Source organism: Kogia breviceps, chromosome 5 (assembly GCF_026419965.1).
Source record: "Kogia breviceps isolate mKogBre1 chromosome 5, mKogBre1 haplotype 1, whole genome shotgun sequence".
Classification (NCBI taxonomy): Eukaryota; Metazoa; Chordata; class Mammalia; order Artiodactyla; family Physeteridae; genus Kogia; species Kogia breviceps.
The window spans coordinates 97,924,577-98,212,934 of NC_081314.1; the positions used below are offsets into that span (position 1 = coordinate 97,924,577).

Here is a 288,358-nt window from a genome sequence, read left to right on the forward strand (position 1 = left end):
AAAGGAGGCGGGAAAAGGCTTAGGGAGGTAGGCTTCAAGGTCTCTGGCCTTGGAGTATATTTAAACCTGTATCTTCTGATTATTTAATTTTTTTCCCTCCAACATAGCACAGTGGGTCACAGTTGCAATAGACTAAGAAACAAAGGAAGCAAGTAACTAACCTGATTGAATTGGAAGACTTGATGTCACCCCAAACTTCACTCCATCAATCTTAGCTATACTGGGTCACCTAAGTCCAAATTGCTGTAAACTGCAGTAGACAAGGACAAGGTAAGATGAACACACATACATCCAATATCTCCTATACAGCAGGTGCTGTAGTCCTTTCGCCTATGTCAAACCTTGACATTACCATCGAGCCTGCTGATGGTGGCACAGACCTGACTTTAAGCTAGAATGAGGACAGTTCTGTACGTGTGGAGATCATTTCCAAGAGTAACTACAAACAGGTAGGGCAGCATTTGCCCAAGAGCTAATATATATTGGACCAGATACCACCAGCAAGTCAGCAGTTCTCAGAGACTTTGTTTTCCCAATGTGGGAAAAGATGCTGCTCATTGTTTTCAAATTTAAAAAACATATCTATTTCTTTGCTTACCGCCTCCATCTTTGTAACCTACACTTTGTTGAACTGGGCTTCCCTGCCCTGCAGAAATCTCCAATTTGCACTCAATAGTCCACAAGGAGTCATTTTCTTTTTAACATGTGTATTTTATTCTTTAAAGGACAACAGGCTCCAAAGTAATTGGTATTCCTGCTATTTTACAAAGGAGGCAACTGAGGCTCAGGGGTTTGGTGTGCTCCAGGCCTTATTGCTAATAAGTTACAGATCCACATTCATTTAGGAGTCCATTCAAGGTCTGCTTGTTTTTAAAGACGACAATTTTTCCATTAATCCAAAAAGCACATCTGTCCCGCAAGAATGCCCTGTGCCATTTGGGGAACACAAAAAGCAAAGTAACCATCTCTCCCTTCACACCATCGCCACCATAACTTCATCTAGGATGTGGTGGATAGTCAGGTCTGCTGGATCTGTGAAGGATTTGGTGAGGGTATATGTATATGTAGGTCTGTTTAATAACGCCCTCCCAATTATTTGTTATTTATATCGTCCTATCCATATTTTCCTCTCCTTACATTGAACCTTCCTGCTGAGCAGTTTTATGTCTTCAGAACTTGTGCCTGAAATGTGAAAACACAAGGAAAAGGTTAATGAAAGCAGTGAGAAAACTTTTCGGATATCTTTCAGGATGTTGCCTGTGATCTTTTAGATTCATATTCCGATTTACTGCCTGGATACCTGAGTGCTTGCTGATCAGTGTGATCGTCCAAATGATCAATGACATGAATTACTGAAAACCTAATTAGGCCTTTTGAGCTAAGAATATTTTTTAAGAGACTCTGACATTTGGTGAGAAATGTGGTGTCAGCGGAATATCTAGCCTGAATATAATTTCTAATTTGGGGAAAAGTATTGACATGTAATTATGTGAGCATACAGAGAGAGCAATTATATGAACCTGTCTTGAGTGCTGAACTTTGGAACAATGAAAAGGGACAAATGTGGGCCAGAGACAGACAGAACACATAATGTGCCCAGTCTGCCCAGAAACTTGTACACACGCTTAAAATTTATACACTTAAGATATCTAAATAGCTACCTGGCATTACTACAAATAATTCTTATGTGTTGATGCTAAAGAGTATTTAATACCATACAGAGGGATTCGAGGTCCTGGAGGAGGGGTGAATATTGGTCCCAGAAAGGTCAGAGAAGAGGGAAGCATTTCAGAAGCACAAAAATCTAATCATTGGGGTTTTTTTTTTTGTTATTTTTTTTGCGGTACGTGGGCCTCTCACTGTTGTGGCTTCTCCCGTCGTGGAGCACAGGCTCCGGACGCGCAGGCTCAGCGGCCATGGCTCACGGGTCCAGCCGCTCCGCGGTATGTGGGATGCTCCTGGACCGGAGGATGCACGAACCCGTGTCCCCTGCATCGGCAGGTGGACTCTCAACCACTGCGCCACCAGGGAAGCCCCATCATTGGGGTTTTAATAAAATGTCTCTGATTTTTTGAGGAAGGAATCTTCTTGATATTATCCTGACCTAATAAGCCGTCCAGGAACTCAGAGTTGCCTCTGAAGAGGTGTACCAGTTCATTACTGTCACATAACAACAATCTCAAAGCTCAGTGGCTTAAAACAACCCTCATTTATTACTGTAACGCTTGTGTCTGTGGATCACAGCTGATGTGGGCTGTGCTCAGGTGATCTTGGTTGGGCCTGCTCATGTGACTGTGGGCTGGGTAGGAGTTCTGCCCTGGCCTGGGCTTGTCTGAGGCACCTTACCTGGTGCAGATCTGCTCCATGGGTCCTCAACCTCCTCCTGGCATTAACAGGCTTGCCTTGGCTCATCCTTCTCATAGTGATGACAAGAGGGCAAGAAGAAACATGGTAGGCCACTTGAGATCTAGACTCAGAGCTAGAAAATGGTCACTGGTCACTTCTATACAATCTTATGGGCCAAAGCAAACCATAGGGGCTGAGTCTAGTGTCAAGGGGTGGGAAAATATGCTCTGACCCTTTTCTGGGAAGAGCTACAAAGTCACATGCAAAGGGTATGAAGACAGGTAAGGGTAAATAAACAGGATAACTAATGCAACAGATGGACCATAAAAGAAACAGAAACAGGATGCTTTTTGCAAAAGCATTTAATTTTAGGAAACGTCTTCTGAAACATACAAAGAGGGGAATGGAAGGAAAGGACTTATCCTATCGTATAGCTGTAGTTGCTTCTTCTAAGAAGAAAATATGAGCCAGGGACAAGATCAAAGGCTGTACAAACTGTTGTGATATCCTTCATCACTCAAAGTCATCTTTTAGCAAAAGATCAAGTTAACTGCAATTATAAATACAAGTGCTTTAAATCTGGAAACTCGAGCTGATTTGGAAAACCAAATCATAACTGAACAGCTCTCTGTGCTCATCCAAATTTCCAAATGTCTGCTGTTCTGTTCTGCTCTTCCATTTCTAAATTGGAATATAAATTATTTTGGTAAAGCCCATTTGACTTTGCTCCCAACCACATGGTTTCCCCATTGGATCAAATGTCTGGAAAAATCATTTTAAAGAAGAAATTGAGAGGTTGATTTCCACCCCAGCATATACACATACATATCCTACTTCCACTAGTAAGTGGGGAATAATGGATCTGAGCCAACCAGAACTGTCTACTGCCAGTTTCTCTTTGGTGCAATATAAGAGTCATAGGGCAACAGGGGATCAATGTAAATTTCACTTCACTGATGTTGCAGAAACACCATAAAAACTACAGCATTACTATTTTTAAATCTGTACAACCCTTTGAATTGAACACTAATTCCATATATTGCTATTGTCATCAGGACAACAAAAAATATAGTGAGTCCTGTGGTGATAACTATAAAGTATGTATTTGATATTTTAATGACTTTATTTTATTACATTCAAGAAAAATTAAAGAATGAAAGAGTAATCACTACACGCAATTTTTAAATTGCATTTCTCTGAAAACAGATTATCTGTTAGGAATATGGAGGAAGGTCTATTTGTTGTTTTTGTGGTGTTGCCAGTGTGACAAAAACCCATCATCTTTCAAATAGCTTAATATGCAACTATTATATATAAAGAACAAAGCTCTCTAAATTAAGAAAAGTCACAGACGATTAATCCTGTAAATGAACCTGCAAATGTTTGAAAAAATCATCTTTCCTTTTGGAATCAGACTCAACAACAGGTAATGTCTATTTGTCTGTCAATGCAAATACTATCTTAAAGCTTTTGGTGGCCATCCTAATCAAGAGAAGAAAAAGGAACTTAGTTGTTACTGCCAACAATGTAGAAGCCCAGAATTTCTGGGTAAATTGGGTTTTTAGTAACAGTTTAGCATGTAAGGAATGACTCTGATGCTTAAACATAAAACTTTTCTTAATAGAACCATTTCATTTCCTTAATAAGCCATCCCAGGGAGAGTCCCATGAATCAATTTTCAAGCAGTAACTGTATCTCATTTCACTAATAACATGGTTTTTTCACCGATGAGAATTCAAAGAATTATTCAGGGTTGCCCAAATTTCAACTATTATTTCTGTGGAAGTGAACATCTCGGTATGTGAATCGAGCCATCAATTTAAACTTCTGATTGAAGCTCAATTTATGCTGGCCTAGCTGGGAAAACATAATCAGAAAGAAAATATGTATAGAAAAAGTTGAGATGACATTTTGATTATTTATCTCACAAATAGTCCAAATTGAGCTGCTGCCAGCTTCTGAAGGCATGTTTTGTCAAATGCTATACCTTCTGGAGACCGTAGCCTGTGCTCTCTGATAATACACGTTTTCTTAAACAATATAATAATTTATGTTGAGCCTCTAGATGTTGAAGACCTCATTTATTTCTTGGTAGTATAGAGTTTATGCAATTAGGTTTACTCATACAAATTTCACTGCAACTATTGAGTCTAACATGTGCTATTACACCTTTTGTTACAATTATGAATGCCTCCCATCAAAGTACCATGAATATTTTTACCCCGTAGCTGCTTCCTATTTGACAAATATTTTGTAGTTCTTCAAACAATTCCTTTTCTGATAAGTAAATCCTATATCCTCCCTTACAGGATTATGGGTTAAATTAGCCCATAATGTGTGTGTGTGTGTGTGTGCGTGTGTGTGTGCGCACGTATATGTATGCATGCGCGCATGTAAACACCTATAAACGTAATTGAATATCTTTGAATTCACTCAGCTCCTTGGCCATCACAAGCTAAAATCTTTTCCTGAGCTAGCTAATAAAAAGAAAGACAGATAACTTGAGAATGCCATCTGCCTTTGCAGTCTTATGCTTGTGTGTTCATTTTCCAATGAATATTTGTGCACTTGAGGAGCATTTATAAGAAAAAATGAGAGAAGGACATTTGCGGAAGAAAAAGAAATTGGATTGGAACAGGTAAAGAGGGGGAAAAAATGAACTCCAGTATTCTGACTTCATGTTTCTAGTGTTTTTAAAATACTTTTTATTCAGAAGCTTAGATAAGAAATATACATTCTACGTTTAACTGAAGTAATTTTTATTGTTAAAGTATGATACTTGTAAAGCCAAATCTACTGCATTTTTAAAAATAGTACAGTTAGTTCCATTTAATTCCTTAGACATGTAATAAAAAACTAACATTTATATAATAATTTATTGTTTTCAAAGCAGTTTTCACATATTTCTTATCATATTACTCTGAATATGAATGGCATTAGTTACTAGGGGGAATAAGTAGGTTATTCAATGCAAATCTATCTTTTGGCACTCTCCGCAAGCATAGATTAGATTATATTCAATACAACAAGGATGATAAACAATGTAGTGAATAGAACTTAGACTTGGTCATCTTGAGCACGGGTCCTAGGTCAGCCACTCCTGCTGTCTGTGATTGTAGACAAACTTATTTACATTGTCTTCATGTGTAAGATAGGGACAGCACCTCCTGTAGCAGAATGGTGGGTGGATTCAAATGAAGCAGTGTAAATAAAACACCAATATAGTCCAGGTCTCATAATAGGTAACTAGTATCTGAGAGCAGTATGTGTGTTTAATTAAAATGTAATGTGGTGTATATATATATATGTATATATATATATATATATATATATATATATATATATATATAGTGTGTGTGTGTGTGAGATTTATATATATATATATATATATGTATACATGTGGGGGCGGTATTTAAGTGTGATGTGATTGATATATATATGTCACATCACATTTTAAAATACAGAAGTGTTTTAAATACACACATATAATCATATATATAATATCTAATACTCCAAATACAGTTAAAATATTATATTTGCCTATTAAGTGATTTGAATATCTTGGAATAATCCTTTATAGGTGGTATAACCAGTTCATGTATCAATTAATGTTTTTCAATTTTACATATTCTAAAAAGGAAGATTTCTTTATTAAAGAAGTGTGGGAACTATAGTAGACTGGGGTGATGGCCTTTAGCATCAGATTGGTTTGATACCTGACTTATCTTCTTAGAAGCTAAGCATACTTGGGAGTTATGGAATCTCTCTAAACCTTAATTTTCTGCTGTGAAATGGGGGATATTTAATACTATTTATAACCGTTCGGGATTTAAAAAGATAACGTATAGATGGCCCAAGCACACAGTATGAGCTCAATAAATATTAATTACTTTCTTTGACGCACATAGCTGGCTTTACCTTACTTGGAGGGGGAAGCATTTCTAGGTTCATGCCTAGGTAATTCCAGATGGTACGCTGAACAGGCAAGGGTCCTCTTAAGTCAGTTCCCAGGACAGCCACGTGGGAGGCCCACAATAAGTGTGACTCTATGGCTGAAAAGGGAGATACGCGCATTATAGAAATCACCCCTTGTGAAATCGGGGACTAGCTGAAGTGGCTTACCTGACATCATAGGAGGGCATGGACAATTTTATTTTGCTGAATTACTTCTCCAGGGAGATGGGGAGTCACAATGAGTTTTCCACTCTTTAATAAAGACAACTGCTTTCTATGCATGAACATCCTAGTTTAGACAAGAGGCAGACAGCTGTGAGAGACATGTGAAGACATTTCAGTTTTATTATCTTTTAGGCATAGACGGGTATGTTAATCCATTTCCACATACAAGTCCTGTAATCACAGATAGGGAGTGAACCTTGAACTGGCAAAACTTGTCTCCTGTTGCCAAAGAGTTAAGTTTGGAAAGCCGAAACCTCAAAGGCTGAGGATTGTGTATTATCTTCCTTCCCAGCCTTGCTGTGCTTATGGCTGCTGTTGCACACATAAGCTTTCCCTTTTATCCAGGCATTGATTCACTAGTAACAATGTTGTCCCTTTTTTCCCCAGGCAAACTTTCTGCTTTCAGTCCATAGCTCAGAGTTTCCCATGTTCTCCTCTCTAGGTTCTGACAGCTGTTTTTGGACTTAGTTAACCATAGAAGCCAAGAAATAATTGCAGTAAAAACCTCTCTTTCTATTATCGCATTGCTTCTTTATGCAAATGTCTCTTAGGAATTAAACTTTGAACCTTTGATCTCTCACACCAAAAGATAAAAAGAAAAAATATTTATATGGAAATAAGTTCATTTTAGTGTTCATGGTTTATTGTGGAAAGCAGGTGTTTAAAAATTTTAGAATTTTTTTAACAAAATTCTAAAGATAAAAGAAAAAATATCACAGTATTTACAGAGATAACAGAATGGCATAGCCATGCAAAACAAATAACTTTGGTTTTTCCCCTTTCACTTTGGTTTAAATATTGACCAAGATTCAATTTTTTCCTGCCAAATAAAACTTCAGTAAATCAAAGTTTAGAGGCAAAATAACATATTTTCTTTTTTCCCATAATATTTTATACAGCATCGAGTCTAATAGGATATTTTATGTATTTAATTCTTACCAATACACTATAGGAAGCTTTTATTAAACTGAGTCACTATTGCTCAGACAGCAAACGGTTTACAAATGTACAACAACGTGTGTTTCTAAATAATGCAGAAGTGGCAAAGTATTTATTCCTAATCTTCATCTGACTTTAATCTTCAATTTATTTTTCATTGCCTTCCTAATTTTTTATTCCATCAGTCTAAAAAACACACCAGTTTTCCTTTCCTCCCAAAGAACACGGTTCTATACCTGGAAATCTGATGTTCATTTTTCTTCAATAAAGTTATGAAAATCCATGACAAAAATGGCCATGCTGTGTTCTCCCAGAAACCAGGCTTCTGCTTGAAAGAGCAAAGTTTAAAAGTCTAGTCCCAAGTAGCTATTGGCCCATATCCAGCCTACTTCAAAAAGTTTCCATTTACACTACCACCCTATAAATTTCCTCCAGCATAAAACATGTTTATAAAGTTACAAATTTGAATGTAACTAAAGGTATATAGACATTTTATTATTACACTTTTTGATGTACTGCTTGATAAATTATGTACCAGTTAAAAACACTAAATGATCTCAAGGTGCATTCAATATCTGTAGCATAGTTAACAAAAACACACGAAAAAAATATATATTCTATATTCTGTGGAAAATAACACAGCTTTGATAATGATCACTGTTAAAAATCTCCAATTCTGACTGATATCTTTTTTTTTAAAGGAAATAGGTATAATTTTAAGGCAGTGGATAACCCAAAGGAATTAACTCCAATTTTCAATTACAATGATTTACATAGTGACCTATGAAAATGGGAATGTTATCCATGATTTTTCCAAACTGTCTCTCATTCATTGATTTGTTTTCTTATTTTGACAGAAAATAATTTACTAGCAGGTGTCTCTAAAGGTAAATGCTACCCAAATTCTATGTGATGTTTTTTTCAGAATAGGCAAAATTGTCAGTTTGGGAGAACCATTATTATGTGTGTGTCCATACGTGCGTGTGATTTCCTTGAGAGTCAGCTGGTGGCACGTACACAGAAGTAGTTCATCTGGTGCTTATCAACCTCACTCTCCGCCTCCTCCTCCCTAGTGATAAAAATCAGTTTTTGATTAGGGCAATGTGTGTCCCCAATCTTCACAAGCTGCCACCTTTGGGATTTAGGTGCTTGTGAGAAAGTCTGGGGGCATTACTGATAGCAATCAGAATCAGAAATGTACCTGCTCAGATTATCCATATAAACAATTGAAATAAAAGCATCACATTATACATCAGATTAACAGCAACTCCCAGAACAAAGCTTACAGTGTATAAAAATAGCTACGTAAAAAATTTACATAAAAGGCAAACCAAAAAGGAATTCTCAGTGCAGACATTTACAGAAAAGAAAATCAAACCAACACAACATATGACCTATTATCATGGCTGCCAAAACTTGTTGTTATTGTTTGTAACTTCATTTCATTGTTTTATTTGAGATAATTCTCTAAAATCCTGTGACAGCTTGGTAGAATGAACTGCTTAACACTTGAACCATGAATTGCCGTCAATGTCTCTGTATATGTCTTAAATACAATCCACGTTCATGCTTCAATTGGTCTATATAGTTTCCTTTTCTCTGAAATGATGAAAAAAAACACAATTCAGATAAGTTACCATAGCAATCACTTTTCACAATCAACATATGCTTTGTACTGAAAGTAATACTTCATAAGAGCTTTTTATAAAGCTCCACTGTCCCTGAACCTAACTGTAATCCCAGGTATTGCTGCAGCTCTTCAACTAATAATCTTTTTGAATTGTTGAAAGTATTTTTGTGAAAATTGCTTAATTCTTATGAAAATTATAAGGTTTTTCAGGAAAATATTTCATGGTGTTTCTCTTCAGGTTAACAAACTCACTTATCCCTTCAAATCACACTCCATTTTGTGGGCTTCGTCCTCAAGCTCAATTTTCCTTTGAGAATTTACTCTATCTGATTTTGAAGAAAAAAGAAGGTAAACTCTACATTTACAGAGGATTGAGGAACGAATCCTAGAGAAGCAGAAATAAGGATCAGGTGGGAATGCTGCGTACTTGGTCTCCAGTGGAAGGCAGGATAAGGGAAGGAATTCAGATCTTACTCCTTTCACCCAATCATTTTGAGATTCTGGTTTCCAGATTATAAAAATGTCTTATTTCAATCATTCTTATTTTTCTTTCCTGTGTGCATTCTTCTAATTGCAATTCTTTCCCTTGCTCCTTATCTCCTCTATGGGATTAATTTAGGTGACCCACTCAAATCATGACTTGCGGTTTTATTTATAATGAACCAAAGTTTTACTATGGCTGTTGGGGATTTTTATACATTTGAGTAAACTATAGTAACACTATTCTCAAGGACACAAAAAATAATTTGTCCAAATGGCTTCTCTGTTTGACTGGCTCAAGAGAACATAAATAAAAATAAAAAGTTCAAATTGAAAGTGGCAATACCATGGAAACATACCTCTTTTGGAGATTATCTTAAAAATCACACTCATATAGCCATTATATATTGATGTATGCAATATATATGCATGTATATATATTATATTGATATATATGTAATACACACATATATATGCACATATAGATACATACACATATATAATATATACACTATTTGGAAAAGTGTGTGCATGTACACACACTAATTTGTTAATCTTTTCATTAGAATGATTTGAGAGATGGCTGTATAGATATGCTGACACTTTTAAGTATATTAAATCCTTGGATTAAAATTGTTATATTTTAAAATTATTCTCATAATTGCTTTTTAAAATAAAGTATGAGAATTGCTTCTCATCTAATCAAAATATCAATTTATAAAATTAAGATTTTTGCACTCAGCAAAATTTTTGGCATTAGAATAAAAAATGCTCATTGAATGTTAAAATCTCAAAATTGATTTCAATTATTCTGAGGATAATGATTTTTATTCAGAGGATGGGGAGTCCGTTGAGATTCCATACTTCTGAGAATACCTTTCTGAGTAACCAAAGTTTCCTTTTGAAAAACTCTCTTCCTGTTTGAAAGCTGTAATTATAAGGCATCTTAATGTCAAGGCTTTCCCTTTCATCTCTAGGACGTTTCATACTTTCCTGGGAATTATTTCTATAAACCTCAAACAGCCTACCCACCTGGACAACAAGTGGAACAGTTTCTCTCTTAGGCTTCTGTTTTGTGATTGTTTTCTTCTAACTTTTTGTTTTCTTCCAGATTACCAAGATCCTTGTTTACATGTTTTGATGCAGTCCTATGAGAGAATTAAACATTATCACATTGACACACATATTTAACCTTTCTTATTTTTAATTTTAGGGTTCACATTAATGTATCTTTGAAAAGCAAATGTTATACATCTAATACAGGTAAGCCTCTAGGACAAACAATTCCACATCTGTGAGACTTGATGGGTAACAGAACACATTCCACTGAAATTACCTTGGTTGTAGGGTTGCATTAAATATATGCTAAGAGAAAAAGAAGTCAGTTATTTTGAACACAGACTATACATACTTAGTTGCATCATGTTTTTGGCTGGGTTGATTTTCTTTCAACTTTCTGGGAAGTAATTATTATCATTTGATAGTTAAAATTTTCATGCTGGGCAAATAGATCCTGCAAAAATTTTCTGAAGAAGTTTCATTAGGGGCTTTCAGTTTCTGCATTCCCTATTATGCATCCATGTTGAACTGATGTCCTGTATCTTAGCAGAAGCTAAGGCAGCTCTAATGTGGTGGTTCTCAAATTGTGGCCCCAGACCAGCAATATCAGCATCCCCTGGGAACGTGACAGAAGTGAAAATTCTGAGGCCCCACCATAGAAGCATGTAAAAGAAACTCTGGGGATGGGGCCTGCAATCTATGATAAAGACCTGCTAGTGGTCCTGCTGCATGTAAAGTTTGAGAACCACTGCCCTAGTGGCTTTCAGGGTTACACACGACTACTAGATTCTCTCTTTTAAGAGCTGAAATCAGGTTTTCTTAAATACACAGCTAAATTCCTTGGTTTTATGATGACTTGAGAGAAATCATAACCATATTTCCAAGAGTGTACTATTTCCTTCCCTCCTTCCTCCCTCCTTCCCCTCTCTCTTCCTTCCTTCCATTCCTCCTTTATTCCCTAACTCTCTCCTTGTTATAAGCACATCAGGGGAATCACAGTGATATGGTACTTCAAATTATTATTGCTATATAATTCCTAGTAATACTTCTACTTTTATATAAAAATTATATAGTACCAGACATGTCTCTTGGTTAAGGAAGCTATGGCAGAAAACTCCACTTTTCCCTAAAAGTATTTCTATGCTTTAAATAGAACTCCTTAACTCATTTGCTAAGAATCACAACTTAATAGTGTGATAGTGTTAACAGTGTCATAGTGTTAATAGTGTGTAACTGTGTATGATTTATGTCCAAGTGAGATGGAGACATATGGCTCATTCATACCGAGACATTCATTATATTTAGCCTAAATCTAATTTAATTTGTGATTTTAAAATTCTTAATTTAGCTTAAACTACAGCCTTCTAAATTGATTCATAAGCAGGCGAACAACCTCAAACCTTGCCAACATGATTGAGTCCTATAATATGTGACAGTATATTTATATATATATGAATTTACATGTATAAAATAAAGGTATATATGCCATCTACATTATATATATCACATTATACACATATATATATGTATATATACCACAGATCATTTGAGGTCTAGTCTCTTGCTAATAACTTACTTAACCAGTAACGAATAAAATCTTAGTAACCTCAATAATATCCATACAAGATAATGTACCTATCATAAGAGTACAGTTCAATGAATTTTCAAAACTGGGTACATGAATGTAACTGGTACCTAGTTCAAGAAACAAAATAGTTGCAGATGAAGAAATTCCCCATTTTACTCCCTTCCAGTCACTTCTATTTCCCCAAAGGTTACTACAATCCGATATCTCACAGAATGGTTTTACTTGGTTTTATAATTTGTTATAAATGGAATCACGCCACATGGATTCATTTCTGTCTGCCTTTTATTTAAACTCAACTTTATGTTTGTGACATTCATATATAATGTTGCATGTAGTTGTAGGTTGTTTATTTTCATTGCTGTATAGCTTGTTATTGGGTTTATTTATCTATTTTACTGGTGATGGACATTCTTGCTCTTTATTCTTTCTGGGATTTCACTCATACATAAATTAGATCTTTTGTGTGTGTCCCACATGTCTCTCATGCTCTTGTGTGTCTTATCTATTCTTTTTCCTCTCTGTGCTTCAACTTGGATGTTTTCTATTGATCTGTATTCCAGTTTACTTCTCTTGTGTTCTGCTGTGGCCAGTCTGCTTTTAAATTTATCCACCAAAGACCTATTATTTTTTAAGATTTTTTTTAAAAGGTCAAGTCTTTTATTTATATATTTATTTATGGCTGCGTTGGGTCTTTGTTGCTGTGCGTGGGCTCTCTCTAGCTGTGGCGAGCAGGGGCCACTCTTCACTGCAGTGCATGGGCTCTAGGCGTGTGGGCCCCAGCAGCTGTGGCAAGTGGGGGCTCACCAGTTGTGGCTCGTGGGCTATAGAATGCAGGCTCAGCAGCTGCGGTACGTGGGCCCAGTTGCTCCATGGCACGTGGGATCCTCCCAGACCAGGGCTCAAACCTGGCTCCCCTGCATTGTCAGGCAGATTCCTAACCACTGTGCCACCAGGCAAGTCCACAAAGACCTTTTTTTTTTTTTTTTTGGTGGTACGCGGGCCTCTCACTGTTGTGGCCTCTCCCATTGTGGAGCACAGGCTCCGGACGCGCAGGCTCAGCGGCCACGGCTCACAGGCCCAGCCGCTCCGCGGCATGTGGGATCTTCCCGGACCGGGGCACGAACCCGTGTCCCCTGCATCGGCAAGCGGATTCTCAACCACTGCGCCACCAGGGAAGCCCAAGACCTTTTTTTTTTTTTTTTTTTTTTTTTTCTGCGGTATGCGGGCCTCTCACTGTTGTGGCCTCTCCCGCTGCGGAGCACAGGCCCCAGACACGCAGGCCCAGCGGCCATGGCTCACAGGCTCAGCCGCTCCGCGGCACGTGGGATCCTCCCGGACCAGGGCACGAACCCGTGTCCCCCGCATCGGCAGGCGGACTCTCAACCACTGCGCCACCAGGGAAGCCCAAGACCTATTTTTAATATTATCTTTTTCAGGTCTAAAATGTCAATTTGATTTTTAAATATTTTAAAGTACATTTCTATTTCCTATTCCATTCATCTCCTTTGGCCATCTTTTCTTCCCCTTTCAATATCTTATTTATAGTTATTTTAATATCCTTGCCTGTTAACCACAACACCCAAATAATGCATAGATCTGCTTGTCTATTTTTCCTCTTGATTATTGATTATATTTTCTTGACTCTTTGCATATCTAGTCCTTTCTTTTTGCATGGCACCCTATATAAAATAACAGAAAAGACTACATATGATGTTATTTTCCATCACATTAGGTCCCCCCTTTACTGCAGATAGGTGAGCAGATAGGGTCTGAAGTTCAGTTGCAGTTTTAGTAAGACTCAGTCTACATCTGGTTTGTCCCTACTCCTAAGTCATGGCCCTCTCAAGTTTCTGATTGAGACTCTGGCATGTTTTGCTTTCTTCAGACCTTAAACACAGAGAGATCCAGGTCTTCCCTTAAGTGAGTCTCTATCCAGATCTCCAGACATCTGTCCAATGACACTTCAAATGTGGCCAATCTCTTTAGTCTCCTTGAGTTGAGCGTAAGCTCCTTGATAATAAGGACCATGTTTTATTATATCTTACTGTCTGAATATGGTAGGCATCCAAAAGATATTTCTTTTCCTGCATGGAACTAACTGACTTTATTATAGTTTATATCTATTCCATTTTACTGTTCCTTATGATATTAGTGTTCAGCAACATGAAGTCAACACAGACCCAGCTGCTTTTTTACAGATAGGTAAAATAGAGAAAATACTACATTGAAATGACAGAACTTGAGTGATGTCTTACTTCAATGTTTTCAAGTAAAACTGCACAAAATTATATGCATAAATATGTACCTTGATTATTCTAATAGCACCCTGCTATATATTCTAATATATACTATAACTATAATTTCTATAAATCAGTAAGATATTGTGGCAATCAAGGAAAACTACATGACTCTCAAAACCTTTTTCTTTTATTCTCCTTGCCTCCTCTCACCTCCCTGACTTTTCCTTCATTCCTTTTCTCTCTACTTTTCACTCCCTCACTTTCTCTTTTATTCTTTCAAACTCACTTCATTAAATACTATTCTTTCCTCCAAAGTAAAAATTCCAACTTGCAGGGAGCCAGTAGAGAGAGTGACAGATAAGAGTCAATCTTGTATAAGCATAAAAATAAAATAAAATAAAATAAAGTAAATAAATTTAGCAATGTAATAAATCAATTTTGCAATTGTGGTTTCTTTCAACCTACTTTGACCAGTATGGGAAGAAGGAATTTATAATAAGTTTGAGGACATAATATTTTCATAACTTAAAAATGAAGCATGGACCAGTCCCTCCCATCAGGAAACTTGCACAAGCCTCATAGATAGCCTCATACACCAGAGGGCAGACAGCAGAAGTGAGAACTACAATCCTGCAACCTGTGGAACAAAAACAACATTCACAGAAAGATAGACAAGATGAAAAGGCAGAGGGCTATGTACCAGACAAAGGAACAAGATAAAATCCCAGAAAGCAACTAAATGAAGTGGAGATAGGCAACCTTCCAGAAAAAGAATTCAGAATAATGATAGTGAAGATGATCCAGGACCTTGGAAAAAGAATGCAGGCAAAGATCAAAAAGATGCAAGAAATGCTTAATAAAGACCTAGAAGAATGAAAGAACAAACACAGATGAACAATACAATAACCAAAATGAAAATGACACTAGAAGGAATCAATAGCAGAATAACTGAAGCAGAAGAACAGATAAGTCACCTGGAAAACAGAATGGTGGAATTCACTGCTGTGGAACAGAATAAAGAAAACAGAATGAAAAGAAATAAAGACAGCCTAAGAGACCTCTAACACAACATTAAATGCAACAACATTCGCATTATAGGGGTCCCAGAAGGAGAAGAGAGAAAGGACCAGAGAAAATATTTGAAGAGATTATAGTCGAAAACTTACGTAACATGGGAAAGGAAATAGCCACCCAAGTCCAGGAAGCGCAGAGAGTCCCATACAGGATAAACCCAAGGAGAAACACGCCAAGACACACAGTAATCAAATTGGCAAAAATTAAAGACAAAGAAAAATTATTGAAAGCAGCAAGGGAAAAATGACAAATAATATACAAGGGAACTCCCATAAGGTTAACAGTTGATTTCTCAGAAGAAACTCTACAAGACAGAAGGGAGTGGCATGATATACTTAAAGTGATGAAAGGGAAGAACCAACAACTAAGATTACTCTACCCTACAAGGATCTCATTCAGATTCGATGGAGAAATCAAAAGCTTTACAGACAAGCAAAAGCTAAGAGAATTTAGTACCACCAAAACACCTCTACAACAAATGCTAAAGGAACCTCTCTAAGTGGGAAACACAAGAGAAGAAAAGGACCTACAAAAACAAACCCAAAACAATTAAGAAAATGGTTACAGGAACATACATATTGATAACTACCTTAAACGTGAATGGATTAAATGCTACCACCAAAAGACACAGGCTTGCTGCATGGATACAAAAACAAGACCCATATATATGCTGTCTACAAGAGACCCACTTCAGACCTAGGGACACATACAGACTGAAAGGGAGGGGATGGAAAAAGATATTCCATGCAAGTGGAAATCAAAAGAAAGCTGGAGTAGCAATACTCATATCAGATAAAATAGACTTTAAAATAAAGAATGTTACAAGAGACAAGGAAGGACACTACATAATCATCAAGGGATCCATCCAAGAACAAGATAAAACAATTATAAATATATATACACCCAACATAGGAGCACCTCAATACATAAGGCAGCTTCTAACAGCTATAAAAGAGGAAATTGACAGTAACACAGTAATACTGGGGAACTTTAATACCTCACTTACACCAATGGACAGATCATCCAAAATGAAAATAAATTAGGAAACAAACGGTTTAAATGACACAATAGACCAGATAGATTTAATTGATATTTATAGGACATTCCATCCAAAAACAGCAGATTACACTTCCACCTCAAGTGCACACAGAACATTCTCCAGGATAGATCACATCTTGGGTCACAAATCAAGCCTCAGTAAATTTAAGAAAACTGAAATCATATCAAGCATCTTTTCTGACCACAACACTATGAGATTAGAAATGAATTACAGGGAAAAAAACCATAAAAAACCACAAACACATGGAGGCTAAACAATATGTTACTAAATAACAAAGAGATCACTGAAGAAATCAAAGAGGAAATAAAAAAATACTAGAGACAAATGACAATGAAAACACAATGATCCAAAACCTATGGGATGCAGCAAAAGCAGTTCTAAGAGGGAAGTTTATAGCTATACAAGCATACCTCAAGAAACAAGAAAAATCTCAAATAAAATATCTAATTTTACACATAAAGGAACTTGAGAAAGAAGAACAAACAAAACCCAAAGTTAGCAGAAGGAAAGAAATCATAAAGATCAGAGCAGAAATAAATGAAATAGAAACAAAGAAAACAATAGCAAAGATCAATAAAACTAAAAGCTGGTTCTTTGAGAAGATAAATAAAAGTGATTAATCATTAGCCAGACACATCAAGAAAAAGAGGGAGAGGAGTCAAATCAATAAAATTAGAAATGAAAAAGTAGAAGTTACAACAGACACCACAGAAATACAAAGCATCCTAAGAGACTACTACAAGCAACTCTATGCCAATAAAATGGACAACCTGGAAGAAATGGACAAATTCTTAGAAAGGTGTAACCTTCCAAGACTGAACCAGGAAGAAATAGAAAATATGAACAGACCAATCAGAAGTAACGAAATTGACACTGTGATTAAAAATCTTCCAACAAACAGAAGTCCAGGACCAGATGGCTTCACAGGTGAATTCTATCAAACATTTAGAGAAGAGCTAACAGCCATTGTTCTCAAAGTCTTCCAAAAAATTGCAGAGGAAGGAACACTCCCAAACCCATTCTATGAGGCCACCATTACCCTGATAACAAAACCAGACAAAGGTACTACAAAAAAAGAAAATTACAGACCAATATCACTGATATATATAGGTGGAAAAATTCTCAACAAAATACTAGCAAACAGAATCCAACAATACATTGAAAGGATCATACAGCAGGACCGAGTGGGACTTATCCCAGGGATGCAAGGATTCTTCAATATACGCAAATCAATCAATGTGATACACCATATTCACAAATTGAAGAATAAAAACCATATGATCACCTCAATAGATGCAGGAAAAGCTTTTGAACAAAATTCAACATCCATTTATGATAAAAACTCTCCAAAAAGTGGCCACAGAGGGAACCTACCTCAACATAATAAAGGTCCTGTACGACAAACCCACAGCAAACATCATTCTCAATGGTGAAAAACTGAAAGCATTTCCTCTAAGATCAGGAACAAGACAAGGATGTCCACTCTCACCACTATTATTATTATTATTATTATTATTTTTGCGTTACATGGGCCTCTCACTGTTGTGGCCTCTCCAATTGCGGAGCACAGGCTCTGGACGTGAAGGCTCAGTGGCCATGGCTCACGGGCCTAGCCACTCCGCAGTATGTGGGATCTACCCAGACTGGGGCACAAACCTGTGTCCCTGGCATTGGCAGGCAGACTGTCAACCACTGCGCCACCAGGGAAGCCCTCACCACTATTATTCAACATAGTTTTGGAAGTCCTAGCCATGGCAATCAGAGAAGAAAAAGAAATAAAATGAACAGAAATTGGAAAAGAAGTAAAACTGTCACTGTTTGCAGATGACATGATACTATACACAGAGAATCCTAAAGATGCCACCAGAAAATTACTAGTGCTAATCAATGAATTTGGTAAAGTAGCAGGATACAAAGTTAATGCACAGAAATCTCTTGCATTCCTATACACTAATGATGAAAAATCTGAAAGACAAATTAAGGAAACACTCCCATTTCCCATTGCAACAAGAAGAATAAAATATCTAGGAATAAACCTACCTAGGGAGACAAAGACCTGTATGCAGAAAACTATAAGACACTGATGAAAGAAATTAAAGATGATACCAACAATGGAGAGATATACCATGTTCTTGGATTGGAAGAATCAATATTGTGAAAATGACTATAGTACCCAAAGCAATCTACACGTTCAATGCAATCACTATCAAATTACCACTGGCATTTTTTACGGAACGAGAACAAATAATCTTAAAATTTGTATGGAGACAAAAAAGACCCCGAATAGCCAAAGCAGTCTTGAGGGAAAAAAAGGGAGCTGGAGGAATCAGACTCCCTGACTTCAGACTATGCTACAAAGCTACAGTTATCACGACAATATGGTAGTGGCACAAAAACAGAAACATAGATCAATGGAACAAGATAGAAAGCCCAGAGATAAACCCATGCACCTATGGTCAACTAATCTATGACAAAGGAGGCAAGGATATACAATGGAGAAAAGACAGTCTCTTCAATAACTGGTGCTGGGAAAACTGGACAGCCACATGTAATGGAATGAAATTAGAACACTCCCTAACACCCTACACAAAAAGAAACTCAGAATGGATTAGAAACATAAATGTAAGACTGGACACTATAAAACTCTTAGAGGAAAACATAGGAAGAACACTCTTTGACATAAATCATGGCAAGATCTTTTTTGATCCACCTCCTAATGTAATGGTAATAAAAACAAAAATAAACAAATCGACCTAATTAATCTTCAAAGCTTTTGCACAGCAAAGGAAACCATAAACAAGATGAAAAGACAACCCTCAGAATGGGAGAAAATATTTGCAAATGAATCATCGAACAAAGGATTAATCTCCAAAATATATAAATAGCTCATGCAGCTCAATATTAAAAAAACAAACAACCCAATCCAGAAATGGGCAGAAGACCTAAATAGGTATTTCTCCAAAGAAGACATACAGATGGCCAAGAAGCACATGAAAAGCTGCTCAACATCACTATTAGAGAATTGCAAATCAAAAGTACAATGAGGTATCACCTCACACCAGTTAGAATGAGAATCATCAGAAAATCTACAAACAACAAATGCTGAAGAGGGTGTGGAGAAAAGGGAACACTCTTGCACTGTTGGTGGGAATGTAAATTGATACAGCCACTATGGAGAACAGTATGGAGGTTCCTTAAAAAACTAGTAATAGAACTACCATATGACCCAGCAATCCCACTACTGGGCATATACCCAGAGAAAACCATAGTTCAAAAAGACACATGCACCCCAATGTTCATTGCAGCACTATTTACAATAGCCAGGACATGGAAGCAACCTAAATGCCCATCTACAGTCGAATGGATAAAGAAAATGTGGTACATATATATAATGGAATATTACTCTGCCATAAAAAGGAATGAAATTGGATCATTTGTTGAGACGTGGATGGATCCAGAGACTCTCATACAGAGTGAAGTAAGTCAGAAAGAGAAAAACAAATATCGTATATTAATGCATATATGTGGAACCTAGAAAAATGGTACAGATGAACCGGTGTGCAGGGCAGAAATTGAGATACAGATGTAGAGAACAAACCTATGGACACCAAGTGGGGAAAGTGGCGTAGGGGTGGAGTTGGGGGCATCATGAATTGGGTGATTGGGATTGACATGTATACACTGATGTGTATAAAATTGATGACTAATAAGAACCTGCTGTATAAAAATAAATAAAATAAAATTCAAAAATAATAAATAAATAAAATAAAGCATGGACTATAAGAAGCTCTTGTAATAGTAATGATTAAAAAAACAACCCACTTGTATTTTGTCAATCCTTATATTTATAACATTATAAACTCTCAGGAAAATACAGAATAAGCTATATGGCTGTACTTAAGAGTAACAAAAAGAATTTAGAAACTGAAGGAAAGTTGACCCCTATACTGGGTGAGCTCTACTTTTGCATAAGTTTTCCTCTGAGAGCATCTCCCATTTGCAGAGGCATAGGCTAACTAGAACTAAACCTTGAAATCAAGGGTAATAAAATCTCAAAACAGGAGAGAGCCAAAGAGTTGTCAGGAGCCCAGATTTGTGTGTAAACTACACAATGATCTCTAAACTGCACATGTGGAAGAAATTTCATGTAGCCCAGAAGAAAGCAACACCTGAAAAGCTTAAAAACCTGACATAGATTTTAGCTGTTACCCACACAGAGGAGATAGAGTTTGTAGTTGAACATCACCAAGCCAGGAGTTATTGGCAATCATGTCAATCTTTCTACTGAAATCTCAGAAAAACTTAGTAAAGACTATGTGTCAAGATTCAGCATTCACCCTAAGACAGATGTGAAATATAAAATGTAAAAGTAACCGTGACATGATCAAGGAAATCAGCCAGTAATCTAATTCTCTGCCAGGAAAAACAATCCATATCCTTTAGCTTATACAGTAAAACCTAGGATCTCTACAAAATATCACCAAACAAAGAGTAGTTATGAATAAGAAGTTACCACACATAAAAATGAAGAGTAAAATAATGTAACACAAAGTCCAGAGAATGTCCTTGGATAATAGAGAGTTTGGAAATAACAGTTAAGAACTTTAAATCAGTATTATATAACATGTTCAATGACTTAAAGAAAAGTATGGTAACGATGAGAGAACAGATAGAAATCTCAGTACTGAAAATGTAACTGAAAGTAATTCTACAACTTAAAACTACAATATTGGAAATTAACAATTCATTAAATTATCTTATCACCAGATTGGAGGTGCAGAATAAAGCCTCAGTGAACATAAGGACAAAACACATAAATTATATATTCTAAAAAATTGAGAGAAAAATAATAGAAATAAAAGAAGCAGATCCTCAGTGACCTGTGGGACAATAGTGAGCAATCTAACAAATGTGTAATTGGAGTCCCAGTAGGAGAAGCAGAAGAGAATTGGGGCATAAAATATATTTGAAGAAACAATGAAAAATATTCCTAGGTTTGTTGATGTCCATTAACTTGCATCCAAAATGGTCAGCAGCTCCCAAGGAGGAATGATAAAAAGAAAAACACATCTAATTACCTCATACTCAACGTAATCAAAAGCAAATATAAATACAATGATTTGAAAGTAGCCATAGAAAATTTGTTCAGGGGAACAATGACATGAAAAGCAGCTGATGTCTCATCAAGAAAACAATGCATAACAAAGTTAATTCAACATCTTTAAAATGCTGGAAAAAATCTCTCAAACTAGAATTTTATATCTAGTAAAAAAAAATATATATATATATATATTTGTTTGTTTGTTTGTTTGTTTGTTTTTTGCGGTATGCGGGCCTCTCACTGTTGTGGCCTCTCCCATTGCGGAGCACAGGCTCTGGACGCGCAGGCTCAGCAGCCATGGCTCACGGGTCCAGCCGCTCTGCGGCATGTGGGATCCTCCCGGACCAGGGCACGAACCCGCGTCCCCTGCATCGGCAGGCGTACTCTCAACCACTGCACCACCAGAGAAGCCCTAAAAATATATTTTAATCAAAAGCAAAATAAAGACATGTTAAATTGAATAAAAGAAAACTGGGAAAAATTTTAACTAGCAGACTTGTGCTAAAAGAAGTATTAAAGAAAGTTCTCTGGTTGAAGGAGAATGACACTAGATGGAAACTCAGATATATAAGAAAGAATGAATATACATTGTATACGTGCTAAAATATAAAATACTATTAAAATTTTTTTACAAAGACAACTGACTATTTAATGCTATATATATATAGCATTATATATAAGACCTTTGAAAAATTGTATTTTCATTTAACCTCTTCCATTTTTTTTTGCTCTTGTTGTCATATCCAATACAACTGCATATATTATAAACCTCACACTACAATTATATGGAGGAGGATAAATGAAGTTATAATGATTTGGGGTTTTAGATTATTACATGAGTTGACTGTTATAAACTGAGTTCTTATTGAAATTCCTAGAGCAACCACAATAAAAGAATACAAAGACATATAGTTAAAAGGCCAGTAGAAAAATTAAAATGTAATACTAAAACTTATTGGAGTGTCTCAAAAGAAGGCAGGAAAAGAGAAACAGAGGACAACTAGAAAACAAATAGGGAGCTGGTGGCTTTAAATGTAAATATATCAATAATTAAGTAAAATGTGACTTGGCTAAATCCTCCAATTATAAAGTAAAAATTGTAAGACTATAATAAACAATCAAGACTCAACTACATGCTCTATACAAGGGGTTAAGATTTTTCCTGAAAGGTCCAGATAGTAAATATCTTAGTCTTGCAGGCCACATGGATTTGTTTCAACTCTTTTTGCTTTGCAGCATAAAACAACACAGGTAACATGTAAAGAAATGGGCATGGCTGTGCTGCCATAAAACTTTATTTACAAAATTAAGCAGCAGCCTGGGAGTCATAGTTTTATTAGTCTCTCTGTTCATGAGATGCACTTTAAATATAAAGAGATAACTGAAAATAAAAGGATAGAAAAAGATACACATGTACACCGTAAGCATATGAAAACAGTATGGCTATATTAATATCTGGCAATATAAAATTCAACACAAGGAATATTACAACCATAATGAGAGACATTTAATAATTATAACAGGTTCAATACATAAACAGGTCACAACAATTGTTAGTGTATGTTCCTAATGAAAGCCTAAAGCAAAAAGTGACAGAAGTAAAGGGAGAAATAGCCAGATATACAATCTTAGAGAATTTAACAGATCTCAGTAGCTGATAGGGTAAATGGACTAAAATTCAGTCAGCATGCTCATAATGAAGTAACTAGTACAAGTGTATGCTTGTAACCTTCTTATCAATGCATTATATGTGAAGTGATTTCATATAATTTGAAAAAAATCTATAAGAATAAGAGGATTTAAACAAACTATTATCTACTTTAACATAATATACTATAGAACACTCTACCCATCAGCCACCATATAAGTTTTTTCAAGTGTTGAGTAGCATCCACCTGGAAATACTGCATGCCTGCATGCTAGGCCAAAAAAAAAAAAAAAATCTCAATGCATTCAAAAGACTAAAAGCATACAGACTAGGCTGTCTGAACAAAATGGAACTAGATGAGAAATGTTTGGAAGTTAATAGAGTTCTAGTTACATGGCTCCAAAGTAGAAACCACAAGAGGAATATAAAAATAATTTGAACTGAATAAATATGAAAATACAACATACTGAAATTTGTGGAATGAAGCTAACCCATTGTTGAGAGGGAGATTAAAAGTTTAAAAGCTTAAGTTATAAAAGAAGAAATGCTAACATCAGTGATCTAAATTTTTAATTTACTTCATGAAATTAGAGAAAGAAGAGCAAGTCAAGCTCTAACTAGAAGAAAGAAAATTGTAATGAGAAGAGCAAAAAATAATTTAAATTGAAAATAAGCAATAGAAACAAAAACAAAGTAAAAAGTTAGTTATTTGAAATCATCAAGAAAATTGAAAGCTCCCTAAAAAGACTGAACACGATGTATGAGAAAGGAACAAAACATAAATTAAGAAAATTACAGAACAATATTCCTCATGAATGTAGACAAAAAAATCCTTGATGAAACATTGGCAAATAGTATCCATCAATATATTTATAAATTATGATACATCATAATAGAGTGGGATTTTTTCCAGGAATGCAAGATTGGCTTAACATTCAATCATCGATCAATGTAACTTACCATTGTATCAGAATAAAAAATATGAGAAAATATGATTACTTTTAGAAATAATGTAGATATAGATAGAATATAATATAGATGTAGATATAGAAATGGCATTTGAGAAAATTCATCAATGATTTGTGATAGAAACTCTTAGTAATCTAAGAATATTAAAAAATTTCTTCAACCTGTTAAAGCACATTGTGTAGGAAGGAATTTGGCCTTGCCCAAAGAGAGGTCTGGCCTTCATGCTCAGTTCCTGGGAGGTAATCTCTAAATAGTTAGAATTTTCTGAGTGATAGGAGTGGCTTTCTTATTTGTGGTGGGCTTCTTGGATCACACCTGACCGTTTATGCTGAGGAGATGTCTCAGGGCAGGGCCATCAACACCCAATCATCTTGGGGTGGAGACTGGCCACACCTGAAAGAACATTCATACAGTTTAGGGTGGGGGCTTTGGGCCATTTGATATCAGCCTGACATCTGGGGAAGGGAGAGGCTGGAGATTGAGTTCAACCACATGGATAACTAATCCATCAATCATGCCCATGTAATGAAGTCTCAACAAAAACTGTGGATACCAAAGTTCAGGTGAGCTTCTCAGATCAGCAGTACTCCATGCTTTTGCCACTCATTGAGGCCAGTAGAGTAACAGGTCCCTGAGGACAAAGGAAACTTCACATTTAGAATCCTCCCAGACTCTGCCCTGCACTTCTCTTCTCTGAGCCAATTTTAATGTATCCTTTACTTGTAATGAATATAACCATGAGTTCTGTGAGTATTCTAGCAAATTATCAAACCTGAGGGTTTTTGCAAAACCCTCTGGTTTTGCAAAACCGCAAACTTGAGTTGATAGCAGAAATGAGGGTAGTCTTATGTGAACTCTTCTCTCTAACTATGTATTTGGACCCTAACTCCTTGCAGCTGGAGTCAGAAGTCTTGGACAGACATGGCAGTCTGGAGGACACTACCCTTAACTAACTCTGAGTAGGCAAATATGAAAAAGGTACAGCTAATATCATACATAATGGCAAATATTGAACAATTCAATCTCTAAGATTAAGAACATGTAAAGATGTCTGCTCTCCACATTTCTATTCAACATTGTATTGAAAGTCTCTATGAGGGCAAAAAAATAAATAAATAAAAAGCATATGAAATGGAAGCAAAGAAGTAACATTATTTCTATTTGCAGATAAAATGATTGTTTACATAGAAATCTTAAGGAATTCACAGAACAACTAACAGAACAAGTGAATTTAGGAAGATGGTTGTATGCATTTCAACAGCAAAAATTAATTATATTTCTATATACTAATATAAAAATGGAAAATAAAACTCACAGAATAATTCCATTTATAGTAGCTGCAAAGTACATAAAACATAAGAATGAACTTTATAAGACATATCAAATGTCTACATTAAAATTTATAAAATATTGTTAAGAAAAAATGGAAAATATTTAAGTAAATGGAGATATATAGGATGGTCATGGTTTGGAAGTTTTTAAGATGTTAAATATACCCAAACTTATCTAGAAATTCAAAGCAACCATAGTCCCACAAAGCTTTAAAAATTGTGGGGGTAGAAAGTAACAAGTTGCTCAAGTTTATATGGAAACACAAAGATATAAAATTACTAACACAAGCAGAACATCACAGTTGAAGGACTATTATGATGATGAGGAGGAAGATGAGGATGACAAATGTGCCAAGGTAAGTCTTTTTAACCAATGGTGCTAGAATGACTTGATATGTATATGCCATTTATATATATATAGCATAAAACCAGCAAATAAACTAACTTTATTTTGCACCACACACAAAATAGCAGATATATACTCAAATGTAAAACTATAAAATTTCTAGAAAGTATCTTTGCCACTTTGGAATAAGCAAAGATTTTGTAGAGTGGACATGAAAAGCAGTAAATATAATAGGAAAAATTGGTAAGTTGTTATTCATCAAAATTAAAAACTTCTGCTCATCAAAAGACTGCATTAAGAAAAGAAATAATCAAACCACAGACTTCGACAACATATTTACAATATATAACAAAGGTTTTTGATATAGAATATGTAAAGAACCCTTACAGAGCAATTACATAAGACAAATAACAATAAAATCATAGGCAAAAGATTTGAATAGTTGCTGTACAAAAGAAGCTAACCAGTAAGTACATGGAGCTTAAAATCATTAGGTCTCAGGGAAATGCAAGTTAAAACCAAAATTAGATATCATTTCACAACTCCTAGAATAGCTAAAATTAAACAGAACAACACCACCAAATTTATGCAAAGAACTGAAACTTTGTATATTGCTGGTGGGGCTGCAAATAAGACAACTACTTTGAGAAAGCTGTTTGGCAATTTCTCATGAACAAGTATCTACCCTACAACCTAGCAGTTCCATTTCTAGGTATTTGCCCAAGAGAATGAAAACATATGCCCATGAAAAATGCTTGAATAGAAAGTTGGTTTTAGCCATATTATTCATGACAGCCCATATTGGCTGGAAACTATCCAAGTGTCCATAGATAAGAGAATGGATTAAAATAACGTGATATATTCTAACAACGGACCACTACTCAGCAATTCTAAACAATTAAATCATTAATACATGTATTGATATCTCAGAAACACTGTGTTAAAGGAAAGAAGCCAGATATGAGTACATTCTGTATAGTTCCACTTATATGAGTTTCCAGATTAAGAAAACGTAATCTCTGGTGATAACAATCAGCACAGTGGTTGCTTAAGGGAAAAAGGATGGCAGGACTGGACAGGAAGGAATTCCAAGGGAACTTTCTGAGGTGATGGGATTCTCTATATCATGATTGGAGTAATGCTTACAAAGGTGTATAAATTTATCAAAACAGATTTAATTGCATATTTAATGTAAGCGAGTTTTACTTTAATATAAAAACATTATACAGCGAAAAGCTAAAGCATGATCCTTATGGCCAGGGGTTGAAAGAACCAGGCAAAAAATACAATGAGAATCTGGATACCTTTTCCATTTCCAGTACTATTTACTTTCTAGGTGGATTTAGTATTTGTCTAGGGATGAAAAGTAGTTTATGTGATTTTACCAAATTCTATCAAAAAAAGAAGGAGTTATTCAGAGGAAGGGAGTGACTAGAATTCCCTCGAAGGAAGTTGTGGTATTCAGGGCAAATCATAATATCTTTCATGGGCTTCCCTGGTGGCGCAGTGGTTGAGAATCCACCTGCCGATGCAGGGGACACGGGTTCGTGCCCCGGTCCGGGAAGATCCCACATGCCGTGGAGCGGCTGGGCCCGTGAGCCATGGCCGCTGAGCCTGCGCGTCCAGAGCCTGTGCTCCGCAAAGGGAGAGGCCACAGCAGTGAGAGGCCCGCGTACCGCAAAAAAAAAAAAAAACATAATATCTTTCAGCATATCTGTCAGGTAAAATCAGGCTAAGAATCACTGCTTTCAGTTTGGCATTAAAAAAAGGGTTTGTTAAGAGCAACATGAAACATATTTGTAGAATAAGAGCTGAGTAACTTCAAACTGATATTTTTCTTATTTTAAAGTTACAAAACAAAAGTAAAAACTATCTGCCTTCTTTTCTTAATCTCACTCTCCAAAATCATAACTGCTAACACTCTTATAATGCCTTAATGTGCCAGGCACTGTTCTAAGTGCTGCATAGGTATTAAATTATTTTAGCCTTAGGATATCTCTGTTTTACATTGAGACTAATAAACTTGCTGTGGTCATAGAGCTAGCAAGTAGCAAAACCAGGATTCAAGCTCCTGCAGTCTGGCTTCCCAGCCTTGTGCCAAGTTATACAAATAAGCTAAGTGTTAACCACTGTGAAAGTACTAAATAGAAATAAAAATAGTGTTGCTGCTGGGGGAAGGGGTATTCACTGAGTCTATGTATATAAGATTTACTTGGAATTTTTAATGAATTTCTCCATATTTGTTACTGAGAGTCCACTCTCTCTTGCAGGGAAAAGCCTCTAAAAATTATTCTGATTACTTTTGGGCTCAGTTTTGAGATTGATGTGGTAAAAATAATATAATTTTATGGAAGAGTCCTTTTTAATTTGGGGAAATTTCAGAGATTTGAAAGCAGGTTAGATTTCCATCTACTACTGGAAGAGAACAACAATTTATTTAAACCATTCCCTTTAGCAATATTTTTAGTCAACATTTTTTTTTTTCAGTCAACTGATTTGAGGGATGAGGTTAAGGCATTTATAAAGAATGAGCACTTGGGTTAAAATAAAAATTGTTACAGTTGTCTTAAATGTTCTCAGTCAGTTTTTTTATAACTTTAAAATGAGATAAAATTTAAATAATAGAATCACAATAAATTAATATTGGAAGACTCTCTAATTAGTGAGGCAGAGAGAAGACTCTTGACCTTGGGGTCAGTGAGTCTGGGTTCTCATTCTCATGTGTCAAGTCTTAGCTGCAAGTCCCTGGACAAGTCCCTCCTCTTAAGATGCTTGCTCTTCTGTAAATAGGGGACAATAGGATCTACTCACAGGGCTGGCGTGAGGATAAATGTATAGTGTATGTGAAAGCCCCCAGCAGGTGACAGGGACTCACAAAACTGATGGTGAGTAATGGATAGCTGCCCAGGCCACATAGCTACTGAGTGGCCAAAGGGAGTTTAGTCCTTGCTCTCAACTCCCCTTCTGTGTTATTTCTGTAAGTGCAGGGCTATTAAGGTTCAAGTTGCTTTTAAATAACTTTTTAGAAGATTCTTAAACTTTTTTGTGAGATTTTGCCCAGTACCATAAACTTGTTTTTCGATCTCCTTGAAAGGAAGTAGGGAACTAATCTAGTGGTATCTTCTAAGTGTGCCTTTATTTTAATGCTTCAGAGTTGCTAAGGGACTGTATGGAGGTGTTACTAATGCTACAGTAGAAATCATATTGCAATATATAAATGTATCAAATCAACATGTGGTACACCTTAGATTTATACATTGTTATACGTCAATTATATCTCAACTAACAAATAGGTTAGAGGGTGATGAAGGAGATAGGAAAATTGAAGGAGGATAGGAGTTGCAGACATAACCAGTACATCACAATCTTGGAACGTGGTGTCATTTGAAAAGATACATAAAGTGTTATAACAGAAATGTATATTTGGAAAATAAAAACAATACCCATGTAAAGTAATTCACACATGAAAGAGTTCATAAGACTTTAGGTTTCCCAAGTGTAGGCATATGTATAACAAATTTGAAAACTCAGAGGCAACATGAGGAATTATTATCACTTCCTCGTTTAGAGGGGCATTTTCTTTGATTTCTAATTTATAGCATGCCTGGGACACAGCACAGAAGGGCACCAGGACTATGGGTATTTAAGACTGGGACTCTGGTGGTGTGGAATTGCCACTTTCAGCAAACTGCCATTGATACCTGTGCAGGTAATTAGGGTCATAACCATGAGAATAGTTATTTTTCTTTCTTCCCTGATCAAAGCTCTCAGCAAAGTAAGTTTCCTCTTGGGCCAAGCTTAATAAAGAGCTAGAGGAGGAGAGGAGGGCTCTAACCACTGCATCTTAGAAAGACAGTTGTCAGCAATTTCTGGGTTTGAAGAAGGAAACAAAGAAGAATAAATAGTTGGACTTATTACAAGTTTCAATTTGACATCCTTAGCATTTCTAAGATTCTCCAAAGAAACTCTCCATTAAAATAGATTTCCTAATGTCCTCAGTGAAAAACAGAAAATGGCTTTCACTTGGGCAATAGTAAATATGGGAACCACCATTATGTAAAATATCAGTAGATCAAAATAAATGTAACAGTACTGAATATGCATGAAAGCAGGATGCCACTGGCATGTATTCAGCATCATCGTTCAAAGTGTTTCCTTTAGGTGGGTAATGTGCTAACACAGCCTGGGAAGAGGCAGATGCTTGAGGAACAGGATTTCCCTTCACCTTTGAAACAATAATTAAACCAAACACATGAAATTAAAAAAAAATAAAGTGAAATGCATACACACAGACAGCTAGAAGAGATAAAAATTGAAAACATTATGTTTTGATGCTATCTCTTTCCTCTGGAAATGTTTCAGTTCACATGTAGTAGGAGAGGGCAGGGCCATGAATGGTTCTGCCCTTTGAGTGGCCAATGACCTTGTGATTGACTAAAGTGGGACTCCAGCATTTCCACATTATCTTATTTCCCCTCTAGTCTCCCCTGTTATTTATGCTTTGATAGAATAATGGGGCATTTTCTTTTCTTCCTTCTTTTGGCTGCCTGCCAGGCTATGGGTAGGGAAGGAAAAAGAAACGAAAACTTGGATTAGCTTGACATCTAATACAAGGTGAGAGGCCACATCAGCCCTGCACTTGAGAGCACACCCTTCCACCCTTAGCACTATATTAAATGCCAGCAGGCAATCAAAGTCAGAGATGAAGTTTTAATTCCAAAGAAGTCCTGGTGAGGCAGCAACATATATTTTAAAGTTTATATGGGATATGGAATAAGATATTGCATGTGTTATCTTAGGCAGATTACACTCACTGAGCCCTAGATACTATGAAATATGGTTACCTTATTAAATTTACCTCATTAAAATTTGAGGATTTGAGTAAAAGTACAAAAAGAGAAGAAGATGCTTACATAGTAATAAATGAGGAAAGTCACTCAAAATGTGCTATAAATGGTCCTTCAGCAGGGAGTCTGAAAAAGTTCCCTCATGGGAACATATATTTGATTTTAGACAGAGTATTGGTTGGAAATAGAATTCAGTTAAAATGAACTTTCTTGCAAGATCCTGTTCCATATATTAAGAGATACTAATAAGAAGGGTTTTAGAAGTCCTTAATTTAACAGTATTTCTTGAAGTTTGGGGGTTATAGGCAGTCTTCTTTAGTCTTTTGCCAATTTAGGACTGTCTTTTTTTCCCCTAAGACAGTAGTAGAATAGTAAAGCATTATAAAAGGCAAAATTGACAAAGGATATTTGTGATTTTTAGACTTCCATATTGCCTACATATTGTACAAAAACTTCATGAAAATAGTCACGAGTTCCACAGTTGCAAAAGATAAATCTCTTGGTAAACTTCCAGTATTCACACAATGTGTATTTTGAGATTACAAATGTCTGGTTAATGCTTACTTCCAGTTTACTGATAAGAAATATGGTGGTCAAGGGTCTCTTAAATGCAACCAAGCTGGAAATTATGGTTTTAATACAGTTCTGAATAAGTTTGTGGCTACATCATGCTACCTTACATTTTCCCTTTATCGTTGACTCTTTTAATTTTTCATTAGTTCTTGTAATATAAGATATGCAGGAGAGAATTTCAAACTCAAATAGTAACATTCAACTTCCTGCAGATAGAAAAACAATGTTCAGAGAACAGGATGGAGAGAAAGGGAGTAAATAATTTAAAAAGTCATTGAATTATCTCTAGGTCTTTAATGTTTCCTATCTGTTAAACAACTAGATACGAACTGGGTTTAGTCAATTAATACCTTTTGCCTGGAACTGTCAGTTAATACCCTACATACACAGGAAATGATTCGAGTCATCCATTCTCACTATCAAAATATCTCAAATTAAAAAAAAAAATTCCAGTGAGAAGTTATATGAATCAAAACAGCAGAGGAATCATGAGCCCTTATTCTGCAATGAATATACCATATCATAGTGTCAAGCACAACTGCTAAGCATATCCTTTCCATATTTAAAATATAAAAATATGTATCTCATATTAATGGAATGGGGAGTGCATGTTATTTGAGTAGCCACTAGGTATGTTAACAAATGTATTCTTAAATTCTACTTGGGCATAAAAGATTGTTTCCCTCTTTTCTCTCTCCACTGACTTTTTAAATTGTCAGTGCCAAGAACTAACATAATTGTGGCTCTAAGTTGTTTGCAATAATGGGTGACTCACTAAGATTGTTGATGGTATTATTTTGCAGGATGGTAAACACAAGGGTATATTTCTTTAGGTATCTGCGGAAAAAGTATGGACCATATCTTTATTAAAAATCTCTCACATCCACGTAAAATGGTGATGAATTAAGCTAAGACAGAAATGAATCTCTCATATTGATTTGTAAAGGTGAAGTTATCTAGAAGAAAAAAAAGAGAGTATAGTAGACCCAAAAATAGACTTAGCAATTCTTAACCTGAAAGCTCTTATTATGAATCTGCACTTACTCTGGACACAGGTGTTAACAATAACTCATATAGCAAAAATGCTTGCTTATCTCAGAGGGCAGTAGAAAGAATAACTAGTTAGGAATGTGAAGCACTTAGCAAATCTTAAAAGTTCTGCAAATTCTTAAGAAAAACACTTTGATGCTTGGGGTAAGAACTGCAATTTATTATTTTGATTACCAATAATACTGACACTAGAAAAGTTGGTGCACTTTTCAATTAAATAACAGTTATTTAGACAAATGTTCATGTCAGATGGTAAAATAAGCACTTAATTTAATGAAGTACTTTAAAGGAAATGCATGAAGTCTTAACCCTTAACCTAAAGACACTATGAAGCTAAATGTCCAGCATTTTTTTACCCATGATTTTAATTTTGGGTTACCGTGTGGTAATTACAAATGACATAACTAAAAAAACAAAAAACCACACACACACACACAATTTTTTTCTATTCATAGAAGGACAAACAGGGTATGATGAGACATTGGCAATCAGAATAGGATGATCAAGGACGCTGGGGGAGCTCCAAGAATTTAACATTCATTTGAACATAATGTAGAGGACTGCTGTTTATTTTTCAGCTCAATTCCAGGATACAGAGATATTTTATTTTCATTCTTTTAAGAAATAAAATTACTTTGGAGTGCATCAGAAACCCGAGATAAATAAAACCAAAATACCCTAGAGGCCAAGCTGTTAGATTTGTGAGCACCTCACTGTGGATTATAAAGGTAGGATAAGATTTTGATAGTCAGTAAACACACACACAGAAGGAGAACTTCTATAAGATAGATACCACCTCTGGGCAACTGTTTGCACTTCCTTTCTTTTACATAGTACAGGCAATCTTCTACATTTTCCATGGAAATCATGGGCACAAAGCAACATGAAGTGTTTGTAGGTAAAATTTTCACTGAGAAAAAATCCCCATTTGTTATCAAGTGATAGTGCAGACTGTTCAAGATTGAGGACTGAAGTGCCAAGATTAGAACTGACTGTGCCCTAGTGTGAGTAGACATGTATATCAACTACAACACACAACAGCAATGTGTTTCTGCCTTATGTTACTGAAAAAGAGAAAAAGTAAGGCATAACGAGAGAAAATAAGAACTAGTAACTAAGCACAAAGATTCTAAAACATCACTGCCTTAAATCAAATATAATTCTGTCCCTTACAACTGTGTAATCTCAAGCAAGTCATTTAACCATTCTTTGCCTTAGTTTTTTCCAATGTAAAATATGTATAATAAGAGTACCTACTTCAGAGATGGATTGTGAGAATGAAATAGAACTCAGTACATGCTCACATTATGTGACATTAAAAATTCTGAGCCACTGCCTCCCTTTGATGGCAGCTCCATTCAAATATTACTTCACTGACATTTGTATCTTTACAGGGTGAGATCATGGACCTGATTGAGTCTGTTTTTTCTTTTGATTTTCTTTTAAGTTAACTTACCTGAGTTGTTGAAAGGGGTTATATCAAGACATAAAGAAAATATAAAATAAAGTCTAAAGTTGCCACTAGCTATACGTATCCCCTTGCAAAATTCAATTTCCTCATTTATTAGATACAGGAGTTTGAAACCCATGTTTGAAACCAGGGGTATACCACATAATCACCAATGGAACTTTTAAAAAATACAATGCTAGAATTGCATCTCTGACCCGCTGCATCTGAACCTAGGGTCAGAGCTGGGGCAATGAGGAGTACTAGGCATGTGTGTATGTTAAGAATCTTCATTGGTCAACTGGATTTTCATTATAAACCACTGTTAGATGATTTGTGAGGTTGATACCATATGTATTATTTCATGACTCTAATAATTTGTAAACATCATCTAAATCTTTTTTTTTTTTTTTTTGCGGTATGCGGGCCTCTCACCGCCGCGGCCTCTCCCGTTGCGGAGCACATGCTCCGGACGCGCAGGCCCAGCGGCCACGGCTCACGGGCCCAGCCGCTCCGCGGCACGCGGGATCCTCCCGGACCAGGGCACGACCCCGCGTCCCCTGCATCGGCAGGCGGACTCTCAACCACTGCGCCACCAGGGAAGCCCATCTAAATCATTTTTAAAGTAATCTTGGTACTTTGTCTAATCATTGTTTTAAAACTCAAGACAACATAATGATGACATTTTCCCTGAATTAGATTCTTCTATGGAACAAAGTGACCTAACTAGAATAGAGAAGTAGTGACAAGATGGCTCTACCTCACCAACACTTGCACTGCTGGCCAGACCTGTCACTACAAAGACAGCCGGCTGTCCCTGCAGGATGTACTAACCGCTTTTACTTAATCTCCAGCAACCTCAGCCAAACTGTTTAGAATGGCTGACTTTTAGGCACTACGTGCCTTTTAAAAATCTACCTAAGCATTGAAAAAACATCAAATAATTGAATTCAGACTACTGACTGAGAAAAATAAGGGGACACAGGTGAAATCACTCCAAGCCATGTCCCCAGTCTTGGTACTATAGTCACAGTGAAATGAAGACAAAACATGATCAGCCTGATTTGGGGGATATGTCTTTCCTATTATAGAAATTACATGCCCGGCTGAAATGAGCATAATGAACACACTGTATTTTCTCCCAGTGAAAGTCAATGAACAATGAAGATCTTTTTTCTACAACTTACTTTGATTTCTTCATGTACAGCCAATAGACGACACCAGCAACTAGGGCAGCGAGGAGGAGACCAACAACGATTCCCACAATTAGTTTTGCCTGGTCATTCACCTTTTCTTTGTTTTCATCTACAACAAAAAAGAAAAGCCCATGCAATTACAGACAGTGCCAAGCATTTGTGAAAATAAGTCAATCTATTTATAATTTCTTATTAAAAATGACTGAGGCTCACTACTAAGAGTAACATGCAAACTTGTACTTTTAAAGGATTAAAATTTTAGCATTCTTACTCTCTTGTCTCATTTGCTATTTTAATTCAAGTCAAAACTGTGACAGCTAAGAAAATTACTTATACAATGACACTTCATAAATCTTGAGCGGACAGTCAAGGAAGAAGAGTCGGCAGCATAGTACCTACCACTTATCTCGTCTGCCTCATCGTGTTCTGGAATACTTACTGAAATGAAAAATGTTAATATGAAATTAAAAACAAAATTTGTTGATATATGAAAGTCACCTTTACCATTATAGTATGATGTAAAAATACTCAAAGATAAAATATCTATTCTACAGCTAAGGGTAGAAAAAAATTTACATTTAATAGAGTGTGAACTTCCCTACAAAGAAATTCATCTTGTTTTAAAGAAAGGAGAGTAGTTAAAACTGCAAAGGTATTAATCTACCATAGATAACTTCACAACTGACAAGCTATAGTATTGATTTGACATCCATATTAATTTCCCCACTATCTACCACCTTTTAATAGGACTTCTTTTTTAAGAGAAACAAGTTGCAGTGTATGAAACCTTCAATGTAGTGTTTCTCAACGTTTTTCCAATTTTCTGGCCTCAATGGAGGAGAATTCATTTTCATCCTTTAGCGTCATGAATTTGCCACTAGAGACATTCTCAAAGTGGTAGGGGTGGAGGTTAAAACTGGGGACGTCTCAGAGGTGACGGGGCAATATATGTGGTGCTTGTAAAAGCCCTCCAAATGACTCTGATAGTGCCGTGCTCCTGGCCCATGTTAAGGATTGTCACTGTGGTGGATTATCATCTAATATTAGACTAAATAAATATTCTTCTATGCACATGGGCTTCCATCAGAACTTCCAGTGATGTGTGTTAAAATGCAGATTCCTAGACCCCTCCTCATACATACTATATTGGAATTTCTCAAGGTGCTCACTGAATTTGAAAATGACGGTATTAGATGTTGATCAAACCACTGCAAGGTCTAGAAAACCACTATTCGATGGGTTAGAATAAAAAGAGAGACTTGTGTTCAGGAAGAAAGGATAAGTTCTCTTTTTAGGTAGGACAAGTCAATACTCACTGAATTGAATTCAGAGAAGTCAGTGCTCCTATTTTAGAGTTAAGTTCATTTGGTTCTTTTCTCCTGTCAATCCAAAAGGCTTTTAAATTCCAGTCATATTCTGTTAAGGACCATTATCTTTAGATAATTATTTTCTCCTAGCTCCAGCTAATTCCTAGCCAGTATATCTCTATCCTGCTGATGTCACATACAGGATTCCAACTGACTGAAGAATGAAGGTTTGGAGGGTCAGTTAGCATCTTGTCCAGAACTGAGCCTCATTCTAAGCCAGCCCTGATTTAAGAACTGACATGGCAAAAAAAAAAGAATTACAGAATTGAAGATGAGAGATCATTTCAAATTAAGTAAAGAAGCTGCTACTGGTATGTTTCCATTACATTGATTTCAGCATTGACAGATTTTTTTCACTTTCTCTGAGATAATCTCATTTGTTTGATTTTGTAACCTATGATTCAAATATGATATTCAAAAGCATCAATTTTTGAAACTAGATTTCCGGCATTCTGATATCAGTTTTACTACCAACTTGCTGAATGACTTTAAGCATGTGGCATCCCTGTGCAAAATAAGAATAGGATACATACTACAAAGAATTGAAATGCAAAATAATAGATAAAGGGGAATTAAAAATTTACCAAAATTAAAATTGTTACAGAAATGTTTTCAGATAATCTTTGAATTATCTGTACTCTGAACACAAAACATGGATTAAGTAAGAGCAACTTAGTCTTTATCCTCTGTTGATCCTGGAAATATTCCTGTACAAGATAAAGTCTCTGACCCATAAAACATGAAATGATTTAACTGTCAAGACAAGGATTGTATAAGAATGGACACCAGGAAAAAAAAAAGAAGAACCTTATGATGATGATACCAAATGCAAAATAAATAAATAAAACTTACCATAATGCAGCACAGGAAGATGGAATTGAAGATTTTAAACTAATGAAGAATAACTTCAAATTTTCTTACATTTTTAATGCCAGAAATGAAATACTCACTAGCAGAGACATTCAAGGAGTTTACTGTTCTCTCCAGCTGGTTTTCTGCTGTGCAAGTTAATGTAACATTCTCTTCAGGGGAAATGATAATTTTACTATAATACCTGCCATTGATATAAGGAGATTCCTCTGTCTGGAAAAAGTAAAGGAAAATGGATTTAGAAATGAAAATGAATTTAAAACATGGGAAAGAGTAATATTGAATGAAATGGGATAGGTGTGGTGTTCTGTCGTGTTATCTGGCGTTCAAGGGTACATGTAAGGTCATAGATGAGACCAGTTCAGGTTTATAACCACAGCATGGAGGACAAAGAGTAGCAAATCCATACCTGGATTTCTGTTTATGCTTCTATTATTAATTCTAATAATTAAATCAATTAAACTCTTCTTTTTCAATAGATGCTCAGGTTAGTCAATATTTTGACATGATAGTACCTGTCTCAAAATAATTAGTTAGAGATTAACTCATCACCAATTTTCTCCTAATAAACATGAATTTAATTCTATTTGTAACCTATGTCATTGTTCTTCACTACAGGGGTGAATCCCTTTATCTTAAGCCATGATATCTAAGTGCATATGTATGTATGATTTTCTCATGGGAAAAAAAAAAGACTATTTTTCCCTCAATTTTCTTGAGTTAAATACAGAGGATAGGTTACTTTTTTCAGTGACTGGTAAGTTCATTCGCTTTTTGTGAGGTATTAATGAGGATCATCACTGCCATTTAATTCCTTCAAACATAAGAGAAAATTCACTTTAATCTCTTTCCCAGGACATGACTCCTAAGTCCAACTTCACTAAAGCAAGCATGTACTTGTATTCTTTTCTGAGACATATTATACACACCACATCCTGTATTGTTCTCTATGTGCTTTCTCCGCAACTACATCTTAAAGGCCTTGAGGACAGGAGAGAGCCTCATGATTAGACACATCTTGGAGCCCCTGGGGTAGGGGTGGGGCACAAGTAACAGTAGTTGTAAAATAATAGATTCACCATGTGACTGAGGAGGGAACAAATAAAAAATTATGGATGGATCAGCACAAACCTAGGACAAGAAAAATAATGTATCACCTAGTGGCCCAGAATCAGTCCTTCTCCTTGACAATGAAGAATGGCATTATTATTTTATCCTCATAGTAAGTTCACCTGCTTTTTCTCCACTTCCCACTAGTATTTTTTTTTTTTTTTTTTTTTTTGCGGTACGCGGGCTTCTCACTGTTGTGGTCTCTCCTGTTGCGGAGCACAGGCTCCGGACACGCAGGCTCAGTGGCCATGGCTCACGGGCCCAGCCGCTCCGCGGCATGTGGGATCTTCCCAGACCGGGGCACGAACCCGTGTCCCCTGCATCGGCAGGCGGACTCTCAACCACTGCGCCACCAGGGAAACCCCCCACTAGTATTTTTCACATAACTTTCTCACTGAGTCTTTGTTTTTATTATGTTTCTTTGTTTTTATTATGTTTATCTCTACAATACATTTACTTATTTCTAGGATGGCCTTTTAAATCGTTGTATCTTTTTATTCATCAAATATTCACCAGATGCTTATTTTTCTATTTTCTTTGTTTGCATTACCCAGTACCAAAAGTTATTTTTGTTGTAATTATGACTAAATTGAACTAGAGAGCAAAAAGAATAGAGGAGAAACAGTCATTTTTTATGCCAAAAAATAGATGTCTACATTGTCAGCAATTCAGGTCTTTTTTCTGAAATCAAGAGCCTTTTTGTCCTCCTCAGGCATGTTCTCTTGCTTGTGTGCCCGCATCACAGTTAACCAAATCAGGAGGCATTTGCTTGTGTCCACTCCTTTGGGGACCTTCCATACTTGAGTTATGCAAATTTATATCCATCACCCATAGGTGAAAGAGCCAAAATTCACCTTGCTCTGCAAAACTACATTGCATAAGCTGGACCAGCAGCCCAACTTCCCTAGGCAGAGAAAGAATGGACATTTTAACTTTATATTGAAACTCTGGTTTATGCACGCCTTCTCAGATTTCAACTGGGTCTGAAGCTGGGAAGAAGGCAGTACAGAAGATTCAAACAATCAAAATGGCACATCTGGGTATTCCTAAAGAGTCTTTAGGTGGCTGCACTGAGAAGACGGACACGAAGACAGTCTTAGAGAAAATGGAATTAACAAGTATGTCAGTAACTCAAGCTGACTGGCAACTTAATGGAATCATAGCTCTGAACTGTTAGTGACAGACCATATTCTCATCTTTGTGTGTGTGTGTGTGTGTGTGTGTGTGTGTGTGTGTGTGTGTGTGTGTCAAAGAAAATTAATGGTAGTGTTCATAAGTTCTTAGCCCTTTACTACTACAAACTAAAATGGTGTGACAAAGGTACAAATATTACTGTTTATTTTATGAATACTTTATGAATATTTTTGTTCAGCAGGAACCAACCTAGACACTATATATTTAGCTAGCCTTACTCTGGACCTGGCACACACAAATCAGACCATATGTTCACAGTATACTATGTTCTTCACCACAACCCAGGGCCCAGTTTCAAGAAGAAATAACCCTTAATGTGCATACGTAAGCAAAGTATAAGTGAGGCCACTTATACTCAGATGTGGAAGTTCATGATGCAGGAAAGCATATACCTTAGTGCTTTAATCACCCAAGTTTCAGGAATTAATGATCATGGAACAACACTTAATTTATTTCCTTTTAAAAACAGATATTGACCACAACAAAATGATTCTTCCATTCTCCATGGCCCTATGATTTTAAAATTCTCTTTGAGTGATGGTCTTCCTTTGAGAAAATTAAGAAGTTAGCAAAAGCTTCTTCTGAAAACATACTGCAAATTTCATGTTGATAACAAGCTAGCCTACAGTTTAGGTACCTAAATAAAACCCCACATTGGACCAAGTTCAGCACAGAACAAGAAGACAAATACTTGCTTGGTTTATGACGCTTCCGCTGCCAGTAATTGTCCACTGTATAGCTGGCTTTGGAAAACCTTCCACATGGCAGATTATTGTTTTAGACAGTCCACTGGGATCAGTTTTCTTTGTCATTTTGATTTGAGGTTTTCCTAAAATGTCATTACACTTAAAATAAGATGTTGAACTGAGATCATAAAAGAAAGAGATATTAAATTCTCAAAGAAAAATTTAAATTGGTGCTCACGTATTTTATTACCTTCTACAATCAGAGTCAATGACTCTCTTTTCTTTAGTCCTTCGACCTCTTGCAGAGCAGTCTCACAAACATAGTTTCCAGCATCTTGATAATGGAGACTAGAAAATGATGGGCTAGATCGAAGCCTGATGTTATCCTGATTAAATAAAAAGTTAGTTATGTCACATGGCACAGTTATAACTCTCCATGTATTTATTACATAATAATGAAGCCCCAAATTATACTTCTGGGTCTAATGAAAATGAAAGCTTCTTTTTTTAACTTCAAATTCTTTCAAAAATAGATTTCCTTTTTCCTCTGTACTTTTAGAGTTAGACATATCAGAGTTTTACTTCAGACTCTTCCAGTTACTGAATTTATAATTTGGAACAAGTTCATAAACTTCTGAGACTTGGTTTCCTTATTTGTAAAATGGGGTAGTAATCTTACCATATTGAATTGTTATGAGGACTTAATTATATGCATAATATAATGTGTTTACATTAAGGAGAATTCTCAGTTGATAGTAGCTACTCCTTATAGTAAATGTAGATGAATTTGAATTGACAGATATTGGAGACTTGTGCTACATAATCAATGATGGATACAAATACCTGAAAGTCATTTTATAGGAGACACTTTTCAAGACAGGGGATCCATTACACAGCCATGGCAATTATGACAAAAATGATTTTTAAAGAAACTTTTAATAACAGATTACTATCCTAATTCCTATGAACAAAGGAAATGCAACATTTAATTTTGAAAATCATTTTACATATAGAAAATAATGCTATTTACCAGAAATTGAAATGCTCCTAAGAAGACAACTAAACACAATCTTAAGATTATGTGGTATTTGTTCACTACGAATTTTTTTCCATTTCCATCAACTAACCAATGGCCAGGCAATATTGATCAGCACTACTGACATGAGGTATTTAATCAACAGCAGTGACTGCAGCTGATGTGGAAACTGGTTTAGCCAAGTTTCTCCAGTCCTATAGTAAAACAAACTGTGAGTGTTCATATGCCTAGAACTTGTCTAGCCCTTTGACCATTAACTACTACAAATACTTCATGTTAAATATTCATTTTAACTATCTGAGTAAATAAGAAGTTGTGATGAGGTTGTGTTTAAAAGAAAGTGAAATAAGAAACTGAGCTTTAAGAGTAAGATAACAAGTAACAGAGGATCTGGCATGAAAAGAGTTATGAAAGCAATAGAAAATAATTAACATTTTCATCAAGAAACTCTAGCAATAAATTTCCCACAATTTTTTTACAAAGATAATTCTTGCCAACCCCTATTTTAAGTGGTTTGTATGTGTTTTGTCAACACATCACTGGTTAAGTGCTCCTGTTGTATGCAATGTTCTAGTAATAAATGGACTGTGTGTTCAGATACATTAGCCAAGGATTCCAGTGGAGGCAACATAGTTACAACCTTGCCCTTTGGTGATAACCTTGTCTCAAATCACCAATTACCAATTCTACTTTCTCACTGTAAAAAGATAATAGCAATGTTTGGGTCCCTAGGTAATGGCCTACATTTCAGACAATTACAAGAATATAAGTACTCAGGAAATACAGACAAAGCTCCTAGTATGTTCCAGGTGCTCTACTATGGCCCAGGGGTGAAAAGAGATCTCTGCCTTCAAGGAGCTACTAATTCATGGAACCCACATTCAGACACTTAAGGTCAGTTTCAGCAGAAAGGCAGAAGGTTATGTGACTAGAGTGCAATATTTATGCTGGGTAAGGCCTGAGCTCAAGTCTCCACTCTGTCACCTGTGGCTCTCTGATTTCTCCTGCCTCAACTTCTTTTGAATAATGTGGGGAAATAACCATTTTCCTACATATTTCACATGGTTGTTGTAAACACACTGTTTATAATGTTGTGGATTAAAACACATTGAAAGTTGTTAATCCCTAAAGGATATAACTGTATATGTGTTTGTATCCATGTGCATGTATGTGTATAATTACTCAGTAGATATACATAATTAAATTAATGCCCCCAACTAAGTTTCAGAGCATCAATTGTATATGCCATAGTGATGCTGAGTACCTCTAAAAGTTTATTGTGGTATGATTTGTATTATATAGAGAGAAACAGAGTATGAGTGTGGGTGTTTAAACATATTGTAAAAATATATAAGAGAAGCCTAAAAAGGAATCAGTTCAAACAGTGGAATATTACCAAGGAATATTACTTACTTTCATCCATACCACAGTTGCGTTCCTACTAGCAGATATTGTGCATGACACAGGCAGAGAATCGCCAATCTGCTTGGTCACTTCCCCACTTGGGTTTAAGGACAAATCCAAATCTGTGAAGCAGAAAATATGCTTGAAGTGCAACTCCAGAAAGTAAGATAGTCAAAATATTTTTTGAGAAGGAAATAGATGAAAGAAAAAAAATCCTTCTAACTGCACTTGAAATTCAGAAGTGATTTATGTGACTGAAATAACTGAACTGTAGCATAATCAGTCTAGCTTTTCAAGCCAGCTTTGAGATCAGTTTGGACAAGTGAATGATCAATCTAATTGATTATGCATTTATTTGCAGTTAACATGATTGATATTTTGACTGCATGTAAGTGTTCACCTGGGGTCTATCACCTTAAGAAAAAAATTCTTAAATCACTTCCAGAAGAAAATAAAGAAAGATGATGACTAGGTAAATATTATAAAAAGAGTTGATAAGGCACACCATGGGAAAATCAAGTATATTTAGACAGCAGGTGATAAACTAAAAAACCATTAGGTGTCTACGTGTTTCTTCAGAGAGAATTGACTATAATGGTTAGATATTTTTCAAAAATGCTATCCCGTTTCTCATGCAGTTGAAATTTTAAATAAGATTTATTATTAGGTACACTGTCAGCAGATACCATTTTTTAAAAACAGAGTATAAATACGTCTAAGGAAGTAAAATCTTTCAGATGGAAAGTAATTTCTATAAAAATCTTACTGTCATAGTATGATCTGTATGAGGAAAATCCAGTTCAATAGAACATTTATTGTACAACTACTATGTTCCAAGCACTGACAGGAGATACTGAGATGAATAATGAGCTTACAATTTACAATTTGAGGTAGAGGTAATATGCACTCAACTATGTGATGACACTACATGGCAGCATGAAATCAGCACCTAGTGGCAAACGTGCGATAGATTAGGAGCTCAAGAAATATTTGCTGAAAAACTAGAGTAAGGGTTACAGACAGAGGTACATGCGAAGACTTATGGGAGTGTGGAGAACAGAACCAACTTGGCTTTCAAAGCAGTAATAAAGGCTTTTCATGGAGGCAGTATCTGTTTGTGGCCCCTGATGGTTGAGAAGGGCTTTGTTAAGCGGAGATGTTGGGAAAACTTCTGCCGCATAAGCAAAGGCAAAGAGGTGAGAGAGCTTGGCAGATTTCACAGTGGTGAGTAAACTGGTATGAATGGTTCTAACACATAGAAGGTAAACCTATACAAGTAATTAAGGTCCGACTAAGGACTGTACTTGCCATACTAAGAGTTGGGACTTTATCCTATGGCAGTGGAATTTGCTATTGCATCCTGTGTTTCTCCTTGGTTTTACATGTTATAATTGTAATTTATTGACTGTTTACAGCATTGTTTTTAATACTTGTTTCGCCTGCTAGGCTGTAAGCATCTTTGGGATAGGGACCATGACTTGAGTTGTCGCTGTGTATCCACAGTGTCTGCCACATTGTAGGCCCTCAAAAACTATTGTTGAATGAATGAAGGGAAGAAGCATGTTTCTCATTAATATTAAAATAGGTCGGGCTTCCCTGGTGGCGCAGTGGTTGAGAGTCCGCCTGCCGATGCAGGGGACATGGCTTCGTGCCCTGGTCCAGGAAGATCCCACATGCCGCGGAGCGGCTGGGCCCGTGAGCCATGGCCGCTGAGCCTGTGTGTCCAGAGCCTGTGCTCCGCAACGGGAGAGGCCACAACAGTGAGAGGCCCGCATACCACAAAAAAAAAAAAAAAAAGGCATTATCACATAGAAAAGTGGAGTTTCCTCAGAATATTTGGTTGAATTATATTTAGATGAAAATTCAATTCAGGGCAAGTTAAAGCTTTTCTTAGCTGGACAGTTAACTTGCCAGTGAGAAGATAAAAGAAGTGATTTTTAAAGGATGATGATGGACTTTGAAAGCTTGGATGAAGAATCTATATGTGCGTGAATTGGCAAAGGACTAGTAGATGCTTCATTAGCAACTACAGATCTGTGGCTAAAAGCCTGATGAGAGGTCTGTTCTGCTACTATGTGCAAGTACTGGTTGGTGCTTCTCTATCTACTCCCTTTAGTCATCTATGGGAAGGAAACAAATCTTTTTTGAAAGCAAACAATTTAGAATAAATGGGCAAAAATAAGATTTTTATGTTTTCATTTCATGTAATTTAGAGTAAAATCTTGATTTACTTGCAATGCTATTTTAGCTTTTTCTTTTTAACAGATTTTATTGGAGTATAATTGCTTTACAATGGTGTGTTAGTTTCTGCTGTACAACAAAGTGAATCAGCTATACATATACACATATCCCCATATCCCCTCCTCCTTGTGCCTCCCTCCCATCCTCCCTATCCCACCCCTCTAGGTCATAGCAAAGCACCGAGCTGATCTCCCTGTGCTATGCTGCTGCTTCCCACTACCTATTTTACATTTGGTAGTGTATATATGTTTATGCTACTCTCACTTTGCCCCAGCTTGGCATGTCCTACACACCCCCCATTCCTTGTCCTCAAGTCCATTTTCTATGTCTACATCTTTATTCCTGCCCTGCCACTAGGTTCATCAGTACCATTATTTTTTTTAGCTTCCATATATATATATATATATATATATATATATATATATATATATGTGTGTGTGTGTTAACATATGGTATTTTAGCTTTTCAGAGCAACACAGGCCTTAAAGACCAGTGTTAAAGCCTATCTTCCAAAACCAAAATGTATTTAAATCCAATTAAATGCACTGAAATTCAATTAAACTGTTACATGCTTTTGTTTAATTTCTTTCTTTCTTTCTTTTTTTTTTTTCGGTACGCGGGGCTCTCACTGCTGTGGCCTCTCCCGTTGTGGAGCACAGGCTCTGGACACGCAGGCTCAGCGGCCATGGCTCACGGGCCCAGCTGCTCCGCGGCACGTGGGACCTTCCCGGACCGGGGCACGAACCCGCGTCCCCTGCATCGGCAGGCGGACTCTCGACCACTGAACCACCAGGGAAGCCCTGTTTAATTTCTTTTTAATCTCAGCTGATCATTGAGGTATTATGTAGCTGCAGCACAGCCTTTTGCCTAAACCTTCTGCCATCTATCCTTCTCTGCCTGATATACAGGTGATATAAATGAGAGTTCTCTTTCTTTAGCATCCTGAGTAGCTAGCATCTCTTAAACATAAGCAGATTGTACCATCACTAAGCACTGGAGATTATTGGTTATTGGCCCAAAAGATTTCATGAACAATGATATCAGAAAGTTATTCCACAGGCAATTTTATCTGCTGGTTATATTCCCTCACTTCACTTCTTTTCCCCTATGGAACAAACTTGATAAATGTCCTCAGAGAAAAAGTAGTCCAGTTGTTATCCTGAGAGGTCAATGCTTTCTCTCTAACTAGCCCCTGATGGCAGACACACTCAGATATGTTCAACATGAAAATGGAGCAAACAGAGAAGTAGCTTAGCTGTGAATATTTCTTAACAGTCCACTGTAACCACAGGGCTCCCCAGGGTGTGCTTCCAACATCAGACACTCAAAAGCAACCATCTGGTTACTCTATTCCCCGATGTACCTCCTTCAAACTTCTAGCTCCTATCTTACGTGTTTTCCAAGCGTTATGGGTAGAGTAATAGATTTAGAACCATTTCCGCAGAAAAGTTTCTAATATCTCTTTCAATTTTGAAACAAAGAAACACCCATATTCCATGGGATTTTAGTGGATCATGTCTAGAGAAACCTTACTGTAATGGATCATGTCTAGAGGTGCTGTTGGGTGCAAAGGACTTAGAAAATTTGGCTTATATTTCCAAGCAAGACTGACATTTGCCCAAAGCACTCTGTGTATTCTAGTGTCACCAGGGAACAGTTCAAATTAGCTTCCCGTTTCTACAATGCATAGGGTACATCAATAATAGAGACTGTCAGGAATTACAAAATGAAGAACTCAAGTGAAGTGTCTGTTTTCTATGTATATTTATTTTTTTCTATCTACTGCAGTAAATATAACTTTTGGAGTATCTGGAGTATAAAAGTGGGCTGACTTACTTCACTCTGTATGACAGACTCTAGGTCCATTCACCTCACTACAAATAACTCAATTTCGGTTTTTTTTATGGCTGAGTAATATTCCATTGTATATGTGTGCCACATCTTCTTTATCCATTCATCTGATGATGGACACTGAAGTAAGTCAGAAAGAGAAAGACAAATACTGTATGCTAACACATATATATGGAATCTAAGAAAAAAAATGTCATGAAGAACCTAGGGGTAAGACAGGAATAAAGACACAGACCTACTAGAGAAGGGACTTGAGGATATGGGGAGGGGGAAGGGTAAGCTGGGGCAAAGTGAGAGAGTGGCATGGACATATATACACTACCAAATGTAAAATAGATAGCTAGTGGGAAGCAGCCGCATAGCACAGAGAGGTCAGCTCAGCGCTTTGTGACCACCTAGAGGGGTGGGATAGGGAGGGTGGGAGGGAGGGAGATGCAAGAGGGAAGAGATATGGGAACATATGTATATGTATAACTGATTCACTCTGTTATAAAGCAGAAACTAACACACGATTGTAAAGCAATTATACTCCAATAAAGATGTTAAAAAAAAAAGTGGGTTAAAAGTTCTGGGTGATTTCGAAGTGGTTCTGTTTCTAGAAAATTTCTGTTGCTTGGGCTTGGGTGTTAAGAGTACACTGTAATTTAAAAAAGATACTTAATCTACACTTTTCTCGGCCAAATGCAAACCTTGTAAACTTCGAGAATATCCAAATATTTTCTTAAGATATAAAATAATTTATTTAAGATGCATGTGAATATTTTATTAATACCACAAACTGAAGACATTTAGAAAGAAGATGGAGGTTTATCACTGCCAAAAGTTGCAATTATTAGATCCATTCAAGATTTCAATATTGTAGGGCAAATCTGGACCAACGTTGGGTACACTGATGCTCTTTAGTAAGTCTATTGAAACCACATTATTTAAGAAAAATATACCTGCAATTTATTTGAAGAGATAGCAAAGTTAGACTATGAGAGGCCTTTAAAGTGTAGCTGGTAATGAAGAATAAGGTGACTTACAGTGAACTGTGATGGCTGTTGAAGCAATCATGCTTTTTTTGTCTATCAGGGAGCATTTATAGTCTCCTGTTGCATTGCGCCTCACATCTGCCAATGTATAAGTATTTGAACTTCGTATTCCTTCGGGCTGTCCCTTTTGATAGAGGCAAAATGTCAGATGATTACACTTGGTAGCTACAATAAGAACAGTTATATTTCTTGATTAAAATGACATTTTCTCAGATAAGAATAAAAGGGGAATGTATTGCTTCAATTGGACAAATGAGAGTAGAGTTTGTATTATCTGAATCCTGGAAAAATAATTGGTAATTTGGTTCTAAGGAAATTGAGAAGCTAATTTACATTGTATTGATGACATCTACTTTATTGACAGCATGGCTTGTGTTTGTTAAGGCAGATTTTAAAAAATGTCTAATATTTTATTTTTACATTTATCCCTTGCTTAACCTGACAAAAAGATTTGAGGCAGCTTAAAAGAAAACATAACATATAATCCAAATTAGGGAGGGAGGGAGGAAGGAAGAAGGGGAGGGAGGAAGAAAGAAAGAGGGGGGGGAAGAAATTTTAAAAAGAGAAAAGAAAAAGTAAAGAATTAATAACTAAGAATTAGGGCTTCCCTGGTGGCGCAGTGGTTGAGAATCCGCCTGCGGATGCAGTGGACACAGGTTCGTGCCCCGGTCCGGGAAGATCCCACATGCCGTGGAGCAGCTGGGCCTGTGAGCCATGGCTGCTGAGCCTGCGCGTCCGGAGGCTGCGCTCCGCAACGGGAGAGGCCACAACAGTGAGAGGCCCGCATACCACCAAAAAAATAAATAAATAAAATAAAATAAAAAAATAACTAAGAATTTTAAAATATATAGATGAATTAGGAGTATATAGTAACAAAAAAGATAATTGTTGTTAAAACTAAGACACAAATTTGGCTCTGTCATCCCTGAAAATCAAGGTAGAAACATAATTAGTTTCAAATTTTCATTTGTGTTTTAGACAAAACAATATGTCAGCTTATTAAGGTAAACAGAATTTTCTGTCAATATTTAAGTAGAAAGGAAATCACTTATACTTGTCTTCTGAGTAATACAGTGGATGATACTCTTAAACATTACTGAACAACGCAGTGGGTGATATTTGTGAGCAGATGCCTGCAGTAAATGCAGTACAGAGTTGTATATGGCTTCTCCCAGTGGAAGGTTATGTCAAATGCAAACCTGGGAAGGCTGTGGGAGAGCAAGCAAGTGTCCTCAGACAGAGCTCTCTCCTAGTCTGGCTCCACAGCATCTAGAATACATCCAAATTATCCTCTAGACGTCATTTCTGTCAGCTGTGATACTGATAAAAGTTGAGAAAATGGCTGTTTAAGACCACATACAATGGTAAGATACAGCCCATTGCTTTATTCTATCAAGCTAAATATAATGTGCAACAGAAGTGTCCCTATATCAGAAATTCAGGGACATGTTTAGGAATGCACTGTGTATAGATTTAGAATCCACATCAGACCATTTGCTGTCATCATTCTTCATTTTATATTTGTTTGCTTCTGAAGAGCAGATTCTTATAGTTTATTTGGATAATGAGACCTTGAGTTTCTACCATTATGGTTTCCTATGATCAGATTTTTTCCTCTCTGTCCCTGATTTCCCTTAACACTGAATTAAAAAAAGGCAAGAGCCCTGGCAGATGCCAAAAAAACTTTTAAAGGACATTCCACAGGTGTCCCTTGACTCCAAGAATAACATCCTTTCCTCACTTACGCTGCCCAAGAATATACAATTCTTAATGTCAGCCAGCTGCCAAACAACAGGACAGAATGATAGTGGTCTTGCTCAAGTAATAATTCTGAAGCACTTACTGGTAAGTAAAACAGAAACTCCTCAGGAGGAGGGTTACCATTTCCCAAGCATTTAAGAGTGATGTTGTCCCCTTCTTTGATGGAATTTTTTGATGGAAGCACTTGTAGTGTCACCTGCTCTGTAGGATCTGCAAGAGTCACAGACACAAGTTAACCATTTCATCAAGTACCAAATTACTCAGTACATACAATGAAAATGACTAAATTATACACAATCTTCTCAAGAAGCTAGTAATGGTAATTGCTAAAATGTATCTTTTCATAGAAGGATTGAAGTTAATAGCTACTTGCTGTAACAAGTACTAATCTTGGTTAGAGCAAACTACAAAGAGACCCTGTTACATAAAAATCAATTTCTTCTTAGCAAAATGTCTTTACCTGAGGTAGGAATGACCATAATTATTTTATGTGTAAAAGACCAGTAGGAACAATCTCACTGTATAATCTCATTATAAGGACATATAACTATATTACATGTATCTTACAGTTTGGAAAGACTGGAGCAGCTAGCAAAGGAGCTAAAACTATTAGCCCCTCCCCCACTCTTATTACACAATAATACCTTATATTAAATAAAAAGGAACATGAGCCAAACAATACCAGCAAGATTTATGGCATGCCGGAGAGTAGATCTTCTTTCAAAAAGATAAATCCATGTACTGGGGAGACCCTTAACACAATCAACAGAACTGTGAATGTACTGCAATTTTTTTCTGTTCATTGGAGCCAAGATGCAACTTTCATTCCATTTTGGTCATTTTTATGGTGAATATAGGGCTAAAGCGTATTCTTTAGTTGAGGCTACTGCTGAACAGTAGAATGCTAAAGAAATTAAAAGCTGAATACACAGTGGACCATATCCAGCTAACAGGAAAGAAAAGGAGGTGGTGTTGGCAGTTATAAATGACCCACTTTCTAATGTATTCACTTGTTATGTAGCTGATGATACAATGAACAATGAATTTTGAAATCATATAATGCAAAGGTTTATTTTAGAGAACCTCTTCCACAAGGCTTAATAACTACTGAGGCATGTTTCTATATTTCCAAACCAGCAACAGTAAAAATTATCTATGAAGACTTATTTTGCTATTAGCTAATAAAGTGAGACGAATAAGTGGTAGATTTTGAGGCTCTTTTCTATCTCTTGCAGTCATTTACTTACCTTTCTACGATTAAAGTGCAGGAAAAACAACCTAGAAGGATTGTTATAGATTGCTTTGAGTTTTTCCCATGCTTGGGCATCTCTGAATATTTGCCCAGAATGCTCTGAGGCTAAACAAAGATTGGTTTAATATAGTTGTTCATTTTTCTGAATTTGCCTGAGGTAGTTCCTTGACCAGCAGTTCTCAGTTAAGTCAGAAAGTAAATAAAGTTTGTCCTCCACTGGCCTTCCATTTCTAGGCCTCCCTCACTCATTTGCATGGCCCTTCTCTGCCTAGCTTGGTCTGTAGCACATCACTGCAGCACATCTCTGACCAAAGCTGATGCCAGAACAGCTAGGAATCATAATCGGTCTGACTTCATGCTTTATTTTAAAACCACCCTTCTCTGTGTCCCCTTTTCAATAGGCTCTGCTCTGTACTAGAGAGTTGAACAACTACACTGAGATCAGAGGGCTAACGTAACACATTTGAGTTTTGACAGTAGCCTTCTGGTTGCCCACTAATGTGCGTCCAACAAAATTAATGATCTTTTGCTCTCCCTTTGACTTTCAGTTTGACTCTATTAGTAAGTCATCAGTCTGCCAGTTATTCTGGCTTTCTCCTTTGCCCTCTCTTATCCACTCAATCACCCAGTCTTAATGATTAATCCTATTTTGCATCTGATTCTCCCCTTCTATTCCCACCAACACTTCTCTAGCACAGGATCTAATTAATCTACACCTGAAACATTGCCTTCAAACTTCATTTGGTCCTTCACCGTGAGCCTTTCTCTTTTCTACATCTTTATATATATATATTTTTTTCTCTAAATAAGTTTTTGAAGTAGTGCTTTGAATATTACAATGATATTTAAAATTCTTCACGCATTCCCAATATGTAAAAATTGAAATAAAAATTTCTTAACCTGGCATCCACAATTGCCTTGAACTTAGTTCAGGTAAGACTCTTATATCTCACTACTCCATAAATACCCCTACGTAATAATCAAAAGAGTCTACTCAATTTTTCTTTCTCCCTTCTCTCCATTTATCCTCTATCCACTCATTTATTCACTCATTTGGCTAATATTTGTTTTGTGCAGGCACTAAGTGCAAGAGTTACGAAGTCAAAAACAGCAATTCCCTGCCCTCAATGAACTTTCAGTTTATTTATGATGACATCAAACTTATCAACTAAGACTGTAACAGCACAAAAACTGCCTAAGATGCATAAGCATAGTCATCACTGGTAGCTTACAGATCTGCCAGACTGGGAAGCTTCCTGTAGGAATTGACCCTGGAGCTGGGTTTTGAAGAATAAGGAGGTGTTTGCTGGATAATAAAGGTAAGATAGTGACAGCATATGGATAGGAATGTACATAGTATTCTACAGGAGGAATCTGGAAAATAGAACAGACTACAGAAAGTAGTTAAATGATGAATGTTGAGACAGGTCAGGACCATGGCTATAGGGGACTCAAGGCATTTTGAAATTGGGAGTTTAAAGATTAACCTGAGAGATCTGGGGAGTCGCTGAAGAGCTTTAATCACAGTAGTGACATGTTCACATTTGTGTTTTAGAAATATATTTCTGGCAGCAGCTTGCAGGGCAGTTTGGCGTGAACAGACAGGAATACTATTTTGGAAGTTGTTACAAAAAATACCAGCAATGAGGAATGGTGGCATAATCTTAGGCAGTGTCAGAAGGCAGAAACAAACACATACAAAGATGAAAGAGCTAGATTCTATAAAACTTCTGACTGGATTCTATAAAAATTACTGACTGGATAGGGTAAAGGAGTGGACCAGCGCGTCTTTCTCAGGCTTCCCCAAGATTAATTGATCAAATTTCTTTTTCTTGAATGTACTCTTCTGTACTTTCCACTTAGCTCCTCCTTCTCTTCTCTAAAGTCATCCTAGAGCAGTGGCTCTCCAGCTGTGGTCCTCAGAGGATTAGCATTAGCATCACCAAGGAACTTGTTAGAAATGCAAAGTATTGGGCCTTTCCCCACAACTACTCAATGAGAAGCTATAGAGCCAGGTCCTGTAACTTGTTTACTAACAAGTCCTCCAGGTGATTCTGCTGCATACCCTCAAGTTTGAGAATCACTGTCCTTTGGGCACCTGAGCTTTCAGGACTGTCCACTAAGTCCCTGTGGCACTTACCACTTGCAAGTTTGCATTGACAATTTCCTTCTGATGTACATGTCTTACTTACCTATTGGAATAGTAAACCCCTTGAATGTCAGGACTATATATTAAACACTTCCAGGTCTTTGCCATGAAGCCCAGCACTGCATACATTGTGCCTTCTCAAAAGCTGTGCCCAATGCTCCCCACACAGCCAGCCACAGTAAAATCATTTCCTTCTTCCTCATCCAAGGACTTTTCTGCCCATCTATCTGCCCATGCCTGACACTCACATACATTTCTGTTTTTTCTTAAGCCAATTTCCCAATCCTTTTCACTCATCTTGATGTTCTTTCCTATCTTGTACTCCTGTACTTACACCAAGATAGTTTATTTCCAACTGAATATCTTTGAACAGACAGAGTTCTGCTTCCACATACAGAAATAATAGTTTGATTTCAGATAAGCTGTACATGATGAAATCCTCTCAATCCTTGCTTTTAAATCAAGTTGAAATTTATTTACAAAGTTTAAGGCAAAACAGCCCATTATGGTTAGGGCATGTGGAACTTCAGTTCTGTTCTTCTATAAGGTTCTGCACTTCATGGAGCCAAAATAATATGCTTATGAAGTAATAATGATTATATAGTAATAATGATGATAGTACTTAATAACAAGCATTTAATGTGCTATATATTGTGCTACTTTAGATTTTTGATTTTACTTAATCTCCATAATAACACCATGAGTTAAGTATTACATTAATATTTTTCCTATTTCAAAATAGGAAAACTGAGACCTAGAGTAGTTAAGCTTCTTTTCTAGAAATTCAAAATAACAGCACTGGGACTGTGTTGCCAGAATCTTTGCTCTTAATCATATTATCTTGGCTCCTGTCTTACAGGCAAGAGCACAGCTTTGGAGAAAAGGATTCTAATCCACTTGCCATAGCTAAGTTAGGGCAAGTCTCTAGGTCTCACTTTACTGCTAGCTAAAATAATGGACTTAGATCAGATAATCAAGAAAGTTCCTTTGTAGGCTAATATTCAAATCTATTAAGTTAACCAAAACATGTTGGAATTCAAAATCCTATTTAAGGGGCTTCCCTGATGGCGCAGTGGTTGAGAGCCCGCCTGCCGATGCAGGGGACATGGGTTCGTGCCCCGGTCCGGGAAGATCCCACATGCCGCACAGCGGCTGGGCCCGTAAGCCATGGCCGCTGAGCCTGGGCGTCTGGAGCCTGTGCTCCGCAACGGGAGGGGCCACAGCTGTGAGAGGCCCACGTACTGCAAAAACAAAAATTTAAAAAAAAAAAAAAAAAATCCTATTTAACTTTTATGCAATTGATCTCATTATTAAAATAAATTTCTTTATTAAAATGGAAATTCCATATCTAGAAAACCAATCAGTCATAAGCTTCTATTCACCTGTCATTCATTCAGAAAACCATCAGATGGCATTCTGAACTCCTACAAAATCCAAGGCTGTGCGTCAGGGCTGAGGACTACCAGAAGAAATCAGACTAAGTTATAGATCTTGTGTTTAAGATCTTGTGTCTAGAGGAATACAGAAGAGATGATTATAAATAACAAAGTTGAGAGTGAAAGATATCAGAGATGGGTAAGCATTTATTCTATAGGTCTTGCAAAGAGGAAGAGATTATTTGGGTACCATAGAACGGGGATGGTTTGGAAGTAGATTCCAAATAGCTTTTGGATTGGGACTTAAAATAGCATTGGAATATTTTTTCTAATACATAAAAATAGCATAATTTTATATTGAGTTACTTACAGTAAATATCAAAGACTGCTTGTTCAGAGTAAACTGTTTTCTGGCCAGATGGTCCATAATATGTCACAGAGCAGGTGAATGGCATTTGAATGTCAGCCTTGGTTGTCTTGTACTCCAGGGATGAAGTCATGATATAGAGCTGAGTCACTGGGTCCATTTGCTTTTTAAAAATTATGACCACCGCTGAAGAAAATAAAGAACACTAATGGTAGGATCTTTCATCGGAAAATCACAGTCCTTAATTAACTGTCACAGCAACTTTGAGAAGTGGTTTTGTCCTTCTTACTGTATTTAAGAGGAGGGAAAATTGACATGTAGTGAGGTAGATGTCTTTTCAAAAACATGAATCAGAGACATGGACAGAAATAGAATCCTGGAATTCTATCTCCCACTCACTTTAATTAACTTTTAGAACATGCCATATAGAGAAATAATTTTCTCTGCTCTTGATTCTTCTGCACAAGGTCTAAAATGATGTTTTAAAAATCCTTTCTGATTTAATGGATACTTAAAGTAACAAAGTATAGAGTCATAGATCAAAAGAGGGCAATGCATTTAGACTCAGGATAGTCTAAGGAATGCTTAGACAAGAGAAAGGCAAAACATGTCATCTGAATTTATTGCCCACTTCTTACCCACCTCCTTCAAGGGGTTGCAGAACTTTTCCATTCCGGTACCATGTGATGTTGCCATCCGGATAACTGTCTTTTGAAATGCACTCACCCAACTGCAAAATAAAGAGCAAATATTACAACCTTGGTTCCATCAGTGGTTGTCCATTTGAAAGCCCCAGACTCCTCAAGGGATGCAGAGTTACTCCAACAATTTCCTGACCCATTCATTTTCCAAGCCCTGACTAAGGACTGAATGAATGCACTCTTGTATAAAAACAATGTTTGGTGCTTAAAATTATGGTCTTGCCCATTTAAAAATGTGCAATAGATGCTGCCACCATTAATAAAATCACATTCATTTAAAAGCATTACCCAATTCATTTTGACAGTATTCAGTTTTAACATTAACTAAATAACATAACTATATTAACATTGGCTATTACCATGGTTCATAGATCTGTGTATTCAAGAATCATTAATGGTGTTAAAATGAGGCTGCCTCTACAGCTTCATGCTACGTTTATTTCAGATGACATTAGTTACCACGATCTATAATCCCCACCACTTTACTTCACATGTGTTCTTAATATTTAGTGTTGTATTATGCAGTCAAATTCAATCTGATTCAAAGAATTCTGAACTTGCTTTTTCCCCCAGCCAAAGAAAATTTGGCTATTTTAGTTAGTGAAAATGAGATTATGAATCAAGTCATGTGCTCATATATGGAACTCCAGTTTTGTCCCTCCTTCAATACAGACTTCCTTCAAACCTCTGCTACTGTGACTGTTTAAATCTGATCTTATCCCTTAACTTCAACTATTCAACAGTTTAATTTGTCAATAAGATAGAGACCAAACACTATACATGACAGAAGGCTTGTCATAATCCAGCTTATCTTTAACTCTCGAGATTTATCTCTTATTGCACTCTCTTGCCCACTGGCTGAGCACCCAAAATTCCAGCAACGCAAATAATGTGTTTCCCAAACATGCCATTTTCTTTAACGTGGTATTATTTCATATTGTTGGAAAGCCCTTTTTACCTTTGGTCTGGAGAAAATCTACTCATGTGTCATTACTTCATTAAACACCCATTTCGTTCAAACAAGAAAGACTTATGCCTTTTTTACTCTCATCTCCCTCTCCTCCCTTCTGAAATGACCACGCCTTCCTCTGTGTCTCCTCTCTACCTTGTGCAGACTTTCTGACTGGCACTTGGAACACTGTCAGCTGTCAGCTCCACTGAGCAAAGTCTATCTTATTTGTCCTGGCATCTGAGGCCAGGAGAAGGCATTCAACACTAGGATAAGGAAAGGCAATTAATCAAAAACAAGTTCTTACCTTTTTAAGCTGCTCTGTTTCAAGAAATGGGGCTTTGCTTACAATTTCGGGTTTAGATGGTTGCTCTAAAGTTAAGTAGAGAAAGATTTTAAGTGCATGTGGGAGAAGAAAATGAACATTTGTGGTTCGGTTTATAGAAAAATAATTCATTTACAGTAGAAAAATAAGCAACAAAATAAAAATAGATTTCCCATATAATCTATAATTAAGAAATCTGGTTAGTTTACCCCTTCCAAATATTTGCTTTATTAGATTAAATATTATTTTAAGTGCTTATTATTCCTGTGAATAAAATATTGGTAATGTTTTCTGGATGCTTTATAAACAGTGAGTACGGTTTAGATTGTAAACAGAGGTTAATATACTAAAGAGGATATGTTATCTGCAGTTGGTTACCATGTGCACTTTCTACTTAATAATTTCCATCTCCTTAGATGAAAACCTGAGTCCACATGAATCTGAATCACAGGGGTGCTTATTTAAAATGCAGATTTCTGAGCTCTACCTGGCCAACTAAATCAGCATTATCTGGGGAAAATCCTATAAACCTACTTTCTAAACAAGTTCCATTGGGGATTCTTGGGCACACTGGAGTTTAAGAATCACTGCTCTAAAATCATGGGAAATGCAAAGTGGCTAAGGGATGTAGAAGCCCAAGTTTCCTGTATATCTCACACCTTATCTTTTAAATGAAGTTATATTATGAAACTATAAATGTGAGAAAATCTTTCAAATTTGGAACCTGAGATAATGGACAGAAGCATTTTAAACTTACAGAAGTTCTGTAAGCATAAATTCTAATAGAGGCTTCAGGAAAAACTGATTACAAATTGCAGCAATAGAACTATTCTATTTTCAAATAAATAGACAAAAACAACCAGCTATTCTCTCTTCAATAGTCTTATTGTCTACCATCTCTATACTTTTAATTTTGATTACCAAACTAAACTGCTTTTGTATAATTATTACTCAATTTGGAATTCAGTTATCAGACATGTTACCTACCCAGACCATTATAGAAAACAAGGATGAAGACAAAAAGTCTTTGGAACAGCAAGATGGGTATCACCAAGATTGTATGCAAAAATAATGTAAAATATAAAATATATATAAAAAAAATAATGTAAGCTTCTTCAGGTTAATATTCTGAGTTAATTTTCCCTTTGCAATTGTTTTATATTAGAAATTAGAGTAATTAATAATAATAGTGAATCTGCCTATCTGTTGAGCCTACACTTTAATTATAAGAGTCCTATTTACTATTAATTCTAGAAGTATAATTCTCTTGATACAATTTTCTGAAGAGTGATTATCTATATTCTAAATGCACAAATTGGAAAGAAAATATAAGAAAGATTAAAAAAAGGAAAAAAGAAACATAGAAAAATAGAAAAGCATAACAGACAATTATATTTACACAAACAAGAAGTGACACCTGACTACCTGATTGTTAGGAATGTGACCAAAATATTAAAAACTGACAAAATATAAAATACTGATCCAGCAATTTCACTCCTGGCATATATTCAAAGAAAAGAATAACTCTAATTCATAAAGATTCATGTACCTCTATGTTTTTAGCAGCATTATTTACAATACACAAGATACGGAAGAAACCTAAGTGTCCATCACACATAAAGAAGATGTTTATGCGTGTGTAGACACACACACACACACACCCCTAATGGAATACTAGTCAGCCATATAAAAGACTGAAATTTTGCCATTTGCAACAACATGAATGGACCTGGAGGGTATTTATGCTCAGTGAAATAAGTCTGACAGAAAAAGACAAATACTGTATGTTATCACTAATATGTGGAATATAAAAAATAAAACAAATGAATGAATATAACAAAACAGAAACACATTCACTGATATATAGAACAAACTAGTGGTTACCAGTGGGGAAAGGAAAAGGGGTAGGGACAAGATATGTGCAGGGGGTTAAGAGGTAAAAATCACCATGTATAAAATTAATAAGTAACAGGTATATATTGTGAAGCACAGGGAAATATAGCCATTATTTTGTAATAACTTTAAATGGAGTATAATATATAAAAATATTGAATCACTATGTTGTACACCTGAAACTAATATAATATTGTAAATCAAGTATACTTCAATTAAAAATTTTTTTTTCAATTAGAAAAAATAAATTATAAAAATCAAAACAACATAAATAGCAATTCCTGGGAAACATGCGGTAGGGGATTAAAGTCTTCTCCAATACACATCAGTAAGTCTTGGTTTTACCATTATTTTAATGTAACATCATTAATGTTCATAATTACAACTCTGAGTTATTGATAAAACCTTAAATTATGTTCCGAATTCAATGTTTTATGGCAAATGTCTAATACCTTTGAGAGAGGGCTGCATCCAAAATATTTAAACAGAACAAAAATCTTGGAGCTTGAGTAAGTGTAAGTTCTCTGGGAACTAAAATCAGTTATTCAGGGACACCTCTCTGAAAGCTCAAGAGAGGTAATATATTAAATTAATTTTTGTGGTTGATCAAGTGTCAAGATTAACAAGAAAAAAAGAGCAAATAGTTTTTTGTTTCCTCAGTACTATCTATGCCTGGAATATAGATAGAGATTTGAAAAATCCTCCAAAAAATTAGGCTCTTAATAGAAAACGAGGATGGGCAGTTTCATTAAGTTGTCCTAATTTCTAGTTCACCAAAATCAGATACCAATTCAGTTGGAACATACTTCCTCTAAAGTCAAATATATTCCTCTACTTTGACTTATAAACCCCGTATAACCATAAATACTGATGTGTTACAATTGTTGGTCTTTTCCACATGGCCATGTGTGCTTTGTTTCCATAAACATTTTCTAAAATTTATTCTTATTTCAATAAAATAAAACTGCAGCAAACCCAGGAAAACCTGATGAAAGTATGCTTAAAATTTAGTCCTCTTTGTACTGTTACTCACTTTTCCATTTAGAGGAGAGAGTCACTTTCTCTATTGAGAAAGTAATGGTAATACCTATTGCATTTCTCTGAGTTATTTTCTCAAACTTTTGTTTCAAACCCTCTATATTAAATACATATTTTATATGTAACTTTCTCTTATATTAGCTTGTAACAATCGATGAGTATGTTAGAAGACCATAAAAGAGGATGTGTACTATTTTAGCAAAATTGCATATTGATTCCAAAGTGTTTTAAAAAAACTTTATGTGAATTTTGTCTCAATATGATTCAAGGATTCATAACTAAGTATAGAATTGAAAGGAAAAGTCATACCACAAATTTATTTGCATTAGTAAAATAATTTTGTCAAGAGTTTCACAGCCAGGTGAGGATGGAGTGATGAATGCAAAACTGCTCTATATCACCCAAATGCATTAGTGTTATTCTCAAAAACCTCACACAGAGGATGCCTCAATTTGATATGGGAGAAGAGCAAGAAAAGGCAGGTGCACTGGTTACATTGAGTCAAGGGTGCTTCTCTCAGTACTTTGTCAGCAATCAACTCTTGATGTACTTTAAATAAATCACTGTGAGCATGAAATCATAGTTTATTTTCCTTATGCGATGGGAAAAGGTATTTTTTATATTTAAAGAATCAAAATGAAATATACAGTGTAGATCTCATTTGTTAAAAAGGTATTTTCTGCCTCCTACATTCTGAAAAAATAAAAATGACCTGCAGTTGAAAGTTGAATAACTTTCACAGGGAGGGTGGGAGGAGAGATGCTCCGTTTTGATAAAACATTGATAACAGTGTCCCAGTGAAAGCTCAAATAACACTGTGATGTCAACCATCACTAGAAGAGCTGGTTGGTCCAGGCGGAAGTCACGGGAACAGTCTTCCTTTTAATACCACACCCACCAGTGCAGAAGATTAGGCTGGATGGTGGTTTTCAAATGCTTTTTAGTACTCAAGCCCTTCTCCTTTTTTTCCCCCGAACAAAATATCATGAAAAAACTTTGAAATATTGAGTGGGCGAATTATAGCTAATCAAGTAGAAGCAGCTCATCACCCTCCTCAGCCCTATTCATTAGCACGTCAAGAGGATACTAGGAACAGAGTGGGAAAACCACCGCCTAATCCAAAGTACTCATTTACTGATGAGGAGGGAATCGAAGCCCCTGCCCTGACTGGTGAAGTCACTTGCCCATGGTCAGAAATTAGCAGCAGATCTAACAAAGCCAGATCTCCTGATGACCAGTTCAGTGATTTTTCCATTATACCACTGACAGCCATTTGGCTCTCTGGGCAAGCATTCAACTTCTAAGATCTACTCTTGCTAAGGGATGGTTTTATTAACTTCAAATGTGCATTAAATGCAAACAGTTTGATTTTGATGCCATTCAACTACTAACCAACCAACCAAAAATGCCTCATTAGTGGTGACAAAGCATGGGACTTACTTGGATCTGGTCTGTTTTATGGGCATGATTTCTTGCATCTGAGATATAGCTTAAAACTGAATAAACAAACCTACACAGAAGTAATAAAGTCATCAGTCATGGCCTCTAGTTTGAATAAAAACAGTTTGTGCTCATTAGGAGGATACTGCAGCAAACTGATCTGGGATTAGCCCACGTTAACCACACTCATTCTGTGGTCCACGGTGCATGTTGCTAGGTGACTCAACAGAAGGAAACAGAGGACTGATTGATGAGCCTAGTAACTCTTAAGTGACTGCAATATATACATGTATAGAATGAAAGCCTCCATGTCACAGCTGCTGTTTGCTTCACAAATAATGATCCAAAGTAAATTCATTATTTTTTAAAAAGCAAAGCCCTTATATGCTCTTGCAAACTCTTTCTTTATCATGAGCTGTGCTGTTTATTTAATTGGACTTGGAAGGTCCCACAGTTTCTAGTATAAAACCCCATTTTCAAAAGTGTGTAACTTGTCTATTTAAATTCTTTCTGGCCCAGAGCCTGGAATGCAAATTCTGTTTCTGAGAATCACTTTGTTTTCAACAACATTCAAAAGAGAAGGGGGTAGGGGGAGCTGATGGTATGCAGGGTGTGAGTTTGTTTTTATAACCATAGAAATCCTCTGTATTCCAAAACCGCTTACAAATTTTATCAAATTAGGCCAAATGAACTTTTTTGGCATTAAAAAAATTATATTCTGAAAATTGTCACAAATGTTTCTTTGAAATAGAACAACCTGAATTTTCTCAACTTTCTTATAGACTGTCTTGATATTTGGTAATTTTAATATAACAACAAAGAAACATGACAATGACAAATCAATACACATAACTTTAGAATGCTGTGACAATCTCTGTACCTACTGCAGTACATTCTTGTGTACTTATATTTACGATGTCATGGCCTAATTAAAAGATCTTGGTTGCTCTCTTTAGACAAAGTGTTTTTAGCAGCACACCATCCATCTTCCTAATAACACCAAAGTGAAATAAAAGACAAAAAAGAAAAATACATAGGACTTTGGCAAATACAGGATGGAGATTATCGGGGTGTTAATGGAAGGGGGCATAACTGGGAAACGCTTGGTACTTGGTTTGATCCATAAAATGATTGAGTTGAGTGGATGGTTTCTGGAAAGTACCTTCTAAGCTGAAAGGTAATAAACTGAAACGTGTACTATGCTATTACAAGGTTCTTCAGGAGAACAAAGGTCTCCTTGATAGTATAAGCACTCTTTGAATCCTTGTCATGAGTCCATAGGAGCACTGAAGTCCATATAAATGCTTAAGGGACAGTCCTACTTAGTTGTATAGGCTATTACAAGAGAAACAGGAAAAATCCACTGTTAATTGCTGTAGTAGCAAGGCCCTCTGGGTTTCTTTCTTCCCTGTTTATTTTAATAATTTCTAGGTGCTGTCAAGTTATCAGAAAGCAGAGGAAAAAACTGAAAAGTGAGAACTTTTTCCCTAATTAAAAAAGACTGGCATTCTGAAACTTTCGAAACCTATTTTTCTCCCTGTAATTTCTAAGATATTAGGATGTAATGAAAGTGGGATATTTTATTAGAATATTAAAAGATAAAAAGTTTTAATTAGAACTTCTCAAGTCATTAATTTGCATACCTATTTGTACACACACATTAACTATATATTATCATGAGGCAAAGTAACGTCCAGTAATTATTCCAAGTTTCTTCTACAACCTTTTCTTGTTCCAACCCTCCTCTACTCTTTCCCCTTGGTGGATTCCATGTACACATTTAGAGTGTGGTGAACTTCTTTATTTTAGGGCAATTTTCTAAACCACTTGAACAGTCTCAAGAAGTAAATCAACAAGCATTAAGCATTAAAGGTCAAAATGTGTGTGTGTACACACACACACACACACACACACACACACGTATATACATATATAGAAAACTTAGGTCTCTTGTTTGTATTTTATTGTTGTTACATATCAAATGGCAACTTCTATATGGTTTAGCCTAATGCATATATATGTAAGCATGATATGCATGAATATGTGCATGTATTATATATCTATGTATCAATATATATCACAGAACATTTATTTGTACGTCAGTGAAAGTAAAGGATCACATGCCAGTTTTCATTTAGCAGTACTTCATATCACGGGAAATTTTACCCAACAAAACAACAGAATATTCTTTTAGTTCCTCACTGTAAAGCTCCTATTTGCATTTCAGGTTTTTTGTTTTCCTCACTGACAGCATGCATGAGGAGAATGAAGATCTCTAGAAGTCCTCTTACATAGATGCTTACTGTGGAGACACTACAGAGAGTTCAGTCTCCTTTCTAAAGAACATTTTCTATACCAGCCATCACTCCCACTTAGCAGTTACACTGCAGACTACTTACTGAACACCTTGACGACTGTAGGTGCCTCAAACACATTGTCCTCAGTCACAAGCATGCACACAAATCTCTTTTCATCACTGATCTTTGCATTACTGATAGAGAGAGTGTAGTTTTCTGAGAGGTTCAGTCTGTCTTTGTATTCTGGTACATCGTCGTACTGCACACTTTTCTTTGTAGAGGACCTGAAGGCAATAAATACTGGGGAACCATCAGGCTTTTCCTAAAAATTGAAATAACAATACATTTTTAAAAAACAGGCATATTTAGATGTGTCAGGATTACAGCCAGAACAACAAAATTTTCTTGGCCGTATCATTCCACCAAAATTTGTAGTTTGGTCCAAGAAGAATAATTTTAGATAAGTGCCTCATATAAATCTTTGGTTATAGAAAATTACTCTTCATAAGAAGAGAAGCTGTAAGTTCTTTTACAGGTATCAATTTAAATATACAAAAATGAAAGGACAGAGCTTTAGGAATCCAAGCTTTTCTTGCATCTGGAGGACAGAATTATTAACTGTTTTGAAAATGACAAGGGTTGGCCTTATGTCTAATGTAAAAGAAAAAAATATAGATGAAAACAAATGTATAAGTATTATGTTACAAAAGGATTTTCAGCTAACTATCAGAGCAAGCATACACTTGAGCTGCAAACACTCATTTAGAAATCCTGGGCAATTATATTTAGCATGTTCATTACTTTAACCCACATACTTTATGTGTCCACACTTTTCAGTTTCAGTCAGAACTGACACAGCTGAATTTTACACATAACATAGCTTAATGAGTCTTCATAGAGGAACAGTATTTGCCCTTGTGAAATGATCATGTCCATTAAACAACAGAATTAGATTAATCACTAAAACCCATAGTTTTGCTATCTGAATCTTAAAACTTAGCTCAAAGGGCTTTCATATAAAATCTGGCATATACAGTTATGCCAAGAGCACTGAGACATAATTCATTTCTTCCTCTGCTCCCACAAACATTCTCTTACCTACTAACAATAATCTAAAATAAGGGCCAATCCCTCTTCTACTTACCTCACAAGGCCTTTGAGAAAATAAAATATGATAAAACATTCTAAAATGCATGACAAATTTCAAGGTGCTATAAGGAGTAACATTTTTTAAATTATTAATATTTACTAATGTTATGGACTAAATTTATATGCCTAAGCCCTAGCCCCCAGTGTGGGATTAGTGGAGGTGGGCCCCTGAGAGGTGTTGAAGTTTAGATAAGGTCATGGGGATGGTATCCTCATGATGGGATTAGTGCCCTTAAAGAAGAGGAAGAAACGTGAGAGCTCTCTCTCTCAATGAGAACACAAAGAAGAGGTTTTGTGAGCACATAGCAAGTGGCAGCTGTCAGCAAATCAGGAAGAGGGCCCTCCACAAGAGGTGAACTGGCTGGCAACTTGATTTTGAACTGCCCAGCCTCCAGAACTGTGAGAAATAAATGACTGTTGTTTAAACTATCCAGTCTGTGGTATTTTGTTATAACAGCCCAAGCTGACTAAGACAATTACTAAGCTAATCTTGGAGTCCAAAAGGTTTAGCTGGTTGAATATCTGAATACATCAGTAATATTCTCCTTAAATATTTTAATTTTGCCACAGGTTTACAATGCAAATCCTTGTACTAAATCATTCCTTCATTTAGAAAAATATGTTAGACGAGTTAGACCAGTATCTTAAATTTCCATAATATATTTGTTCACTTATACAAGAAATAATAGTTATTAAATTTCAAGCACTTAACTGTATGCCAGTGTACTTTCTTTGGGTTTTCCATGCATTAAGGCATTTAATATTCATAACAACCCTGTAAATTACACATAATATTGGCTTCATTTTTAGACAATGGAGACAGAGATTGGTTAAATAACTGGTCCATTGCCCCAGCCAGTGTATCTCAGCAGGGCCAAGACTGGAGCTCCACAGCCTGGCTCCATTATAACCACACTATATCATCCTTGACAGCCATTAGATGCCTCTTCTGTACCAGGCACAGAGCCAGATGCTGGTGAAGAGGTGGTGGGAGTGAGGTAGGGCGGGGTGCACAGGGATCTCCATTCACAAGGAGATTACCATGCAGTAAGAGAGAAACTAATCCATCTTTCCTCTGTGTTTGCTCCCTTTCACTCTTTCCAAATCTGCTCTTTGTCTTTCAGGTTACATTAAAGTAGAGGTTGTACAGTATGTCTGCAAATCAGTACTGCTTTTAGAGCGTATGGTACTTCAACTGATGTATCTCATCAGTTTATTGCTGAAGGTTTTTGTTTCATTAACAATTTGAAAATTGCCATTATTATTTGTTTTCACTGCCATTGTGCCAGTTCCATTTAAGTGAAAATTATTTCCTGGGCATCAGAAATGTCTATAATCACAGAAGTTTTCACCACTGTATTCCATTTATTTTAGCATTAAGTTTGACTCAATGGTGAATGAGGTGGTAGTCTCCCAGACCCTTGGAATTTTAGGGGTGCTAATAGACTTTGTCCTCATAGGCCTTAACTTCATATTTCCATTTTTATAGGGAGCCAGAAATAGTTAAAAATTACCCAGTGTGAGCTGGATAACAGGAGGAGGGATCAGGGAAGTGCTATGCTGCCTCACCTCCTTCTTTTGCCTTCACCTGCCCTTCACACAGTGTGTTTAGAGCTTAGTAGCCCCACACTCATAACAGCTTACACTCTTCATGCAATTACCATGTGCCAAGTACTAGGTAAGTATTCTGATATGAGTTCCTTCATGTAACCTTCACAACACTATAAGGAAGATTATTATTATCTCATTTTTTTTTCTATGAGAAAATGGGGATTAATTCACTCATCCAGAATCCCATAGCCAATACATGGTAGAACATGTCAGGCTGACTTCAGAATCGTATTTTAAAAGATTGTGTTATACTATCCCTGCGGTGCAACTTACATACATTTCTATTCTGCAGAACATTTGTTCTGCAGATATTTCCTCTCAGATACCTGAGAGGAAAAGTTGTGTGGTTCAATAAACTTAAGAAATGAATGAACTCAGACAATTCATCATGTATCTTAATATAGGAAAGGCTCTGAGAAGTACTGCAGGAAAAAACTTTTCAAAAATTATTGGACCATCACAAGAATTAAAGTAATATAGAAGTGTGATTGGATTTGAAGTAATTCATAAGTGTAAGATGCTTTCAGGAATACACCAACCAATTAATTCTGCTTTTTTACATGTGTAAGAATAATACATAATAAAAATCTATGCCCAAAGTCAAAAAAAATTATTGGACCATCAAATCCTTTTCCTATTCAAATACCTTTTAAGATTTCATGGACCTAGGGAAAATTTTCCAGTTGTGTTCAATGAAACATATGTCCTCTTTTTAAGCTTGCAAACCATTGTGAGTCTCATGTAATCTAGCACTGGGAAATTGTGCCACACAGACACCTTTTGTTGGTCTTGGTAATGAAATTGAGATATTTTATCAAAGTTACCTAGCCTTTCCACATCACCTACCAGGATATCTACCCTTCATTTCCAGACCCATCGGTACCTTGATACCTGAGAAAATATGATTTTGCTACCTGCAAAAAATGAGTAAAATCAGCAATGTTAAATTTTAAAAGGACCTACCACCATCGCCTGAGTTCTAAGACCAAGTACCAGTAACAGGCTTCTAATACTGATGACTAATTTTCAGTGAATATTTGAATGCTCTGGCTTCTGGTGCATCTTGCCTTTTCAGTAACCACACCAAACAAAACATGAGTGTGTAGAGAAAGGCTTCCATCTTCCACTAAGCTCTGTCCTATACTCCACTGATTTTACCCTGGAACTCTGCCTTTTCTTCTGCCTCAAATACTTCAGGGTGAATCTTTCAGACTAATTTGAGCTAAGAATTACCTGTTTATTGGCTTTATTTTAAAATAGCATTTGTTATGTAAGACTTAGGGATTATTCTTTTGACATATTCGACACATTAATTTCACCTTCTTACATTTATACCCACAGTTGAATATTGCCATTACATTAATTTGAAATTCACATCTACTCACAGAATGAATTTTCTTTCAAAAACTAGAGGCAATTAGCCAAGTCCAAGGTAGGTCACACTTACATATTTCCATTTGCCAAACATGAGATTCTGAGGTACACTGAGTCGGCAAGGCATGACAATGGTATCTCCATATGCTGAGTTTACAGTATACCATCCAAGACCTTTAGAAAAAAAGGAACACAAGAGAGAGAAGAGTTTAAATGCTTTCTTGAAATAAAGTAAATAACTTCAGTTCAAGATGCATGTCTTAATGAAGGTTATGTATTATAATTTTATCTTAAATGACATACAACAAAGTATGTAGTTAGAACATATTTCCTATAAATATCAACAGCTCTTATTTACCTACTAAGCCTTCAAGTGTCACATAATTCAAATCTATAAACCTCTCAGTTTTAGTGAGGAATAGATAAGTAGTATATACCAAAGGAACAATGTGTAATCTGAGGGTTTATTTTCACCTTCACTGTATTTCATAAGAAAAAACTTCACTATATTTCATAGAAGTGTGGGACTATACAAAGAAATTAACATGCTTAAGATTCTCAAAACTAGCTTTCAATATGTTTGTGTTTTTCATTTGAAAATACTGTTAAGCTTAAATTTGGAAAATTTTTAAAACTATTAAAAACTAAGAACTAATACATATAAGACCACAACAGAATCTTAAATATAAGTGGCAAAATGAGCATGAAAATGGCCTGCTTTACAGTAGTAATGGTTAAAATACTAGTTTTCATTTTAATTATACATAAAATATTAACAGGAAAAGAATTTGTAAGGAATTCCCTGGTATTCCAGTGGTTAGGACTCCACGCTTTCACTACTGAAGGCACGGGTTCAATCCCTGGTTGGGGAACTAAGAACCTACAAACTTCACGGCAGCCAAAAAAAAAAGTATTTGTAGTATGAAATTTCTTCATGAAGTGATTACACTGCTTTTTGAGTAGACAATCTAACTTATGCAATAGTTTGCTACTAAGGTACAGAAAACTTCCTGGTCTTATTTAATTATTTATTGAAAAGAATGTGATGATCAATAATTAAATTATCAACAATACCCACATTTTTGCATACGTATGTAACATACTATTCAAATCTGTATATATTTATGAAGTTTAAAGAAACATAGGCATTTAACTTGGCAATTGTACAGTACTTAGGAAATATATCAGATCTTTTTACCTTATTTTGTTTACAACTATCTTTAAAGTTAGATACACTTACAATTAAATATCTATTAAGATATGTCATAATTGGATACAGAGTGTGAAAGGGCTAACTTTATTTTAAACTGAAAAGAAAAAGAAATGATATTTTGTCCACCAGGTGGTGCTAAAGTGCAAATCTAAGGCAAGTTACAACACATGAATAAGACCATCTTATGCCTTTCTGAAGAAACAAGACAGGGTAGATACTATCTTTCTCTGTTACCCATCAATCACAACATATAAAAATTTCGTATAGGGCTAAAAATCATTAACCTTAATAAAGAAAGAAAAGTTAATAAAATTCCTATTTTAACATTCTGTCAATTGAGGAACCTACTTTCCTGTAAAGCAATTTTGCTCCAGTGAACAAAAGCATTACAAAGAACACAAATTTCATGTAAACATACTGCACAACTACTTTCCAGCATTTTTAACATTGTTAAAATAAAGAATACAAAGTATAAGCCATGAGAATGTGTTTTTAACTTGCTATTAGAGACAAAATTTTACTAAAATTTTTATTACATTCTGTTTTATAATGAAAAATTACCAGGTGGGAGGGAGGGAGACACAAGAGGGAAGAGATATGGGCATATGTGTATATGTATAAATGATTCACTTTGTTATAAAGCAGAAACTAACACACCATCGTAATGTAATTATACTCCAATAAAGATGTTAAAAAAATTACAATTTTCCATCAATAATTTTTAATTGTTTAGTGTCCACCATACTTTAAATTCCTTTTTACTATAAAGCATTGAAGAGCATAAGACTATAAGGTCTCTTCAGCCTTGTTAAAATGAAAATTGTGAGGATTTAGATATGTGGTGGCAGACAGGCAAAGTGATGACAGTTAAGAAATTGCTTTATTTCACAATATAGTACTTGTTTTCTACAATACTTTGGATATTAAGTATGGAACTTGTATCATGTATTTTAGGATCTGTTCATGCAGGATTGCCAAACCATGGAAACCATTTTGTGATTTAATATTTTGTTTTTTTTCATCAATATATAGCAAGACACTTGAATATATAATGACTCTAAGATAATGTGAATCTCTTCTTAAATTATGGCAAGACATGCACCTCTAATTATCTCCTATAATTATAAAAACACACCTTCTTTTGACAACTGACAGTGCTCCCATGGTTGGTCAAGGAGTGAAAACAGTTTACACAGCTTAGGTACCAATAAGGTGAATCCTTTGCTAGGTACAGGGAAATAAAAAATTCCTTTTCCAAAAAATTTAATGCTTTGCTCTTTCTTACACACCATTTTTCTTTCCTCTTCTCTACAGAATTTTAATATACACCAAACTGTATAATTGATTTAAAAATTTTATAATTTTTATAATTGATTTTAAAGCTGTATGAATTTCAAGTACATAATGTATTAGCATGATGAAAGCACAATCACAGCAGGAAGAGGATCATAATAGTGTTAATTTCTGCTTTATAACAAAGTGAATCAGTTATACATATACATATGTTCCCATATCTCTTCCCTCTTGCGTCTCCCTCCCTCCCACCCTTCCTATCCTACTCATCTAGGTGGTCACAAAGCACCGAGCTGATCTCCCTGTGCTATGCGGCTGCTTCCCACTAGCTATCTATTTTATGTTTGGTAGTGTATATACATCCATGCCACTCTCTCACTTCGTCACAGCTTACCCTTCCCCCTCCCCAAATCCTCAAGTCCATGCTCTAGTAGGTCTGTGGCTTTATTCCCGTCTTACCCCTAGGTTCTTCATGACATTTTTTTTCCTTAGATTCCATATATATGTATTAGCATATGGTATTTGTTTTTCTCTTACTTCACTCTGTATGACAGACTCTAGGTCCATCCACCTCACTACAAATAACTCAATTTCATTTCTTTTTATGGCTGAGGAATATTCCATTGTATATATGTGCCACATCTTCTTTATCCATTCATCTGTTGATGGACACTTAGGTTGCTTCCATGTCCTGGCTATCGTAAATAGAGCTGCAATGAACATTTTGGTACATGACTCTTTGAATTATGGTTTTCTCAGGGTATATCCCCAGTAGTGGGATTGCTGGGTCGTATGGTAGTTCTATTTTTAGTTTTTTAAGGAACCTCCATACTGTTCTCCATAGTGGCTGTATCAATTTACATTTCCAACAACAGTGCAAGAGGGTTCCCTTTTCTCCACACCCTCTCTGGCATTTATTGTTTGTAGATTTTTTGATGATGACCAATCTGACTGGTGTGAGGTGATATCTCATTGTAGTTTTGATTTGCATTTCTCTAATGATTAATGATGTTGAGCATTCTTTCATGTGTTTGTTGGCAATCTGTATATCTTCTTTGGAGAAATGTCTATTTAGGTCTTCTTCCCATTTTTGGATTGGGTTGTTTGTTTTTTTAATATTGAACTGCTTGTAAATTTTGGAGATTAATCCTTTGACAGTTGCTTCATTTACAAATATTTTCTCCCATTCTGAGGGTTGTCTTTTGGTCTTGTTTATGGATTCCTTTGCTGTGCAAAAGCTTTTAAGTTTCATTAGATCCCATTTGTTTATTTTTGTTTTTATTTCCATTTCTCTAGGAGGTGGGTTAAAAAGAATCTTGCTGTGATTTATGTCATAGAGTGTTCTGCCTATGTTTCCTCTAAGAATTTTATATTGTCTGGCCTTACATTTAGGTCTTTAATCCATTTTGAGTTTATTTTTGTGTATGGTGTTAGGAAGTGTTCTAATTTCATACTTTTAAATGCAGCTGTCCAGTTTTCCCAACACCACGTATTGAAGTGGCTGTCTTTTCTCCACTGTATATCGTTGCCTCCTTTATCAAAGATAAGGTGACCATATGCATGTGGGCTTATCTCTGGGATTTCAATCCTGTTCCATTGATCTATATTTCTGTTTTTGTGCCAGTAACATACTGTCTTGATTACTGTAGCTTTGTAGTATAGTCTGAAGTCTGGGAGCCTGATTCCTCCAGCTCCGTTTTTCTTTCTCAAGATTGCTTTGGCTATTCGGGGTCTTTTGTGTTTCCATACAAATTGTGAAATTTTTTGTTCTAATTCTGTGAAAAATGCTGGTGGTAGTTTGATAGGGATTGCATTGAATCTGTAGATTGCTTTGGGTAGTAGAGTCATTTTCACAATGTTGATTCTTCCAATTCAAGAATATGATATATCTCTCCATGTATTTGTATCATCTTTAATTTCTTTCATCAGTGTCTTATAATTTTCTGCATACAGGTCTTTTGTCTCCTTAGGTAGGTTTATTCCTAGATATTTTATTCTTTTTGTTGCAATGATAAATGGGAGTGTTTTCTTAATTTCACTTTCAGATTTTTCATCATTAGTGTATAGGAATGCAAGAGATTTCTGTGCATTAATTTTGTATACTGCTACTTTACCAGATTCATTGACTAGCTCTAGTAGTTTTCTGGTAGCATCTTTAGGATTCTCTATGTATAGTATCATGTCATCTGCAAACAGTGACAGCTTTACTTCTTCTTTTCTGATTTGGATTCCTTTTATTTCTTTTTCTTCTCTGATTGCTGTGGCTAAAACTTCCAGAACTATGTTGAATTACAGTGGTGAGAGTTGGCAACCCTGTCTTGTTCCTATCTTAGGGGAAATGGTTTCAGTTTTTCACCATTTAGGATAATGTTGGCTGTGGGTATGTCATATATGGCCTTTATTATGTGGTGGTAAGTTCCCTCTATGCCCACTTTCTGGATGGTTTTTATCATAAATGGGTGTTAAATTTTGTCAAAAGCTTTGTTGGCATCGATTGAGATGATCATATGGTATTTCTCCTTCAATTTGTTAATATGTTGTATCCCACTGATTGACTTGCATATACTGAAGAATCCTTGCATTCCTGGAATAAACCCCACTTGATCATGGTGTATGATCTTTTTAATGTTCTGTTGGATTCTGTCTGCTAGTATTTTGTTGAGGATTTAACATCTATGTTCATCAGTGATATTGGCCTGTAGTTTTCTTTCTTTGTGACATCTTTGTCTGGTTTTGGTTTCATGGTGATGGTGGCCTCATAGAATGAGTTTGGGAGTGTTCCTCCCTCTGCTATCTTTTGGAAGAGTTTGAGAAGGATAGGTGTTAGCTCTTCTCTAAATGTTTGATAGAATTCGCCTGTGAAGCCATCTGGTCCTGGGCTTTTGTTTGTTGGAAGATTTTTAATCACAGTTTCAATTTCATTACTTGTGATTGGTCTGTTCATATTTTCTATTTCTTCCTGGTTCAATCTCAGAAGGCTGTGCATTTCTAAAAATTTAGGACCATATATTTTTAATCACTGTATCCCAGGAACAATGTCTGGCATTTACTGGGCATCTAATAAGATGATTTTTCATTTGAATCTTGTGCCATCCTTTCCATTTTGGTTATCAAATTAACATATTTAAAAACCAGGGAGGAGTTGACAACACTGGAACTTTGAGAATTCTTTTTCCTACCAAATACTGCAAAGGCTGTCATACACTGTCTTCGATTTGTAAGGAACATGGATTTGGGATTGGATGGCCCTCTCTTACTTGAAGAGAAACAGACACAAAGCCAACTTTCTTACGAGTTTATGGATTAAACTACAGGAGAGGACATGTTTCCCTTCCCTTTCAAGAGAAATTAAGGATTGTTTGTGCTATGTGATCTGCAAATGACAGTTTTTCCTTACTTGTGATGACCGCAAAGCAAAGAGTTGTTTTTAAAAGTATTTGCAAATTCATGGATTGAGTCTTGTAGTGACAGCTCGATATCCAAAATTAGCCAGGACAGAACTCTTCAGAGCACAGCAAATGTAAGGGAAATAAGAGATCTGACAAGAAAGAGGGCAGTAGGTAAAAGGGCAAAAGTTCCAGATAGAAGCCCTGGTCCACAGACTGAGGGCAGAATGCATGATAATCATTTGCATTATCACTTGTGGCATTAGGAGCCACAGTCATGATGATTTTAGAAATAATTTTCAAGTTTGTTATAATCATCAACTTTCCTCTTCGGGTAAGAGTATAAGGGCTCCAGTTTCATCTGAGAGAAAGACTAAGGCTTACGCATGTGGGAGGGCTAATATCTCTAACCCCCTAGGGATAAAGTAGCTACAAAGACTACTGTGATTTGGTGATGAATTAGCATACTGATTTCTAGAGACGTCTCAATCTTTGAGATGAAGTGCCAGGGAGACCCAAAGCACCTGTCAACACAAATAATTCTGTTTACACTTTTCATAGAAGCAAGAGACTTTTATCTTTGAATTTCCAAGTCTGAATTAAATTTAGCCTACTAGAATTGCCCTACAATTCTCTCCCTGTACTATCAGTTGGTTAAATTATTCATGGTTTTGTAGCATAGAGATTATTGGATATAATTGCAAATATAGAATGCCTATGATGTCCTTCCTCAAAGAGGCAAAATATAAAATATAGAAGGAAATGTGTGTATGCACAAAGGTGTGAATTTCTGTGCTATATGTGTTATGTCTATGTGTGTATCGTATGTCATAAGATAATTTAACCTGGGCTAAATCACCTTTTGTATTAAACGTGTTTTAAAATTTTAACATAGTGTTATGAATTATTATTATCACTGTTGCTATTGAAATGTCCTGACATAAAGTAAAACATAAATACGTTTGGTAGTGTATATATGTCAATGCTACTCTCTCACTTTGTCCCAGCTTCCCCTTCCCCGTCCACTGTAATATAGATAGCTAGTGGGAAGCAGCCGCATAGCACAGAGATATCAGCTCGGTGCTTTGTGACCACCTAGAGGGGTGGGATAGGGAGGGTGGGAGGGAGATGCAAGAGGGAGGGGACATGGGGATATATGTATACATATACCTGATTTACTTCGTTACACAGCAGAAACAAACTCAACATTGTAAAGCAACTATACTCCAATAAAGATGTTTTAAAAAAATACGTGCTATATTTGAGAAGAAGTGTGTAAAAATTTAATGATTCTTATGAAGAGTTATTAGCTAAAGATAAAGAACAATAGAACCTAGAAAGCCTACATAGGAGAATTCAGTGGGAATAAAATGAGATAAGCACAGCATAAGAAAAATCTCTTGACCAAATAATTCTCACATGTAGAATTCTCAGGCAAGTGATCATAAAGTACAAGATAATTATAGTTATGCATTTTATATAGCAATAATTCAAAGAGGCACTGAAACAGACTGGCAACCTTTTGAAGTTAGGTGAACACTTTATATTTCTAATTAAAATAATAAAACTGTAATAATTTTGGCAATATTGATGAGAATTTCTTTTTCTGTATAAAGTAATTCTTAAGGACTATCAAGGTCAGAGTAATCATTCACTTTGCATTGCTGACAACTAGACATCTGAGTTGAGGTCACTTAAACATCAGAATCTACTACCATGTTTCAAGCAGAAGTACAGTAAATAATATAGGGCCAGAATTCATCAGAGTCTATTTTACATGCTGTAATTTAGTGTGGTTAATTATTTTTTATCGCACTCATACTTTAAAAGCATCATCATCCTTAAAAGCTTTTTTTTTAGCTCTGTATCCTTGTTAGGTGCCATAGAAGGGTTAATCACATTATAATTGGCTCAGAGCTTACAACATAAAAACTAAATTCCAGTTCTACAGAAATTTTGGATATATTTGTGCAAATGAATTGTTGGGGAGGAAGTGGGTAAAAATGAGAGTTATCCTTAGAAATTACGTTCATATTTATTTGACTGATTTTGACAGATAAACATGCTAGTGTCCCTATTTGCTTTATTAATGATTAAGATATGTACAACTCTAATTAAAACATGTAAAACATGTAGTGTTTCTCAGTCCCATTACTATTGACATTTTCGGCTGAATAAATCTTGATTGTGGGGTGCTGTCCTATGTACATTTAGCAATATCCTTGTCTCTGCCCATTGGATGTCAGTAGCACCTTCTTCTCATTATGACAACAAGAAAATCCTCAGACATGACAAATGTCCCCTGGGAGACAAAATTGCCCCCTGAAATCCGATCTAGTTGAGAACTACTGATTTAGACCTTCACTCATTTAATAAAACTGTGGTTTCCAATAAAGGGATCATTGTTGTAAAATAGAATCTTAGTGTAGGACTAAATAATCACTGAATATGAATGAAGGGATGGAGGAAGCAATGGCACACAGTAACATTGTTTATTATCAAATTTGTTTTCCTCACAGAAACATATTATAATAGGAGGATTGATTTCTAACTTTGAAATATTGGGATCCAATCCAATCCAAGAAATTACAAAAAATATATTGTTTTAGCAAATCTACTTCATGTACTATAGCCAAGCACAAATTATATCTACTATATATGCTTTCTAAAGTGTACATATCATATATATTTTATTTGATATGATAAAATATCATAGTTCTACTGATAGAGAATAAAGCTGATGCCTTTAAAGAGTCTTCCAAACCTGATTTTATGATTCATTGACACAAAGTTATCTTATTTCATAATTCCTCCCATAAATTTATTATATGAAACAAATTTAAAATTTTTGTCAAGGTCGTGTAATATATAACAAGTAAGATTTGTTTGTGTGTGTGTGTGTGTGTGTGTGTGTGTGTGGTACAAGGGCCTATAATTCCCAAGTAACTGGGACTGCATGGCAGGTGGGAGGAGACATCTGAGGGAATCAAATGTCATTTTGAGAAATACAGAAAACAGTTATTCTATCCCCTTTTTCATTTTCAATTTCTCTTTATAAACTTGGGTACTTGGGGGTCAAGTTGGGTTTTTGCTGAATCAGAGGTAGGAATACATTTGTTCAAACTTTACTTTCTACCTTGCCTTTCACAAGTGTCATATATTATAATGTAGGTATAATTGTGTAATGCCTACATATAAGAAAAAGAGTAATTCTTCTTTCTCTCATCAGTTCCAACAATTTTATAAACGCATTATATTATACCTTTTAGATAAATGTTATTCCACTGTAGAATAACATTTCGATGGAAAAAGACATCTTACCAAATTATTATTGCTAGTACTCAGGAATATGTTTTAATATATGTGTTCTTTAGATCACCTCCAAGTTTGGCATGTTACTTGGAAGTGCTCAAAATATTTATCTTTTTAGTGATGTATACGTCAATGTAATATTATGCCATATAAGGGAGATCTATAAAAACAATACAATTTAAAAAATACAGTACCAGTATTTGCTGTGCTGAAAATTACCTTCTCAATTTACCACATGCTGCATTATACTCTAATCATAGAATGATCTATGAGGCTGGATAAGTTACAATTCTTCTCAATTAGTTTAGGCTTTACCCCATCTCTGCTTCATTTTTTATCATTGTTCCTTGGGACCATCTGCTCTGGCTGAATTCCTACATATCCTTCAAGGCCTATCTCAAAAATCATCTATTTATACATTCAAACATGCATCGTGTATTTACTGAACACCTATTATAGGCAGAGTGCTAGATGTTCTTTGTGGGGGAAATATATAAATAAGATACTGAGGCCTACTCCTGAAGGAACATGATGGAATTTGTATGAGCTGCTTCTTAGGTAGAGAAAGTGGTATGGCAAAGCAGAGAAGGGAGTCGCAGCAAAAAGCTTGAGGGTACTGGTTTAGGATTCTTGGAGGAAATTTCATCTCATCTGAACACTGAATTTCTATAAATGGGAAGATGAGAACTACTTCACCAGTCTGTCATAGCCAGGGACCAACCAGGCAGAGGCACTGAGCGATACTTGGTTTTCTCTCTTACACGGCAAACTCCCCCCCCCCCTTTTTTTTAACATCTTTATTGGAATATAATTGCTTTACAATGGTGTGTTAGTTTCTGCTTTATAACAAAGTGAATTAGCTATACATATACACATATCCCCTTATCTCCTCCCTCTTGCGTCTCCCTCCCAACCCTCCCTATCCCACCCCTCCAGGTGGTCACCAAGCACTGAGCTGATCTCCCTGTGCTATGCGGCTGCTTCCCACTAGCTACCTATTTTACATTTGGTAATGTCTATTTGGTATATGTCTATGCCACTCTCTCACTTCGTCCCAGCTTCCCCTTCCCCTTCCCCGTGTCAAGTCCATTCTCTATGTCTGTGTCTTTATTCCTGTCCTGCCCCTAGGTTCTTTAGAACCATTTTTTTTTTCTTTAGATTCCACATATATCTGTTAGCATATGGTATTTGTTTTCCTCTTTCTGACTTACTTCACTCTGTATGACAGACTCTAGGTCCATCCACTTCACTACAAATAACTCAATTTCGTTTCTTTTTTATGGCCAAGAAATATTCCATTGTATATATGTGCCACATCTTCTTTATCCATTCATCTGTCAATGGACACTTAGGTTGCATATCCGGGCTATTGTAAATAGAGCTGCAATGAACACTGTGGTACATGACTCTTTTTGACTTATGGTTTTCTCAGGGTATATGCCCAGTAGTGGGATTGCTGGGTCGTATGGTAGTTCTATTTTTAGTTTTTTAAGGAACCTCCATACTGTTCTCCATAGTGGCTGTATCAATTTACATTCCCAACAACAGTGCAAGAGTGTTCCTTTTTCTCCACACCCTCTCCAGGATTTATTGTTTGTAGATTTTTTGATGATGGCCGTTCTGACTGGTGTGAGGTGATACCTCATTGTGGTTTTGATTTGCATTTCTCTAATGATTAATGATGTTGAGCATTCTTTCATGTGTTTGTTGGCAATCTGTATATCTTCTTTGGAGAAATGCCTATTTAGGTCTTCTGCCCATTTTTGGATTGGGTGGTTTGTTTGTTTGTTTGTTTGTTTTTGTGCTAGGCGGGCCTCTCACTGTTGTGGCCTCTCCCGTTGTGGAACACAGGCTCCGGACGCACAGGGTCAGCGGCCATGGCTCACGGGCCCAGCTACTCCGCGGCATGTGGGATCTTCCTGGACCAGGGCACGAACCCGTGTCCTCTGCATCAGCAGGCGGATTCTCAACCACTGCGCCACCAGGGAAGCCCTGTTTTTGTATATTGAGCTGCATGAGCTGCTTGTAAACTTTGGGAGATTAATCCTTTGTCCGTTGCTTCATTTGCAACTATATTCTCCCATTCAGAGGGTTGTCTTTTCATCTTGTTTATGGTTTCCTTTGCTGTGCAAAAGCTTTTAAGTTTCATTAGATCCCATTTGTTTATTTTTGTTTTTATTTCCATTTCTCTAGGAGGTGGGTCAAAAAAGATCTTGCTGTGATTTATGTCATAGAGTGTTCTGCTTATGTATTCCTCTAAGAGTTTGATAGTGTCTGGCTTTCCATTTAGTTCTTTAATCCATTTTGAGTTTATTTTTGTGTATGGTGTTACGGAGTGTTCTAATTTCATTCTTTTACATGTAGCTGTCCAGTTTTCCCACTTATTGAAGAGGCTGTGTTTTTTCCATTGTATATTCTTGCCTCGTTTATCAAAAATAAGGTTACCATATGTGTGTGGGTTTATCTCTGGGCTTTCTATCCTGTTCCATTGATCTATATTTCTGTTTTTGTGCCAGTACCATACTGTCTTGATTACTGTAGCTTTGTAGTATAGTCTGAAGTCCGGGAGCCTGATTCCTCCAGCTCTGTTTTTCTTTCTCAAGATTGCTGTGGCTATTTGGGGTCTTTTGTGTTTCCAAACAAACTGTGAATTTTTTTGTTCTAGTTCTGTGAAAAATGCCATTGGTAGTTTTCCATTTTTTATTATAGTAATTTCGACAGATTAGATCTTTGATCTTCATAAAGAACATGTCCTAAGACTGGCAGTTTTTCCAAATTCATAAATGCAGATAAAATTTTCCTAATAAAATGCAATAAAGTGTAACACCTTTTTACTTTTTCTTTACTTTCATCATCAACACTAGCATTGGATTCCATTTGGGGTCACTTTTAAATTATAAGCAAAAACTTTATTTAGAGATGATTTAAAAGTAACAGAAATGATTTAATTTGTGGACCCTTATTTTTATTTTTTGAGAAATACCTTGTGAATTTTAAATCAGCAAATGTACAGATTTTACTGTGCTTGTTAGAATTTCTTAACTTAGGATACATGAATGGACATTAGGGCATCTATGAACCCTCTAAATTATTTTTAAAACTCCCATACTGTGGTGTACTGAAACATCTGTTTTTAAAGAAAGAGAATTCAAAGCTTTCATCAGGTTGTCAAAGGTAACCTTGAATTAAAACATAAAATGCTTAAGTTTCATTCTAAATTGAAGAGAAGTTGTGGAAGTACAATTTGATGGTATCTATCAAATTTTAAAATGCTAATACCCTTTGATCCAGTAATTCTACCACTGAGACTCTACCCTACAATAAGTTGCTGCACAAGCGCAGGACTGTATATAAAGATAACAGCATTATTATGAATACTAAAAAACTGGAGGAACCTAAATGTTCATTAGTACAAAAATATAAACTAGAGTGTGTATCCACACGATGCTCTACACAAAACCACTGAAAAGAAATGAGAGCCAAATACATTGTTACCTTTTTTCTATATATATTTCAGCATTTATAATTTTTTATCATTCATTCATTGGCTACTGATGGCCCACTTTGTGCCAAGTGCTGTTCTAGGGTGGGCTATCCAAATTGATAAAAGGAAAAAACCTTGCTCTCATGTAGCTTAAATTCTAGACATTTATATTTATTCATGTATTTTAAAGTTTAATTTCTTTCCAAAAATAGGAAATGCATTTAACATTCCAGAAAACTATATACTATTCTTTGAAATTCTAGAGAATCCAGGATGGTGGGGATGGGGGCCACTGTAGTGATTAAAAATCAATACATTAACATTGTTCCCTGCCAAAAAGCTATTTTTGCTTTAAAAATATTTTTAATGGAATAAAACATAAATGCAAAATAGTGCACTGATCTAGATTTACATTTGAAATGTCACTAAAAGCATCAGGATTTAGGGTTTCTTTGGCAACTCTCCTCACATTCTTTGTTCTGAGGATGAGACTGGGATTTCCAAAAATTTGTCCCACAGGGAAGCTCTGTGTCACCAAGTCCTCATTCCTCAGTGATGAGTTTTTGACTGGGTTATGGGGTCTCTGTCAACAAACCAAGACACTGGTCCCTTCTTAGGGATAAACTCAAATAAAAACACTTCATGCTCTGTGTGTGTGGGTGGCAGGGGGTGGGGAAGGGAGGCTACACTGAACCAGAAATTTCAAATTTGTATATGAAAAGAACAATATTCTACATTTTATTTTAGAATAGATTTTCATAGTGAAGGAGACTAAACAAGAGAATGTGTAAACATATTTTCCTTTATATTCTACAGTTTACTCATTATAAAAATTAAAAACATTTATGTATTAATAATTTATGTAAGTTGAAGTGCATAAAGTTGACTATTTTCTACTATCATGCTTCTCTCCTAATTATCTAGCATTTGATGTGTAGGACCTTAACTATACTTACACCCCTACCCCCCTGGGCAGAAACCGTTCCGAGCAAACAACAAAGGCCTGGAAAACAGGACATGTCTGAGACATGCCCTAACCGCGAGCAAACAAGTATGGCGGGGGATAAGAATGATTAAGCCAAAGAGTTTAAAGGTCGCCCCAGCCAACCATAACTCATGTGACTCAACCCCCCACCACAAAAACACGAAAATGTAAAGTAGGCATCCGACAGCTAACCAATCAAGGAACTAGAGCCAAGACCCCACTCCGGTAAATGTAAAGTAGGCATCCGACAGCCAACCAATCAAGGAACTAGAGCCAAGACCCCACTCCGGTAAATGTAAAGTAGGCATCCGACAGCCAACCAATCAAGGAACTAGAGCCAAGTCCCCACTCCGGTCCGGAACAAACAAACCAATGAGAAAAAAACCCTTGATATATCCACACTTTGCATAATGAAAAATGAAAGCTATAAAATGTATGTGATTCCGCTTGGGGGGGTTTCCTCTTCGGCCTCCTGCGTGAGGACCAAGGAACCCCGGTGCACCGGCTCCTAATAAACCTCTTGCGTGTTGCAGCGACTCTCGACTCTTGGCGGTTCTTGGGCGAGCTGGGATCCCTCGGAGACCGTTCAGGTCTAACAGATGCAGTGTCTTTAAGGAGAGTCCACTCAGACAATTGAAAATGGAAATGAAATGAATCAGTAAAATATTATTTTCCTTTTGTTTCTCTCCCTCAATTCAATTTCTTGATTAGTTTTTGCATTGTCTCTATCCAGATCCTGAGGAACCTGGATCATTTGGAACCAGCTTAACCAAAGAGGTAGGTAGAAGAAACCCATATTTGAATACTCCCCCAGGTTAAAATAATGCAAACGAAAGATGAATATGCTACAGGTTTAATTAAGAGTATCAGTTCTATTTGAATGGTGAAAAATTACATTTCCTCTGCATTTTGCCACAGAAGTTGTACTGAAATTGTGAATAAGATTTAATTATTTTAGCAAAGACAATAGCTGTATTGTATTCATGAAAACACTATAAACAGGAAAGCAGGCACAATGCTTCACAAATGACTTTTAACTGCATCATCTGAAGTAATGGAAACTTTTTGGAATTTAGCTAGAGCCTGTCTTCAGAAAGAGTTCATAGTTATTGTGACATTATTAAATTTGTTTTTTGCAAATAATTTAATGCCATGACAACGAAAAGACCTCTTGATTTGGGATAAGCAAAGCTGTCCTTGAAAACACTCCCCAACCCCCAAACAACAAATTCCTGATAGCTTTGATATTCCTCAAAATGCTTTAGAAAAAATATATCACAAAGATTTTTAGCCAATAAGATCATCATTGTTTTCACAGAGAGCTTCTGTTAATAACAGCTTGTGCTAATTGTATTGCTTTAGCATTTAAAGTAATCAGCAGCATTAGAGAATTTTATCTCACAATTGAGGTAGTGAATTACCAGGGATAGCAAATAAATTGTCAGCGTTCCTCAATGAGCAGAATAGTAAACTCTTGCTTCTGAATTGGTTGAGTGATCTTGTCCAGTATGCCTGCTTCTGTAATATTCCCCATTAAGTATTTAACTAGGTACCAAAAAATGTTTACATGGGTTGAAATAGCTTTTTGCTCTTTTCTTCACATGAATCCCAATTAGCATTGCCTATGTCTCCTGAGGATATAGATTTGTACAATAAAACATAGTAAGTAATAAAGGTTAAAAAGCTATTTAGTAGGTTTTCCCACATATTTGGTGCAGATTGCTGGCTGATTTCCAAGACTTAGATTTGTGAAATTCCAGGCTTTTAATTGACAACTCCCCACAGGGATTGTAATATAAGTTAAGGTCATAGGAAGAAAATGATGGCTTTTTATGGCATTTTCCCTTTTTCAAGGACTAAACTCAGCTTACTATGAAATCTAATTTTCTAGTTCTGAGGGGGAAGGAGAAATAGAAACATTTGTCCAATATAATTTTTGAAAGAGATTAAGAACAGAGGAAAGATAAAATTTTCTTTAAAAAATTTAAAAGTAAAACAAATAGTTGCATAACAGGAAACAGAATAACCTCTTATATGAAAATGAAATAATCTTCCAGCCTTAAGAGATTTTGTGTTGCCTCAAGGACCAGGTAAGCATAGAAACCGGTACCCACTGTAGCTTGTCCACAGTGGGAACCCAATGGTGTTTCTCTGAAATGCATAAACTTAGACAACACTGTCATCTATTAATATTAACTTTTCATATATGCCACTTTCCCTGGCAGTCATTATTTTTAATTGATGAGTGGGAGGAAAAGTGGGAAGGAGAACAAGATATTTCAGGAAGAAAATGAGTAGGAATAAGAAATATAGGAAGCTGTATTGAAAGGTAGTTTTATCATGTCTAAGGATGTCAGAATGGAGGAATGCTTTTAAAGATCTTTTAAAATCTGGACCTGAATATGCCTCTAGCTTTGAAACTCTCCCTTACTCCCAAAGATTTTAACTTGCTGAACACTTTGTCTTACAGCCCCAGAGGTCCATCGTAACTTTAAAATGTGCCATATATTTGCTCTGATTTAGGAAATGGTTTAATAATCTGCAGAATTTCTGGAAGGCTAGCCATCATGGACAAAGTGGCCAAAAATAAAAACCAAAAAGCAACAACAACAAAAAAACCATCGGGAGAACAAGTTCTTACAGCAGGAAAATGGCTCTTCTGCATTCAGTTGGTTTTCTGTGCTTGTTAAGGTTTGCATCATATCTCACCTGCCTGTTTAACATCTTCATATTCTTATATAAGCATCAACTAAATAAATGCTTTCTCTTTATTATTCAAGCGAAAAAATGTTTGTGAAGCGTGATGGACATTAAAATGTACCTCACAGACCCCCGAGATGCTGGGAATAACTTACCAAGGACCCCAACTGCTGCACTCTAATCCATCACCAAGTTTGTTTTGAGGCCACACTTTCCAGGAGTTGTTCCCAGCTCAGGACTGAGCACATCAGGGATACTAAAGCAGACAAGGTTCTTCCCTAAGGGCTGGCTATGGCTCAAGGACTCCCTGCCAAACCTTCTTTAGGCTGCAGGACAGTCTAGGATGTGTCCATCCAACCTTCCATCCCTTTCTCTTTTCCTTTGACCAGTTTTTTGGGGGGCCTGCACCATGCAATATGCAGGATCTTAGTTCCTCGACCAGGGATCGAACCTGCGCCCCCTGCAGTGGAAGAGCAGAGTCTTAAACATTGGACCGCCAGGGAAGTCCCTCTTTTCCTTTGAAAAGATTTATAATGCCATCTGACATTTCTTCCAGCCCACTAGCTCCTCCCTCATTGTTTTCTCACATTGATGTTTCCCCTAATACAATCCTGGCATGTTAATCCATTCTGATATAATATCTGCTTCTCAGAAGATCCTAACACATGATTGAAATTAGAATATAACTATATTGACCCTCCAGCATCAGTAAACTATTGGATTCCAGAAAATTCAGATCACAATAGAGATGTAGTGAAAAAAAGAAAAACCCTACAGCTTGATTTAGTAAAGGGTTAGCCAAGTTAAAAGTAAAAAGTACACTAGAACAATAACAGTAATAATAATGGACATTTTATGGTGCTTGTAGTTTGCAATACTCTTTAATGTACATTGTACATTTTTGCACTTGAGTCTCACAAAAGCCCTGTATGATGAGCAAATAAATGTGTGCGGTGAACAGATATTATGATGCTTCCTTTGACTGATAGGACACTGTTCGCCCTGCAAAGCCAAGAGACTAAACTAACATCACCAAGCCAGTACGTAGTGGAGCCAGAGCTCAAAATTAATTCTCAACTCAAGTCCAATACTCATCAAAATGATGACATGTTCTTATTTCATTTTAAATTGTGGTTAAGTTAGGAATATTGTTTGAAAAGTATTAAAATGTTTTCCATATTTAGTATTAAATAAAATTTCCATATTTAACATTAAAAACCCTATAGATCAGAAGGACTAGAAAGAAAATAAACTATTAAGCTTGATCACCTCTTTCTCAATGGCATGTAATGTAGCAACTGAGCATTTATTGCCAGGAAATATACAAAGTCCTGTCCATGATAGCTCATCTGATTCTCAAAACACAGTAGAAAACTGCAAATAGCTAAGGAGGTAGGTATATTTCAGATAAGGAATCAGAGGTATAATAAGGCTCTTTAATATAGACAAGGCACATAATTGACAGGCAGAGTAACAATTTATACATTTCAAACACCCAGCACTGTAGAGATAATAGAGTAGACTACCAAGAAAAATTTATTGGATGATAAAATGAAGGTTAGGATTCAAATCAAGTCCTTCTAACTTCAAAACCTATACCTTTCCTCTCCATAAAAAGTACTTTACACAATTACAATTTTTAAGTGAGTTGAAAATGTAAGTTTGCCAAAAAACCTGAACATGAATGTTTATAGTAGCTTTATTCATAATTGTCAAAATTTGGAAGCAACCAAGATGTCCTTCAGTATGTGAATGGATAAACCAACTGTGGTACAGCCACACAATGGAATATTCAGCAATAACAAGAAATGAGCTATCAAGCCATGAAAAGATAAAGGAAACTTATTAAATGCACATTGCTAAGTGAAAGAAGCCAATCTGATTAATATTCTGTATCAATCTGTATGACTCCAACTATAGGATATTATAGAAAAGGCAAAACTCTGGAGACAGTCAAAAGAGGGTTTGTCAGGGGTTTGCAGGGAGGAAGGATGGGACAGATAGGCAGAGCACAGAGAATGTTTTAGGTAGTGAAATTATTCTAATACTATAATGGTGGATACAAATCATTATACATTTGTCAAAACCCATAAAATATATAACACAACGAGGAAAACCTATATAATTATAGATTTTACTTAATAATGTAGCAACATTGACTCCTCAATTGTAACAAATGTGCAACACTTATGCAAGATGTTAATAATAGGGAAACGGGGATGGCTAGTGTTGAAGGAGTATATGGGAACTCTACTTTCCATTCAACTTTCTTATAAACCTAAAACAGATAAAAAATATTCTATTAATTAAAAAAACGGATGCACATAGTTTCTTCAGCCTATAGAATGCATTCTCTATTTAGACAATCTAATCTAAATTCCCTTGGTTAAGATGGAAGGAAGGACATAAAATCTTCAAGGGCAAAGCTTTGCATCTACTAGCAAAGGTAATCTCCCCAGGTAGATCTCTACAGGTGCTGACAATTCCAAGACCTCTGCTGAACAGTGTCCTGGGTGGCCATGCTGCAGCCCTGCAATTGCTGTTTTATGATTATGTTTCCCACATATTCCCAATCCTACTGAGGTGCTAATACATTGGTTCATCTTTCCATTTAAAAGAGACAAGGTCTTTGACAACTTGTTCATGGTTACTGCTAAGGAAGATAATGACACTCAAAATTTCCCTAAACTGCATATTATAATATTACCTCTTTGGCTCTGCTATTTTTAACAGCTTTTAAAGACGATAGTGTCATTAAGGTTAAAAAAAGTTCACCATTCCTACACATTAAAAGAATTCCAGGTTACAGAGATGAGCTGTAAGAGTGGTTAGCAAGGCTTCAGACTGTATTATGTCTTTTGTTTATGAATCTCATTTGAGTTCTATAACTGAAGAAACTCCTAAAGCTTCCCCCCACAGGAAGAAATTACTTAAAAAACAAACAAACCAAATAGAAAAGATTGAGATGCTTAGACTGTGTCCCTGTCTGAAAATCCAGTGGCAATTTTCAAGTCAATTTCCCCTTAAGAGTTCTACCAAAACATTCTGTAAGTGTGTATTCTTCAGCCACAATTCTATCACTCTGTGTATATAGAATCCATGACAAAGAAGTCTCTGGAATCAACTTTAAAATGTTTTCTTCCTTATCATTTTTGAATGTCCAGTAGCCTGAACATACAAATATGTTTATTGGTGCATGTTCAATCTCTCTGTATATATTAAATATTTTCCAGGTAATCAGTATGATTTTAGAGTGTGTTATTCATAAATCCATTGATTCTTAAACCTCTAATTTTAAAAACTGGAAGTTATACTACAAAGTAAATTTCCAACCCAACATCTTACCTAACAGTCACCTGGAAGTGTGCTATTTATTCTAAAACCTTTATAGCTAAGACAATTTATAATGATGTACATGGGAAAGCCAGTGCAATCTACTGAAAATGTAAAATTGCATGTGCCTGAAGAATAGTCCATAGTAAATATGAGTTAAACATTTATCCGATATTGTTGATGTAATTTAGAAACTGTAAAAGATATATGCTAAATTCCATGAGCCATAGGATGTATCTCAGTTTAAGTTTTTAATTAGTGATCTGTGCTGTATTTTCCTTAATTTTTCTAAGAGTTTTCTCTATAAGCTTTTGAAAATAAAATTTCCCTTAACCCAAAAGATTCTATTTCATAATGATTTAAATACATTGTGCCATAAAGCAATCGGTTGGCTACAGTATGTCAGATACTATATTCCTGTTTGGCACACAAACATAAATAAGTTATCTACTCAAAGGAAATTAAAATCTAGAAGAGGCAACAGACAAGACTGCATGGGTATGATTCCAGCCTTGCTACTAATAAGGTAAGTGACCTCAGAGTTACTTGACTTTACGTGCTCATGTTTCCCAACCATTAAATGGAAGATAACAACAGTATCAACCTCAAAGGGTTATTGTGAATATTAAATACATTAATATGTATAAGCTGCTTAAAAGAATACTTTTCATACAACAAATGCTCAATAAATATTAGCTATTATGAAAAGATGCTCAACAAAATTAATCATTAGGGAAATACAAATCAAAACCACAAGATATCACCTCATGCCTGTTAGGATGGCTCTTACTAAAGCAGTCAAAAGGTAAGTGTTGGTGAGGATGTGGAGAAAAGGGAGTCCTTCCTTCTACACTGTTGAGGGGAATGTAAATTGGTACAGCCATCATGGTACAGTACAGATAAAAATAGAACTACCATATGATCCAGCAATCCCATTTCTGCATATATATCCAAGGAAACAAAATCACTATATCTAAGTTATATTACACTCTCATGGTCACTGCAGCATTATTCACAGTAGCCAAGATATGCAAACAACTTAAACGTCCATCAACAAAGAAAATGTGATATAGGCACATGAACACACACACACACACACACACACACACACACACACAGACACACACACTGAAATGTTATTCAACCTTTAAAAAGAAGAAAATAAGAAAATTCTGCCATTTGTGACATCATGGATGAACCTAGACATTACACTGAGTGAAATGACAGCCGCAGAAAGACAAGTACTGCGTAATCTCATTTATATGTGGAATACATACATACATATATATATATATATATATATATATATATATATATATTTTAAAGCCCAACACATAGAAACGGAGAGTAGAATGTGGTTGCCAGGGTTTGAGGAAGGGGAAACGGGGAGATAATGGTCAAAGGGTACAAACGTTCAAAGAAGAGTAAGTTCTGGCGACCTAATGCATAGGTGATTATAATTAATAGTAATGTATTGTACACCTGAAATTTGCTCAAAAAGCAGATCTCAAAGTTCTCATCATCCCCACCACCAACACACAAAGGGAAACTATGTGAAGTGATGGATACACTGATTAGCTTGAATGTGGTCATCGCAATGCATATGTATATCAAAGCATCACGTTGCACACTTGGAATATATACAATTTTTATCTGTCAATAGTATCTCAGTAAAACTCAAAAAAATGTTAGCTATTACATCTCTGTCTTTTATTTAGTGGAATTAAAGAGATTATGTGCCAAATGTTGTAGGAGCATAGGATAGATTAATGGATAGGTTGAAGAAGCATTTACCCCAAAAGGACATTCATAATGACCTTCACAGACAGAGATTTCTTCAAGTGAAAAGGAGAATGAAGGAAAGTCCACGCAGATGAAAGGCTGGGAGCAAGAGGCACGATCTCGTTCAGCCAGTGTGGCTGAGACTTAGGGCATGTGAGAAGCAATGGAAGGAAACACAGCTGGGAAGGTAGCTTTGGGAGTGGTACTTCGAAAACCCTTAAAGAACCGCTTAAAGAATTTGGGTTTTATCCTGTAAGGAATGTGGAAGCAATAAAAGGTTTTTGGTGTATTTTAAGGATGGCAGTGAAGTGGTCAGATTTCTGCTGTTGAAAATTATCTTTAGCAGTAGTGTGGAGGATGACCAACTGGATAAGGGACTAGGGGAGAATAGCCCTGTTAGAAAGTTAAAATGTTAGAAGGTCATGTAATCATAGCGAAGTAGGGCCAGGGAATGAAGAAGAGAAAGCACAGTGAAGAGGAGATATTTCCAAAGTGGAATCTACATGAGTAAGTGTGACACATGATGAGACTACAAAGTTCACATTTCCCAACCTAGCTGAGTACACTGCTCACGGGAAGAAAAGCTAATACTTCGTCTCTGTAGAAGCACATCATGCACTATGTGTGAAATCACACACTCACTAGGCAAATAGGAAAGCAGCCTTTTAGTGTTAACTCTTTGGAAAAAACTTGAGACTAAATAAGCGGAACAGTCCAAAGCAAATATTAACTGGTGGTGTTAGGTGCCTGGATTTCTAAACGCAAATTATTAATGTAACATGCATTTTGGTTTTAACACATACAAGCCCTTTTTGGTTATCACTGCAAAATACAGAAAGAAAAAAGCCCAAGGTGCTGGAACTTAAATAGTCCTAAAGAAATCTTGCTGCTTTTTTAAGACTTTGTGCTTACCAATTAGCACTTTGATGAAAAAAGCACAAAAATGGAACGTAAAAGAAAACGACCTACACTATTGTGCTTTTTAGACACCACTAATTTTTCTCTTTTAGAGCAGTTTCTGAATTCATTTGGGACTCCAGAAGTGTTTCTGCAAGCACAGATGAGTGGATCAAGGACCTCATAAAACTCTGATATAAAGTACAAAGCCATTGTACTATTATTGTTTAAACATTCCAATTCAAGTAATAGTGTGACCAAAGATGGTTATCAAAGACTATTCCTGCTAACTTTAGTTAACAGTAAATTTCAGTCTTGACTTGATGTACAATGTTCCTCCCACAGAGGGAAAGGGTGGAAAATATTACTTATATATCTTTCAAATAGCTCTTTCCAAAGTCTCTGGTAGCTGGGAGTTAGCAGCCTCTGCTGTTCTTGTCTTTCTTTCCCTGCTGTACAAAAGGGTAATTGAGCAATCTGTCCTCTGGTCTGCCGGGAAGTCAATCCATCCAACTAACCTGCACCTGCCTGGCTAATGTCCTTTCTCCTATTCACGATTCAGTTGCTTTTGTGTGCTCTCCTTAAATGCCCTGACTTTAGGAAATGATTTCCAAAATTATGGCCTCAAGCCCCCAGGATCATGGACTGTCAAGTCCATCCAGTTTTTCATTCTTAAAATGTCTGCCATTGATGTTATGTAGTAGATGATAAGAAAACTTTATTAAAAATTCAGTATAAAATATCAGTTCTGCAACTCATAGTTTAAAGAACTCTGGAGTAAGAGTCTAGGAACATGAGTTCTTGTCTCATACTTCCCTCGAAATCATTGAGAATTTGCTTTCCTGGGCCTCCATTTATTCATGTATAATATGATATAAAACAAGGCTTAAATATTCTAGGATTAACATTCCCCTATATGGGAAAAGCATACAGTTAATTTTCAGCTGGGATTTGAAGCCATATTACTTTTGTGTCTGGACTGGCAAAATCTTAAAGAAAAAAGAGAACATGTCAGATTTCTTATTTTCACTGTATAACTTAATTTGCTGCTGGAGTTTCCAATGAATATTTTGGAAACTTGACACTGAACAGAGTTTGGTTTTGGTTTCTAACTGTATGAATTGATGGGTGTTTTTAGATGTAGCTTGAGTTTGCTTTAGATTGGTTACCAGTATTACTTAAGAATTATTAAAAACTTTTATTACATTGCCTCAGCACATAATATGTTTTAAGTATTGACATATACCATGTTTTGTATCTCTCTAATAGTACTATCATAATAAGCTCATGAGGTTAGAAACAGTGTTTCAGAAAATTCTGAACCAAGCATAGAATAATTTTGTTTAAATATGGAGTGAAATGAATTAATATTATTTTATCTTAATTACTTCCATTACGGATAATAAAAAAATTAACTGCCTTTCAAAATTAGACTAGTACTTCATAGATTCAGTATTATTTAGATATAATTTTCTAGGTAATTGAAACCTAACTCCTTATGTACCATACAGCTTTAAAATTTTTAATTCTTTTAGATGGAAAACATTTGTACCACATTGCATATTGTCTTGACTTCAAATCAAATTATATGATAATACCTTACATTTAATACAGTGCTTAAAAATGCACTTTCCAAGAACATCATCTCTTAAACCAAGTATCATTCAGAATATAAATGAACTTTCTAGTGATAATTCAGTTATTTCTACCAGCATATACTATGCTATAATTCAGAGAGGATCTTGGGAACTACTGAAATGACTAAACCTATTTGCCAGTATACTAAAGAGCACAGCCCAACAGGATTTGGACATCACTACGTTTGTCTGAAATGATTTATCTTTTATCTCACTATTACTGTCTGTTGTCACTCTTGCTAATGATAACAGCTCACATTTGCACGGTACTTGAGAGCCTACAAAGCACTTTCCCATACATTGCTCCATTCTGTGATTGACTTCTAGTCCCTTTCCAATTTGCCACCAAAGTGCCAGGCCTTTGAAAACAAGATAATCAGACTTAAAAAGAGGTTCTATTTAAAGAGTAAACAACCTCTGAGTGAGGGCCCCAAGGAGTTTCCTAAAAAATAAGGTTTAGATCATGGACAACAGCATTTATTTTGGCTGCTCAGAACCTATGTGTCTCCCACAGATTCTTGGCTCGGCTCTGAATAGTTGAGGTTGGCGGATAAGAAGCCTCTGGCTCTAGGAAATATTTCTGTTATTGTACTTTACAATGAATTGTCTAGTGATTTAAAGACATTGCATATTGGAATAAGAAATAACCCTAGAGATTATTCACTGCAGGTTACTCATCATATAACTAAGGAGGTTGAAGAACAGAGAATTTTTAGTGCTAAAGGCAGAACTGGCTTAAGGAAACAACTCTTCTGACTCTCAATCAATATCCTCTCTATTAACAAGACACCATGCATTTGTTCTAAATGACCTTGGTATTTTTAAGATACTGAGTTTTTGGAAGTTTGGCACAAGTGATAAGATGGAGATAGTATATTTTCAAGTGTATGTACTATGACATGCATTGAAGCATGTAATAGAATGACTGCCTTTCCCGCTTTTAAACTGTAAATATTTTAACAGTATTTTCTCCATAGTTTCAAAAGTTGAAGAGAAAACATTTTAAAAGAGATACTGATTTTTAAAAAATGTTATCTGACTACCCTCCCCAACATACAAACCCTGTATCTTGAAAACACAAAATCCTAAAAGAAAAGGAGAAAAAAAAAAAGGAGGGAGAGAGGGAACGAAGGAAAAAAGAAAGAAGGAAAGGAGGGAGGAAGGAGGAAAGTTGGGGAAAATTTAATTATTTTCTGCATATTAATATTAAGGAAGCTTAGCAATTTCTGTGTTTCAATAATTTTCTCCTATCATAATATAAACTATAATTAGTTAGTGGTTAAATCAGCATAGGTATTTCAATTACCTTTCTGGAAGCAGGGCTAAATTGGTCACTTCTAAGTGATGGTGTGTGAAAAAACTTATTACTATTCCCCCTAAATTCTTCACTTTCAACTAACCAACACAATTAATACCAAACATTTTGGTGTGTAAGTGAGTGACAGCTTTGACTTGATATGTAATTCTTCTTAGGGGTTGAGAGTAGGAAGAAAACAGTTGCCTAATACAATCTAGTTCATTCTCTTGTTTGTCAAATGACCACACTGGAATAGAAGAAAAATGGAGCAAGGACTTTTAAGATTATAGTATTTCATCTCAATTAAAAAAATGCATAATGAAATAAAAGTAGGGACACATACAGACTGAAAGTAAGGGGATGGAAAAAGATATTCCATGAAAATGGAAATCAGAAGAAAGCTGGAGTAGCAATTCTCAAATCAGACAAAATAGACTTTAAAAGAAAAACTATTACAAGAGACAAAGAAGGACACTACATAATGATCAAGGGATCGATCCATGAAGAAGATATAAGAATTGTAAATATTTATGCACCCAACATAGGAGCACCTCAATACATAAGGCAAATACTAACATCCATAAAAGGGGAAATCGACAGTAACACAATCATAGTAGGGGACTTTCACACCCCACTGTCACCAATGGACAGATCATCCAAAATGAAAATAAATAAGGAAACACAAGCTTTAAATGATACATTAAACAAGATGGACTTAATTGATATTTATAGGACATTCCATCCAAAAACAACAGAATACACATTTTTCTCAAGTGCTCATGGAACATTCTCCAGGATAGATCATATATTGGGTCACAAATCTAGCCTTGGCAAATTTAAGAAATATGAAATCGTATCAAACATCTTCTCTGACCACAACGCTATGAGACTAGATATCAATTACAGGAAAAGATCTGTAAAAAATACAAACACATGGAGGCTAAACAATACACTACTTAATAACGAAGTGATCACTGAAGAAATCAAAGAGGAAATCAAAAAGTACTTAGAAACAAATGACAATGGAGACACAACGACCCAAAACCTATGGGATACAGCAAAAGCAGTTCTAAGAGGGAAGTTTATAGCAATACAATCATACCTTAAGAAACAGGAAACATCTCGAATAAACAACCTAACTTTGCACCTAAAGCAATTAGAGAAGGATGAACAAAAAACCCCCAAATTTAGCAGAATGAAAGAAATCATAAAGATCAGATCAGAAATAAATGAAAAAGAAATGAAGGAAACAATAGCAAAGATCAATAAAAGTAAAAGCTGGTTCTTTGAGAAGATAAATAAAATTGATAAACCATTAGCCAGACTCATCAAGAAAAAAAGGGAGAAGACTTAAATCAATAGAATTAGAAATGAAAAAGGAGATGTAACAAATGACACTGCAGAAATACAAAAGATTATTAGAGATTACTACAAGCAACTCTATGCCAATAAAATGGACAACCTGGAAGAAATGGACAAATTCTTAGAAATGCACAACCTGCCAAGACTGAACCAGGAAGAAACAGAAAATATGAACAGACCAATCACAAGCACTGAAATTGAAACTGATTAAAAATCTTCCAACAAACAAAAGCCCAGGACCAGATGGCTTCGCAGGCGAATTCTATCAAACATTTAGAGAAGAGCTAACACCTATCCTTCTCAAACTCTTCCAAAAGATAGCAGAGGGAGGAACACTCTCAAACTCATTCTATGAGGCCAACATCACCCTCATACCAAAACCAGACAAAGACGTCACAAAGAAAGAAAACTACAGGCCAATAGCACTGAAGAACATAGATGCAAAAATCTTCAACAAAATATTAGCAAACAGAATCCAACAGCACATTAAAAGAATCATACACCATGATCAAGTGGGGTTTATTCCAGGAATGCAAGGATTCTTCAATATACGCAAATCAATCAATGGGATACACCATACCAACAAACTGAAGGAGAAAAACCATATGGTCATCTCAATAGATGCAGAGAAAGCTTTTGACAAAATTCAACACTCATTTATGATAAAAATCCTGCAGAAAGTAGGCATAGAGGGAACTTTCCTCAACATAATAAAGGTCATATATGACAAACCCACAGCCAGCATCATTCTCAATGGTGAAAAACTGAAACCATTTCCACTAAGATCAGGAACAAGACAAGGTTGCCCACTCTCACCACTCTTATTCAACATAGTTTTGGAAGTTCTAGCCACAGCAATCAGAGAAAAAAAGAAATAAAAGGAATCCAAATAGGAAAAGAAGAAGTAAAGCTGTCACTGTTTGCAGATGACATGATACTATACATAGAGAATCGTAAGGATGCTACCAGAAAACTACTAGAGCTAATCAATGAATTTGGTAAAGTAGCAGGATACAAAATTAATGCACTGAAATCTCTGGCATTCTTATACACTAATGATGAAAAATCTGAAAGACAAATTAAGGAAACACTCCCATTTACCACTGCAACAAAAAGAATAAAATATCTAGGAATAAACCTACCTAAGGAGACAAAAGACTTGTATGCAGAAAAGTATAAAACACTGATGAAAGAAATTAAAGATGATACAAATAGGTGGAGAAATATACCATGTTCTTGGATTGGAAGAATCAACATTGTGAAAATTACTACCCAAAGCAATATACAGATTCAATGCGATCCCTATCAAATTACCACCAGCATTTTTCACAGAACTAGAACAAAAAATTTCACAATTTGTATGGAAACACAAAAGACCCCGAATAGCCAAAGCAATCTTGAGAACGAAAAATGGAGCTGGAGGAATCAGGCTCCCTGACTTCAGACTATACTACAAGGCTACAGTAATCAAGACAGTATGCTACTGGCACAAAAACAGAAATATAGATCAATGGAACAGGATAGAAAGCCCAGAGATAAACCCACACACATATGGTCACCTTATGTTTGATAAAGGAGGGAAGGATATACAGTGGAGAAAAGACAGCTTCTTCAATAAGTGGTGCTGGGAAAACTGGACAGCTACATGTAAAAGTATGAAATTAGAACACGCCCTAACACCATACACAAAAATAAACTCAAAATGGGTTAAAGACCTAAATGTAAGGCCAGACACTATCAAACTCTTAGAGGAAAACATAGGCAGAACACTCTATGACATAAATTACATCAAGATCCTTTTTGACCCATCTCCTAGAGAAATGGAAATAAAAACAAAAATGAACAAATGGGACCTAATGAAACTTAAAAGCTTTTGCACAGCAAAGGATACCATAAACAAGACCAAAAGATAACCCTCAGAATGGGAGAAAAGAGTTGCAAATGAAGCAACTGACAAAGCATTACTATCCAAAATTTATAAGCAACTCATGCAGCTCAATAACAAAAAAACAAACCACCCAATCCAAAAATGGGCAGAAGAACTAAATAGACATTTCTCCAAAGAATATATACAGATTGCCAACAAACACATGAAAGAATGCTTAACATCATTAATCATTAGAGAAATGCAAATCAAAACTACAATGAGATATCATCTCATACTAGTCAGATTGGCCATCATCAAAACTCTAGAAACAATAAATGCTGGAGAGGGTGTGGAGAAAAGGGAACACTCTTGCACTGCTGGTGGGAATGTAAACTGATACAGCCACTAAGGATAACAGTATGGGGGTTCCTTAAAAAACTAAAAATAGAACTACCATATGACCCAGCAATCCCACTACTGGGCATATACCCTGAGAAAACCATAATTCAAAAAGAGTCATGTACCAAAATATTCATTGCAGCTCTATTTACGATAGCCAGGACATGGAAGCAACCTAAGTGTCCATCCACAGATGAATGGATAAAGAAGATGTGGCACATATATACAATGGAATATTACTCAGCCATAAAAAGAAATAAAACTGAGTTATTTGTAATGAGGTGGATAGACCTGGAGTCTGTCATACAGAGTGAAGTAAGTCAGAAGGAGAAAAACGAATACCGTATGCTAACTCATATATATGGACTCTAAGAAAAAACAAAACGTCATGAAGAGATTAGTGGTAGGACGGGAATAAAACACAGACCTACTAGAGCATGTACTTGAGGATATGGGGAGGGGGAAGGGTAAGCTGTGACGATGTGAGAGAGTGGCAGGGACATATACACACTACCAAATGTAAATTAGATAGCTAGTGGGAAGCTGCCTCATAGCACAGGGAGATCACCTCTGTGCTTTGTGACCACCTAGAGGGGTGGGATAGGGAGGGTGGGAGAGAGGGTGACACAAGAGGGAAGAGATATGGGAACATATGTATATGTATAACTGATTCACTTTGTTGTAAAGGAAAAACTAACACACTATTGTAAAACAGTTATACTCCAATAAAGATGTTAAAAAAAGATTATAGTATTTCATCTCAATTAAAAAAATGCATAATGAAATTAAAGTAGTCTATATATCTCACTGTAGAAAAGCCAGATTTTTAGGTTTTTATGACCTAACAACTTTGCACCATGTTTATACTTAATGACAACAAAAAATGAAGTACTCTTTTCCCCTTAGTTAGGAGAAATTGGCTTTGAATATTTGCAGATTTATTCTCCTGACAAATTTATGATGATTCACATATTTAGCTTTGGGAGTGGAATTCTAGGGAAGAAATTCTACTATCAATTAATGTGGAAACTGTGCTGGTAAATCAAGTATAACATCTAAGAAATAAATTGGAGGATTTTAATTGGTTGATATGTGCCCTAAACAAAACCTATAATGAGGACCCTGAGTAGACCATGTGAGTGAAGCCAATCCACAGCACCCTGACCTTCTTCAAAGAGGCTCTGAAAAGAAAGTGGTTGTTAGGTAATGTAATTTGAAATAAAAAACAGGAGATACCATATTAATTTAAAGAACTAGTATTCATCAGTACAGCAATTCTAAAATTCCTATTTTAAAAAGCAGCTCTCCTGGGGATTCCTAGAGTTAAGTGGAGATGGAGCAGTAAAGAATGTAGCCATATTTGAACTGAGATGATTTGGGTAAGCTGTTCTCTCTAGAAATCACATCAGCTTTCCACCAGAGGATCCTGAGGATATGTGTTTGCTTCTGCCTGCCATCCCTGCCAAAGTTTACCCTATTTAATCATGTGTTTACAGATGTAGAGAAGAAACATATGGACAGCAAGGGGGGAAAGCGGGGGTGGGGGGTTGTGGTGGGATGAATTGGGAAATTGGGATTGACATATATACACTAATATGTATAAAATAGATAACTAGTAAGAACCTGCTGTATATATTTTAAAAAAAGGTGCATTGTGAAAAAAAAATCATGTGTTTAAACATGATAGGCTAATTACTTCAAAAAACCACCTCTCCACTCCCAGAAGATTTTAACCAATGAATAGAAATTAATTGGTATGTAGAAGGATAGACATGAACCAATTTATAGAATACATATTTAAGGCAAAAATATTTCTTTTCTCTAGAAAGATAGGATTAAAGGGCTTTTCTATGCATGGTTGGAAATCAAAACCATGTTAAGGTTATACGAGTTTTTTTGGCTGGGAATTTGGGAAAGAATTAATAAAACATATCTTATCACTGGGCCTATTGACTAAACTGGTAATATTATAGTATGAAGAAAAAACTGCATAACTTCTACATTCTACATACACATTGACCAGATGACAGGAAGACAGATAAACACATACTGTATATTCTACTAATACACAGATAGATAGTTAAGGCACCACACACACACACACACACACACACACACACACACACACACACACACACACACACACACATATACACAGAGCAGGCTGACAAACATAACATGCTGGTAAAAAGGTTACCAAACTTGAGACAAACTGCATTCAGCGGCCATGGCTCACGGGCTTAGTTACTCCGCGGCATGTGGGATCTTCCCGGACCGGGGCACGAACCCGTGTCTCCTGCATCGGCAGGCGGATTCTCAACCACTGCGCCACCAGGGAAGCCCTGTGATTCTCTATTTAGTATGGAGACCTAAGACCAGAGCACACTACTCACACATTCAATATTCAGAAAACTTCTCAGTAATGCTGATGTTTCACATTTAGTTTGGCTGGCCAGAAAGTACAGAATAGTGAAGCAGAATATTACAGAGCATGGGGGAAAAGCCCAGAGGTTTGCTATTCAAACGTTCTGGTTTGGATCCTAGCACCATGACTTCCTAGATGTAGTCTTGAATATATTGTTTATCCTCTATGCCTCTCTACTTCACAAACTGTAAAATGGGAATAATTGTACCTGTCTTCCAGCATTAAGTAGATAATGAATGTAAGACATCAATCACTCCACACATAGTGGGTGCTTCACAAAGGATAGCCCAATTTTCACTTTCAAACAATAAGAGCCAAGGAAATCCTGTTTGGCAACATATGAGTTCAGTGACCACATCTTCCAAATGAAAAATTGAGACACAGTCTGCCAAGAATGAATGCATTTTTGGTGACGGCAGGACAGAATATTTGAAACTGGAAATGTCACTGCAAAACCTTGATGGGTATTTGTCATGCTCTGAGAAATGTAGCCATCAGGAGAGCATCCAAGAACATTCATTTTTAAAGGAATTTTATTTAACAACCTTTGGTGTTTTCACTTTAAAAAGAAAGGAGAGGGGCTTCCCTGGTGGCGCAGTGGTTGAGAGTCCGCCTGCCGATGCAGGGAACACGGGTTCGTGCCCCGGTCCGGGAAGATCCCACATGCCGTGGAGCGGCTGGGCCCGTGAGCCATGGCCGCTGGGCCTGTGAGTCCGGAGGCTGTGCTCCGCAACGGGAGCGGCCACAACAGTGAGAGGCTCGCGTACCGCAAAAAAAAAAGAAGAAGAAAAGAAAAAAGAAAGGAGACTTACTAGAGCACAACACCCCAAAAGTCATTATCTCTGATAAAAGATACCTGCATTATACTTTTCATGTTATTATAAATTCTAGTGGTGTCCAATCCTGATATATTACATATAGGTTCAAATACAAAGACAAAGAGAACTTAAAGGAAGTTCCTTATCATTTAGGATGGCTGGGGATAGCTTTTCTTCCCTCTCTACCTCCTCTTTCTATTTAGTGTCTAGAGAGAAATCACTTCTTATCTTCAATACATTCTGTGACCTTTTAAAAGTCCCCCTTTCCTAGTGAGAATGAATCAGTGTTGTTTAAAGATAAATAAAAAGAAAACATTCTCATGGTTTTCTGGGTTTAGGTGGGAAGTACACTTTATTTGAATTTTTTCCTTAAAGGATACCATAAAACTTTCTTTTCTTCATTGATTCAATTCAAAAATAGAGTAGAAGACTTTTTTTCTTTAGCTGCTAAGAATAGTTAGAAGGAGGTAATAGAGTGAAAGAGGAGATGTAAAAGGCCTATTCATTTCATATTTGAGGGCTAGTCTTTACTGCACTTCTTCACTGCTCCCTCTTGTCTCTTCCTTACACTTCTGCAATAAACACACACATGCACATTTTTTTAAAATAAAATCACATGGCAAACAAGCCAGAAAACTTTATTTTCAATTTACATAGCAAAGAATTAAATATTTTAATATGTAAGAAGCTCTTACAAATTAATAAGGGAAAGACAAGGGCAAGACTAGGAAATTTACAAAAAAATAAATCGAAAGTCATTCAACATATAACAAAGAACATAAATTAAAACAAAATACTATTTTTCACTTATAAGATAGGCAGCAATGAAAAATATATACAGAACTGGACTTGGTATAGGGGAAGAGCATTCTCCGATCTTTTCTGAAAGGTATTTTTAAATATAGTATTTTCAAAACACCAAAATGAGCACATTTCCTTAACCAAGCAATTCCACTATAGAAAAGTTATCTTAAGGAAAAAAATATGACAAGCTTGTAAAATGTTTGTACAATGATGGTCCATGCAGCACTTTTAAAAGCAACAAAATAAATTCATATAATAAATTACATATATATTTTAAAATAGCTACTATTTACAAAGCACATATGAGATAATTATATATATTACCTCATTTAGTTTTCACAAGAATTCTGAGAACTATTATTCCCATTTTTATCTGCAGATGAGAAAATTGAAGTTTAGAAAAATAATGAGATTTGCTCAGCTCAACAATCTAGTAAGTGGCAGATACAGAATTAGAACAAAGTTGATCAACTCCAAAAGTCAATGTTCTTTAATTTAGATTACATACCATATGACCCAGCTATCCCACTAGTAGGCATGTACCCAGAAGAAACGATAATTCAAAAAACACCCCAATGTTCATTGCAGCACTATTTACAATAGACAGGTCATGGCGACAATTGGATAAAGAAGATGTGGTACATATATACAATAGAATATTACCCAGCCATAAAAGGGAACGAAATTGGGACATTTGTAGAGATGTGCATGGACCTAGAGATTGCCATACAGAGTGAAGTAAGTCAGAAAGAGAAAAACAAATATCGTATATTAACACATATATGTGGAATCTAAAAAAAATGGTATAGATGATCTTATTTGCATAGCAGAAATAAAGACACAGACGTAGAGAAGAAACGTATGGATACCAAGGGGGAAGGAGGGGTGGAATGAATTGGGAAATAACATATATACACTACTGATACATAGTATAAAATAGATAACTAATGAGAACCTACTGTAAAGCACAGGGAGCTCTACTCAATGCTCTGCAGTGACCTAAATGGGAAGGAAATCCAAAACAGAGGGGATATATGTATACATAGAGCTGATTCACTTTGCTGTACAGTAGAAACTAACACAACATTGTAAAGCAACTATACTCCAGTAAAAATTTTAAAAAATATAGAAGACTGATTACAAGAGTAACTGGTTTTGACCTAATTTAATTACAGTGATTCTAGAATCTCATAAGTATAATGCCAATTATTACTTTTAGATATACTTTATCATGTTGATGATACAGTCATTCAGATCTAATTTGTCATGAAATGTTTAAATAAAGAATGTTTTAAAATATTTTCTTTCACACACACACATTTTAAAATAATCGGACAACCAGAATATCTAACCTCACTGAGTACGGTGAAAAGTAATCTCTTCAGACACAACCTCCTGTAGTAATAATAAATTACCCCACAACTTTACCTAAGATTGTCTTATCTACCTCAATCACCCTGTTCTGTTAATGTGCTTAACACCAAGAATGTCAAAAAACCTTGCAGAAAATGGAGAATGAGAGGGGGCATGCAGAATGATGTCTGCAAAGTCTAACAAAACTGAAGACAATGAGGGAGCTAGAAAATATATATTTCCTCTTCAGTGACTGAGGACAGAAAGCTTTATTAAAAACTCTATTTGGATGATAGTGTGTAAAACATTAATTTTTCTTCTCCTTTCCCTCCATCCTTAGCCCATATTTCCCACTTTCTTTGCACACACAAAATAAGAAGCAAAGCTCTTTGTAAATTCTTGGAACAGAATTGACCTTTTCTTAAAGGCTATCAATCAATATTGAATGACATTAAGACAATAATATGAAATGTTGTTAGGTAATGAAGGTATACTAGCAGCGTCACGCCTCTATCTAAACTAAATGAATTGGCTAAGGAATCATTCACCTGAATTGCAAAATCTAGATCTATCCCTCTATGTGACAAACATTATTTTATGTTAAAAAATGCAATGTATAGTTGCAATTTGTTGTCATGATGTGCAATGTTTCACATGTAGAAAAACTTTTCTGATCATATTTCTCTTTCCACAGGTCCCATAAGTTTTTCTTTTTTGCTTTAATAATTAATTAATTAATTTTTTTTGGCTGCATTGGGTCTTCATTGCTGCATGCAGGCTTTCTCTAGCTGCCCCGAGCAGGGGCATTCATTGTGGTGAGCAGGCTTCTCATTGTGGTGGCTTCTCTTGCTGCAGAGCACGAGCTCTAGATGCTTGGGCTTCAGTAGTTGTGGTGCATAGGCTCAGTAGTTATGGCTCGCAGACTCCAGAGCGCAGGCTCAGTAGTTGTGGTGCACGGGCTTAGTTGCTCCACGGCATGTGGGGTCTTCCCGGACCAGGGATTGAACCCATGTCCCCTGAACTGGCAGGTGGATTCTTAACCACTGCACCACCAGGGAAGTCCCAAGTTTTTCTGATAGAAAAAATAATTGGGTAATTTCAAAATCCACATATTTTAAAGAAAGATATTGCCATTTCTCATTTTTTATGGAACTAGAACAAAAATATCTTAAAATTTGTATGGAGACACAAAAGAGCCCGAAGAGCCAAAACAGTCTTGAGGGAAAAAAATGGAGTTGGAGGAATCAGACTCCCTGACTTCAGACTATACTATAAAGCTACAGTAATCAAGATAATATGGTACTGGCACAAAAACAGAAATATAGATCAATGGAACAAGATAGAAAGCCCAGAGATAAACCCACGCACCTATGGTCAACTAATCTATGACAAAGGAGGCAAGGATATACACAATGGAGAAAAGACAGCCTCTTCAATAAGTGGTGCTGGGAAAACTGGACAGCTACATGTAAAAGAATGAAATGAGAACACTCCCCAACACCATACACAAAAGTAAACTCAAAATGGATTAGAGACCTAAATGTAAGACCAGACACTATAAAACTCTTAGAGGAAAACGTAGGAAGAACACTCTTTGACATAAATCACAGCAAGATCTTTTTTGATCCACCTCCTAGAGTAATGGAACTAAAAACCAAAAATAAACAAATGGAACCTAATGAAACTTAAAAGCTTTTGCACAGCAAAGGAAACCATAAACAAGATGAAAAGACAACCCTCAGAATGGGAGAAAATATTTGCAAATGAATCAATGGACAAAGGATTAATCTCCAAAATATATAAACAGCTCATGCAGCTCAATATTAAAAAAACAAACAACCCAATCCAAAAATGGGCAGAAGACCTAAATAGACATTTCTCCAAAGAAGACATACAGATGGCCAAGAAGCACATGAAAAGCTGCTCAACATCACTAATTATTAGAGAAATGCAAATCAAAACTGCAATGAGGTATCACCTCACACCAGTTAGAATGGGCATCATCAGAAAATCTACAAACAACAAATGCTGGAGAGGGTGTGGAGAAAAGGGAACCCTCTTGCACTGTTGGTGGGAATGTAAATTGATACAGCCACTATGAAGAACAGTATGGAGGTTCCTTAAAAAAACTAAAAATAGAATTACCATATGAACCAGCAATCCCATTACTGTGCATATACCCAGAGAAAACCATAGTTCAAAAAGACACATGCACCCCAATGTTCATTGCAGCACTATTTACAATAGCCAGGTCATGGAAGCAACCTATATGCCCACTGACAGACGAATAGATAAAGAAGAAGTGGTGCATATATACAATGGGATATTATTCAGCCATAAAAAGGAACGAAATTGGGTCATTTGTGGAGACATGGATGGATCTAGAGACTTTCATACAGAGTAAAGTCTGTCATACAGAGTAAAGTAAGTCAGAAAGAGAAAAACAAATATCGTATATTAACGCATATATATGGATCGTAGAAAAATGGTACAGATGAACCGGTTTTCAGGGCAGAAATAGAGACAAAGATGTAGAGAACAAACGTACGGACACCAAGGGGGGAAAGCCGCGGGGGGTGGGGATGGTGGTGGGATGAATTGGGCAATTGGGATTGACATGTATACACTGATGTGTATAAAATTGATGACTAATAAGAAACTGCTGTATAAAAAAATAAATAAAATTAAATTTAAAAAAAAAGAGAGGTTGCTGTTTCTAATAAGCATTTTAAACCTACCACGAATGGAAGTATTTAGGTTTTGAGAACAGCCAGTTGTTGAAAGTTAAGAAAAAGCAAGAGCAAGAAAGCAGAAATAGTTTAGTTCTCATTTGTAAAAAGTTTATATGCATTGCTCATAAAACGTACTCTGTAAATCTATGATTTTCCATGCCTTTAACAGTTTCTTTATCTTTATCTTTATCCTATTCTCAGCTAATCATTTACTTGCTGTCAAAGGTAGTCAATGGCACTTTGATCTTGTTTGCTAGTATTAGACTTAAACTGATTCTAAGCTCTTGCTGCACTCTGTAAAATGTATCCCACCCTACTGGCATACTTTGACTACAACCTCAGATTCTACAAAAACAAATTCTTATTCATGTTGCTTTTTTCTTTTTTACAAGTTTGGCACCTCACTCTTCCATCGCCGAAGTTTGAGTCTGTCATTATTTTTTCTTTCCTTTGTAAAACAAAACAAGTTTCATTCTCCCCTCTTCACACCAAAATGTCCTTCTTGTACTGAAGTTCATATCAAAGGATTCTTCTTACAGAGAGTCTGAGATACTGCCAACCCCTACGTGGCCTCAAGGGCTTGTAGAATCAAAGAAGAAGAAACCAAAGGGCTAAGATACCTTTGGTTCTCCAGCTTCCTGATGTGGAATGCAGTGTCAGGTACAGTGCCAAAGAGACCTCATACCTCTCAGGAGCTTGAGCTCATCACATCAGATGTCACTCAGACACAGAAGAAGTGGTATTTCGGTGAAGAACATATAGAATGTTCAAAGCTCCCAGGCAAAAAAAATCTCTCCCAACTTGAATGAGTAAGGAGGGAGTTTGAAAAGCTTTTGAAAGAAGGGGGAAAGAAGCATTAATGCATCAAAGAGAAGAGAGGCATCTAGGAGTTGCAATAAGAATAAAAGAAGATAAATAGATGGGGGGGCATCATAAAAGTAAAGAGAAAGTGTTGCTTCCTGGCAAATTGACATTGAACATATTTTTAAAAATAGAGACCTAATTTTTTTTCCTTCTTCTTAGATAAATGAATTTAGCTGCTTAGGGTGAAAAGGAAAAAAGAAGGAATGAAGAAAGGAAAAAGGAAGGAAGGAAGGAAGGAAGGAAGGAAGGGAGGGAGGGAGGGAGGGAGGGAGGGAGGGAGGAAGCACCATCATCAAATAAAAGTTCCTTTGCTACATTCTAGAATATGTCAGACTAGTGATGATATGCTTTATTCTTCCCTTATAAAATACTATCAAAATCATTCTGATTACAAGAAAAGTTAATGACTTTAGAAAGAGAAATAAAACTAATTTTACACAATGAACACAGTGATTTTTTTTCTAAAGGACCCCAAGTCCTCACAGAGGTATCCTCATTGGCCCATCTTGCCAGCAGGCAACTGATAAAGAAAAACTGGTTTCATTCTACAGTAGGAGAAATAAAACAGGAAACTATTACTTGGTTTTATATATAAAGGCATTTTAAATACATCATCTTTAGTTGAACAAAACAGTCCTGGGGTCAAATGCTGGCTTCCTCATTTATAAGCTTTAAGCTTGAGAAGTTATTCAAACACATTAAACCTCAATTTCCTCATGTATAAACTGAGGATAATGATAGTCTTTATTTCTTAGGGTTGTGAGGCCAGAATGAATTAATTTAAATTACTGTAGTGGAGAGCCTGATACATCAGATTTTTTTTTTATTGCTGCTGTAACAAATTATCACAAACATAGTGGCTAAAAAATAAGAATTTATTATCTTACAGTTTCTGGAGGTCAGAAGTCTGACCTGGGTCTCACTGGGCTAAAATCAAGGTGTCAGCAGGGTTATGTTCCTTTCTGGAGGCTCTGTGGGAGCATCCATTTTCTTGCCTTCTGTTGCCTTGTAGAAGCTGTGTGCAGTACATTCCTCGTCTTATAGCCCCATTCCTCCATCCTCAAAGCCAGCAACATTGCATGTTTTTCTCACTGCAGCAGCAAAGCTTTTCTGCTTTTAAGAACTCATGTAATTAGGTTGGGATACCTGGACAATCGAGGATAATCTCCTCCTCATCTCAGTGTTCTTAACATTAATTACATCAGCAATGTCCCTTCTGCCATGTAAAGAAATATATTCATGGCTTCCAAGGAACAGAAGGTGGACATGTCTGGTTGGGGTCAGGTCATTATCCTGCTTACCACAGCCTGGTACCTCAGAATGTGCTCCATAAATGTAATTAGTTTATTATTTTTATCATTATCATTACCATGTTATTGGCATTATCATATGCCTATAGATTCTCATAACTTAGGTATCATGAGTGACACTGACCTCCCACACACATCCACACCACTCATTTCTCAGTTGAAGAATTAGAAACCAAGAGACAGGAAATGATTTACCCAAGGCCATCCAGCCAGTTGATGCTGATTTTCCTCATTTCATAGTTCCTGACTCAACATAGTGCTTCCCCCATATTACCCTGCTGAGAACAGTAATCTAAAATGTACACCTAATATTTATGCCTAATTTGAAGTTAATTTGCATAGAATAAAATGTCCAAAATGTCCAACGAAATTCTTAATTTGCATAACCAAGAACATAAATCAAAACAATAATTATTCTACTTTTGATAGAATGCTCTTAAGAAATATTAGGGAGAATGCTTATAATTGCTAAACTTCACTGAAGTCAGGTTAGAATTTAGATTTGGAAAAAGTGACTTTTTAGAGCACATATATTCTATCTAGAAGCCTCTCCTTTTCCTTGTTTGTTTTTTCTTGTATCTTTCTTTCCTTTCCCTTTTTTGTTCCCATAGTTCTGAATGAATATGCTGTTTGTTCAGTGGAAAAAATTAACACCTCAAGAAGACAACAAATTATTTCATTTCTAATTACCTTGACACCTCTTTTATATATCTTTCCCTGGAGAATAAAATGTTCTGGATGAGAAAATTTTCAAGATAACTAAAATATACCCATTTAATTATAAAATTATATTAACAAAACAGGCTTTGACATTTTGGGTGGCAATTTTTCTAAAATGCACTGAACACGCCACTGATTTACCCATCAAACTTGGTAATGGGCTGAGCATAATCTATCCTAGTTTAGATGACATGAGGATCAAAACTATTGTCCTGTATTTAAGAGAATGAATTCCCTGGGAGGTACCATGTAGTCTGAGTGTGTTGGACCATCAACTAAATGCCTTCTGGATTGCTGTGTTTTTCTAGATTCTGATTCTTCAATCTCCTTCATCACTGTCAACCATCAATTCTTTAGTGTGTCTGGTTTAAGGATTTTCCCTTCCTTTCCTTGCTTCTTCTAAACTATCTTCCACTAGAATGAACTAAATCATAAGAGGGAATCAGACAACTGAGATATAAAATCCAGCAGCCTTAAATATTCACACAAGAACCTACACAGTTGACTCTTAGTTTTTTTCATTAGCTAAGTCCTGGCAGCAATTTCTTCTTCTTGTGTCAGGATAGATACAGAGCTAGTTCTAGATGAATATTATTGTAATAATTGCCAAAATATGACATATGAATAAATATGGTATACATGGATTTGCTTTCTTTGACCTCAAACCATCAGAACATAACATGTACTGGGATATGAAAAAAAATGTGCTACTTATTGATATCACATGGGAGTTTGCCAGGAATAAGAAGCTCAGCATCATCCCCACTTCAAGATCTACTGAATCAGAATTTTGACAATATCCCCACGAGATCTTTATGTACATTAAATTTGAGAAGCACTGATTCAGAACATAATACCCTCCAACAATAGGCTCTCCAATGATGGAGTTTCATTACTACCACCTGAGAAATCAGGATTTTCTGTTTTAGAACTCAAATTTTCCCTTTAATACTCGTCATTTTTTTTTTTTTTTTTTTTTGCGGTATGTGGGCCTCTCACTATTGTGGCCTCTCCCGTTGCGGAGCACAGGCTCCGGACGCGCAGGCTCGGCAGCCATGGCTCACGGGCCCAGCCGCTCCGCGGCATGTGAGATCTTCCTGGACCGGGGCACGAACCCGTGTCCCCTGCATCGGCAGGCGGACTCTCAACCACTGCACCACCAGGGAAGCCCCCTTTAATACTCTTCAGTCCACCTTCATGAAGTATTTTCATTATCTAACATACCCTTAGCAAAATGTTATCTTCAAGAAAAAAAATCTGAGTTTAAATAAATTTGTTGCAGATAAATAGATACATTATTCAATTCATTTAGAGCCATGAATCTTAGATTTTTAAATCCTTGAGGAACATTATAAATTACCAGGTTCAATCTAATCCCCTCAATTTGCACAAAAGAAAACTGAAGTCAGAGAGATGAAGTGAGTTGGTTTAACATGTTATCAAGTATTAACATGCTTTTTACTCTATCTTAATCACAGATACACTCATTCAATTATGTCCACTCAATTCCCTTTTGTTTTTTAAATTTGCTTTCTGTTGAAATTCCTGTACTCTTTTTCCACACATCAATGTCAAAGCTGTTTAATGGGTTTATCCTCCCTTAGATTCCTCTCTACATATCTTTATCAAGACTTATAGTAGGAGTCCCATTTATTTATGCCACACACTTAGTTCAATTATTGCTACTGGGACTGTGCCTAAATTAAAGCTTTATTCATTTTCTGCTGGAGTTCTCCTGGTCTCCATTTCTGCCTGGATTGACCTTTGCATTCAGGTTGGTGGCACTCTCTGCAAGCTCCTTAAATTTTGCTGGCTCAGCCTAGGAACTCTTCTTAAAGTAGTAATTTAATCTTCCCCTACAACATCATCAGTTCTCAGGAGCTAGTCTTGCTCTCTACCCTGTAAAGTCTTTAGTCTGGGGTTAGGATAAAAAACTCAACTCCACCTCCCTCTCTGACCTCATAACTCTTAACAATAAGTACTAAAGTTAGTCATGGCAAAGGCATGATTGTAGGAGATTATGATCTCTGGTGAAAGAAACAATTATTAAGAGCTCTTTTATTTCTGGCCTCCCTTTCTTGGGACCTGTTATAGCTCTTGGATTACTTGTCCTCTTTCCGTTATTTTTCTCTTATTCTTTCTGTGTAGCTAATAGGGGACCATGGGACAGGAACACTTCATTTTCTTCTCACAAGCCTATGACATAAACCAGAAAAAAGGGAAGAGGGGTTGACCTCAAAATTAGATTTTAGTCTAGGCCTTACTTAGATATACACTCCATTAGGTAGAAGTTTAGCCCAGCTAGCCAAAAGCACAGATTACATATGGCTTTAAGTTTAAACCCTAATTGGTAATAAACAGATATAATTTACCTAGAATCTCCCCTCACACATAAATCTCCATGAGGATCTGGTAGATGGATGCAAGGGGAAGAAAAGAATGGGAGGAGATCTTCTGATTAAAAAATGTCAATGGGCCCCAGACAATTTTGTATAGTTAGATTTTTTAAAAAATAGTGATTCTACCTCTAAAATGTATGCTCTTGAATCTCAGCTGATTTCCCCAAATGAACGCTTTCCTTTTTATAGGGCTTATAGATAAAACTCTTGCAAAACTAGGCAAAAATCCTCTTCCTTCATTGGTAACCTATTTTGAATCTGAGCCTAGTACAGCAGCTAAATAAATAAATATGTTTGTACTCTGCTCAGAGAGATAGCATAAGAATAATTCACTGTTAAAAATAACCTAATTTTTAATGCAGGTGTTCATTTTAAAAATATAATTAATCCATTTTAAAGTTAGACCTCATGCTAACCAATTTGAAAATTAATGTTGAAAGATAAATGAAGCTATTTCCTAAAGTATTTTTCATCTATATTTTTAGGAATGCCTTTGGATTGGTTAACTATCAGAAGCTGACCTTCCTAAATGCCCCATATCTAGCAAATTAATTTAACAGTCTGTATATGCATCTTGTTTTGTGGTAAATTACTAGTAAACAACCACTGTATTTATAACAGGTGCATACTCACTAAGATGCCTAAGATAAGAATTCAAAATGATGTAGAACACATTCTCTCCTATTAAAAACAAATGCTGGGCTTCCCTGGTGGCGCAGTGGTTGAGAATCCGCCTGCCGATGCAGGGGACACGGGTTCGTGCCCCGGTCCGGGAAGATCCCACATGCCGCGGAGCGGCTGGGCCCGTGGGCCATGGCCGCTGAGCCTGCGCGTCCGGAGCCTGCGCTCCGCAATGGGAGAGGCCACAACAGTGAGAGGCCCGCGTACCACAAAAAAAAAAAAAAAAAAAAAAAAAACAAATGCTAATTCCCCATAACATGGACTTTGTCATGTAATTTGCTCTCTTTTTACTGGCCTCTCCCTTAAAGAAGAATTACTGAGTTACAGTTAAGTATAATATAAAGATACAATTGAAGTTTGTTGAATGCCTACTTGGAACATTTAATAACAGACTATTATTAACTGATATAATAGTCTTACTCATAAAATTGCACTTCATGTGAAAATTCAGTAAGTGCCACAACATCTCAAGTAACTTGAGTACAGTAAGCATCCTGTATGCATGAAAGCATTTTTAAAGAAACAAGCTGAGCTTTAGAAGTATCTATCACAGTTTTAAGATCTTCATTCAATAAATTGGACTGGTGTCTCTCCTAGTAGGGCTATCATTGTAATGACACTGCCCAGCAGGATGCTATTTTCTAATGCATAGGAAGATCAATGCTTTCATCTAAAAACATTAAATTTAGAAAGGTTCAAAGTTGCTACAAATAGATTAACTCTTTTAATGCTTTAGTTAAAGGTTATTGAAACAACTGTTTAATGAAAAAAGTTTTTTAAGCAGTAACTTTCTAATAAGAAATCTGATCTTGCTATTTTGGTAGCTGGTAAAACATCAAGAGGAACAAGGCCTTGCTTGACACAGATTGTAAGAATTATTCTTTTTAGTAAATCGGTATAATTTGCGCTAATCTGTCTAACAGAGTCAAAGCTTAAATTTGCATGTTATTATTTGGATTCATATAAATTTGTGCTTTTCTTAAATTGTCTTTACAATTTGTTTATTAACATTTACCATTAGAGTACTCAGTGATAAATCAAATACTAGGTTCAAAATATGAATTAGCCCTTTTTGAGGTTAAAAATGACCACAGCTGGGTAATTTCATATTGTTTAACCTAAAACCAAGGTTGGTAGATATATAATTTCATTAATACCATGATAATTATTCAATAACCCAGATGGTTGTTCTGCACTACATATTTATTGAGTGAGTAAATAAATAGTGCATAGTTGACATAACTACTTCATCTATCAGTCCTCTTATAGACCTAATACTTAAATCCAACTTTCTGAGTTAAACCATATTGATTTAATGGCTCTTCTGCATTCCAGGAAGCATAGAAGCAGGTGAATTTCTTCTATATTTTTTTGTTATAGGCAATGCTCTTACCTCTACCTCTCTCTTCTCTTCTCTTTCTTGTCCCTCTCCTTCCCTACCTCCTTCTCTCTCTCTCTCAAACACACACACACACACACACACACACACACACGCACACACGCACACACGCATACTGTAGTCCTGCTGTCTGGCATCTCCAAAAAAATCCTAGACTATCTACTAGGATTCCTTTCAGGACTGTAATTGCAAGATTTCTTTCAAATATAAATCAGTGAAGTACTCAAGGCGAAACGCAAGGGCATTTTTTGACCAGAAGCAGTCAAACAATGTGTCAGCATTGATGCCAGCAATTTGGATGGACCATCCACAGACTTCTTTTCATACTGCATTAGAGATGCAATATTTGATTTTGCAAGAATATCTACTTTTATTTTTGCCTTCATATGTAAAGCAGAGTTTATTTTTGTAACTCAACATTTGATCATTAAACATTGGACAATGAATAAAATATTGTTATTCATTTTAATTTTTGAGCAAATGTTTATGGGACATTTGGTAAATATTGAGCATGTTTTTGAGATTTCTAATATTTTCCAAAGAAATCCTTCCTGATTTTAAGTTTGTTTATGGGCTTAGTGAAAAGTATTTGCTCTCCTAAAGTATGAGCATGTACTGGGTCACTAGCTTCCAAACTGTTTCTCTAGTTGAGTGAAGTTTTCATTTTGGTGGCACATTTCCATGATAGCTGTTTATCCCACATGTTTATATTGAAAGAATATTAATCTGAGCACCTGGGGGTAATTAGCATCAGGTACAAATGTCTTTGGATGTTAATGATTCCTCTTCTCCCCTCTCTCTATTGTCTGAAACCTGATGTTATTAGGTACTAATATCTTTGGGTCTTTGTGGTACTGATAATACCCTAAAAGTCATCCACATTGACTTTGGTTAAGAAAGCTTGAGTTTTGGTAAAAATTCTTCAGTTAACTCAACAAATAGATCTTTCTTTTTTTCTACATGGAGGTATGTATTAATATTGACTTGGTAATAATAATGTGACTCACTGATCTTTGTTCATCTGGAATCATTTAGATTTAACAATTTTTTCCTTGAGACCTGGGTGTGACAATCATATAAGATGTCATTTGGATTAAGCTTGCGAGGGAAAACATTGCCAATGCCCTGATCATTGATATTCTTGATTTGGTCTCCCAATTGTTATATAATGAAAGTAATTCATCCAGTAGAGCAAACACAGCAAAAGTTGCTCTTGAACTTTCCTATTTGTATGACTTCAACACTTTCTTCCATCGTTGATTTTCTGATATATGATATAAACTTCACATATGATGGCTCTATTTGTCTACTTTTATCCCCTGGGAAATAGCTTCTGGTCAAGAATGCTTATTTCCAATACTGAATGTAAAATATTGGCTCCAGAAGGATCATGTTATTGAGTTTCTAAATTTTACAAATAAAGGAAAAAGATATAGACACATTGAGACTTGTTTAAGAACCCTCAGCTTGTTAAAAAGCACTTGTAACTTAATTGGGTTTTGTAAAACCCCAGACAGCCTAAGCTCTGATGTTTAGAATAAAGCAAACTATAAATCTGATAAAACTTATTTGTTATCACATGTACTTCATCTCACCCCCTTTCACCCCAATGTAACTTGTGGTCACGTGTGTCCTGTAATACATATTCCTTGTTTGGTGTCCATGGTATCTTGCTCTCCTGCTACTCTTCTATCCTCTCTGAGTAATTCTTCTTCCTCTGCCTGCCTGGCTGTTTAAGTTATATCAACTGTATCCAGTTGCCGCGATCTCTCGGTTTATATATTCAGCCCTAACCATGCTTCTGTGATCCAGACCCATCTTTGCAATTGCTCACAAGTCTTCTTCACCGGAATGTTTTATATCTTATTAAACTTAATATGGCCCAAACAGAACCAATTATTTTCTTACTCTCCTCACTCTATCATCCAAAGGCAAGACATTTTTCTCCTGTATTTTCTACTTGGTCACTAATTCAATAATCTATACAGGCAATCATATTGGACAGGTGGGTGTCACTCTAGATTTCTCTACCACCCTGAGTTCCGCACACCTAATCAAACACAAAATCCCCCTAACATCTTATATGGATGTCTGTCATCTGCCTCCTCCTCACTCTCCCCATTCTACCACAATTCATTGTAAGGCCTAACACACAGTAGGTGCTCTATAAATTTTTATGGATGAATGAATAGAACAAGAATGAACAAATGAATGATGACTAAGACATAGTTTCTACCCTCATTTAGCTCACTGTCTAGCAAATGGAGAGAAACAAAGAGACATGTATGTGATGCATGCTATGTTCCAAGAAAGGTCATAAATAAGAGATACTTTACCTAAGCTGGGGCTCGAGGAAGTCTTTCTGAAGAATGAAAGCCTAGCTAATGAATAAATTTATCTACTCATTTATAATCTACTTAGTTTTCCACTAATCTCTTCAGATTGAGTAGCAGGAGAAATTTGGATGATGACAAAGGGAAATTCAGTGTTTTCCATAAAGACCAGTTTGGCTTTTCTACTCCCCGGGTAGCCATGACTGCTTAGATGTTCTTGGGTACAATTTTTCCTAAAAGACCTCCTAACTCTATTTTACAAAATTCATGACTCACAGAGAAAGACTTGGCCCCTGATTTTAGTCACAAATCATGAAACATGAGGCTTTGATTAACTAGTAGATTATATTGTTCTGTAAACTTAAATGAATTCAAATGAATTCTTATGTTTTAATATAAAGTATAGGTTAAATAAATATACTGATAAAGCTATAGGATAAGATTCAGTCTCAACCTTCTTGTGAGGTGAGCTCCATGGGTTGGTCTCAGCTATGTGGTGACACTCCAAATGAACAGGTGTTTCTAGTGCTCTTTACTAGATTTATTTGCTCTGAAGTGGACAAACTATGTATTAATAATAATAATAGTAATAATTCAAATTTTCCTAATTCTCTAGAAAAAATTCTCCTTGAAAATTTAGAAAATTTCTTCCCATATAATATAAATTAATATTAGTAGTAAATGGTCAAGTTTCAAGCAGTATTTCCTGGCTCTACTTTAAAATTTGTTTTCCATTAAATTTTCTTTCCAGGGTTAATTAGTCTACAGTTATGAAACTTATCAAATAATAGCCTTGTTTACTCTCTAATTACCAGACATGATGCAGTAAATAGTGAAGAGGCCAATAGATTTAATTCTCATTTTGAATTTAAACATACAAATTATCTTCAATGAATTGGTCAAGCAGCTAAAAGAACACCTTTACAATTTTGTAAAGAAAAGACTAAGAATACCTAAACAACAAAGGGAAAACATAGCTTTCTTTTATTTTTTTCCATCAAGAAAACCTCTCATTCCTAAATTTGTGGAAGTCTATGTCTTAATTCACTTTATGAAATATGTGGAGAAATTTAACAAACAAAATATTCCCGTATTTGGTTCCTTTTGGTAAAGGCACCATTTAAAACCTGTATTTAATGCCACATAGCCAAAAGAATCTTTAGAAAGAACAACACTGGAGGTTATCATGCTCCCTGATTTAAAACTGTAAAATACAAAATTATAGTAATCAAAACAGTATAGTATTAATATAAAAACAGACACATAGATTAATGGAACAAAATAAAGAGCCCATAAATAAACTCACACATATATATGCAATTAATTTACAACAAAGGAGGCAAGAACATATAATGGGGAAAGGACAGTCTCTTCAATAAATGATGCTGGGAAAACTAGAAAGATTCATGCAAAAAATAAAACTGGACCACTATCTTATACCATATACAAAAATTAACTCAAAATGGATTAAAGACTTAAATGAAGACCTGAAACCATAAAACTCCTAGAAGAAAACAAAGGTGGTAAGCTCTTTGATGTCAGTCTTAGCAATGATTTTTGGGATCCAACTCCAAAAGGCAAGGGAAACAAAAACAAAAATAAACAAATGGGACTACATCAAACCAAAAAACTTCTGCATGGTGAGGGAAACCATCAACAAAATGAAAAGGAAAGCCTACTGAATGGGAGAAGATGTTTGCAAATCATAATCTGATGAGGGGTTAATATCTAAAATATATATAGAACTCATACAACTCAATAACAAAAAAACCCCCAAATAATCCAATTAAAAAATGAGTAGAGGATCTGAATAGACATTTTTCCAAAGAAGACATACAGATGACTAAGAGGTGCATGAGAAACGTCACTCATCGTCAGGGAAACGCAAATCAAAACCATAGTAAGATATCACCTCACACCTGTCAGAATGGCTATAATCAAAAAGACAAGATATAACAAGTGTTGGCAACAATGTAGAGAAAAGGGAACCCTTATACATTGTTGGTGGGATTGTAAATTGGTGCAGTAACTATGGAAAACAGTATGGTGGTTCCTCAAACAATTAAAAATAGAACTACCATACGATCCAGCAATTCCACTTCTGGGTATTTTTCCAAAGAAAACAAAAAAAAAAACAATTTGAAAAGATATAGCATCCCCATATGTTCACTGCAGCATCATTTACAGTAGGCAAGATATGGATGCAACCTAAATGTCTATGTATAGATGAATGGATAAAAAAGATGTGGTGTATACATTCAATGGAATACTAGCCATAAAGAAGAACGAAATCTTGCCATCTGTGACAACATGGAAGGACCTTGAGGGTATTATGCTAGGCGAAACAAGTCAGAGAAAGACAAATACTGTATGATTTCACTAATATGTGGAATCTAAAAATCAAAACAAACAAACACAACAAAACAGAAACAGAGTCATAGATACAGAGAACAGATTGGTGATTGCCAGAGGGGAAAAGGGTGGAGGAGGCAAAACAGGTGAAGGGGATCAAGAAGTACAAACTTCCAGTTATAAAATAAATAAGTCATGGGCATATAATGTACGGCATGGGAAATATAGTCAATAATATTGTGTTAATTTTGTAAGGTGACATATGGTTACTAGACTTATTGTGGTGACCATTTCACAATGTATACAAATGTTGAATTACTATGATGTACACCTGAAACTAATTAATATTGCGTGTCAACCATACCTCAAGACAAAACCAAAGCATTTTACATTAAGGCAACTGAAAAGGGAAATATAATAAAATCAAATCAAATCTGTATTTAGTCTGGACTATTTGTAGAATCAGTTCTTGAAAAAGATAAGGAAAAACTACTGATGCAGAATTACACACCACATTTTACCATCATTTCCCTCACTTTTTCTTTCTTTTAATGCCAAACATTACATTTTAACTTAGTGACTTATATAACCTGTTCTATGAATGTTCTGGCTTTTAGAAAGTAAAGGCATCATTTTCATCAGTAAAAAAATGAAATTCGAGTTGTTTCCCAGTATGGGAAGATGAATAGCACTAAGCTAAGCTATGCATAATGTAAGTCTGCCCTGGTTCCCCTTGCAGTCACTGGGTAACATTGAAAAGGTGGATTATGGACTACAGTTATGTGCTCAATTTTTGGTTTGAGAAAACAAAATATTTTTATATGTCTTACATAAGTGCCAAGTCTGATGGCGTTTGCTTTATTTGCCCCATTAAACAACCTGAGCTCACCAATTTTCTCTTAGCTTTCTGGCTAAAAAAATAACTTCTGCTTTCCACTATCATGACTGCTGATGGTTCTATTCTTACAAATAGTGTTAGAAAAAAGAATCAAAACTTCTTATCTCCCAAGCTTGTGCTACTTTCAGCCTCTCTGGGGGTCAACAGATAGGGCAGTGAGAGAAGTTACGCACTGTCACAGGCTGAACAAAATCTCATCAATCAGAGAACAGGATTTCACTCTCTGGTGCCTTCTTTTCACTAGAGTGGAAGCAAAGGAAAGAATCCTCAAGCAAGCAATTCTGTTGAATTACTGTGTAAGACTAGGGGAACAAATGACAGTGCTTGTATCTCGAGTAAGCAGTTTCTAACATGAATAAATTGTTCTCAGAAAATACATTGTATATGAAATTTTATTTCATAAACACAAGAGGCTCAAAGTAATAGCACATAAAAGTCTAAAATATCTGCAGTCAAGCTTTACTCTATGTACGGAGAAAAGTTCTCATCCTAACAAGAACCTTTTTTGCTGCATGTTAGCCTAGTATGCCCCTTCAAAAACCTCAGATGTCTGGTCATGCTGAAGCCATGCTTTGGAGGGATTTGGATCTGAGCTCTATGATTTTCTGTTAAGTCAATGGCTCTGAATTCTGCTCCCTTCTCAAACCACCTCTTATGAACTATTTCAAAAACTTCACAGTATGCACACACACACACACACACACACACACACACACTCCAGCAACATGAGGTTTAAAAAACACTAGCTAGACCAGAAATTGGAGGCCAATGAATGAATAAACTTTTAAATTATTCTCACTTCCACTGTTTTCCCCAGATATCTTTGTTTGCTAATGGATTATGTCAAAATGTGTATTTCATACTGTTAGGATGGGTAGTAAGGAATACAGAGATACTACATTCCAGATTGTGCCTGGTATGGGGTAGGAGTATATTAGCCACAACTGAGTGGAATATCCATAGTATATTATCTGTTCAAAACTTTGCAGATACAGACATTAGGTGTAATTACATTTTATGGGACTGATTCACACTATCTAAATTCATAAAGAATGGCTACTTAATTCAAGTACAAAGAAATAGTTTCAAAACAGATATATGTAAAAAAAGATTGACCATGCTAATAGTAAACATAAGAAACATATAACATGGATATTTTATATCAGATAAAATAGACCCAAACAAAAGAGTATTACTAATATAAAAGAAGCGTTTCAGAATGATAAAAGAATTAGGAAGATACAGCCATCATAAATGTATATGAACCTAATAATAACAGAAGTACATGAAAGCAAAAATATACAGAATTAAAGGGGAAAATAAATAATTCTACAATCATAGTTGGAGATTTTTAACATCCTCTCAGCAACTGATAGAACAAGTAGTCACAAAAACACAGCACAAATGTGGATAATCTAAACAACAGGATCAAGCACCTTTAACCTGTTGATATTTATATAATATAACCCAGTAAATGCAAAGTACATGATCTTTTCAAGTACACATAGTATGTACCCAAGATAGACATATGTTGGGCCATAAAACAACTCTCTCAAATATGAAAGGATTAAAATCATAAAAAATGTTTTCTCTGATCATTATGGAATTAAATTAGAATCAACAATAAAATATCTAGAAAAAAATATTTGTTACTTAAAGTGCCAAGCTTTTGTTACTTATGAAATATAATTATGAAGACAATAACCTTCCAAAACAATAGATATGATGTATTACTCTAGTATACTCAATTGTTCATAGAACTGAAGAGCTGAAAAAGTGCTCAAAGGTAAGCAAAACTCTGGGGTCTTACTTCTAAATGTCTTCAAAATATTTAGATACATGTTGTCAGTGAGCTAGTTAGTGAAAGTTTTTCAGAATTTACGTGTTTTTGTTTAAGACCTTAAAAAGAAGGTATATGAATGTAAAAAATAATAATGACATTGGGTATTTATTTTTGCTACACTTCCAAAAACACTTTAATTTTGCAAAACTCATTAATCAGTCTTTTGTATTCAGTACTTTTCATTGATTGTACCTATTTGTAAATCTATTTGTTATTATACAATTAACCTGGAAAAGAAACCTCTGTTAAATATGTATAATATGTTGTACAATAAAAGAAGAAAATTTTTGTAAAATATTGATTCCACAATTTAAAATACAGTAATGGAACAATCTGCAACCTGAACAAACAACAACAAAAGTTTTGATTCAATTCTTTAAGTGTGAATGACAGAAAACTTTAAAAAATCTTAATAAAGCTCTAAACATTTAATTTTATTTGACTTATATAATCAAACATTTATTTTGTATTGTTTTAGTTTTTAAAGCACTTACCTTTTCAAATCTAATTAGAGAAGAAATTTTTCAGTCATTATGTATTTATTAACTTGATAATTATTTTAAAAATACCCTCTGTACATGTGAGGCATCATGCCAAAAGTTAGGGATGTAATCATATTCTCTGTTCTAATAAAGTTTATATTCTAGTGGGGAAGTTAGAAAGCAAATAAGTATACAAAAATAGCTAACTATTTTAATTATAACTGTGCTATGAAATTAAAGCAAATAGTGATATCAAAGCATGTAGTAGATATCCTCAAGTGATAGAAAATGGAACTGAGCTTTGAAGAATGAACAAAAGTTAATTAACTAATGGAGAGAGTTTTAGATAGAGGGAGGAATAAGTGAGGCTTGAATCAGAAAGGAGAAAATGTGTTTGAAGGACCCTAGGAAAAGCCTGTTAGTGAAGCACAGAGAGAAAGGAAAATGGTCTCCAGGTAAGGCAGGCAAGGTTAGCTGAGCCTGGTAGACCAAGTAAATTACTTTTTTCTCATGTTGCAGTGGATAGCCATTTAATGCACTTTAGACAGGGGATTTAAAATGGAAAGGAATAGCAGATATTCTGGATTTGGAGAGTCAAAGAGAATAGTAAACAACATTTCTTAGGTTTCTAGCCTAAGCAACTAAGCAGATGGTGATGCCACTTGCTGAGATGGGAAAGACAGAAAAGGTAGAAATCTGTGGAAGAATTATAGAATACTTGTTGGGACATACTGGATTTTAGTGGAGGTGCTGTAAGACATTCAGAGGAAGAATTCACGTATACAGCTCAATATAGAATGGACATCAGAGAAGTGTTTTGGTGTAAATTTGAGGATCATTAGCACACAGATGACAATGAATGCTATGATTGTAAATGAGAACATTTAGAGAAAGAAGAGAATTGCTATAGAAATATGCTATCTGAGGCTCAAGGAACTCCACTATTTAAAGGTTAGGTAGATGAGAATGAGCAAGCAAAGGAAAGAACGAGTGTTGTGTAGTGCGTTGAAGGGCAAGAAAATAGTGTCTGGAGGAAGGAATCATGATTAACTTGTGGTGTACCAGAGAAGCCATATAAAATGAAGAATCAAAAATCCCATCACTTTAGCAACATGGGCCACTGTTGATCTTACAAGGAATCATGTTTTTGTTAGAGGGCTGAAACTTGAAGGAAAATTAGACCCTGAGGAGAAAGGCATGCTTTGTTAAAAAGGAAGTTTGGTTGTTAAAAAAGAAGAAAGAGAAAGAAGGTGGTGGTTTGAAGAGCGAAGAAAACGGGGGATATAGAAATTCATTTTTTAAGATGGCAAAATTTTGAGCGTGGTAATGAGGGCAAGGATCCAGTTCATTGGGAGAGAGTATAGACAAAAGAGAGTGTGAAGTTCCTGAGAAACTGGGAGAAGCTATGACAGATATGAGTTAAGTTTTCAGAGTTAGTCCAATAATCAGAGTCAACATTTTAGAAGAGTTTTCTCTTAGACTTATTCAAATAATCTGATATTTTACTGAGCATAAAATTTATAACATAGTTATATTTGATGCTGAGAAACTTTACTGCCAAATTATGTGTGTGATTAAGTCTTCTTTATTTAAAACTTACGCCCCAGTTAATGAAAAGTTATAGATATGTCTTATCTACTCAGTAAAGACTATTTTAAAGGGAAATGCTAACTTAACCAGCAAATTAGTTTCAGGAAAGTACACTACTGAAACAGATGAACAGAACATATACTGCAATTTAGTGTTTCATTTCTGATTTTATTTCTTAGATTTACCTGAGTGATTTCCCCTCAGAGCAACCAGAGTGTTTTTAAAATCACATTTTAAATTTTGCTAGCATACAAGCCAACCTCACATGAAAGATGTTACATAGTTATCTGTACTATTTAAAAATGTATTCATTGAGGAAACTATAAACTTTAAACCTTCTGCATTAACAGACTTTGCTTGATGGTTTAAATTCAAAATCCAGGCTTCAAAACAAATGCCCTCTGCCTATTGACAATGTAAGCAAACACCATCAAGAGAAAATAGGTTAGAAAGTGCACTGCCAGATTTTTAGCCACAGCAGGGGGATAAGTAGGTGAGTTTGGCTGTATCTACAAGAACACAGCAATTGTTAGATAATCAGATATTATTTGCTCTAATTGAGCTGCCGTGGGGATGATCTTCAGTGGGCCAGTTGAATCAATGCACTGGCTGGAACCTGTAAAGCATTTTATATGTGACACAAATAAAAAGAACTGGGAGGCCAAAGGAGACTGAAAAACAATAATTCTTATAAATATATTATAATGATAAGTGAAACATTATAGTTTATAATTAAAAATTATAGTATGTCTACTGCCAATGATATCAATGTTCTTCATTGTCAAGGTAGCAGATTGGTATCACTTACTCCCAGATATGAAGAGAAAGTGACTAACTTTTGAATATAAATGATAAAGCCCCTTTTTATCCCTTTTTTTAAAATAAGGAGAGGCTTAAATCTGAATATTTTTCATTCGTCATTGAAAGCAGAGCTACCTATAATATTAGACCAATTATGAATGAAGGTACATATGGTTGCTATAAATCTCTTAGGTATTAATCTTATGTTTTGGGACAACTTAACAAAGTGAACACCCTCTCACAGAACAAGAGAAAATACACTGTCATAAAATTCTCCATATAATACTTCAATCTAGTCTAAGAATTGCAGTATGGAACAAACTGGAGCACATACATAAACACACGAAGCTGCTTCATGAACACCACAGAGAGAAGCTGACATGCAGATTGCATTCCAACAGTTCTATTTAGTGTCTAATTACATCTTTAATTCAAAAACATGGGAGGGCAAGCAACAGAACAGCATCAAAATTTTGTAACAAGGTCTACATAATCTATTTGACATTGTTGGAAAAATAGCATATGTTTTGGGTAATTGCTAAAACCTCAAAGGATACTTTTCCAACTTCTGACAGTGAAACAGGATGCTACAAACTCTAACCACTACCTGTGGTACTGACAGAATCACAGGTACATAACCACAGCGATGGAGTTGATAGTTAAGTAGTCACTGACCCTTAAAAGCATGGTTTCAACCTTGAATGTAACTTTTTGAATAACTGAGTATAATAGACATTTGAAGACAATCACTTTCACTTTTTAAAGAAAAATTGTCTTGTTCCCCATTGTTATCAGGAGCCCACATTGGCTAGCGGCTTTATTAACCTAAATACCTCTCCAGGGCTTCAGAGGGAGAGGATGAGGTAGGAGATGGAATGTGCCATGAAACTGTGGGTAGGAGTAATATATGTATATTCCTTTGTCATAATGCTTTTCGGTGAGAAAATGTAAGCATATAAGAAAGAAATCTGCTGACCTTTTAACAAGACAATAATCAAGCTTTTTCAGCCAAGATGTTCTTAGAAAATGACATTGTTTCTTCCCATAAGTTTCTTTTTCCATATAACTTTTTTCCTTTTCTCAACAGTTTGACCAGAGTAAATTTGAATTCTGGCTTCCAAAAGAGAATGATTTAATCATCAAACAAAAAAGAATCTTATTCCCCATGTTATCAAATTTAATCTCTTCCACACTAATAAAATCTTCCAAGCAATATTCAAATTAAATGAAGATAAACCAATAAATTAACCTACATGTATAAGAATAAATGGGCCTCCTATTTCTCCTATTTTCTTCCTTCTCCTTTCCCCAGCCTCATTCTTTTTGGGGAGGTGATATTGAGAAGAAGGACAGGAAATTAGTATAAAGGTAAATGTAGCATTTCACAGAGCAGCTTGGAGATTTGAAATATTCCTTATACGCTAACTGTACAAAGCTCAGAAAATGGGACGTTCTGACTAATTAGATTTTCTCATGTACTTAAAGTAAACTAGGGAGGAAAAACAGTTTTTTAAAATTTCAATCCTTCTTTAAAACCTTTTGAAGGTGATTTAATCCCCTTCTTGGTTTATTAAGTATAATCTATGGAGGAGAATGAACATTAGATTGTATGAATCAGAATCATCGTTATGAATAATAATTCACATTGTATATTTCTCGGATGATGTAGGAGTTTGGACTGATTATACATAATCTTCAAGAAATGCCATAGAAGGTTCTCTTCTGAATAAATCCTGTTTATCACTTTCTCTTATTTCTCTTTTCTCTTTCATTCAAATCTGAGTGTTATAAAATTCTGATAAAATGAGAACTATAGTTAACCCTATTTATAAAAACTTTAACTTTATATGTACAAATCATTTTCAATTGTCAAAATATGAATTATTTTAATTATATTTTAACCCCTATGCACTTGCTTTCTAACTTCCACTGACTGGTTGATTAACTAATTTTTTGACACAAATACATTCATTATTTACTGTGGCAAAGAAGAACCTGGAATAATGTTTCTTTTTAGTTATAAATTAATTGTGTAAGTTCTTTCTCATCCTGGTAAAGATATGAAGAACTTTTAGGATGGGAGAGATTATATACCTTCTTAATCTGGAGTGCACAGAAGATAGAATGTTAATCCAAAGGAGATGACAAGAAACTGCATGGTAATCCAGGTTTTTTTAAGAACAATTTTCAGTTTATCTATTTATTAAATAATATTATGAACCTACTAAAAGCACCTTTGAATTTTGCTACCTAGTTCCCACTTTATAAGACTTTAGAGAACAATTGAAAAAAGGATGACTTTCAATTTGGGTAAAAATTGTAGGCAGAAATTAAATCTATAATTTGCTGAGTATTTACCATATTAAAGCATCAGCCACATTAAAATACTATATATATATGTATATATAATGTTATACATAGTATAATATACACAAAAAATATACATATATATATAACACAAAACCACATACATACAACATATCATAGTGTCCCTAGGGGGTAAGAGTTATTATTTCTGTGTTTATAGATGTAAAAACCTAGGCTCAGTGAGGTTAAGTAAGCCAGAGACTTTATGAGTTTATGTTTCAATATGATATGGAAATCACACTATCAGCTGGAACAGTAATGGTATATATTTTCTGCATATACCTTATTTGTTTATTTGGTCCACAGGCAAAATCCTATAAAACCAGGAAACTTATCTGAATTTACCCAGTGCCATTCTCTATTTCTAAGTTCAACTGTCAACTCCTCTCTGCTTTCTGCTTACTTTTGGTCTCTCTTCAGTGTCTTCAAGTTATATAAATAACAGTAAGACCCATAGTCTCACTGGCTTAACAAAACCAGAGTTTGGAGCTAACAGAATCTGAAGACTGAGGGAGGAAATCTTGGAAAAGAAACCTGGAGAGATGCAGGGGAAAAATACTGTAGATAAACCCTGCCTAATATCTAGCAGAGTACTGAACTACATATGAGCAGTGAAGATTCTAAGAAACCCAATTAAGGCTAAAAGATCTGAAAAAATGTCAACTACTTCCCCAAGCTGTGGAGAAAAAACTTGGAATTAATTGCCTCACAAAACAAACAAACAAACAATCTAACAAAAATCACTCTTTGGGAGAATATAACAGAACCCAGAGTCTCCACAACATATTATTCACTAGTACAGTACACAATCCAGAATTATTACGCATATAAAGAAACAGAATGGAAATAAAAACAAAAATAAATAAATGGGACCTAATGAAACTTAAAAGCTTTTGCACAGCAAAGGAATCCATAAACAAGACCAAAAGACAACCCTCAGAATGGGAGAAAATATTTGCAAATGAAGCAACTGACAAAGGATTAATATCCAAAATTTACAAGCAGTTCATGCAGCTCAATATCAAAAAAACAAACAACCCAATCCAAAAATGGGCAGAAGACCTAAACAGACATTTCTCCAAAGAAGATATACAGATCGACAACAAACACATGAAAGAATGCTTAACATCATTAATCATCAGAGAAGTGCAAATCAAAACTACAATGAGGTATCACCTCACACCAATCAGAAGGGCCATCACCAAAAAATCTGCAAACAATAAATGCTGGAGAGGGTGTGGAGAAAAGGGAACCCTCCTGCACTGTTGGTGGGAATGTAAATTGATACAGCCACTATGGAGAACAGCATGGACGTTCCTTAAAAAACTAAAAATAGAACTACCATACTACCCAGCAATCCCACTACTGGGCATATAACCTGAGAAAACCATAATTCAAAGAGTCATGTACCAAAATGTTCATTGCAGCTCTATTTACAATAGCCCGGACATGGAAGCAACCTAAGTGTCCATCAACAGATGAATGGATAAAGAAGATGTGGCACATATATACAATGGATTATTCCTCAGCTATAAAAAGAAATGAAATTGAGTTATTTGTAGTGAGGTGGATGGACCTAGAGTCTGTCATAGAAAGTGAAGTAAGTCAGAAAGAGAAAAACAAATACTGTATGTTAACACATATATATGGAATCTAAGAAAAAAAAAAGTCATGAAGAACCTAGGGGCAAGACGGGAATAAAGGCACAGACCTACTAGAGAATGGACTTGAGGATATGGGGAAGGGGAAGGGGAAGCTGTGACAAAGTGAGAGAGTAGCATGGACATATATACACTACCAAACGTAAAATAGATAGCTGGTGGGAAGCAGCTGCATCGCACAGGGAGATCAGCTCGGTGCTTTGTACCACCTAGAGGGGTGGGATAGTGAGGGTGGGAGGGAGGGAGAGGCAAGAGATATGGGAACATATGTATATGTATAACTGATTCACTTTGTAATAAAGCAGAAACTAACACACTATTGTAAAGCAATTATACTCCCATAAAGGTGATAAAAATAAAAAAGAAATAGGATGATGTGATTCACATGTACTGAAATGACAATCAAAGAGAACTGTCCATTGTGTGACCCAGATGATCAAATTAGCAGGCAAGGACTTTAAAGTAGCTATTATAACTACACTCAAAGACATTTACTTAAAAAAAAAATCAGTAAACAAATAGGAAATGACACCAAGAAATAAAAAGAAACCAGATAAAATTTTAGAACTGAAAAATGCAATATCTGAAATAAGAGGTTGGAGTGGACATACAGCATTCATTTACATAAATACCAATGTTTTCAGACATGCCAGCTTCACATTCTAAGTATGAACTCACAATAAAACTGAACTGAATATTATTTTATGTGCTCTTGGTCACTGTCTATGGCTCTGTTCAGCCCTGTTAGTAAGAAATTCTTTTTCAGAAAAGGAATAGAGATGGCAGAGTAAATTATATCAGCCACCTGTCACATGCATTGCCCACCAGACATGGAACCACAGCCTCTTCCAATGGACATGCCTGTTCATGGGTTGATTTTCCTGCAATGCTGACAGGATGAAAAAAACATTCATATTTTCTATTACTCTATAAAAAGTGACATAAAGAAATGGTTTCTGGTCAAGTTTACAGATACAGTCTGTAAAAAATAAGGAGTTAACTATATGATATTGCTTAGGAAGGGTATAGAGTAGTCAAAGCTATGTCATTAGATCTCTTAGCATTATTATCTAACTAACCAACAGTTGATCCACAAAACTTCTTACTAACTTGTTTTTATTAAGTGGAAATTAGCAAGGTAGTTTTATTACATATTTTATAGTTATCCTAGTCTGTAGCAGTGTCAGAGAAAGAGAGCAGTAAAGCCAAGAGTTTAGTAAAAGGATGTCTTACTATTCCTTGGACAAACTTCAGGTACATGTTCAGTTTGAACCAGACACTTTCCTTCTCCTAAAACACAATTTGTTCTCCTATTACACCACATACATGGCTCAATGATGAAATTAGCCCATTCTATTTTAATTGTCCTTTTCTTGCCTACATCTTCATCATACTCAAACTTCTTGAGAGAGGGTATAAAGTACTGCTATTTTCTCATGTGGCAACAGGCAACCACATGGAAAGGGTCACAAAAACTTGATTCCTACTTCCAGACCGCAACAAAACTAACTGAAAGATTTAAAGTGAGAGATGAAAAAATGATAAAAGAAATTTTACAAATTGTCTGAGGCAGTGGTGGACAGATGTATAAGATTACAAGAAGCATAGTGCTATTTTGCAAAATGAGATCCCTCATTTCTATTGTTCATAAGTGTAAGTTTTACTGGGTACATTGCAGGCACCAAATAAGTTTTCTCACTTCAAACTCAGGGTTTGAAAATCATCTGATATTTAAGCTAATAAGAACCAACATAAATCTGTAGAAATGACAACTTAATCACTCCTGATAAATTTAAGGTATCTCCAAACTTCACTAAAGATCCTGAAGTATTTTCCTAATCAAAAATGCATCATAAAAGATTAGGAGTTAAATTAGCTAAGAAAGTCATCTTCTGGGAAAGACCATACTATTGGAAGTAGGCAACTAATAAGGAATATTGAAGAATGAGAGGTATATAGTAAAATGTTTTCTGTATGTCTCTCATACTCTCTACGGAAGAGGTTTTTTAAGGCTAAAGTCCAATATTAGTTATCTACCCAGAAATATTCCTAGGCTGAAGATCAATTCATTAAGCCTATACTAGATGAAAATATCACTGTGTATAATTCTTTGTTTATGAAATAGCTATTTAATCTGTAGATTGACTTTCTGAAGGAATCTACCTACTAGTGCACCAAACTTTCATTAGATAAGCATTTCTTTGCTCAACAGGAATGAAGAAAAATAAAGTAATATTTATTTAGCCCATAATACATTCCAGAGAAGTTCCTACACACTTTTCATGTATAGCTTATGTAATTCTCAGCAGTCCTGAAAAAGTATTATATTCATTATACAAATAGGAAAATTAAATTCAGAGGGATTAAATTATATATCCAAAGTTACACAGCTGTTAAATGGTGAGGTTGAGAATTAAACCCCATTATACATGGTTCCAAAGTCCATGCTCTTTCTTTTCCACTGTAAATTGATAAAATGCCATTTTGCTCCATAAATCAGTTTCTGACAAGCTTGCTTAGTGCAAATCACTTCTGCACAGCCTACTCATATATAGTCATATATACAGTGGAATATTACTCAGCCATAAAAAGGAACCAAACTGAGTTATTTGTAGTGAGGTGGATGGACCCAGAGTCTGTCATACAGATTGAAGTAAGTCAGAAAGAGAAAAACAAATACCGTATACTAACACATATATATGGAATCTGAAAAAAAAAAATAAATGGTCAGAAAAACCTAGGGGGAGGACAGTAATAAAGATGCAGTCCTACTAGAGAATGGACTTGAGGATACGGGGAGGGGGAAGGCTAAGCTGGGACAAAGTGAGAGAGTGGCATGGAAATGTATACAATACCAAACATAAAATAGCTAGCTAGTGGGAAGCAGCCACACAGCAGCGGGAGATCAGCTCAGTGCTTTGTGACCACCTAGAGGGGTGGGATAGGGAGGGTGGGAAGGAGATGCAAGAAGGAGGAAATATGGGGATATATGTATAACTGATTCACTTTGTTATAAAGCAGAAACTAACATACCATTGTAAAGCAATTATACTCTAATAAAGATGTTAAAAAAATACAAAAAAAGAAAAAAAGTCTAACTGTTTTAAACAGTTGAGACTAGACCCTGGGTCTCCTGGTGGAAAAATCCAACAGCCAGGTTTGTAGCATCTGAGGCTAGAAGTCAAATACCTGCTTGCTCATTTGACCTGGATCTAGACAGAATCAATTCAGCTCATTTGTCACTAATTAATATGTGCTGAAACAATGTTCTAAACATTCAGAGTTTATAACCTTTCCATTCTGTATGTCTCAGAGATACCAGAGTACAGTCACCTCTTGATTAAGTTGGATGGACAAGTTAACCTTTGAGCTAGCTACATCCTGGCACATGAAAAGAAAAAGAATGGCTTTGATAACTAATGAAGCTGGGAAGAGAAGGATTTTTTAAATAAAAACAGAACAGGGCTTCCCTGGTGACACAGTGATTGAGGGTCCTCCTGCCAATGCAGGGGACACGGGTTTGTGCCCCGGTCCGGGAAGATCCCACATGCTGCAGAGCAGCTGGGCCCGTGAGCCATGGCTCCTGAGTCTGCGGGTCCAGAGCCAGTGCTTTGCAACGGAAGAGGCCACAAAAGTGAGAGGCCCACGTACCGCAAAAACAAAAAACACAAATGGATATAAGAAGAGTACTTAAACCTTCTTATACAGGAGCAGAATCTTCAGAACATATGCAGCCTTAATAAATTAGTAACCAAATCATAAACAAGACAAAAAGACAACCCTCACAATGGGAGAAACTATTTGGAAATGAAACAACTGATAAAGGACTAATCTCCAAAATTTACAAGCAGCTCATGCAGCTCAATATCAAAACAACAAACAACCCAATCCAAAAATGGGCAGAAGACCTAAATAGACATTTCTCCAAAGAAGATATACAGATTGCCAACAAACACATGAAAGAATGCTCAACATCATTAATCATTAGAGAAATGCAAATCAAAACTACAATGAGGTATCACCTCACACCAATCAGAAGGGCCATCACCAAAAAATCTGCAAAAAATAAATGCTGGAGAGGGTGTGGAGAAAAGGGAACCCTCTTCTACTGTTGGTGGGAATGTAAATTGATACAGCCACTACGGAGAACAGTATGGAGGTTCCTTAAAAAGCTAAAAATAGAACTACCATACAACTCAGCAATCCCACTACTGGGCATATACCCTGCAAAAATCATAATTCAAAAAGAGTTATGTACCACAGTGCTCATTGCAGCTCTTCAATATCCAGGACATGGAAGCAAACTAAGTGTGCATCGACAGATGAATGGATAAAGAAGATGTGGCATATATATACAATGGAATATTACTCAGTCATAAAAAGAAAAGAAATGGAGTTATTTGCAGTGAGGTGGATGGACCTAGAGTCTGTCATAGAAAGTGAAGTTAAGTCAGAAAGAGAAAAACAAATACTGCATTCTAACACATATATATGGAATCTAAAAAAAAAAGGTTCCGAAGAACCTGGGGGCAGGACAGGAATAATGATGTAGATGTAGAGAATGGACTTGAGGACACGGGGAGGGGGAGGGGTAAGCTGGGATGAAGTGAGAGAGTAACATTGACATATATACACTACCAAATGTAAGACAGATTGCTAGTGGGAAGCAGTGCATAGCACAGGGAGATCAGCTCCGTGTTTTGTGACCACCTAGAGGGGTGGGATAGGGAGGGTGAGAAGGAAATGCAAGAAGGAGAAGATATGGGGATATATGTATATGTATAGCTGAGTTATTTTGTTATAAAGTAGAAACTAACACACCATTGTAAAGCAATTATACTCCAATAAAAACGTTTGAAAAATAAATAAAAATAAATGAATAACCATTAAATAAAAAGGTGAAGATGGCACAATGTTAAAGAATGCTTTTGCCTGATCTCTGGCCCCTGATTGCTGAAATGACTGTGATTTGCACTTAAGAGCATAATCACCCTGGCTTACTCATCCATGCTTTCTTGGAGAACATTCAAAATGACCAGAAAGGCACTTATTAGGTTTAGAGAGCATTGGAAATTATGGGAATCTGGACCTACAAGGGCATGAGCTCCCTGCCAAATATTGAAGAGTTAAGAAAGTATAATCATAAAGCATGTATAGGGGAATTCCCTGGCAGTTCAGTGGTTAGGACTCTGTGCTTCCACTGCAGGCAGCCTGGGTTCAATCTCTGGTCCAGGGACTGAATCCCAAAAGCCGTGTGGGGTGGCCAAAAAATTTTGTAAAAATAAATAAATAAATAAAGCCGGGATAATAAAACAGTTATCGTTACATTCCTTGAGTTAGAAATCAAGGACCAAAAAATAAATGGTGGAAGAAATTTTTAAAAAGTAGATATTAGGGACTACTTGACTGTTTTCAATAAAAGATGAATGCAAAATTAATGCTGTGGCATTGCTTTGATTGTTAATGAAACCATTGTAGATTTGGGGTTTGAAGGACAACCGTCCTTCTTCTTGCGTTATTTTTCGTGTTTAAAGTCAAAACCTATTTACCTCTTTGGTAATAGGCACTGGTCTAATTCTCTAGTCCGGTTTAACCTGAGACACAGATTTTTTATGAAAGATTAAAAGCTACAAAAATTCCATGTTTGGAGGAAGGATTTCATTAATAAATGCGTTTTAATGCTTACCTATAATAACAAAATGAAAAATCTCCTAAATTTGCTAAAGGATTATCAACCATGTTGTGTTTAAATAAACACGTTGCCTCTTTAAAGCTGGAAAAAGAAATCAGGTATAAACTGGAGACAGTTACTTTCAGATATTATGCTAAAAGTGGTCACAAGCTCTTCAAACCACAAATAACCAGTGGGTGTAAATCTCTTACTCATAATAACTGCATTCCCTTGATTTTCTTCTTTTTAACCAATTTTTTTCTCTATGTATTTTTTACTATGCTCTAATTATCATTACACTTTTGATCATCTGCTGAACCCATCTTGCTCATAATCAATCTTGGCTAAATTATGTCTTCTGATTCCCCTGAACCTACTCTAGCTCAGAATTTGCTGGAAAAAGTCATGTAACAGTGTTGACTGACATCATTATGAATTTATGTTTACACATCTTGTTACCTCCAGTTCAGAAAAGATAAGTTTCTACTCTTTCAAAATCACATCATTACTTATGCCCTCTCTCTTGAATCCTCTAGCTCTTTCTCTACACAAGTTCTTTCCCTGAGCCCATGAACAATGTAAACAAGTCTCTTCTATCTTGACAAAACATCTTCCTTGCCTCTTCTAACTACTAGGTGTTACTATTTTTTTCTCATTTTTTTCATTATCAAAATTTCTAAGTATATATAATAAAAATTCATTTATAAGAAACTCAAGAACATCAAAACTAATCTATGATGATAGAAATTGTAACTGATTGTCTCTGGGCAGGGGTATGGGAGATTGACTGGAAAGGGACATGAGGGAATTAGCTGGGGTAAAAGAGATGTTCTATTTGGTTAGGTTAGCTGAATGCATTGTCAAAACTCATTGAACTGTACAATTAAGATCTAAATTCAAATTACATCTCAAAAACTTGTTCAGAAAGTGTAGCATGTATTAGCATATTTCCTCCACCAAACTAGTCACATACTTTCATCTCTTATTAGCTATTTCTACCACAGTATTATTTTGTAGCTACTTTTCCAATGACAACCACAGTCAGTCCTCATATTAAAACCCCATTAATCAGCAAATGTAGTCACCTATTCTGGGAAGGATTATTTCTTGATAAGACTATTTTCTTTCTTTTGATGATAAAAATACATTTTCCTATAAAATAGAAAATATACTACATTATTCCATGGGCATCCAATGCAATAAAATTTATTATTTGTCCCAGTGTGCTTACAGTTAAGGAGAAAATATAAAAAAAAAAAAACTAGGCACCTCACTTGAAGACCCTTGAAATCTCTTTGTAGACTGAGATTTGCCTGTCTTGAATAACCAAAAGTAACAAAAATTTAGAAAAATTTCCTTTCTAAAATGCTCACTACTTTTTTTTTTTTTAACTAACTAAAAACTCTGTATACAGAAACTTTATGTTTGGGAACCAGGATTATGCATAATATAAACAATGCAAACTTACTAATAATTTTCAATTACTGTTCTATTACGTTGCATTTCATGAGTCAAATATTCCTCTAAGTAGAAGCTTTCAGTGAAAATTTTGGTGGAAAAAATCTGAATTTACCAACATTCTATAATGCACTTGGACAAGAAAATAAACATACTTAACTGTCTAAGACACGACTGTCTCTGTTCTACGCATTACCTTGCACTGACATGGAGGTTGACAGATGGCTCTTTGAGAGCAGTAGATATTTTACAGGCACTAACTATGGCAAAAGAAACTGCACATTTTGTTACCTTACTTTAATCTTGCTTGTGGTGAACAAATATCTGTGCATTATAAGAAACCTTCCTTAGGAAAGGATGCAAATTTTATAAATTGCCAATCATCCAGATAAAGTAATCTGCAGTCCCTGGGAAATTGCTATTCCTTCTATTGACTAAGTGACTTCAGGGAAAATACTTCAGTAACAGAACAAATCTCCCCAATTCCTAAATAGCTTCATCACATCTCTGAATCCATGGCCTCAATATTCCACAGTTATATATTATAACACATTCACTATGGAAAATGTAGTCAACAAAGGATTTTTTTAGAGTAATTGCAAATTTTAAACTTTTCAAGATAATTAGTTTAGCCTTGTGCTGCAGGTGGTACTCATTGAGTAATCCTCTTTTTCTCAAAACCCTCCAAACTCCCAATTCTTGTAAATAGCAAATCAAAAAACTTAACAAGAAATTTTTATTTTTTTTATCAAAATGCCTCAAGAAAGTGTGTCAAGTTGTTCATTGTTAGAAAATTCTGTTTTTAAAGTTATGTCACTTAAAGTTTGCTGCACATGTACCTTCTCAGCATATAGACTTACTGGACACAGAAACAGACAAATTAGGAAATATATTTGTGAAGATAAAAATTCCATCAGAGCAGGCAGTAAAAGGTGCCCAAGAGAGCCACCATTAAAGACACAACCACCCTAATAGCTGCTGCCCAAGATAATGTTGTGCTGACACAGTAGAAACAGGACTGAGGAAGGTGAAATATTACTGAAATTCAAATGTTGGGATGTTCCTTTTGGGTATATAGTTTTTAACCAAAATTATTAAGTGATATTGATTTGTATCCCTTTTCATGATTGAAATATGGTTTTCTGAAAGGTATGCAACAAAATAAGGTTAAACTGCATGTAGTATGTCAGCTATGAAGGAGTAGCTTTTAAAAATAATATCCAAGATACAGATTTAAGATGGCCATGCCGACACTTTATTTTTCTTGTACATATGGATCTGATCTCTCTCAATTTTCAAGTTAAATTTAGAGAGTACACAGCTAATATTCTGTGTGTCTTGGAAGAGTGCCAGGATAAGAAGACTGTGAGAAATGGATGGAGAGTTTAGGCCAGCAATATAGCATTTTTGAGCTGAATGTCACTATGCAATACAAGCTTTGTAAGTACATATTTTATATTAAACTACCTAGACTTTCATGCTTTTGGAATGGTTTCCAACTGTTTGATAGTGTTTTAAGAGTAATACTGAGTTTGAAACATCAACATAGACTTTTGTTAGCTCTATGTTCTGCAATTTATTTTGCTATGGGCAATGAACAATTGAATAAAGCTTCCCCCCCCCCCAGTACTTACTCATATTCATTGATTAACAATGTAATTACTCTTTAAACACATTACATTTTACACTGTTAAATATGGGTCTTTTGATATATATGTCAATCTATAAAATTAATATATATGTCAATCTATATTTTAGAAAGTACAAAGGTATATGCTGAAGCTAGAAAGCCAAGTATTTTTATATTTATACATGCATATTGTTTTTTCATAAAATGAAATGTTATATATAATGAAAGATTTTGGGGGGGACATACCAGTATTGCTCCCACCCCCCAAAATAGTTGTTCTTTCTCTTTTGTTCTTTCTCTCTACCTATCTCTCTGCAAATCTATGTGGCACCTTCTCAAAGTGCATGAGAGGTAAGGAAGCAAAGTATAAAAATATTACTTATACTGATTTTAATATCTGTCCTGATGATAAGTATTCATTTTGATGGCTGTTGAATGGAATTTATTCATTAACTGACCAAACTGTTGTTTTAGTTTGACTATCCACTTCTAATTTTTTATAAACTTTTGATGAACATGAGTTTGTTTTATACCCATTTGCTTCTAGAAATATTTGACACAAGTATATTTGACATATTATAGAATCTCATATTCAAAATATTATTTTTGATTATATTTTCACAGGATTATGGAAATTCTCAAATAATTCCACTTTCTTCTAGAATAAAATGTATCTAGTGTAACTGCCCATGTAATCAATTTGTAATAAGGTTGGTTTGACCTGTGTCCATACATATGGGCGAGCATGTATTAACAGGAACTGTCGTCTAGAGCCTGAACTAGTGCTTGGCACAGAGTAGGTATTCAATCAATATTTAGTTACTTAATGAATATCTCTATTTCATCCTAAGTCAAGATAGGAGGTGACAGAGCATGGAGGAGAAAACAATGGACTAGGGGTTAGAATAAATGGTTTTAGTCCTTTCTTTGTTCTCACTTAGTATAAGCTATTCACTGTCTTCCCAAATTATCATCTCTAGGCTTCATACTACTTTTGCTTGGAATGCTTGCCTCCCCTGCTTACTGTGACAAATAGCCACTCATTCTTTAAGTTTCAGATAACATCACACTCCTTCACATAATTCTGGTTTAACCATAGCCAACATTGAGCTCTCCCCTTCTACACTTATAAATTTGTCAACTGACACCTCATTTTATTTAATTTAACATCTAATTATGTAATGGCTTATACTTCTTTTGAATTTCTTAACACATTGTGAGTCCTACTTCCCCAGTAAGACTCAAATCCAGAGGTCTCAAACTTGTAGCTCAATTGTCCCAAATACGTGTTTTATTTGACCATCACAAAATTTCAATGTTTAGCTAGTTGCAGATATTCATTTGAGAATGCATGACAAAAAAATAGTTTTCTAGTTTCTCTTGGAAAAATACAAAGTATGGTCCCACTGGGGCTGCTTTCTTGTTTGGCAGTGACCACCAGAGCTGAATAGCTATTGCCCATTTAGTCCAGGCACATATTTCCATTAATCCCCACGTAGCTTGAACCTGTGGGATGTATGAGATTTTAACCCCTGATGATACTTCATCCTAATGTACCCACTCCAACACCCCCACAAACAGCTCCCCCCACCACCCTCCAAACTTACTTGAAGTCTCTAAAAAGACCCAAGGTCTCTACCTAGGTATCTCTTAGGCATTTCATATTCAAAATGTTTAAATTTTTAAAAATTATCTAAATTGTCAAGTTATCTTCCTGTTTTCTATGTATCCATACAGCAAGATTCAATTAAAAAATGGTGTTAAACCTACTTCTTATTTCCCATCTTCACTAATGGCACGTTGAGCAACTAGAAATCGAAAAGCCATTTTGACTTCTACATTTCGTTATCCAGTGATTTCCCAAGTTCTGTCAGATTTACTGGCAGAGAGAGCAGTTAGGGTGGTGGAGGGGGACTCATTTTCTTCTCTCCACTCCTATTGCCTCTGTCCTCAGAGTCTGCATTTAGTGAAATGGCGCTCCTCGCTCTGTGAGCATACCTGTCCTTAAACTTCACAGAGCCGCACTAAGAGACTCCATTTAGCTTTGATTTCAGATTCCAGAAACCAAAGTCAATTTATAGTCAATAGTAAAAGAGTTGTTTTAGAGCTCAAATTTACTTTCATGGAGCTTGCAAAATGGCACTTCGAAACATTTACAATGATCTAAGAGACGATTGGTGAAATGTGTTGGCACCAGCAAGTCTGGCATGCAGCTCTCAAGACAAGTGGCATTTCAACCTATATCCTACTTGACTTTATTAGAAGCACTGTATGTGAGAGAAACAGGAAATCTGCACAGCACTTTTAAAGCAATGCAGTGAATTATAAATTAATGAAGGTTTAGTATGGGAAGGGAATAACATCTGCAGAAGAGCGGATTTCATAAAGACAAAAGGGAAAAATGTGTCCCTTAATAAAACATACCCTTTCTGCATGCACAATCAATTCTCAATTAGTCATAACAGAGAGAGTATCCACCACAGACTGTCAAACTGCCTCACTTTAACTGCTTCCTTCCCCCAACACTGTTTTCTGATCCTGCCTCCTCTTACCCGAGATGCTCCTTGAATTAATATTTCCAACAATTTTCTTCAATCCGTTTCTGCCATCAAAAAATCCAATTTTCTTTTTATTTTGATGGAGTCTCTATTGCATGATACAGCTTTTTCTCCCACAGTTTCCTGGCCCTTCTCTGCTCAAGCCTAATGCTTAGTCAATCACAGTGGTAGCAAGCCAGAAGAGAACAGGAACTCAGAGGAGAAATGATTTCTCTAGGAAGTTCTCCAATTCCTTCTTTATACCCCTTTAATGAGCATACAGCAATGAAGTCATCATTTTGGAAGTTCAAACAGACTACAGAGAAATATGTTGGAGTGATTTCAAAATTCAATTCAACAATTATGGATTGAGTACTTACTTACTGTGTGCAAAGGCTTTTACTAGGTACATGGGAGAAAGAACTCGCTGCCCTACAGGGCCTTACTGTCTAACTGGAAAGGAAAGTAGAAGATAATTTTACAAATGACCAAGACATACAACAGGGCTTGTATCACAGTAGCACCATCAATGTACTGCCCATCTAAAGCAGGGAGGTGGCCATTCAGTAATTTCTTCAGTAGACGTTAACCAAACATTCACTATTTGTTAGATGTCCTATAAAGCTCTGGGAATACCAAGATGAACAAGATAATAGCCCGTCTTTAGTCTATTAGGAAAGTAATGCAAGGAAACAGTTACAAACATCAAGATTGAAATGTTCACTTAAGTGCTATGTAGAAAAACATGGCTATATGGGCACCAAAGAGAAAGTTTCTATCCCTGCCCAGTAATGGGCAGGAGTGCCAAGAAGGTTTTCACAGAGAAGGAGATTCGTCTTAAAGGGCGAAGAGAGAAAGGAACTTCACACTGAAGCACCAGGATGTGCAGAGGCTTGGAAGTATGAGAGAACATTCTGCATTCTAGAAGAGTTCATAGTTCTGAATGGTGAGTGTACTCACAGGATCTGAGCAGGGGGTGCTAGGAGATGAATCAAGGAAGAAATATGATCCTGGAAAGCTTTTACGTGTAAAGCACCCAGTACAGTGCATAGTGTTTCAAAATTTTGTGTGAATGAATAAGTGAATAAGGAGTTTGGCTTTTATCCTAAGGATGTTGCATATGTATAGAAGGATTTGCATTTGGAAAAAGTCTCCAAAAAGTAAATGTGATGGTTGGAATGGAGGGGCTAAGATGAAAGGTACAGAGACCAGACAGGACATTCCTGCAGTCATCCTTATAAGATGATATGAGCCCCCAATAAAGGGAGAGTTGACAAACTGGAGCAGAGCTATTTCAGAAGTTAAATGGCATAGCTTGTGGAATAACTGGATACGAAGAGGTAAGAGAGAGCTCAAACATGAAAATGTTTTTCACATTTGTAGTTTGGATAATTGAATAGCCTTTGGTGCCCTTCATATAAATAGGGAATCTGAAAGAAAAGCAGGTTTAGTATACACCTAAGCTACCACATGCTCAGCGGAAATTCCTCAGGTACCTATTTGAGGTTCATCTTATTTTTATTCAGATAAGTTAAAAATAAGCCTAGGGACTTCCCTGGTGGTCCAGTGGTTAAGACTCACCTCTTCCACTGCAGAGGGGCACGGGCTCAATCCCTGGTCAGGGAAGATCCTGCATGCCGCATGGCGCAGCCAAAAAAAATGAAAATAAAAAAAAATAAGCCTACATATCTAGTTTACCAATTCATCTTAAGCTAGAAACTGAAATTTTTGAGTAGGTAGGTTTCAAAGAGCAGTAAGAAGTGATAGCCAATAGCTTAATTAGAGAAAGAGACAAAAAAACAAAAAACCTTAAAAACAAACAAACAAAAAAACACACCACCTAGAGCAGTCTTTATTTCTGGCATGCTTAATGACATTTAACATTTCTCTACATGCTGAAGTAGAATTCTGCCTTTGCCCACATATGCCTCGGTTTCTGTACAAAAGACAATGGTATACCCAGTTTCACTAACTGGTGAAGCACACAGCTCCTCATTTAAGGGAGCAGCATAGGACCACTGCTTTCAGGGTACATTTCAGGGAAAGTAACCTTGAACTTAATACTGCTTAATACATAGTAGTCCCTCCTTATCTTCAGTTTTGATTTCCTTGGTTCAGTTACTCTTGGTCAACTGCAGTCCAAAAATCTTAAATGGAAAATTCCAGAAATACTCCATACGTTTTTAAAATGGCTGGCTGTTCTGAGTAGCATGATGAAATCTCATGCCATCGGCTCCATCTCAAGCGGGACGTGAATCATCTTGTTGTCCAGTGCATCCAGCCTGTTAGTCACTTAGTAGTTGGTCCCTTAGTAGTCATCTGAGTTATCAGATCAACTGCTGAGCTATCACACCAGTTGTGTTCAGGTAACCCTTATTTTACCTAATAATAGCCCCAAAGTATAACAGTGGTGATGCTGGAAATTCAGATATGCCAAAGAGAAGCCATAAAGTGCTTCCTTTAAGCAAAAAGGTGAATTGATAGGAAAGAAAAAAATTGTATGCTGTGGTTGCTAAGATCTATGATAAGAAGGAATCTTCTATCCGTGAAATAGTGAAGAATGAAAGAGAAATACGTGCTAGTTTTGCTGTAGCACCTCAGCCTGTAAAAGTTACAGTCACAGTGCAGGATACGTGCTTAGTTAAGATGGAAAAAGCATCCAATCTGTACAATAAGATATTTTCAGAGTGAGACCACATTCACATAACTTTTATTACAGTAAATGGTTATAATTGTTCTATTTTATTATTGTTGTTAATCTCTTACTATGCCTAATTTATACATTAAACTACCATTTGCATGTATGTATAGGAAAAAACATAGTATATACAGGGTGCTGTATATTGGCAGTTTCCACTGAGGGACTACTGTATATCAAGCATTTGGGTGAAATAACTTCTTAAGATTGTATAATGATTCTTAATCCAACCATTCCTCTAAAATTTATCTGTGAGTTGGGTCCCCTAATTGCAGATGTGTGGGTTCAGCTATAAAGTTGTTTTTCTGAACTGCATGTACAATAAGGAAGATTAAAAGAAATAGCTCTAAGAAACTAGCTTTTTATCTTTATAATGAGTATATTGTTTAGGAAGTTCTTTAGCACAATACCAGTACCCTTTCATTCATTCAAGATATAGTTATTGATTATCTGTAACTTTCCAGACACTGCTAGGTTTTGTATAAAATATAATGAATAACACAGAGCCACTGCTGTTAAGAAGCTTTCAGGGCTTCCTTGGTGGCACAGTGGTTGGGAGTCCGCCTGCCGATGCAGGGGACGCGGGTTTGTGCCCCGGTCCAGGAGGATCCCACATGCTGCAGAGCGGCTGGGCCCGTGGGCCATGGCCGCTGGGCCTGCGCGTCCAGAGCCTGTGCTCCGCAACCGGAGAGGCCACAGCGGCGAGAGGCCCCTGTACCACAAAAAAAAAAAAAAAAAGAAACTTTCAAAACCATGGTGGATAAAGATGATTAAACAAGTAATTATAATACACTGTTTTAAGTGCAATGATACTGATATGTCTCAAATGACAGTACTACAGAGGAGGGGCACCAACAATGCCATTCTAGGAATGCATCAGGGATTTCTGAGCAGCGTTTTGAGTAAGTCAGTGAGGAGTGGTAGGAGATGCCAGGTAGAATTAGAGAGCATATGGGAACACATGGAAACACCAGAAAGTTTTTCTCAGTACCAGAAATAGTTCTGATTCTTCTGCACATCTGAACATGAGAATTTGCAGTACATGTGACATCTCCCTGTTTTTTGTTGGCTGCTACTCACTTATGCCTTCCTCTAACAAATGAACAGTACTTCCTAACACACACTTTGTACTAATGTCATCCCCAGCCTCATTTTATTGGTTTTACTTAATTCATTTGTGTCTTGATTGCCTCATTTTCTTAAAATTATTTAAGTCCTTAAAAATGTATTATTTTGTAAGGAACATTAAGCCCTTTAGCATAAGATGGGGTATAGATAAATAAATAACTCTGATGGGGGTCATGATAATAGTAACGTCATTTAAAACAAAGGCAAATAATCCCAAACACCTGAGTGCATCAGTGTGTAACTGATATTCATGATGTTCACCCCTAAATCATTAAGAAAAGTTTAAACTTTATATGTTCTATATAATAAGGCACATTAGTTTCGAATACTCAGATCATTTTAAAATGGCTAATTTTACATATTTGTGTCAATATTTGTGTCAATATTTGTGTGAATATACTTACAAACGTTTAGATTTGTAAACTTACAAACCTTTCGATTTAGAAAGAAAACATGCCTAACTGGAATTGTTTTTCCCTGAAGTCTATAAAAAGCAGAAGCTTTCATATGTTTGACTTAGAAACACTTTTAATCTAATGTAGCTAAAAATCTACCTATGGACTCTGCTGTACTCGTTTAAGAAGAAACATATCACCTTTCTGTACTTGAATGAGTTTGAGCTGACTATATATCCATATGTAAAATACAAACAGGAGTCCAGGGAAAACCCATTTAGTTGCTTTATAAGTCTCATTCAAACTTGGATAAACACTTATTACACAAACTATGAATATGCTTTTGCTGAAAATGCATAGAAAAACAGCAGGTAATGATGCTTTGTACCTAATATAACACTGAAATTGTTTGTAAGGTCTCAATTTAGTGAATAACTTACCAGTATCTATTTGCATTTTGCCATTGGCAATTTATAACTTTTTAAGTCATTCAATTTACACTTTCATGTTTGTTATTTATGTGTATCATATCTACATTGCCTTTTCTATATTTTGAACTTATCATCTCTAACACATGTTTTCTTACAAAAATCAAAACTTGGGTAAAATATCACTGTACAGCTAACAAAGCTTATGAATAACATTTTAGCTTAAATATCTTAAAAAACAGGGGTCTGCCTTAACCTCTTACAGTAACTGAACAAGTGTTTCTTATTACATGATGTCATTCAGTCAACAAATTTTAATGAGCACCTACTGTGTGCCAGCACCATTCCAGGTGCTATCTAGCAGTAAACAATGAGGAAGAGAGTATTCAGAATTTCCCTTTCTAATGGGATATCACTGGAAATTACTAGTTAATAAATGAAGGAGCCAGGATGGAAATACAAGCTGACTCATGGTCCACCTTCCAAGCCTTTGGGATACTCAGCTTCCCATGTTAAAAAATGAAGTTAATACAGAGGAAAGCATGTAGAGAGATAGGGAGAGACAATATTCTATGACATGTTTTAGTACCTGAATCCAGCCAGACCTAAGATCATCTGTACCCTGTACTTCCTAGCACTCCAAGCCAATAAATTCTCTTTTTAGTTTAAAATAGTTTGTTTACTGTTAGTTGCCACTAAATGAAACCTAGCTAATAGATAATCTCTTGGATAATTCTGTAATTAGTCTCTATGAATATGAATAAGAAACGTATTATTTGATTATAGAATTAGTTGATAAAAGCAAGACACTTGTCCTGATCCTGCTAGAATTTTCAGAATTACATTAAAAATATTATAAATATAATGTTATCTCCCTTTCAATAGGGCAGGTGTGTGCTCTTGAGCAAGTCATTTAATCGTCCAGTACCTCAGTTTTCTCATGTGTATAATGGGTAAGATAATAGCACATAGGAATGATTTGAAGATAAGATTAAATGAAATAATACACATTTTATATAAAAATTAAAATTGTACCTGACAAATGAAAAGTACTGAAGTATAATACAAATATTATTATTACTATTAATCTTCTCAAAGGGGCTCATGGCACCCACACAATTAAAGAATCACTACCCTATACTTTCATGACTATTTTATTTTAGAAGTTATGTGGGATAACCATGATTGATTCAAAGTATTTAAAATCCTTTTTGTAATGCTAAGTGGGTCTATGTGAGGTGGTGTTGGGAGATGACAGTTGGCCCTGGGCATTGAGAAGATAGATGAAGAAGAATGATATGAAATCTGCATACCAATTTTGGTAGAACTTCTACCAAAATGCCTCTGCTTCTGCAGGGCAAAAAGGAATGACGCTGAGGGATAATATGGAGTCTCAGTCAATATCAGGAAGAAAAGAATGAAAGAGAAGAGAGATTCCAAGCATGGAAAACAGGTAAGGAGATGAAAATACTGTGACCCTGTGATTTAATTGGTGGAGTATCTCAACCACTACTTGGAGTGGCTACTCTATGTTGTATGTGAAGCACCTTCAAACTAGTAAATTTGTTGTAAATATTCATGGTACTGTAATTGGAACTATTAATAGCATTTGGGAAGCAATAACTAGTGCCCAGAAGGCAGTAAACATGTGGAACACTTTCTTCTTCAAAGACACAAGGACCTATCATGCTTTATTTGTTAATTACAGATGTGGTAGTGTAGCATAATAGACTAGTTTGGGTTCAACCAGCAGCATTTTAAAATTCATTGTTTGGAAAAAAAAAATGAGAAAACAATCCCTTTGATAAAAGTGGTGCACTTCCATCGAGGTATACAAACAATGCCATCATGCGTTTGGTAATTTTCTTCCTCTATTTCTCATTAGTTTCATCCCATTAAAATTTTTGACAAATGTAAATCTTATAAGGCTGATTGGTTTGATTAACCTAATAAAGAAAAAAAGTCAGCCACTTATCAACCTTCACCTGACATTGACATAAAGACTTTACATGGCACAGTTCCTGGGTTTTGTCATTTGAAATGGGGCGAGGGATAGCTAGAAGAATGAAAAGGGTTGCAGTGCAACAGATTAATTAAGCAGCTCTCAGGAATGATATTGAGACGTAACTGATTAATTGAACACTGAAACCATCTAATCAAATAGCAGACACAATAAATATGTTTCTTCAGAGATAAATTATGCCCTGATTATCATATTCATTTATAGAGTGGAATTAACTCTTTATGTGCTTTTTAAGCTTTGCTTAGCTGGAAATAGTCACCTGCTACAGATTCTCTTTCAGGTTACTCTAAAAACGCCTGGTTAACATGCCTGTATTCCTTCAAGATTTGAACAGTTTATTCATTAAATATTCAGGCTTTCTGTTAACAAAAAAGGTAGAAAAATCCACTGAGTCATTATTATTATTCCACACAACCTGCAGTCAGACAAAGCATACAATAGTACTGAAGATGGGTCAGTAAGAACCTATTTTATGCTGAACCCAGTGTTTAATAAGAAAGGGAGAACACAGTTGTGAAAACATTAAAGCCAAAGATCCACCAAGCCATTTACATATGAAAATATATCTTTTGAGGTGTGAAAATATGGTTATTAGTTTTTTCATATGCACCTATGGAAAAGATGGTCACTTTACAGCTATGAAGTTTCAGTAAAATAAAGCATGGATCTTAAATCAGGGCAACTGGGGAAAGATAAATTGACAGAGCGTAAAGCAGTTCATTTGTATTTAAACTGTCTTCCCTTTTGCTTATACTGAAGCCCTGCCCCCTAATTTTGACACCCGGGCAGGATCCAGTTATCACAGCTGTGCAGCTCAATGAATAGCAAGAGTCTGCTCCCTGTGCTTGTGGATGCTCATCATCAAAGGGGGTCTGTCACCCTCTAGTCCAGAGGCCAGCTCCCTGCCAGCCTGGAGGAACCGAGCTTCATGGGGGAAGGGCAGAAAATCCCAGAGATAAGAAACATGGCCTTGTCAGCCTCTGAGCCCTGGCAGCATCTAGTCCTAAAGCAAAGTCCTGTTTGAATTCCTGTGTCAATGATTTTCTAACAGAAATTCAAGCTCCACCCAAGGGAGAGCTCTCCAGGAGAGAGGTCCTGTGAATGCCTCTGCTGCCACAGATGTCATGTGGAAAATTGGATGGAGCCATGGTTACTCATCTCTCTGAGTTGGAATTGGCTAAGAAGGCAGTATCACGTGTAGAGGCAAGATGTCACAGAGCTGTTGGCTGAAGAGGGATTCAGAAGATTGCTGGAATTGTTTATCTTAATGGAAACTAAAGAACTACAAGTGACAATTTTCTTTTAGCTTAAAAGAATTTCATCGTATCAGTGGTGAATAATCTTATACTGCCTAATATTTTATGCATATATATGTATTTTATGCATATATGTACAGATGAAGATTGCTTAAAATTGATCAGAAAGAGCAGGTCTCTCTCTGTGTATGTCTCACTTCCTCTCTCTCTAATTTTTATTATTTATTTACCACATTTCTACTGTTTATAAAATCCTAAAGTTGAAAGATCTGTAAACAGAAAGAAATAATATGTAAAATATACTTCATATATATGATAATTATTTTGAATTGATCAGAAAAAGAAAGTCTCTAAATAGGAACTGAAATGCTTTCAGGAAGTTACTGAAATACTTACAATTCAGCTTCAGATGACCTTTAAATAACTAACCTCTCCTCTAAAAATAAACTGTCTCCTATACCATTAGAACTTCACAATCACAATGGCTTTTTGTTAGTGGTAGTGGTGTCTATATATCAAGAGTTCATGTAAAACACATTCAATTGCAGAAATCTAGAAATCTATATGAAAAATAATAAGCAGGACAATCAAACATCTTTCTCATGTTTTTGGTCTTCTCCTTAGAACATTCTAAAGAGAAAATGAAGTACACCTTTTCATTCTATTCATGTGTTTATTGGTAACAATGCTATGAAGGAAGACTGAACTCCATTCCACTGCCAAACATCAGCATTATTTGATAACAAAAGCAGAACACTTGTCGAAAACATGCTAGAGCTTGGAGGCTTATATGTTTTAAAATTATAAACATAAACTTGTCTTCCTTTTAATAAGACAGGTGGTGATTTACCTTTAAATGTATATTCAATATTCAATCTCTTTAAATTCTGAAATTCACTCCTGCACTGAAATTGCAACCCTTTTACATCTTTCCCTCTTAGCTAATCCTTCCAAATTTTATTTTTCAATTTTTTTTAGGATGAAAAATATTTTATTTAATAACTTAGCTGAATAAGCATTAATCCTTCCTAATTTTAAAGGTAAAAAATAATTCCCTGTTCATGTATTACTTAACATTTATTGTATTTGAATATGTGGCAACTGTGTGATGAGTGACTTATTTATATATATCTTCAGTGTTAATTTCTCCAATTATTTTTGATGTTGTTGCTCTTTAAGTTCATTATAAATATTATTATTGTCTTACAGACTAAGATGAATGACAGTCGCAAAAATAATTTGTGTCATATATCATACATCAAATAAACAGTTGTTTCCTAGATATACTTGCAATGTATGAGTTATATATATATGTGTATATGTATACATACATATATATATAAAAACTTCTTTCTAGGGTAGCTTTCAATATTCTCAAAGGAAAGGTCATTGGTCATATATGTTAAGATCTGCATCAGTGATTACTTACCTGACTACTTGTCTTTAAAAAAAAAAAAAAGATAAAAGATCAGAAAGATAAAAAGCATGATGAATACTTTTTAAAAGTATGTGTAAACAAAAATAATATTACTAAGCATTTTCGTTCTAATTATGAAGATGAATACCTTGCACACTGGAGGGACCTGATTTAGATAGTCATGGCATTTTAAATTATTTTTTCATCTTCAGAACACATTTTAAGATGTGTTTTGTGGCTTTTTGAATTTACTTCATTATATTTGCTCAATATTGTTGTTTACTTAAAGAAAAATCCCAAATAAATGATCTAACATAACTATTAAGGGAATAAATTGAAATCTGAACAGACCAATCACTAGTAATGAAATTGAATCAGTAATCAATAAACTCCCACCAAACAAAAGTCCAGAACAAGACGGCTTCACAGGTGAATTCTACCAAACATTTAAAGAAGAGATAATACCTATCCTTCTAAAACTATTCCCAAAAAATCAAATAGGAAGGAATGCTTCCAAACACATTCTATGAGGGCAGCTTTGCCCTGATACCATAACCAGATAAAGACACTACAAAAAAAAGAAGATTACAGTCCAATATCCCTGATGAACATACATGTAAATATCCTCAACAAAATATTAGCCAACCAAATTCAACAATATATTAAAAGGATTATATACCATTATCAAGTGGGATTTATTCCAGGGATGGTTCAATATTTGCAAATCAATCACATGATACACCACATTAACAAAATGAAGGATTAAAAATCATATGATCATCTCAATAAGTGGAGACAAAGCTTTTGAGAAAATTCAACATCCATTTATGATAAAAACTCAACAAAGTGTGACATACACCACTTTATTATGTTGGACATACACCAACATAATAAAGACCATGTATGATGAACCCTCTACGATGAGGAACAAGACAAGAATGTCCACTATCACCAGTTTTAATCAAGATAGTACTGGAAATCCTAGCCACAGCACTCAAACACATACACACACACACACACACACACACACACACACACACACACAAAGAAAAAAAGAAAGAAAAAAGAAAAATAAAGAGATAAAAGCCATCCAAATTGGAAAGAAAGAACAAAACTGTCACTATTTGCAGATGACATTATGCTATATTTAGAAAACCCTAAAGACTTTACCAAAAACCTATTAGAGCTAATAAATGAATTCAGTAAAGTTGCAGGATAAAAAATCAATATACAGGAATATGCTGCATTCCTCCACATTAATAATGAACTATCAGACAGAGAAGTTAAGAAAACAATTGCATAAAAAATAAAATACATATGAATAAATTTAACCAAGGAGGTGAAAGACCTGTACTCTGAAAAATATAAGACATTGTGGAAAAAATTGAAGATAACACAAATAAATGGAAAGATATACCATGCTTATGAATCAGAAGAATTAATATCATTAAAATGTCCATATTACCCAAAGAAATCTACAGATTCAATTTAGTCCCTATCAAAATACTCATGACACTTTTTCATAGAACTAGAACAAATAATCATAAAATTGTATGAAACTCCAAGATCCCTAAGAGCCAAAGCAATCTTAAGAAAGAAGAACAGAGCTGGATGTATTATGCTCCCTGATTTCAAAGTATACTACAGAGCTACAGTAACCAAAACTGTATGGTACTGGCATAAAAACAGGCACATAGATCAATGTAACAGAATAGAGAGCCCAGAAATAAACCTACTTATGTAGTCAATTAATTTATGACAAAGGAGCAAAGAATATACTGTCAGGAAGAGACAGTCTCTTCAATCAATGGTTTTGGGAAAACTGGACAGCTACATGCAAAAGAATGAAATTGTACCACTTTCTCACATGTAAAAATAAACTCAAAATGGATTAAAGACTTAAATGTAAGACCTGAAACCATAAAACTCCTCCAAAAAGACATAGACAGTGTACTCTTTGACACTGGCATTACCAATATTTTTTTGGCTCTGCCTCCTAAGGCAAGGGCAACAAAGGCAAAAATAAACAAATGGGACCACATGAAATTAAAAAGCTTTTGCACAGCAAAGGAAACCATCAACAAAATGAAAAGGCAATCTACTGAATGGGAGAAGATGTTTCAAATCATATATCTGATAAGGGGTTAATGTCCAAAATATATAAGAACTCATACAGCTCAAAATCAAAAAAAAACAAACAAACAATCCCAATAAAAATGGACAGAAGGCCTGAATAGACATTTTTCTAAGGAAGACATAACAATAGCCAACAGACACATGAAAAGATGCTCAACATCAGTAATCATCAGGGAAATGCAAATCAATGCCACAGTGAGATACCACCTCACAACTGTCAGAAAGGCTACTACCAAAAAAACAAAAACCACGTGTTGGCTAGGATATGTGTTGTTGGTAAGATTGAATATTGGTATACCCACTATGGAAAACAGCATGGAGGTTCCTCAAAAAATTAAAAATAACACTATAATATGATCCAGCAATTCCACTTCTGGATATTTTTCCAAAGGAAAAAAACCCACTGATTCAAAAAGGTATCTGCATTGCTAGTTTCACTATAGCATTATTTATAATACCCAAGATATGAAAACAAAATGGAATATTACTCAGCTATAAAAAAGAATGAAATCTTACCATCTGCAACAACATGGATGGACCTAGAAAATATTACACTGAGTGATATATGTCAGACAGAGAAAGACAAATACTGTATAATTTCACTTATATGTGGAATCTAACAAACAAAACAAAAAATGGGCAAAACAAAATAAAACATAGGCAGACTCAAAGATACAAAGAACAAACTGGTGTTCACCAGAGGGGAGGGAGGTGGGGAGTTGGGTGAAATAGGTGATGAGGAATTGAGGAACAAATTTCTAGTTATAAAATAAATAAGTCATGAGGATGTAATGTACAGTATTGGGAATATAGTAAATAGTACTGCAATAACTTGTATGGTGACAGATGGTTACTAGACTTGTAGTGATCAATTAATAATGTATATAAATGTTGAATCACTATGTTCTACACCTGAAACTAATATAATGTTGTATGTCAACTATACTTCAATTAAAATAAATTGCAATAACATTGTAAAAGTAAATATAACTACCTTTTATTTTAAATGCATTATAAAAAGTAGCATTTCTTGCTCTGTGACGAACAAATCATGCTGTTCTTACAATCTTAAAAGGCCCTTTAAGAAATGAGTAGTGGTTTCATTTTATTTAAAAGGGATAAATTTAGTCCAGCACTTAGACTGTACTATACAATTACTCCAGATTCTTTTTATCATATTGGGAACTTTATTAAAAGTTCAGTCTATGTTTTTGGCATCATGACAAAAGGCCTCCAAAACTGGGTATAGATTGAATGAAACTAGGCATTAAAGAAACATTTGATTTATCTTTCTAATACTGTTAAAGTAGGAGTTTTGAATTCAGTTCAAAGTATGAAAGCTATAACTGGCCTGATTTGAAATTATGTATGTCAGCAAGTTTATATGCAGAACCGTTTGAAACTTGTCTAAGCCTATTTTAATAACAAAGATGTTTCATTCTACATTTGTCCAGTGTTTAAGATCCAAGCCTCCATATATATTTTTATTATAGTTTCAAGAGAAATCATTTTAAATTAGATATATCATATATTTTCTAGTTTAAAAAGCTTATTATTTTTTAAAAACCTCAGCTATGGTTTTAATTAATGAATTATTGAATTTTATGTATACCTCTTACTATTATTCAATGTCTTTTAGATAGCCATGATTTAATTAATGGTTCTCAACATTTTTTCAGCTTTCAGGAAGCTCATTTGCACAACATCCTTTACCCAGAAACACTGCACGTTGACAGAATGCTTTTCATCACAGTAGAAATGGGGAACACAGGGAAGAGGCATTTCAAATCTAGAGAAAGCTGGGGAGGTAGGGATGCAGTTTGAAAAAAATACCTCTAAGGATCATGATTTAAACTCCATGAAATTATGCTTGTCCTCATACAAAAATTAATGATTAAATGAATAATCTTTTGATTTCATTTTCCAAATAATACATACTAACATTTTAATAGTATACTTGATATCTTAGAAAGGGTGCATTCAAAAGAGAAATAAGAAAAAAACCTTTAAGTTGAAATAACTCTTTTTATGAAAAAGAAGTATTCTACTTCTTTTAATAATGTTTTGATGTATTAAATGCTTCTTCCATCTGAGAACTTGGAATTTACTCATTTTCACAAAAGTATCTCTTTCTTTTTTAAAAAAATCTTTTTTCTCCTTCAAACATTTGATATTTTTCTTATTTATCCTAAGGAGCAAAGTGAAAATATATTTTCATTATTCCCTTGCAGTAGAAATAAGTTTCAATTTAAAATAAATTTTATAAGTTACTTGGCTCACATCATTCAATGTTTTTTTGGTTTTTTGTTTTTTAATTTTATTTTATTTTTGGCAGTACGTGGGCCTCTCACTGTTGTGGCCTCTCCCGTTGCGGAGCACAGGCTCCAGAAGCATAGGCTCAGCAGCCATGGCTCACGGGCCCAGCCGCTCCGCAGCACGTGGGATCCTCCCGGCCCGGGGCACGAACCCGCATCCCCTGCATCGGCAGGCGGACTCTCAACCACTGCTCCACCAGGGAAGCCCCCATTCAATGTTTTAACACACTTTGAAACCAATAAATACCATTAAGCTCATGGTATCTCTGAGAGTTAGGATAGCCCTATGGAGACAACCCAGGAGACAAAAGGAGGTATAAAGGCCAAAGATAGGTTGGTTCTGGTCATAATCTAGTCCTAATTAACAATATAAAATCTCATTCAGTCTCAAATCCAGCATCAACACATTTCCAATCTTCTATTCTTCCCAATACTTTCACAAATATATACAGAGAAAAAGAAAATACATTCGTGTATATTAAATCCCCTTGGTTATTTTTTAAAAGTGGATAATGAAAAATCTTCACCTGTAGTAAATAATGAAAACTGAGGCTTGACTACGAAGTATTGAAGCTTGAAAATACTGAATAGGTTCTAAATGCCATCCCCAAAAAACAACAGCAATAACCTACATGTAATGGCAACACCCTTGGAATAAAAGTATTGCCACTCAGGGTGACTCCTTAGAAGTATGCAGTATTCATTTAGATATTTAAGTAGAGCTGGATTTCTTTAAATACCAATCTTGTTAACTCATTATTTTATAGCCATACCTCAAAATTGAGACGAAATGCTAAGCCCTTCTTTTATGAAACTTACAATATAATAAGGATTGGAGCCTGTTACAGGGAAAAAGTAGTTTTACAGAAGCTTAGATAATGTGTAGGAAAAACAGATATTTGAAGGTGAGTTGTGAAGGGGCTGGAAAACTATGTCATTTATTGATCACAGGATTTATAAGAGGCAACTCAGGAAGGATGCATATTCAAGGTTGGCTGCACCTTTATATATAAGTTCACACATTAACTGATGAGCTACAACTCCATATGTTTCCTACTGAAAATCTATGAAGGCTTTCTCTTTCAACTGATTAAAAGCAAAGGAAAGTTGACAGGGGAACTAATGATCTATACATAATGAATAAGATGGCAATGTTCTCTTCTAGTCAATCCTTTTATAAAAAAGGTAATAGAAACCTGATTCTATATATTGCCATAGAGGCTGATCCGTGAACTTTGGCCACTGTAGCTACTATTAGTTACCATAATTAAACAATATGTATAAACATGAAAAACAAAACCAATTATCTAGTTCTGGGCTAAAAAATGGTGAGCCCACAAGAAAAGTCAGATATTTAGAACTTACATTTTCTTTATTTGGTCACAAAGTACATTGGGCCATTGGCAAATGGTCAAATGATATTTGGGCTTCTATTCATAATCCAGTGATAATGGTTGATGTACAGAACCAAGTCATAAATTCAGGTCTTATTATTTTACATTAGCTCAGGCCTCAGCAGCTTAGAACAAATGCTCTTGAAAGGATTTTCTCAATCATACAAAGACCCTAAGTAAAATTTTTAAAAAGAGGAAGTTTCTTTTCCATGCCCTCATTCTATTCCTCCAAGCAGATTAGAAACTCACACCTCTTCTCCACTGCCTGAAATAATATCCTGGGGCAGAAGATCTGAGATAGCATAAACAGAAAAGCAATTTGTTTGGTTATCTGATGGAGGTAATTTATGTAGAAGTGTGAATCGACTTAAATTTCCTGCCTGACTTGCTTTTAAAAAAGGGATTATTAACATAAATGAATCTTGATTACTGACAGGAGGTGGTAGGCTCAGTGTTCTTTGCTAAAGTCTTCCCTAGGGCATGTTGGAGATAAGAGGTCAGTAACTTGGCAACCCTTTAAAGACTGCACCAACTTTTATTTTAGTTGAAAGTCTCTTACTTGATGGCCTCTGAACGAAGTACTGAAAGCAAGGACATAAATGAGACACTCTAGTCCCCGACCTTGAGAAGTTCTAACTTGAGGAGGTTGTCTCCCAGCACCATCTCCCCTCCTCTCATTCCATCACAACCACAAAAAATTAAGCAAAATAAAATAGGTATGAAAAGACTCTTTGCTACTCCAGAATGGGCAGCAGGATAATCAATAAATATTTTGCTTTTTAGTTTTAGAATTGTTCAACAAATGGTTTATTTATTTTTCCTATTAAAAGTGCTGCCTCTTAGAAGGAGTTTCCCTTTCCTGTTTCATGTTCTCTTGACTTTCCTGCCCCAAGGTTGACTTAGGAGTTGATTTAGGTGCTATTCCTTGTGTATCCACAGCTAAACTACTCCAAGGTGTTTTCTCTCATTCTGAATTTGTTTTCTCCTTGATCACTTTAATCTGCATCGATAAGTAGTGTTCCTTACAAACACTAAATGGCCTTTACGTATTTTGAATGAATGATATACAACTAATATTTTTCCCATAGGAAAGATATAATACTGTGTATTTAAACCATCTTTAGAATGAAAAGTTTACCCAATGTGAGACCATAACTTCGTACACTTTTAGATGCAAGATAATAAGTCAAATGCTGCAGTCTAATAAAGAAATTGTCTTAATTTGTATTAAGTTGGAAGTAAGAAGAATTTAAAATAACCATTAGTGAAAGAAAATTATTCAAGTTTTACTGAAACTTTGACTCAGCAAACTGATGAAAATTGACTCTGAGGCATTAACATTTGATATTATCTTCACAAAGGCACCACCAGAGGAAAAGTACATCTTCTAAATTTTGTCATTCTTACCTGTTTCTTTTTAAAAAAATTTACAAATGAAACTAAAGGACAGCACTTCAATCAACCCTGACAGTATCTTCTGACAGAGTTCATTAAAAAAATTTCTCCTCTTAAGATTAAATATTGCTAGAATGATTTTACATTGTTTACAGTGCCAATGACCAATTATTAAAAAATGACTTATAAATTATTTATAGTCATAAATCATAAGGTAAAAGAAAATTACAGTTTGTCTCACTTGGTATTTTGAACTTTTAAAGCTAAACAGGGGAAGTAACTACCATCTTTATGATTAACAGTGCTATAGGTTGAGGGCTTTCATTCAAAATATTGATTTATGCCCTGAACTAAATAAGTAATGAAGTGAGAGAAGAGAAATAGCATGCACATTCAGAAATTATTCAATATAATGCACAGTTTTGAAAACAAACTGCAAAGATGCTGAAATAAAATAATTTTCTTTTTTAGAATACAGAATAGTGTCACATAAAAATTTATTTTTAAGTTTTCCCAAAAAGCCTTGAATGTTAATGCTAAAAAGTAAAATGAAATTCACTTTTATTCATTTATTTCTTTCCATCATTTAAAAAAAAGAATTAGAAAAAAATGATATTATCTATATAACTTAATCTAGTTTTTCTTTTATTTATATTACTTTCATCATCATTTAATCCTGGAAACCTTACATTTCTTATTTACTTTTTAGACAATAATAATTAATATGCATTTTTCTTATGATGATATAGCAGAGCAAGGAAAAGTATAGAATACAAACAAAAAGAGAGTGGAAGTGTTCTACAAATTCTGCTAGGGACTTTCACATGCCTAATTTTATTTAAAGACAAATTCAAAATCAAGAAGGAGAATTACTATCATGCACAAAAAGAGTACCTATGATTTAAGATAAAATAAAGTTATAATATTAGAATAATTATTTATTAACACTTTAAACTTTATTTTTGATGATACTCACAGACCAGAACTGAACTGTAAAAATATTCCTTTAACCACACTTTTCCTCCTATGTTATAGCCAATAACAACGACAACGACAACAAAATGGCAAGTTTTGCAGCCACAGGGATTCTGCTCTCTATAAAGCAACTATACTTATTACTTTGACCTTCAGCCTGGAAGACTCCTTCAGGAAATATAAAATAGATCACAGAAATTACTCAGCCTTGGGATTTGGATTCATTCTGTGCTCTGAATACTTGTATCCTGATCTTACTGCACCTGACCTTTTAGATTCTAGATCAACACTTGCTCCAACTTTCCATCTTAAAATACAACAAGCTCAGATTCCACACTGAACCCAGATTCTTCACATCCCCAATTCCTATTCATTTGTGTTACTTATTTTATGGCTTTCTTACCAACAGAATCACAAGCTCATTTTAGAAAGAGGCTGTTTCTTTACCCAGATCATAGTAAGTATAATTTGTTGAGTGCTTACCATGTGGAAGGTGAATTCCATGATTTTCTATATATATATATATATATATATATATATATATATATATATATATATATATACCAAAAAAAAAAAAATCCCAAACATATAAGGTGTTTTTGTTTAGTTTCATTTTACAGTTGACCCTTGAACAACATGGGTTTGAACTGCATGGATCCACTTACACACAGATATTTTTCAGTAATAAATACTACTGTACTACATGGTCCATGGTTGGTTGAATCCAAGGATGCTGAGGAACCTCGGATATGGAGAGTAGACTATAAATTACAGGCAGATTAACCACTGCATTATCCAAGGGTAAACTGCGTTTTGTTTTGCCATGTTTATTGATAATGAAACTGAGGCACATGTCAATTGCATAAGGCTCTCAGATAATCTAAATGACTGATCTGGGATTCCATTCCAGTCTGCATCACCACCATTACAGGACTTTGCATTCAGTACATGTTTATAATTTAAATAATTAAATAAAATCTCTGAGACCTATTTACTCTGAGCTAATGAGTCTAAAATTCTTTGACTTCCGACTCAGTATAATCCTCTACCTTTTAGCCTAATTCCCTTACTTGTTACCCTAGGTACTAACAACCACAGATACATAGTTTCTGCTTTCTATCTTTGGTTACTCACTGTCTAGGACTCTCCATTCATCTCACCCTTGCCTGAAGAGCAAACACTTTCACCTATTTTGTAATTGTCATATAACATCCCAATCCCATATACCTTGGTCAGGAGTATAACATTATTTCTATATATTTTTCTGTATAGTATCTTTAACAACATGAATGGTTCATTGTAGGAACAGCAATTTGACATTTTTCTCATTAATCTACACTTGCCAGATAGTTAAGGATTGATGGAACATCCAAGTACTGGGAATTTCAAGAAAATAATAATGCCTATTATATTTAATGAAATGTTTATGTAACAATTAAAATTTATCATAATTTTGATATCTATTCCACAATGAAATATTTTTTAATGTTTATATATTAAATTCTCCCTAGTATATACTGAATAAATGTTATTGAATTACAGATTTTTCAATGTTTTTCTAAGAAATTCAAAATTTGATTAACATTATAAAATTATGTGTGCCCATCACATATAAAAATAAAAAAATAAAATGCCAAAGAGTCATAATGTTGAATAAACACACTACGTCAAAAATAAGGAAGAGTTATGTAAAAATCAAGCATGATAAATTAATCCTAAACTAGTATATAGTCTCTGAAAAATTAGGGGTTCTCTATCAGGCCCAAGAGCAAAAGACCATTAACTGGAATATCAAGCTTCCTACCGTAAGGAGGGTCACATTCTCTTTAAAGAATATGACAGAGTAAATATTTAGAAAACATGTTAGGAATGGGCAACAGTGGCCAAATTCATGCCTTAAAGATGACTTTTGCGTTATATAAGGAGTTGTGCAGAATCATGTATTCACAAATAGGGTTTGAATTTAGGCTACAACTTTTCTTTTAAAATTGAAATGTGGCCTAAATTTAAAATTGATAAAAATATAAATTTTCCTGTTCTGAGAGCTTAGGAATCTCTTCATATGCATGGCGGTAAAAATAGGCTGCTTCCAATTTATATACAATGGTTTAAGTATGGGATTTTGTATTCATTTGTAATTTGAAAATGAATTCATAACATTGTAATGAATTTTGGGGTAGATTTTAAAATGAAAACTTCACGTTAACTTACATTCTTTTTCCTCTTTCGGAGGAAAAAAAGTGTTAAATCCGATTCAGGAAGAGTCTCTTATCCCAGGAAGATGGTTTACTATTAGGACAGTAGTTCTTTTAATATTATAGCTAACTAGAGTTCCCTACCAGATACATACCAAAGGTTCATGTAATAGAGTTGAATTAATTTAAATGTCCTTATGCATTAAACTTTTCTTTCTTATTAATTGTGAAGGAAGTGTTCTAATATTTTAACACATAGGAACCAGCTAGCACTTCTTTTGCAAAACATCTAGGATTTTAAAAAATCATTTTATTTTTATTCCTTTAGTAAAGAGAAGAAGAAAAAAAAACAAATCCTTCCAGGTAATATCAAGAATACTAAGGAATAGTCTTTAAAAATTTTCCTTGCCTCAAGATATCTGGGGAGGCTGAGGGGTAGAAGGGATAGGAAAATAAAAACTAATTTTATCTTTGCCATGAAGTCATATATTATCATGGAAACAGGAGTCCAGAAATTGGGAAAAGCTTTCTAAAGGACAGCTAATGAGCTCCCCAAAAAGTATATGAAAAATAATCTTTTTACTAATGAAATTAAGCAAAGATTACTGTAATGTATGACATATTGCAAGTTTAAAAGTTCTGTTGTTAAGTTTTCAGAAGTTTATTACTATTATAGGCAATAATCAACTGTAAGGAGAATAAAACAAAATCCTTAGCATTTGTCCTCAAAATTACAGTGGGTGGAAGTGAGAAATGAATTAATCATGCAAACCCCGTCTTGAACCAAACTTGGATCCAAATAGTTCCCATATCATGAAGTATATTGCACCAGTTACTATGGACTGAATGTTTATGTTCCCCTGAATTTACATATTGAAGTCCTAACCCCAATATGATGGTACTAGGAGGTGGGGCCTTTGGGAGGTGATTAGGTCATGAGGGTAGAGCACTCATGAATGAGATTAGTGTCCTTATAAAAGAAACCCCAGAGAATTCCCTTGTCCCTTCCACCATGTGAGGACCTGAGAAAATGAAGATTTATAAACCAGGAAGTGGGCTCTCATCTGACACTAAACCTGCTGGTGCCTTGATCTAGGACTTCCCAGTCTCCAGAACTGTGAGTAATATATTTCTATTGTTTTTAAGCCACCCAGCCTATGTTATTCTGTTATAGGAGCTGGAACAGACTGAAACACAATATTTTGCTAGAGGTCAACACATATTCTGTCTCTCCCGCCAAAGTGAATAACATAAGAATAAGGATTTTTGTTTGTTTTGTCCTTTTCTGTGTTCTAAGTATATGGGACACGTAGCAACACTCAAACTATACTTGTTGAAAGAGTGGTACTTTACTTTCTGATTTTTCTTCCTTTCTGATTCCTTATTGGAGTGGCTATCTATTGCTTGAGCCTGCCCAGCAGTCATTCTCTCTTCTGAGAACAGCACCCTGATTGTCATTACATCATCACTCCTCTCCAAATCCTAGTCTATTCAATTCAGACAGGTTGACATTGTTCTCACCTCCACCCCTGGCAGGTTCCAGGTATGAGAACACACTTACTTTGGACAATAGGAAGAGTCCCATTGAGCCAAATGTATGGTTCAGATGGCATGTGACCTCTAGGTGGTGACTCAGGCCAAGGTAACTCAGGTGAAGAACTTTTACTGGAACAATTAAGGAAGAGAAGCTTTTTACACTGAAGTTGCTGAGTGGAAGAATTGTGATACTGGCCATCCTAACCACACACACCAAGGCAAGAAGTTGTTCAAATGAAGTCAAGACAAAAGAAAACCAAGCCAAGAGATGGTAAGATGTGTATGTTGGCATCACATAGGCCTGAAGCCAGTACTATCCCACTATTTCGAAGTTATGTGACCCAGTAAATTTCATTTTTATAAATGTAGTTTGAGATAGATTCCTACTTGCTACTGAAAAAGTCATAACCTCCAATACCATTGTATTAATTACTTAAAGCTTTATACATGGAAGAAATGAACAGCACCATGCTGATGCTAGATCGTATAATAACCATGGGAGGATAATAGTGATAGTCATATGGTATATTCTTAGATATGTCTAGCAGTGCTTGTGTTCTCTTTTTAATTTACTCATATTAAATTTCAGAATGAGAAAGAATAGCATTTCCATCAACAGCTCTAGATGGTGTGTTTTTCCTTGTGTGACTTGCCACTGGTTGCTTCAGCTCTGCTGACTACAGAACTGAAGTAAGATAATTAATTGTTTGTTTGTTTTTTTTGTCGATAGCACACAACCATAAGCATAGTTTAAAAACAGAGAAAGAACAATCCATATTTGAGAAGGAGTTACAATTTACTAAATCATATAGAGGCCTAAAATGGCTTGAGGAATCAACATACATGCCCTCATTTCACAGTTGAAGAAAGTTAATGGGTTTGCCTAATGTCATACCATTGCCTTGTAGCAGAGGCAAAGACTATATAACACAGCAAACCATACTAGGACTTTACTTATTTTCACACTGTAATTTCTTTCCAGAGACTTGCTTTTAAATCACAAACATAAAGAGTTTAAAATATTTAGTTAGGCTTGGAATTCTATTCACATGTAGAAAACTGGTTCACAATTTCTACATACATGTATTATCACTGGGAAGAATTTCATACTGTGTACTACTAAATAAGAGCTCATTAAACAGTAATTTCATTAGCACCCTCAAAATTCCAATATAAACTTATATGAGTTAAGAAATAAACAGATTCATTTCTAGAGAATTAGCTATCTTATAGGTCAATGGATCTTAGTTTACCTAATGCTACTTTAGTGTCCTGACAAATTTAATTTATCTCTACTTACCAATAAGAAAAGGTATATGAATTACTTTAGTAATTGCCCAAGAGGATAAAAAGGCCAACGTAGAATACGTTTACATATATTAAGACATGAAATTTTTTCATGAAAGAAACTCAGAATCTGAGACAAAATATTCTCCATATTATATTTTCAAAATAAGGACAAACCATTTAAAATTAAAATCCAATTTAAAATAAATAGATCCTTTATGTAACACCCTAAATGGGAAAAGAATTTGAAAAAGAATTGATACGTGTATATGTACAATTGAATCACTTTGCTGTACACTTGAAACTAACACAACATTGTTAACTATACTCCAATATAAAATTTTAAAAAATAAACAGTTATTAACAAAGCTAACTTTCCACATTTCAGTCTCATTTACCATGAACTGTAGAAAACTAAGACAATTGGTTAAGATAAAATTTTATGCATTTGAAATTTTCCCCAAAATTGTACTGTTTTTCTTAACGTTTTCTCACTTCAATATCAATCATGAAAGCAATTTATAGTCATATAAAATTAACCATAGTATGTGACAAATAAAAAGTGCTTTGAAGTTCCTGGATGAAAGGCTTTGTGTTAATGCAACACATTATTAATCCCATAAATACCAAAGCATTTAAAAGAGAAAGTCATTTCACAGGGAAAATAGAATTTGAAGTTGATATGAATCATAAGGAATTCTTAATATCAACAGTACCTTAGTCATATTTTAGATCAGTTAGTCTTATAATTGAGACCCTCCATATATCCCCGTTGGTGGGACAATGAAGTAAGTGACTTTGGGGGAAGGAAATATGAGTACAAAGAAACACCTCTATTGCTCTTAATTAATCACCCAGTCTTCTTCCTGGCAACAGACACAGGAGCACTTTTCTGCAGTGGGATAAAGACTAATTGGTAGATTCACTCTGACCATCTCATCATATGTCTATCACAAAACTTAAAGACACTGTTTACAATCCAGTTACAGGGTGTCAGCTTGTCTGAGAGTGTGCATATATTTCTTACTGTGATGGAAGTAATAAGCTCTGTTTAGAAACCTCCTCAGCACCCTCCAAAGAAGGTAGAGAAGGAATTTGCTAGCTTAGACATAACTTATTCATGGGTTCTATGCAAAACAATATTCAGGATCTTGTAGTGAAAAACTGCTTTGCTGGAATATCAGAATGTTTCATTGAACCAGGGGAAGCTCTGATTTGAAAACTGCACATTGAACATCTATTTATCGACTGAGCCTGTATCCTTCACTGACACTGGCATTGAGGACCTGGCATCAACTAGGATATCCTGTGACAAGCATCTGGCAATAGCAGAAGAATCAAACTAAGAACAGTGCTTAGAAATGTATCTAAAATACTAGCCTGATTATTATAGCTATAAGCAAGAGCTTTCATTATCTCTGGAAGGAGGAAAAAGTGATACTTAAACTGAAGTTTAATATTTACAATCCTGTTTACTTTCCTATATGGCCACTTCTCAAAGCTCAAAGTGTTCTGAACAAATTTCTCCAGTTTAATTTATGTGTGTGTGTGTGTATTAGTGGGGCAAATTGGTTACATTAAACTGGTTAATGCACATGTTCCTGTTATGTTTCAGAGAATGTGATTAGAATGAGAGTGTATATATAAATCCTCGTAACATACAGGTTTATACCATTCATTTGTTTTGCTCAGACTCTGCAGGAGGATTTTCTTTCTAGCATGCATTTTCCAATGCCTACATTTGAACTAATTTTGTATATGGCAGATAATCTAAACCTGAGAATAGTAAATGCATGTAACCTAGCAAGTGACTGAAAAATTTTTTTAAAGGTAGTATTGGGAAGTAAGGTATTAAATAAATGTAAGAGTGTATACCAGTGATATCCAAATATTACTAATGATCTTATGTGTAAAGCACTGTACTAAGTTTGACATTTTATATATCATTAAATTCTCATTAAAAAACATATGAGATAGACATTATACTTCCTTTTTACAAATAAGGCAACTGAGGCTCGCAGAAGTTAAAGACTCCAGCTAAACCAATTTTTCAAAACAAAAAATCAAGATTTCAGGGGCTTCCCTGGTGGCGCAGTGGTTGAGAATCGCCTGCCGATGCAGGGGACACGGGTTCGTGCCCCGGTCCAGGAAGATACTACATGCCACGGAGCGGCTAAGCCCGTGAGCCATGGCCGCTGAAGCTGCGCGTCCGGAGCCTGTGCTCCGCCACGGGAGAGGCCACAACAGTGAGGCCCGCATACCACAAAAAAAAATTAAAATTTTAAAAAAATTTTTAAAAATCAAGATTTCAGTGCAGATCTCCTTGGATCTGAAACTTTTATCTTTTTCATCACAAGGTGCTACCTCAAACATAAGCAGCTTTCTAAGGGAAGTGTAATAGAAACTGTTTCTTTTAGGATTGTCTTTAGCATATAAGATGTAAACATAAAAGTTTATGTTTAATTACATCTCACACATTATTTTCACATGTTCTGAGAAAAAAGATACTTATTTCAGTTTGTTTCAATTTTCCTACAGAAAAAATAGGATTTGATATGCATGAATTCTTAAAGGCGTATTTTATTTTAAACAAACCCTAAAACAACAAATATTCAAGTTATATATTTTGCAGTTGTCAATAAGTCTATTTGAAAGAGCATTTCCATGGAGACCTCTTTAGAAGTATGAGTTTATCCTTTCCTGAATATTCACTAAGAATAGATTATTCATATGTCTAATTCTGGCATAAATGTATATGGAGGAGATTTATAGGCTTAGCTAATTCTTTCATTTTGCAGACCTGTTCATTATTACACTTCAAATTTTGCTGCATGAACTTCTCATTCATATTGAAAATATACCCCTATTAAAAAGTTTTTTTTCAGTAAGATTTTATTATAATCTGAGATGTGTGCAGAATTGAAAAGTAAATTACTATCTTATACTTTTAAATGATTTGGTCCTCAGTTTGGAAAGAACAGCTTTTGAAATATGACAGTTCATGATAATGCTGCACTTCCATTTACTGTCATAATTCATAACAAAAACAGGGTGGAAACTTATTTCAAAAACAATCAACACACAGCCGGGAGAGCTTAGACACTTTCCTTTACATAGTTAGGCATGGTAGATTGATTGCTTTAATGGCCCTATTCTTTACCCCTTCCTGTATATGCCACATTTGCCATGTGACCGTTTAGTTCCTCTTGCTAAGGAAGCACAACCTCTTTCCCCTCTTCTTAAATTTGGGGTCACCTTGTGTCTTGCTTTGGCCACCATAATGATAGCAAATGTGATGCAAGCAGAGTCATCAGAAAAGTACTTACACATTTCTGCTCACTCTTGCCCAGAACATGCCCAGGCTGGCCTCCTTCATGAAGAGAGACGATCTTGGACTGGAGCTAACTTGCCCCAGTTATGCTACCTGAGGCATAACTAGCGCCAGCTGATTCGCCCTCACCACTCTCCCACCCTCTGACACCTACAAATACGTTTACAGTGAACCTAGCCAAAATCAGCCAAACTCAGCCCAGATAGGCTGAACCCCACAGACTCACAAGCTATATAAATGTTTATTGTTGTTTGCTGCTAAGTTTTGGTGGTTGTTTATAATGCCACATTACTGCAGCAGTATCTAAATTATATACTATGTCTCCTCTCATTTTTTTTTCTTTCTAAGGGTATAAGTGGGGATCTGCAATTAAGGATTAAGTTTACCTTAATAAAGTACATTTTCTATTTCTTAATCAGGAAATAGCCCATGAGCATATTTCTACATTTAGGTTTGCATTAAATTACCATTCATTGAGTATCTACTATGTTTCTGGCACTGTGCTAAGAACTCCAAATATAAATAAATAGTTCAAAAGATATTTCTGGAACTGTTAGAGCAACAAAATAAGCAAAGTAGTAAAGGAATATAATTGAAAGAATAAAATAAATATCCATGAGCACATACTGATATAAATGATTAAATAAATAAATAAGGGAGAATAGATAAATATCCCATGCAGAATAATTCCAAGTTATTCAGGTAGATACTTCACCCTTAAGGAGGCAAAGCATAAATACCCACTCTTTAAGTGAGGCCTGCACATAGTGACTTCCTTCCAAAAGCAATGGTATAGAAAGAGGGAAAAAGAGTAACTTTATTGGGCAGAAACCTGACAAACACCAACTCAGCCAGGTGTTCAAGATTAACTACAGCAGTTGTTAATCACGTTGATAGTATGGACCTCTGATATGATGGGATGAGAATTGCATTTTGCCTCTGTGGTTTCCCTCCTCAGAGCCTAATACTCCAATCCCAAGATTATCATAAGAAAAACATCGGACAAATCCCAATAAGGAATATTCTACTAAATACCTGACCAGTACTCCTCAAAACTGTCAAGATGAATCAAAAGGAGGGGGTGGGATCTGAGCAACTGTCATAGTCTAGAAGACCTTAAAGAGACATGATGACTGAATGGAGGGTGGTATTCTAATAATATTAGGTAAAAACTAAGAAATATTGAATAAAGTATGAATTTTAATTGATAATTATTTAATTATTATTGGTTTAATTGTGACAAATGTACCATACTATTGTTAAGATGTTAAGAATAGGGGAAACTGGGTATGGAGTATATGGGAACTCTGTGCTATTTTCACAACTTTTCTCTAAATCCAAAATAGTCTGAAATTAAACTTTTATTAAAACTGTACTGTCCCTGAAAACATGTAACAATTAGTATGTTTTTTATTTTTAATGAATCATTCACTGCTCTACTGTACAGACTGAAAGTTTTGATTGATTATATACAATGTTTTTACTTAGGTATTACTGATTTGTTTGTTTTCTCTTTTATTACCTGGTTAGGTTCTGTCGAAATTTCAGGCATAGTTTCTTTAAAATATCTGAAAGATTGTAATTTCCCAAACAGTGCTATAGATATATGAATTTTAACAGATTGCTAGTTTGCTATAAATTATTAAAGTAAACAAATAGTATCTCATTCTGAAAGATAAATTTTGTAAGTTAAAATAATTTTAATTCCAAAATGAATTTAAATGAACAGATTGCACACTATTTTAACATAATTTTGAAAGTTAAATGTAAATTGCATAATCAATTAATTTTCACTATCATTTTCTAAAATTATTGTCAAATATCACTTCTTGTCACAGTCTTTCTGGAGAAGATTAATGGTAGGATCACAGAGATACCAGCTGTTTAAATATTCTTTTTATTTACAATGCTAGCTTAGTAAGTTACCAATCTGCTTAGCAACTATAACCTTTTTTTCAGCTGAAGAACTTTCATGGAGATCTCCTACATATATGGAACATTATTATTTTTTAATGCTAGGCCATTATCCTTAATAATTTAATGGTATGAGACAAATGTCCAGTGCAGTGACAAAAATAACGACTAGCTCATATCTTTGGTGGCTTTAAAGAAATGAAGGATATCCAATGGGCTTTGGTAAACAGGTCTAAAAGATAAAGGAAGCAAGTGTAGAAGACATTTAATAAAACATGCCTCTCATTTTTATTCGTTTTCTGTTTGGTTTCTTGGGAATCTCTGTTTGACAGTGAACTGCAGTGTATTTGCTTCAGGCAGATGCTTTTGTTCTTCTCATCTACTGACATGGCAACCAAGAGAAGGATGGTGGGAAGAATGGTTGACACCTAATATTAAGTTTTAAAGAGCAAAACAGACTTTTTGCAGACAGGATTATAGTGTGAAACAATTTAAGATGTTGGTGGTTTTTTTTGGCTGTGCCACATGGGGTACCTTAGTTCCCTGACCAAGGATAGAACTCGCGCTCCCTGCATTGGAAGCAAGGAGTCTTAACCACTGGACCACCAGGGAAGTCCCAAGATGTTGGTTTAATGGTTATTATCTGAAGCTGGGCATGAAATGGAAGCATAGATTCAGATTCCAACCAAAGGTTAGAATGCAATCATATTACGTTTGATTTTTTTCTGTAACTAAGAATATCAACATAAATTCATTGAGAATGTTTCGTTTTCGTCCAGTGTGAAGGTTATATTGAGGATAAATGTAAGAAATGTAAGTCACTAAGTCATAAAGATTAAAGATTCATTGCTTCCTTTCTTAACAGTCTGGTCATGCCAATTTCCTTCTGGAGGCCAACTCCAGCGCACTCTGGCACTGGCTTGTTTTTTTGCATGCCCTCACAAACACACTTTCTAGTTTTAATAAATACTTCTGGTTAACTGTTTCAGAAACTAATAGTATTAATCTACCTTTGCTTTGTATAATGGTCTACACAGCAACTACCATGTCTCCACAGGAGAGATAAATAGTGGAATTATTAACAGATATATAAATGCAGTGTTTCATGAATTACCTTTTAAAAGTAGCAATTCTGAAATATTTATTAAAAGTCAGGACTGTAATGTCTACTCCTTGTAATTTGCTCAATATCCAATTCCATCATTAATGAAATTAGCAGAAAATTTTAAATGGTGTTTGTATATACATTCCTAGTATTTATAATACATGCATTGTATGTAGTATTCCAAAAATTATGTGTAGAGTACTCAATCTCTTCCAGTTCCAGAAAACATGAATATCACAATATTTTGGAAAGAAGAACATTTAGAAAAAATTTTTCCTTTCAAATCAAGAAAAGAAAGTGGCTCAAGAATATAAGGGTGAAAAACTGATAGAAAAATACTCTCTGATGTCTCTGGTTTTCTTTTTAGAGTTTATTGTTTCCAGGTTCATTAAACCTTAAGAGAAACATCGGGTGAAAAGGGCCTTTTAGCCCTGGAAATCTTTTGGTCAGAAAAGTTAAGCATCTAATTCTAAGGTTGTCTGATAATATTTATACAGTCATGGGGAGTTTACAAAGGATATGAGTAGAGTGATCCCAAGAGCACATAGCAACTCATGGCCTTTCTAGGCATTCAAATATTTAGTTCAGATGCTTCAAGATTACAAATGAAGGATTTAAAAATATTTTTCTTTCCTTTTTCAACATTCTTTTGTGTATGGGGCAGGGGGATAAAATATATCTTACCTCAATCCAGCCTTTGATTTGCCTATCATTTTATTTTAATAAATATTATAGGTTGTCTCTAATCTTAAAATTCTTTGTCTGGAAACTTCCTTTGTTTATCATTTGTAGACGTTTTCCAAAGGAAAGAACTTTGTAAACATGGTGGTTAAATTTTCAGGAGAACCCACAGAAGCAAAATAAGGGTTGACAAAGAGCTGGAGAGAAGACAAGGAAAAGAGTTAAAAAGCACGCGTGAGTTAGGTTACACTGAACCAAATTGAAGTCCAGGCTATATCTAAGAATCTAGTTAATTCTATGCACTCTCTCTGTCCAAACTCTCAAAGACACCCCAAACTAATAATTTCATAGAGTAAAGAACATTGTGAAGCTCATTTAAGGACCCCCCCACTCCCAGAAGATTAGGGTTTAAGAGCCTTTGTTCTAAGTAAGGTGTCATACAAGGCAGGGAAATAGAAGAAGAACGGTGGATACTGAGGGAGACCAGAGTTTTCCTATCTCCAGGTTCCTCTTTCTTTCCTTTACCACTCAAAGGCAATCTTCAGCCTACGATGATGAAACAGTAGGGACAGAGGGAAAGAAGTGGCAGCAATGGAAGTTTTAAGGCAATCTAAATTTGAGTTTGCCCTTCTCCCAGCACACCCTCTTTTCTTTCTCTGCCTCCCAGCTCTTCCTCTCCCTTCTCCTCTAGCTCTTTATTACAGATGAAAGAAAGACACAATAACAACAAGGGCAGTGCAAGTTTATCCAGAAAAGGAGAAGCATAGCCAATGGGAGTCCTCTGGTACAAGAGTGAGAAAGATTACCTTGGCCAGCCATTCTGCTTTCCTAGTTACCCTGGCTCCCCTCTCTTCACATATTCTATCCCTCCTGTGTTTGCTTTCTCTCCATTTCCATACTGTATAAGGAACAACTAAGAACTAGAGATGGTTCTTTTGGAAAGTATGGGCAGTGGTGAAGGAAAGAGAATGATTTCCTTTTTTTCTCCTTCCTTTCCCACTCCTTAAGGATTTCTTCTAAGATAGGACAATCCCTGGCATTGAGGAAGGCAGCAGAATCTCCATGTCTCCCCAGAAGGAATGACTGTTCAAATGTAAAAGAAGTATCTCGATAGTATATAAACACAAAACTACCCATATTGCTAAATTGTGATTTGTTTAAATGAATAATGGAAACATTAAAAAAATAAGTTTACAAAAGTCTTTCTAGTGATTCTTTTTTGTTGTAAATTCTAGCCATATTTATACTATCCAGGAAGAATACATTTATCTGTGAATTTACATTTTGCATTTGAAGCAAGTAGTAATTCTACATTGGCTAGACCTCCTTTAACATATCCAAGGTCAGTTATATTCTTGAGGGAAACCCTTTTCAAAAACAGACAATGCTATACACTCTTAAGCTTTGTTTGCCAAACTATAACTTTGTTATCATCTTTCCTCCATTTTGTGTTAATCCTAAAAGTAACCAAAAGGACAGAAATAATCATCATCATCCCAGTAGAGATGTCTGGGGATTGAATCTAAGTCTTACTGAATTCTGGGTAGGCTTAGGAATTTTATGGTATTTTGCCCAATGAGATCCAAAGTCTAATTCAGAAGAATCCTAGTTGCTTAAGCAGTTAACAATCTGCATAACTGGAAAGCAACTGAACCTTTTTCTTCATGTCAGAATATTGAGGGGTTGCTTTTTAAGAAATACTTTTAAGTATTTTTGACTTCTAAGATAATATTGAAAGAGCTTAGGTGCCAAGAACCTTCAAAAATAGAATGGATACAGAAATATTTTGATTTGACACCAACCCTAAAATGAGGAACAAGTGTGTAACCTAAAATGAGCAAGAAAGTGCCTACAAAAATAGCAAAGTAGAGTTTAGTTTTGCTATGATCCTAAGGCCAACATTCCCTTCTACTGGAGGAATAGGTCTCCTATGAAAATAAATAAGTGAAATCTTCCAAGGATGTCATTTTTGAAAGAAAGACGTCTCGTTTTCTAAGAAATGAACAAATCAGCAACCACGTAGCAACTAGGTAAAGTCTATTGCTCATGTTCTGAAAGAATATTTTGCCACTCCAATAATCATGTGATGGATACTCCCACTCTACAGAATCCACCCCCCCCTTTACAGTAAAAAGTATCAAAACTATGACAGCAAAAATGCCTACTAGTTGCAGTATTAATCTTTTTACCATGTACACACCAGTGGCTATTTAATTTATGCCTAGTTATTATAAGGTACCGAATGGTACATTTATTTATTTATGCGATACGCGGGCCTCTCACTGTTGTGGCCTCTCCCGTTGCAGAGCACTGGCTCCGGACGCGCAGGCTCAGTGGCCACGGCTCACAGGCCCAGCCGCTCCGCGTTATGTGGGATCTTCCCGGACCGGGGCACGAACCCGTGTCCCCTGCATTGGCAGGCGGACTCTCAACCACTGCGCCACCAGGGAAGCCTTCGAATGGTACATTTAAAACATAAGCTTACAGCTAATTAAAAAATTTACACTATAATTTTCTGTGCTTGCTTTCATCTATAGTTTTACAGGAATAATTTGTGATGTTTACAGTGTAATCTATTTAATTTTTATGATAAATTATTCTTTCAATCATTTCTGGAGAACAAAGATCAGTTCTCTAGAATCAAAAGTGTTCAGCAGAAGCCCTAAAAGAACAAGATTCCTCTAATGGAGGCTCCTCCTTTGACAACTCGAGAGGGTCGCCTCTGGAAGAAGAGAAAATTCCTCGAGCCTAGCTAGATAATTATATACCAGGAAAAAAAAAAAAAAGGCAAAGCAAATGGAACCATTGTGTCACCAAACACAGCACAGCCTTTACTCAAGTAGACAGTAATCTTTCCAGAGAGATTAGCACTTACACTGAAAAGATTATAGAAGTATTTAATAATCATGAAGCACAGAACAAGACTGCAAAGGTTCTGAATTTTAGCACTCATTCTTCTATTTATGGTTAAAATAACTTGAGGGATCTTTGAGCCCCATTCTCCCTATCTCTAGAATGAGACTCAAAATAGCTGAACATGCTGCCACCCACAGGTTGGAGGCAGTACAGTGAAATTAAGAGTAAAGACCATGTGAAACACCTGAGTTCAAGTTCTAGTTCTTCCACTTTACTTCATGGTACTTAACACCATGGAAGATACATAGCAGGTGCTCAGTTTTGATCTGTTCATCCTAAGTGAATGAAGCCAGACTCCCAAGTTAGAAAGTAAGCTGCTTTTTCCTCTTCTTCACCTATCATGGTCAGTCTATCACAAAGCATTTGTTTCTTTGAAATAACTATAGTGTTCTGAACATGATTTCATTGCTTTGATGTCATTTTAGTCTGGCTGGGACTTCACATCAAGATTCCTGTAAGGTCATCCTCACTTATCTTGCTAATCTTGTCCTTTTCCAAAGAAATTTGTCTTTTCTGTCACCTATAGACATTTTCAAATGTTCTCAGTGCCTTTAAATACCTGCCTTTAAAAAATCCCAAATTACAATGCCTCTCATTTAAGATATTCTCTAAACTGGCCTTACAACTATTTAATATTATTTACCCATAACTCTAAAATAAGCAAAGTTAATTCTTCAGCATAATCATAAAAATTCTCATTCCTATACCAACATGTTCTGCTCTGAAATTCCCTCTCATCCTCAGTATACTAAAAATAACATGATTTTTGGATTCAAAAAATTCTAAGTGTTAATGTGAATTCTGATACTTGACTAGATGTATAATTTAGGGTAGCCTGGCTCCCTGTAAAAATGGAATAAGTACTCAATAGGCTTTTGTGAGGATTAAATGAGATAATAATAGTTAATAATAGATATAATTTATTGAGATCCTACTGTGGCTCATGCCCCATTCTATACCTTTTACATGTATTTATGCATTTGATACTTCCAATAACCCTATGAAGTAGATAAGACACTATTTCTCATATATAAGGAAGTTGTAGCATGGAAAACTAAAGCAATTTTCTAGTAAAGAGTGTGTGGCTTCTGAGCTGGCATGCTTAACTTCTAAAAAACATGTGTATCCAGAGTAGTAGTGTACCTGGTATATGCACCAAAAATGTTAGTAAATGAATAATCTGAAATTTTAATAAAAATGTATTTCTTTGAAAAATACTAGCTGTATTTCCCCCAAACTATTCACATAAGGGTAGCCTATTTGACACAGGATAAAATAGTTGCCATGAATCAAAGTTACTGTATATATAATTAGACCCTTATAAGCTCTATTTTTCCTCTATGAAAAGTGCATGGACTCTTACCTACAGGATTAGGGTTTATTAAAGTGTTGATTGCTTTAGACCTAAATGCTAAGATATTTTTTCTTTATATTATACAATTAGAACAGTATTAATTTATAGAATAAAATGACATGTGTGTATATAATTTTCTAGTTAAATGTGTGAAAATACTGTTACCAACTAATTTGGCTAATACCTAACTAATACAAATCTTAGTCATTAGAGAAACAAGCATAGTCCTGGAAAGCATTAGAATTAGTACAGAACTTAAGAATACCTGATTGTATGTTGCTGTTTTTTTTTCTTCTGAAAGAAAAGATGTAAAAAAATACCCAGCACATGTGTTAAGTATCACCCACACCTACAAAAATAATTCAATATTGAAATCCTAGGATAACTGATTCAGCTTAATGTCTTTATTAATAATCTTTAGTCCTGTTTGTCCTCCCCTGAAAGAATCTGTACACAAGTGAGACTCCACAAACAATGCTAACAGTTACTTGTTGCAATATTCATTTTTTTATAGGCCCTGAAGAAAGTACATCACATATTTTTATTGAGTAGTGGGGAGGGGGTAGATTCAGTAAAGAACCAAGGATATTAAAGAACTAAGGATATTACAATGTTTGTAATACATTATTGCAATAAAGTTGTTACTCTAAAGACTTTATGATTCACTGTCTATAATATAGAAATGAAGATCTTGTACAAAATTTCCATTTTATCTAGCTTTATCAAAAATGCACTAGTGGCCAGTTGTTTCATTGCTAATAGTACAAACTTACATTGTAAGATTACAGTAAAACTATATGACTTACTTATATGTTCTAATATGGGATGGCTACCATATTCTCAAACAAAACTAGTACAACTGTTAGTTATGAGTCTAATAATTTCTGAAAATTATGTTCAGTTGTTGAACTGTGTCATTACCTAGAGTCATGACTACACTTGCTCTTTCTATTAGTGCTTTCCGCACTTGAGCATTTTGTTTCCTACTGACTCTTTAGGAAGTGGCTAGAGAAAAAAATATTTATCTGGCATAATTTCATAATTAACAATGACTGAAACACCGGTTGTTTGAAAAGCTGTTCTATCTTATTATTGTTCAATATTCTGCTGTATAATATACCAAAGAAATCCAATACTGTATCGTGATGATAACACCCAGCATGTTGCACACATTAAGCGACTGCCACAGTGTGCAACAATACTGGAAAAAAAGGCACTATTTTCTGCATTTATAACTTGTGGTCTGGAAGAGCACATGTTTTCCCCAATGCTATAAAATATCTCAGAGGCAATGCAAAATTTTAGAAACATTAATTCATTAATTGGTGTCCATAAAGTGCATTGATTCAAATGAAAGGAGGAAAGTCAACAAATTTTCTGCCAGAGTGTATTACCAGTACCACGGAAAAAATCACGGAATTACTAGTTATCTTAAAGTACTGTACCTTGGAGAGGCCAAAATTATTCAAAACCAAGTAGAAGTGGAGTAAAATGTTTTTAACTTCATGAAGGTTTTGACTCAAGAATGAACAAAGATCTCCTAGGAATTTTTTCAACTAGATCACTTCTTTGGTGCTCTAATGAATTGCCACGGATTGGGCAAAGTTGTGAACATAGGATTTCTATCGATGACAAGTCTTAATCCACGTTTTAGGGTGGCATGTTTCTGTCAGAAACCATCTCTTCTTGATCCTTCATTAGGATAGAGGAGGCTAAGGAAAAGAACAGATACTATTAAGAGTGATCTATTTGTTTTTCTATTTTAAAAATAGTGAGAAGTAATTCTTCAAGTTACCAATTTGATTGGCTTCTTATGATAAAAGTTTATTATTGAGATCTGGTATTTTCAATGTTATACTCAACACAGACACCTAATTCTTATGGACCTGAAAAGAAACATAGCACAGATATTATTCTTTTTTTCTATCAATTCCATAATTTCTTTCCTCATCATAGATTCTCCTCTTACATTTAATTCAATCAGCTAGAACGTTAGCAGTGATTCATAACTGTGTAACCAGAACCATTTGCTCACTCTCTCTGAAGCTATTTCTTCCCCTCTGAAATAAAGCTAACAACTCACCTCAGAGGGTTATTGCTACAATTAAGGGAGATACTATAAGCAAAACACCTCTTATCTAAAAATATGTTTTAAATCGAGTCTGAGGATTATAAACAAAGGTTTACTAAATCATTTGCTCACAGGTTGCCAATCCTGAAAAAATTGCTCCAGATTAAAGTTACTACTAATTCATCTTTCATTTCCTAGCTTAAAATGCAACCAAATTGTGTATGAAACCCCTGAATCTTTTACTTCATACTCCCACAGAGATGATGTCCTTTTTCCTTCCTCTCTTCTGCACAGACACCTTCCACACCTCCACCAAAATATATTGCTTACTCATTTATGTTCCCATAGCAATATCTCCATTACAGTCCCCATCCCAGTGTATTATAGCTAGTCGTGAATATGTCTGTCATTTTAGCTGCAGTGTGAGTACATCTAGGGAAAGTACCTGGTACCTGCTGGAACATGATCGCTGAACTGAATGGCCCAGGAGCAGCATTAAGAAATAAATATTCTATGAGCTAAGGAAGAGAGTACTAAAAATTATTATTTGATGGGACACATAATTTTTAAAATTCAAATATATAATTCCAAATACTCTCATCTATCAAATCAATTCATTCAGCTCCCTGAGAGTTCAGTCTCTAGTTAGTTGATTTTGGCTGATGTTTAGCTGCAATATTTCTTCAAAGCAAACATTCTTAGAGCCAAATTTGGATTCTCTTATAGTGGATAGCAGTGTGTGGAAACTGTCCTTGAATTTTGCTAAGTTAAAATGGTCTTCTCAATGTTTTGCAATATAGAACTCTGAGAATATAATAAAGGGTATCACATGTCTAGGCACTGAACACTTTTGGAGCACCTTTTTTTTTTAAGAAAAGCATGTTTTGTCTAAGCTGCTGCAAGTGTTCTATACATGACAAGTTGGAAAGGAGAAAGCTGCTCCTTCTTGAGCAAAAAAAGGGCAGGCTTCTCATTTTTCATATTTGGGTCCTGAGTATCTTCACTCCTTGTAACTATTTTCTAGGCTGTGTGCTACTTGTGGAATGAAGGGACTTCAGGAACTCTTAGCAAGCGCACCCTGAATCGACTCCTATCCAGTTCTTCCTAAAGTACAATTCAGATGTCTGGAATTTGGGAGACGCTACCACAGAGATGTGTGAACTCTCCCTTTCTCTTGGCTTTTTAGGCTTTCTCTCTATTATACTGGTTTTCATCCTTTCAGAGGTAAAGGCCTTTTTGAGAAACCAAGAAAAGCAATGAAAATTCTCCTCAGAAGAATGCAAGTGAGCAGATACTGCAGCCTGTCTGTGGAATCCACATCAAGAACCCCTGTACTTATGTTGAGTCATATCACCAAAACAACATGTATGCATCATATCAGTTTAGATGTCCACAGAATGACTTAAATTGAGTTACATGTCAATGAATTGTTCGAAACTTTTATTATTGAGAACCAATATAAAAATGACCACTTGAAGATCGTGTGTGTGTGTGTGTGTGTGTGTGTGCGCGTGTGTGTATGAAGAAGAAGAAAGTAAGAGAGGAGATCATCTAACAGTGACTCTACAATGTTAGGTAAGTCAACTGTCTATGGTAAAATTGGAGCACATACGCTTTAGGGAATTTTTAAAAGTATTTAATATTTGCTAATCTTTCTCACTTTGAAATATGAAGAAATATTTGTGACTCTTCAAAAATTCCAAAAAAATTTTTGTATTTGTGCTTATATATATAAGCCCCATCCACCTTCCATATACATATTCAGATGGCTAAAACAGTAAACTTATAGCTGTGCCAGGCACACAGTAGGCATGCAACAAATGCTCATTTGGGGAAATAAAGTTGAATTCTACCTTCACTATGTGACCTTCATCACAATGTGAACTATGTGATACTACACTTACTTGCATGTCATTATTATTTTTTCATTCTGCAGGGAAATTAAATTTTTCATAACCACCTGTTTATTTTGACCACATACTGTTAAATCTCAGATCAGTAGCAGATACTTCAACTGGAAAAATAAGACTCCTTTGGGACCACTCATAATTTCTAGTATGCTACATTTTAAAACATTCCCTATAGGAAATTTTATTACCATCTACTTTAAGGCCTAACAAAATTTGGCACTTTATATTCATTTTCCTCCTTTATCTCTTGACTCTCCCTGTCAAAATGACCTTTAAAACATCACAGAGTTACTGCATTCACTGTGACGTGGTTTGAGGTACCACTTTTATCATTTCTCAAAGCAAATGTAATATAGCTCTCTTGACTTATTACCTCATTTTTCCATTAGTGCTCTAGAACCATTAGTATTTTCCCTGACTCCTGTTTTTTGTTTTCATTTTTATTAGCTTTGTCTTTTATAGTCTAAATTTAACTGTTTGACACTACTTTCTCAAATGCAGCAATGAAAAGAAGTGGTACCAATCTGAATGTGAATCAGAAATCAAGTTGCCTCCTGAACTTAAACACTTTCCAGATTTCTTCCCTAAATTAAGTTTCTTTGGCCTCACTGTATCCTTTAAGGAAGTAAATTACAATTCAAAATGTGATTCTGTAATGTAATTAATTCTTTTACATTTTTGAGAAAAAGGAGTATACATTTACTATTCTGTATGTATAAGAAGTATATAATGATTTTCTACCTTATAGCATACTCTTTTAGACTATAAAAATCAGAGGTCCTGTAGATGTACTGGAATTGGGGGGAAAGAGAAATGATCTTAAAATAAAGCAGAATGTATCAACTGTTCAAGGAAACACAGAAATGGAAATTGGTAAGGAATTTTATTTGTACGCAGGCAAGAAGATGGTATTAATGAGCAGGTAGACGATAATACATAAGAAAGGAATAGAAATGTTTTAGATTTTAGATTTGTTTACAAATGTTCCATTTGTAACGAGTTGCACTTTTTTTCTGGAGTGAATATTTAGGAGACTCAAGAAACTAAAGATATAATCGAATACCTAAAATATCAAATGCTAGCTTTTGTCCTAAATGCACTTTTTATAACACTGCACTCCTTGTTTGTATTTTGGTTATAGCTTTGTAATGCTAAAACCCTCCAAATGAGGCAGATGAACCTTAATACATCAAATTAACTTAGTAGCAAAACCAGACCAAACCAACCAAACAACAACAACAAAAAAACCCCACATATGTCAGAAGAAAAAAATCCAGTTCTCAACCATCACAAACCATGGTTTTAGAAAAGTTTCCTCTATGAAGTGAATTTGAACTGTCATTACTTTTTAAAATCTCATCGTAGTGCAGACTGATTTAATGAAGCACATTTGCTTGACTGCAGAATCAAGGAGAAACGGTGTCATACTCAACCTCTCAGCTGTTTCTTAGTGGAGAATTAGCTTCAAAGTTTTTTGAGCATTTAAATTCTGGCTCTAAAGATAACCAACGCACACAGTGCCCCATGTGAGAAAAAAAAAATCTAATTTCTAAATGGACAGCTGGTGAAGATTGTATTTTAATATTCTTAAAACTGAAGGAACCACTTCTTCAACCCCTTTATTCTGTTTTACCTTTAAAAACCAAGTAAAAGATATTTTCAAAACACACAAGATTTGCATTAAAGCTTATACTTGAAGAATTTAAAGACCTCTGTAAGAAGAATGAGCCCAGCCATATATCATAGGAGGAAATGAAAATGAAATACATTTCTTCACTCAGGGTGAGTCAGCACCAATGCACCACATAATCAGACCACTCAAATTAATCAGCAAAAGGACAATTCCTTTTCTTCTGGTAGGTCTAACCATAATAATCATGTCCTCAACTTATAGCAAAGAAAATAATACTCACTCCTGAAGAAAAAAAGGGGGGAATAATAATTCCTCCATTCCCAAAGACACACAAAAATGGCTCATCATCAATTACTTAAAGAATATTGACAAAAAGAAGGAACGAATTTTGCTCTGCATGTCCTAGGAAAATATACAAAGAAAAGAAAAACCTCTAAATATAAATGGAAAAAAAGAAGTAACATTTATAGAAAATAAACTATATTAAGTGCTTTACATATGTTACCTTATTTAACTTTCCTAATCAACATGAGGAGAGTATAATTATCTCCCAACTTCCTGATTTAAAACAAACAAACAAAAACCCTACAAAACCTGAGACTAAACAATTTGTTCAAGGTAACAGAGTCAGCAAGTGGTCAAGCTGGGATTTGAGTCCAAGTCTGAATGGTTAGCAAAAGACTATTATCTTCTCACTATAGTTCATTTATTTCAAGTATTCACTAAATATCTATTCATCTATGTTATGTACTTGAGCCAAAATGGTGAAAAAATGGAATTGTCATTGTCCTCAAGGAGCTTAAGAATCAGTTGGAGAACACCTTGCCTGGAATGAGTAAACACAATGCAATGAATGTAGTGTAAAATCTAGAGGATTTAATAATAGATCAGCAGGGGGTGGAGTGGGGAGAGAGGGAAACATCAGGAAAGCTTTGGGGAAAAATTCCTAGAACTAAAGGGTAAGCGTTAACCAGGAGAAGCAGGAGCTTTAGATGCAGTTTTCCTTCTCTATGTGAGATGTTTTCTCTGTTCTTTTTAAAAATTTCTTTGGTATTTAGGAAGTTTGTAATTTTTGTTCTAGTTGCTTATTTATTTATATCAACCTTTTATAGATCCTTTAGTTCCCTCTTTTCTTACTCAACCTTTCACTTTCAGGTTGGTTTTCAGTGGTCTTTTTGACTTCTACCTATGGCCTGTGCTGCAAGTGAGTTATGCTGCATTCCTATTTTTTTCCCTTCTTTTCTCTCCATCTTCATCCCCATTTTTTTAGCTGCATTTTTTTTCCTTTAACAGAACATAAAACATTTACATATTTTTTCCTCTTGTATCTCCATTTTTGTTTTAGTCTTAGAGCTATTTAACTCTTGGTTGATTCTCTCAGTTAGACAAACTCATGTTGTAGGTCTTGTGATTACAGTATTCCCTGAGTTTTTGAAAGTTTAGAAGATTTTGTGTGGCTTTGATATTTGAAGCACATCTTGGCTGGATATAAAATCTTTGGTTTCTATTTTGTTTTCTTAACTTTCTTGAAAATGCTACTCCATTCTTTGTTTGCTTTGAATGTTGCTTTGGGGAAGTCTGACTAGGATAATTTTCTTGCCCTTATAAATAATTTGGCATTTTTATCTAGTGACTTGATTTCCTTTATCTTTAAAATTTAAATATCGCTAAGCTATGTCTTAGAGTTTACCTTTCCAGGTCAATTTTTCCTTTGCCAACACAGTTGGCCCTTTCCTATCTCATATATATATATATATATATATATATATATATATATATATATATATATATGTATATGCCTTTTCCTATATATATTATATATATATATTCAGTTCTCTCTCTTTTTTTTTTGGTCTGCAAAGTTTTTTTGGATTATAGTTTTAAATATTAGTTCTAAAGCACCATTTTCTTTTTCTTTTTCAGAGATTCCTTTTATATACACAAAAGATTTTTCCTGTTTTCCACTTTAAGCACTTTCTCTTTAACCCTTTATATTCTTCTTAATCTTATTTTTATTCTTTTTGTTGTTTTTCTGTAATTCTTTAATGTTGCTTATTAAATGTTTGTTTAACAATTCTCCAATGGACACATTGTAATTTAATCTTTATTTCTAACATAGCTTTTCTTTTTCTTTGATTTCTTTCCTCAGTTTAATCAATTCTTATTTTATTCCTTCCTGTTCTTTGTCCATTTCTGGACTTAGTTTTAGAATTTCTGATTCAAGAAATGCTTTTTAAAGTAATTTAATTCTGTTTAAAGTATTGTGTTATAGTTTTCTTTTTTTTTTGCATGTTGGGGGCAGGAATTTTCATTAGCTGAAATATTTCAATTTCAGTTGTCTGTTTTGATATACTGCCGTTGTTATACTGTACAGTTTGTGGGGAGGGTTGGGAGTTTTAGGTGATTCTTCTCTCATTTATGGTGAAGCACAGCTTATTTAAAGCCTTTTTTTTTTTTTTTTAAGTGTTGGTGGGTTAAAGTTGGCTTGTCCTCCAATATCATGGTTCTCTTTTGTTTTGAAGGACTTTTGCATCTGTTCTCCTTTAGCACTCAGCCTCCAAAGGGTACCTCTCCCTTCCTGTTCACTCTCTTCTCCTTAAGAAGTGATGCAGAGGAAGTGGTGTGTATAAAGGCCTTGGGTGGGAGTAAGGCAGGGGGACTGTTGGGGAATAAAAGAAGTTCAGTAAAGCTGAAGCTTGGGGACAGAGGAGATGGATGTCACTAGCCCATTGTGTTGTACTTTTCCCATAGTTCATATCAAGGATTTTGGATCTTTTATAAGAGGTTATAAGGTGCCACTGAAATATTTTAAGCAGGGGATGACACAATCAGATTGGGATTTTCTAAAAATCTCTCCAGCTATAATATGGGAATAGACTGTAGAGTTTACAAAAGGAATGTGGGGAAATTAGTTAGAAAGCTATTGCAGTAGCTCAAGGAAGAAATGAACTATGAATTAAAAATTTCTTTCTTATAGAAGTGGAGAAAATTTATTGAGACAGATATCTAGAAGTAAAATCAACAGAATTTGTTGATTGACTGTGGCATATGACAGATGGAGAGGTGTCAAAGATAATTCAGAATACTGGTCTAAAAATTGGTTGAATGGTGGTGCCGCTTCTCAAGACTGGGAACACAGAACAAGGGGCAATTTCATAAAAATAACATTGTTACTATATCAATAATAGGAATGGTGATAACCAATCATTGAACTTTAACTGTGCAGCAGAAACTGTGCTTAGTGCTTTACATGTATTTTCTATTTTCTCCAACTATGCCCCTGAAGTTGTTATTCTTATTATCTCAATTTTATAAGTGAAAAAATTAAGAACTAAAAATTTTGGCAACTTACCCAGATAGTATGCAACAATGCCAACTGGATAGGGTGTAATAAAAAAAGAGTTAAAGAGGGATTAAATGCTATATTTAGAAAAAGATAGCTTAAGACATTGTTGAAGTCTCCTCTTAGTCATCTAAATGTCCTAAGGGGATGTCCTAATGAATTTATTCTCCAATGGAAATAATTGGTCAGAAAAGTCTATACTACATGCTTGAAAGAGAGAGAGCAAGGTCAAGTTGAGAATGACAGATGGAGCAAAGAATCAGGAGCCACATAGAAGCTAATAGAAAGGGCCAAATTTGGAAACAAGCAGGATTGTTGGGAGACTACCCCAAATAGCATTACCCAGCACATCTGCCTTGTCTGTTGGCAGGAAGATAGTGCATGAGAGTGCCTGGTTGTCACAGAGATGCAATAAAGAATATAAATAGGAAAATATACTAAAACCAAAATGAAACATATACTTACTTTAGGCCCCCAAATCTGAGTTATTTTCACTATATTCTAACTATACAACCTACCAAAAAATGGTAAAACCTACGGAATGAATGTTCTCTGATGTTCATTTATGGTGGCATCAAGGAAAAGCCATTGGTAAAAGTATAATGAAGCTATATCTTTTGACATAAAATTGTAGGGATGATTTAAGAAGAAAGAGTGCAAAGACAAAAATCTTGGTGGAAAAAATACAACACATAACTCTATCAGTAATAACTAAAGGTTTGACATTCAAGTAAAAGTAATTTATATATGGCCACTTTGATTCAACATACTCGCTCATTCATGTGGTTTCCAGAAGAGAACCAATAAATGTTTCCATGAAGGGACTATCTATAAACTGTCATACGTCAGTGGGCAGAAATGTTCATTTCCTTGCAAAAGCTGGTCCTTGGGTGATCACTTATTTGGAGATTTCTACTAATCTTTCACTTTACAAAATTTCTGCCTTTTAAAAATGTACTTCGAAAGCATAGACCTAGAGACACCTATAATATTTATTTGTTTTGTTAAAACCATATGTTCCATAGTTCTTCTTTCTAAAGAACTTTATCTCAACTAATCAGTCCTTAAAACCTCTCTGAGACCAAAGTGATGAAGGCAAGTAATTCATGTTTACTGAGAAATAGCAAATTTAGGCATCTTGCCCAGAGTAAATGGGCATCCATCAACTATTCCAACATACTCTCCAAAGAGGACTCTGCAACATTTTCAGGCTACTAGCCTGACAATGTATGCAAAACAGTACTCTACAGAGAAGCCAAAACTTTCTAAGCTGGCACAGATCTTGCTTGTGCTTTGTCTAATATATCTCTTGAGTCAGCTCTACCAGCTCTGCTCTTACTGCTGTGGATCAGATCAAGTTTGTCTCTTGCTCTTAGCTGCATCATAGCTTCCTAAATGCTCTCCCTCTTTCCAAACTCTCTCTCTCTGCAAACATATCTTAAATACTATCATCAGACTTGCCTTTCTCAAATACAAATTGGGTCTTTTCATTCCCCCAGTCAAAAAAGCTTTTAATGTGTTTACAAAATAAGCTCCACACCCCTTAGCTTAGAATTCAAATCCTTCTTCAGTTTAATTACAACTTTAGTTTTTGAACTTTATCTCCCATTACACTCTGACTCTTAGTCCATGTCTTACAAATAAACACACACACACACACACACACACACACACACACACACACACTCACCCTATATTCCCTGAACATGCTCAGAGCTTCCTCAAATTTGAGTTTCTTTGCTCAAGCTGTTTTCAAAAGACTCGAACTTCATAGCAGCCTTCCCCCACTTCATAGGTCAGCTACGTAAAGAAGATACCCAATTCATCCCAGTTTGAACAAATCTATATTTCTCTTCCAAATTCATAGTACTTTGAAAGTGCATCTCTTCAAACACTTTCATTGCTTATCTTAAACTCTGCATTTTTGTGCGTCACTGGATTTTAAATCACTAAATAGCAGAGCTTTATCTAGCTTCTTACATGTATCCCCACCCCCAGCATTGGACATGATGTTTTACATACAATGGGCATTGCATTTGCTAAACTGAACTGAATTACGTTTGATAAATGACATCATAGCACATATCCATTTTAAGCCTACGTAAAGAAAACTATGTTCTAAACCATTTTTTTCCATTCAGTGAGTGCAAAACTTCATTCAAAATATTCCACATTCTATTTCTAATTACTTTTCATTTGTGTTTCTTTAATAAAAAGAGATTGTAACTGAAAGGAAGCCTACAATGATCAAACACATGTTGCAATAAAAAGGAGCTGTGGACACATTACTCATCCAGTATTAAGCCTGCTATAGAGATTCTTGACATGGTTATATCAATAATTCCAAACAACTTACATCAGTCCTCTCATTTTACAGATGAGAAGGTCAGAGATGGAATAGGTGACTTATCCTGTGCCTAGCCATTAGGTTCCAGAGCAGGAAATAGAAGTCAGGTATATTTTACTGTAGAATCTAGACATGTTCTAGGCTACAGTACAAATTCCCAGGTCTACAAGATTGAAATTATGTGCAAACATGTATAGTGGAGATGGAGAAACTATTTTTCATCCTGGTTTGTACAGCAAATTTATACAGAAATTCACCACCAGAAAGAATTACTAAGCAAATATACCTTTTCTCTAAATGTCCAACCTGTAATACTTAACCTAAAATACATGGTGTTATTATCAGATATATTTTAAATCGTATGATAATTTAAAAATATAATCTTCACAGACATATTAAATACCAGTTACTGTGCCAAGCATTTAATTCACTAATTAATTTAATCTTCACAAGAACACTAAGGTAAATACTATCATTATACACATCTTACAGATGAAGAAACAGAAACTCGGAGATGGCATTAATCTATCCAAGGTCACAATGCTAGCTAGTGGTAGGACATTGATTTAGAGCCAGACATGCTGGAATAGCAAAATGTATTTCCTAACTATATGCACAAGTTTATATAATCCAGGCAAAACTTAAGCCTCTGGAAATATTAAATTTAGATAAACTTTTCATTATTGTTTATCATATGATAAGGAGTTTACATGCATGAGATTTATGATCATTTACTTCAAAATGTTTCCTTGGAGAAATTCTAATTAATATCCTAGTTAATACATCCTTTGGTTCTTATTGAGTATTTAATATAAAATATCAAACAGTGGATCAACATTAACTTATATTTCATTTTTTTTTTCACATGTTCTTGTAGTATTCTCCAAAATTAGTAGGCTAGGGAAATTTTTTCTTAAACTAGACAAGACCATCATTTGTTTTCTGCTCATGTTGACTTGTGGTGCTATATCTAAGTCATTTTTCTTCTGAAGAACATAGCACTTAGATTGTAAATCATCTCATGTGTAAAAGAAACAGTATGGCAACTTAAAAAAATATGATTCTGAATTAAAATTTGAGCATTTCCCAAACACAAAAGTGCAATACAAGATTAATAACTTGCATGAAAAGGAGTGTCTGTGGATCACTAATTTTACTGCTTTTAAGTACAAAATCACTCTACTTTGCTTTACCTCTAACAGTGTTACTGTGAGAGGGATATATTTGTTTAAATTTTGTGTACCACATTACAAATTAATTATAATTATACAATTTAAACATCATCTACCATTTCAGTTAACAATGAGAATAAAGCATACTTGTTTCTAATGCTTTTTGACCTTCTTTTTTTTAACCACATTCTTGAAGGCTGTTAAAGTGGAAATGCAAAAGAAAACTATGTCCTAATTATTTGGACACACTGATCTCTTTCTCCCCTTATGAGTACTATTCTGAGATACCAAAAATTTAAGAATTACTTTATAAAATCAGAGGTCTGAAAAGGACTCTAGAAGTTTATCCCTTCTTTCTCCAGGTTTTATTCATGTCATTCTATACTTATGCTATTAGTCCTGACATTAAATGTCTCCAAGGGAAAAGATTTCATTTCCTCCTTCAGCAATTTGTTTCAGTTCATAAAATGCCCTAACCACTATGAGATTCTTTTCCCTTTTTCCAATTTACAGTATACATTTTTATATGCGATTAAATCATTTCTTATACTTTTCATCTTTAGGATAAACACATTCTGCTGCTTCACTTTAAGTTATATTTCGCTCCTAGGGTCTGAGACCCCAAGCACATAGGACTGTAGAGCTTTCTATATATTCTGCTCTTTAGTATCAGAAGCTGTCCATGTCAGTAGTCACCTGAGGACTTCTGTTGCTTTAAAGGCAGCATTGCTAGGAAGCCCCTGTTCAGCTCTGTTCAGATGATAACCAGCATCTCTAAGCTTTGAACAAATTGGCATACCAATTTGCCCTTAGTCCCTTTGTTGATTTTGGTGAATAATGTTCTCATAGATAATATCCTGTAAAATGGGAATGGCTCATGTTTTAAGGGCTATTTGGAGAATTAAATGAGTTAAAACACATAAAGGGCTTAGAACAGTGCTTGGCACATAGTTAATAAATGTCAGTTGTTGCTTCTGATATCATTGATACTATTTTAATTACTCCTATTACTTACTATTGCTGCTGTTGCTACTACTACTACTACTGCTACTATTATTACTATTACTCTTTTTTTTTTTTTTTTTTTTTTTTTGCGGTATGCGGGCCTCTCACTGTTGTGGCCTCTCCCGTTGTGGAGCACAGGCTCCGGACGCGCAGGCCCAGCGGCCATGGCTCACGGGCTCAGTTGCTCCGCGGCATGTGGGATCTTCCCGGACCAGGGCACGAACCCGTGTCTCCTGCATCGGCAGGCGGATTCTCAACCACTGCGCCACCAGGGAAGCCCAACTATTACTCTTTTACTACTACTACTATTGCTACTACTATTACTTCTTTGATACTGCTTCTACTGCTATTATACCCTGACAGATGCACTTTCTTCTACCATGTGGGGCATCCAGAGTGAGCTTTAGGAGGCTAGACATCACCTCCTCCCAACTCCCAGCTCCTCTTAATTGTACAGTTGAGCTGGTCTCTCCCTGATCACATGGCTTCTAACACAATTATTATCCACAGGTGACAAAGACACTACAGAAAATTTATACATATCAGGGCCTCTAGGTTTCCTGGCCCTTCATCCTTCCTGAGAGCTTTCTGAAAGTCTGTCATTTTGTAAGATCTGCATTAATGTTCTTCTATTAACATGAATAACTGAAAGTTTGCCTAACAGAAATATCTTTCAATATTATATGATGTTTATAAACTCCATTAATGGGTTATGACATTTTGTACAGGAGTATGTAGAAAATGATAAGGATAAACCAAAAATTAAATTTCTTAAAAGGATCTACAATGGGAAATATTACTTCTTCTCATAAGTTGATGTCAAAGGGAATTTTGAAAATAATTAAAAATAATTTTGTCAAAACAATTTGTATTTTCAAAATGTCACACAATTATTTTTAATGTTCATTCCTCAAACAACTCCCCATGTGGGAGTATGGCATCATCAAACATATTTTCACAGATGAAGAGTCTAAACTGTGGATATGAAGCCATTTAAGGATGGGTGAAAATGTGATTAGATTTCACAATCTCTGAGTTGCTAGCATGCTGTTAAGTCTATCGAAGCACAGCCTGCCTCAGAAAGGTAACAGAATAAATGAGTTAGCATTTAGACTTGCAAGTAAACCAACATAGACCATCAACCGAGTAAATAAAGCCTATTTCCATGGAGCTAAATATAAGACTGGGGTACACAAACACATACACACCATAAACAAACACACAGAAACACACGTACACACACAAAGAAGAAATGGACATTAACTCCTCTGCCCTGATTTGCTTTGAACTCACTTTAATTCTCTGATAGATTTAAGGAAGCCATCACAGCAGACACTACCTCCTTCCCTCCAACATAAGACAACTTGTCTTTGTGACTTCTAACACAGCCTGTCCAACCTGACTTTCCCATTGTGCTAATTCTGGGTGACCCAGATTGGTGATCTTGGAGACTGAAACTGCAAATGGATGGCTGTTCAGACGGCCCTGTTATAGCATCAAAGGTGACTGTGAGGATAAAATAAAGCCAGTAGTTTAAAGTTACAAGTAGCAAATTCAAATTCATGTAGGTGTTATTATCTTAAATATAGACCAATCTGGCCTATATTCATTATAATCATATAGTTCCTGTTGGCAAAGTATAGGACAGTAAACCATTTATTTTGGGGATAAGAAATTCCTAATACTATGACAAAGTGTCTCGAATTGGCACATTTCTTGACAGAAATTTCCATTGAGTATAAATGAAACCACTAGATTATCTAAGAGTAAATTGCTTCACTTGTTTTCTGTATAAGCCATATACTTGAAGTATTATATAAGTGCTTCAGAAATATTATTTTTATTATTCTCTTTGCTTCGTGTTTGTCATTATTCATTATCCCCAAATTACATAGTCGTTGCTGTTTCTCTTCTCTGTTTTTCTCTCTCAAGCAGTGGTTCTCAATCATGGCTGCACATTAGAATCAACTCCAAAGTTTTTTTACTTAATTGCCTGCAGTGAGACTCAGTTATTGGTATTTTTTAAAACTCCCAAGATGATCCTATGGTGCCGTCAGGGTTGAAAACCACCGATCTTGGTGGTTTATCTAATAATGACTAAAGGCAGGGGTCACTGAAAGGATTATAGTATGGGAGTGGCAACTTTACATAATTTCTTCTACATAGTACCCTGTGAAAGAACTGAAATTATTAGTTTTTTAGACACACTTTAAGTTCTATGAAAGCAGGGACTATATCTATCTTGGCTACTATTGTATTTACAGGTGTAGTTCCTTATTAATAACATAATAAACACTTGATAAAAACTTACTGGATAAATGAATGAACAAACAACCATATTGATAGAACCATGAATTTATTGGGAAGGAAAACATATTTCTTATGACAAAATTCTCTGAATATGATCTCTGGAAGATTCTGTCTAGCTCCTCTACTGTGTTGCTCCTGCATCAGTCCCTTAAGAAGCTTCTCAAGTAGCTGTATATAGAACTCAGCAGGGTTTATATGTCTCAATGGCGCTCCATCAAATACAAGATATAAATTCCAGGGAGACAGCTATTATGCTTTTAACTTCAATTATTTGAAAACAGAAGTAGTGACAACATATAAAATTTGTATATAAGAATAAAGGTGTTTGTTAATAAATCAGAGACAGAAAGTAGGCGATGGTAGTGAGGGATGCAGTAAGGGAATTTAAAACAATGTTTGCTACTTTTTAAGAACCGTTTTTATACAAAGAGATGCAGGTTGTCTACTAAACAAGTTAATTTTAGCCAGCGGGTAAAAATACTCTGTATTCTCAGGCCAATGGCAACTCTGCTGAAAGAGAGCCAAAGTTTTCCAAACAGAGTGACCCTTGTTGTCTTTGTGTGAACTGACCAGCTCTTTTGGATTTTCCAGGGAGGGCAGGTTTTCACAGTTTGGGTGGTCAGAAAATTCCAACCTGAAAGAGTGGACCGAAAACCACAAAACTATGATGATAGATAGAACCTTAAACAATTATGAGATAGAGACATTAACATTAATAACAATAACTAGCCATAGCCTTTTGCTTATTTCATTCACTGTTTTTCATTATATTGAAATTTGATAAGTAAATCTAAAGAGTTGAAGACAATAATTCTACTTAGGTCTAATATGTGTATATATGGGCAATACTATGTTTATTGAGCTAAATATTTAAAATATAGCTAAACATTTCTTGTTAGATATTCTGAATTGTTTTAACTAGTTATTTGGCACATGGATAATAATGAAATTAATATTCTTACACAGTATTATATATTATTTATCTTTTCAAATTTATAAAATTTAAAAGGGAAGATGAGTCTTGTAAATGTAGCAGTGACTATCCTAAGCCTCAGAAAAATAACAGACATGCAATTTCCTCTGAAGTTAAAATGTATAGAACAAAAATAGTCAGGTCAGCAAATATTTACTAAAATGTATTAGGCACTATAATGGATACAGAAATAAGGCGACCAGTATCCAAACTTTATCTGAATAATTCCTATAAAATCTGAGGTGCATTCATTTTTGAAATGGAAAAGACCACCAAATTCAAGTAGCATTTTTAAAATATGATAAAATTTTATTGCTATCTGTATTTTAAGGTAGTTTCAAATATACCTTATAAGAAATTCACATTTGGGGCTGTGCTTCTACGTACTTTGCCCCAAATCACTTAAGATTCCCAAGGGAAAGGGCTGAGACTCAGAACAAAATAAAGGAAGTGTAAAGGTAATCAAAAAAAAAAAAAAAAAAGTCTTATGAGGGCTAGAGGCCCTTTTCTTTTGCTGCTCTTGGCAGAAGGAACAAAGTGAAAGGCAATTTTCAGTGCTAAGAAAAATACAGACATGAATTAAAAGTGATTAAAAATTGGTAAATACTACCAGCTTCTTTATAAATATCTCTCCTAAACGTGCTATATTTAATGGTTTAGGATACAAAAGATATGACCAAAGCAAAAGCCATAAAAGAGGCTTTCATACTAGGAAAATAATTTATACAACAAACACAAGTGTAGTCATTCCAGCTGGCATGCTGCTACCCATCTTAATTATTGCAGTAAATGAACCACTGGTCATCACTTTTAAAAGACTATGGAAATCTGGAGGCTTACCAAAAGATCAGAAAGAAAAGCTTTATGTTAAAATAAAGTGATGATTAAATTGGAAATCAAGCCATAATGCTGATGATACATTTTTATTGGGATAAACAAGGTAGCTTTGTCTTTGAAAACTGTATCTATCTGACCTTGTAAATTTCTTGATTATTTGATAAGCAACTATACAATCTGTGGGCTATCCAAACACCAGACTGCATTTACAGAAAGCATATTTACTACTGAAAATAACTACAAAGAAGGTCCTGCAGCGGGCATGGGTCAGCAGAAGGTAGGCTAATTGGAGACTGGGTAGATAGACAACATTGCCTTCCTCTGGCACAGCTGTTCTCAAAATGTGGTTCCAGGATCAGCAGCATCAGCAACATAAGGGAACTTAGAAATGCAAATTCTGGACCCCACATCAGAAGTGCTGAATTGGAAACTCTAGGCACTGGACCCAACAATCTATGTTTTAGCAAGCTAACCAGGTCACTCTGATGAATGTTCAAGTTTGAGAACCACAGTTCCAATGAAATGAAAGCTCCATGGGACCATATTGTGTTTGCTGCTGTATCCTCAGTGCCCAAACTAGCACAATGGTTAGCCCATGGCTGGCACTCAAATGTTTGTTGATTGAATTCATTAAAAATAGAAACCTTTTTTCTGAAAGAAAGTAGATTTTAAAAGATATCCCAAACTATCATTTCAGGTATTTCTAGTGCTAGCAAATACATAATTTCATTTATAGAACAGAAGTTAAGCTTTTTTAAAAGCTTCATTAAAATGGATATGTTCTTATTCAAATTTAGTCAATAGTAGTTGGAAAACAAAATGTTCTTTAAAAAGTTATTGTGACAATCATTACATAAATAGTTTTGAACTTGTGAATGGGTAGTTAGTTGGTTTTTTGTTGGTGGTGTTGTGGGGAGGATTATTTGAGGAGGGATTGGTCTTGAAAAATAAAACTTATTACCTATTATTCTCCATAACTGGCAAAAATTAGTTTTTAAATTTAGTCATCCATTTAAACTTTTAGCTATCACTTCTTGTTATACAACATAACAATATATTCATTAAATTTTGTGTCACAAAATAACTCTAGCACTTTGGATAGGTTCAATTCATATATACATGTGTAAAATTTGCAAAAAATATCCTTTATTTTTCAAATCAGTGTTTACAGAGAATGAACAAAAATAAAAACTTGAAAATAATAGTAAGGTTTGCATCTGTAAACTCTAAACTTATATTGCCAGTTAAATAAGGGAATAGATACCAAGAGGATAATTTATGAGCCTCAAGGGGCAGAATAATGGCCATCATCATTTCACAAAGTACAATTTTAGGAGACACTTTTATTGTATTTTTGTTTGAATTATAAACTTCACTAGAAAATGGGAAATTGGGCAAAGTAATACATTTTAACTCTAGCACACCATTTGATATAGCCTCACAAAAATATGTTACTTAAAAAAATTAATTCAATTCATCTGCAATAGGAAACCTGTCACCATGATCTGAAAACTGGCTGAAAGCCAACAAATAGAAAGTCAACAAACAATGTAATGCCTAAAGATATACATTCCCTTTTTATAAAAATTACTATTTCTTTTGTGTATAACAAAAGAACTATAGAACTGCTACGAAATGAATCCAGAGGCCATGACCTTTGTAAAGGAATGATAACCTGTAAGGGAACAATCTCTTCTCCTGAATGTCTTCTACAGGATTAGCTATGCCAATAACTGCTGACAACAGGAGCATCCAGGACAGCGGAAAAGAACAAAAGAAAGAGAGGACCAGGCAGTGAAGAAAGCGATGGTTCTATCATATTTTAACTCCTAGGGAGTAGATATCACCGTAGAATGTCAAAAACTTTATTAAGTCCACTACAGATCTACTTTTAAAATTCAACTGGTATTAACGCCGTTATCCATATTCTGTTTTCACCTTTGAGGAAGAAGTCCAAGTTCCTAAGCACTCTTCTCCCATTTCTTGGCTTCTCCGCCTCCAACTTTAACAGTTTGCTCAATCAATCCCCATTTGCTTCCCAGTTTAGTTCTGCCCCTTTGGCTTGTTCCTTCTTTTCTGTTGACCTACATACATATTTAGATCTCTTCTTTTCCAAATATTCTCAAGAGGATCAAACCTCTTATCTCCCTGACCTCCTATTTCTCTCCATTTTCTGTCTGCATTGTACTCCAATGATTTGTGTAGCTGCTCTGTCCTGTTATACCTTTTGATACAGAAACTGTATCTTATTCATCTTTATTCAACACAATAGCTATATGCAATGGCATGCTCATAAAGGATGTCCAATAAACATTAGGTTAGTTAAATTAAATTTAAAGTGCTGTAGTAAGCAAGTATTATTTTGCCTGCCCAGTCCCTTCTGTTACCATATGCCCAGCTTTCACGAAACTGCACAGAAACCTGTCAACTTCCCCTCCTCCAATCTTAGTTGACTGATCCAAAGTCAGTATCTGATCCAAGCTGAGCCAAAAAGAATCCTTTCCATGCTAATTTGGAACTGAAACTAGGCAAACCATGATGGTTAGTTTATTGAGTGGAGGAGAACTAAATCCAGGAGATAGACTAACCTTCAGCGTTAGAATCAAAACAGGATAGTCTGTAGAAAGAGAGAAGGCACACAAAGATAAACAAGAACTGAGAAATGAAGACCGAGAACTGACAGCGCTCATGCCCTTGATTCTATTTAGTTCCCAAGTTCTAAGTCCTAGTTGTATCATCTCCCTTTGTTATAGAGCTGTTTTTTTTTTTTGTGCCCTCATTATAAATCCCCTTTTTTGCTTAAGCTAGATCAAGTAGACCACTGTCACTGCCATAAAAGATCCTAAGCAACACAGGTACCAGAATCATGGGTCATATTTAGTTAATTACTTTTGACTTAATAAGAGAAAGCATATTTTCAGGGTAAATAATCTAAAATAGAAATCCAATGTGGAAAAGTCACTTGAAATCAGATAGAATATATAACATGAGTATACAGAGTAAGAAAGTAAGAAAAAACATCTACATGTGAGAAGTAGGAGTCTATTTGTTGTTTTGGATTTCTACATTTCTGTATTTTCTCCAAGGACAAAAAGTTCTAGATATCTATTTTACTATACAGGATGAAGGTGACAATATGTGGAACATCACTATGAAAAAGTTCCATTGAATATGATTCAACATAAAATGTAAAAGCGTACTCTGTTGTGGTCACTAAATATTTTTTTTAATGGAGAGCTATAAAACAGTCCAAAGTAATTGTTAAAAAATTTCAATAGCACAAATCCCTTGTCAGTAAGTTGGCAGGAAGGTCAATTGATTAAAATTTAAATCACAGACGCTGATTGTTAACTTATGGTAAGCTTTAGGTGCAATTCTGTGGCATGAGATGCATGCTTTATTTACCACACTTCCAGTTTATAACCTTATGAAAAACTCTATATGAACCTGGTTATTATTACCTACCCTGTGTTTGTTTCACCAATTATAAAACTACTCCTACTTTCCACATTAATGGAAAGGATAATAACATAAAGCAAAACCTTATAAGGCCACTATGATGGATTCAGAAAAAGTAAAGGCAATCTCTGTAAGCTACTGAATTATTAAATAATTTTCCAAAATATAGTTATTGGCCTGCCACACTTTCTGTATGGCTGCAGTTAATCTTAAAATGAAAAAAAAATCATTTTCCAGACTAAATAAGTTTGCTCATGACAATAAATGCATGAGACCCATAGGCCATAGAGCTGCGTAGTTCTAAGTGTACACAATGTAACTCTGAAATAAGGAAAATAATAATTTTCTGGAGTACTTTGTAGAATATTGTTTCATATCTTGCATTTTCTTAAAAAACAGTGATAACTTAGTAAAAATCCTCTGGGACAAAGGTCTGTTTTACAAAGTCAGCCTAGGTTGAAGGAGTTAAAGGAAACCTTTGAGGCCTTAGTAAATGTAAATGGTAGCAACAAGCAAAGAAATGTTGATTGAGAGGCCATGTGCCTCTTCAAGATGGAAAAGCCCAGGCATACAGGAGTGAGGGTGGTAGTTGGCTGGCCAGGCCTTTGTATGTGTCTACAGCAGCCAACTGGAAATGTCTCAAGATGCCTGTGCTTCCCTCCTTGCTCATATGTCCAATTTAGGTAGTGTCATCTCAGACAGATGCACACAGGCAGTGAGTCAGGTGCTGGACTAAATGGAAAAGGAAAAGAGGAACTAAATACACTCAACCCACTGTCCCAAACTATTCTGTACTTTCTTAGTGGGTTCAGTGATCTAAGAATTAATTTTAATTCTTTCAGCTTTAGGTGGTTTACATGCTGTTACCATACTCAGTGAAAGTGCTGTAGGACTCTGGCTACTGATGTGGCATTCTTGAGGAAATGGACTAGAACTATATTTTAAAAACACACAAAGCCTTTTTGTTTGCTCCTGTAGCTATGGGATTACTATGGCAATTTGAGGGGATTCATAATGCCTTTCATATACTATTCATCCCAGCTCATAAATTGAAAGCACTTTTACTTAAATCAGCCTGGCTTCAATACTTGACAAGTAAGGTCAGTTATAATAGTCTGGAATTGTTGATTACCTACAGGCAGGTGTTCATTACATTTTTCAATAAAAAAACCAAGAACCTTTTACTACCTGTCTTAATTTTAGTATCTTATTCTTTCAGTTATTTCTTTTAAAACACGTTTACATGTGTTTTAAAGTCTAATCTCTTTTGAATTAGCTCTTGACTAGCTGTGAACTAAATGTCAGATACAAAGGAGGGCCTAGAAATCAGACCAATTTGGATTTCTAATTGTCAGAATACAATCTAAAAGTAAAACACCATTAGACTGCCAATATGGAAAAGAATCATTTTATGAGTGGTGTTTCTGAAAAATGCCAGAGATAACAGCTATAGGGAGATTGTGGCCAAGTGGTGTCTCTTTGATTCAAGTGAGTTATAAACATGTTTTGTATTAATCTATACTTGAAAAGAATCATCCTTTATTGTTGCAAAGATTGCTAGGAGGGTTAACTCTACCTCACAGAATTTAGCCCTGCTAAATTCCTCCAATAAAGAGATAAGATTTAATATTCTTCCATTCCTCTAAGCATTCCTTAAATTAGAATAACAAAAATGTTTTACTTGCAGATATTTATGCTTCGAAATTTTCTACGATTGATAAAAATAGTATGGCAATACAATTTTTCTCTATTCTGTGTAGTAAGGTTATATCTTTGATAATCCCTGAGGCCTCTAGCTTCCATTTATGAGATGCTAAGTATTCAGCATACCAGGCAAAAAATAATTTAAAAATACAATTATAATTGGCTACTTCCCCAAACTTAAAATTAGTCATAATTTAAGTAAGCTTAAAATTAAAAACTGGATGATATAAATTCCAAATTATGAAGAAATCTTATATTCAGCTTCAAAGAAATGAACCGTAGGCTTCTTTTGCAGGCTCTTTTGCTCTTCTGTCATTGTATTTTTATTTTTAATGCAGAAATATAGTTCTAGATGATACCAGAAATCAAATAATCCTAAATTTGGAAAATATGTTTCATTTGCATAATATATTTAATGTAATATATTTTATTTGTAAATGTGATTAATGTTTCCTAAGCACTGCTTCTCCAAGTGTAAAGTCACACACCAGATTAAACAATGTTAAACAAATTTCTTTACATTAGCATTAGGCATTAGCAAAGTTTATTTGTATTCTGAATTTTAAGAGTGCGTATAAATGTGCACCATTTCACAAATGAATTTGATCATGGCCTAATTATTGGCATCACAAGAGTCTGAGAAACATTTCTCCAGGACTACGATGCCACAAGCTTCTAAAGTTATCCATTTCATAAAACATGGTTCAACAACTTTGGTGTCAGAAAATTATTACTGATACAAAATTTAAATTCTTCTTGTATGTTTTCTTCTCATGCTTACTTTCTTGTCTACACAGGTGTGAATTCGTTAACTATATGTCTGAACAATCTTTTAGTAGGCAACATTTAGGCTTACATTTGTATTTGCAAATCACTTCAAAACGCCAGTCAACAAGCAAACTCTGCAATCTTGTCTTAAATTGATTTAAACTTAAATGTGGACTACTATTTTGTAAAATGTTAATAAAAATGAAGGGTCATTTTAATTCCAGTATATTTGTAGGTTTACTGTAATAAATCAGAAAACTTTCATGGGCCTAAAGAAGAGAAAGAGAAGCAAGAAACATGCAAAAATGATTATAACTGTTATTCTAAAATTTTATAATCATGGATAGCATTATATGCAATAAAATGTTCTAATTTCTCAATTCAAAATAAATACATTACTACTTGAGTAGATATATCTTTTCTACAGTTTTGGTAGTAGCACTATTGTTATAATGATCTTTGTGCTAGTAGTTTATTTAAAAATAATACACAAATTATAAATATTCAAATCACATAAAAGAATATGCACTTAAAAAAAAAAGTGCTTCCCTTCTATCTCATATCCCCAGCCCTCTCTTTCAGAGACAGCAATTACTAAATGTTCTTGTATATTTTTCAGAAAAAAATAGCTGTGTGTATACAGGCATGTTAAATTTTTGTCTGTTTAAAGACATATTCCACTTTCATGCAAATGAGCATATATACATTGTTCTGTCACCACATTTTTCTAACTATCCTTATATTTTTAATAAAAAAGGATAAAGAAAATTATAGTGGGATAATTTTCCACTTTACATGAAAATTTTTTCCTCTTATCTATTATATTTGAATATGTGTCATATTTAAACTTTTTCATGGAAGGTATGGTATATTAAAACATTATTTAAGATGTTGATAATAATGGCAGTATTAACAGTAATAGCTAACATTTCTGAAGCCTGTACTCCTTGCCATTCAATTTGCTAATTACTTTACAAAGATTATCTCATTTAGTTCTTTCAACAAAACTCTGATATAATTATTATTATTCCTTTCACTTTACAGATAAGGAAACTGACCTAGAGACATTACATAACTTGCCCACTTAAGTAGCTTGTTTCAGTTATTCATTCTTTCTCTTTTCTTTCACAAAATCCTTAATATAACCATTCAATTTATAGTCTTTATATCTTGATTGTAAAGTCTCAGGATTTTGAGCCTGCAAGCTAAAAGATCCACAGGGTGTGGTTAGACTCATTTGGAATCTATTGCAATAATTATTAAGTTCAAAATCTACCCATTTTATCTTTTAAAAGAAAAAGAAAGAAAAGTCTGATCTCTTAAACTAAGTTTCCTAGAAGGATATTTCTACAATCAAATATTAAGCTAAGGTGTAGATCCAATATCCCAACACTCAAAAATCATAGACAATTTGAACCAGAAGGGATCTTAAATTACAGTTTCTATCACTTTACAGATAAGAAAAATGAAGTATTTATCACCAAATTTATTATCCTTTCAGAGTGATGTCTACATTGAAAGCGATATCAGAAACATCTCTGCCTTGAGTATGGAATACATATAAAACATCCCAGACAGACAATTGGCTATAACATTTTCTAACACTATCAGCGATAGCAGTCTCTCAGTCATTCTCAAAAGCAGCAAATTCAAAGTCAAGGAACTAGCTTTTTCTTTCAGCTGCTGAATCCTGTTTGTGATTATTTGTGTGGGACAGCTGTCTGTGAAGACAGGGAATCATGGATCAGTGTTTTCACAACAGCTATTAATTCACAGTTTACACCTTCCTTCTCCAGACGTTAACTCTTCCTCACAGAACCTGTATTGTATAAGGTTTAATCAAGTTTATTGTTTTTCTCTGAACCGATTCCAATTTCTCTACATCTTTATTTAAAATATTGAGACCAAAATGAAATATAATAGTGTATTCTCATGAAGTATGTTCAGTGTTGAACAGGGGAGAAGTTGTATCCCTCCTTGTCTATCATAATTTCACATACTGTTAATGCTTGTCTATACTGTATTCTTTATTTCTATGACTTATTATTTTATTTATGGTCCACTGTGACTGGGAATCTCAATCTGCAAAATGTTACATGGCTAGCCCTTAATTGAGCATGCTGGTGAGAACAAAAAAGAACAAATAATACCAAAAGATACAATGCAAAGATCCTTTTATTTGGCAATGGAATTAAATCACATAACACATAATCACATGGAAGGAAATCCACCCAGTTCTGGCCTAATATCATCATTGAACAAGCAGAGAAACAAAGAACAAATGTACGAAGTGACTAACCAAAATCCCAGGGCTGCTGACAAAGGCAGAACCGAAACTTGGGGCACATATTCCCTCTCCAGTCTTCTATATCACTCTGCCATTGATCATTGGCAGTCAAGCCTCACAGAGTAGGAAAGCTCCTGGTCACTGTTATTAACGCCACAATGATCCTGGTTACTGTTATTGGTTCAACAATGATAAACCAACACTCACTATTAAATGTTTTCTAGTTTAATTACTAAATAATAAAGTTAGTGGAGTGTATGAACTGTTTGCATGGGGCCTATTTTCTTCCTTTTCATTTTATTTTATTATTTGTGAAGCAACTACGTTTAACAGTGTACTTATGTGGTTAACAAGTACAGACTGGTTCCGCTGTGAGAATCAATGTCATTTTTTTTTTAACTTAGTAGTACATTCCGTATCCTGCAAACATCTAAAGAGAAAAAGCTAACAGGTTGTGCAATATTTCCAGAGGGCAAAGTAAATAACCAACAAAAAAGTAAAGGATGATCTTATGTTTGAAGCGTTTCTGGGCTTTGTTTGATGGTTTCTTGGGGTTTTTTTGCCGGAGGTGGGGAGGATCGTTTATTATTTTTATTTCCTCCTGCCATTCCTATAGCAAACTCATTTGGAAGCTCAGCCTGTCTGACTACTAAACAATGCTGTGGAAAATGTAATTACTCCTCAGCTATTCTATTTCTCTTATGGAGAAATCGCTAAATTTCTATCTAGAAAATGATCTGAGGTGAAAAGAAAGATAAAACTCAAAACTTATCAATTTGAAATATCATTAACACTTAATATGATATTAACCAGAGTGAGATTAAAACTACTGGGAAAATAATGTTTATTAGATAACTTCTTCATACTACTTTGATATTTGTTTTCATGTTAAAGGATTAAGCTCAGAAGGATAGAATTCTAAACACTGGAGACTGTGCCTGAAAAAGGCATACAGTGATACCAGTTATTTGGTAGTTCCTGAATTGGGCTTTGTGTCCCAACAGGTATTCTTCTCATAAATATGCCTAACTCAATAGGAAATAATGAACACCTTCCACATAATTTTAATTTTAAAAAATCCACAACTCACTAAGAAAGCAACTAAACATATATGTTTACTTTAATATGATGATAGGCCAAGTCTAGGCTCTCAGGAAGCAGGGTCTGATATCTAGGGGTAAAGGTCACAGGGAAAAGGGGTACGAAGGTAGGATGTAGGGAAAAGTCATGCAAAATCTAAGCATGGGTAATAATGTCCCTAGCTAATGAGAATGGATTTGTTTGGGCTCTCTCTTTATGAATAAACCAAGAGAGAGGGAAGCTGTAAGTAGAACAAAATCTGCAGTTTATTATGGCCTTGAATATTTCTATTCAGTTGGCCCATGCATGAACCATTGCGTAGTTGATTCCAAACAGATGTAGAGGCACCTGTTCTAACCAAACACATTTCACTGGTTCAGTTTTGTCTTCCTAACTCTGGTTTTCTAAAATCCATTTCTTCTTCCTTCAGATTTGTTCACCCATCACACTTCCCTGTCCGGAACTTGACTAGTCACCCACTCATCTCTCTGTTATACTCATTTCTCTAATTTTAATGTCCTCTGCACACTTGGGAAGTAAACTCTTTATTCCAGCCCAGCCCTACTCTTTGAAATAAAATCCCAATGCTCAAGTCTTATCTCAGGCCCACTGATCTCTAGGTTTAGAGCAGATCATTCAATACTATATTAATAGTGTATGTTCCATCCATCTCTTGGGGGCAGTAGTTTCAAAAACACTATCTTACTAGATTCTCACTGGTTCAGGGAACCGAATCTGTACAGATAAGCCTTTAGCACTCACCAAAGATCTGAGTATACACATATACGCTCAGTTGGAAACTGACAGATGTATTGTATATTTATGTAATTTCACTATTAAATGATATGCCCTAGACTGTTCAGAATTACTCAACTTTGATAAAGAACCATGAATTCACATTCTGCTATTGTAGAATTTGATAAGCACTGCTAAATTTGGTCAATAAGTATCTGGATTTCAATAAAGATTGACATCAAAATTTCTCTGTAAGAAGTTTCTTTCCAGCCTTTGTTCTCTCCTCTCCAAGATGAAAAATTAAGTGATTTTTAGTTATTGAGAAGAGAGATTCAAATTTGGAATTATTAGAGTGTATTATCAACTACATGCATAGCCAAAAAGAAAAAATAATTTTTAGTATGACGTTACTGGTCCACGTAAGCAATCTGTGGTTATCTCTTTTTAAACAGCAATTTCTCTATCATGCTAGCATTCAGGTTTTGTCTCTCTTTTCTCTCTGTAGAGAGGTCCACTCATTCCCTCCTGTACCTTCCTCAGTAGTACAAGCTGCCCCCTTAAGTATCACATGTCCTCTACAGCATATACAGAACACTCAACGTTTCCTGTAATTACACCCTTTATAGTAAAATTTAATTTTTAAAATCTATTCACATAGAATAAAATAAGGCTTGTTGATGAGGAAAATTATTTCATTGGATTAACCTTAGATTCTGCTTCCATGGAAAAGTGAAATCTCTATTATTTTTATATTGTCTGACATGTCTGTGGCAAGATTATTTTGTTGGATCACAATATCATTAATGTGAAATCTATATTAGAACCCAAGAATCCATGCAATATTTGTCATAGAAATGGGTAACATTTTTTCAAGTAGAAGAGATAAAAAATAATAATTTTCATGTAGACTACTTGATTAATCCAGACTCTTAACAGGTCATTGGTATGGGCCAACCTGTTTTATATACTTAAAGAAAGAGTCTCATTTACTTGGCTTTATTTGATAATAGCTTTGCTCTGATTACTTTTTGATACATATGCTATACTGCATTCAAAGTCTTATATTGTAAAGGCTGAAAATGAGAGTATTTTGTAATTCAAAAAATAAAATAAAAGTACAGTTTTTACATTTAAAATTGATTATACAAATATATTGGTCATTCTTTTGTAAAGTACTACTGTGCATGGAGCACAGCAGTATACAATACATGGGAGCTATCAGTGACAACATATTGCATTTATATTGGTTTATCTGGACAAGTAACTTTTATAACATATGAGAAAAATATTAGAATTTCTCTGTGGGAATTCAGGACTTGACTATCAGACCATAGAAGTAAAAATTTATTAACAACGTTTTCTATGGGGAATAAAACCATAGGGAAGTTAAAATTCAGAACAACTGAGAAGGATCCAAAGTAAAGTAGAAAATAATAATAATAATAAATAAAGGCTTATTTAAAAAAAGACTTTAATTTAAAAGATTATAAGGATTTAGATTATTTTGCCCAGAGAAAAGATGTCAGTTTCAAGAGCACAAGGTTTATTTTTCAGTAAAAACAAAATCTTTCAATTTTTTCTTAGGTTTGTGTCTGAATTCTCTTAATTCATCAATTAAAAAATCCTTCTGCAGAAGTAACACTAGATTTTCTCTGAATTATCTCTGATATTTTACTGTTAACAGCATTCAAGGCATGGTCCACAATACACACATATTTTCTGTGGTATAAATATATTCAATATTGCCTGTGTGATTGATCAACTTCTCATGAAATCTTTTCTATACTATTTTTGCCATATTCAGGAAAATGCCCTGATCCAAAGGTTTAATCTAAGAATTAAAAACAGGAGAAATAAAAATATTACCAGTCATTTACTGCCTACTGAGAATGTGTTCCTAGAATTATCCTAGAAAAACTTAGTTAAATAAATCAGTTTAAATAAATTTTTGTATTTCTCTGGATGATCTTACATTTAACGTTCAATGTCTATGAAAACTCAAAGAAGACAGTTATTAAGGTTTTTATTTTATGTTAATCTGGATTGACACCTGGAAGAAAAATTAGTCTAACTTTATTTCATTTCTTTTTATACTTCATTGCGTAGCTTGGGTAGAATATGGCAAATACTGTTTTTTTTTTTTTTTAAAGAACAATAATTCAGGAGATTAGTCATTCTCTAATTAAATTTTTAAAAGCAATTGAAAAATTGTCTCAATACAGATATTTCTAATTCATATGTGAATATATGTAGACTTTATTAATAATCGATATTTCTAATTTTGACTAATGTATTCAATCATCATATATGTACTGGGGATATACTGTATATCAGTAGACACTGAGCAGAAAAAAGATTAAGACATAGCCCCTGCCTCTAGAACACAAAAATCTTCTAAAGTAGAGAGAAATGAATAAACAGGCAATAGGCAATAAGTGAAATTAGCTCTGGAACTACACTGAATGGACACTTTAGGGTGATCAACAAGAATTTCTGGAGAAGATGGAATCTAAACTGTGTTCTGAAGAATGGAGATGCTAGCTATTTTTCAGGCAAAGGGAGGGTGATGGGGGAGGGTGCAGAGAGAGTTCTGGAAGAAGACAGTGACATGAATAACAACACAGGAAAGAAGAAGTCCATGGCACACTTAGAAGTATGGCTGGAGCATGGACTTCCAAGAAAGACTGTGTTGAGAAATGCATGAAGGACCTTAAATGCTATGCTAAGAAGTTTGCAGTTTATCCTTACTGTAACAGGGAGCCACTGAAGTATTTTAAGCAGAGCAGATTCTATTCATATCTTACTATTCATATCTTACTCATTTTAATGGCAGCGGGGAGAAGAGATTGGAGGGGCACTAGACTGAAGTTTGGGAAAACTTTAGATTGTTTATTTTGTTCACTTCCTTAAAACTGCTTATAATCACTACTCTATTTTACTCAGAATCTAGAGTCTACATAAATCTGTTATAAGCACACACACATATTCTTACTCCTAAGTTACCTCTGGCCAATTTACAGAAATGACCTAAAACAGCAATATGCTCTCAGACATTGTGAATTACAATCTGCAAGGTGTCTCTTTTTTAGCCTTAATTTTACCTCTAAATTTAGATTTCAACCATAGGATCACAATGCAATGATGTTTCATTATCACATAAGAATTGTGTCATCATGAATATGATACTAATAATTAATGGTAAACTCTAGGCATTTGTGAATGATTTTATTTATTTTATATAGTGAATAGATTCAAGGTTATGCCCAATAAATAATATGACATCACTCTCATTAATATTCCACTTCTTGAGTAGGAAAAAAAGGTGGAGTGGGGAGGAGCTACAGCTGTCAATTTTATAATTTTGAACAACCTGAGACCTCTCTTCTTTATATACTCATCGGAGTAAGCTGGGTTTATATTTGTATTTGCAGGAAGGTGGAAAGATTAACTGAAATTAAATATTTCAATAATACTAACAATTTATTGAGAGCATATTATTTGACAGTCATACTATTGAATGAGTTTGTCCCTACTGCACACATTAGGACAGAAGACGGGTTAAGCAATCTGCCCAATGTCACCCGGCTGGGAGGGTGGAGGGTGGAGATACAGGTCTCAGAACCACACAGTCTAGCTCCAGAAGCCACATTCTCAAACTCTAATCTATCACAGAAAGAAAACTAAATAAAACCAGCACTTACTTGAAAGAACGCTTAAAAACGTAATGCATGAACTACAGGCCTCAATCCCAGGCTGCCCTACTAGCAACCGCCACAAGAGCACATATCTAATTTTAATATGAAATGTTTAAAATCTGTCTCTGTTTTGGAGACTCTTACATGTACCAGAGAACTGGGCCGTTTCTTTAACTGATGGCATTTTCGAAATAAATTAGGAGGTCTATGTGTGAGATTATGCAATTTTCTGCAGAACTCAAAAAAATAATTTCCATTTTGAAAAAAGAGTAAATGGAGATCATCATTTAAAACGTTTTTTTCCTTAATTGGATCTCCAGTAAAAATTATTGCTTACCATTAGTTCAAACCTATACAAAATTTTCTAAATCAATGTATAATTTTGAATCTTAGAATTTTTAAGCTGCAAAGATCTTAGAAATCATCTGAGACAATACTTCCTTGACAAAAGTGAACCTCATAAAGGGTAAATGAAATGTCAGGGTCACACAGGTGATGGATATCAACTTGTATTGAAAATATAGTTGGAGTTATCTAAATCATGGGGATATTGGGAAAAATAAAAAAGGGAAAGATGAGTATAGGCCATTTCTACATAGAAATCTATAATCACTTGATTAAAAATCTAGACAGTGAGAAAAATACTATTTTTCTTCTCCTATTCTAATATATAACTGTTTTCACTTAATAGATACCACAAAAGTATTATCAAAATATTCATTATTTTATTGGAAATAAACTTTGTTCTCCTTTGATGCTTTGCTATATTAAAGTATGCTTCTCAAGAGTATACCCACTTTAATTTCTTCTAGTGATTTATTATCCAAAGGGTATAGGGAACTAAGAACTAGGGTTTTAAAACAATTATTTGTAGAAGCATTTTTTGAATTCCATTAACAAGAGGAAGATATTACTCAATTTCAAAAAAACATTAATATTAAAATTACAGATTTTTAATAATTTCACTATTAAATTAGAGGTCACCAGAAAATCATAATTAATAGAAGCACCCTCCAGTGCTCACAAAAAAAAAGTAGTGGAGCTCCCTCTATTGAATTATGGTTGAGAAAATAGGCCTTGTATTTAAAATCATAATTTTATCTTCAAAACAATTCTATTATAATAATTGTAAATTTTTTCTTTCTAAGATCTAGTACCTTTCAAATTATAGAAGCATATATGCAATATCAATTTCTAAGAATAATATTATAAGTTACATATGTCTATAATTTTAGAATGTGTTCTTTCTCTTTCATGGTTTTTGTTTGCAGGAAATTACATTTTAAGGCTGCAATTTTCAATTTGCATTTTTCTTTTGTTTTCCTTGAGTTGGTAAAACTAAAAAGTTATTTGACAGATACTGGGACTACGATACATCCTAATAAGAATATGAATTCCAATTTTGTTATGGAAACTCAAAAATGTAGTTTAATGGAACTAAATATATCTTCCAACCAGTAAAATGTGGTTATTTCACATATTTTTCTGATATGAATAAACTGGCATTTATTATAATATTGTGATTACTTAAAAATGTGATTCATAATGATTATTATTGGTTGAGAGTCCACTGTGAGCCAGGCACTGAGACATGCACCATACACTCATTATCTTTTTGAACATTCATATCAAATGAACTTGATAGTACTGTAATCCTCATTTTACAAAAGAGAAAAAAGGACAAGAGACAGTAATCAAACTAATGCTCTGATCCAGAGCCCAAGCTCTTGAGCTCTTGTGCAATGGAATATATGCTATGTATTGACAGTCTGTGAAATCTGTAAGCCTTGAAAGTCTATAAAAATTAAGCAATTATTTTTTAATACCACTGAGGTATAGCCACAGTGTACGCAAAAAAGTCACTAAGCAGGCAGTTCAAATCCTTTCTAGCTGAACATTTAGGGTCAATTCTAAAAAATGATAACCTCTAAACTATACCTGGAAACTCTATTCTTTTTAATGTTTTATCATTTATTTTAGAAAGAAGACATACTTCTTATCAGCAAAGAGAAAAAAAGCTGAACAGATGCAGGTTTTGTTTTAATAAACAGATACTTATTTGCCATTCTAGTATGATAAGAAAAGCAATTTTATCATATGCTAATAAGTCATTTCTAAAGGAAAACTTCTATTTGAGAACTAAATTACCACATACTGGGGTTGGGTTGGGTAGGGGATTAATCCAACAGGGTAAATCCAAATATGTATTGCATTTTACTCTTAGATCTGATATCAAAAGCATTATTCATATTTAGAGCCATGCTCATTTCTGCAAAAATATAAAATCTATGCCTTATGACCAACATAAAGACTTTTCTTGGGAAGTATCATACCTATCACCACATAGAGAAAATGCTTGCAGAATGAAGTATAAATACCACAAGTTTGGACATTTAAAACTAAATGCTAAGCAGAAACTGCTTTAGTTTCATAAAATTAGAGTATGTACATACTTATATTAAGTCCATTATGAGTGTTTGTTGCCTTGTTTCAAAAATTTATCTTCAGCATATGTTTGGTGAAAACTCTTCATGTACATATTTTATGTTTTTTAAAAATAAAAGTAACTATAAAAATATATTTTACTCCTTTTCACAATAGGTCCAAACATTACAAGGTGAAACATTTATTAGCACTGAATTTTTTAATAAATTTACAGAAGATGGTATTTTTATCAGCTCATAAACAATTCTGATAAGCCTGTTCAAACAAACTTGTTGGAAAAAATGTTCAAAATATGATTTACTTAAAAATAACTGAAGTCTGTTTAGTAAAACCTATTAAACTGGGTTTACAAAATGGCATTAGTTAGATGTATATTGCATCTACAATGAACAAACACGAATATTTAGAAACCATTTGTGTAATGAAAAACATTATCAACTACTCTTAAGGCTCACATCTTGTTGCCTCTTAATGCACTGCTTCAGTTAATCTCATCTCACAGAGTATGAATCTCCTAAAATGGAAGAAAATATGGTTTACAATTACATGGTTTATGTTCTAAAAGTTACCCATCTTATGTGGAAAGAGCAATGATAATAATTCATAATAAATGCACTTCTTTCCTGCATTTGGCTCCAATTCGGCTCCATCTCATTTATAAAAATTTAGGCACAAATCTGTCTATAGCTTTTGCCTTACATATGAGTGTGTGTGTGCCTATTACTCCCTATAATTCTCATTTTTTCCATAAACTTTAAGTAAATAAGAACCAACATATCCTGGTTTTTAAGAAGTTATCGTGATAGTACAGAGTTATGGAGGAAGTATGGGGAAGGTGCATCCCCATATACTTTAGCTGGGACTAAAGATACTCTTTTTAAATAGAGATATATTTGACATATATTTGTTTTAGGTGTACAGTATAATGATTTGATAGATGTATATATTGCAAAAATGATCATCACAATAAGTTTAGTTAACATTCATCACCACACATAGTTACAATCATTTCTTGTGATAACTTCTAAGATCTACTTTCTCAGCAACTTTCAAATATACAATATAGTATATACTCTTTGAACCATAATTTTAGAATTTCTTTCTAAACAAAAAATACACATATTCTTTGACTCAGCAATTTCACTTCTAAGACATTTTCCTGCCAACATTAATTGCTCATATGGACAAGAACAAGTATTAAGATGTCCACTGCCGTATTGTTTGTAACAAATAGATTAGAAACAATCTACATTTCCAAGAGCTGGGGAAATGGTTAATTATGGTGTGTACAATAAACTCCAATACACCATGTTAAAAAATGAGGTAGAGCTATATGTGCTGATATTAGATATTCTCTTAATCTCCAACATGTGCTGCAAAGTGAAAAAGGAAAGGTACAGTACGTTCTCACTAGATATGTTTAAAGGGAAGGGTGGGAAGTTTATATGCAAATATGTGCTAGTATATAAACATTTAAATAAAATCAAAGAGATCCTCTTCTGAACCCCATAACTGGAAAGTAAATTAGGGAAATTACAAAAAAAGTATTTGAACAACTTCAAGGAATTCCTGGTCACCTCTAGGAGTTAGAGCCATGTTCCTCCTCCGTAGTGTCTTCACTCATCCCATTCTCTCAGCCCATATCTTTTGTTTGATTATTTCTCATCTCATACTTCAGATATCACTTCCTGAAAGAATCTTTCTGATTTTTTCCTAAACTCCAGACCAAATTTGGACACACTGATGTAAAATGCTCTTTATGTGCCCTTGCCGTACTTAGCAAAACTTCTAGCAAATAATTATATAATTAGTTGACTAATGTCTGTTTCCCATACAGAACATAATTTCTTGGAGTGACAGTGGACCTTGGCTATTTAGTAACTAGTTCATGGCAGTATCCCCAGCACCAAGCCCAATGCTTTGCACATATTGAGCACAATAACTATTTATTGAATGCTATTATTATACGTTGAATAGTTAATTGACAAGAGTTTTAATTTTGGATTGGTTAACAATATGACCTTAGGCAAGTAGCTAAGTAATTTTAAGGTTCTTCATAGCTCCAAAACCTTGAACCTATGGGTCTAAATATACATCAAACTAAGAACATTGTTGTCTCTAAAAATGGTGGTTAATCTTCTACTGAATTTTAGGTAATCTCTTTACCTGTATCTTCATCTATTTCAGCTGTCAAATAAGAGAACTGAACAAGATAGACATCTAAGGCACATTTTCATTTTTCCAAGAACCCCTTTTCTACCACATTTTAGCTTCTGATCATGAATTGCATGCCTTAAACCCTTCAATTTCTCTCTCTCTCTGTCTCTCTCTCCCTCCACACACACACACACACACACACACACACACACACACACACACGTACACATACACTTTCCATAATTTTATTCCTGGGGAAGATAAAGTTTGAGCAGTAGGAAACAGTACTCTTATTGGACACTGCTCTACTGCCCTATAATATATGAGCCTCTATAATATTTCTTGCCCAATAATCTGAAAGAAGAGGGTGTAGACTGTGAATATGGGGCTGAGGATCTGCAGTAAGGATCCCTGCTGTTGCCACACTCTTCACGACTATCGTGAGAGGTAGACTTCCATCAAGAGAACTAGCCTAGGGAAGTCTATTAGAAAATGAAAGACCTGGAGAAGAATTAATTTTTCCTGAACAACAACCGGCCAAATCCCAGAAGCAAACAGCAGACTACAGTAGAATGGCATGGAGCTAAAATCAGAAAAGCACCCAACTGTCCAGCTTAAACTGCCAAACTGCAAAATAATGAACTACATAAAATGGTTGCTGTCTTAAACCACTATATTTTGGAGTACTTTATTATGTGGCATAGTTAACTGATACACTGTGGTTCAAAATTTTAATAAGAGTAGCAAGACTTATTTTTCTGTTTTTTGCTTGATTTGGAACTAGGTAAATTTTATAGCCAGAAACCTCCCCACTATTAGGGAAAGTACTTGGGAATATGCTGACAAGAGTTTTAGCCACAGTGTCCAATGCCCTCTCCCTTCAATCCATCTTATTAAGGACAAATCTATGGCATCCTTTACCCATGTGCTTAGATAATACCCTCTCACCTTTCCTACCTCCATCTGCTTTTGGAGTTTTCTGAATATATGGGACACTCAGAGATATTTGAACCAAACAACATGTGGGTGATCAATTAGGAATAGTCAGTCTTGGCACCAACTGTTCTGGCTATATTGTTGGCTGTCCCAAGTCAGGTCACCATATCTAACTGATACAACTGTAGTTCACATGTACGAAAAGACTTGAGACCCTCCTTCAATTTTATAGACATCCTTGGTAATTTATTTTTAGATCTAAATTGATAGTGGAGCTACTGAGAAACCTCACAGAAGAACAGAATGGGAATTGTGCAGTTGGCTAAGAAAGGATTTCAGGATCAAATTGAAACAGGCCTTCCCTAGATAACTGCATGGCTAAGTATAGCTCCCAGGTGAATTTCAAACATCAGTATTCTCTTGGCATCTCAGGTCGATTCGGTTTCCACTCCAATCCATGGAATCCTTAATGTTCCACATCTACTAAAATATTCTGGGGTTCCAGCCATAACCTTGTATCTCTCTTATACTTGACATTAAAGAGGTATATAACCCCTTATTGATACTTCACTATAGCTGATACTTAAATAAAAAAGGTTAGAAATATTCAGTTTGTCAGGATGAGGAATGTCTTATAGTTTAGTATTCTATGACAGACACATAGACAGTCAAGTCATTAATAATTATTGTGATCATCTAATTTGCCATCCAAACTGCACTTTTGAGAGTAAAAAGGGTACCATTAATAATCGAATAAACCAGGCATAAACCAGGAGTGTCTTGGATATACCAGGATGTATGGATCATGGAGTGATAGAAAACAGAGCTTTAGGGGAAAAAAGGCAAGGAAGCAAGCCAGGGAAACTGGACAGCTGTCTAATTTCTGATTAGTCTATTCTCCCACAATTTTGTTTCATTTTATTGCAATGCTATGAATTCTTAGAAGATCAGACACAGTCATGTTCATTGAAGTACCTCAACTCAAAGTTGAATTATGTAATCCTTTGATTAGAAACTATTTTGGATTTTGCACAATTCTGATTGCCCCTTGAATGGAATGGATAATTGAGAACTGACTGGATAAATAAGAGAGTAAGCAGTAAAAGCTAATTTCATTCTTGGAACATACACTACAATAATGGGCTACGATAATAGGTTACCATAAAACAATTACTGAATACCACAGCATAATTGGAACTAGTCCTAGCTGAAATATATATGGTATTCTGTCTAATAAGGTTGGGGGGAAAGAACATAAATTTTGTTAAACAGAAAAATTAGCTGGATGAAAATATCAGTAACTCCAAATATATGATAACATTTTGTACACTATAGGGATACTTGTAATAATTGTAGGATTTAACCTTATCAAAGAGCCTATAATATCCTCTTCTTAAATATAGAAGATATATTTTATTCTTGCCTTTGTTCTCCACAGGAAAAGGAAACTTCTGCCCTAATAAAAAAAAAGTAATGAGAAATATAAATGGACATTTTTCTGGACATTTTATTGAAAATAAAAAGGAGCTGATATCCAAAAGTAATAATCAAATAAATATTAATTCATCACGCAGCACTCCCAAGAAAATTTTCTTTAGTATTCCAGTGAGTTAGCTCAAGTCTTAACATGCCACATACATTCATGTGTGAGAAATAAAATGGGCCTTTTGAATACCTAACAGTGAAGAATAAAATTAACACTTTGAGAAGAACCAAATTTAAGTTTCCATGTATACACACAGGCACAGAGATACTCTTTTATCATAGCTGTACCTATGTTGCTCTCCTGCGTATTGGGGATAACATGTTGCATGTGTCAGAGAGCTAGAACTCTTTGATGATGTTTTATGTGAAATAGATGGCCAGAACAAAAAGAGGTGTGTTTGGGAATATAAAACAAGGTGATTATAAAGTATTTAAAATACTATATGACAAAAAGCTGCCATCTTACACTAAGTAATGCTGACAACTTAGTGCTCAGTTTTACAAAGGCCTATATTTAGTGTCATGAAAACTTGAGGGAGAAAAAAAGAAAAGAAACATTTTTGCCTGCTTTTAATAAAATGGTCAAAGTGATAATTAAGTGGAATAAATTAAAGAGTTATTCTATTAAGAATATAATAAAAGTCTTAATATAGCATGTTTTACTTGAAAAAATCAAAATGCTGAGCAAGGGAGTTACTAATCTCACCAAAATCAGAACAGTGTACTACATAGGGAGATAATTTTACAGATGGGAAATAAAAAGGAGTAGAAAAATAACTTCCCCCAAGTTTACAACATTCTTATGCAGCACAGCTAAAAACTGAACACATGAGTACTGACTCCATCATAAATAATTTTTTGTTGACACTTAGGAGTCTTAAAGTAGGGTTTTTTGGGGTTTGTTTTTTTAAAATTTCTTTTGTGGTACGCGGGCCTCTCACTGCTGTGGCCTCTCCCGTTGCGGAGCACAGGCTCCGGACGCACAGGCCCAGCGACCATGGCTCACGGGCCCAGCCGCACCGCGGCACGTGGGATCTTCCCGGACCGGGGCACGAACCCGTGTCCCCTACATCGGCAGGCGGGCTCTCAACCAGTGCACCACCAGGGAAGCCTTAAAGTAGGTTTTTATTGATTTTCTTCTTTTTAATAAGTCCACAGTAGACAAACATTTTCTTCTAAATTTCTATTTTAAAAGATATGCTAGTGTAAATTTTCTAAAAAGTCAGAAAAAGTTTGGAATCTAGTCATGAAAATATTTTGGATTTCTATAGATTTGAAAACAATGGGAAAGCATTATTATTTTCTATTTCCTTCTGTATTGTACTTACAACCATGGAGCAAATCAACTTCTTTGTTTAGGAGCCTTTTTAGGGTGTACATATAAGGCTTTGTCACATAAACATATTAGCATCAACCATCACTGACATTTTATTCTAGGAACTATATATGAAGTTTAAATAGAGCCAGTCTTCCAGAAGGGATGGGTTGCATAAATGGGTTTCTTTTTTTATGACCTAAAGCCCTTTCTGACTGTTGGAGTCTCTTTTCCCAGGAGAATGGGAGACTAATTCTCTCCAGTATACATTTTTTAATAGGCTTATTCAGGCTTGGAGGAGTAATCACAAGATATGAGTTTATAAAAGTAGGAAAGAAGACAGAAAACTAGCAATTGGGAGCCACTGACATTTTTCTAGTAATACAACTTATATGAATCGTGTCTGTCCAGGCTGTCTAAAAGCATTAGAAAAATACAGTTGGAAAATGACTCTGCCTTGCCTAAATGGGTTTTTTACCCTAGGTCATTAGAAACAAACGGTTGAGCTGGCAGAGCTCTCAGAGAGCAGAGCCTTAGTCCACCCTTTTCCTTACACATGAGAATACTGAAACCCAAAATGGTGAAATGACTTGCTCAAGTGCCTGAAGGTAAATGGTCCCAAAACAAACCTAGGAAAGCAGTCTACTGAAAAGAGTGCCCCATTAAATCATAAATTGCTATTGGATTAAATAAATCATCAAAGAAAAAGCAGTATTACTGCCTACTAAGCAGTTTGCAGTTTTGAAATTATAAATTTTAATAGTCCCACATCAGTTAGTCTGAAAGGACATTATTTGAATTGATGCTCTTCCCAAGGCCTATTGAGATAAACGGATACATTCCAAACATGATAACCCACTGAAAAAAAAGCTTTAAGTATGCTTACGTCTTGGAATGAACTTTTTATCAGTGAGCAATTAAGAAACATTCCAGAGGGGGTGTACACAGATGACCCAAGAGAAGAAACAGTTCAGGGCCCCATCTCCTTGTTGTAAATAATCAAGGAAAGCCTTTTTTTTAAAGCAATACAAAATGTTACCACAGGCTGACGCTCTTTCTACGAGAATAATAAAATTCTTGCTCCCTCGGATGCTGAGCTCATACTTCGTTGCCTTCATCTCCGAATTCAGTTTCCGTGGTTCATAGATAATTTCCTCCTGCCTTCAAAACAGGTAACATGCCATGCCTAAAATATATCCATGGCTACGTAGCGACTACAGACCGACAGACCTGCAGAGGCAGTTTCACAAACTCTAGTTTTTGTTCTCTAGGTCTGGACACACTATCAAAACCGCTCCGGAAATGAAGGGCTGCAGGCGGGCCAGCCCTTCATTTAGTCCCTTTGCCTAAACCAGCTATTGGTGCTGCATCCCCCCCCCACCCCACCCCCCGGGCTCAGCGGTGCAGAAGGCTCTGGAGGAGGGGCACTTGCCGTCCAGGACTTGCATCCTGAGTCTGGACGTGGCGCTTTTAGCGTCATAATTCTTTCTTTTAAAATACACTGACGCCGCACCTAAAATCTGGCGCATTTGCCAACCGGGTAATTTCAAGAAAAGCGCTGATCTGAGGGTCTGAGTCTCCTGACGCGCAGATCAGCAGCGGGTAGGCGGCGGTGAGAGAGCCCGCCCCGCTGGCTGAAAGCGCGCAGCTGGGTGCCGGCTAGAAACGCGCGAGCTTGCTGCGTCAAAAGAATCGCCGCGAAGATCTGAAAGAGGAACCTCTCCCTTTTTAGCAGTTACATGTGCGGAAAAACATGTCCTCTGAGGTGGTCCAACTGAAAATAAATTCCAACACGGAAAAGGAAACTGGGCGTGCGCCTGTGGTCTGAGCGTGGTGGTGTAGGTGTGACTACGCTCTCCAAGTGGCGAGGGGGTTAAACCGAAAACCAATTGTGGGACTGTGGGCGTGTGGCTCTTCGCACTGAACAAACTACAGAACCCTCATCCTCCCTCCTCTCTCCCCTCGGCTCCAGAGTGAGTGCCCCTCCTTCCCACACCAGGCACTGGGATCAGAAAAAAGTGAAATCCGTACAGTGCCAAAGCCAAGGGGGTCTCTCCTTCCCACCTCCCGGGGGGTTCTCACCCTCCCTCCACCTGCTTTTAAATCCTGTTCGACTCTCGATTCACAGTCCCAGCCCCAGAGCCAGCGATCTGTCACAGACGCCTCTTGCTCTCGCCTCAAAACAGCAGGTGAGCTCATTACCTAGACTCGAAATGGAACTTTAAAAATGAGATCAGAACGGGAGGGGGCACGCACCTCGCGCGTACACCACCACTAACACACACCGCGGAGGCAGTTCACAAACACTAGGGATCTGCAGGCTCTAACCCCGAGCCCCACTCTCCCCCCTTTTCTGGGAGAGCTCCAGAGGCTTTCAAACCTCGTCTTTGACCTCAGCATGCCAACAACTGAAGGGATGAGCAGAAATTAAAGACGCGAAAGTTTTTCTTTGATAAAAACAAAAGAAAGGGGCAAGAGTACAAACAGAAGCCGAAATAACAAGAAGTAGGAGTTTTATTTGCAATTGTCTACGAGGGGCTAGAGATCAAAACTTCAAAGGGAGAAAAAAATTTCCCCCCAAATCTTCATGTCTAGCGAAAAATTAACCTGCTGCTCTGTCAAGCGACGGCGAGCACGCAGAATTTCCTGTTAGGGTCAACTCACTTCAGCCACCCGGCGGGTCTCTGGATGACAGTGCCAGGGGACGTCCCTAAGGGCAAGGAAAGAGATTCCCAGGCGAGATATATTAATTGTTGGGGCTTTTGCCTATTTTTTTTTTTTCTTATGAGGCTCAATACAGAACTGAGAACTGAGGTTAGGTCACAGGTCCTGAACAATCCACAACCCCCTCACTAAGAGCTCACAAACCTGGCTGTGAATTCCAGTCCAGTCTGCGTTCTTTGCCCGCCATCACCCCTACTCTCACCACCCACCCAGACAATGGGGGAGACGGCGTCCAAACCACGGTCAGAGCTTTAGGTTTTAAAAGGGAGTGATTGAAGTCCTCCCTTCCTCCTCTATCTACCCTTCCCCCTCCCATCCCCGCTTCGCCTTTCACCACGGGAAGTTACCAGGGGATTTATCACGAAAAAGTGCGAGCTATTGCCTCCAAGAGCTAAGCGAAAGGAAAACTGCCCAGAGCGCAATGACGTGGACTTTGATATCCAGAGACTGGAGAGGTTGTCAGAGGGCGAGAGCTCGCCGCCCAAGCTGGAGCCGCAGCGGGGAAGGGGAGCCAGATGAATCTTGCCCGTGGGCCCCGCGGAGCCCCGACCCCGGCCGCACCCAAACTTCCTGGAGATTTATCCAGTCCCCCCAGTCTCTGCCCCAACTTGAGCCAACCGGTCGAGCCCAAATATGCGGCACAGGTGAGGGTACCCAGGGCCAGCTCCGTGCCCTCACCGCCGTCCCCTTACCTCCCCCACGCACCCCGGCGCGCCTCCCCGGGGGTGCGAGGCCCGGGCCGGGGACCTAGGAAACTGCCCCCCGGCCCAGGACGAACTGGGGCTGCTCTGAGGCCCCTGCTCTTACCTGGCCGAAGGACAGCAGCGGAGATCAAGAGGCAGAAGACCAGACGGCAGGAGGAGGCCGCCTTCAATGCCATATTCCTCCTCCTCCTCGGGGACCACCGACAGAGTCCGCGCCGCAGGAGGGGGCGTCCTCCCCGGCCCCGCGCTGCCCGCGCGCTCGCGGGTCCGGACGCAGCGGGCAGCGGCTTGTCCCAGACACACCGCCCCCTGGACTCTGGCGCTGCACCTTCGGGTCTCCGCCGCCCGCAACTTTCCACCACGCAGTGCCCCAACTCCTCCTGTCTCCCCGTAAACACCCGCCCTTGACCCCTTCGGCTGCTCTTCCCGGGGCCGGCGACCCTCTCTTCCCGGGAAACACTTGAGTAATTCGGAAAGGTATACGTGGTTCTTTTTAGCTGGTCTGTTATTTTCCTTCTCTTGGAATAATAATAATAATGGTAGTGGCAGTGCGCATAAAAAGCCTGGTGCTAGGAAAGAATTGCCGGGAGGGGCAACACTGGGGCGACAGGTCCAGGCGGTCTCCTCAGGTGGTAGCGGCGGTGGCAGCGATAGCAGCGGCGCCAGCAGCGGTCTCTGGGCTGCTCTGAGTGGAGGGACTGGAAGGCGTGTGTAAGCTGCCGCTTTCCTCCTCCCTTCGCCTCCTCCCTCTCTCCTCTCTCCTCCCAGCTTCGCGGGACGTGGAGCCAAGCACAGGTGGTAGGAGCTGGATCTGCAGCCTAGAGGCGCTGCAGGACCGAGTCCGAGACCGATGTACGCCTCAGGAACTCCACTGGGTTGTCACGCTCGCCGAGTTCCGGAGACCAAGTGGGCGGGGCTTTCTAGTGGCTCCGCCCCTCGGTCATGCCCGCCAATAGGGAGCCCGCCCAAGAGCTGCGCGCTCCTGGGTGGGGTGGCACCCCCCACCCAGGACTGCCACTTCCCTGTGGCGTTATCTTTGCACTCGTCCTACGGTTTCTCACTTCACGCTGCCCACGCAGCTTCGCTACGGTTCAAATTGCCCTTTTCTTGCCCCCAGACGCCTATCCACTGGCTCACTCCTCAGGGACTTTTCGGCCGTGATATCGCAGCCTCCTTCTCCTATAAAGAGAGTAGTGGGGCAGGGAGGTGGGGGTCGGGACCTCGCCGGGGACTCGCACTTCGGGTCCAAGGGCGAGAGCGAAGGAAGGAGGAAGGGGCTGGAGGAGGTGGCAAAGGTGGGAACTTGCCTCCTGGGAGTTAACAGGAACAGCTACTGGTTGGCCGGGGGTGGCGGGAGGGGGTAACTCACCTGGTTGATTCCTACCCCCTACTCCTGCCACGTGCCCTTCTCGCACGCACCTTGTTTTGCAGGCAGATTACTTGAGTCGACTGCCCACTAGCAAATAGAAACTATTCACTCTTTCCCGGGGGAAATTAAATCAGGAATTTCTAGATCATACTTCGTTACACGGATTTTCCCAATATCTTACAAAAGCCAGAGCAAGTGTCTCTTATTTTGAATTAAGCGGCGATTTTAAGTTACAAACAGAAATCCTCAAATTACTCAGATTAAAAGCCAAGCTTCTCCTTGTCCGTTCCAGAAAGCCAGGCACCCCAGCAGATGGACAGGCTTTTCTGGCGATTTCTAAAGATTGAACCACCTCCCAGGCGGAACGTCGGGAAGCTGTGTCGCTTTCAGATCTGGCAGAGAGCGTGAAGGAATATTTCCCTCTAGAACACCGGGGTGGAGCTGTCGGAGCCCTAAGTGGCTCTAAATCAGGGATGTGGGATCACAAGTCTCATCCACGAAGCATAATAAAATCTTGGTCCCAGAACCACTTCGCCGGGGCATTAAATAGCCTTCCGTGCATCACAGGGACACCCCTGTGTGAGACTAGTCTCCAGCAGAGAATGCCAACTAGTAATCGTCACATACTGCGCTTTCATCAGAAGACTTGAGTCACCAGCTAGATGGGGATGAGGGAAGTTGGTGGCAGGAGAAATAATAAAACAAGCGGGAGCGCGCGCGCGCCCCCACACACACCTTTGAATTTTTTCTCTTTTCCAGCTCGAAACTATTAAGCTCCATCTTCCGCTGTGATTTTTATCGAAAGCCTGCCAGTCTTGTCCTCCCGGTTCTCCTTACATTACATTCGCAGTATTCTAGAGTAGAGCTCTTATATTTTTCCTCTCAGAATAAGTAGTTTCTCCCTTTTGGTTTTAATATTAGCATTTCATTTGCATCTTATGAACCTACAAGAAGGCTAATGCTATGAGGCAAATGCCTTTTAATTCAGTATTCCGTGAGCTAAGTATGGCTGAATTGCTAGCATTCCCGTGGGATCCTGCAGAATTCCTTTAGGGAATTGTTTCCCCTTTAACAGCGGCTCTAAGTAGCTCTTACTCAAACAAATCATCCTAACTATATATTTAACCTGGATCCCTCCCAACCCACCCTCTGTCTATCTGACCCCCTTTATTTTAGGGTGGGAGTTAATACAGCTTAATTGTTAAAAAGTTGATCTGCAAAGGCAGACTGTCTGATCTGGGCTTTGACATTCCCAGGGGCATGACTTTGGTGAACTCAACCCCTCTAAGCCTCAGTTTCCTTACTTGTAAAAAGTGATAACGATAGTGCTAGCCTTTTGAGATTGTTGTGATGATTAAATGAGAGCACACAAATAACTGGCCAGATACAGTAGAAGGAGTGTGGGCTTTGGGGAGCAATCAGAGCCTAGTTAAAACCCCTGTTTTGCACAAGCGAGTGACCTTGAGCAAAAGTCAGTCTCTTATAATCAAAGTATGATAAGTATGATGACACATCAGAGTACCAACTTTAAAGGTGTGCAGCTAAGTCGGATCAAAATAAGTTCTATAAATTAAGTGTATTATACTTACCCACACTTATGACAAGTATGATTGTATGTAGTCCAGTCAGTTGGTCCAGAAATCCTTTTAGAGAGGAATTTGTCCTAGTGTAGGAAAATGCCTTAACAAGCCACTTGGAGCAGTAACTTCAAAAGCTATTAGTCTTATATAGCTAAGGCCACAAAGTGATGGTGAAACTATTCCATATTAACTAACATAATAAAAATAAAATGAGGAATTACAAAATAATAAAAATAAGAATTTGGCAGGGTAGTGAAGACAGGGATGCTGAGAAAAGAAGGGACAAAGACTAAGCCATACAATTATAAATTGAAATGGTGGAAGACCTTTAAATATATTATAAATAATTAGTTAATGACAGTTATTGAACACTTACTATATGTTAGGTTATTCTAAGCAATATATATGAACTAGTAGAATAATTCCCCCTCCAAAAAAATGCTGCGAGGGAGATGTTAATATTATCTTCGTTTTACTCATGAAGAAACTGAAGCCCAGAGATATGAAGTAACTTTTCCAAGTTCACACAGTGATTCAGGATTCATAGTAATGGTAATAGTAATGCCACCATTCTACCAAAGGCACTTTGATATTAGAGCTTCATTTCTATCTACTTGCTCATCACTATCCACTTCACTTATCAGATATGTGCAAAAATAAACTTATGACTTTCGTTTTGGTTAAGGGGGGCTTGATTGAAACATAAATTTCTAAAACATTAATAAAGCCTCCTACTCTCAAATACATTGTCCTTGAGGAAATTAATAAGGCAGTGTGCACCCTATCTGCATGAGACAGATACAGTGCATATGAGATGACAAGACCATTTCTAGTAATCTAGCATAAGTAAGAGCTCAGAATTGGAAATAAACTTGAGATGTAAGCTCCACAAAATAATGTAGTACAGAGAGTATTTGTCCTTCAAGATCTAGGGAATGGGGGGTTGGATCCACCTTACCTAATTCTTAACAGGAAGAGCTTTTCCAGCTGCATCTAGACCACAATTGCTTTTGTTACAACCAAGAAAACATAGTATTCCAATGATATTTACCAGTTTAATCATGCCTCAGAGCATCATAATGGAGACTGCTTATTGCAAGGAATAAAATGAATAATGTTCAGCCAGAGGAAAACGTATTTCTTGTTACCTGAAACATGAGAAGCATTTTGCATCTCCAGTATAAAAGAATTCATCATCAGTCAGGACAGTATGCAAAGCAGTGACAGCACAGTAGGCAGCTTTCCTGCTTAGAATCTGTCGAGGTCAGATCTCAGGATCCCAGAGGCTCAGGCCAGGAGCCTTTGCCCCATCTGTACTACTCCATCAGTATGTGACAACATAGCTAGGTGGGGCATGTGAGCATTTGAAGAGTTGAGGTGACTTTTTTCTTCTGATCAATGTAAATAATTTCCCACTGGAGATGAAATTTCCCAAAAGTAGCTTTGGAGGCTGGTGACATTTGTTCCTTACCACAATTATCATAGTGTTTTGTGTGCCTTCCTAGTTTTTGAACAAAACATGTATGCAATTCAAGAGCATGCAACAAATCTGACTCACTTCCTCCCCAACCCCACCTCTCCATCGATGATTACACATTTCTAGCCAATACTTTGCAAATACATTGGGTACTCTGTAAGTATTTATGTATGAATGATAAATAGTGAGAAAGGTTTTTTTTATAGAACATAGACCCTGAAACAAACTTAACAGGGAGAATGAAATAAGGAGATGAAAGCTGTTTCCACTGAGCCTTCAATGATTGGACTAGTATGATTCTGGTACCAGTTCCAACATGTGGCGTTTTTTTTTGCATACCACCAAAGCAATTCTTGGACACTAGGTCGATGTTCTACAATTCAACTCAATTCTCACGGTATCAGCCTGGTTATAGCGTCAACCAAATAGAAGAGATACCTGGGGCAAGTTCTGTGGGAAGGAAAGCAGAGCATCCATGCTCTCAGAGCATGCCACTCTCCCCAAATAACCACGTGTTTACCAACTGGGAAGCTCTTGGAGCACAACCCTTTCAAGTTTTTGTGGAGGCTTCATTACATAGGCACTGCTGATTACATTCTAGGCCGTTGGTGATTGAACTCAATCTCCAGCCCCACTGTTCACCCAGGAGGTCCAGAGGTGGGACTAAAAGTTTCACCCTCTAATTACAGAGTCAGATTGGATCTCCTGGCAACCAGGTCCCATCTTTAGGTGACCTAGGGACTTTCCAAAGTCATCTCATTAACACAGCAAAACGCACAGTTATATTACCACTCTACTCACTTAGGAAATTCCAAGGGTTTTAGGAGCTCTTGCCAGGGATGGAGTCAAGACCAAATATTAAATTTCTTAGTATAACATACAGTATCACAACTAGGCAGAACTAAGGTTTAGGGAAGGCAAAGAGAATGAGTCAAGACCTAGTCACCATAGTGAAAAACTTTGAAAGATAAACTGAGGAAACCTAATCTACAGGGAAAAGAGAGTGAAAAAAAAAAAACTATTTGCCATCAGTGAGAAAAAAACAGAGCCACAGGAGAATAGAATCCTGGCTAGTAAAGGTTTCGAGTGACCAGGAAGGGAATGGGCAAGGGCCTTGCCTAATGCACTGATGAGAAAATTGAAATAGATGGCTAAGTGGCATTTATATTAAGTCTAAGAAGATATAACTATCTAAAGAGGTATAGAGATTACACAGGTATAAGATAAAGCTCTGTTTTATTTCTGGACCCTAAGGTTTTTAAGTCAATGATTCCTAAAATGACTCTATATATGGCCTGGGGAACAGATGGGTATCTGTCCTCCTAAGAAATATTCCCTTGAACTTTATTTTTAAATTTTGATTAATATTAATACCAGTCATGGTTTGAATAAAATTTTGCAACTCACATCTTCCATAACATCAGCTAATAAAGCTGTATCACTGGAGCTCAGGAGAGCAAAAATTTTCAAAGCCCATGGTAAACATTATGTTCTTATTTCAGACTGTAGCTCGCTCAATGTCTGGGTACAAAAAGAAATTCATAGCTATTTCAGTCAAAGTAGAAATCCACTTAGTCGTTTTCCTTCCTGTCTTAGACATGAAGAATGGAGAAAGAATCTAGCTAAGCCCTCTGACTGTGAAACACACCATAACTATAAAATAGATGCCCAAAACTCTTAGTGTATTAAACACTCATAATTCATTAGTGCTTTCGGTAGGTGCATAAAATTTACTGAAAAATTATAACAGTCTAAGTTCCTCCTACAACTTGAGAGTTTCTCCTTAGAGTTCTCTATGTGTTTTCAACTTTTAACTGAAATATATGGTTCTTTCAGTTTGGGGTAAGTAAAAGTGATTCAGAGCATAGTTATTCAAATGTTTGATACCTCAAAAGAAGTTTCAACTTAATTACCCCTCAAAATGTTCTCCAGAGTTATCTCTACTTGCTTTGTCATATATCTGCTAGCCATTCTGATCTATGATAATTTCATTCAGGAATTTGAAGTGGACATGTAATGACTATAGAAGTTGAAAACAACGTATTTTTGATTTCCTAAAACAGATCACCATGGATTTAATGGACTTCTGGAAAACCAAAATGAAGTATTAACCAAGCCCAGGTTATCTATACTAGTTTTCCTTAAAATAAGCAAGATAGGGCTTCCCTGGTGGCGCAGTGGTTGAGAGTCCGCCTGCAGATGCAGGGGACGCGGGTTCGTGCCCCGGTCTGGGAGGATCCCACATGCCGCGGAGCGGCTGGAACCGTGAGCCATGGCCGCTGGGCCTGTGCTCCGCAGCGGGAGAGGCCGCAGCAGTGAGAGGCCCGCGTACCACCAAAAAAAAAAAAAGCAAGATAGTTGCAAGAGTTTACAGGAAAGTATTAAGAAGAAATTCTTACGTAAATGCATAATCTCTAAGGAGTGATATTAATTAGCAAAAAAAGATGAATAACACTGAATGAAGTCTCATTGATTATGTAATATATGACAGAATCTTATAATTTTAATGTTTCTTAGGGCCTTACAATAATTTAGATGAAGAGTTTTCAATCTTTATTTAAATACAAACCTTTTTCTTCTAATGAAGGCTCACTCTGAAGTCAAATTTCCTATTTCCCCTTGTTTGACCCATTCAAACCATACAGATCTCCTCATTATTCCTAAATATACCTACCAGATTCCCACATCAGGGCCTTTGCACTTGCTGTTTCTAATCCTCAGAATTCTTAAACCCAGTTATTAGTGTTGTTTACTCCATCACCTCTTTCAAGGTACTTGTGCAAATATTACCTTCTCAATGAAGCTTTCCATGAACAACTATTTAAATTTTCAACCCCCATCCCCAGTACTCCTTATCTCCCTTTTGTGCTTCATTTTTTTCTCTGTTGACTCTATCCCCATATAGCATAATAGATTGAAAGCTCAATGAGGGCAGAAATGTGTGTCTGTGTTACTCCCTGCTATATGCCTAGAATAAACAGACACATTAGTATACACATAATACTACTTGACCAATGAGTTCATCAATTCTTGAATACTTGATGAATAATAAATTATAGTGCAAGGTAATTAATAAACTGATACAGGTGGGGCTGCTTTGACTGAAGTTTGATAAGTAGCCTGAAGTTTCACTTCCTCCTTTAGATACTTAAAAGTTTTTAGCATAATTAGAAAACCCACCAGGTCAGTATCATATGACAGATGAGGTCATTGAGGTCCCAGGATCCAGAAGTCTCAACCAAAATTTACACAGGTATGGGTACCACTCTTGCTTAAATGAAAATGGACCCCTTTCTGGTACAGTAAATACACAAGATACTCTAAATTTTTAGTCAAATTCTCAGAATAATAAAAAATTTTGGATGCATATAAGATATTATTAATCTATTTTAAATACAGTATATTTGCCCAAACTCTTTTCAGAACAGACATTCTGAATAGTGTCCTGTATAATATTTCTCTAAGGCATGATTATGGATGCAGTATCAATATTGCAAAGTCTACAGAGGTGGTTCAGTATTCAGGATTTTAAGCATCAGTGTTCTTTATACTTTGTTCTTTTCTGGTGGATTTGGCAAAATTATAATTCAAAGCAATGTATTCCACAAACATAGATGATTCATAACCTATTCAGCTAATAGTGCTATAGGACAAATATTTAATTTAATTTGATGTCCAACATTTTAACATTACATGGAGGTGTTTAATGTGTTTACTTTTCTTTGTAAGGGCAAGAAATACACATAATAATTGTACCTCAAGGTGAAAAACTTATAAGAAAACACAATACATTTAAAAACAGCTATAAAGTCCAGTGCACAAAAAGACTTATAAACATGTATATGCTTTCATTGAAATCACCAGAATCTGTGATGTGTCAGAGCCAGCAGGGAAGTAGATTAAATTATTTTTGGCTCTTGCTTCCAGTTTTGAAATTCTGTTAAAACCAGTTAATTGATACATCTCTTAAAGAAAATGATTTGCCTTTTTATAAAGAATGACATCCAAGTTATAGAGTGAAGCATACTGTCCATGTGTTATTAACATATCAAGTTAGAAGAGAATCCCCAAAAAGCATAACTCTCGATTATTTTTCCTAGACTCAAGGACATTTCAAAAGAGGGCAAGGTCCATGGTTATTTCTCAGGTTTTTTTCAGGGCTGAGACAAATCTTGAGTTCAGGATTAAATGAACTCTGAATTCAACCTTTAAAGGCAAAGACACATCAAAAGGCAGCTTGAGAAGTGTGATTAGAGGTGGAATCATACACATTTAGCCTGACTGAGAAGGTGAGCCTTGGTTACTCAGGTCTTTCTTCCACACCAGCATCATCTATTCTCACTTCACCTTCCGGGATCTTCCCAGAAAGTCTAAGAAAAACTCCCAAGTTACTCTATCCTGAGGTGATTTTTCACCATCCACTCAAATTCCTGCCATGAAACTTAAGATGTGAAGACCTTTTTTCTAGTGCTGATTTGTCCTTCCAGTTCTAAAATGATCAGCATTTCCTTCTCCTTTCTTTTCCTCTCAACTTCGTACCTTGTCTTTTGCCTATTCGGTGAAAGCTCAGAATTTTGAGTCAAATAATAAAGCCGTGATAATTTATGAAAGGAGAAATGAAAATATTGTGGCCTGTGTGCCAATGAAAGAAAGAGACGTTTAAAGAGAGATGAATCATAGGTGAGGAAAACACAAAATTAAATAAGCATATCAGAATATAGGCCCAAAAGGGAATTTAGTTCTTGGTATTTCCCCACCCCCTTTACTCTGCTGGGTTTTTTTTTTTTAGCTAGAAAGACATTATTTTCATAATCTCGGTCAGCCAAAAGGAGTTTGTCATCAGGTCAGGAAATTTTTACTAAAGTTTTTGTAATGGTCAGGATACTTTCAACTGAAAGTGACAAAAACCCAGTCCGAAGAGTTTAAGCAAAAAAAAAGAAAAGAAAAGAAAAGAAAAGAAGAGGGTTTAGATGATTTACTTACTGGTTTAAATGACTGGGAATCCCCAAAGTATGTATATTTTTGGGCATAACACGATCAAAGCATTTGAGCAAAGTTGTCAAGGCTCTTTGTCCTTTTTTCCATATTCCAGCTCTACATGCCTTTGCTTGTCTTGTACTGTTTTCTCAGTTTCTCTACTGCAGCCCAAGTTCCTTCATACCAAAAAGTTACCTTCAAACCTACTTTTGACCAAAAAGATACTTTCAAACCTAAGCCTATATCCACAGAGATTGAAATCCTAGAGATAGCCTCTCACTCTTAGAGAAGGTATGATTGGCTTTGTCCATCTCTTGAGATGGACAAAGATCTAGGACCATGACTGGCCAGACCTGAGTCATATGTTCACCCCTGCAGCCAGAGGGCAGGTGGGCATCATCCGTGACAGTACCTCAGAATCACAGAGATGGATGCCATTCCCCAAGGAGCAGACAAAAACAGTAGACAACCATTTCATTTCCTTTATGTTATTTTAAAAGTGATTCTTAGGACCAATATGGTTTCTGTCCAGATTGTGTACAACAAGAGCTTTGATTATGGAGGGAAAAAAATAGAAATATTCTGCAGCATAGGAAACCGAATCTTATTTTCGTCCTTGCTTCTTTTAAAGGGCTAGATTATTGGCACAAAGGGAAAACAGGCATTACTTGCAGGTACTTGTTAATGTTTTTTCTCCTCACTGGCCTATGCACTCTGATTCTGTGGGGAAGGAAGGAAACATTAGTGTTGTTCTATGCTTAGAAGGATGTGAAACAAAGTGACAAAATAAATATTCTAAAGTATTTGCAAAAATGTTTATTTCCCCTGAATACAGGTCAATATAAGGTACATTCAGAGAGTCTGCCAAACAAGCAGGTATTTCCTCAGGACTTCTTTTGAAAGTGAGCACTGAGTAACTCTTTTCAACTTTATTGTCCATATGTTTGCTAAAGCTCATTCTCCATCAGTTTATCACCTTCATCAGTCTGCTGTTGTCCTTACATAAAGAAAGAGAAAAGTAGATAAATAGCCAGAAATTCATATTGGCCAATCTTTTTAATTCATCTAGCCCCAGTTTCAGTCTTTTAAGTATAGGTTCAGTTTAGCAGTGATTAAGACAAGTGCCTATAGAAAGTTTTGGATGAAATAAGTCAACATTTTGGTCTTTTATTTTCAAGCAAATTGCCACCCTTCAGGAATGGTGATTTTAAGCAAGAAACTGTCCCCAGCCAATCCTCAATCACACTTTCTACTTGATCCAACTACAATTAGCTCAATCTATCTACCTTCTTCGAATGTAATTACACTAATCCCCATTCCAGCCTTCATGCATTACTCCTTCTTTCTCCAAGAATTACCCCAAATCTTTCCCACTTCTCCTCTAACACACTGCCGAGCATCTCCTCCTCTGTGGTACAGTTGTAGGCTGCAGGCTCTCCAGAGCTGCTTGCACCCATCGCTTCTAAATGCCGCCTTCAGTGATGTCTCGCTGGCAGCTTGAAGTTGCCATTGTGGAATTATTTACACACTGTGGGAATTGGAAATTGGCAAACCCTACAGATCCAGACTGCTTTTGGTTTTGTTTTTGAGACCTGGTTCTTAAACTACTAGCATACCATACTGTCCATGGAACTGACTTCATTCTTCACTAACCACTCTAATAGTGTTTACAAGTCTGAGTTTGGTGTCAGATAAACTGGAGCTTGAGTTCTGGCTCATTGATCTAGTATTTATGTGACACTGAGCAAGTTATTTCACCTGTCTACATCAGTTTTCTTAAGTAAAATAATACATGTGAAGCCCCTGGCACAGGGAAGTGTTGAATAAAAGTAGCTATTTTTTCAATAGCCCTTGATCCTTCATGTGTATTCCATTCATAGTTTTGATTAGCTATGTTTCTGGCAGTATGTTGATGTCATTTGTATTTGCTCTTTCTTTTACCATAAAACCCCCAGTCTTAAAAAGGATCATCAGAGTATCTTGCCTCGTGTGTTTGGTAGATAGTGAGTGCACAGTAAATGCTACTTCAGGGCATATTCATACAGGAGACAATCAAACAGTCGAAAATGTGTGACCAATGATGCCTGAGAGCACTAGATGAAGAGTAAGGATGCCTAATGGCAGAACACAGCATACAAAACTGTAAGAAATCCTGGATCAAATATCTCTAGTTTTGAATCCCAGTTCTGCCTCTAATTATTTGTACAGACTTCATCAAGTTACTGACCTCAGCTTCCTTATCTGTTAAATGGACAAAAGAGTAGCTTTGTGCTTAGCTTCATAGTTTAGGAGGGTTGCTTGTATTAAAGGATGCTAAATGTGTGGACAGTCTTCTCTTAATAAAAAGTGGCTATTTTTTTTTTTTTTTTTTTTCTTTCTGTATGCGGGCCTCTCACTGCTGTGGCCTCTCCCGTTGCGGAGCACAGGCTCCGGACGCGCAGGCCCAGCGGCCATGGCTCACGGGCCTAGCTGCTCCGCGGCATGTGGGATCTTCCCGGACCAGGGCACGAACCCGTGCCTCCTGCATCGGCAGGCGGACTCTCAACCACTGCGCCACCAGGGAAGCCCAAAAGTGGCTATTTTTATTCTTCCACTAGTTGATTGTGTTTTAATCTTCCAGAGCTTCATAGACTTTAACTATATCTATAAAAGTAAGAGGGCTAATTTGGTGCTCTCTCAAGAGGCCTTTTTTATTTTGAATAAAATTCTTTGTGCCTAAAGCCCTTTATTCTAGAAACAGATAAAGTCCTAATGCCAATTTTCTTTGGTGAACAAAATCTCTCCTTTCCAGTCTCAGTACTCCTAGCCCAGGTCCCCATCACCCATACAGCAAGTTTCCAACCAGTCTCCCATCACCTGAATGGCTCTAAGCTACTTTCTCCAGACTTCCCGTGGTCATCTTAGACAGACACACACATGCACACACACACAGAAATTTGATTATGTCACTCCTTTTCTTTAAAATCTCTGCTGGAGTCATTTTACCTACAAATGAAAGCTAATCTTCCTAGCAAGATCTCTAAAGTCCTTGACATTCTCATCCCAGTTTCATATTTCCCCATCTTAGTTTCATTTCACAACCCTCTCTCATGAATGCTATGCTTCAATCAGGTTGAATTCACTGTTTCCTAAACATACCCTGGCAGTCTTTCTCAACTTGTGTCAGTACATATATGTTTCCCGCAGCCTAAAATGCACCTACTACATCTATCCCTTTGTTTTCCTGGGATACTCCTACTCATATTTCAAGACCCAAATCACATGTCAAGTTGTCTTTTAAAAAGCCTTTCCTGATTCCCCTAGGCAGTGTTAGTCATGCTGTCACTGTATTTCTACAGTGCTAGCACTTACCTCCTTCAATTATATTTATCTGTTTACAAGTCTGGCTCCTCCACTGGAACAGTGACTTACTAGTGATGTGCCACAAGTCTGGAGTCAGACTGTCTGGTTTATAAACCCCTGCACCAACACATACTAGATGAATGAGCTTGAGAAAGCTACTTAGCTTCTTTAATCGCCAGTTTTCTCACCTATAAAATAGAATGTTCCATTATCAGGGTCCTTATAATAATTAAAAGAGAAAACGCATGTAGAGCTCCTACCCATATGCCTGGCATAAATTAAGGGCTCAATAACTCTCAATGTTGATGGAGATGACAGAGGAGATAGGACGGCAGGAGAGGGAGAGAAAGTGATGGGAAAAAACCACGTCATTTATCTTTTCAGTCCCTGGACCAGTTCCCAGAGTCTGGCATCTAGTAAGTACTCAATGCGTGTTTGTAGAATGAATGGTTGTGCTACTTTACAGTGCAGCTAAAATGACAGATACCAGCTCTTTTCTCATATCTAAGTCCACGATGTTGAAATAATTTTTGAGATACCAACAACTGAGGTGCTGATAGAGAGGGAGAGGAGTGGAGAAAAAGGATGGTAGGGGAGGGAGAAAGGAAGTACTGTGTTGGACGTGCAGAGAACAGCTCTTCAGAGCCTGTCTAAGCATTTCTATTATTGTTATTATCAAGAACTAAAACAGTTTTGTTGTTGCTGTTTTTTTTAAGGAGTTAAATGGTGAGGATTCCCAGTCTAGGGAGCAGCCCCACCAGTAGGCACCACTCGGGTTGTACGGGCAGTTAAAGCAAACTCCTTTGATGTGCTCTGATAGCCTGAGGGCAAAACAGCAACGCAGCGAGGGGTTGGAATGCAAGGAGCTTAGAATGAAAATGTGTTCCTGCAAGGAAGCGGGTAAGGAGGGACAGAGCTCACTTCATAATGAAACCCCTAGACTAGAAAGGACTGGAACATTGAGAGTGGAAGTCCAGTTTAGCGGAATATAAACTCTGGAGGCATTTACACAGATTAAAACAAAAATCGAAACAAACCCTGATACACAGGACGTAAAAACCGAGACAAGTTCGTTCAATTAGTCCCAAAGACACCTGGTAATTAGACCAGAGATGCTGTGCGAATGGTATACCAGAAAATAAACTGGGGAAGAAGAAAAACCGAGGTGGGGAAGAGAGAAGCAGTGCTGCTGAATTTATTTCAAAGAAGAAAAAAATGCTCTTGTTTTCATCAAATGTTGGATGTTTCCCAGACCAGAGAAGCGGCTGATTCCCTTTTGCGCTCGGTAGAGAAAACACACGAGCAAAAACAGAAATAAAAACAGAAATAAAAACAGAAAACACGATGGCTTCCCTGGTGGCGCAGTGGTTGGGAGTCCGCCTGCCGATGCGGGGGACGCGGGTTCGTGCCCCGGTCTGGGAAGATCCCACGTGCCGCGGAGCGGCTGGGCCCGTGAGCCATGGCCGCTGAGCCTGCGCGTCCGGAGCCTGTGCTCCTCAGCGGGAGAGGCCACAGCAGTGAGAGGCCCGCGTACCGCAAAAAAAAAAAAAAAAAAAAACAGAAAACACGAGGCGTGATTTCGTCTTCTCTTCCTCCTCCCTTATTCCCACCGAGTCCTTCCTTCAGGCCCAGAGCCCGCGCGCGAAGGTTCGCCTTTGCTGTCCACCGCCGCGTCCTGCCGGACCCCCAGCAGCTGGCCGTGGTTTCCATTCTCCAGACCCGAGTTGGGTTTGACCCTGAGATCCCACAGGCCAGGGAGCAGATCCAGTTCTCCCTCCTTCTCGTTTTCTCCCCTCCCCTCCCGCTTCTTCCCTCCGCTCCCCTCTGGTCCCTCAGCTCCTCTGCTCAGCCGTCACCCGCTCCCCTCCCTCCCCACGCCTACGTCCCCGAACCCGCGGCTGGGAGGAGGGCCCGCTGACACTCCGGGAGAGTTGGCAGGGTCCCAAGGGGAACCCCCGCTCTTCCTCTTTAGCAAACCACTGTCTTTCTGAGCAGAAACTGATTTCCATGGCCGAGGACTGTTCTGTCTACATCCTTCGGGACAGACACCGCGCGTGGTTCTTGGCTCCTGACTCGGGTCCCGAGAGAGCCCGGCTGGTGGGGCCCTGGCCGCGGACGTGCTTGTGTTCCGCTGCCCCAACCGGCTGGGGCATCGCCACCCCCCAGGGTCGGATCGCGTGCTTCCAGCCTCGCACAGAAGAGATCACGGTCAAGGTGTGGTCCGTTGCAATCGTCCCGGGATTCTGTTCCTCTAGATGAAGGGCCGCAGCCTGCCTCCTGGGTCAGAAGCCGCTAATCCACCGTTTCCGGGAAGTGGATGGACTGATATACATAGAGGAACAAAGGCCACAAATATGTTAAACAAAATAAGCAAGTGCGTGCCTCTGTCTTGTCATTATCACTGGCAAAAAGAAGTCCAAGATTTTCCCAAGTAAAATCTTAGTAGCTCCACTCCCCCACAAACTTTCATTTTAAATGACTCTATATTCCAGAAAATGTTTAGAAATGATAATTGCACTTAAATCAATACCTGACCCTACTCAGATTAAATACAACTACTTTTCCTGGAAGGAATTCCTTACCAAGGAAGAATGTGTGACTTCTGGAAGGCTACTACTTGAATTCTCCTCTGGAAGCCCAGGACAGGATTGTGAAATAGCTGACAATACAGCTGAGTTGGTTGCAAGAAGTGAAAGCCCTGCTCAGGTTTTAGGAGTTCTGGGGGACTGTTTTATATTTAGGTGAGAATGCTGATCTGGGCATAATTGACACGTAGGAAGTTATTGAATTGAGGCAGGAAAAAAATCATAAGAAATCCTTGGGCAATATCTGAAAGAGCATTTAATTCTCTGTCACTCAAGAAAAAGGAAGAGTTCAGCTTTCAAAATGTATCTACATTATACAGTCAGCCAATAAAACATAATCCCCACTCAAGCAATTAGAGGAGAGCAGGGGATTGCAGTTGGGATTTTTAGCTTGGTTAAAGCAAATAAAATACTATAGAAGGAATGAAATCAAACTTGTTGAAACTTGGATTTGCAGAAATATAAGGTAGCTTGGAGAAGATGAATTCAGGTGGAAAATGACATTTCTATTATGTTCAGGAAGGCATTAGAATGTCAGGAGAAATGCTGGAAAGGAGATTTATTACCATAAACACAGTTGACAAGTTCCATTTTGTTGAGTATCTTCGATGGAAGAAGGAAACCAATTTTTCAGGTGGTGATTTAAAAAGCTCTGAAAAGATGGGCTTCCCTGGTGGCGCAGTGGTTGAGAGTCCGCCTGCCGATGCAGGGGACACGGGTTCGTGCCCCGGTCCGGGAAGATCCCACATGCCGCGGAGCAGCTGGGCCCGTGAGCCATGGCCGCTGGGCCTGCGCATCTGGAGCCTGTGCTCCGCAACGGGAGAGGCCACAACAGTGAGAGGCCCGTGTACCGGGAAAAAAAAAAAAAAAAAAAAACCCACACACAAAAAAAGCTCTGAAAAGAGCGTTCAGTAATCCAAGGAGAACTGAGTGGAAGAGGAATGTGTTGCTCTTGGTCTGCTGAGTGGCTCTTGGGAGTCTCAGAGTCCCCCGGATTTGCTTATTCCTTGTCTGAATATTTGTAGTAGATGAATTACATGTGATATGAGATGAGTTGGATACAACATGTGTGTGTATGTGTGTATCCTTCTCATTCTCTTCAAAAATTTCTCCCCCCTCCCCTCCCTCTCTGTGTGTATTTGTGTATATGTGTGTACATGTGTGTATTTGTGTGTGTGTGTGAGTATATCTATCTCTGTATATACTCAGAGGTGAGGAGGAGATTCTCAAAAATATAAATAATTTTTTGTAGTAAAGTCATACAATATATTGTTTTACATTTTGAAGGCCACATTCATTTGAGACATACACATGCCTGCCTCGTGTGGCCTAGATGGCTAATGTTAGGAATCCCCTTTTAAAGATGAGGAAATGAAGATAAAAGAAGGGAAATGATTTTCTCAATGTCCTTTTCTTTACCATGAAATCTTTCACAATATTTGTGATTCATAAGCACAAACTTAAAACCCACACAGGACCTCAACACATCCTCTTTTCTTGAGCGTTTTCCCTCTCTCCTTTTTAGTTTGAATAAGCAGTTAAAATCTGATCGAAAACTTCAACAGTTCTCCATATGTGCTCACTTCCTATTCTTTTTCCTTGCTTTGTTTTTCTCCTTAGCACTTCTGACTCTTTAACACACCTTACATTTATATATTCATCTTGTTTTTTGCATGTGGTTTTCTGCTCCAGAGAATACACTCAGTAGAGACAGGGAATTATTTTGTGGGGTGAGATGGTGACTACACTTTTTCTGCTGGATCCTCAGTGCCAAGAAAAGTGCCTAGCAAATAGGAAGCACTCAAAAAATATCTGTTAAATGAATGCCCACATGCATGAATGAATGAAGGCTTGAAAATAGTCCATGTAAATCTAACTAGCATCTATCTGCCACTGCTTTTTTTGTAAGGGAGGGGTGTTAATTAATTATCTACAAGAAGAGTAATGAAAGGAAGCTTGCTGCAGGTCTCTGGACACTTGATGTAAAAATGATATCCCTTATTTGTTTGTCTTAGTTCTTTCTGACTATCAGCAAAATGTGGTGTTTGGAACCTCACTTCTGATGTCCAGATGATGCTTCTGCTATGGCTGGGAAACTTTTTTGTATGTCTTATGTCTTTGCTGTCCTACTCTCCCTTTACCTTTCTCTCACATGTGCACACCACACAGGAAATGCCCCTTGCTTACACTCAGCCAGGAAAATATTTTTCCTGGACCAGTGCCTTTTACTTAGGATGTTTCCAGGCCTTTTCCTCTCTCATTAAATTTTACCTAACCTTTTTCCCTTTCCCTCCAGTGTCTACTTTCCATACTGGTTTATGCTTCATAGTTAATACATTTTTATTTTGTTAGAATCAAGTAGTAGAATTTCAAGACCACATAGTACAGCTTCTCTTCCAGTGAACCAAATCTTTCTACAGTATTGACATGTAAGAAGCAGTGTGAGTGAAAATTCAGTCTTTGGACATAAGACAGATGTGCTTTCTGCCTTTCATGAATTATGTGACTTTGGGCAAATTACTTAACCTCTCTAAGCTTCAGGCCCTTCATTTAAGAATGATGACAAAATAGATTTCATCTCCCAGGGCCACTGTATAAATAGAATATGTGGAACAGTGCATTGAATAAATCCTTGCCAGTAGTAACCACTAATAAATATTAGCTATTCCTAGTAATGTCCTTGATAAATGGTCTTCCAGATTCCATTTCAATGCCAACAGTGTTGGGAAAGAGATCACTACTTTCTTAAGTCAATCAGTTCTTTTTGAAGATCCACTGTCCACCTCCTATAAAGATCCTTTTTAATTAGTCCAAGCCTGCTCCCTAATAGCTTCCACCCATTGGTCCCCAGTGTTTACTTGGAGAAACATGGAGTAGGAATGTGCTGCTATGGTCTGAATGTTTGTATCCCACTCCCCCCAAATTCATATGCTGAAGCCCTAACCCTTAATGTGATGGTATTTGGAGATAAGGCTTTTGGGAGGTAATTAAATGTAGATGAGGTCAGGAGAGTGGTTCTCTCATGATGGATTAGTGCCCTAAAAAGGAGAGCAAGAGACAAGAGAACTCTCTCTCCATGAGCGTGCACTGAGGAAAGGACATGTGAACATACAGCAAAATGGCAGTCATTGCAAACCAGGAAGAGAGCCCTCACTAAGAACCAAATCTCCTGGCACCTTGGGCTTGGGCTTTCCAGCCTCTGGAATTGTGAAAAATAAACATCTGTTGTTTAAGTCACCCAGTCTACGGTATCTTGTTGTAGTAGCCTGAGGTAAGACATGTGACTTCTCTTTCATAAATTTTTTTTTAAAGTTTCTAAAACAGTTTTTATAGCCTAGCTACATCTTCTCCGTTTTAAGCTAAGATTTTCCAATTCCTTCAAGTGCTGTTCATCTGTAGTGATTTCTCATCCTATCACCAACGGACTGCTCATGATGACGTCTAGTTTACCTATGTACCTCTTCAAGAGCTGCACCAGAAAGATATGCAATAGCTTAATTATTGTCTAACTAATACAAATTACAGGGGAGATAATTATCTCACATGGTCTGTACATTCTATTCTTTTTTTTTTTTTTTTTTTTTTTTTTTTGTGGTATGCGGGCCTCTCACTGTTGTGGCCTCTCCCATTGCGGAGCACAGGCTCCGGACGCGCAGGCCTAGCGGCCATGGCTCACGGGCTTAGTTGCTCCGCGGCATGTGGGATCTTCCCGGACCAGGGCACGAACCCGTGTCTCCTGCATCGGCAGGCGGATTCTCAACCACTGCGCCACCAGGGAAGCCCATGTACATTCTATTCTTGATGATGGCCGAGATCTCATTAGGTTCTTTGGCAACCATGTCACACAGTTGGAGGCATGTCTATCTTGCCAAACACAAGTTAGAAACAGAATAAGAACTCCAGGTCTTTTTCACATGAAGCACTGATAAACCAGATCTAGCCTGGTCTGTACCTGAGTATCTAAGAGTGTGTCTAACAGCAGAGTTTATTATTTATTCCTATTAAGTCACACTAAAGGAACTTCTGGAAACAATGTCTTCAACCTATTGTTCCCAACCTTTATTTTTCCCTCTCAGTACACATCAGTGATGGTATTCACCTGAAATACAAATGCCCATGAGCATACCCATGATTATTTGAAATTTCTATCTGCCAGTTTTAACTCCACCCTTATTCTTCTGTGCAAAAGAGCATATTGGAACTTGAGCGAGTAAACCAAAGAACTAAATGTGAAAAACAACAGCCTAAAGCTTTTGGAAGATTACATTGGTTAATATTTTCACGATATTAGGAAAAAAAGACTTTCTTACACAATGTCGTAAAGAAAGAAAGCAAAAATAATAAAGGAAGAAGTTGAGACATTTGGTTTTATTAAAACAAACAAACAAAAAAATCACCAATCCCCATAAACAGAATGAAAGTATTTGTAACACATATATTTGACAAAGGGCCAGTATGTTCCCTTCAATTATAAAGAATTCTGAAAAATTATTAAGAAAAAGGACAATAAATAGAAAAATTGGTAAAAGACTTAAATATGTACTTCACAGAAGAAGATACCTGATTGAACAAAAATCATATGAAAAAAATTAGCAATAGTAATCAGGGAAATATAACTTAAAACTCAGTGAGCTAGCATTTGATTCCTGCTAGAGTTGTAAAAGTTAAAATGATTGACAATACCAAATGTGAGGGAGGAATTATGGTAATGAGAACTCATACTCTACTGGTGGAAGTGCCAATTGATACAACCAGTTTAGAAAACACATTTTGGCATAACCTAGTCAAATCAAATATGCACATATGTTATATATTACACAGGTTAGAGGTCAAGATGCTGTAAAATAAAATCTCAGTGTTATTTGCCTCTCATATAACAGTCCCGTGACTTTGGAGGATTCTCCTATCTCATTAGTTTATCCTTTCTTAGGTCACTGTCCATGTTTGCATGGTCTGTAGACTGGATTTCAGTCACATCAAAGTCCCAGAGTGTGTGTGGGAAGGGGAATGAGAGCATAGAGAAGTACACATCTATTTTTTAGGCCTAGACTAGGAAGCATCTTACTTTCGTTTCACTTAGACTCCATTGGCAAGGACTTAGTCACATAGCCACAAATGGCTGCAAGAAAGCTGGGAATTGTCTTCTCTAGTTCTCTATTTTTGTGGAGTAAGAATAGGGTAGATAATAATGAACAATCTCCACCATACCCTACGACACAGAAATTCTACTCCTAGAGATTTATTTCTAAATACACACCAGGAGACATTGTACAAGAATATTCAGAGCAATGTTGTTTTAGTGACAAAAATTCTGGATTTTTTGGATTATCTATATGGACTATCCATCAACAATACACAGAATAAATGAATTGAGGTGTACAATGGAATACAAACTAAGGCTACACATCAACATAGATGAATGTCAAAGCAATGCTAAAAACATAAGCAAGTCACAGAATATACATAGGATGATCCATGTGCATGAAGTTAAAAAAAGGGGGCTTCCCTGGTGGCGCAGTGGTTGAGAATCCGCCTGCCGATGCAGGGGACGCGGGTTCGTGCCCTGGTCCGGGAGGATCCCGCGTGCCGCGGAGCGGCTGGGCCCGTGAGCCATGGCCGCTGGGCCTGTGCGTCCGGAGCCTGTGCTCCGCAACGGGAGAGGCCACAACAGTGAGAGGCCCGCATACCGCAAAAAGAAAAAAAAAAAAAAAAAAAAAAAAAAAAAAAGGGAAAAACTGGGCTTCCCTGGTGGAGCAGTGGTTGAGAGTCTGCCTGCCGATGTAGGGCACACGGGATTGTGCCCCGGTCCAGGAAGATTCCACATGCTGCGGAGCAGCTAGGTCTGTGAGCCATGGATGCTGAGTCTGTGCGTCTGGAGCCTGTGCTCTGCAACGGGAGAGGCCACAACAGTGAGAGGCCCGTGTACAGCAAAAAAAAAAAAAAAAAAAAAAAAAAAAAAAAAAAAGGGAAAAACTGAAAAATGTAATGTTTGGGGATACCTAACATGGGTGGTAAATTGATGAAAAATAAGAGAATGAAATCTCAAAAGTCAGGATAATAAGTAGCTGTCTTTCATGCAAAAGGAAGTTGATGAATTTGGGAAAAAGCACTCAATAGTACAGGCACTGCTCTATTAACGAGTTGGAGATTACAAAAATTTCCCCTTTTCTGTGTGTATATGTTGAGCAACAAAACCTGTCCTGAAAAAGCAAATTTAAAAAGTAAATGATTTGGGGCTTCCCTGGTGGCGCAGTGGTTGAGAGTCCGCCTGCCGATACAGGGGACACGGGTTGGTGCCCCGGTCTGGGAAGATCCCACATGCCGCGGAGCGGCTGGGCCCGTGAGCCATGGCCGCTGAGCCTGCGTGTCCGGAGCCTGTGCTCCGCAACGGGAGAGGTCACAACAGTGAGAGGCCCACGTACCGCAAAAAAAAAAAAAAAAAAAAAAAAAAAAGAAAGAAAAAAAAAGTAAATAATTTTTTAAATTCTGTACTTTAAGTATGTAAGTAACTAATTATTTGCGACATGTAGTTTGCAACACATGTGTCAAGATGACACAATCATCATTTTACCCAGAGGATGGATTTGTAAAGGGAATTTTAGCCGTCCTGGGACCAGAATTTGGGGAAGATACTGTGGGGATGTTGCAGAATGAGAGCTCATTCTAAAGTATAATGCAGGCTCCATGTTTCTTCTGTCCTCTGGAGGTCAACTAGTTTGGTGCCCACCTGTATGCAAATCATACAACAGAACACAAACTCCATACTAAACACAGTTCTGATTTTAGCAAGTAACTAGCCTATGTCAGTGTTCTCATCAATTCCTTCAATGCAACATAGTGATGAGAACATGGTTCTAGAATCAGAGTGTCTAGGTTAAAAGTCTGATTTTTCCCAGTAACCATAGACAATCTTCTTAACAGTACAGTCTCTCTGTTTTTTCATCTATAAAACGGAAACTTTAATAGTACCTACTTTACAGGGTAATTGTGGGGGTTAAATAATACAATGAATAATAATTTTACACATGCTCATTATATAGTAGGTGTTTAAAAATGTTAAGTTAAAAAATACAATGATAAAAACATTTTTTTCAATTAGCAATTAGTTAATACTAAGGGATATAGAAATGTAACACACTACCTGGCCAAGTATAGAGTCTTTTACAATTTGTTACGTATGTGCAAAAACTAGTTCTAACATGTGATAGTCTTGGCATGTAATGGGTACTCAATAAATCTTAGATTCCTTTCATTCTTTGGATATTTGGAAGCTTTGTCCTGTTTCTTTCAATGTGTTATTATCCATGAATCTACTAATTAGAGTTGTGAGCTGTAATTAGGACATAGAATATCCTACAACCTCTCTGAAGTGTTGAAAATTTTTGTTTTAAAATTTTTGCTTGTGTCTGGAGGTCAGAATCTCAAGGGGTCAATGATGTAAAATATTATAATGTAAAATGGGAGAACTATATGTAAGCTTCTAGAACTGTAATGGTATATAATAGGAACTTAATACACTTGAATTTTCTTTTCCTCACTTGGACTTGCTTTAGATGCTGTATAAAACACTAAAATAAATCCTTAATATATCTTTGTCTTTGGAATTTGAGTCTGATTTTTGAAAATAGCTCAGAGCCACTCAGAGCCAACTGTCATGAATAATAAAAGTGAACAAGTTGTATAATACCATTTTTGGTCAAACATGAGTTGTGATAAAATTAATGAGACTTTTATTTACTTGTACAAGTTTGTAAATGGGCTCTGAAGGCCATTCCAAAACGGAGTTCCACACATGGCTTAGGCAATGACAATATCTTTGGGATAAATTTTGACTCCTATTCATCTCATCAAGTCATGTTGACTTCACCCATGTATATAACAGTCATATCAGTTTTAAAAACATTGAAATAATTCTGTACCTACTACTAATAGCCCCTGACCTAAATTCCCTTGAATACAGTTCTCCCCACTTCCGAGCTGCCACTGTCCATACACTAGGTTAACTCATGATACAGCAAGGGGTCTTGAATCCTGCTTAAGCACTACAACTGGTATAAATTCTGATTGGCTGATGCCTGTGCCATTCACTCTGCTAATTATTTTGAATGTCACTACTGCTTGTCATGCTGTCTGACCAGCAATTTTATGGTCCTAGCAATGCTCATTTTGGTGTTAATCTTGGGTAGTTTGTATAACATCAACAACAATATCTTTCTGAGATGACTAGGACAGAAAATTAGTAGTTCTTCTTTGGAATAACTGATCACCCAGAAAATTCTTTCCTTAATAAAGTGCTACAGGCATCAGATTAAGACTTCAGATGTATTTACCTTCAACAAATAAATGCTTTATTGCTTTACTGCAAAAATCTGTTTGCAATACAGACAGAAAAGGATCCTAAATAGATCTGGTTAATTCCAACACCCTTACAGATGTTAAGGCATAATTAATTCTGCCAGTGATAATTCCATGGAATTCTTGTGTATGATAAAAATAAGTAGAATAAAATCCTAGATGCTTATAAAGCAAATAGTACAGATCAATCAAATCTGGAGACATGGTAGGAAAAAAATCTTTGAAAATCCGTTCAGGATTTTATGGTCCTTTTATTTTCACAATTTTAAGGTGTTCCTCATTGAACTCACCTCATCGATATTGTTATTGGTCACAGAATGGTGATTCTTTCATTTTTGTCATAAATAACCCCACCTTATTGTCAATTTTCTATTATGTTTTAATTTGGCATTAACTGCAATGGCCAGCTATTGACATCATGTGATCATACATTCATATGATCATACTGCTGTGGCTGCAGTTTACATCAACTAATCTCGAAGAAGCTGTATGATGAAGTGAGCTCTGTTTATAAATGTAATCAATAAAATATGTTATAAAAAGTTTATCCCTTTTAAATACTTTTTGTATATACATTTGAAAGTAATTCTGCTTTGCTTTTCTGTTCCTTGCATTTTACAAGAAAGAGAAAAAAGAAAAAGCAAGGAAAAATAAAACTAAAGAATCTGAAGATTGCCAGGATCTCCAGCACCCAACACAGTGCCTGGCACATAGGTGTTCAATCAATGGTGAGTGAATGGAGAACTATCTAAGCATAGAAATCAAGAGTCTTAAGTACTTCCATCAGTTATTGGCTGCAGCCCTGTGGTAGCCAAGAGTGGAGTCTGGAGCAGTCAAGTCCCTTGACCCTCTGCCAGTTAATTTTTAACTTGAGAGAACTTCCTGGTAGATGGTATGTGGGAGGTTTCTGGGCTCTGTTGTCAAAAGCTTTCTCACTTTGAAAAAATGAGCCACCTTGCAAGCTATGGAGTGAAACAGTATGATAAAGATGTCCAATTCAAGACCAATAGACTGACTTTCCTATAGTGCTATGTTTGAAATAGCTAGAGTAGGCTAATGAAACAAGAGGAAAATGGAAACTGGAAGATGATTTTATGTTTATTGCCAATGGGGATAATAACTTGAGTTCTTTGTTACAGACTGACAAAGTCTAGGGAGTAAATGGTTCTCAACACAGCAGTGTGTTGATATACTATGAAGCATTGTATAATTTCGTTCATCTCCTCTCTGAGGATGCAAACTTAGTGTTTATTTTAATAGTTGGCTATGGTTTTATTACTTGGAAAAAATCAAACTAGAATCCTGTATTAGTTATTTATTTCTATATAACAAATTACCCCAATACTTAGTAAAAGCAAACAATTGTTATCACTGTTTTTGCAGGTCAATAACTGGAGAGTGGATCAGCTCAGCAATTTCTTTTTTTTTTGCGGTACGCGGGCCTCTCACTGTTGTGGCCTCTCCCGTTGTGAAGCACAGGCTCCAGACGCGCAGACTCAGTGGCCATGGCTCACAGGCCCAGCTGCTCCACGGCATGTGGGATCTTCCTGGACCGGGGCATGAACCCATGTTCCCTGCATCGGCAGGCGGACTCTCAACCGCTGTCCCACCAGGGAAGCCCCAGCTCAGTAATTCTGGCTCAGAGTTTCTCATGAGATCAAGTGAAAATGTTGGCTGGGACTACCATCATGTGAAGGCTTGACTGGGCCTGGAGGATCCACTTCCAGGATGACTCATTCACATAGCTAACAAGTTGGTGCTTGTTGTTAGGAAGAGACCTCAGTTCTTCCCCACATTAGCCTCTCCTCAGTGCTGCTTGAGTGTTCACCTGACATGGCTGCTGGCTTTCCTCACACTGAGAGATAGGAGAGTAGGTAGCAGTGATGTCTTATAACTTAGCCTTGGAAGTCACATATTGTCACTTCAATATTCTTTCAAGCAGATCAGCCTTAATCACTGTGGGAGGGAACTACATAAAGGTGTGAATACCAGAAAGAGAACATAATTTGGGGGTCATCTTGGAGGCAACCAGAAATGCTAAAAACTTAAATGTAAATACTGTGCACTGGAGGACTAGGAAATGGTTGTATCCTATCCTCAGTTCCCCATCTCTCTAAAAGTTTTTATTAATTTTTTGTCTACTAAGACTATTTCATTTAATTCACACCATATTATTGGTCCCATTTTTAGGTGAGAAAATGGAGGCCTAGAGTGATTAACTAAGTTATACTATGTTATACAACTAGTACATAATTGAGTTCGCATTTCAATTCACTGCCACTCAAAACAAACAAATAGATAGGAATACTGTAGCTATTTAACTAAGAAAAATAAATAAAAGATTAGATGAGAATTTGCCTGAATTTCTATCAAAACTAGATAACCTGTCTTAATCATTAAGCTAGAATGTCTTTGCATGCTGCAAATGTGATTTCACCTGATTCTTGCACTCAAGTTTTTTAAGTATAGGAACAATAGATTTATACATTAAAATTGTAAGTAATTCACTTATAATATGAAATTTAATTGCCAGAACAATTAGGTGTTTACTTTGATCTGATTGGCATATTCTCCCTCTGTAGGGAGTTAATTAGTTAATTGTATCAGATGTGATAATCTAGATTATGCTGCTGTAACAACCTCACAATTTCAGTGTTCTGAAACAACAAAGATTTATTCTGCGCTCACACTTGTCCAACCTTTGTCAGCAGGTTGATCTCATTGTAGTGCATCAGGGAACTAGGCTGATGCAGGCTCTGTGTCACATGCTTCCAGGGCAGATCCAGGACATGTGGGATCTGAGGCCTATACTGTTTTGGGTGCCCTTTTTAAGAAATATAATACAAAATCACAAATACAGAATTACATACAGAGCTTTGCAGTGGGCCCATGCAAATGCGGGGCCCTAAAACTTAAGTTTTTAAAAATTAGCTTCACAATAGATCAGCTGCATGCTTCAATGATTTCCAGGGCAGTGAAAAACAATGCAGTGAATCACACACTGTTCAAGTTTCAATCTGGAAGTGACATAGCCCAAGTTCAAAGTGGGTTGGGAAGCATAATTCTACCAGGTGTCCCCAAGGAGGAGAGCTGGGAATATTTGGTAAACAGCAGTAATAATTACTACAATAATCAAGGAACAGAGGCAGGAGAGAGACATGATTTGAATGCATGGTTATATTACTTTTAAACTTGATGCATCTGCTTGTCCACTTGTGCAAAATGTCGTTAACCTACCTCTCAAACAGAGTGGAACCACAGGTTAGCTTTTTGGGTCTCCATCCCCAGAATAGCACAGAGAAGGGTACAGGCAATGTTTGTTTCATACATTTCTATTTTTTTCCCTTTTCTTTTAAAAGTGATCAGTTCCTTTTCATATTGATACATTCTTTCTTAAATATAATATTATCTTTTGTCAAGTTAAATGATATGATATCTATAGATATATATACAGATATAGTACTATAGATATAATACTACAGTATACTGTATATATATGTATATATGTATATATATAGTAATATATTCTCTCCATATTACAGTTGACCCTTGAACAATGTGGCGATTAGGGGCTCCCATCCTCTGCACAGTTGAAAATCTGGATAACAGTTATAGTTAGCCCTCTGTATTCATGGTTCTATACCCATGTGGAACCAACTATGGATCGTGTAGTAATGTAATATTTAGTATTAAAAAAAATCTGTATATAAATGGACTCGTGCAATTCAAACTCATGTTGTTCAAGGGTCAAATGTATACTATACATATATAGTATGTAAAGAGATATATGTATAATTTAGACAGTATATATAGATTTGTGTATATATACACACACAGTAGAGCTATATGTAGTATACTATATAATAGCATATATACTATAAATACTATAGATATATAGGTAGATGCTAGGGGCTTATATAGTATTCAATAGATATGTGCTATATATTATAGATATATAAATATATAGGTATACTATATTTTACCAAGGTTTTTTGGTCTCTTTAATGTTGTTTTACATATAATCTGTGTTACTATATATTGATTTTCTAGTTTGTTGCAGAATCACTTTACTTTCAAATTCTTGGAAATGTACTGCCTAAAATATCTTCTAGCCTTTTTATAATGATGCCAATATCCCAAATAAGCAAGTATGATTGCTCTGAGTAATAGCTGCAAATGTGAGGATCTGAAATAATCAGCAGAATAAGATTTAGTACAAAGAGAAGAGAAATATGTTCATCAAAAGTTTGGATTTTTTGTTTTTTATTGGGTATTCTGGGAAATTAGAGTACAGAGATAAAATTCACAGTTAACTACTGTTTTTGAAATATGGATAAATTGGTGTCCTGTTTTATATTTGTATATTGATACTTCTTATAACATTATTTGGAAGACAAATCATTGTGTTCACTTGCTGTTAATCTGGAAATATGCCAAAAATTCATGTATATACACATGTACATGTTAATCAATCGAAACAATTATAAGAAGCCATTTGCTTTCTCTAATGTGATTTCTTATACTCAGCTCTTAACCATTTACCTTAACAAAAAGGAGGCTGTGGCTTAAATAATTTTTAAAATAATGACAACAAAAATCCTAAAATGTATTGAGTTCCTATTAATATACTAAGAAATGATTTAAATTCATGCTACTTAACTATGATATTTCACTGCATTTTATTTTAAAAAAGGTATTCTCTCTATTGTTTGAGTTGAACTAAACTTTCAAAGTCCACTATAATAAAAAGGAGCATTGGCATAAATAATATTTGAAAAAAATAATGACAATGTTTAAAATGTATTAAATATGCTTTGTGTGAGGCACGATGCTACTTAATGAGTGTAATCTCATTTCATCCACTCACAATGACTCTATGAGGTAGATCTGATTTTCCCCATTTTACCGATGAAGCTGAGACTCTGCGAGGTTAATGAATTTGGGATCACACAGCTAATGAGTGATAGAGTAGGCCAGCTTAATTCAGAACTGCAATATATGGTTTCACTAATTGTATTATCCTTGCACTATTCAAATCCTGAATAAATGAGTTGTCAGTAAGAAAGAGGTAATTAAGAACCTTTACAATAAGAAAATGATTCATCTCTAGATAATCTACAAACGGGGGTTGATTTTATGTTTTTTTAAAAAAGCAAAAAAAAAGAAAAGAAGGAAAATAGAACAAACAAGTAAATGTATAAATAAAGATCAGTCAAATATAGTAATTTGTGGATGTTACAGGAGGTCATCAAGAGGACATGACCACTGGTTGACCAGAGGTCTGGACTTTCACAAATGGAGGATCTTCACTTCCTCCTCTGTCCTCAGAATGTATGCTCTGCCCACCCTGTTCCCACAGTGGGAGCTTCTCCTAGGACATATCCTTGAGAGGATAAGATGCTGTTGAGACCCTCTGGACTGAATACATGACTGAACTGAGGTAAGGTCTCTGCATAAATTCTTAAGATTCTGGTAGGCAGGTGAAGAGATCTACAACTCTCATGTGTAAGTTCCCTTGGTTATTAAAAGTGCCACCTACCAATCTGAAGTAGTCTGTTTCTTTCTTTGGTCTCTCCTTGGCCTCCATGTGCAGGGGCCAGATAGTGAAGTAATGATTGGCAAGCCAGCCAGGAAATTGAAGAGATGGGTCTTTGGAAAGAGGCATCTGAGGGGAAATCCTGGGTTGGCCATTGACTTCTGTGTAGAGAGGGATGACGCCTATGTTAGGTGCTTGTGGACTGCTGTGTGAGTTTGGTGAAGCTCTGAAGACACAGGCTGGTTCAATGCACTTGGGTGAGGAACTGTACATAATACACTGTGACAAAGAAGAGAAACGAACAGCTGCCGTGGTGTGCTAGCCTCCGATGCCCAACTAGACATTGAAGCTCTAGTTAGAAAGTTGGAACAAGAGCTGAGGTTAGAGAAGGACATGCAGCATCCACTGCTCTGCTAGCTCAGGGCTGGCAGACAAGGTGGGAGAGCAGAATAAGAAGTTGGAGAACTTAGTGTGCATTTTGCACACTAAGATTAAGGTCACAACGCTTGTGAAGAAGGCTGATTGAGATGATAAGAAGCAGAACCCCTGGGAAAGTGAGGAGAGTGAAGAGGAGGAGGTTACGATGATTGACAGTGAAAGGGAAAAAATACCCGTTGCCATCTGACTCCTAATACACAGAAAAGGCAAAGTACGGTAATCATAACCCCAGCCAGCAGGGCAGACCCCCATGAGAGAATTTACTCCCACTGAGCTTATTGATGTAGCTGCCAAGTTCCAGAGACAGGCCAGGAAAAGTATCTAGGCATAGTTGGTGCAGTGATGGGACATGGGGTGTGATGGCATTTCCCTGACTGGGCAGGAGGCAGAGAAAATGAGCAATGTCACCACACTCTCTGCCCTCTGGCAGTGCCTGTGTGGTGAGCAGACTGTTCAAGGAGCTCACTCCCTTGTAGGTTGGATTATTCTAGCTGCAGGGAGGCTTGGGAGGCTTGGCTCAATGAGGGGGATCTCCCTGGACATGTGAGGCCCTGGAAATCTACAGAGGAGATACAACAAATTCTTAGGGACTTGAGGATGAGACAGGCCATATACACTCCTGTCTTTGAAGGCTCTCATCCAGTCACATTCACTGCAGGAATGAAAGCCAAGATACTCCAGTCCTCCCCCAGCACCTGGTATGGGATGGTGATATCCATGCTGAGACCAGTTGTGGGGTAAGACATTTATGAGGTTGAGCAACCCACTGCTGATTTGGGGGAAATTGACAAGTCTAGCGAATGGATACAGGTTGTGCGAAAGGCCCTAGGCAGAGTGGGAACTCAAAAAGCCAAAAGGCTATCCCAATAGGGTCTCAAAAGTTCAATAAAAATAACCTGGAAGCAAATGTGGTTTGATTTCAAGGCTGCTAGCACCCCACCTGAACAGGTAAACTGATAATCGAACACTATGTTGGTTGACCTTGACCAGTCCTTTCAGAGGATTGAAATTGCCTCATATTGTGATCCTAAATTTTATATTCCCTAAAGTATAGCTTAATAAATATTTTATGACCAGAAAAAAATAAAAAAACAAAACAACACAAAAAAACTGCATCATTCTTAGAATGGTGAGGTTCATCACTCTCTCTTGACTTTGTGTTGATTTAGCTGTGGAAAGCCTTAAAACCTGAACAATGGTTCAGAGCTGCCCCACCTGCCCCTACCATTTCTGATGGTAGGGGCAGGTGCTCCGGCAGAGGCCTCAGGGATAATCTTACTCGGAGTGGGTGCCTCCACAGTCCAGGAATAGGATGCAGGCCAAGATAGCCTCCAGGGAGGCTGTTGGAGGTGATTGAAGGCCTCCCGTTGAGCCTACTATTCACTGGTCCCCCAGAAATAAGCAAAAGGTGACGACTCTCTTGATACTGGAGCTGAGTGTACTCTAATACCTGGTCACCCCCAGAAGTTTTCTGGCCCCCTCAGTGCCATCAGTAATTACAAACAGCAAACGGTTATAGTCAGAAAGGTCCCTTTGACACTGCAAATTGGGCGTTCTCCCCGATGAGAACACTAGGTTTTAATCTCTTCAATACCAGAGAATATACTGGGCATTGATATCCTGCAAGCTCAAACTCTGCAAACCTCTGTCAGTGAATTCTGCCTCCAGTGAGTAATCAAACCAGCACTGAGGAGAAACACCAACTGGGAACCAGTAATTGTACCACTCCCATGAAGAATGGTAACTCTCAGACAATATAAATTGCCTGGGGGCCATAAGGAAATAGGAGAAACCATCCAAGAACTGCAATGAGTGAGCTTTGTACATCCTGCCCATAGCACTTTCAAGAGCTCAGTGGAGCCGGTAAAAAAGCCAGATGGCTCATGGCGGATGACCATGAACTACAGAGAACTGAACAAGGTAGTGCCCCCATCCATGTGGCTGTGCTCAACATTGCCACCATCTTAGATGCCTTGGCCCTGGTCCTCGGAGTGTATCCTACTGTACTGGACTTAGCAAATGCTTTTTTTCAGTATATCCCTTGTCACTGAGTCACAAAATCAATTTGCCTTCACATGGGAGGGAAAACAATGGACCATTCAAGTGTTCCCTGAGGCTACCCGCCCAGCCCCACCATATGTCATGGAATGGTAGCCTGAGGTGTATCTCTGTTCTCCTTCCCCACCTTAGTAAAATGGGCTCATTGTGCTAATGATAAACTGTTAAGGCGTAAAGCATTGGCTATGCTGCAGGACACTCTGCAGATTTTGCTGGAACATGTTTGAGGGAGAGAATGGAAGGAGGTGAATTCATAGAATTATCAAGGCCCAGAAACTGCTGTAAAAATTTTTGGAGTCATTTGGTTGGGTAAGATGCCCGTTGTTCCAGGAGCTGTAAATGATAAGAGGTAAACCTATCCAACCCCTAAGAACATGAAAGAGATGCAAGCCTCTGTGGGGATTTTTAGACTTTGGAAAACTTTTATTCCTCACCTGGCACAGTGCCTCTGTCCCTTACACCACCTGGTTAAGAAAGGGCATGTGAGGGGCTGAGGATAGAGCATCAAGCCACCTTCCAGAAAGCAAAAATACTAATGAAGCAGACTAAAGTTCTGGGCGTCTCCCAAGCAGGGTACCATCTGGGTAGATGTGTCTGTGACTCTGGAAGAGATGGGCTGGGCATTGTGACAGAGACAACAGAAGGAGAGAGTACCCCTAGGATCTTGGTCCCAGCTCTGGAAGGGGGCAGATACCCCATATACCCCATAGAGCAACAGATCCTAGCAGTGTACACAGAGCTCCTCCAGACAGATCCTCTCATGAAGGAACAGCATATCATGGTAAGAACTTCCTTTCCTATGAAGGGCTGGGTTGAGAATACATTCCATCCACTCACCTCTGCCATGGCTCACACTCCCCGGTTGACTGAGTGGCCTACTGGCAGCAGACAAGCACCCTGTCCATCAGCCACTGTCTCTAGAATTGTGAGTGCTATTAGACCCTGTGGAGTATGTGGATCCTCCAAATGCCCCCACCCCTGTTCCTGCAGAGGCCCCTGCAGCCTGTAGAGAGGGAGTGAAGAAATTCCCCCTAACACCTGCTATACAGATGGTTCTAGTAGGGGCAACACTTTCACACAGACTAACCGCCATTCAGTCCAACACTGACACCATCTGGATGGAAAAAGGAACAAACCACAGCAGCCAGTGGGCTCAACTTAGAGGGGTTTGGCTAAAGATCACTCTTGACCCCTGGCCATTAACTCTTTGCATTGACAATTGGACTGTTCTAAAGGCATTAACCCTACGGCTTAGACAATGGGAAGCCAAGGGGTGACTGATCATGAATAAACCATTGCAGGGTCAGGGTATGTGGGAAGACCTTCGGGTTCCTCTGCAAAAACCTGAGGCAGTTCTCACTGTCTTCCATGTCCCAGCTCATAGGATCCCGACACCCCCTGGCAATCAGGAAGCTGATGCTCTAGCTCGGGTACAAGCCTTAGCAACTGTATTGCCAAGGATGACAGATTGTTCTAGAAAGACAGTAACTTGGTTAACACAGTCCAGCATGCCCTGTGTGTTCTAAGTAATGCCCAAGGCAAATTCCCAAGGATGCCAAAGGCCATTCCCTGGAGTCCCCAACTGGTGAGGGATTGGTCAACTGATTATATTGGCCCCCTCCTGCTGAGGAAGGGTTCTAACTTTGCCTTTGTTTCTGTGGACACTGCATCTGACTTAACCCAAGCTTGTCAGCAGGCAAGCCTGGCTGCCATCGTTAGAGGATTAGAGAAGCTGAGTACCAGGTACAGATACCTTTGCTGAATAGACAGTGATTATGGGTCACATGTCAAAGGTCATGGTGTGCAAGACATGGTGTGCAAGAACATGACATTAAATGGAGGTTTTATCTCTCCTGTAACCCGTAAGCAGCAGAGTTAATAGAAAGGAAGAATGGAATATTAAAACAGCAGATTAAATTACTAATAGGTAAAACCCCCCAGGCCTGGTGGACTAAAGTACCTTCTCAGGCTATCGTATATTTAAATGATTGACGAGGAGGGCCTGTTACTCCCCACACCAGACTGAGTGCCTCTGTTGCTGCTCAGACTCCAGCACAGACAGATAGCCACAAATGAGCCATCTCCATGCTAGTGACCCCTCAGGGCACATTGTGGAAGAGGAGGGCGTGTGAGCTTGTAAGAGCCCGGCATGAGGGTGGAGTGTTGGAGGAGGTCATCGAGAGGACATGACTACCGGTTGACTCTAGAGCTGGACCCAGGCAACTGGAGGCTCCTCTCCCTCTCCATTGTCCTTGGAATGTACCTCTACCCACCCTTCCTACAGCTGGAGCCATTTTCAAGGATGCAGCCTTGGGAGAGCAAGGTGTAGTTGAGACCATCTGGACTGCATACGTGACTGAACCCCGGTAAGGTGTCTGTGTAAACTTTTAAGATTCTGGCTGGCAGGTGGGTGCGGGGATCTTTTGCAGCAGCTGCTGCCAATCCTCTCAAGTAAGTTTCGTTGCTTATTAAATCTGCCACCTACCAGTCTGGAGTGGGCTGCCTCTTCCGTCTCTCCTTGCCCTCCATGTACAGGGCCAATTTGGGAACTGACAGTGAAATATTTAGAACTTAACTTTCATAGGAATTAAAATCCTGTTTGAATTCTTTCCTAACTTTACCAAGCTATGTTTACAGAAGCCTGATATTATAACATGGGAGTGAACATGGCAACTCTGTTTTTGAGGTATTGCTTGTAATTACTGGTAGAGTTAGGGATATTAGAAAAAACAGCTGCAAGATTTATTGCTGTTTCACCATGCGTGGAGAAACTAAGTACAGATTATATAAAGTTTGCCTAAAAGATCTATGAATTAATATTATTGTATATTGTTTATTTTTCCTGTGTTCCTTATATTAATGTGATGAAAAAATATTCAAAAGGAGTAGGGAAATAAGAGGAGAAAGATAAATTCAAAACCACAAAATATGTCTTATAAAATTAATTTCTCTCCCACCAACTCTCCTATCTTATTTACCTAAGTGCCTGCTACTTGGTTTCCCATAACCTCAGATACCTAATAGTAGAATATATACAGACTGTAGGTTATACATATATTTAGTTTATAGGAATGTGCTTAATACTATTACCAATTCACTTATATATATTCCCAGTGTGTTTGAGATTAAAGCATGAACATTTATAAAAAATGTTCATGCTTTAATCTATTACAGCCTATTACTAATCTAATCTAATCTAATACAGCCTATTACTGTTTCAGGACCTATAATCGTGTGACAGATTATTTGGACTCCCAATTTGCAGTTAGAATGTCTTTTCAGCTGTGTTTATGCTAATCACACTTCATGTATCATCTTCCTTCACTTTAGTCCATAGTCCTATCTTACTCTAAACTTTTAAAGCATGCTTATTTGTAACATTCATTTGTGTCACATCCTGCTTTTTATTTAAATTCCCTAAATGGGTTTCCACAGTTCCAGTCATCAGAAGTTAATTGATGTAGCGAAATGTATACTTTTAAAAAAAAAACTTCAGGGCTTTCCTGGTGGCGCAGTGGTTGGGAGTCCGCCTGCCGATGCAGGGGACACGGGTTCGTGCCCCGGTCTGGGAAGATCCCACATGCCCCGGAGCGGCTGGGCCCGTGAGCTATGGCCGCTGAGCCTGCGCTTCCGGAGCGTGTGCTCTGCAGCGGGAGAGGCCACAGCAGTGAGAGGCCCGCGTATCACCAAAAAAATCAAAAAAAAAAAAAAAAAAAAAACCCTTCACTGAGCCTAGCAATTAATATTTGTTGAATGAAGTAATAGAACACCAGTTATTCAGCCAATAAAAAGCCTCTTTAGAACTTGTGTTGACGTTATGCACTTTAGTAGAAAAGAATAGGTACATACGTTAATTTATTTAAAATATTTTTGACCAGAAAAACTATAGATTCAAAAACACTTCTTTGGCACTTCCACCTCTTACAAAGCAAACGAAAAACAGTATGTGGTAAAATAATTTCAGAAAACTAATTATTAAAAGAAGACAGCATAGAGTTGTAGCACTGGTAATTTCTGTTCAGTGTTCCATAAAGCACAAATATAGATTCTTTTAATAAAAAAGTAAAAGTGGAAAAACACAAATGTCAAAAAAAATTATTTATGTCAAGGTTGAGATTTGATAGCTAGATGACTTCCTGCATATTATTAAATTAAGTTACTTGTTTATTTTCAAAAATCCATTTTCTAGGTGGTTCAACAGATGTTTACTAGTCATTTTTAAATGGAAATGCATATTAAAATAGTGCAAATTATTAACATGCAACACAATTTGTCCAAAGATGGAAAAGATTTGATGGAATGGCGATCTCAATGTATTTCTTTGAAAATAGGATTTTAAAAGTGTATAAGGCACTCAAGGAAGTTGTGAGGGAGGTCTTACTATTTGCTGGACACTTTTCTAAGTGCTGTTTCATGTATTCTCTCATTTATTCTAGATAATACTATGGGGTAGATATTATTATGATCCTCATTTTAGAGCTAACGAGAGTGAGGTCTATAGAAAGATTTATTAATCAAGCACCTTGCAGTGTCTGAGGACATAATAAGCTCTTCTAGGTGCTGTTTCCTGCCAACACTTCCATGCTTTTGTTTACTGTCACTATTTTCTTTGCTTGCAAAGAAAATACTTAACCTGCTGGTTCTTTGTCTGTAAACTCTTTTTCATTCTTCAAATCTCACTGATCTTGCCTTGGGCCTAGTTCTCGTTCATGAGGGCTCACCGACAGAGTACTTACTGCCCCGCTGCACTGAATTATCTATTGAATTTACCTGGGGCAGATTTCACTTGGCTGTTAAACTGCTGAGGGCAGGGACCTTGGCTTACTCACCTTTAGTCTTAGCTGCAGTTCCCTGCCAAACCAAACCTGTTATGTGCTATACTTTATAGAAAGATGCAATTTCAGGGCAGAAAGAATGTGTGAAAGGGGAAGTGCAACAGGGAAGGGGGGAAAGAAAACATAAGGCCATTGTTCTGAGCTGGTCACAGCTTCACAGGACAACGCAGCTGGTTGCTCAGCCACATGGGAGGTCTTCCAGGGCGGCCATGTGGAAACACTACACCTTGAAGAGTCACGTAGGAGGAAGAAGGATTGAGAATTTGTCTACTTCCTCCTTCCTGTCTCTTGTCTTTCACTGGTTAAAGTTAGACCCCTTGGATGTTACCACTCTCTGCACTTCTGAATTGTTCTCTGGCACCCATAGGGCAGCACTTCACCTGATTTTCAAAGTAGTGGGAGAAGCCATCATTTAACATTTTGATTTCTTTGTTCATTGTGGATTTTGCATTAATTTGATTTTTAAAAAATATTGCCTTAAACTGTACTTTTTCTTGATGACTGAATTTTTTGCAACCACTTAAATTTTGCTTCACCCTAGTCCCAAACCTTCTACGTAAGCATATATTCCCACAGGTCTAGGCTGTTCAACATGGCACTAGTTTAAAGTGGACAATTTTCAAATCACCAGATGCAGGAACTCAAAGATCCCCAGGCTTCAGACAAAGCCAGAAACACCTTAAGTCACTTTCATCGATTAATCAATCAATTCATTAATTCAACAAATATGTATTAATATTAAGGTTCTACGTGCCAGTAAAGGTGTTAGCAGGCACCCATGAAAATGACACTGAAACTATCATATCTAAAAGTTTAATTTCTATTGAGATAACCTTTAATTATTTTTCTGGAAATTTGCATTGGTATATAACTAGTCTGTCTTATGTAATTAAAATATGACATATCCAGCACTTTTCAATGTGAACAAATGCATCATGCTCCATTGTTTGCTTTCACATCAAAATTACCATTTTATGGAAAACCATTGAAAACAGTCTATAAGCATGCCCTACTCAAAAGCACATACTCAAATAACTTTCAATTTAAAACATTTTTTTGGTTGACAGGAACTTCATATTCAAGTATATATACTATTGTAGGATCTTGAGTGCTGACGTTCTAAATTTTCCTTTATACTTGATATATGACTTCTATTAAAATTTACATTTTGTTGAATTTGGATATTTGTTTAATCCTTCACTTTTTTTCTTACTGCTTATGTTACATGACAGAAAATAGGAAAATATATTTATATACTGTTATATTTATATTTCAAGGAGAGATAATGATCAAATAGTATAGAGTTCAGAGAAGGGAATGGTAATGAATTTCCTTGTAGCTGAACTTCCCAGGTTGAAACAGTATGTCCAAACTCACCAATATACTGCTTATGTACTAATATACTAGTATAACTCACTAGTATACCAAGTATACTGCTGTCATTCTTTCTAAGGAAAAGAAATAATTTGAAGCAGAAATTGATTCATTACTGCAACACATAATTACATAAACAAAACTCCAACTGTTTTGGAGTTGATATCGACAAGCTATACTACATAATGAGCAGATGCAGACTTGAATGAGTGACTAAGAACATATGGTAAGAAGAAATACAGAAAGATGAGCTAGATAACATTGGGAATTTTAAATGAGTTGAGGGAATAAAACTGAAAAAAAAATAACTGAATTTTTACAACAAAGAAGATATCAAGAAGGTATCATGATGAGATAAATAAGAATGCCTGCAACAGCAAGCGGCTATCCCTATTGTTAATTGAGGCCTCGGGCTCCTATGGTTTTGAAGACCAGTAAATAAACCTGCAAGACTGGGGTAGCTGATGATGTAGAGGACACAAAAGGCAACTTTTTTCTACCTATTTTATTTTCAGGGCAATAAAACAAAAATTGAGGTGTTAGAAAAAAAGGCAGTAAAAGGATCCATTCCAAGCTGATCTACCACTTTGGCCTTATGAAGGAGAAATATATTAAGGTGTTAAAATAGGAGATCGAGTATAAATCCCACAACATGACGAACACAATTAGAAAATAGATTATGACCATGGCAAAAAGGTAGCAGTAATAGTGTTCGCTCTGTTACACACACTGTGACCTAAGGAAATCTAGGATAAAAATGTGCAAGAGATGTTGCTGATAACCTGTGTCTCCTGAGTATGTTGCATGTTTCCTAATTTTCTTTTTTTTTAAAGATTTTTTTGATGTGGACCATTTTTAAAGTCTTTATTGAATTTGTTACAAGATTGCTTCTGTTTTATGTTTTGGTTTTTTTGGCCACAAGGCATGTGGGATCTTAGCTTCATGACCAGGGATGGAACCCGCACCTCCTGCATTGGAAGGCAAAGTCTTAACCATTGGACCACCAAGGAGGTCCCTCTAATTTTCTTTTAATGAGTCACTTTGTGTTATAAACTATTATTTATTCTAACAAGACAATGCATGACAATTACCTGTATATTTTCTCACCATATTAACATTCTTTGAACATTGTTGATAATCAACCATGATTAATCAGAATAAATTAGTGAAGTTAAATTTGCTCACATATATCACCTCCTGTTTTCATATTCATATTGACAGGAATCAGGGCACAAAATAAGCCTTTAACTAATCTTCCATTCAGTTGCTCTTTTAAAAATAGGACTCTAGTCAAATTAGTGGATAGGTAAGGCCTCATCAATTTTTCTATAGAAATACATCCAGATTTTATGGACTATTTTAGATATTTATTAAAGACAGTAACATTTAGTAAAAATTTCAGACTTCTGGAACTTCTCATTTTTCAATGCATTTCAATGCATTTAGGTCAACTGTATTATAAAACAAGGGCATGTAAGATACTCATACTATAGTAAGTAGCAATGAATATAAGTCTGTATTACTTCATTAGCAGGATATTTGTATTAATTGCAAACATTGTTAAGGGGAATACTCAGAATATGTATCACTGTGACTAAAAATTCCATGATTGTTATTTTATTTTTTTAAGCGATTTAAACTGTTTAGGAAACAACATTAATTATGATTATTTCTTTAGTCACCTTCATTTAAAAAACAATTTAGGTAGAACTTTTTTTCTTTAACTGTTATGAGTTATTTCAATTTCCCCCTACCATCATTACAACAAAACACTTGGAAGTTAGCATTATTATACCACTGATGAGTTTGTGTCCCTGCTGTACACACTATAGTACATCTCATCCACAAGATTAGTGACAGGTTGTAAATGAAATGCCACCCATGCTTCTTGGTATCTGTGTAGTAATGCTAAGGAGTCTGAAAAATTCTTTTAAACAATATTTTACAGTTATTTCCATTTAAATCCCAGGTATCTTACCATGGCTTCAAAGGACTCCTTTTTAAAATATAAATATTGAAAACTATTAACATCAAACCAGAAGCAATTTATAAAAAAGTAAATTAATAGTCATCCCTGGGACATAATCTTAGAAGCAGCTTTGTGGTTACTCAGGAGTAATAGTGTGACAGACACTATCTTGGACACTTGGAATCTTATTGTAATTTCCAAAACTCAAAAACGGGAAAAATCTAGCATAATAGAAAAACTAGCACTGCAGATATAAGAGATGATCACTGCGCTGTGCTTGGATAAGACCTGGAAGTGAAAGCTTAGTTCACGTGGCTCAGGGAAGCAATAGATAATGGAGTTTGGCATGACCTGTGGAGCTAAGGATTACTGCCTTTGAAAAGCAGAATATTGACCTAATTATTACAGGCCAAAAAAAAAAAAAAAGGCATGTCACGTTACTGGCTTCACATACAGGAATTTTCCCAGTCTCAGGTAGACCGAGGATGACATTTGGAACAGAGGCTTGTAAAGACTGTTATAACACCCATCCCCATTTTGTTGAAGATTGTTTTGTGTGTGTGTGTGTGTGTGTGTGTGTGTGTGTGTGTGTATGTGTGGAGGTGGAGGTGGAGGTGGTGGTATAGAGGCAGAATTCCCCTTTTCTTACTGATGAGAAGATTTATATGGCTCTCACAGCTCACTCAGATAAGAAGGAAAAGGCCCATTCTTTCTGTCACACACAATATCTTCATCTGTCTCTCTGAATGATCTGTCTAGTCCAGTGGGTTTGTGTTCTCACTGTCAGATGAGCTGCTGTACCAACGTTGAAGAGGAACTCTAATTAGCCAGCCTGGGACCAGGGAGACCACCACTTAATTACTCCCTGCACAGGTTTAGAAAAAGTAGTTTCCCAAAGGAAGGGATAAAGACAAAATGAAAAAGCAAAAGATAGGTCTTCCAAGGATGACCAAAATCTCCTCTGAAAGCAGCTAAAATTTAATGATTGAGTTGTGAGAATAGAATTATTTTTCTCTTTCATGCAACCTGTTTTTTTCAAATATTATTCCTTACTAAATATTGCTCTGTTGAACTACTGTACAGTTTTTCATTCAGAAAAGATGAAATATTGTTATCTGCCTTACTTTCTTCACCCTAAGGATGAGAAGCTGCACCATTCAGTGGGGTAAAAACAACTCAGAGCAAGAGATTTGAAAGACAGCCCTGGCTGATTAGTAACCTGTGGAGGGTAAACCTGAGTAAATCACCTCCAGTTAATATCTTCTCCAGTAACTGCAGCCTAGTCAAAGTTGTACTTGATGCCAGGAACTTGTGGACAGATTGTATGGATTGATGCAGGAAGTTGTGTTAGAGTCTTGGGAAGAACAGAGATATATAAATTATCCATGAGCAAGGAATAGTCTGAATGGTGTACTTAAATTTCAGTTCTGAGCTTTCATGAAAGATTTGCAAAAGAGCTCCTCCATACAGGTCACTTCTCTTAGAAACACACTCATCCTTATCTGTTCCCATCTTAACTTTCTTAAACTGGACTTCAGTTTTCAACAATCTACTGAAACTGTTGTAGTTTCCCTCTTGCCAAACCTAAGAACATTTCCTCTGCTTTCTTTGTCTTGACGCCTTTGAGATCTCTTTAGATTATTGTTTCTTATGAAAACTCTTCCTCCTTTACCTTTAGTATCACTAATGCTTTCTTGCTTTATTTCTACAACTTTGAGCCAATTCTTACCCTACTGTTGTGGCTCGTTATTCCTCATTCTCTAGTTAGGGGTATTAACAAAGACTTAACTTTTAGACTTCCGGTTTCTTCTTTCTTTCTGTACATTCCAAGACAGCTGATTCCTTCCACTCTCTCTCCCTCCCTCTCTCCCTCTCTCTCTTTCATTCTCTCTCTCCTTCCCAGCTCCCTTCTTTCCTCTTTCTTTCCTTTTTCCTCTAGCTCCTTCTCATCCAACCGCCCTGTGACTCTAATGTTTTTTTCTTTGTTTTGTTTCTCGTGGGAGAGTGATCTTTCTTTAAACTAATGTCCTTGTGTTGACCATGGCTCACACATGTTTAAGTATTTCCAAATTACATTATTGGCTCTACCTTCTTATCCTATTGGCCAGTTCCATTCGAATGTTTTATTATTACTTTAGTATAAACATGCTTAAAACTAATATCACTGTCACCATTGTCTTCATTTTTGTCATAGTCACTTGCCTCCAATCAAATTCTCAGCTCTAAAGAAGTCTTCTATTCTATTCTAATATACATTATTTTGCAAAACAAGCAAGCAAACAAACAAACCCATTGGGCTAATCCTTTGAAATATCTCTCATATATGTTGCTATCACCTTTCTCTGATACTTAACACCTCAGCATGACTAACTGCTACAGTTTCCTGTTCTTCCTGTCTTTAATTTCTCCTTTTTTCCCCACCTTACATACATTATAGGATTAGTATAACATCTAAATGTAAAAACTGACCATCTGAAAATACTGAATTAATTGTGCTATTTTCAATTGTTATATATTCCAGTAATTTCTCTTTGAATCCACCTTTCTCAAGTGGGTCATTAAAGGTGGTCCACAATCTGATCTCAGATTGTAATTTGCTTCTATAGTTTGGCCCTGTCTTAGTGTCAAATTCTATTCTGGATATAAAGTCCAGTAATAATATTAGCTTTTAATGATATTTTTCTCATTAATTCTGGCCTATTTGGTCTCTGTTTGTCTCAAATCCTAGAATTTGTGCCACACATTTAGTAGCTCTCTCTTTCTTCACGTCTGTCTCTATCTTTCCATCTATCATCTATTGTATAATATCAATTTCATGTTTATTATAGTATACTAAATTGTCTCATACATTATCTCATTTAATCCTCAAAATATTCCTATTATTATTCCTATTCTAAATAATAGAAAACTAAGCCTTAAAATTTTAAACTATTTCCCCAAATCACATGTTGAGACAGATCTAATATTCAAAAATCTTTGACTTTAAAAGTGTAATTTTCCACTATACTATACTGAAGTATTTTTCCTTGTATTATTTTATTAGTACTTAATAAAATCCTTAATTAAGTGGGGGGTACCAAGAACATGGATACAATGAATGAATGGATGAAAGTTTTAAGGTTTTAAGTCTAAGACTCCTAAATGGATGATAAGCAGCTTAAAACCTGGGTTCATGACTTATACTAATGTGAATGTCCCTAATGTCATTGTAATTGTAGACTCTATAAATACTAGTGCTTGTTAAAACTTCACCATCAACGATACTGTACATACATTTTCTTATTTAATCATCAGAAAAATCTAATTAGATAGTAGTTTTTCCAGCTTACCCATTGGAATAAACAGAAGTTCAGACAAGTTAAATAAGTTGCCAAGGACACACAGCAAGTGCCAGAACCAAGAACAATATGCAGGTACCTTCACTTCATATTCTTGTTTACTTCACTATGCAGCCTCCCAGTCAGTACTTGGTATTAAAATACATGTATCTTGGGCTTCCCTTGTGGCGCAGTGGTTGAGAGTCCGCCTGCCGATGCAGGGGACGCGGGTTCGTGCCCCGGTCCGGGAAGATCCCACATGCCGCGGAGCGGCTGGGCCCGTGAGCCATGGCCGCTGAGCCTGCGCGTCCGGAGCCAGTGCTCCGCAACGGGAGAGGCCACAGCAGTGAGAGGCCCGCGTACCGCAAAAAAAAAAAAAAATAAATAAATAAATAAAAAAATAAAATAAAATACATGTATCTTCCTGAGCTCTCCATGGGGCTTGAAAGAGCAGAGTCAAAACAAGCTTGGGCATACTCTTTGCCATGTACACTGAGGCTGCTGGCTCTAGTGCTATGACAGTGCCATCTTGCATCTGGAGGTGTACCCCAGATAGTGCTCCAAGGTCTCTTTTTCCAAGTGTGTTTGTCTGAGTGGCCAATTAGACCTTTCTAGGTTTTCTTCTGGGAAGAATCTGAAGACATTATTATTCTGCAGTGCTCTGAGTCTAGAGTGAGTTGATAATCACAGGAAAGCATGTGCATCCAGAATCAGATTGAGAACATTTTGGATAAGTGGATGAAATGAGTACCTATTTATATATTTATATATATAGATCATACTTGTTAAAATCAAATTGAAAACATAACCTACATTTGTGAAATTTTTACTTTGTTGTAAGTTATTACCATTTAGTATTCTTTTGAAAAGAATATAGCCTTCCATTGGCTTTTGTTTTAAAGTGTGCATGATAGATTAGGATGTTGAGAAGAAATAGAAAATATTATAAATTACTTGGAATATACAAATCTTCATATAGAATCTTAAGAACGTTACAAAGTTCTGGGATGCAACTTGCTACTGTTACTGATTCAGGGACATGTTAGATAATGAATGGGGCCAAGTTATTGACCAAAAATAGGTATTTTCTAAACATGAAAAAAAAATCATTTAAGAGAATGATGAGGGCTTCCCTGGTGGTGCAGTGGTTAAGAATCTGCCTGCCAATGCAGGGGACATGGGTTTGAGCCCTGGTCTGGGAAGATCCCACATACCACGGACAAACTAAGCCTGTGTGCAGCATCTACAGATACTGTGCTCTAGAGCCTGTGAGCCACAACTACTGAGCCTGTGTGCCACATGAAGCCTGCATGCCTAGGTGCCATGCTCCACAACGGAAGAAGCCACCGCAATGAGAAACCTGCACACTGCAACGAAGAGGAGCCCCCGCTCGCTGCAACTAGAGAAAAGCCCGAACGCAGCAACAAAGACCTAAAGCAGCCAAAAATAAATAAATAAAATTTGTATAAAAATAAGAGAATGATGATTGAGTGGAAGATAAATAATATTGCCCTTAGCAAAATAATTTATTGAAATTTTTGGCAAATTGTACGTCAGCAGGTAATGTTTTGTATTCAAGACATTTTTCCCTACCTTAAGCACAGTAAGTATTTATTTTTCTTTTTTATTATCACATAGTTACTGATATTTAATATTAAAAAGATTACAACTATTATATCATCACTTTCACATTTCTATTTCTAGTTCAATGAGTAATGAAAGTAAATAACACTGTGCTCAGTTAAATGTTAAAATTCAGAAGAAGTATGAAACTTGCAAAATACTAGCACATCCAGTATTTATGAGCAAAAGTGTTTGGCTGGTCTACATAGCATTAGCATTTTTCAATGATCACATAATCTCAAGCCAAAAGAAACAAACAAAAACTGTTTAATGCAAATCAAAGGATTTCAGTCAAATTTAATAAACTTAATATTGGCAGGCAGGTTGGGGAAGTTGTGATGGATACTTGAGGGCACGGTAGGTTAAGAAATGCAACTGTTTTGAAATAGTATGGTTTCTTATCAGTTTATTTCAACTCTACCTCTACAGTTAATGTTCTGTGTTTCATTTCATGAGTCTACATTGTAAGGAGTATGCCAGAGCTTGTTTTCAGATAACTGATGCCAGTAAAAGCTGTGTTAAAGAGACACACAGTGAAAATCTATGTGATAACAGATTTGTAAGTGGATGAAATATTTTGGTATACGTTATGTTCAATTTCAACACAAATGTTGTTCAGGGGTCTTCTGTGGCATAAAGGTGACATACTTTTAAAGACTTACTGCATGTCAGGAAAATGCAAAATGTTTCAAGTGTGCATTTCTGCAAGTCCAGATCACTGCGGTGAAATGAAATATAAGGGGGGATATGTCTACTCAGGACACCAGGGTAAAGAGATGTTGATTGAATCCAACACAATTAACTATCTCTCCTTAGCAAGAGGTCAAGCTGTTTTTTATCCCAGGATTGTATAATGGCAACAAAAGGTTTTTATCAATTATATAAAACTGTAGTGTTACCATAAACAAAAATATATGAAATAGATTATAAATACAGTTATAAAAAATAAGATATATCTAGAGATGTCTGGTTATTAATACAAATATTTAATGATGAAATAACATCTTAATATGTGCCAGGACCTTTCCAAATATTACTTTTTACAGATAGAGTAACTAAAGTTCAAGGGCAAAAAGAACTTTGCCAAAGATCACACCACTGATTGGCCTGAATCAAATTTTGATCCTACGCCTGTTTCAGGTTTAAGGCAACCTTATGTTCAGTTTTTTATACTGATTTGTGTAAAAAATCATTCCCACTTACTTGGTTTATCTAGTAGTGTTTCTGTCCAGCTCAGTCACCTCATATATTTTGGGGTCCTTTTATTTCTTCAGTCCATGTTTTTCCTGCTATATCTCATGTTCTCTATTCTGGTTTAATCCAAGTCAATATGTTCACTGTAATGAACTTATTTTCTCTATTTACTAATGCTTAGAATTCATTTTCTAGAATATTAGACTTTTGACTTTAGCAATTGAGGCCATGGTGCTATTGCTATTTTTCCTTCTTTTTCTTATGTTTTTACTTAAATCACAGCAAACAAAGAGAAGGAATATATATTCCATATCCCTGAAAGTTTTTATTCTGGACTGAGCACTGGTTGCACTGGAAGGGTTTGGTAGGTAGCAAGAAGACTGCTGATTTGGTTCCTTTTTCTCTTTGTTTCATTTTCTCTCTCATCCCCTCATCTGAACATGTCCTCTCTTGTATTGTCCTCCTTTTATTACGCAGGGAACTACAGCTCTTGTTGCCTAGGCACCCTCATGTTTCTCATCTTGAAAGGCCCACCATGGCTCACCAAGGGGTTTTCCTCAACAAAAGTGTCTGCCATCAACTTTTCACTTAAGTAGGATTTTTTTCTCCTTTCTGCTATGCTGTGAAAGCAGTATGTCAACCAAGTTGCCAACTTCTCTTTGTTTTCAAGCTGAACAACTGCAGAGCCTTGCCCTGGAAAGAACGAGAGTCCCCAATGGCTTCAGCAGTGTTTAGGTTATGTCTGTGAAAAAAACTGGTTCGAAATGAAAGAGCTAGAAGTTAATGAACCTAAAATAATTTTGAGAAATACAATAAGTGGCTCAACAACTTATGTGTCCCTAGTCCTGTTACAAGGATGAGAAAAGAGTCTATGACTCGATGATTCACACAGATATATAAAAGGAGGAAGGTAGTTTAAAGGATTAGTGACAGTGAAAGAGAAGTGGAAAACTGTTCATTATACTGACTTGGTTCTTGTATTCTTTTCTAGATCTTCCACAGTTTATATTCCTTTTGAGGGTTTTGTAAACCACAGGAAGAAAAATTAAAATGGAATACATGTTATAGCTTTTGGCTTGCTCACGATGAAGGAAGCAGGGATTGGGGCTAGCAATAAAGTCACCTTCCTTGAGCACATGGCTGCATGGTAGGAGGTTGAAATTCAATGAATTTGGATCATTGAAGTGAGGAAGGTGGTGTTGGTGAGTTAGGAGTTGGGACTTAGATGATGAATTAATTACCAGCATGTACTGAAAATTGTATCTCTCTAACACATGGTCTACAGGATAAATCAAAGGGCAATATCTAACTAAAAGTCTTACTTTATTTCTTAATAATAATCATTCTTTTTTTGTTTAGTTCAATTCAAGAAACAGATATTTTAGTCAAGATTGAAAATGACTACAGTTCCCATACTCTTAATCCATTCTCCATACTGTGGTCCCTGAATCTGACCAAAAGACATGAGAAGATTAGAATAAAGAAATAGTTGCTTTAGTTTTGCAAATAATATTCTGAGTCCAAGGAATTATGACAAATCCTTTTAGGTTGTTTTTTAGAAAGAACTGTCGATAAATTAATTTTGACTTCTCTGAGCTTAAACTGTGCCTCCCAACCCCCATTTCTTCATCTAGACTTCTAGGAACTTGAAAAAAGATAAATTTAAAAAAATAATAATTGGCAAAGTTAGAGAGACAACACCTCAAATGGAATTTAGATGAAGTCACACATAAGTGTATTAGGTTCAAATCCTTTTATAAGTAACTTACTCTTTAAAAAATTGAATTAAATCAATGGGAGTTCTGGGTGCAAACATCAGTTCCAATCCAATAATAAAGGTAGAGTAGGGAATGCTCTTTCTCATGTAATTACTTCTGTAACATAAATGACTGACTGAAAAAAAAAATGACTGACTGAAATCATCTAATGAAGAAGACCAGGCATATTACTTCTCTAGGTTTTACAGTTTTATGACATACTCATTTACATTTTCTAACTTCCAGGATTTTCTTAAAGCTTGATCCAGCAACCTCATTGATTTAAAAAATTTAAAGCTCAAAAGGACTTAAAATTTTTTTCAAAAGAATTTCTCAGCCTCAACACTGAGTGATTGGATCATATCAATGTTACTAATAAAATTTAGACATATTTCCTCTGGATGGACTCAAATTGTAATATACTTTATATTAATGAAAAGTCCTTTCACCACCCCAAATTAGAAAGCTGTTTTATTCCAAATACTCTCACAGAATTCAATGCTAATCTTTCTCAACAAATTTTAAGATTGAATTTTAATATATTATCTTTCACAATGACTATGTACGTATAATCCATAGACTACTGACACACAGTGAATAAATAAATGCAGAAATTTTTTATAATACAAGAAAATGTGTAGAAATATGTTAACAGGAATGTAAGAGCAGCTTAGAGGGTTTTTTTTTTATAAGTTTATTAATATGTAGCCAGGAACTATCTATTGATTAATATGTATGATCTTGACATGAGTTAATTATAACATTTCAGTTAACTCTACACTTAGTTTGTATGTTCTAAAATAAATTTGGATTTTTCAGTTTGTTTGCTAAAGGGAAAAGAGCTTTCCTATCATATGGAAAGGTTTGTTTTAATAGATTCAAGAAACAAATATATTGTTAAAAGCTCTTGTGTACCTTCTAATTCCCTCTATTGGCTTATGGCTGTGGTCTCAATTTATTGTACTTTTTAAAAAAGTAAATTAAATGAATTTTATTGGCAGGTGTGATAGGTTGAATAATGGCTTCCCTACAATGGCCACATCCTAATCCCTGAAACCTGTGAATACATTTTGTTAGCTGGCAAGGGAGAATTGAGGTAGCAGATGGAATAAACATGGCTCATCAATTAACCTGGAGATGGGGAGAGCTTCCTGGATTATCCAGGTGGGCCCAATGTAATCACAAGCATCCTTATGAGTTAATGAGGGAGAAGAAAGTCCGTGAGCAGCTTCTAGAAGCTAAAAAATGCAAGAAAATAGAATATCCTCCAGAGCCTCCAGGAGGGAATGCAGCCCTGCTAAAACCTTGACTGTAGTCCAGTGATACTCATTTTGAACTTTTGACCTCCACAACTGTAAGGTAATAAATTTGTATTGTTTTAATTCACTAAATTTGTGGTAATTTGTTTGAGCGGCAATAGGAAACTAGTATAGCCGGCATTACTCTGAGTAGCCTTAAAATTTTCTCCTGCTAATTTTAAGTATGTTCAAAAGATATTTGAAGCTTAAAATTCTTACCTGTCCTAATAAGATTTTATTCTAGAAATAATATGACTTTTCTTTATTTCCCGGGGGTGGATGTGGCGGTGGGGGACTTGGTGTTGATGTTGATGGCTGTGGTTTCAACTGAATATTTATTTCAGATTTTGTTTAAGTAGGCTTGCCATAGCTCCAAATCCATTTCTTCAAATACACTAGTCCTGGGGAGATTTGAAAATAAGCCGTGGCCCCAGCATCTCCTACTTATAGTTCGGAAATCTTGCTGACTTTTCCTAGCATTCTGCTTCTCTGCTGAGCCCCTCTGGTGGAAACCTCAGTGGTTCTTTGGTTGTGTTTTACTCTAGGGCATTGTCTGTCATACCATCTTTAGTTCTATAATCTGTCCCTTTGGGATCAGTTTCACCCAAATTTAGGCTCAAGATCCAGGGCTATTGCTTGTCTACAGGGAAATTTAGATAGATTCAGTATCTGTCCCTCTGAGAGAAAAACAATGAGGCTAAACGCCAAGGCATGCCTGAGACTTAACCTAGGTATAGTTTAAGATGTTTCTCTTTCTGAGAATACAACAGGCTTCTAAATTATTAACACAGATTTGCCAGCTGCCTGAATATTTGGCATCTAAGGCATAGGATTTCTTTCTAATAAACCAAACATAACCTCACTTCTTCAGGCAATGTCAGGAAGTCTAATCAAGAGTTGACTCTGAGGGACTTTCCTGGTGGCATAGTGGTTAAGAATCCATCTGCCAATGCAGGGGACACGGGTTCAAGCCCTGGTCCAGGAAGATCCCACATGCCGCGGAGCAACTAAGCCCGTGTGCCATAACTGCTGAAGTCTGTGCACCTAGAGCCCGTGCTCTGCAACAAGAGAAGCCACCTCAATGAGAAGCCCGTGCACCGCAATGAAGAGTAGCCCCCACTCACCACAACTAGAGAAAGCGCACCCGCAGCAACGAAGACCCAACACAGTCAAAAATAATAAATAAATAAATTTGAAAAAATGATTTTTTTTTAAAGAGTTGACTGTGAGCCAACACTTTCCATCTTCTCTGTTGAGACACAGCAACAGAGGCTAAGACTATATTAACTATTCATTTCTCTAGGTTTTCTAAACTGAATCTCTATATCAAGTTAGATCAGCCAGGATAATAAACCTGAGTGAGATTAGCTTGGTTCCTTTCAGAAGTACTTGCAAAGATATACGATTTAATGCTGTGCTCTAAGCATTTATAGAGGGGTGATGTAAGAAATGGCCATTTGAACACTTTATTTGTTTGGGAAATTGTAGTTGAAGACATTGTCCATTATGTAGCCTAGAATCTCTCATATAAGATTCCACATGATAAGGACATCCTTAAATTTTGTGTGGGGGGAAAAATGTCTTACCAGACAAACTTTTATGTTTCTTTTAATCAGTAAGTAAAAGTTATATAAGACAAATTTCATTTATAATTATGGTATGTAAACAAATGAATAAAACTTCATGAAATCATTCAAAATAAACCTCCTATCACAGCTTAACAAAAATTGTCTCAGAATAATTTCTCTATGCTATAAACATTGATTTTAACCACAACCCCTTTTCCTACCCCATCCTTGAGGGAAATGTGACTTTGAAAACAACAAAATGACAAGTGAGGCCTCTCAGAATGATGTTCATTAAACCCCCTGCACGTAAACTTGATAGGAAGCAGTGGAGCTTCTCTGTTGAATGGTTAAGACCCTGGTTTAATTAAATCCCAGATCACCCCACTTATTAGCTGAAGCCTTGGGCTATTTATTTAACCTTTCATTTTCAATTTCACATCTATAGAGTGGAAATAGTATAATATCTGCCTTCTAGGATTGTGGTGAGGATTAAATGAGGTAATTCATTTGAAGTACTTAGTACAGTGCCTGGCATATAAGGTACAAGACTCAGTAGCTATGGGTGTTGTAGGTATGGATGTGGTAGGTAGTAGGTTGATGATAATTATGACAGTGATGATAACATCAGTGAAGGTAGACCTAGTTGAAGACAGTTCTCTCTTTCTTCACAATATTTTTTTGCATCATATTATGGTGCTTCATTATTAGCTTTCTGCTGAGGAAACACCTGCCCTCAAGCTGAATATGCCCAGGTAGGGAGAATGGAAGCTTCCTCAGGAAGAAATCTGCATGATCTTTTCACGGAGAAGTATAAAAAGTGTTGGTGGTTTTCCTTCTCTAATTGGAAGTATAAGATTTAGACTGAATAGCTTTTTTTTTTTTTTTTAAAGCCTCTTGCCAGCTCTGCAAAGACAAGCATGGTTGGGTTAATCTTGAGGAAACTAAGGGTCAAGCTCTATTTTGTGTTGGGAGAAAGAAATATAGAAGGGGCTCTTTGAAGTTCATGCTTGGTCTAGCTCACATCATAAGGATGGGTGACCACATAGGAATTTGTGCAGAATCCCCAGCCAGAATTAAAAAGTGTATATTTCATGGAGCAGTAGTTTGCAAGCTTTTTGGCCTTAGGACCCTTATACTTAAAAATTACTGAAGGTGATAAAGAGTTTTGTTAAATGTGGATTATAGTTATTGATATTTACTACACTAGAAATTAATATTGAAAATATTTAAATATTAACTCATTTATAAACAGCAATACTTAACTCATTATGTGTTAATATAAAACTATTTTTTATGAAAAAGCATATTTTTCCAAAGCAAAAAGAAGTACAGTGGCATTATTTTACATTTTTTTTCAAATTTACCTAATATTTGATTTAATAGAAGACAGCTGAATTCACATATCTGCATCTGCAATTAGTCAGTTTTGATGTGTTATTTTGGCTGCAGTAAACAAAGTAAATCCAAATTTACAAAGATAGGAACTTGGAAAGGAGTATTTTAATGGCTTTTTGAAACAATTTTGGATATTCTTTTTCACTCTATCCCACTTACAAGTGGTCATTTCTTAAAGGTTAGTTGCAATGTGGAAACTGAAACCATACCAATGAACTTTTCAACTCCATGACATTAACATCATTAGAAAATCTTTGTATCTTCTACAATGCTTGACCTTGTAACATCATGCCTTTTTCATTTGGAAAATGTTGGTCCATTGAATTATATAGATTTCCAAATGTTGAAACATTTTATTATATATTATTAAATAGTAACATTTATTAATCTCATTAGAAAATTCTTTCTGTATGGAGAAGGTGTCAAGCTCATAAAGACATATAAATTTCCCCAAATTCTAGATTTTGCTTGAAAGCTCAAATTTTATCCTTGTCAACAAATACTGTCAGCTGTTTCCTTGAAATGTCAGGCTCCCTATGTTCATTTTTGAGAAAATATCTGCCAAGTGCCCAAGTCTGAATAACCATAGTATATCTGTCCACAGTTCTTTCCAGTAAACTTAGTGCTCCATAAGAAAAGCAGCTAGTTCAGCTTGCAACTCCAAAAATGGCACAAGAGCTTTTTCTTGATCCAAACATCATAGATCAGTGTACATCAAGAGTGACTGATATTTAAAAAATCATGCACTCAAGGGTTGGGATGAAATAAAATGAATAATCTTTACTGCTTCATTAATGACATTCCTAAGTAAAACTCATTTTTACTGCAAGTGTGTAGAAGTTGAGAATGTAATGACTATTAATTTATTTGGTGTTATTGCTTTGTTTTCTGCTTAGATATCAGCAGTTTCACCCACTTTTGCTTTTGTAGAATCAGAGCAAATATTAAGACAGTGAAATAGGCAAATAATATCTTAGTATTATTATTAACTGCTATGTTTATCGCTGGAAACCTAAGTGAGCTGATACGCTATTATGTGGAATTGGGACTCATGGAGATTCACAAGAAAGTGGATGAAGACTGTCTATTTCACCTAAAGCCTCCAATTTTCTACTTATTTGTATATCAGAGATAAACCCTACTAGTTCCTCATTTTAGGCACTAAAACCAGGAGAAACATGAAGACTCTGATGTCATTTATTTAGTTTATTTTAGTGTTAATTAGTTTCGACCAGTATAACTCAGTGTACCCATTTAAAGAAGTGTGTGTATATTTACATACCAATTATATAACTTTACAGCTATCTATGGTTATGTGGAGTGTAGTGGGGTAAATTGTGTTCCCTAAAAAATTCATATGATATGTTTAAAAGTCTTAACCCCTAGTACCTAGAATGTGGTTGGTTTTGGAAATATGGTCCTTAAGAGGTAATTAAGTTAAAATGAGGTCATTAGATTGAGCACTAATCCAATATGACTGGTGTCCTCTTAAGAAGAGAAGATTAGGACACATACACATATGGAGGGAAGCCCATGTGAAGGCATAGGGAGAAGACAGCCATCTACAAGTCAAGGAGAGTGGTCTCAGAAGAAACCAACCTTGCCAACAACTTGATTTCAAACTGCTAGCCTCCAGAACTGTGAGAAAATAAATTTTTGTTTAAGCCACCCAATCTGTGGTACTTTGTTATGGCAGCCCTAGAAAACTAATACATGGACTATTAAAATAATTTCAAGCATCAGTACATAACTATTGGAGATCAAGATTAAATTACATTCAGTCAGTTTGGGAAGAAAAAGAAGGATGGGATACTAACTGTAACTATTTAGTATTCATAGCTAAAACTTCTACCACCAGTTCTATTTAGGCTCTGGGATTCAACCTTAGTGCTCATTTTCCTTATTCCAACTTTCAGTTCCCAAGCACATACTCTTCAACTAAATAGGCTGTATTTTCAAATATTATTTTTCTTAAAAACAAAAACCTCACCAATACTAATAGAATCTACTGCCCAAATAGATTATAGATTTTACAGTGCTCAGTTATGGGTGTAGTATATTATAAAGTCTTTGCTCTTCAGAGTGCATCTGCAGACCAGCAGCATCAATATCATCTGAGAGTTTGTTAGAAATGCAGAGTCTTGGGCCCCACCCTACATCTACTGAGTTAGCATCCACATTTTAGAAATACTCCCATATGCTTCCTATGCACAGTAAAGTTTGAGATACACTGTACCAAAGGAATATGTCTAGAAAGATATCATTTTCTTTTATTGGATTCAAATATTCTGTAGAAAGACAAGGCTTGGAATTTCCTGAAAGAATGTGCAGTGTGGGGGAGTTTTCTGGGCCACATACAGTATACTTGGTTTTGAAATCATTTTTACAGTATTTCAATCACTAGGGTGACAGTATATTTTGCTTGACATATGACTGCTCTCTTCTAAGAAATTCCAGGACATGAGGTGGTCCTGCAGGAAGCAGTGACATTTCTCTTTCAGTGTCAATACTTCATGGGGAAAAAGCATTTATTACTACAGTTGCCAAAATAAAAAAGAGAGAATCTCTTATGTGTATTTTCAACAATTAAGTTTTTCTCTTTTCTGCTTTTTTTTAAGTATTCAGTCAGGACATCCCCAAATCCTATATATATATATATATATATATACAATGTGTTCAGAGTACATATTTCCTTCTTAGATCATTACTAAATTGTGTGCCTATAATGAACTACTTCACAAGTTAGTTTGTTGAGTGTAGACTGGAGTCCAGCGGTTCACTACAAAGTGGTAAACAGCTGGATGTCTTAGATATTTCTCCTATACCTTTTGTAGATCAGAATTTGAATCTATTTTCCCAGGAAATATACTGTGAATGAGCATCTGTTGAAAATCTCTCCTGTCAGTAGTAGTGTTCAATCCGGACATATATTTACTCAGTGAAAGCAGTTTTCTGATGGTAACACTACCATCAACCTGTCAAATTGAAAAAAAAAAGTTTTTTTCATCATCATAAAAATGCTATGATTGAAAATCCATTCTGAAGCAGTCATCAGTGGTATCATTTTATTTGTAGATCCAAAAATATTGACTACAGGTAAATGTTGTAACTGATGTTTAGTCCTGCTCTATGTTGTTTAGTACTTTAATGACAATATTAGTTTTTAGCAACAGTTTCCACGTGGGGAAGTTACATCATTTATTTGCACTTTTAAGTTGTTTGTACAACTGTGAGGATGAGTTTAAACTTAGACATACAGTGATGTTGTATGATAGAGGTGTCTACTGCTAAGCCCACAAAGCATGACCTCCAAAAAATCAAAATAACAGTCCTCCCCACCCTCATATGCTGACATTTGACAAGCCAGGTGGTGTAGCTTGTTCTTAGAAACCCATATCATCTTTTGTGTCCTCCCAGATGTTCCTAGCAGAGATTTGCCAAAACTTTCCCAAATACAAATGGGAGAATAATAGAGGCATTGAATTTCTTTCCTAGAAACTTTAGTAGAAGGTTACTTTTATATTTTCAACATGCTCATTTCTAAGATGATATAATCATTAGGCATTTGAAAAATTACAGCTGGTATCAGTTAATGATCACTGGCATTTTTCATATTTAACAACCTTCTGGGTGAATGAGCTGACCTTGGAATATATAATGTAGTTGTACAGGCTTCCAGTGGTTTTTCAACAGTTGCATTTTCAATAGCTGTACTGCTAAAAGATAAATGTAAACACATGGCAATAGGTTACAATTCATTATCTATTTTATTTTCATAAAATAAAATGACCTTAGGAAAATGTCATTAATTATGTGAAGTTACTAAAGTCCTCCTCAAGATTTTCTAAAGAAAAATCTTAAATTGTTAATACTACATTTTATAACTTCCTTAGAAATTTGCATCAATGTGCTATTTTTAAATGTGTATAAATACAAAAACTACAAGAAATATAGTAACCATTTTCTCTTCTTTCTAAAAAGCCAAGTATTGAGTTATTAATATTATATTTATATACAATAAAATTCACCCTTTAAGTGTACACAATGATATACAGTTGATTAGGAGATATTTTGAACTAAATGAAAATAAAAACAACATGTCAAACAGCATAAACTATAAAAGACAAAAAAATTACATCATTTTGCACAACTGTATTGTATAGTTACAGCAGTTACACAGTTACACAATTGATGAGTTGTAACAAGTGTATATAGTTCTATAACTTCCACCACAATTGTTCTGGGTGAAGTGTGTCTCCACAATTCATATGTTGAAGCCCTATTCCCCAGGACCTCAGAATGGTGACTGTATTTGGAGATTGGGCCTTTAAAGAGGTAATTAAGGTTAAATGAGGTCATATGGGTGGGCCCTAATCCAGTATGACTAGTATTTTTATAAGAAGACAAAATTTAGATACACAAAGGAAGACCAAAGATGTCCCTGCACAGAGAAAAGACCATGTGAAGAGGCAGCAAGAGAGTGGCCATTTGTAAACTAAGGAAAGTGGCCTCAGAGGATACCATCCCTGCCAGCATCTGGATTTTGGACTTCCTGCCTCCAGATCTGTGAGAAAATAAATTTCTGCTGTTTAAGCTACCCAGTCTGTGGTGTTTGTTGTGGAAGCCCTAGCCCACTAATACAACAGTCAGGATATAGAAACTTTTCACTAATCTCTCAAAAGCTTCTCCTGTCTCTTCGTACCCATTCCTTCCCTCCACTCTCAGCTGCTAGTAATCTCTAGTCTGATAACTCTCTCCACAGTTTTGCCTTTCCCAGACTAGAATGCCATTTAAAAGTAATCATATGGTATGTAGCCTTCAGAGTTCGGCTTATTTAACTTAGATAAAGCTTTAGATATTCATTCATGTTATTGCATGTATCACTAGTTTGTTAACATTTTATTGCTGAGTAGTATTCCATTGTTCAGATGTACTGCAATTTGCTTATCCATTCAGCAGTTGGGTTGTTTCTTCTTTTGGCTATTATAAATAGTGCTACAACCATTCTCATACGGTCTTTGTGTGGACCTCTGTTTTTATTTATCTTGGTGAACACCCAGCAGTTTGATTGCTGGGTCATGTGGTAAGTGTATTTACAGTTTCATAAGAAACTGTTAAACTTTTCCAAAATGACTGCACCATGTTGCATTCTGGCAACAATATGTGAGAATTCCTGTTGCTTTACATCTTCACCAGCACTTAGCATTTTCAGTCTTTTCAATTTTATGCATCCTGGTAGGTGGGTAATGTTATCTCACTGGAGTTTTAATATTTCTTTTCCTAGTGACTGAAGGTTTTGGGCTTCTTTATATGTACCCACTTGCCATCTACCTATATGTTCTTTGATATGATGTCTTTTCAAGTATTTTGCCGATTGTTAACTGTTATTTTTCTTCTGATAAAGGATTTATATGAAGAATATATAAAGAATTTTTTTAGATATAGGTTTTGCTTACATTTTCTCTCAGTCTGTGTTTTATCTTAAAATTGTCTTTTTTTCTCCAGCTTTATTAAGATGTAATTGACATATAACATTGTGTAATTTTAAGATGTACAAGTTATGATATGATAATTGTGAAATAATTATCACAATAAGATTAACACATTCATCTCATCACATACTTTTTTTCCTTTGTGATGAGAACTTTAAGATCTATTTTAGCAACTTTCAAGTGTACCATTCAGTATTGTTAACTATAGTCACCAAGCTGTACATTATATCTTCAGAACGTTTTCATCTTGTAACTGAAAGTTTGTATCCTTTAAGACCTTCACCCATTTCCCCCACCTCATGCAACCCCACTGCTGGCAGCTAACAATCTATTTCCATGAGTTCAGTTTTTTTAGATTCCACATATAAGTGAGATCATGCAGTATTTGTCTTTCTCTGTTTGACTTATTTCACATAGTGTAATGCCCCCAAGGTTCATCCATGTTGTCACATATGGCAGGATTTCCTTCTCTTTTATAGCTGAATAACATTCCATATATGTGTAGACCACATTTTTTTCATCCATTCATGTGTCCACTATAACTTAGGTTGTTTCCATGCATGACTATTGTAAACAAAGCTGCAGTAAACATGGGAGTGAAGATATCTTTTCAAGATAATGATTTTATTTCAATCAGATACATCCCCAAATGTAGGATTGCTGGATCATATGGTAGTTCTCTTCTTAATTTTTTGAGGAAACTTCATACTGTTTTTCCAAAGTGACTGTACCCACTTACATTTATACCAACAATGTACAAGGCTTCCCTTTTCTTCACATCCTCACCACCACTTGTTATCTCTTTTCTTTTTGATGATTACCACTCTAACAGGTATGAACTAATAATCTCATTGTGGTTTTGATTTGCATTTCCCTGATGGTTAGTGATATTGAGTATATTTTCATGTAACTGTTGGCAGTTTATATATCTGCTTTGGAAAAATGTTTATTCAGGTCCTCTGCCCCCTTTTTTTTTTTTTTTTTTTTTTTTTGTAGTACATGGGCCTCTCACTGTTGTGGCCTCTCCCGTTGCTGAGCACAGGCTCCGGACGCGCAGGCTCAACGGCCACGGCTCACGGGCCCAGCCGCTCCGCGGCATGTGGGATCCTCCCGGACCGGGGCACGAACCCATGTCCCCTGCATCGGCAGGCAGACTCTCAACCACTGCGCCACCAGGGAAGCCCCCTCTGCCCATTTTTAAATCATATTGTTCATTTTTTGGCTGTTGAGTTGTGTGAGTACTTTATATATTTTAGATATTAACTCCTTATCACATGTATGCCTTGTAAATATTTTCTTGCATTCAGCAGGCTTCCTTTTCATTTTGTTGATGGGTTCCTTTGCTGTGCAGAAGATTTTAGCATGATGTAATCACATTTGCTTATTTTTGCTTTTGGTGTTAAATCCAAAAACTCATTTCCAAGACTGATGTTAAGAAGCTTATCCCTATGTTTTCTTCTAGAAGTTTTATGGTTTCAGTTTCTTCAGTTTAAGTGTTTGATCCATTTTGAGTCAATTTTTATGTATGGTGTCAGATAGAGGTCCAGTTTCATTATTTTGGGTCACTGTCCAGTTTTCCCACCACAATTTATTGAAGAGACTATTGCTTCCCCATTGTATATTTTTGGATCCATTGTTGTAAATTAATTGACCATATATATGCATAGGTTTATTTCTTGGCTCTCTATTCTGTTCCACTGACCAAAGTGTCTGCTTTTATGCCAATGTCATACTGTTTTGTTATATAGCTTTGTTATATATAGCTTTCTTATATAGTTTGAAATTAGGAAGTATAATGCCTCCAGGTTTGTTCTTCTTTACCAAGCTTGTTTTAGCTATTTGGGGTCTTTTGTGGTTCCATACAAATTTTAGGATTATTTTTTCTATTTCTATAAAAATGTCATTGGAGGATTGTATACAATCTGTAGATCACTTTGGGTTGTATGGACTATTTAACAATATGAATTCTTCCAATCTATGAGCATGGAATAGCTTTCTATTTATTTGTGTTTTCTTCAGTTTCCTTTATTAATGCCTTATAAATTTTAGTGTATAGATCTTTTACCTCCTTGGTTAAATTTGTTCTTCAGTTTTCTATTCTTGTTAATGCTATTATAAATTGGATTGTTTTCTTAATTTCTCTTTTTGATAGTTATTGTTAGAGTATAGGAATGCAATTGATTTTTGTATGTTGACCTTGTATCCTCAACTTTACTAAAATTTTTTTTTAGTCCTAATATTTAGGGTTTCCTATGTATAATATCATGTCAACTGTAAGTAGAAAGAGTTTTACTTATTCTTTTCTGATTCTGATGGCTTTTATTTCTTTTTCTTGCCTTAAGTGCTCTGGCTGGGACTTCCAGTGCTGTGTTGAATAAAAGTGGTGGGAGTGGACATCATTGTTATGTTCCTGATCTTAGAAGAAAAGCTTTCAGTTTTTCACCACGTCGTATGATGTTAGCCATGGACTTGTCATAACAGACCTTTATTATGTTGTGGTACATTCCCTTTATACTCAATTTGTTGCAAATTTTTATCATGAATGGATATTACATTTTGTCATATGTTTTTTCTGCATCTATTGAGATGATCATATTTTTATTCTTCATTTTGGTAATGTGATGTATCACATTGCTGTTTTGGATATTGAACCATCCTTACATCCCAGGAATAAATTCTACTTGATCATGGTGTATGATTCTTTTAATGTTGAATTTAGTTTGCTAATATTTTGTTGAGGATTTTGCATATATACTCATCAGATATATTGCTCTGTAATTTTCTTTTCTTGTAGTGTCCTTATCTGGTTTAGGTATCAAGTAATTGTAATGCTGGTCTCATAAAATGAGCTTTGCAGTGTTTCCTCTTCTTGTATTTATGGAAGACTTGAGAAGGATTGGTGTTAAATCTTTTTGAAATATTTGGTACAATTCACCAGTGAAACGATCTGGTCCTAGATTTTTTTGTTGTTGGAATTGTTTGATTACTGATTCAATCTCCTTGTTAGTAATTGATTCATTCTGATTTTCTCTTTCTTCATGATTCAGTCTTGGTATCAGTAGCTTGTATGTCCTAGGAATGTATCCATTTCTTTTAGGTTTTACAATTTGCTGGTGTATAAATGTTCATAATAATCTTGTTTGATCCTTTGTATTTCTGTGGTATCAGTTGTAATATCTCCTCTTTTATTTCTAATTTTATTTATTTGACTCCTCTTTTTTTCTTGGTGAGTCAACTAAAAGTTTATTTATCTACCTTTTAAAAATCAACTCTTAGTTTTCTTGATACTTTCTATTGTCTTTTTAGTTTCATTTTCATTTAGTTTCACTTTGCTTTTTGTTATTTTGTTTCTTTACTAACTTTGAGCTAAGTTTGTTTTTCTTTCACTAGTTCCTTGACATGTGAAGTTAGGTGGTCAAGTTGAGATCTTTCTTTTTCTCAGTGTAGATATTTATTTCTATAAACTTCCCTCTTAGAACTACTTTTGTGGCATTCTACAATTTTTAATATGTTGTAGTTCCATTTTCATTTGTCTCAAGATAATTTTTGATTTCTCTTTTGATTTTTTCTTTGGCTGATTGGTTGTTCAGGAGCATATTGTTTAATCCTTACTTTTTGTGAATTTTTATTTTATCCTTGTAATTGACTTCTAGTTTCATACCGTTGTGCTCAAAAAAAAAATGCTTGATACAATTTAAATTTTCTTAAATTTATTAAGACTTGTTCTGTGGCCTAACATATGGTCTACTCAGGAAAATGTTCCATATGTGCTTGAGAAGACTGTGTATTCTGCTTCTTTTGAATGAAATGTCTGTTAAGTCCATTTGGTCTTATGTGTAGTTTAAGTTCAGTGTTTCCCTGTTGATTTTCTGTGTGGATGATGTATCTATTGTTAAAAATACGGTAATGGGGCTTCCCTGGTGGTGCAGTGGTTGAGAGTCCGCCTGCTGATGCAGGGGACGCAGGTTCGTGCCCCAGTCCGGGAATATCCCACATGCCGTGGAGCGGCTGGGCCCGTGAGCCAAGGCCACTGAGCCTATGCGTCCGGAGCCTGTGCTCCGCAACGGGAGAGGCCACAACAGTGAGAGGCCCACGTACCACAAAAATAATAATAATAATAATAATAATAAATAAATATAAATTTAAAAATAAGGTAATGAAGTCCCTTACTATTATTATATTTCTGTCTGTGGCTACCTTCAGGTCTGTTCATATTTGCTTTACGTATTAAATGCTTCTACATGGATATATAAATATTTGCAAATGTTATATCCTCTTGTTGGATTGACCCCTTTATTATTATGTAATGACTTTCTTTGTTTCTTTTTACAGCCTTAGGATTAAAAGCTATTTTATCTGACATAAGTATAACTTCCTCTGCTTTCTTTTAGTTCCCATTTGCATGGAATATATTTTTTATCCCTTCACTTTCATGTCCTTAAAGCTGAATTGAGTCTCTTGTAGGGAGCACATAACTGGATCTTGTTTTATTAACCATGCAGCCACTGTATGTCTTTTGATTAGAGAATTCAGTCCATTTACATTTAAAGTAAGAGGAGAAACTGTGAGGTGAGATTTTTTTCCTGGCTCTCTGCACTAGGCCTACTATATAGCCATGGGCAGGGAGGGATTCTTCTGTACCCATTAATAATAACTTCTTTTTTGTTACAGACCTGTGGAAATTGTGCATGCAAGCCTTTTTGACTATCAGCCCAGGTGATCCAGGGGTCTGTCCCTTGGGTAGCAATCACAAAATATGGGGTGCTAGACATACATAAAACTTGTTTCATGGGGGGTGTACTGGTGACTTGGAGCAGGATAGAGCGAGAGGACAGAGGAGGTGTCAAGAGGCTTCCCTGTTTTCTGGATTGGATCACAGTCTATCCCTAGACGTGTGCTATATTAGAAGCTTGATGCTCAGGCAGCAGCTTTCATACTTTAAGTATGAAAATAAATATTTTTTAGGGAAAGTCTGGGAGATGGGTATTTCTGTCTGCTTCCTCTGCACTGAGCCCTGAGGAAGAGGGTGGGAGACTAGCCCCTGCAAGTCCCTGTGAGCCTTTTAAGAAATGTTTATTTGTTTGCTATGTAACCTTGTGGTTCTCATGGATGCAAGCACCACTGGCTTTTAGAGCTAGTTGTTTTGGGGGCCTGTCCCTCAGGAAGGAGTCTTACAAGTTGGGGCACTGGATATAGGAGTCAAACTCTTTTCTCCTCTGGGAGAAGCTGGGAGTTGGTGCTGTGCCAGCGGTGGATTTATGGTAATAGTGTATCTCAGCCTTTCCTACCCATTTTGATGTGAGTGATGTGGATATTTTCTTGTTCACACGATGAGGAGTCACTCAGCTAGTGTCTAGATTTGTTTTCTGAGGGAATTGTCCCATGACTAGCTGTAGATTCAGTTTATCCGTAGGAGGAGGTGAGTTCAGAAGGCTCCTGTGTCCCCATACTGACCTGGACAGATGGCAACAGGAACACATTGGTAATGAAATCTAATAACATTAATGTTTATCATTGATGCAAACATATGGGTTTTTAAAAGTTTGTTGTTTTCTTTCAAAGTGAAGAAAACCACCCAAGAATTTCTATTCATAGTCAACAATTATTGAGTTGTATGTGTTAGGGATTTTGCTGAAGCTTTCATAGTATATTTCTTTGATAATTTCAATGACTGAAATTTCATTTTATATTTTATATTTTGATTGGTTGTATTTGTGAGGAGAAAAAACCCCACATACAAATAACCAGAGATATATCTGGTGTGAATAATGAAAGACTGTGTCATCTAGGAGTCTACTATGTGTAAATAGAAGTGCTTTTTATTTTGTTATTCAAAAGAAGATCACTTCATAAATTAGCCTCTCTAATTTCCCTTCTAGGGTTTTACTCCTAATATGCATAGTTTATTAAAGGTGAATAGTGAATGATTTGGAGGCCAGTGATTAATAAAGTTTGGATTACCTGAACTTTAATAATTTGTAGCTGAGTTATTCCTTTTATTAATGTGGGAAATTGATATTTTATTGTTATTTTTTATGAAAAATTATTTTTTAACCATACAAGTTCTTGTGTTAGTTGATATGATAGGTCAAATATTGATTCAGACTCAGATTTTGTTTATAAGAAGTGTGTTTTCTGGGAGTAGTTATAAGACATATACATTTAAAGAATAAAGAAAAAATTTTATAACAGTAATACTGATGAGTTGTATAAGTTTAGAGGAGGGAAAGATTACTGGAGGGATGAGAAAAAGTTTTGTGGAGGTGATGGCATTTGAATTCCACTTGAAAGCTGGGCAGGATTTGGAATGTGAAAATGAGCATGGCAGATTGGGGGGATATATAATAAAAAGAAAGTACTTTCTTAGCAAGGAAAGCTATAGGGCAATCTTAACAAATTAAGTTGGGAAACTTTGTTGACTTAGATGATGGAGAACATTGGATGTTAGGCTAAATTTTTACAATTAATATCATAGGCCATGGAGATTTTGGAGAGAAATAATATAATCAGGACTGAGTTTCAGGAAGACTAACCTTGGTAGCAGTATATAAGAGGGACTGGAGACAGGAGAGATAAGAAATGATGGCACCAGCTGGAGGCTGTTTAAACGTTTTAAGAAAAAGGTGATCAAAGTTTGAAGATTGTAATGATGATGAAAGAATCAAACATAAAAATATTTTAGAGATGAAATGGAGAACGTGGCAATTAGTGTTTAGTTAGTAGAAACTTTTTAATCAGTATTATGTTGGATGTTGTGATTAACGTATAATGAGTAAGAAGGGTCAGGGAACTTACAATGTGCTAAATCACACACATGTGCATAAACTCAATACAGAACAGAATATGGTAAGTAACTTAAGAAAGGTACATAGAATTATAAAGATACAAGACTGAGAACATTCATGTATTTCATCTCCCTTCAAAATCCCATTGAAATGGGAGGAAATATATAAATTAAGAAGGAGAATAAAACCCAAACTCTTGAAAGACAGGAAAGGAAGACAGAGAGTAGAAATCTTGAGGGAATCTTGGAAGACAAAAAATAGAGCCAGTGTGGAAAACAATTGAGGAAACATAATAATCTAAAGCATTGGAGGTGTGAACAATCATTTCCAAGGTTCATTAATCGTCTTTAATGCAGCAATATGAACAAACCCTTGAGGAATAGTTATAGCATGAATAAGAGTGTTCAGGATAAACAGCTATTTCTGGAGGAGGCAGGAGAAAACTTAGAATAATTTGAGAGATTTAAGAATTAGAACTAATACTATAGTATATTTCACAAATACAACTAGAAAAGACTATTATGAAAAAGGAGCAGAAAATAATGCAGAGGTCTTTAAAATTTTAAAAATCTGAGCATTAAAATTAAAAATAAATTAATGAACAGATGAAACAATAGACTGGTTAGGGCTAATGGCCAAACTGATGATCTAGAAGTTAAACTCCAGAAATCTCCCATGCCATTGGTGAAAATGCCTAAGAGATGGAGCCTATGAGAGAAAACTGAAATGCTATTGAGGGTGACACTATAGGGCCAATATCCTCCTTATAAGAATTCCACAATCAGACACAATGTATGGAAGGATAAAACTTTTATAAATAAAATACTCATAATGTGTACTATCCATGAAAATATTTCTTGAAAGTATATTCTTGAAAATGAATGCAAGATTGACTGACATTAGAATCAAGAAACTGATAGCTGGTTATGACTTGGAAAAAGTAAGGGAAACTAAAACCACAGAATTACCATATCAACAATGGAAACTAATTGGCAATGGTAGACGGTTGTGGAGGGAATGATGTGCAGGGAAAAGGGAGGAAGGAGTAAAGGAGTGGAAGAATGCATCCTTTTAAAGCACAAGGAGAATGGTGGAAAGTCAAGAGGAAAAGATAGGATTGTAATGCAGAGCCATTATCAATAACTTTCCTTACTTCTTTTACAGTCTTGCCGACATTTTTTAAAATTTTGTTTTTAATAGAGTTATAAGTGTGTAAACCGGTAAAAACCCCATTTCCAATAAAAGAGTTCCTGAATTTTTTTTTAACATCTTTATTGGAGTATAATTGCTTTACAATGGTATGTTAGTTTCTGCTTTACAACAAAGTGAATCAGTTATACATATACATATGTTCCCATATCTCTTCCCTCTTGTGTCACCCTCCCTCCCACCCTCCCTATCCCACCCCTCTAGGTGGTCACAAACAACCTAGCTGATCCCCTTGTGCCATGTGGCTGCGTCCCACTAGCTATCCACCCTACGTTTGGTAGTGTATATATGTTCATGCCACTCTCTCACTTCGTCACAGCTTATCCTTCCCCCTCCACATATCCTCAAGTCCATGCTCTAATAGGTCTGTGTTTTATTCCCATCCTACCACTAATCTCTTCATGACATTTTTTTTCTTAGATTCCATATATATGTGTTAGCATATGGGATTTGTTTTTCTCCTTCTGACATACTTCACTCTGTAGAACAGACTCCAGTTCCATCCACCTCACTACAAATAACTCAGTTTCATTTCTTTTTATGGCTGAGTAATATTCCATTGTATATATGTGCCACATCTTCTTTATCCTTTCATCTGTTGATGGACACTTAGGTTGCTTCCATGTCTTGGCTATTGTAAATAGAGCTGCAATGAATATTTTGGTACATGACTCTTTTTGAATTATGGTTTTCTCAGGGTATATGCCCAGTAGTGGGATTGCTGAGTCATATGGTAGTTCTATTTATAGTTTTTTAAGGAACCTCCATACTGTTCTCCATAGTGGAGGTATCAATTTACATTCCCACCAGCAGTGCAAGAGTGTTCCCTTTTCTCCACACCCTCTCCAGCATTTATTGTTTCCAGATTTTTTGATGATGGCCATTCTGACTGGTGTGAGATGATATCTCATTGTAGTTTTGATTTACATTTCTATAATGATTAATGATGTTGAGCATTCTTTCATGTGTTTGTTAGCAATCTGTATATCTTCTTTGAAGAAATGTTTATTTAGGTCTTCTGCCCATTAAAAAAATTTTTATTTATTTATTTATTTATTTTTTTAACATCTTTATTTGAGTATAACTGTTTTACAATAGTGTGTTAGTTTCTGCTTTACAACAAAGGGAATCAGTTATACATATACATATGTTCCCATATCTCTTCCCTCTTGTGTCACCCTCCCTCCCACCCTCCCTACCCCACCCCTCTAGGTGGTCACAAAGCACAGAGGTGAACTCCCTGTGCTATGTGGCAGCTTCCCACCAGCTATCTAATTTACATTTGGTAGTGTGTATATGTCCCTGCTACTCTCTCACATCATCACAGCTTACCCTTCCCCCTCCCCATATCCTCAAGTCCATGCTCTAGTAGGTCTGTGTTTTATTCCCGTCCTACCACTAATCTCTTCATGACATTTTTTTTCTTAGATTCCATATATATGTGTTAGCATACGGTATTTGTTTTTCTCCTTCTGACTTACTTCACTCTGTATGACAGACTCCAGGTCTATCCACCTCATTACAAATAACTCAGTTTCATTTCTTTTTATGGCTGGGTAATATTCCATTGTATATATGTGCCACATCTTCTTTATCCATTCATCTGTTGATGGACACTTAGGTTGCTTCCATGTCCTGGCTATCATAAATAGAGCTGCAATAAACATTTTGGTACATGACTCTTTTTGAATTATGGTTTTCTCAGGGTATATGCCTAGTAGTGGGGTTGTGGGGTCATATGGTAGTTCTATTTGTAGTTTTTTAAGGAACCTCCATACTGTTCTCCATAGTGGCTGTATCAATTTACATTCCCACCAGCAGTGCAAGAGTGTTCCCTTTTCTCCACACCCTCTCCAGCATTTATTGTTTATAGAGTTTTTGATGATGGCCAATCTGACCGGTGCGAGGTGATATCTCATTGTAGTTTTGATTTGCATTTCTCTAATGATTAATGATGTTGAGCATTCTTTCATGTGTTTGTTGGCAATCTGTATATCTTCTTTGGAGAAATGTCTATTTAGTTCTTCTGCCCGTTTTTGGATTGGGTTGTTTGTTTTTTTGTTATTGAGCTGCGTGAGTTGTTTATAAATTTTGGAGATTAATCCTTTGTCAGTTGCTTCATTTGCAAATATTTTCTGCCATTCTGAGGGTCGTCTTTTGGTCTTGTTTATGGTATCCTTTGCTGTTCAAAAGCTTTTAAGTTTCATTAGGTCCTATTTGTTTATTTTTGTTTTTATTTCTATTTCTCTAGGAGGTGGGTCAAAAAGGATCTTGCTGTGATTTAGTCATAGAGTGTTCTGCCTATGTTTTCCTCTAAGAGTTTGATAGTGTCTGGCCTTACATTTAGGTCTTTAACCCATTTTGAGTTTACTTTTGTGTATGGTGTTCAGGAGTGTTCTAATTTCATGCTTTTACATGTAGCTGTCCAGTTTTCCCAGCACCACTTATTGAAGAGGTTGTCTTTTCTCCACTGTATATTCTTGCTTCCTTTATCAAAGATAAGGTGACCATATGTGTGTGGATTTATTTCTGTGCTTTCTCTCCTGTTCCATTGATCTATATTTCTGTTTTTGTGCCAGTAGCATACTGTCTTGATTACTGTAGCTTTGTAGTATAGTCTGAAGTCAGAGAGCCTGATTCCTCCAGCTCCATTTTTCATTCTCAAGATTGATTTGGCTATTCTGGGTCTTTTGTGTTTCCATACAAATTGTGAAATAACCCTGATACCAAAACCAGACAAAGACATCACAAAGAAAGAAAACTACAGGCCAATATCATTGGTGAACATAGATTCAAAAATCCTCAACAAAATACTAGCAAACAGAATCCAACAGCACATTAAAAGGATCATACACCATGATCAAGTGGGGTTTATTCCAGGAATGCAAAGATTCTTCAATATACGCAAATCAATCAACGTGATACACCATATCAACAAACTGAAGGAGAAAAACCATATGATCATCTCAATAGATGCAGAGAAAGCTTTTGACAAAATTCAACACCCATTTATGATAAAAACCCTGCAAAAGTAGGCATAGAGGGAACTTTCCTCAACATATTAAAGGCCATATATGACAAACCCACAGCCAGCATTGTTCTCAATGGTGAAAAGCTGAAACCATTTCCACTAAGATCAGGAACAAGACAAGGTTGCCCACTCTCACCACTCTTATTCAACCTAGTTTTGGAAGTTCTAGCCACAGCAATCAGAGAAGAAAAAGAAATAAAAGGAATTCAAATCGGAAAAGAAGAAGTAAAGCTGTCACTGTTTGCAGATGACATGATACTATACATAGAGATTCCTAAGGATGCTACCAGAAAACTACTAGAGCTAATCAATGAATTTGGTAAAGTAGCAGAAAGAAAAATTAACGCACAGAAATCTCTGGCATTCTTATACACTAATGATGAAATATCTGAGAGTGAAATTAAGAAAACACTCCCATTTACCAATGCAAGAAAAAGAATAAAATATCTAGGAATAAACCTACCTAAGGAGACAAAAGACCTGTATGCAGAAAATTACAAGACACTGATGAAAGAAATTAAAGCTGATACAAATAGATGGAGAAATATGCCATGTTCTTGGATTGGAAGAATCAACATTGTGAAAATGACTCTACTACCCAAAGCAATCTACAGATTTAATGCAGTCCCTATCAAATTACCACTGGAATTTTTTACAGAATGAAATTGTTTTAAACGGCTAATCCTTTGTTGTTACTCAAAACTTTCACAGTAAACTTTGAAAATAAAACAGATTTCATTGTAAAAATAATGTATAAATTTTGAAAAGTTGTCTATATGGTAAATTATAATCCTTGCCATCCACAGGTAGCCATTGTTAATCTCTTTTTTAGTATTTTTAGAAATTGCTTTTATTGATGTCACATTTTCCCATATTGTTAACTCTTTGAAAACAAAGCGTAGTGTCTGCACAATATTCCAGTGAATGTACATCTCATAATTGAGATATTAACTCCTAACTGCTTAAACAGGTCAGGAACTCTTGGCCAGGTCAGGAAGTGATAAAAAGTTATCAACAAAAACTGTTGAAAATTAGGAGTTGTTTAATACTGAGGTAATCGGTTGGGCTACATCCAGTCTTCTTTAAAATTTTTCTGACCCAAAGTTACATGCTAATGGACTTGGGTTTCTGAGTTTTATATCCTCTGCTTTTGGAATAAAGCAATTTGATAGAGAACAACTGAGTTTATTCTTCCCTAATGAGCCTCAAATCCTAACTCTACCTGAAAAGGCATGTGTTTTATCTAACAGTTATTTGGTTGTTTCTAGTTGTTTGATAATATAAATAAAATTACTGTGAATATCTGTTTGTAAAAATCCTTTTTGAACTATTAGTTTATTTGCTGAGTAGAGATTTCGAGAAGGGAAATTTATTTTTCAAAAGTTATTATACATTGCCTAACCATTTTCGTTAAAAATATACATAAGTGTTTTAGGGTTAATTTGATTTCAAATCCACTGGCATTGATAACTCACATTTGAAAAATATTTGCTAATTTGATCGGATAAACTATTATATTACTGCCTTAATTTTCATTTTTTTGTTTTAAATGCAGGTGAATTTTCCACACATTATTTACTCACTGGATTTCCTTTTTCAATGAATTGCCCACTTGTATTCATTTTCTATTAATCGATTTGTGTCCTCAGGAAAAAAAAAAATCAGGACACAAATTGAAACTTTGAGTAAAAGAGTGTATGGATTGTAGCTTTGATATTCTCAAATTGCCATCTGTGAGGTTATACCAGTTTACCTTCTCATGTTTCCTTATATCCACTAAGTAATAATACTTTTAGAACTTTGCTTTGCTTACCTGACAAGACATAATGAATATCTTGTTTCATTTTTCATTTATTTTTTTATGAATGAGATTTTAACATCTTTACATATATTTAAGAGCCATTTTATTTCTTTTTCTGTAAGAAAATTTCTTTTTAATATATTTCAAGGGTTATTCTTTTTCCCTTTGAATTTTATTTATGCTGTTTTGCCAAGCAGATATCTTGTGTTTTTTTGTGCAGCTTATTATATTTTTTATTAAATGGTTTCTGATGTTATTGTCATACTTTATAATGTCTTTTCCAATTAAACAATAAAAAAAGGATTATTCCAGTTTTTCTTTATATACTTAACCTTTTTCTTTTAAGATTTAAACTTTGGTCATCTGAATATATTTTATGTGTAAGACATGATAGACAATAACTTAAATTTTTTCAGATGTCTACCTTGTTGTCCAAACACTGCTTAATGACCAAGTTATCTTTTATTCACCTATGTAAAATATCAGCTTCATTTAACATACACTAAATTGGGTCTTGTTCTGAACTATATTTTTTTCTATTGTTCTGTCTACTCAAGCATCAATACTATATCATCTTATAAGTATAGCTTTATAATATTTTTAACATGTTATAGAATTTACTGATTTATGATGTATCCTCTCTCATATGTTCAGTTCTCATAAAATAAGGTCTAGTTTCACTCTTATTTTTTTATCATCAATCTGTGTATTCTTATGCAAGTTTTACATTGATTTAATTTTAGTAGCTTTAGATCATTTGTAAAATTTTCTTTGGTTAACTTTTGATCATTAATATTGTTTAAAATTTTTAAATTTATTTCCACCTGTTTATATTATTAAATTAACTCAAACATTAGCTTTTCTAATTTAAAAAATTCATTAGAATGGTGGTAATAATTTTGACAATATAAAGAATTTGAGAAAAATTGGTATCTTTTAAACTTAGTAATATCTTATAGGAAAAACATGTACAGCCCTGAAGCTAAATTTCCCAAACCAATCTGAATATATGAATGAGACCTCACAAGCTTTTGATACTGAAGAGAACAAGGGAAATAGAGGCTGTAAATGCTTGTATGTCAGCTATTCCTGAGGTTCTCTCTGGGTCACTGACTTGTATTTCTGGAAATAACCAAACTAATTCTTCTATATCCTTCAGGAACATATTCAAAGATCAGTATTTTTCCTTTATGTGATCTATAGAAGTAAGAAGTAGGCTTCTTTTGGTTGTTATTTATTTGTTTTATTTGTTAGAAGAATTGCTATTTGGTCTTTGATCTACTGTCAATGATTATTTCTGGTCTGGTGGAAAAAGATAGAGCCAAGCGGTTAAAAAATAGAAGAAATCTCAGATCTTCCTCTATCATAATTCTCTTTTAATTAGTTTTTATAGGTCTCAATGGGCATTGCTAAAAAGAAGGATATATCAGTATTTTTTTTTCTACTACAAACCACTTTAAATTTTACTGGAAAAATCAACAACCCTTTATTTAGCTCATATTTTGTGGCTTAGCTTTATAGGTTAGATTCAGCTGGGTGGTTCTTCTGTTGCTTTTGGCTGGATTCACTCATGTATCTGAAGTCAGCTGCCAGTCAACTAGCTCTGCTTCTGCAAGTTGACTCTTAGTTGATTGAGACAAGAGTGGGCCACATGTTCCACAACATCCTGCAGACTTTGACTTCAGCTTCTTTGCATGGTACCAATGGAAGAAGTCCCTAGAACAGCAAGGGAAGTTGCAAGGCTTCCTGAGGCCTTGGTTTGTAATTTTCACAGTGCCAGTTCTAGCACGTTCTATGGATTCAAGCCAATCATCTGTCCAGCTCAAATCAAGAAGTGAGGAAATAAGCTCTACTTCTTACAGGAGGAACTACAAGTATTATGACTAATTTTGAGAACTACTACAAGGACACAAGATTCTCTCTAATAATGACAGATTTCACCGCATGAGTCTATAACTTCACCTCATGGTGTTGTTTGAAAAAAGCATTCCATCGATCTGTAGTGAGGCTCAAGATTCTGCATTTCTAACAGACTTTGAGATGAGAGTGGTGCGGTTGGTCTGTACCACTCAAAGTATCGTTGGTGGATGGACAGCATCAATATCACCTGTAGAAAATGTAAATTCTTAACCCTTCGCCCAGACCTAATGAATCAGAATTTCTGAGTATGGTTCTGAAGTCCTTGTCTCCACAAACTTTCCTGGGGATTCTGATGTACACTAAAGTTTGATAAGCACTGCCCTAGAAGGCACTGGGTAGAAAATGAAGGTGTGCAGTGGAAGAGGAAGAAAATCATAAGAAGTCTAAATCACCGGACTTAGTACATGCAAGATTCGTCTCACCAAATATGAATCCAGGTCTTTCAAAGAAAACATATGAACTACAAAAAACATTGACAAACACCAAGAAGTGGATGTAAATGTAATGCTTGCTCTGGAAGAAAAAGATGAGTAATGATGGTTGGCAATACCTATAGACGAATTTCCTAAGTTCTCTTTATATTTTGGCAGCAGTGTAGAGCTGCCCATTCTTGTGTTATGTTTTTTTTAATGTTCTCATACTGAACATTGAAGGAAAGCCCTCTTGTGTATGACTGTGAGTCTAATCAATCAAAGTTCAGGCATGTTTTACTCCTGTCAGCTATGATTTTTTTTTTTCATTTCTTGCCACAGAATTCTGATAAATTCATTCAAAATGGTAGAGAGCAGGTAAATATACAGCAGTACCATCATAGCTTACATGTTTTCCTAGTATGATAGTCCCTAGCACAAAACTTGGCACATAGAAGTTATTCATAATACCCTTGAGGAATTATATAGAAATCATAGAATTCTATGATATACACAATTGAAATTTAACCCAGAAGCCAAGTTATGTGTTGAGGAGTTTGATTGTTTAGTTGAAAAATGTTATCTCTTTGTGGTGCAGGTATGAAGCACCATGGGATAAAGTGAGGAAATGTTTCAATTCTCAGGTTTTTTCTTATACTTTAATATTTGTCTATGGACTCTTTTTCAGCTGAATAAAATAAGACTTCCCTTCAAACTATTTAAAATAATTTTTCAGCCACTGGGCCACGTTAAATATATAGGCTTTATTTGTAGTTATCTGTAATTATCTTCAGAGTTCACAAAAAGAGTAATCTTTGATTCACCTTTTGTAATTTTTACCTATTCACTGACACAGTCCAAAGATTTCATATTCTAATCTTGTTAAACTCTTGAAGGCTCTACACATACTTTTTATCAACAGTGAACAACATTGGGCATAGCATTTTTACTGGCTGTGTGACCTTAGGCAAATCACTTACCCTCTCTAAGCTTCTTGGTATTACCTCTTACTTGATGAAGATGCCTAGGAGATTTT

At 36.0% G+C, this 288,358-nt stretch overlaps 1 protein-coding gene across 2 annotated transcripts; it reads right to left on the minus strand.

The window, feature by feature from the left end:
- Positions 1–6,621: 6,621 nt before the first annotated feature.
- On the minus strand, positions 6,622–215,535 carry ALCAM (activated leukocyte cell adhesion molecule). Of its 2 annotated transcripts, XM_059064317.2 has the most exons (16): positions 214,731–215,535; positions 67,652–67,752; positions 63,547–63,766; positions 56,759–56,823; positions 55,444–55,531; positions 54,805–54,987; positions 49,740–49,867; positions 47,888–48,020; positions 42,780–42,892; positions 40,581–40,716; positions 40,340–40,473; positions 37,421–37,553; positions 35,503–35,541; positions 35,095–35,212; positions 10,607–10,722; positions 6,622–9,063 (listed from the first exon to the last, which is right to left on the minus strand). In XM_059064317.2, exons 1-15 carry the CDS (start codon positions 214,801–214,803, stop codon positions 10,635–10,637), a joined length of 1,752 nt encoding a protein of 583 aa, XP_058920300.1. In that variant the 5' UTR covers positions 214,804–215,535; the 3' UTR covers positions 6,622–9,063; positions 10,607–10,634. The 2 variants fall into 2 exon arrangements, with proteins under 2 accessions (XP_058920300.1, XP_058920301.1); XM_059064318.2 differs by lacking the exon at positions 35,503–35,541.
- Positions 215,536–288,358: the final 72,823 nt, after the last annotated feature.

Bases quoted from the DNA above. Each gene is read 5' to 3' on its own strand.
- ALCAM (XM_059064317.2), bottom strand. From the start codon at position 214,803: ATGGCATTGAAGGCGGCCTCCTCCTGCCGTCTGGTCTTCTGCCTCTTG. The intron at 67,753-214,730 runs GTAAGAGCAGGG...TTTTTTCTAAAG, and splicing joins CGCTGCTGTCCTTCGGCCAG to GTCTTGGATGGTATACTGTA. The intron at 63,767-67,651 runs GTAAGTGTGACC...TTCAATTTTTAG, and splicing joins TGTTTGGCAAATGGAAATAT to GAAAAGCCTGATGGTTCCCC.